At 49.9% G+C, this 287,455-nt stretch overlaps 2 protein-coding genes across 4 annotated transcripts; both read right to left on the reverse strand.

Moving 5' to 3' along the window:
* Positions 1 to 25,742: 25,742 nt before the first annotated feature.
* EDN2 (endothelin 2) lies at positions 25,743 to 31,663 on the reverse strand. The gene is made up of 5 exons (XM_010354245.1): positions 31,524 to 31,663; positions 31,033 to 31,189; positions 29,468 to 29,590; positions 28,076 to 28,174; positions 25,743 to 26,481 (listed from the first exon to the last, which is right to left on the reverse strand). The coding sequence occupies exons 1-5, from the start codon at positions 31,585 to 31,587 to the stop codon at positions 26,388 to 26,390; spliced, it is 537 nt and encodes a 178-aa protein (XP_010352547.1). The 5' UTR covers positions 31,588 to 31,663; the 3' UTR covers positions 25,743 to 26,387.
* Positions 31,664 to 53,240: 21,577 nt separating this feature from the next.
* On the reverse strand, positions 53,241 to 211,517 carry HIVEP3 (HIVEP zinc finger 3). 3 transcript variants are annotated; one of them, XM_030942859.1, is made up of 9 exons: positions 211,458 to 211,502; positions 195,439 to 195,624; positions 177,993 to 178,191; positions 122,585 to 128,166; positions 118,362 to 118,507; positions 71,439 to 71,614; positions 65,076 to 65,162; positions 59,544 to 60,478; positions 53,241 to 58,116 (listed from the first exon to the last, which is right to left on the reverse strand). In XM_030942859.1, the coding sequence occupies exons 4-9, from the start codon at positions 127,643 to 127,645 to the stop codon at positions 57,304 to 57,306; spliced, it is 7,218 nt and encodes a 2,405-aa protein (XP_030798719.1). In that variant the 5' UTR covers positions 127,646 to 128,166; positions 177,993 to 178,191; positions 195,439 to 195,624; positions 211,458 to 211,502; the 3' UTR covers positions 53,241 to 57,303. The 3 variants fall into 3 exon arrangements, with proteins under 3 accessions (XP_030798719.1, XP_030798717.1, XP_030798718.1); XM_030942857.1 differs by having other exon boundaries at positions 53,241 to 58,119; XM_030942858.1 differs by lacking the exon at positions 195,439 to 195,624 and having other exon boundaries at positions 53,241 to 58,119; positions 211,458 to 211,517.
* Positions 211,518 to 287,455: the final 75,938 nt, after the last annotated feature.

The following is a 287,455-nucleotide window of genomic DNA, read 5'->3' on the forward strand; positions in this document are numbered from 1 at the left end:
GTTGCCTGACATGAAGTACTATAAACCCTACCTTTTATTACAGTCCTGACTCCCTCTGATCACCCGTCCTTAGTTACTCAATAGGGAAGCCGAGGTCAAGTGAGGGGAGTAGTCTCCTACCAAGGTCACAGTCTGTGTGCAGCTGGTAGCCCAGATCTATCTGGGGCTAGTTGCAGCATCTTCTTTGCAGACCCTGTCAGACTCAAGCCAGGGCTGGAATTGAAATGGTACAGAGGCTATGGTGGCCCAAGACCTCATCTAGGTAGCAGAGGGAAAGTTCCAAATTGCTCTCCATGTCCTAACCAATGCCTGGGTGAGCCCCACTGTTTTCTTTCTCACCTCCATGCTTTTGCATCTGTTGTTTCTGCTAGAATGTTCTCCCTGACCAACCCACTTTAAACTGCATGACCTTCTTACCCACTGGACTATGATGGGGCCCTGCCTTCATCTCTGTCTGTTGATTGAATAGAATGAACTTGGGGAATTTCAGAGCTGGTCTGGATCAGTTTCATGTTTTCTAATGGAGAAGTGGACGCCTTGCCCAAGGACGCATGGTCTATCCACGAATCCATTTCTTGTGTGCTTACTAAGTATTTGGGGTGGGTGCAGTGCACAGCTAGGAAGGGTCAAGGTATGGCAGAAGGAACACGTGTCTGGGGATCAAAATACTTCAGGTTTACTCTCTGTCGTTCCTTCGCTGGGACTTCGTGCTTGCTTTGGCTCCTATCTGGGCCTCGGTTCTCTCACCTCTAAAATGAAGGTGATAAGCTCACCTACCTCTTGAGAATGGTGTGAGTAGGAGTTGGAGATGCTGTACCAATGTTACACCCAAGTGTCATGTGGCAATGGCCCCAGCTGAGAGGGGGGCTCCCAGGACACAGACAGCAGGGTCAGGCCTGGAGTCAGGCAGGCCTGGGACCAAAGCCCGGATCCTTCACTTACAACTGTGTGACCTTGACTGAGTCACTTCCCTCCTCTGAGCTCAGTTCCTCCTCTGTGAAGTCACCTCCTCAAAGAGGCCTTCCCTGGCCCACCTCCCGCCCTTCATTTCTTCCATACCTCTGACCACAGCCACAGTTCTCTTGTTTGTTCCTTTTTTATTGTCTGTCTCTTCCCTCCAGAATATGCATTCCAGGAGAGCAGGGATATTTGTTTTGTTCCCCGACGTATCCCCAGGATCTAGCACAGGACTGGCAGGTAATAGGCATTCAATGATATTTGTTGAATGAGTGAATGGATGTATATGTGAATGCATTGGCGTTAGTACTTCCAGCCTCCCAAGGGTGTTCAGAGAGGAAGGGCGAGATGCATAAGGTGCCCGGCCCAACACATAACAGGCTGGCTCAGTGAGGATGGAACTGCTGTTACCATCCTGAGGAAAAACTTCGCAGCTGCCTCCCAGGAAACTGGGCCCAAGGTGCGGGGTGGGAGAGCACAGCAGCTCCCACAGTGTAGCTTCCATTTCCTGGCTGGGGCTGAGCCTTCTAATTGCTCCCATCTCCTTGGCAGCCTCAGCAGCTGTCTAATGAGTTTGCACCCGGCTGGCTCCTGGGCTTGGCCACACAGCCCAGGCCTGCCTGCCCAACTGAAGGCAGACAAAGGCCCTCTGTCCCTGGGATCTGCTTCCTGCCCGCCCACTGTGTCCCTGACAAACCGAGGTCCCCAGCTGCCAAGCTCTGCTTCTGCAGTGAAGGAGCCCAAGATTCCCACGTGGGCCAGGGGCACAGAGCAGTGGAAAGGGCATTTATCCTGGAGGGTGGAGCCCTGGGTCCACATCCCTGCTCTTCTCCGGCTGAGAGGTGCTAGGGGAGGCTGTGGGATGTCATGCCCAAGAGCCTGACCGACAGGGTTGGAATCACACCTCCACCACCTCTAGCTGTGTGACCTTGGGCAAGTCCCAGACTGTTCTAATCCTCAGTTTCCTCATCCATCAAGCAGGGGTAGATTATAGGAGCTCATGGGTGTATAGCTCTCAGCATAGCTCTTGGCACATGGAAGAGCCACTATAATTACTGGGGACCCTGTTTGATCCAGGGTTCTTGGACTGCTCATTTATCAAATAAGAGTTGCTCAACCTTGGCGCTATTGACATTGGGACTGGATGATTCTGTTGTAGGGGCTGTCCTGTGCATTCTAGGATGTTTAGTAGCATCCCTGGCCTCAGCCGACCCAATTTCAAGGTTTCTGTTACACTCTGAAATTCCCTGGTTTGCTTTAGGAACCCCAGATTCTTCTCCATGGTCTGAATCATTGCAAAATAACTTGTAAGTATTCCTTCCCTGCAAAATAATCTCCCTAGTCTAGGGGTCTCAAATGCCTCAGGCTGCTCACAGTGAGCACTGGACCTGGAGGATGATGACGGTGTCTTCAATTATGCAAGAGCTGTAGCAGGACCCAACCCTGAGCATCCTGGAACCTCCCTGAAATGTTCCCCATGACACTTCTTTGGAGCCTCTCATCTTCCTCCTGGAATACACATGGCCACCAGCCCGTTGTCTTTGTGCCCTACTCTGCTCTACATCCTGCTGCAGTCCCCATCTCAGACTCTGCCAAAAGGACCCCTGTGCCCAGCATTCACTGCTTATCCCCATCTCCCTAAACATCCTTTCCCACCACCCCATCTCCTGCAGTTGCTGAGCTCTCGTTGCTCCTTCCATCCGCTGTGCCTTTGCCAATGCTGTCCCTTCTGCCTGTAGAGCCCTCTCTCCACCCCTCTCCTCCCTCCAGGTCTAGCTCTGAGGTTGTCTCTTCCTGAGGTTCTCCCAGATTCCTACATCAGAACAGCTCTGCCTGCCCCAGGCACTGGAGCCAACCCTGAGCTCACCACTCCGCTGGAACACATGTCTGCCCAGCGTGGCATCCAGTTTATTTATGAGGCTGTCTGTCTGCCCCCAGTCTCAGGAGCCCCGGGGCAGGGCCCTGTCTGATTCAATGCCAGGCACAGGGTCTGGCCGGCATCAGGGAGCGTGTGTTGAGCAGTACTGGTGAGAGCTGTCTCTGGGAGGAGGCAGCGCAGGGCTGGCTGGCATGGAGCACAGGCCCAGGGCTGCAGGATGGCGGGGCCAGGCCAATGCCAGTGCTGCTGGAGAAGGCTGAGGGCTCTCCTTCCCAGGCTCCCTCACCATGCCCTCCCTCCTCCTCCCCTCAGTCACTGACTCATTCACTCAGCAACTTCTCTCGCTCATTCATGCATCTATGTGCTCCTTCACAGACTCATTCACTAACAGGGGAGCTCATCCATTCATTCACTTTTACATTTGTTCATTCATTTGTTCATTCATTTCTTCACTTACTCCTCTATTCATCCAACAAACTTTCCTGAGTTCTGATATTACATCCTGTCCTGCCCTCTGTAGAAGCCCTGGAGACCCAGTGCTAAAGACCTTTTCTTCCAGAGTGGTGGTGATGGGGGGTACAGATGTATAAATGAACAACTGCAGTCAGAGTAAGAGGGACTCTGATTGAGGAATACGTGATGTGACAGCAGGGGAATCTACACAGGCTTCATGGAGGAGGTGGCATTGCATAGGGCCTTGGAGATTAAGAAGTCCCAAGCAAGGCCTGGAGAGGCTGGGCTCTGAGCTCCGGGATGGGGAGGAGATGGTTTCTAGAGGACTTAGGGACTGCTTGGCTGGGTGCCTGGGGAGAGAGAGGGAGGGATGAGAGTTGTGTTCAGCCCTCATCCTCCATCCAGAAGAACCGAGTGCACAAATACATATTCAGTGCCTGCTGTGTGCCTGAGAGGCTGGGGACACAAGAACAACATGGACAAAGCCCTGCCTTCAAAGAGCTTACATTTGAGTGTGGGGAGGCAGAAAACTGAGATAACTAATAAAGTATGTAATGTCAGATGGTGCTAAGTGCTTAAGAGCTGGAGAGGAGGGGATGGCTTGTTAAGTAGCTTGTTCGTGGAGGACCTCCTGACAAAGCAATGCTTATGAGCAATGCAGTGTCTGGTGACGGTGTCCAAGGAGTTTCCTGCTGGGAATGTCTCCTGCTTGCCAATTCAAAATCATACCAGCAGCCGGCATTGGGCTGAGCAGGGAGCAGCTGTGCAAGCCACGTCAGTCCTGGCTGTGTTTTCCTCCGGGTCTCTGTCTGCCCAGTCCACTGGGCGGAGTCTTTACCTCCGAAGCCTCATGCTCAGGACAGGGCCTGGCATGTCCTGGCCCCTGAGGACCAGGAAGCAACACAGGGGTCGAGATGGGACTGTAGACCCTGAGCAGTTGCTGCCCATCCAGGCAGGTGTCAGGGTTGGATGGGGAGGCTTAGGGGGTCCAGAGGGTTCTGGGTGCCCTGGGGGATGGGGCATCTTACAGTAGGAGCCCAGCCCTTCACCAGGGAGGGGGAGCATGGGGGAAACAGGGCCTGGCCCTGCTTTTCAGGAAAAAAGCCCTGCTTTTCAGGCCTGGCCTTCCAGACCCATCCCTGCTCCCAGAAAGAGCAGCAGGGGCAGCCCTGAGGGTCCCCATTCCAGTCTCTCTGAAAGCGGAGGTTCTGGAAGTGGGGCCTTTGAGGTAGCCTCTGAGGATCACACTGAGGCTTTTTCTGCTCCTGGAACCAGTGGCTCTGGAGAGGGACAGAGTCCAGGGACCAAGCCTGGAACTAGGCCCAGGGAGCAAAGGGAGCTCGGCAGGGGTGAGCAGGTCCTGTGGAGCCCCTCTCTCCCTAGCCCTTAACGTCTTTCTTCCTCCCCGTCCCCAGCTCTGAGCCCAGCTTCTCCAGCTCTTCCCTGTGGGGATGGGTCTGCCCTGGGCTTTCTCCCGGTTAGTGGCTGAGGCTCCTTCCACCCACTCTGGGGCTCCTGGGCTCACCTAGCCTGGGGGACTGTCAGAGACAGTCCTGCCTGCACTGCTTAGGACTAATCTGAGAATAGAATCCTGAAGCCATGGCCTTAGGGAGAGATGGGGACCCTGGGGCACCGCAGAACGCACAGGGGCTCTGGGGTCTGGTGTGTGACCTCTGGTCCCCAGGGCCTGCAGACCCCTTCAGAGATGCTAAGGGGCCTCAGCTCTGACCAAGGAGAGCACAGGGCACTGGAGGGGGTAGCGCCACTACTGCAGGAGGAGTGTGAGCAGAGATTGGAAATTTGTGAGGACACTCAGACTTCAGATGGCTGGGGTGCCTTCTGCCCCAGACTCCAGAACGGGAGAAGAGGAGGATCCAAGCCTTGGTCCTTAGAGCCACAGCTCTGCCTTAGCCCCCAGGAAACAACACTGAAGACCTACAAATCCCCATGTGGCAAAGCTTTTGTTGAGGCTTTCCTGTGGCAGAGAGCATTTACTCTTCTGGACCAGCTAGGATCAGGCCATTGTAAATTGTTGAAAATCTATGTCTAAATTTTAAAGAAGTATTGTTGCTTCTTGAGTCATTTCTTTGTCTAGTAGCTAGACTTCCTGCAGAGCAAACACTAAGGAACTCAGGATGTCTTGGATTACTTTTTAATCCTTAGGATTTTAAATTACAAATGTAATTAAAACTTACACTAAACATTCAAACGTTTCAGTCATACACAACCTAGAAGGGGAAATCTCTACTCCCGCTCCCCCACAAGTTCTCTTCCCCAGAGATGACCACTGTTAACAGCTTAGAAGTTTCCCCAGATTTCTGTCTGAATATTAGTGTTATGTGGATAATTGTTCTGACATAGCAATGCATATTTCCTCCCATAGTTCTTGTATGAGATTTTCCTCCTGTTCAGCCAGAAGCATCCATTTGCTTCAGAGAGGATTAAAATAGATAGACAGTGATATAAAGAGGACTAAAGAACAAGGCTTAGTTAAAAATAGGATTCAAAAGAGATTCTCGAAGTCCATATGAGACAAAAATCTTGAAAGCTGGCTTTGTTGATTAACATTTTGGTTAGGATGCTTTGGTTGCAGGTGACAGTAAGTACAACACAAACTTGATAAACAATGAGATACATTGACTCAGGTCCCCAGACTCCAGAGACAGACTGGGCTTCAGAGCTGGCTTCATCCAGTGACGCTGGCCCATCTCTCTAAAGTTCCCTTGGTGTACCTTGCTCTGTCTAATGGCTTAATCTGTGGGGTGGCATCCCTCAGAATTACCACGTGGCTGCACAATACAATGATTCTGAGGAAGGGGAGCATGTCTGTTCTTAAGAGCAAGAAAACTCTTTCCCCCAGGCTCCCAGCAACTCTCCCCTTGCATCATGGCTAGGGTCACGTGCTCATTCCTGGGGCCAAGAGTGTGCCCTGCATTAGGGCTTAGGCCTGAGTTTCTGGACCAATCACCATGGCAGATGGGGTGGGATTTCATGGCACCAGTTAGAGCTACCCTGGAACTGAAGTTGGGGTCAGCTTTCCCTGAAGCCCATTGGTGATGTGAGGATGGGCTGGATTCCAGATTAAAAACTGGGGCATATTCAAGAAGAAGGAAAGGGAAATCAAAGAAGGTAGAGAATCAACGTCATCTACTGTAAGACAGAGAAAGCAGATTTCTCTGTACCCAAAGGTTCCCTGTAGATATTCACAGCAAATCTTGGAGGACAGGACATGGAATTTTACCCTAAGCCACAGGTAGAGAGAATTTAGGATGTGATGTAAGGGAAGTCCCTACCAGCTCAGGAGGAAGTAGGGAGTCCTTCCACTTCTCAGAGGAGCCACCAAGGAGCTGGAAAAACAGATACAGATGAGGCAAAAGTGACGTAAAGCAGCTGCCTGAAGACCCAGTGCCCCATCCTTGCCTCTGAGCTCCAGTCAGGGGAGGGATTGTGGGAATCCACAGATGGAGGCTTCTGCCCATTTCTACAACTCTAGAACTTTTTAGGGTGCTGTCTGGAAGGATGCTTGGCCCATGCCCACAGGAGACTAGAAAGGGCAGCGTGGGGTGTGTATCCATTTCCTGAGGGCTGCCGTGATGAATGACCAAGCCTTGGTGGTCTGAGACCCAGGCGTCGGCAGGGCTGTGCTCTCTTCGAAGGCTCTGGAGGACAGTCTGTTCCCTGCCTCTTCCAGCTCCCCTGGCTGTCCTGTGGCTGCATCATGACTCCAGTCTCTGCTGCCATCTTCGCATGGCCTTCTCCTCCATCTCTGAGTCATCACCTCGTCTGTGCCAAGTCTCCCTCTGACTTTCTCTTCCAAGGGCACTTTTCATTGGATTTAGGGCTCACTTGGATAATCCAAAATGAGTTCCTCTTGACAGCCTTCATTACATGGGCAGAGATCCTTTTTCCAAATCACATTCATGAGTTCTGGGAGTTAGGATGTGAACGTATCTTTTTGTGGCCAACATTCAACCTCCTATGGGGTATTTAGGCAGAGAGAAGACCACAGATAGTGCTCCTAGACTAGCTTGTCTCCTGTGTGGTGTGGGAGGGATACCTCAAGGTCCAGTGTCTTGACAATGGGAGGATACAGAAGGCCACTGAGAGCTCTGGTAGGCTGCTTGTCTGTCAGGACCCTGGCGGGGGCACAATGACTCTGAAGTCCCAGCCAGATCACAGAGGATTTGCCCTTGTGGATCCTGATCAGGGCAGCTGTGCTGGAGCTCTCACCCGTCAGAACAGACCCCAGGTTCCACTTGCTGCACTGGTAACAGCAGCTAGGACAGAAACCGACGGGATGATGCTCCAACAGGAGGGTGACTTGAGGCCTGGAGGCCCTTGCCCTGATGCCATGAGGACACTGAAGTTTCCAGCTTACAGACCCTATCTTAGGAGTGGGACTCCTTGGGAGGGGGAAGCAGCTGTGATGGGAACTGAAGTTTACATCAACTGAATCCCCCAAAGAGAATGAGTTATCTTTCATAGGTCAGTTATGTCAAAAAAATTTTTTGAGACTGGGTTTTGCTCTAGCGCCCAGGCTGAAGTGCAGTGGTGTGACCTTGGCTCACTACAATCTCAAGCTCCCGGGCTCAAGCGATCCTCCAGCCTCAGGCCCCTGAGTAGCTGGGACTATGGATCCAATGCATGCCACTATGCCTGGCTAAACTGCTTTTTTTTTTTTTTGTTGTTGGAGTCTCGCTCTGTCGCCAGGCTGGAGTGCAGTGGTGTGGATCTCGGCTCACTGCAACCTCTGCTTCCTGGTTCAAACGATTCTTCTGCTTCAGCCTCCCAAGTAGCTGGGACTACAGGCATGCGCCACCACACCTAGCTAATTTTTGTGTTTTTAGTAGAGACGGGGTTTCACCATGTTGGCCAGGATGGTCTCTATCTCTTGACCTCATGATCAGCCCGCCTTGGCCTTCCAGAACAGACATTAGCCACCATGCCCAGCCTTGTTTTTGCGTATTTTGTAGAGACAGGTCTTGCTATGTTGCCCAGGTTCGTCTTGGAGCTCCACTCCAAGGTGGAGCTCAAGCGATCCACCTGCCTCAGCCTCCCAAAGTGCTGGGATTGCAAATGTGAGCCACCGTGCCCAGCCTTCATGGATAAGTTATTTTTTTTCCTTTTCTTCCAAGTATATAAATAGTAAGTCTTCTGAAAATAATAGGGCCTCCAGGTTTTACTTGCAAAAAGAGGCCCATGCTATACACATCATTCTGCAAACTGATGAATACACTTCATACATTACAGACATATTTCTATGACAGCATATTGCTACTTTATTTTTTAAAATCCACATACTATAATTTGTTTAACCAGACCCTTATTATTATTATTTTTTAGAAGTGGGGTCTCACTCTCTTGCCCAGGCTGGAGTGCAGTGGCACAATCATAGTTTACTACAACCTAGGACTCCTAGACTCAAGCAATCCTCCCACCTCAGCCTCCTGCATAGCTAGGACTACTGGTGTGCACCTCCACACTCAACTAATTAAAATAAGATTTTTTGTTTTTTTTTTGTTTTTGTTTTTTCATAGAAACTGGATCTCACTATATTGCCCAGGTAGTCTCCAACTCCTGGGCTTAAGCCATCCTTCTGCCTCATCTTCCCAAAGTGCTGAGATTACAGGCATGAGCTGTCACATCTAGCCAACCAAATCGTTATTTGATGACCATTCAGGTTATTTGTTGAATTTAATTGAATTAACAAGTGAATCAGTTAAACAATGTGCAACAATGCCTATTTATGCTGAGGTTGCAAAAATGAAATATTTCTTTCCCTCTCTCCTAAATCTATATATCTCTGACTCCACAGTTCAGCAAGTGAAAAAGTAATTAAATGACCCCAGAATTGTTGGACAGAAAAATGCATCACAGCCCTCTCCACCTTCCAAAACACTCCAGAAAGTGAGGTTGAGGGTAGCTTGCCAAGACTTGGCCCTTCTGGTGTGAGTGACATTCTGGACTCTTGAACATAAACTGCTGGCAGCGTTAGCTCGCTTTGCATTAGCCAATTGTCACTTCTCAAAGAAGGGCAGCAGGATGTGGATCTTTGCCTCATTACAACATTCCAGTTGCGGTGGCCCTTTTAAAAGGAATTCCCTGCAATCTTGTGTGTCTCTGGGATATGAAGGTGCAGACAGGGCTTGGCTGTGTTCTCACCTACTATTTCAGTCAGCACCCTTTAGACTGCAAGTGACAGAAACTCTGATCAAACATAAACAGAGCAGGATATACACTGGCTTATGTAAACAAGAAGTCCAAGGACTTCCAGTCATGGCTACATCTGGGTGTTTAACTGATGTCATTACAACTCTTTCTTTCCATCTCTCATTTATGCCTGCCTGTTTTCGACTTTTTTTTTTTTTTTTTTCTGGGCAGATTTTCTTCTTGTAATGCAAGGTGTCCACCAGCTGCTACAAACTCATCCTTACAGCTCACAATCTCAAAAGAAAAATTTCTAGAGAGCACTAGAAAAAGTCTCAGGGAAGAATCCTATTGGCCTGGCTTGGGTCATGTATTTATTCTTGAACCAATAACTGTGCCCAGGGGGTGGGTGCTCCAATGGCCAGGCATGGCTCCCCTGCCTGGCTGTGTGGGGAGGCTGCCGCACTGAGCCATACACATGAACAGAGCAGGATTTTTGTTTGTTTGTTTTTGTTTTTGTTTTTTTTTTAGGCAGGGTCTCACTCTATCACCCATGCTGGAGTGCAGTGATGGGATCACAGCTCACTGCAGCTTCAATCTCCAGGGCTCAGGGGATCCTCCTGCCTCAGCCTCCCAAGTAGCTGGGACCACAGGCCTGTACCACCATGCCCAGCTATTTTATTTTTTATTTGTAGAGATGGGGGGTCTCCCTATGTTGCCTAGGCTGGTCTCGAGCTCCTGGATTCAAGTAATCCTTCTGCCTTGGCCTCCCAAAGTGTTGGGATTACAGGCATGAGCCACCACCACACCTGGCCCAGAGCAGGATTAATGGGGGAGGGAGACATGGCTTGTCAAAGAAACCAGATGACCACTGTGCCTGTCCTCCATCAGATTCCATCAGGACCACACCTCTGTTTATGGAGAAGATGCTTGTTGTTTGGATATAGAGTTGGGTATGGCTTGGCTCCAAACCCATAGCTATCCAGAGCAGTTGGACCCTGCTCAGACCTGTCTTAAGTTCCCACTTCCCAATCTCCCTCAGGCCAAAACAGTGGTGGTGGTGGGGGTGAAGGTGGCCCCTCCAAGCCCACACTCCTGAGTCCAGCTGTTCCTCGACCCTCGGCCTTCCCTGTGCAGTCTCTGCAGACAGCACCAACAGAGGTAACTTCCTAATCTGCTAGAAGACCCCAGAGGAGAAGCACACTCTTAATTCAGGAGGCTGAGGTTGGACACCAAGTGGCTGCTTTTTGGTGTTTTAGGATACCCTCTACCTTGGCTCAGTCCTTTATACAGGCCCAACCCTTGAGGTCAGCCCCTGACCCCGCTGACGTCTAGGCTGTGGTCTGGCCTCTGAGGGAGAGAGGAGCATCTGCCAACATTTGCCCTCGGGCCTGGGCAGGGGCCTAGTTTGGATCCTCTGCTGGGGAGATATCTATGTCTCCTGGGTACAGAAGATCTTCTTGGACTTGGGGGTGCTTGCTGTATCAGGAGCTGAAGTGGGGACAGTCAGAGGCAGGGGAGCAGGAGGGTGTCTTGGGAAGACAACATTCTGGGATGGTCTTAGGGACAGGCCAGCTTGGGCTTCTGAGCAGCTAGGTACATAGATGGGGAACCCTCTCCAGAGCCTATCAAGGGGCCCCCTTCCCATCTGATCTTCACGGTGGGGCTCTGCTGACTCCCACCTGATCTCCAATCTTTCCCTTTCCCTACGTAGCCTGCAGGTTGGACACCGTGCTTCCTCCATCCAGGCCTTTGTCATGCTCTTCCCCTGCTGCAGTGCCCTCAGCTTCCTGGCCCATCAATATTCACCCTTCAAAGTCTAGCTCCGCTGGATAAGCCACTTCATGACAGCCAGAATCTGATGTTGAGTAGTGAAGACACCGTAGCAGTGTGCTCCTTCCAACTGCCAGGACCTGCAGTGCTGGGCCTGAGGGTGTCTGGGGAGGCTGCATTGCAGCAAGGGCCTGGGAGTTAATACCTCTCTCCCCAGACCATGCACAGATACCTTGAAATTGACCTCAATCCATGAGCAACAGGAACTGGTGCATGATAATCCAGCTCCCATACTCATGGGTCAGAGAGCTCTAAGGTGTGTAGTTTGCAGTTTCCCAGAGGCTCCCGGTGGGATTAAGCTCCAGATGGCCAAGGTGACCACTTGCTTGTTAACACACTGGCCTCCTCCTTTTCCTTGTTTCACTTCCTCATTTCCCTCTAGGTTTCCCTAGGATCACCAGCTGTCATGGACTGATTTATGTCTCTCCAAATTCATATGTTGAAGCCTTAACCTCCCATGCGATTGTGTTTGAAGATAATTACTTTAGGGAAGCAATGAAAGTTAAATGAGGTCATAAGTGGCAGCTTAATCCAATGGGACTGGGGTCCCTACAAGAAGAGGAAGACACTATTGCTCTCTGCCTCCACACACAGAGAAAAGAGGCCGTATGAAGACACAAGAGAAGGTAATAGCTGTCTACAAACCAAGAAGAGAAGCCTCTTCAGAAAATGAACCCCGCTGGAACTTGATCTTGGACTTTCCAGCCTCCAGAACTGGGAGAAAATAAAGTTCTGTTTGTGAGCCCCCCCAGTCTGTGGTATTTTGTTATGGCAGCCCTAGCAGACTAATAACAATTGCCAATTAAACTACTCATTCTCCGATTGTTGTCTCAGGGTCTGCTCCTAGGGAACCTGGACTAAGACAGATGCTCTGCTTCATTAGGCCCCAGGGAAATGTAAATGAAAACCACATGGGATGCCATGTCACATGTACTAGGATAACCAGAAGGAAATCTGACCACATCGGATGCTGGTGAAGTTGGGAAGCTGTCATGTACAGCTGATGGAGGTGTGAGTCGGCAAACCACTTTGGAAAACTGTTTGTCAGTATGAAATAAAGCTAAAGCTATGTAAACTCTATGACCTAGCAACTTCGCTAATAGGTATACCTCAGCAGAAATACATACAGATGTTCACCAAAAGACAGGTGCAAAAATATTCAAAGTAGCACTCTTTGGGGTAACTCCAAATTGAAAGCGGCCCAACTTCCATCAGCAGAATAGATCAACAAATGGTGGTATAGTCACACAATGAAACTGTATACAACAATCAAAAAGGAGAAACTTCTGCTACCTGCTAGGACACAGATGAATCTCAGAAATAGTGTTATGCAAAAGAAGCCAGATGCAAATGAGTGCACACCGGAAGACTCAATTTATGTAAAGTGCAAAAGTGTAAGATTCATACAAAAGAGGGTACAAAACATTAACGTACAGCCCAGTGAAATTTCACAGGCTGAAAACACCCACGTAGCTTGCATCTAGGACAAGAAACAGGATCTAGTCACAACTCCAGAAGGCCCTCCTGCCCTCCTTTCGTGTCACTGACTCCCCAGGGACATCACCGTCCTGACTTCTAACACCGTAGATTAGTTTTGCCTGTATTAAAATTGTATACAAAGGGAATAGTATGGTATGTGCTATTTTGTTTTCTACTTCTCATTTGAGAGATCATCCACATGGTATTCTGCAGTTGTAGTTTAATTTATATAGTCATTCTCCTATCGCCGGGCTTTTGAGTCATTTCCATTTGGGCTACTATAAATCATGCTACTATGAACATTCTAGTACACATTGTTTTGGTGAACATGTCTAGGCATTTCTTTTCAGTATATACCTATAAGTGAAATAGCTGGTCCATTGTTGGCTTTGATTGCATTTTTCACCTACCCTTCTTTCCATCCCCACCCTTTTTGCTTTCCTGGTCCCCACTTAGGGGAATCAAGGAGGTCTCTGATTCCCCTTCCAGGTTGAAGTCAGAGGGCCTCAGTTTCCCCCTCTGGCTAAGGCATGCCTGCTTACTCCAGGTGCTGTGAGGCTCCAGGACCTTCCTGAGGTAGTAGGATCAGCTTGTAGTCTCTTTAACGTCCTGGTCCAGTTCCTGACATACCTGAGGCCAAAGGTGTCCCAGAGCAGGGCTGATAACGGCAGGTGCAGCCCCAGCTGCTCCATGGGCTAGGTGCAGGGAGGAGGGCAGTGGGTGAGCCTCGGGTCAGAGCCAGGCCAGGCAGGGGAAAGGCTGGAATGGACAGGGCTTGAGCCCAGCTAGGTGGTGGCTGGGGCTGAGAGGCCCAGGGTTTCCTGGGTAGGGGCTGGATGGGTCTGGGAACTCTGTACCTACCCAAGCACAGCCTGGCTTCCTCAGGGCCTGCCTGCTCTTCTCTGGGCCTTCTTCTGTCAGTTGGGAATCAGAGTTGCTTCCTTGCCTGAGTGAGGATTAAAGGAGATTGTAGATGCTTACTTGGGGTTAGCAGGGCACTGCCTGTCCAGTTCACCACCAAGGAAGCTGGAGCTCAGAGAGGTTAAGGGGCTCCTCTGAGTGACACAAAATTTGAACCCAAGTCCATCTGGCTGTGGCCTAAAGACTGCAGTCTTCTAACTTCCTGAGGCTGCCTTGGGGCTGACGTAGTGTGATTTGTCTAGTGACATAGTCTAAGGAAAGTCAACTCCCAAAGTCAAGCTGTGTCCCACCATGAAAGCTTCATTCCTCTGGGTTAATGAATGCCCTCTTCCAAAAGCATATAGGGATGAGGGGCAAGATCTCTCATCCAGTACCAACCAGGCTGGACCCTGCTTAGCTTCCGAGAATGGATGAGATCAGGCATGTTCAGGGGGGTATGGTGGTAGATGTGGGGTAAGATCTAATGTGGCATGTGCAGATGACTCTGGTAGAACTGAGGAAAGTGAGCTCTTGAAGAGGTGCTGAGATCACTTCATTCACTTTCTCATCCCAACCTGGGCCCTGTACCCAGAGAAGGGCACTGAGTTGCTCATACTCACATCCAAGGTCTTACCCCAGGCAGTCTCCCTGCACTCCCTGGAGGGACCCAGGCCAAAGAGGGCTGAGCCAGAGAGGGCTTGCTGGAACCCGGGGCTCTTCAGGTGGGGTCCGCCCTGGACCTACAGGGCATAGGTGCCTGGGGCGCCCTTCTGGAGAAAGGAGGGAGGCCTAGGTGCGGTCTCGAGCCTGAGATAAGCCCTGCCTCCCCATTGGCTGCCTGGCTCATGCCCACAGCTCATGCCCATGCCCTCTCTCCCTTGCAGCACCACACCCCAAGCTGACTCTCTACACAGCCCGGGGCTGCAGCTGGGCTGGCCTCCCGCCTGCCAGCACTCCTCAGGATTGCCCCGGACCTCCACTGAGGTGCTTCAGACCCTAACCAAGTCCCCTGTCCTCTCTGAGACAGGGCCCTTTTGGACCAAGGTTTTCTTGGCCGCTCAGGCACACATAGTCTCTGCACCTGCTACTGCTCTGTATTGGGTTGGGGTCCCTGGAAACAGACCAGAACTAGGATTTGAGGGCAAGGAGTTCATCTGAGAGGTGATTCCAGGAGGCCACGAGGGATGTGGGAAGTGAGACAGGGAAAGAAGCCAGTACAGGCAAGTTCATGAGCAGCTGGCAGGCAACCGGGACCCTGCCCTCTTGGGACGTCTGGGAGACAGGAGACAGTGCAGTGCAAGGCTCAGAGCTGTCCGTTCTGGGGAGGGAGGAAGCTGGGGCATTTATCCACCAACCCAGATCACTTATCCATCACCAAGGGCAGTTCTTGAGCCCACGAACTCTGACCTCTGAGAGCTTTAAGCAGTCCCTAGGGCAGAATCACAGATACCTGCTTAGTGCCAAGGGAATGTGGGTGAGGCTCCGTAAAGGAGAGGGAGAGCCTGCAGCAGAGAGAACCTGAAGAAGGCCTTGGAGAGCTTGAATCTCAGGCAGCTGCTGACTCATCTTCTCTGAGGGTCAGTTTCTAGAAAATGGGAGTGAAATACTGCTTTCCTGCAGGTGTCAGGTGAGAACCAAAAGCGCTAAGGCCTGTAAACAGCCTGGGTGCTGCCTGCACGGGAGGAGGTTGATAAATGATACTCTGTCTGCCCTCCGCCGGGGCAAGGGCCAGGCTGACTCACCTGGTCTGGGAGCACCCGATGACCTGCTGTTTGTACCAAACATTGCCGCCCACAGAGCCCTCACCCTCCCTTCTTTTCCCTCTTTATCTTTCATTTTAAAAAATCTAATAGTGACTGCTATCTAAGGCTTGCCAGGCTGGAGTGGGCTGTGGAGACCCAGGAGTGCCCTGAGCCTGTCCTTGCCCTGGAGAGTTCACAGTCCAGTTGGGAAGTTAGACGAGTATGTGGCCAGCTGGTGACATGGGCGTGGGCTTGACAGGTGAGTAGATGTTTGGTAGGGGCAAGGAGGCATTGAAGGCAGGGGTGGGGTGGGTAGAGATGGTCCTGGGGACAGAGGGAGGTGAGCAGAGGAAGGAGGGCAGATGGCGGCACTTGTGTTTTGAGCCCCCGTGCAACAGAAATCCCAGATACTACAGGTGAGGCAGCAGCCAAGCCTGGCCCAGTTGCTACCAGAGCAGGGCTGGCCTGCGGCCTCCTGATTCCAGCCAGGTTTGCCTGATACATCCCTCTCCCACCCTCCCTTGAGCCACGGGAGGTGAGGATGGAGCTGGGGGCTGGGCAGCCCAGGAAACTGAGGCCAGGCTTTCTGCCCTGGCTCCTCCCTCCTCTTCCCTGCCTAACCCCTGCATGAGCCTATCCAGCACGGTTCTCCCAGACACCCTGGAGATTGGGGTGGGAAATCCTCCACTTTCATGCTTTTTATTCAAATGCCATCTGAATTTTGCGTCTATGATACAGAGATGTTTGTTTTTAAAAGAAATAACAGTCATAATGACTTACTAATTACTAAAATATTTAATCTACATGTAAATAAAACAAGACTTCAGAATTTATACAGTGGTGTTGTTCCTCAGGGTGAGTAGAGGTCCAGTCCAGGGGCAGATGGGGGCCGGAGGAGCTGTCCTGTCTCACAGACCCTGAGGTGGCCTCTCGGGGGCGTCCCTCACTCACCTATGCAAATGCATGTTTGTGTGTTGTGTGTATTCACATCTGCTGAGAGTCACGGGACAGTATTGCCATACATAGTTAGGTCCACACGTGTACTTAAGCACCTCTGGATCCACGTGCTTGGGTGCACGCCCCAATGCACACCCCAATCTACACTTATATGTACGTCACGCATGTGCCCTTACACATACTCAGACACCCTCCCTGGTGTGTGTGTTCATGTCACTCACATGCACCCACACACTGGCAATCATAGCCTTTCACGCACATCCCACAGGTGCGCATGCATCCTCATCCATGCACACACATTTGTGCAGCCACAATCAGGCAAAGACACGCACATTGATGACACTCACATGTACATGTCAATACGGACACACATATACATACAACAGGAGCATACACATATGTGGGTTGTGCATGAGTACCCATCACATGAGACACAAACCCACATGCCCATAGACATGCAAAAAGATCACCAGCTGCACGTACAGGAACTCATTTTACACACAGGCCACTCCTATGTGCAAGTGTGCTCACACATGAATGGTTCGTATGTGCACACGTACAATCTCATATTAACCAGCTGGGACACCAGCTTGCAAAGTGGTAGGGAAGGAGTTTCAGATTTCAAGCCCTGAGGGGACGTGGGTGTACTCACTTCCTTTGCGCTCTCTGCCCCTCCCCTGCCCTCGTCTGCCACCTCCCAGGAGGAGCCCTCCTCCCACTCTGAGAGTAATTATTGTGTGTGGCACGTGAGGAGCCTTTAGAGGGACAGATTCTGCACCTACTCCCTAGAAGGAATGTCCCCAGTCTTGCAGCTGAGGTGGGAACCTGGAGCCCAGAGGGGACAGGAGCCTGCCTGGGTCTACACAGCAAGGCCTAGGCAGAGTCGAGACTGAATTCCAGCCTTCTGCAACAAGCCAGTTTGGACCACAGGCTGAGAGGCAACCAGGACATTCCATGCTCCCTACCTTCAAAACACCTGCGGGCTCAGATGCCTACAGTCCCCTCATTGCACACGCTTTCAGATGAAGATATTGTCCCCAAAAGGCCCCTGTTAAAAGGCATGTTTATAATGAGAGGTGGGGTCAGCTGAGAAGGATGACAGGCCAGTCCCTCCTCTATGCCCAAGCTGCCCTGGAGGGAAGGACTGAGAGATGGATGGGCTGAGAGCTAACAGCCATAGAGGGACAGACCTGCAGCCAAGCAGATCCTAGATACCAGTGCTGGAAGACTGGAGGGATAGAGGGATCCTCTGTACCCACTCAAGATGGAATGGACCCCACGCCCCTCACTCCCTCCAACCAGAATCCAACCAGGTTTATCTTTTACACATCAGATTCCATGTTAATAAATGCTTTCCTCCTTAGATCAACAAATAAGAGATTGATAAAACCCAGTGCCGGAAAGGCTGAAAGGAAATGGGCATTTAGGTCCAAGAGGCCATAGGAGTGCAAACAAGAGCCCCATTTTTGGCAGGATATTTAATATGTGGTGTCCTCTGACCCAGTGATTTACCTCTAACAATCTGTCCTTTCTGGACAAAGATGTATAAACAAGTGTTTACCGCAGCATGTTTGTAAAAACAGTAAATGAAGTCCATCCAAATGGCATCAATAGGCAAATAGTTAAACAAACAACAGTTTGTGTGTGCTGTGGCCCACCAATGAGCTATTGAAACACATGCTGAGATGCAGCCGTACGTACTGGGCCAGAACGAGTTCTGTGGTGTGAAGAAAGCAGGTCGCGGAAGTGTAAGATTTATGTTTCCATTTATTATGTTAAAACACCTCTAAAAAGTTAGATATAAAATACATATGTGAATCCATAGAAAAGGGCTACATATTCCACTTTTGAGCTGACAAGGCAGGGAGACTTTCTTTTTTGCTGAGATTGAGTTTCACTCTCGTTGCCCAGGTTGGAGTGCAGTGGCGCAATCTGGGCTCACTGCAACCTCTGCCTCCTGAGTTCAAGCGATTCCCCGCTTCAGCCTCCTGGGTAGCTGAGACTACAGGCATGTGCCACCACGCCCGGCTAATTTTTTTTTTTTTTGTATTTTTAGTTTCACTATGTTGGCCAGGCTGGTCTCGAACTCCTGACCTTGTGATCCGCCCGCCTTGGCTTCCCAAAGTGCTAGGATTACAGGAGTGAGCCGCTGCGCCCAGCTGAGACTTTCTTTTTAACCCAGATATTCCTATATTCTTTGCATAATTTTATTTATTTATTTATTTATTTATTTTTGAGACGGAGTCTCGCTCTGTCGCCCAGGCTGGAGTGCAGTGGCTGGATCTCAGCTCACTGCAAGCTCCGCCTCCCGGGTTTACGCCATTCTCCTGCCTCAGCCTCCCGAGTAGCTGGGACTACAGGCACCCGCCACCTCGCCCGGCTAGTTTTTTGTATTTTTTAGTAGAGACGGGGTTTCACCGTGTTAGCCAGGATGGTCTCGATCTCCTGACCTCGTGATCCGCCCGTCTCAGCCTCCCAAAGTGCTGGGATTACAGGCTTGAGCCACCGCGCCCGGCCTTCTTTGCATAATTTTAGCAGCAGCTTTTGTTCATATACTATATTACCTTTATAATTAAATAGAAAGTATTAAGCTTTCTCGTTCCATTATTTAATTGATGGAGGCCCAGAGGAGGCAGAGACCTGCCCAAGATCATGCTTTGGGTTGTGCTGACTAGGACTGCAGCTCAGACCTTGACCTCACCCAAAGATCTTCCTCTGCTGTCCGGTGGCAGGGCGTTGGGGCCCAGAAAGGAGCAGCCACGGCTTCCTAGGTAGGAATTGGTGGAGGGATGAGGTCTGGGATGCAGGTCAATGATGCTCAGTGGAGGGAGCAGGCCCACCTGGGTGTGAACGGATGTCTCCTTCCTAAGAGAATCACCTATGTGCTGAGACAGCAATTCTTTATCACTTGTCTTGACATCCTTGTCCTGGCTTAGGGTCCTGCCTGGCAGCCTCTGGCTCTGCCACTTGTAGAAATGCTGTGGAGAAGTGCCACAATTTGCTAAATGCCCACCGAGTACCTCCTTTTGTGCTGACCTCCATACACTGTGTTACTTTGACTGAGGAGGCAGTATGGTACAGTGGTTAAGGCCATAATCTCCAGAGCCAGACTCCTGGGGCAAATCTCACCACTGCTACTCACTAGCTAACTGACCTTAGTGAGTTACTTAACCTCTCCAGATCTCAGTATTTTGTCTATAGGACACTAATAGAACCTCCTATAGGATCATTGAGGTTTCAAGTAGAAAGAACCTAGATGTCTATTAATGGATGAATGAATAAAATATGATCTAGTGCTAAAATGAAATATTATTCAGTCGTAAAAAGGAATGGAGTACTGATACATGCTACAACATGGATAAACCTTGAAAGTGTTATGGTATGTGAGAGACAGGCACAAAAGGCCACATCTGGTATGATTTCATTTATATGAAATGTCCAGAATTGGCAAATTTATAGAGGTAGAAGTAGATTAGTGGTTGCCTAGGGCTTGGGAGTGGGGTAGTAGGAGTGACTGCTAAGGGGTAAGGGATTTCCTTTTGGGGTGGTGAAAATGTTCTGGAATGAGACAGTGGTGATCCTTGTATAACTTTGTGAATACAATAAATCCACACTTAATGTTGTTGATAGGTTCTTGGAAACGGTGACTTTAGTGGAAAAGAAATGTAGAATAGATCCTCAAATAATGTTCCCTTCAATAGAGTTTTGTCGTTACATTGATGAGAAAAATGTTTCGCTTAACGCACAGTTCCTGAGAACCTATCAACGATGTTAAGTGAGGATTCAAATCCACTGAACTGTGTGCCTTAAAAGAGTGAATGTTATAGTGTATAAATTATATCTCAATTTTAAAATGTAGCCAAACAATAAATAGGGAATAAATAGAAAAATTTATGTACAAGTGTACCACAGTGTTATTTTATTGGTGGTGTAGGGAAGGAAAAAAGTTATTTCCTATATCCTTGTGTAGACTGTGACTGGGGCTTGCAAATTAAACTGACAAAAGACTAGTGAACAGGAGAAAAGGCGTAGAAATTTTATTTGATGTTCCTACTTTAATTGTGATGTGCATGAAAACATTGATTGCATTCATAGAAAAGAAGTGAAGACCCTTTGTTAAAATAGTATATAAGCCCCCTACCATTTTAACAAAGGATGATACATTTGTGGAGAAATGACAAGATAAAGGAAAAGGGCTTTGGGTTCCTAGGGGTGGCAAATTGTGGGAAGATAAATATGTGGGGAAATTAATGGAAGATCAGGGTGATTTCAGTACGACTGGTTTGTGCAGACTCATCTTCTTGCTGACTTTTTGTCTTCAGTGCTAATTAACTGTTGTTCTCTTCCTGGTATAACAGAGGGAAGGAGAAGAATCTTCACAAAGGAAAATTTATGTCCTGCTTTTAGGCAGATGTGGGAGGGCAAAGAGCTCTCTCTACACGTGCAGTTTCTTAATTACCTTTAGCTCAAAACAATCCTTATGCAAAAGTGGCATATTTGGGGTGGGACGTTCTGATCTTCTTCAGTGGGAAATTGGACAAACTGAAATATACACATACGGGGTAATGAATGCCCACATATGGTACCTTATGAGGCAGCTTTATCATGATGTATTATGTAGCCATGAATAAATTTTGATTTTGGAAATTAAAAAAAATTAAATAAAGTACTTAGGACAGTATCTGACATCCACTAAGTGCCTTTAGTGTTGGCTGTTATTAATGAACTCTAGGACAACTCTGTAACCTTGGGTTCCTCATCCCCATATGGCAGATGAGGAAACTGAGGTTTGGAGAGGCAGCATGACATGGACATGCTGCCCCTCCTTCCGGTCTGCTGTCAGGGAAGGGCAGGGTCTTGGCATCAGGCTTTCTGGAGCCCGCCCAGGCTCTGCCACTTTCTAGTGGCAAGGTTTTGGTCCAGCATCTTCCTGCACCACTCTGAGCCTATGCTGGCCTCAGTGTCCTGCCTGTGGAGGGAGTCATAGCGTTGTGTAAGGATTAGCACATGCAGATTAGCCTGAGACTCCTTGGGTAATGTTGGTGCTGTGCTTCTGTGACAGGCCCCAGGCAGTGGAACTGGGACCAAATAGGTAGAGACTCCAGAGACAGGATCACTTCCCACAGCCTGCCTCACTTGGAGGTAGTGAGCCAAACATCCCTCAGGGTGACCTGCAGGCCAGGGAAGGAAACTTCAGGAGGAGGCAATTCAAGCAGAAGCCAGGGGCATGGCCTTTCCCCCTCCAGCCAGTGTTCCCAGGCCCTTTTTAAGCCAACTGTCCTTGAGAAAGACACCCCACCTCCCCAGGGCCTCAGTTTCCCTTGCTGAACCGGTCTAGCATGGTGGTTATGATTCATACAGTCTGGGGGCCCAGACTGCCTGGGTCCACATCCCAGCTTCCCTGCTTCTGCTTTCTGACTGCATGACCCTGGGCAGGGAAATTCGCTTCTCTGAACCTCAGTTTCCTCATCTGCAAAATGGAGATGAGAGCAACACTTATCTTACTTCTTGTAAGAAAAGTGAATGCAGTGTTCTCACTAGTACTCAGTGTACCGGCAGAGTCTGGTGCGCTGACAGCCTCAAGGCCTGTTGGCTATTACAGTTACTATGACTGTTTTATTAGCTGTGAAGGGACTGGATGACACATGTGTGCCTGGAGGCAGGGGCTGGCCCCCCAAGTCCCCGTCCCCCAGTTCCCAGCCTGCAGTCCCCCTCGCTGCCTTCAGCACCAAGTGATCGACAGATTGGGCCAGTGGCATCCTGGCAGGCCTGTCCTGGCAGCTGCTCCCACAAGGCGAGGCCCTGTGAGCTGCAGAGAATTAATTAGGCTGCATTCCTCTTCCAGGGCTCCTGGCGGGCCCGCACACGGCCCCCTTCTTAGCTGCCGAGGGCTTTTGGCTTGGATCCCTGGCAGGCCAAGGCGAGGCCCACACTCTGCTCTCCCCTGAGAGGGGCTGGGAGGGCCCTTGTGAGCTGGAAGCATTGGCCGGGAAGGAGCCAACAATAAACCAGCCGCCCAAGGCCAGCTCCCGTCCTGGCTCTCCCTCGTTTAGCAACCTTCGCTGGCTACCTATCACTCAAGTTCAAATTCCTGGCATGGGATGCTATTCCCAGCCTGGCCCTGATGCTGATCAGGCCGGCTGTCCCTCCCTGGACTCTCATGCCCTGGCCAGATCTGCCTTATACCATTCCTACCAAGCCCTTTCCCTCATCCCAGCCTGCACAAGCCCTGCCCGTCCTTCAGCCCCCATCCCAGCTGGAAGGCCAGCTCACAACATACTCCACCTCTGGCCTTTCACTTGCTCTTGTCTGTCTCCCCTGCTAGGCAGGGGACCTGAGCAGGCAGCCAGAGAGGTTTCCAGAGGCCTGAAGCCCTCACGGAGGCCATTCTGGGCATGGTAGTATTCTCTTGGCAGGCATTTTCTGAGGCTGTGGTGGGGGTGACAGTGGTGGCAGTCTCTGCTTCCTAGAGCACCTCCATGCCGGATGCTCAGGGCTTGGTCTGGTGCTCAGGCATGCACTGCCTCTACCTGCCTGCCCCTTCCTGCCTGCCCCTTCCAGCCGTTCCCAGGACCTCTCCTTTAACTCCCCAAAACAGGCTGGGAATAGCTCCCTTCCTATGAAGACAGGAACCTTCACCTATGCTGTTTCCTCTGCCTGGAACGCTCTTCTCCACCCTCCTCCTTGACTGATTTCCCCAGAGTTGGGCTAGGTCCCCTTCTCCAGGAAGCCACCCTGGGCTCCGCCTCCTCAGGGGCTCCATCTCAGTGTGGACATACCTTGTCAGAGAGGTAAGATAGCATGGAAGTTAAGAGCCGGGGGTTTAAAACCCAGCTAAGCCACATCCTAGCTGTGTGACTTTGAGCAAGTTACTAACTACTCTGTGCCTCAGTAACCTTTCCTATCAAATGGAAATAGTAATGACAGAATTTGCTACATAAGGTTGCTGAAAGGAACCAAGGAGTTAATACGTGGAAAGCACTTAGTAAGTGCTCTGTGAATGTTTGCTATGATTCTTATCTTCATGTTTAACCACAGTTTTCTTGAATGACTCTCCTCTTGGCCTGTGAGGCAGGAGCTGTGTCCGTCTTGCTCACGAGAGCCCCCCCAGAGGTGATTATTCATAACTGTCAAATTAATGGATGGCCACATTCCAATAGTTTGTCACCGTGATTAGGCAAATGACTTTTCTGAGCTGAAGACCTAGCTGCCTGGACTCTATTTTCAATGAGAGACAGAGAAAGAGAGAGAGAGAGAGAGAGAGAGAGAGAGAGAATATTCCAGGGGCCTCTTTCCTGAGTGAGGGCTGTGGAGAGGTAGCAAAGGGCCCCGTCCGTAGCCTCACAGCCCCGGAAACAGGACCTAACTTCTCTCTGCCTCAGCTTCCTCCTGTCCACATAACCCGAATAAATCTGGGTCATCCTGTGCCCCCTTCTGGCCGGTCTCTGCCTAGTGTTCCAGTCAAAAGGAACACAAATTTAACTCAAAAAACCTTGAAAAGAGACTGTTCTATATTTATGGAAAAGGCAGGAGGAGGGGAGATTTTGTGCCAGAAAACCCAAGCTTCCTGACGCTTAGATGCCTTCTTCCCAGGGTTCGGTTTGACCTGGTGGCTGCTCCTTGTAACTTTTTCTCTGCTTCTTTCCAAACTCTAGCCCACCTTCCCCAACATAGCTGAAGTGCCAGCTACCTGGAGGGTGCGTTAGAAGCAGGGACAGACTTCAGGCATATGTGACCCCGTGGCCCTGCAAACTTCTTGTCCCATAGAGAGGTATGGCTGGATGAGGGCCAGAACGGGGCTCCCGAAGTGCAGGGCCCCAGCCAGAGGCCCCTGTTTCCCAGGTGTATGGGTCTAAAGGACTGTAGTGTCACCCTTACCTGTCCCTGCCTTCTGGGCCTCCTCTACTCCTTTAATCATCTCGGTTGCTCAGTCATCTGGGTCACTGATCTCTGAACCCTGGCCAGGGTCCCCGGGGCCTATGCCAAGGGTGGTGAATGCTTCTCTCCAACACACCCTCCGCCAGGTTCTCCTCTTGCTGCTGCCAGGCCTCTGTCACAGCTGTGGCCCTAGGGCTGCCTTATCCAGCTGCCTGACCTGGCCATGGGCTGTTGCGTTTGGATTTTTGAGGGGCAGGATCATGTTGAATGGGAGCCTGTGATGCACTCCCAGGGAGCGATGCTCCTCTGGCATCAGGCTCAGATGCAACGTGAGAGGTGTGCTCTGGCCCTGGGCTGGAGTAAGCAACAAGTGCCTCGGCTGACCCCGTGACACCAGCCTCACCACCAGGATGCACGGAGGATCCCTAAGGACTTATGATGACTTGGCTTCTCTGCCGCTGGTCTCCTCATTCACTCAGCCCTGACCGGCCCTCTCTGGCATATTTCCAAAGCCCAGCCCTGCCGAGGTCCCCCGCTGCGCACAGAGCTTTTTTGGGTCCCTGCGGCCCACAAGGGGAAGTCCAGGTTCTCCCTATATTGCCCAGGCTGGTCTTGAACTGCTGGGGTCAAGTGATCCTCCCACCTCAGCCTTTTAAAGTGCTGGGATTACAGTCGTGAGTTGCCACCCCTCGCCTCTTTTGAGTCTTTCTATTTATTTTGCATATCTTTTGAGGCTACAAGAGTAGCACCTTTGTCCATAGTCTTCCCTGTCCCACTCATTCCATAATCACCATTGCCAGCCCCACAAGCAGCCACTGCCTCTTGTCAGGCCTTGGGCTGAGCCTGGTGCCATCACTTCTCTGTTTAGTGTCCACAGCAACTCTGCGAGGTGGGGACTATTGCTTCCCATTTTCTAGATGAAAAAAACTGAGGTTCAGAAACTGAAAGAGGTTTGTGCAACATCACACTGCAGTGGTGACTCATGAATTCAATCAGCAAGTATTTATGATTTCCAAAGCCCAAGGTGAAGGGCCAGGCCAGGACCAGGCTGTGGTTCTGTCACAGTGAGGGTTCCACCCCTCACTGACCAACGGGGCACCCACAGCCTTGGGATTCACCTGGTCTTCTCCCTCGCTGGACAGTTTTGCTCCGGGCCTTACTATCAGCCTCTGCTGGGACAGAGCCGCTGGCATGATGAGTCCCTCCACCCTCGTGTCTTGGCTTCTTCCACACATGCTCCTGGGAAAGGGCCGGCCATTGGTTACTGGCCTGATGGGAACATAGGTCCTGGAATCCTGACGTCACAGATGTAGGTGGCTGTCGAGGCACATAACAGAAAAAAGCCCAGAGAGGGCAGGCTAGCAGCCAGAGACCTCCAGCAAGCGTGGGAGTGGAACCCAGGGCTCCAGCCACCTGCCCCAGCCCTTTCCTTCTTGTGTCCTCCAACTTCCAAGCGTCCCCTTCTTGAGAGGAGCCTCCAACCCCCTGCCTCGGCCAAGACAAAAAACCAGAGTACATTTCCTCACTTATTATAAACACAAGTTTGCAGGTAAATAGAGGGTCTAAAAAATACATTAAAATAAATAATTGGGATTCTCAAAGTTCTCAGAGCAAATAAGTTATATACAGACGGGAGAAGCAGAGCAGGCCCTTCTCACTGGGAAGGTCCCAAGGGAATGAGGGTGCAAGGACTCTGGGGAGGGAAAGCTGGAGAGGACACAGCCAGCCAGGACACCAGCCCCACGGGAGCCATCCAGCCTCCAGGGCTGGCTGAAGCACGTGTGTTTGCAGCTGCACTGTTGCTCCTGCTTTGTAGCCCAGCAGACAGGACACTCCTCAGGACGCAGCCTCCAGATGAATGTACTCCCCATGCAGTTCCTTCCAGCAGAGCTGTGGGCCCGCAGCCAGCGCTGGAGGCTGCTCTGCAGTCTAGAAGCCAAGGGCTTCCCCAGACAGTGTGAGGACACGGAGCTGCCTTGGAGGAGGCCCCCTCACCAGGGCGAGGAGGCCAGAGCTTGTGCCAATCCTGGTAAATGGGTCCAGCTGTCTGGGAGCAACGCCCTGGTCCAGGAAGCAGGCAGAGAGTCCATGAGCTCTGGCCACTTCTCTCCTCCTGTCTCCGCACGGGCTTCCTTCCCAATGTTCCTCCAGCTCACGGCACACTATCTCTTCCTCCACCTGGAGTGTGTGGGCCGCGGCTCCCGCATCGCCTCCTGCTGTCGCTTGGCAAGGAGGCTCTTGACTGTGGAAATGTCCCTGGGAATCAAGAAGGGTCAACTTAGGCATCTCAGGAGATATGGACTGTCCAAGAACTCCCCACGAGAGTAGGGGCAATGGGGCTACAACCCTTGCCCAGATCCTGGGGTCACAGCTGCCCTGGGGTCAGAGAGCGGCCACAGCCTGAAAGCAAGGTCTGCACAACCAGCACGGGCCAGCCCAGGCGTTGAAGCTTCTCTGCACATGAAGACTTTAACAGAGCTAATGTTCAACATCAAATGCTGCCAGAGTGAGTGGACAGCCAAGCACATCCCTGTGGGTCTCCCGTCGTCTGCCTTCCCACTTCCTTCCACACCTTTCCGCACCTTTGCTCCTGCTCTTCCCCCCAGGCTGTGTGTATTCCCCTCACCCAGATGCCACCTGCTAAAATTCTACTCATTCTTTGAGGTCCAGCTCAAGGCAGTCCAGCCCAGAAAACAAGGCACCCCACTGCCCTTTGAACCTGGGTGGGTGGCCACATCCTGGCTCAAAGAACTCTCATCTGGGAGCCAGGAGGCTGGCTTCAGTTCCCAGCGAAGGAAACTTGGGCAACGATCTCAGCCTCTCTGATCCCCTTTCTTAGCTTGTAAAACAAAAACAGGCCTGAACTGCCGAGAATGAGTATAAGGTTGGCCAAGCCACTCTGTACACTATGAAGTGTGTGCATTTGAAAAGTCTTGTACTCATTTTTTTCATTCTCAGAAAGTTCTTAAGTTTATGTTGGGTCCTGTCCATCCCACCATCCTGCCTTTTCTCCTATTTTTCTGCTGCCCCCGAAAGGTGAGAATCCCTGAGGGGCTGAGCTGGGCCCTGGGACCTGGCCAGCTGTGAGGAACCCTCAGTGACAGAAGTGGGAATGGCAAACCCCTCCACAGCTCCCATGGGCACAGACCCTCGGCTACACACTTCATGTGCGTCCACTCATCTGACCTCACAGCAACCCCAGGCGGGGATGGATGGCGCAATTTCCCTGTTTCCCCTGTTCAGATCATAAGAACTAGAGGCACAGTGAAGTGGAGGGGCAAACCCAAGGTCACAAAGCTTGTTCCAGGCTGGGCTGGTGTTCAGATCAAGCAGTCCCTGCCCCAGAGGCTGCCCCTACAGCCACTCTGCTGCCCGGCAGGTGCAAGTGTCTGTTCTTGAGTTGGTTTGGTTGAACAAGCATTCATGGGCACCTCCTAGGGACCAGGTCTGAGTCACACTGAGGCACCAGGGAGGACATGCAATCTGGGCAGCAGAGAGGGAGCAGGCTGGGCAGGTGGCCTCTCTGGACCCCAGCATGTGTGAGATACTCCATTCTGCACAGCCTGAACCAACAACTGTGGTCCTTCCCAGTCATGAGCCTTCAAACCCTCTTCAAAGTCCACTTCCAGACCTAGTGGTAATGAAGAGCACAGTGGGTAAGAGCACAGACTCTGGGGTCAGCCAGATGCCGCTGACTGCTGTGTGACTTTGGGCAAGTGGCTTTCCCTCTCTGAGCCTCAGTTCTCTTTGCTGCCCAATGAGGACCCAGGCCTGCCTCACATAGAAAATATGGGACATGTGCAAGGCATACAGGAGGTGCTCAATCTGTGCATGTGTCCCACGCCCTCACCTCAGCCTTTGGAGAAGCTCTTCTGTAGTGGCCCTTGTCTTGCCAGTCTGGAACACGTCTGCAGGGGACTTCCGGCTTGGGACTGCCCGGGCTTCAGTCCTGCATGAATAGCATTAGGGCCCAAGTGAGGGACTGCCCAGAGCCCTGAAGTGACCTGGCTGCAGGCCCAGCCCAGCCCCCACCCCATCCCCATCCCCACCGGCCTGCAGGAGCAGATCCATTTCCATCCCTGTGCACCTGGCATCTTTCCTTTCCCAGGTGGGGTGTGGACCGAGGAAAACTGAGCTACCACAAATGTGTTCTTAGCCCCAGAAAGAGGCTTTTTTGGCCTTCCCAGAATCTGGCCACCTGCAGCCGCAGGGGAAACTGAGGCAGGGGTGGAGCCTCAGCTAGAGCCCCGGAGGAGGAGTTTCTTGTAAACCATCACGGGAACTGGAGCTTGGGTTTTTTTTTTTTTTTTTTTTTTTTTTTTTTTTTTTTTTTTGAGACTGAATTTCGTTCTTGTTGCCCAGGCTGGAGTGCAACGGCGCAATCTCGGCTCACTGCAACCTCTGCCTCCCGGGTTCAGCCGATTCTCCTGCCTCAGCCTCCCAAGTAGTTGGGATTACAGGCGCCCACCACCATGCCCAGCAGTTTTTTTTGTATTTTTAGTAGAGACGGGGTTTCACCATGTTGTCCAGGCTGGTCTCGAACTCCTCAGCTCAGGTGATCCACCTGCCTCGGCCTCCCAAAGTGCTGGGATTACAGGTCTGAGCCACCGCGCCTGGCCGGAAGCTTGGGACTTTGAAGCCAGTTTGGTTTTCCCAAATTCTCCATGTGGATGAGGGAAGGAACAAAGCTTCCCACCACTTTACAGATGGGAAAACTAAGGCTCAGGTAAGATAGGAGACATGGCAAAGGCTCCCCAGCAACTCTGGGGCTACCCTGGGATGGTGACATGGCTTCCCAACTCCAGATGCCATTTCTTCCCTGAGCAAGTTGCAAAGTCCCCTGAACCTCAGGTCGGAATCCAAAGCCCAGTAGGACTTGATCAGACAGACCCAGGCCCAAGGCCCGGCCCTCCTTCTGACAAGCTGTGCAGCCTGACATGTCCTGCCCCCTCTCTGGGCCTGAGTTGCCTCAGCTGTCACTGGCAGACTCTCTCCTACCCAGGAGTAAGGACATGAGTGTTCCCAGAAGCCCCCAGAGCTGGGCATCGGGAGGCCCCCAGGAGTGGCTGGTTCCTGCAGGAAGGGATAGTGCCATGGACCCAAGCAGCCTGTGGGCCCCTGGGTCGCTGCTCACCCCCAACTTGCCACTTCACTCCTCTGCTAGTCTCCCAGACACCTGCTCCCCAGGGCATGCCTGGGCTTGCAGCTACCCTAAGCCCCTGCAGGCTGGGTGCCCACCTACCAGGGCCTTCGAAGGCAGAAGGTGGCACAGGCAGGGTCCCTGGCGCTGGAGCACTGACAGCGCCTTGGCAGGGAGCGGCGCCGGCGTCTTGGCGGGTTTCCCAGGCCGTAAGGAGCTGTCTGTCTGTGGGCGGGCAGCCAGCAAGGTAGTGGTGTGGGGTGGAGAGAGAGAGAGAGAGAAAGAGAGAGAGAGAGAGGATTAAATAAACCACAACCACTGGCAAGCAGGGACTGTCCACACTGCCCACTGGGACAGCCACCTATGCCAGCAGGGTGCCAGTGAAAGGTGACCAGCCCCTGACCTCAAGAAGTCATACCACTGAAGTCACAGTTTCCTCCACAAGGGTCCTGGTAGCCCATGGCAGGACCCTTCCCTTCTCTGGGCCTGGCTTGGCTTAGTCAGAACTCCCAGCACTGGGGGAAGGAAATCTGTGATTCTACCCGAAGTTGGGAATTGGGAACCTCCTAGTCTCTCTCCCCTCTCAGTCTGGCTGGTCCCCCTGTTCTCAAAGAAGGCTCTCAGCTAGCTCTGGAGGAAGGGCGGCCACTCCATCTCACAGAAGTAAACACAGGCTCATAGCTACGCTGCCCCCACCTGGTCCCCACTTGCCTGGAGGGGTAACAAATGCGCCTTAGAGGCTTGACTTGAAAGTGGGGTGTGTGCGTGTTCAGATGGGATTGATTTCAGATTCAGAGTCTGATCAAGTGGGCCAGGGGAAGGGCAGGGGCCGTGGCTGGCTGGACCAGCACTTTCGAGTGACAGAGCTAATTTTAGACGGTGTGGTTGGAGTCGTAGTGACTCCAGGTAGACTCAGCACGCAGGGACTGGCAGGGTTCCCGCCCTAAGCAAGTGTTTGGATGCGGATTAGCTTCACACAAGCTTACGTGCAGGGCTTCTCTTGCCTTTTGCAATTTGGGGAAGGGAAAAAAATCACAAATACACACAGAAACTTCAACTGAAGGTATGCAGTGGCCTGGAGGCAGTGAGAGTGCAGGCGGAACAGACAGCACTGGGCTCCCACCCGGGTGTAGCCAGTAGCACAGGGCAGGTTCTCATCTGTCGTTTGAGGGAATATCCTGCCTTATGGGGAGGATAGGGGGCTCCTGAGATGATAATGCATGTGCAGCTTGGCAAAGAGCCTGGCATAGTCAAGGCACGGGTGCTGTCACTAATCGTATTATTCTTGGAAGAGCATGCAGAGGCAGCATGGCAGAGACTGTGAGCTCCGGCATTCCCTGACCGAGGATGGTGCCCACCCTTACGATTACCTGTGTGATCTTGGGGAAGGCGCTTAAGCTCTCTGAGCCTCAGTACTTGAATCTGGAAAATGGGGCCAACACTTGCTTACCAGGCTGTCTTAAGAATTCTCAGGAGACAGCCCTCTTTATGGCTCAGGTGGTCCCCACTCAGGAATTGAAACAAATAACTATTGATATTAGCCAGTGCCCCCACCTGGAGGCCCAGGGAGAGCTGGACTGTATCCAGGTTCTCTAGCATGCCAGTAGTTCCCACCCTGACACCCTGCCCCAGAGCTCCCCCTGCCCCCCATCCCCATGGATGCTCACTCAGGAGTGTTCACCCAGATGATGTCCAAGTGGCAGAAGTAGACGCACTCCTTGTCGAGCCAGGAGCTGCAGGAGCAACGGCGAAGCCGCAGGTGGGTGCCTTGGGCATGAGGTGAGGATGCTGGCTGCTCCAGGGTGGCAGCAGCCTGGCCCTTCCCTGCATGCACAGGAGGGAGAGAGAGGCAGAGAGGTGGGTTGGGGTGCCTGGTACATCCCGGAGTGGGGGACCCATTGGGCCCCTCCTCTTGCATAATCGAGGGAGTTGGCACTCTTGCTGCTCAACAGCTCCAGGCCAGCCCAGGGAAGTCCCAGCAGCCCGTGGGGAGCCTGGGCACCTCTGCATTTGCAGAACCGTCCCCCTGCCACCACTGCCGCCAGGCTCCCGCCCCTGTCTGCCCCCAGCTGGCTTGGGAGGCACTGCAGCCCCAGGGGGAGACGCAGGTAGACAGACCCAGGAGCTGTAGGCAGCAGGTGAGGCCAGGGCAGCTCACCTTCATGCAGGGCCACGAGCAGGGCTAGTGCAACAGAGCACCAGGTGGTGGGCATGGAGATCATAGCAGCGGCGGAGCGGGCAGGCTGGCCTGGAGCAGGGAGCGCCTGTTGCCAGCGTCCTGCTGTTAAGCTGAGCAGATAGCTCATTGCCTCGGTGCCCTGGCTGCCTCTTATACCAGGCATTGTGCCCCACCCCTTCTGGTCCAGCCCTGCCCCGCTGCGGGACACCGCCTCCTCCCCGGGCGCCCGGCCCAACCCAGCCTCTGCAGGGAAGGGGGGAGGGAGATGGAAGGCCCGCTCCTCCCTCTGTGCCTGGAGCACCTCTGGGAGTCCTGAGGATCCCTGGCGGTCCCCAGGGGCCCCTGGCAGTCCAGCTGAACTTCCTCAAGTCACCCCCAGCTGCCCCGAGCCCCCTCCCTCACTCTCTCGGTGGCTGCTCCACAGGTCTTGCCCAGGGCTGTGAGTGGGGAGGAGGAGGTTCCATGAGCAAAACCCTTCTCCTCGGAGGAGACTCTGCCATCTATCCTGCCTGCCCTCCGCCAACCAGGCTGAGGATGCCCCTCTGTTGTGTGGGATGTGAAAGGCCCACGCAAGGCTGTTTGGCCTTGGGCGAGTCAGAGCCCTCTCTAGGCCTGCCTCCCTCAGTGAAGGACACAGCTCATGCCTGACTTCTGACCAGCCTGCAACTGCTTCATCCCCACCTCACCCAGGAAATGCCCCCCTCAACCTCTGCCCTATCACTCCAGGGCCTGGGGCGGGAGTTCTAGTCCCTTCCAGAAGCTGTTCAGCTATGCAGCCATGGCCAAGAGCATCCTTCCTGGGCCTGTTTCCTTGTTTGCAAACAAGGCCAAAACAAGAAGATACTTCACCTGCTTGGCTTACCTTTGAGACTAAGAAGGTGGTTTCAAACCCCTTTCCAGAAAGATGCTCCTGAGGACACACACACAAAGCGCCCCTTGAACAGTCTCCTGTCCCGGCCATGACAGGATGTCTCGGCTCCCACTGGTGGCTACTGTCTGCAGAAGAAGTAAGGAGGGGACTTCTCTGGGGGCTGGCATTCTGCTCCCACCCCTCTGCTGGCCCAGAAGCCTTTGCTGGGGAGGGGAGAGCAGGGATGAACCACAGCTGTGCTGAGCAGCTCGGGGAACTGGCAGGCACCCTCTGTTACTGCCCTGGCCTGGCTCAGAGTCCACTTCCTGCCGGAGTCTTCTCAGGGACCCTGTCTCCAGGCACAACAGGAAAGGCCCTCTCATTTCTCGGAATTCCCAGGGCTTGTGTCTCTCATGCCTGCCTGACTCATACCATTGCACTTATCTCCCCTGTAATCTCAAGGTCCAGAGCCCCAGAGGAGGCAGGGCCTGACACCTACCCTGCACACAGTAGGGGCCTTGTGAGTGCTTCCTGAGGGCAGGGAGGTGAAGACACACACCCCTGGCTTTCCACTTACAGAACCCAGGATGCCCAATGCTCAGTTCCTGTATTCAGCAGCTCCTTTGTCATTGGACATTTATGAAGGGGACAATAGGTGACCACCAGGAACAGGCAAGTTTGCATCTTCCTAGGGTGTGCCCAGAGCAAGCGTGCAGGTGTGAAATCCTGGAGAAACTGGCGGAACTGATGGAGAGTGACAGCAGGGTCTTCCTTCCCTGAGGCTGGGCTGGCTACTGTGCAAAAAAGAACAAATGTTTCCTGAGCACCTACTACGTGCTTGGAGCACTATCGACTCTTCGTCACCACAACCCCAGGAGGCAGTTATTATTACAGGGGCGTCAGCTGGGGACTGCCCACAAGGAAGCTCAAAGAGGAGCAGGGCCTAGCCAAGGCCACCCAGTGGGCAGGTGGCTTGGTCTCTCAAGCAAAGCACAAGGGACTCCCCGTGAGGTGCTCGCTGCCCTCCCACGTCGTGCCTCTCGAAGAATTTAGAAGAGTATTTCTGGAATGAGGTAAGCAATACTCACAGTCATTTCTGTCGGCCTCTGAGAGAATATGAATACGGAATTAAGCAGGGTCGGGGGCTGGTTGGGGGTGGATAGAGAATTCAAACCGCTGGACCGTGAAGAGAAGAAAGAAGGAAAAGCAGGTCAGCGGGGAGACAGAGGGGGCCAGGGTGGGCAGGAAAACAAACAGGGAGGCCGATAAAGACAGGCAGAGAGAAGGGGAGAATGAGGAAGCAGTGCATAGCCAGAAAGAAAGAACTCGGATTTGAGAAAGTAAAAGAGGGAAACCATAGGGAGAGGAGGGAAGGTTCTAAGGCGTCTAATCTTTACACAAATGCAAAACGCCTGTTCAAGACAACAGGGAACCAGAGGCTCCCAGCTGGGGAAACATAATAGAAGCATTAAATGAACCCAGAGACAGGATCCCTCCCGGGTGTGAAAGAAGGGTGACAACAAGGCAGGGGCCGCTGCCCAAGCCCCGCAGGGTCAGCACAGTGAGCTGTGAGATGGGCCCGGCTCCGGTTTCTCTCCTTCTCTGCCCTCCGCTTGAGCTGGACAAGCAGGGCTCCTGTGAAATGGAGAGGACTGGCCCAGGAACCTGAGCGAGCCTGGATCTTAGGGGATGAAACCATTCCTGGAACAGCGCTACCCCACTGACAAGAGTTAGTTTCCAGGTAGGGAAAATTAAGCTGAGTTAATAATAGTCAACCCCAGCTGCCTGGGTCGCTTAGCCTGGGCCTCTGTCCCTCGCCTCTGCCTCTCGTGGGTGGTTGGACTGCATGACCCTGCCACCTATAACTGTCCTGGCTTCACTGTCCCTGTCCTTTCTAGGTGGCCTGGCTTCATGGCCCTCTGGCCCCTCTGCTCTGGCCCTGGCACCTGCCTGAGTTTGTTAAGGCTGCTGGGGAACGGGCAGGGAGCCACTGAAGGTCACCTTCTCAGAATTTGAAGAGAATTGCTTTACTCACTAAGCGATTTGTTTCCCTTATGCTTGCAGCAGCCCAATCCAAGAAACAGGGATGTGTGGGGAGGTAGGGTTGGCAGAAGAGAGCAGTTGAGTGTATTTCTGAGTAAGGCAGTGGGCTAGAAACTGCTCCCTAGAAATCCCCCTGTCTCCACTCCCATTTGGTAGATGAGATAACTGAGGTGCAAGAGGAGGAGCAACTTGCTCAAGACACTGATGGGGCTGGGCATGTTCTCTTGTTCCTAACGTGCCTCACCCTTTCCTGTATGCCCGTGAAGCTCTCCCAAGGGGTTCAGACTGAGCCCAGGATCCTGGGTCCCTTGGAGAAAGGCTGTCAGGAGGGACCCTACTGGCAGGAAGGCTGGGGCACTGGGATGAGGTTAGACTGTCTCTCTGTGCACCCCAAAGCTCCCTCTATAGTCCCAGCTCTAAGAGCAAATATGGTCCTGTCAAGCAGCTGTCCAGCAGCTGTGGACACTTAGCTGAATGGAAGTTGCATGGGAGTGAAGTCTAAGTGTCCTGGTGATGTCTGATACAACAGGGCTGGGCTGCAGCAGGTGCCTGGGATTGCGATTGAGGCCCTGGACCGGGAAGCTTTGTCCCAGCTCTGCTTTTCATGCTATGTGGCCTAGGGCGCCTCTCCCTGGCCTCAGGTGTCCTGCCTTCCCACTGATGGTGAGAGATGCTTTCACCTCTGACTGCCTGTGACATTCAGGATCGAGCTGACCTGAGTTTAGAGCTCCCCAGATGGAGGCCAGCAGACTCCAGCAGCATGGCTCTTGCAGCTTGAGGCCTTCTGCTCTTTCACCTCTGCAAAACCAGTCATTTCCCCATCGATACTTGGCCCCATGGGGTTTTGGGAAGTTCTGTTTGCAGACCCAGTGGAAGGGACACAGTGTCTTCCCTGCAGGCACACACCATGCAGACGGCCTAGCAGAGCGAGCAGCTGGGAAGAGGGGCTGACTGGGGGAGATGACAGGAGCTTGCAGGGGCTGGGAGTTGGGGAGGGTTTGGCCCTGGAGCCGGCCTGGGCTGCGGCTTAGGGACTTAGGAGACTCAGACATTCCCATCACCACTTGTCCCAAATGCTATGGGTCGGGCTGCCTCCACTCAGGCCTGGGGCCACTCAGCCTCAGGGCCTCTTTCTGGTGGGTGGTCTGGGCCTCCTGCCATCAGCCACAGTTCACCCTGAGCCAGCAGGACCAGCCACCACCCACACCACTGTCCTCAAACTGGGTCTTTGCAAGGGCAGCCTCAACCTGCGGGGCCGGCTCCCCTGGTCTCTATGGCTTACCTTGGAGGACACCCTTGGTCCTCCTCCCTCCGTCTCAGCCCATTTGGAAAGATTTATGTCTCCCACATAAACCGTACTTTTAAAAGAATAATTAATGTGCCCTGTTTGTTATCAAACTAAGGGTAATCAGAGCAGGGTCAGCCAGGCCTATGGAACTGCTAGAATTTCAGCTGAAAGCAAACATGGTTCCATCAAGGCACCCTTGTTAAGAGGCCATGTAAGTCCTCCTGGACTTTTTGAAATGAGGAAACCAACTCAGGACTCAGCATCTAGGATGGAAATCTCTGGACTCCAAGGCTTTGAGTTACTTCTAATGGGCTAAGGGCCAGATTTCCCACTTAGCCTTTTAGGAATAGAGGGTAAATAAGCATTTATTGAGTGCTTAATATATTCTGAGCCCTGCGTTAAGTGATTTACATATATTAGCTTCGTGAACTGTCACAACGTATTTGTGGGGTAGTTACTGTAATGAGTCCCTATGTTATAAATGAAGAAACGAGACTCAGAGAGGGCGACTTGCCCCATGTCAGACAGCTAGAAAGTGGCAGAGCCAAGGTTAGAAAGCAAGTCAGTGTAGCTCCAAAGCCTGGCCCTGAGCCTATGTGTCCCCAGTGTGCTTTCCTGACACCCCAACCCCTGGGGAGCTCCCCCACCTCACAGTAACTCTTCTCCAGGGCACACTTCCCTGCTCTCAGCAGGCAGAGAGCCCTAGGCAAGAACTTTTCCCCTTATGCTTATCTGCTATGGGACCAACAGCCTACACCATGTCTATCCAATGATCCTGCCATCTATCCACCTACCCATCTATCTATCCATCCATCCTTCCATCCATCCATCCATCCATCCATCCATCCATCCATCCATCCATCCTTCCATCCGCCTTTCCTCCCATCCACCTTCTTTCTATCCATTGATCCATCGATCCATCCATCCATCCATTCATCCATCCATCCATCCATCCATCCATCCATCCATGTACCCACTCATTCATCCATCTTTCCTCCCATTCACCTTCTTTCTATCCATTAATCCATTGATCCATCCATCTATTCATCCATCTACCCATCCATCCACCTTTTCTCCCATCCACCTTCTTTCTATCCATCGATCCATCCATTCATCCATCCATCCATCCGTCTACCCACCCATCCATCTTTCCTCCCACCTGCTTTCTTTATCTCCATCAATCTACTCATCATCAAACCTTTTATCCATTCTTCCATTAGCATATCTACTCAACCAGCCTCCCATGCACCCATCCTCCTTCATAAGAAACAAGATTGGAGAGATTAGGAGGGTCAAGGCTTGAAGAGCTTTGAACAGCATATTACACTTGTCCTGGAAATATTATTTGGTTGCTTTCTAGAAGGGGGTGTGTCTCTCCACTGATATGATGAGCTAATTGAAACATGGTCTTCTCTGGAATCCCCACCTCAGAGCCTAGCACAGGTCTGGGCCCATGATCTGTGCCAAACACTGGCGTGAAATGAAATGCAACAAGATGGCTTCATCTCATCAGACAAAGCTTTGCACAGACACCCCTTCTAAAGAGGTCTAGGCCCCTTTTCCCATCTGATGCCATTCTTCAAACTGCTCTAACGATGAAAACTTGAGATTATCTTTAAGGAAAAAGTCAGAGATGAAAGGGCCCTTGGTCTACACCCAGATGATGAAGCTGGGGTCTAGGGAGGACCCTGCCAGAGGTCTCCCTGCTAGGCCTGGATCCTGGAGACCCAGGATGTCTGCATGCTTTTCTTTCTGAGGCCTAGGCCCCTGTGTTTGGAGGGGCTGGAACCCCAGCCTTCTCCTCTATCCCACCATCACCACCAGCCAAGACATGTAGCTGGTATTTTTTCAGAGTCACACCCACTGTGTTACTTAGAACTGATGTTTTCCAAGGCGCACCCAGGGCCCCACCAGGAGGCCGCCTTTCCCCTCTGGGAAGGGGTGAGCCACGAGGAGGCTGGGCCACGCAGGAGTACAGTACTTCATTCTAGAATTAAGTGTCAGCTAAAAATAAGTGCCTGGTGCTTGTATTATCAGGATAACTTGGTGCCCATGAGGCAGGCAAAGCCAGGGTTCCCACTGTGATTTTAGGACAGCATTCTTAGACAAGGGTGTGCCTGGGACACCTCCTTGCCTGAAGGCCTTGGCCTTCCTGCCCAACTACTGGGAATCCTGAGCCATGAATGACCCAGATGGGCACAGCTGGGCCCTGGTGGGCAGAAAGGTGGTCAGGAGCTGAAACCACCGTTCAGGGGAAGCTCAGGGTATGGGGGTGAGTCAGAGGCAAGCCCACCCCTGGCACCTCTGAGGGTTGGCAGATCTGGGTTCCAGTTTCAAAGCCCTGTGACTCAGGCTTGAATTCCCCCTCACCCACTATCCCATTATGGACAAGTGCCTGAGACTGTGTCAGCCCAGGGGTAGTTTGGGTAGGGGTTGGCCAGTCTGGGGGCTGGTTCTGTGGCTCACTAACCATGTAACTAAGGGCACACCATGGTTTAATCTTTCTGAGTGTCAGAGGCCACATTTGTCAAGAGCATCTAAGACGAAAAATCCCAGCGGGCAGCTGCTGGGAGTGCTTCGTGGTGGAGCCAGTGTGAGAGCTGGCCTCTGCCTGGCTCAGGAAGGCACTGCCCACCCGCTTCTGCCTGCCTTCCCCACTCACCCTGGGATGCAGAGTGCTTGTGGGCCTTGTAGTATGGACAAAGTCCTGGAAAGAAGTGGGGTGTGTGTGTGTGTGTGTGTGTGTGTGTAGGGTGTTATTCGAATGTGCCATCTTCATGCCAGGGAAGAGATCCCTACGACAGGTCCCTTCTCTGCTCTGGGTCCCCAAATCCCTCCAAGGCAAGTGGCCACCCTGCTGACTTGCTCTGCCCACCCATGTTTGCTTTGGCACACCATATAGTGCCACGCCAGATGAGAAGTGTGCTGAGATTTGAGAGGCTTCCAGGTAAAGCTGCCTTCCTGCAAGAACCAGGCTTCAGCTTTAAATCTGTGGTCTGGTCCCAGCATGGCACCAGGGTGAAGTGTCTCACCAAGTCAAAATGCCCACCCTGGCATTGGACCTGCCTGGGCTCTGACCCTCAGCTGTCTTTCCTGCCTCATCCCACTAAGGCTGATCTGGGTGTCCAAGGCTTTAGTCCACCAGACCCAGGGTGGGCCAAACTCTGAATGCATAGCAGACTTCCTCACCTTATGTCTCTGGGCAAGCTGGGGCCTCCCGTCATTTTTACATTCCTACTTACTCGGTTTACTCTGACCATTCTTCCAGGCCCATCTCAAATGTTACCGCTCCCAGGAAGCATTCCCAACTCTGTCCAAGCGTCTTCAGTGGACAGATGAGCTCTGAGACTCCCAGAGGCCTTCTTGAGACTGGGAAGTGAGGGCATCCTGGGTCCAGGCAGGCAGCTCCCAGGCTGGGAAGAGGGGGACATGGAGTTGCAGGCTTGGGCTTGGCTTCTAGCTGGGTAGCTGCTGGCAAGCGCCTTCTCCTGTCTGAGCATTAGCTTTGTCCTCCATTAAGTGACGGGGCCCTGGTGGTGACTTGGGGACTAAAGCTTGAAGTCAGCGGCAGCCCAGAAAGACTTCTTTAGAGCCTTTGCACCCACCTGGGAAGTTTAGTGCTCGGCCTGCAGAGGGCACTCCAGAGCGACAGAACCCCAGGAGCCCTTCCCTGATGCTACTCCATCAGCAACAAGAGAGCCGGGCCATCTACTCACCACCTCCCCATCATCTACTGAAACCAACCTGGCCTACTATGTGCTATCATAAGAATCTATGTGAATCATAAGAATTCATCACAGCTACTGTTTACTGAACCTTCCCATGTGCCAACACTCACAAAACCCACTGTATATTATATATCACCACAATTAATCATCCCAGTGGGAAGGCACTTAGTATTATTACCATTTTATAGATGAGGAGCCTGAGGAAGTGAGGAGACCCAGGAGTTGAAATGACTTGCTCAAGGTCATTTGAATCTAGATCTGCCTGCTACATGGCCTGCATTCTTATCCACTATCCCAGCACATATGATCCCAGATAGAATTTTCATGGGCTGCAGCTTATTATTACCTTTAGTTTTCAGATGGGTAAACTGAGGTATCTTGTCCATCTAGCAAGAAAGGAGCTGGGATCTGAACCTAGGTCAGCCTGAGCTCTTGGCCTGAGCACGCAACCTCAGTTTGGATTTTCTTGTCAGAACAAAAGAGTCCCCCAAAACAGGTCCTGGGGATCGACCTCAGGACCTGAGTCTGGGGGCAGCAGGAGTTCCTCCATCCCTCAGCCCAGTCCCAGCCTTTAGGAGCAGGACCTCTGGGAGCTTGCCGGGAGGAGCCGGCCGTTAATGCAGTGTGCTGGGTGGTGAGGTGAGCAGTGACTCAGGGTGGGAGGCCCTGAGTGGGTGGGCACACAGTGGAGGCAGTACTGGCCTGGTCACACCAATCCTAGGGTCCCCTGGGAGGAGGAGGTTTGGGTGAGGCAGGGCTGAGTCACGGCAGTGAGGTCAGACAGGGGGCTGGGGTGGCCTGATGATCTCTCACCTTCATCTGGGCCTGTCAAGGGGCTGTGGGCCCAGGCAGGCCTGGTGGACCCAACCTGGCAGGACAGGCACACCCTCTTCTTAGTTGTCCATAGCCAGGGGGTATCTGTGAGACCAGAGGATCTCCCTTTAGGCTTTCTAAGGCCTCTGTTGCTGGAGCCCCCAAACCCTGCCAGATTGGGGAGGCAGCTGGTATAGGAGGCAGAGTGGGGAAAAAGGGACAGAATCTCACTCTGCCCCAAGGGCAGCAATCACAGCTCCTTGAGCTTTGGCTTCCTCTCCATCCCATGGGTTCATGTGAGCATCTCAGAAGCTAATGGTCTTGTCCAAGCCCTGGCACATAGCTGGAGCTTGGGAGAGGCAGACGGAGGAGGGGATGGCCATCACCAGCCAGGAGCCCACCAGAGAATGGGAGCTGTAGCAGACTGGCCTTGACTACCTGGCTCAGCGCCACACCCCAGTGTCCTGGCCACTGCCTGTGTGGCCTTGAGTGAGAGCCTTCTGATCACCAGGCCTCAGTTTCCCAATGTATCAAATAAAAATAATAGCCTCAGATTCTCAATAGGAGATAGGGGATGATGTTGCAGGGTTCCTGAGAGCTCCCACCAACCCTATGGGCCAGATATGGCGGGGCGGGGTGTGGGGGGCGTGCGAAGAGAGCCAGAGCCACTCCTCTGGGACTCAGAAGCAGTGGGTGAGCCCCTGCCATGCCACTTGGAAGTTATGCCTAGGAGCCTTGGGAGTCAACCGCTTGCCCCCCACCCAGCACTCCCCAAGGCTGATCCGGAGAGGCTGAGGGTGTCCAAGGTCACACAACAGCCAGCTGATGTCCACCATCTAAGGGGAGGGGGCCTTTATCTCCCCAGATAAGAGGTCCTGAATGGGCTGGGAAGGCCTGGTGGCCTCAGATTTTGATGGAACCTCGGAGTGGGGAGGGGAGGGCCAGAGCCTGGCTGACCCAGGCTAACAGTAAAGCAACTGCTTCTCCTGGTACCTTCTCAGCCTGAGTCTGCCAGGAGCTGCGGATGCTTCTGAGTTCATCGCCTGCCACCCGGCCTTGGAACCCAGGCCTCAGGCACAAGGGAGGTCTGTAATAATGACCCAGCAAGAATGACAGCTGTGTGGGGAGCTGTGCCCATGTGCCAAGCACTCTTCCTGCCTTCATTCATCTGGTCCTACAAATAGCCCTAGGAAGAGGGCAGGTCAGAGCCTGGGAGTGAGCTTCAGAGAGGCTGCATAAGCTGCCCGAGGTCACACAGCCAGGGGTAAAGAAGAACGATCTTCAGCTCCAAGGCTGTGCTTTCTGCCATTATGCAGCAAACATGCCAAGCCCACTCTGTGTCAGGCCCAGGGCTGGGGCTGTGGATCTCTGACCTAGCTGGGATTTGGGGAAAGGTACCCCAAAGACATCGCTATTTGCCTGGGACAGGGAGCTGGGAGTGTGGAGGGCCTTTCCGTGCTTGGCTCTTTGTTGGCCAAAAGGGAGGGACAAATATGGACCTGCAGGACCCCAGAGGAATGAGGGATGCCTTTGCCTGGAGACTCGGGAGGGCATTCTAGCCAAACAGACTTTGAGCGAAGCTGTGGAGGTGGAGCGAGCATTCCTGGTAGAGGGATGGCCCAGGCAAAGGCCTGTAGGCCTGAAAGGGCATGGAGTACCCTAGGATAGGGAGTGAACAGCTTGAGGGATTCCGTGGTAAAAGAGGAGGTTGAGGCCGGACCACAAAGATCTCGAATACCAAGCGGAGGAGCTGACCTTTTCCTGGGTTCAAAGTGGAGTCAGAGGAAAAGATGAGGGTGGGGGCAGTGGCCTTGCATCTGTGCTATTGAGGCCCAGGCCAGGTGGTCCCAAGCCAGTGGGTGTGGGGTGGTTCCTTTGGACTCTCAGAAGGGCCCCAGGTGGGTGACACCATAGCCCAGTCTATCTTGGCATCTGAGAACAAGGCCATCTGCTGGTTGCCTCATTCCTGCAAACCCAGGGTCAGAGGGCCTCTGATGAGCCCAGCACCCCACAGCTCCAAAGAACTCCACGGTCTCTGAGACCAGGCTGCAAGGGCGAAAGAGGGAAGGCTGGCAGAGATATCCTGGGCAGGGCCCCTCCCACTGCCTCATTTTCCAGCTCTGACAAGTGCATACCCTGTGGGAGACAGGCAGCTCGGAAGTCGCCTGGCTGCCCTAAGGAGGCCCAGTTCAGTATGGCCCTGCCTGGCGGGGCTTAGCTCGCCCCTCTCTATACTTTGGTATATAGACCAAATGCTCATATACTTTGCTGTATCACCGGAGGGTGCTGGTGACGCAGGTTTGTTGAACCCTTTCCCTCTTCCTTCCACCAGACAGTAATACTCGGATCCTCACTTGTAATTTCCCCAATAACCCCTGGGGGGCCCCCTTCTGCCGGCACCCACTTGATGTGTAAGAGAATGGAGGCTTAGAGAGGAACGCGTCCTGGAGCCCCACGGACCAGTCTCAACCACCAAAGGGCGGGGAACCTGGAACCCTGTGGGCCACACGCTGTGCAGCTCACTTGAGGGGACACATATAGGTTCTGAAACCTTACAGCCCGGGTTCAAATCCTTGCTCTGCAGCTCACTAGCACCTCACCTCAAGCAAGTCAGTGTCCGTGTCTCATTCCCTGCCTGGAACCTCCTCGTACCTCGGTTTCCCCATCTAAAATGGTGATGCTAATAGCACCTTCCTCGGGGTAGGTGTGCGACTTAGGTGAGATAACTCATACCAAGTCCTTACAGCCGTGCTTGGCAAATGCCCCCTCGGCAGATGGAGAAAATGAAGCTGAAAGAGAAGAGGGGCCCCTCGGCAGGGATTCGTCCCCAGCCACGGGCCCCGTGGCTGGGCGGTTCTCCCAGCTGCCTCTCCCTCTCGGGCCTGTTTTGGGAAATCCTCGGGCTGGGGGCCGAGCGCGAGCGGCCGTGGCGGACCTGCAGGCTGCGGCGCTTGGCCCGCCCTCGCCTCCCGACCAATTTTGGGCAAAGCGGCGGCGGCGGCGCGCTACGTGCAGGCCATGAGTCAGCGCGCAGGAATGCGCAGGACGCTTTGTTCCCTGTGCGGCGGTCGAACGTGCTGGGACCGGGGCGCGGCGGGGCCTGACATCACTGCGCGGGCAGCACGGCCACGTGCGCCCACAACCCCACCTCCGAACCGCAGGGCCGCCCGCGCCTCGCCTCCCCCTGGAGCCCGGACCCCTCCGGGGGCCCTGAAGGCCCAGCCCGGACTCCAGCGGTCCCCGGGAGCACGGGCACCCTCCCCAAGCCTCGGGCGGGGGGCTCTGGTCTGAGTGGTCCTGGCAGCCCAAGCCACTGGGTGGCTTGCAGAGAATCAGCAACTGCGGGGAGGGCTGCCCAGGAGGAGGAGGGGAGCTGCTCCCGAAAGACTAGTGGGAGGCACGGAGACCTCGAACGGCCACAGCAAGACCACAGCAAGACCTGCCGCTGCCCTGGGGAGGCCGTCTGGGGCCCGTCGCCCCTTCTCCATATGGAGACTGGTGTGGGGAGGAAGCGGGGGCTGGGTCCCCCAAATCTTGCCTCCAGCTTACGGGGTGTTTCCCTGAAGCCACTCTCCTCTCTGGGCCTGGGCCTGTCCAGTGGAAGATGGGATGACCCTGGCTGTCTTGCTCTTCCCCAGAGTCCTGGGCTGGGTAACGATGTCTCAAGCCCAGAAGTGCTTTGGAAAGGAGCGTAACCACCTTGAGAAGTCTTGGCAAACTCCAGATGGCCACGCGGAGGGTCTTTTGCGGGTGCCAGGCTATGTCTGGATCTGACCGGTGACCCTGAGTGCTGGGCATTGCTGCTGTGGAAATGCAGGTGCAAAGGGGGTGACGTCATCTGCTTCCAGCCACGCGAGGACTGGCAGGGCAGTTAGAGCCCCAGGGCAGTTTGACTGGGCACCCCTTCTCCTGGATGGGTGAAGACCCTCCTCCTGGGGAATGGCGGGGTGGCTCCCACAGCTGCTGGACGCTGCCGACCTTAGCCCTGGCAGAGGGAGCGGGGAGTCTTGACGCTGCACTGCGGGCTGCTCTGAGAGGTGCGGAAGATGCTGGAGTCAGGGTCCTTCCTGTCCTGTGTGGCCTTGGGCTCCACTTGCCTTTTGGGTACTCCTGTGACTGTTCTGTCTTCACATGAGGAATTCCATTTTAGCTTCTCCATCCCTGGTGGGGGGCAGCAACTAAATGGCCAAGTCTGTGCTTAGGACCTGCAGGGGCTGGCACAGGCAGCTGGGCTGTTGGGAGGTTCCTCTGAATGGGATTTTTTTTTTTTCAGAGACTGGGTCTCGCTCTGTCACCCAGGTTGCTGAAGTGCAGTGGCGAGATCATGAATCATCGCAGCCTCTAACTCTTGGGCTTGAGCGATTGGATGGGATTTTTTAATGCTCTCTTCCTTCCCCCTCATCTGCAAGATCCCTAACACCAGGGCATAGCAGCTCACAGTTCTGCCCAGCAAACAGGACTGGAGCATGGGGGTCCCAGCTGGCCAGGAGGCCCTTTGTAGGAAGCCACCTTTGTCAGCCTTGGCCTCAGGGACTCTGCAGTTGAGCAGGTCCTCACTGGGGTCCTTGCCAGCCCCTGGGACTCAGTGTGTTCTGGAACTCTGGCTTCTGTCCCTCTTAGTTCATATGTTCTACATGGGGGCCATGGATGTCCTCTAAAGAGGATGACCTCTCTTTACACCAGGGCCTGTCTTGCATGGCCTTGTTCATACCTTCGTGTCTGTCCTCTCTTGGTACCCTGACATGGTCTCTACCTAGCCACTGGCAGAAGAGGCTGAAGCCCCCCATTCCCCCACCACTGGCTCTGCCTGACTCCTCCCTGTGTGGTGATCTTACCCACAGATGGCATGACTGCGCCTTGGGCAAGGTTGATGCTGTAAGGGATGAGGAGGCTGCTCTCCTGCCTGAGGCCAGAGGTCCCTGTATTTGGGAGGGTGCCTTTCATTCTGCCAGCGATACCAAGGCCTCACTTGCAAACCTCTCTGCCAGGGTGTGAAATGTGCACGGAGGCAGAGACCTCACAACACAGTGGTTAGCTGCCGGGCTCTGAAGTCAGCCAGCTCTGGGACAATACTTCTCTGCACCTCAGATTCTGCATCCATAAGTGGGGGACCAGCTGCCCTTTGGGAGCATCCAGGGAGTCAGTAGATGCAGACATCTTAGAACACAGTGTTGAGTCAGTGTGAGTCCCCCCAAGCCTGCACCTGGAGTGTTATAGGGACTTGCACATCGTCTTCACTGTCTCTCTTGACTGGAGTCAGTGACACTAGTCCTCCTCCTGTAGATCTCTGTGCTCATAGATTCTTCTGATTTCCCAGCAAGGAAGACTGCTCAGTATGGCCCCTTACAGCTCACACTGTAGCTTAGAGAGAGGCAGAACCCCACCACATAGCGTGGCTGGGGAGGTAGAACCTGGCCTCTGCCTCTGGTGCAGAATGGTCTCTGAGCCCTTTTGACCTCGAAGTCTCAGAGACTCTGAGGACACAGGGTGACAGGAGAGACTAGAGCAAGCAAGTATCGGCACGTGCCCCACCCCCCGCAACTACACAATTCCTGGCACTCACGGGCCACGCCTTGGCCTGGCACGCCTGCTTGGGTTTCTGCCCGTGTGGTTTCCCCTTGGCCTTTCTATCACGTCCGCTGGCAGAGCATCCCCAGCTGTCTGCATTCCTGTGCCATGAGGACGGCCACCTTGGGGCCAGGCCTGGCTAGGACGCCCCCTGAGAGTGGAAACGTGCGTGCTGGCCAGGATGTGCAGGGACAGAGCTTCAGGTACCTGCTTCTCCATGCTTGTGCATAGCTGTGCCCCTGTGTGTCCGTGTGTGCATAGGTCTGTGCGTGCATTGGCAGGTATGTACAGAGTGAACACAGACAGCTGTGTGGATACACATGAGTGCCATGTAGTGGGGGCCTATGCGGGAGGAAACATACAAGCTCCTAGGGGCCCCATGGGTCTGTGAGTGGAGACCTGCACTCATGCATGACAGGGAGGCTGCATGTTTCCCATACCTGAGGGCCCTTGCATAGGTAAGGGTCATGTACCCAGGCATGGCTCGTCTCAGGTCAAGCTTACAGCCACAGGAGGAAGTTGGAGGAATTGAAAGCAGTGGGTCAGGATGAAATCAAACGCAGAGAACCCATTTGCCCAGCTGAGCTGGAAGCTTCCCACACGTTCCCCTATTTACTCTCATACCGATCCCTGGAGGGAGAAATGTGGGAGAAATGGCCCTCCCCGAGCCTCTCTGTTTGAAGTTAGGGTTAGGGTTATGGCTATTTGAGGCTCAAAGAGGGCCAGTCACTTGTCCAAGGTAACACAGCCTGTAAGTGGTGGAGCCACTGCCAACTCTGTGTCTACCTGACTCTAGAAGCTGTCAGTCAGGGAAGGGAGGCAGAGGAGCTGTTGCCAGGGCCTGAGAATAGCAGAGACCTGTCCACTGTGTAGAGCAGGGCCCAGCAGGTCCTTTGGAAGGTGAGAGCGTCTGAGTGGCCCACCCAGGCTATGTGTACCTTGGACCCCAGCTGCCACAGCTGATTACTATTCTAATAAACATGTGTAGCTGTTGCTCTGTGCTAGGCCCTGGTGTAAGTGCTTTGCACACAATGATGCATCTAATTCTCTGTAATGCCCTAGGAGGCCAGTGCTATTATTATTAATTATTATTATACTATGTGTAAGATTTATATTATGTAATATGTAATAATTATTATTAATAGACTATTATTATTCTGATTTTAGAGATGAGAAACTGAGGCACAGTTAGGTAAAGTAACTTGCCCGAAGTCCCACAGTTAACACCTGGCACAGCTGGGATTGCAGCCCATCCAGCTTGGCTCCAGGGTCTGAGGTCAGCCCCCAACACATGCCACTCTGACTGGCATCTCCTTGTGTGTGAGACAGACCCCGGCCTCACCCCCTTTCTGCTGGGTGGTCTCTACATGCAGGCCCAAGGAAGTGGAGGGCTGGATGCACCAGCCTCTCCCCTCACAGATGGGGAAACTGAGGAAACTGTACTGGTATAGCACCTGGGCCTTCAAAGGTGACTCCCAGTACCCAAGCGAGCACTGACTTTGTCTGTTCCTCACTTGCTATGGGAGTTGAGACAAGTACATGCCCAGTTCCCAGGAAGAGCAGGTAGGAAGGGAGTCCTAAGAGGAGGCAGGGCAGGCCTGGCAGCGGGCACTGTGTGGGCAGGCCGGTGAAGGCGAGGCTGGGCCAGGGCTGAAGTCAAGGCTCCGGAGCCGGTTTTCCCAGGCTGTATCTGAGTAATCCTGTGTCTATATTTATCTCCTTCTTTCCTGAGTGAGCAAACAGAGCCTGATGCCAACCAGGCCCGCCAACCCCCACCCCCCATGCCAGCACATTTCCTTCACCTGTAGGGTGGCCCTGGAGAGCACCGCAGTCTTGGCCCTAACTTCGGCTTGGCCTATGTAGGACACATAAGGATGCTTGAACCCAGTGGCTTCTGTGAAGAATCTAATTGTCAGAGGTGGTCAGGGATTCTCCAATCTGGGTCGCTGCAGACATGGGCAGTCATGTTCTGGGCAATGTCAGTGCATTGGAGGCCTGGGAAGAACCCTCTACTCTCAGCATTCAGGAACAAAGGGTCCTCTTATCTCAGATATGTCAGACATGCCTTTCATTCCCGCATTCACACGTTGCTCTAGACATTGGTCCCCCTTCCCTCCAGGATGGTAAATTCCAGGAGGAGGTCTGTGTGCCCAGAGGTCTAGAACACAGGCTCTAGAGTCAGACTGCTCTGAAGCTGGATCCTGGTACCCTGACCTTAAGCTAATAACCTCTTCATGACTCTAGTTCCCTACTTGTTATATGGGACCAATACTTCCTACCTTCCAGGGATCATATGAGCGTTAAGTTAGAGGCATTATGTGCTGACAGATGGGGTGGGCTGTGCTGGGGAGGGGCTGTCTGTCCCCACCTGCAGGCCACAGGGGACATACACACATGGCTCTCACAATAGGCACACACTAATGGACACCCCTACTTTTGAGAGGAACATGCAGTCTGAACCCAGGGTGGATTAAATGGGTTGGGACTTGATCCCTGGAAAGACCCCAGAAGGTGCAGGAGCCAGATACTAGCTTTGCTGAGAACCTCTTCAGAGGTGGAGGAGGCAGGCTAGGTGGTCATTGTCAAGAGATGATGCAGCCTGGACCAGGCCTAGGCGTCATCACCCTGGACCCCCACCAGGATCACCATGGCTAGCTAGGCCCCTGTCGTGACTCTGGTCTCTGCCCTGGTGGTGCCACCTCCCTGACCTTGGAACAGCCTGGGCCTGGTGCACGTGCATGGCAGCCCTATCTGCTCCCAGGCTGGATTAGGCAGAGTCCGAGGACGTGCCGGGCTGGCAGGCTCGGGGCGGGGCGGGCACTGGTGCTGGGGTTGCCCTATGCCAGCTCAGGCCTGGGCTGTGGCAAAGCCTTGTATGGCTCTGGTGGAGAGCTCAGCCGGCAGCACCGATTGGCTGGACTGGCACTCCCAGCTGGGGCTGCCCAGCCCCAAACCACGGGTAACCAAAGACGCCGGGAGCAGGTGGATTAGCATGTCCGCCCACCCGCCTGCCTGCCCGCCCTCCCCAGGGCTGCTCTTTTCCTTTCCTAAAAAGGCAGAGCTGGGCAAGAGAGACGGGCAGTTGAACTCAGGCCTGGGGTAGAGGAGGGACGGGTGGGGTGGTGCAGGTGGCTTTGCTGAGGGATCAGGAATCATAGCCCTGACCCTGGGCCAAGCACTTCTCAGCTCTGGATGTCATCTGGAAGGGAAGCAGTAGGCAGTGGGGTCCCCCTGAAGTAGGTGATGCCTGGAAAGGACTGGGGAATATGCATGTTGGGGTTCCCCAGCCCCAACCCAGGTTCCAGGGCTGCTTAGTAGCAAAGAGGCCCAGATTCTCTTTCCATAGGAAGCTAACCACTTCCCAAATGTGGGGACCTGGTTTCAACTCCTGGCCCTGCCACTTACCGTGAGGTCCTTGGGAAGACAGTGTCACCATTCCGGCACCCTGATTCTGGGCAAATAACTTCACTGTGACTCAATTTCCTTGCTTGTTAAATAGGGCTGAAACTTCCTACCTTCCTGCTGTAGAATAGATGCTGAGGTTATAAGGCGTCTCCTCCCAGGGTCTCCTGAGCAGTGCCCATGATGAATCCCAAGCAGCACAGCCCCGTCTGCACCCTCTTCACCTGCTCTGTGTCCTCCACCAGCTCTTCCTTCTTCTCTCCACTCATGCTCATCTCAGGCTGGCCCATCCTATCTACAGTGGCCTGCCCCGCCACGAGTCTCCAGGACAGAGTGTGGGCTCCAGATTCTGAGCCCAGAGAGGACCCAGGCCTAAGGGTGAGGGTAGGATCCCGGAGTCCTGCAGCCCCAGCCTAGACCTGGACTGGGACCCAGAAAAAGCCTGGTGAAGGCCTCAGCAGCAGACAGCAGTGGCCGCTGCCCTCTGAGGCTGGGGTCAGGGGGACAGGTGAGTGGCCCTGCTGCTAACCAGGGTGTGATCTTCGGCTCTCCCCTTCATCTGTAAATGGGAATGTGCACCCTGTCCTAGTCCACTCCAAATGGGAAAGCGCTTGATGAACCTTAGAGAGCAGCCTGGGAGGCCTGCTGGCCAGCGATGTGTGAAAGATCGGCGGGCCTTGGGCCTGCTGGCAGACAGTGGAGGAAAGAATTCACAGGCACTTTTCATGCTCTCAGCTACTGGAATCTAGGCCCGGTGTCTGCTGGTCATTCCTTGCACCTGTGGCCTCAGGCACAGGGACTTAAAATGGCTACCAGATGGCCATACTAAGTCAGGAGGATGCTGGAGAGAAGCCCCAGCTGGACCCTGAGTGGTCACAGCTGGACAGTCTGAGATTCTGGGCTTCCCTGGAGCCCAAGTTTGAGATGGGAGGAGGCGGGAGGACCTCAGGTTCCCTGAAGGACTACATGTGAGCCACACAAGGGTTTTCTAGTCCTCATACTGCCCCTACCTAGTTGTGCACCTTCGGCTGCTGGGGGCCCTTTGGAGCTTCTGTTTTCCTCTCTAAAACTGGGGACAGTAACTCTTATCTTGCTGGGTTGTTGTAGGGACTACAAATCAAGTTTGTAAAATGCTGGACACTGGGCCTGGCACATACTATGCTATTTTTCTTCTCCTTCTGGGGCTGTTGTGAAGGTCTACTTCCCCACTGGCCTAGACTGAGACATGCCCCCCGCATGATCCAAGGACGTGCTCCCCAGGCACCTGCTCCAACGATGGCTCTTCATCCCATGATTCTAAAGCCAGCTGCCACGTTTGCTCCCAGGGCCTCTTTTGGACTATTATTTTTTTCACTCGCTCACTGTAAAAATCCAGCACCTTTGAGGCTACCACTGTCAGGCCCTCCCCGCTCCCATCGCTGACATCTGCTCATCTCCTCTTCCAATTCTGAGAAGTCCTAGCCTTGTACGATTATCATTAGGGCTGTTTCCAATTATTCTCATTTTCCTCCATTAGGCGTGACCATGTGTGACTTTCTTTAGCCAGCAAAATATGCATGGAAGGGATAGTTGTTTCCACGTAGAAGCATTTACTTGCCAGTGGGAGGCCCCTAGTACTGTTCTTGCCTCAGCCCCTGGGGTCATGGAAGCACAGGGAAGGAGCCTCTATCAGTCTAGATCTCTGACTAGGATAAGCATAATTCCCCTGCTGACCCACACTGAATGTATAGTGAGGGAAAGAAATACAGGTCCCTTGCATTCAGCCGGAGTGTCTGGGTTGCTAGTTTCTGCTGCATAACAGAACCCATCCTGACAGTTACGCCCTGACTCACGGCCCGGATCTCCACTTAAGCCCTGCAATCCTCAGCAATGGCCTCACTTGCCACCTGCACAGCCCACTCGGCACCCTGGATGCTCACTTCCTGTCCTCTTCATCTCCAGTGGTGAGCTCTTTCATCGCACCTCAGCCACCCACGCCTGTGGCTGACACAGTCTTCATCCAATGAGTTAAGACAGCTCACAACATTTTCTTGTTTTCATCCAAGTCGTCACTTGACCACTGGCCTTTCTCCTTATCAACCAGGCCTGCTTGTTCCTTTCTCAGCACGTGGGCTCAGTGGCTAGTGACCTCACCTCTTCACTTGCCAGTGACTCACCTCCAGTAACTCATTGTCCTTGTGTCCCATGGCCTGGCTAACCCTGGGCCACCTTCCCCATGCCCACAACCAGTGGCTGAGGACTGCTGGAAAAACCACACCACTGAGCAGACAGAAGGCAGCTGGCACGCAATGCTATGCAGGTGCCTTCCCTGTTGCCCTGGTGGCTTCCTCTTGCTCCCCTCAAAGGTCATTCACACCTATTCAGGTGTCTTTGATCTTTTCACCCTGCAGCTTCCTCAGGTGACTTCACTCTATTTCCCACATACAATCCACCTTCCAGAGTGTCCCCAACTTCCTGTCACCAAACAGATAGGCTGACTTAATCTGTACTTCCTCCCTCCCCTTCTTTTGGGCCACAGGGGAAGAGGAGTCTACATCTGGCTTCTTGTCTCCTCACCAGCCCATCACACACTCGGTTTCCTTTCCCTGCACCCCACGCTCCCCCATGACTGCCCCTGCTCTCCCCTGTCTCTAGCCCAGGCCCCTAGAAGGTGTCTGTGTCTGCTACCTCCACTTCCCCACCTTGTCCTCACTCTTCAACCACCACAATCCACTGCCACCATTTATTCATTCAACATTCAGCAGCATCTATGAAGGACCCACTAGGCACCAGGAATTGTACTAGTCCAGCTTTCCCAAAAGCCAGCAACAATTAATCCTCTGATTGCTTTGAACGAACAGAACCTCTTAGGCTCTTAGCACTAAACTTCTGGATGGCGTTTACCCTGAGAATCCCCCTTGATCGTCCATCAGTCAATCTAGCCTCTCCTTCTCATGGCTCCCTTCATCCTCCCGACCCTTAGGACTTTTCCAGGAAAGGTCCCCTGGGTGATGCAGACTCACTCTGGATTAGCACCGTCATTCTCTTCCACCACAGCCGTGATGGCTGCTGTGATTGAGTAACTGATGATGGCCTCCCCTGCTAGAATGTGAGCTCCTCGTGGTGGATCTGTGTCTGTCTTGCTCACTGTTGTATCAATGACTGCCTCTCATTGGCACTCAGCAAATCATTGCTGAATACAAAAGGTGGGGACTCCATATCTTTTCCACCCTTGTAACCCCAGAACCCTGTGCAAAGCCTGCTCAGAAACAAATTGTTGAAGGCTTACTATGTTCCAGGCTCTGTTAGCCACCCTGTATATGCCATCTCACTTAATCCGCACACCAGCCCTTATAGATATGGATCATGCCCCTCCACTTTACAGATTTACAAATAGAGGCACAGAGAGGTTAGGTGAGTTGCCCAAGGTCTCACAGGCAGTAAGTGCTGTGCCTCCCCCACTATCAACACTCAAGAACCAATTCACTATTCATCTTGTAGTGAGGTGAATGGGGGCCCCCCGAAAGTTAAGTTTATGTCCTAATGCCTGGAATCTGTGAATGTGGCCTTGTGGAGGCAGGGATTGGAGTGATGAGTGTATAAACCAGGGAAGGCCAAGCATTGTCTGCAGCCACCAGAAGCTAGGAGGGGCATATAATTGATTTTCCTTCAGAGCCTCCAGGAGGAATCAACTTTGCCAACACCTTGACTTTGACGTTAAGGCTTCCAGAACTGTGAGAGAATAATTTTCTGTTGTTTAAAGCCACCTAGTTTGTGGTGATTTGTCACCGCAGACTAGGGAACAAATACAGGCCCCAAACCAGATGGTGCTATATCTGGCGCATCCTCGAGAGGCCTTTCCAGGGTCTGCAAGAGAATCCTGGGCTGTGTGACTGCAGCCTAGTCACCTCCGCTCTCTTGGCCTGATTGCTGTGAAGCAAAATGAGCACTTGGGATGCCAAGTGTCCTTCCAACTCTGACATCGTGGAACCCTCTAGAAAAACCATGAGCCAGGCAAGCAGGGCTATGTTGGGATTTTCAAATTTATTCCAACATGCTAATTTTTTTTTAAAAAATATCCTCAGGCTGAACACTCAGCCAGAGCTGTAATAAAGGCAATTATTATACTTGTAAAAACTTCTCATTCACAGTACAGATGTAATTTACAACAAAGGTCACACACATCAATACTGAGCATTTTTCCTTTTGAACGTCAGACTCTGTGCTTTAGACCTGCGTGGATTTTTTTGTTTTTTTGTTTTTTGTTTTTTTCTTTTGCACTGATATATACCATACCAACATTGCAAGATGCAAGTGTGGAAACTGGAGTTTAAATAAAATTACAGGCAAAACTACCCCATCCCAGTGCAGTTGCTGTACATATCTACAGTACAATTTTTGGAATGTATTGCCATTTAAGAACATAGAAACTTTCTACAGACAATTTCACGTACAGAATACATACACCTTTTAGAAAAAAAGGCAAATATTTATCTTACAGAGAGCATTGTATTTTACATTTGCCTGCACATTTCTTTTTTCTGTTTCTTTTCTTTCTTTCTTTTTTTACATACTAGATTTAGTAAAGTGACCGTAAGTGCCGAAGCGGTTTTCTAATGGAAAGCAGACTGGATTCACAACACAGAAGCAGAATTGGTGGAATAGGCTTTCGGGAACTTTCTTTCCCTGGTCACACGGCAGATCGGTCCCCAAGGACAGGTGCTCAGCCAGGACTTTTGCTTTAAGAAGGATTTGTCTGGAGAAAGGACTAGAGAGAAATCCAGCTCAGATGTATTGCTCATTCCTCTTCAGAAGGACTGGGTGGGAATGGAGCAGGAGCTAGAGGAATCTGGAAGCTAATTCTTTTAGGCTTTTTCCAACAGAGGGAAGCAGAGGGACTTCTGGGTCTGGAAGTTGGAGCTTATGGAGGCGACAGTGCAGGCAGCTGGCTGCTGTCAGGCTCCTGGAGGGTCGCAGGGCTTGAGGCCAGAGTGAGAGCCATAGGTGCGGGCAGGAGCAGAGAGGAGTGGGGTTACTATCCAGGATGGCACTGAGATTGCCAAGGGTGAAGGGCGTCGTGGAGCGCAGGCCTGGGGGGCAAGGACTCACCAACTGAAGGCAAGGTTTGGCTCTGAAACCTCGACCAGTTGGTTCCTCCCCTACTGCCCACACCTAAGGACCAGGGCTAGTCTGTACCGAGGAATGGCCACCCTGCGCATTTCAACAGAGCACGCAGCAGGCATCTGTGCCAAGTCAGCCACTGCCTCCTCTGCTGCTTCCCTCAACAGGCACAATAACATCACAGGCAAACAGGAAGCTTGGAAGTGACTGGGAGCAGGGCAGAAGGCCCAGGGGAGGGTGTGCATGGGGCACACGTCTTTCTCCAAATCATGAAGGTATACCTGTGGGCTGGAGGCTCTGTGCGCAGAGGACTGGGACTAGAGTCCGGAGGAGGGGGTTAGAGCTGTGCCCAGTGACATATACCCAGTCTGGTGGCATTGGTTGTGTCCCTCTGGGCACAGCATCAATGTGGAGGCAGCCCTTTGGTGAGATTCTATTTGTGCATTTCCCCCCATCATTTAGAAGTAGTCTCCAGTGACTCCTGGCCCCTGTGGCTTCTCTGCCTGAGCCTGACGGGCCCGGTGACTGCTGGGCCTCTGCCCTGCCGGCTGCGCTGTTCATTGCTAGGCTGCCCAGGGAGGAAACCTTGGGTGGGTAGGCTATTTGAGTGCAGGGAGAAAAATGCCCACGAGAGCTGGAAGGCAGGGTGGGGTGGAGTGGTGTGGGGTCCCCCACCAATATCAGGGGCTAGTCCACCAGAGTCCCCAGTCTGCTGCTTTGTAGGTCTGGGGCAGAGAGAGCCTGCCCAGGGAGATTTTTAACCTGGGCTGAAGCAAAGGCCTTTATGCAGCTCCCAGACCTCAGCCCTTGAAGCTTCCAATCCGTGGGCAGTCCCATGGGTTAGGGCTGGAAGGCAAGGGTGGGAAAAGCCCTGGCCTCTTGGGACTCGGAGGAGTCACTTTCTGCCAGGCCACTGTCCAGCAATATGGATGGTGTGGTCCAGGCTGGGCTTGCTGCTGCTTTTGGGAGGATGAGAGCCCTCATCTCTGAGGGAAGCAGTCAGGAGCTGCTGGCTAATCTTGACTCCCCAGAACCCTGGAGCACAGTGGACCCCCAGGGAGGCCCTGCCTTTTGTCTCATTTTTGTTTTAGCTCTGAGTGAGGCAAAGGAGAATGAACGAACAAGGTGGTCTGGCTGCAGGCTGGACTGTGGCTGGTTTGTCTGTCTAGTAGGGACTAAGCCGGGGAAAGGCCACGAAGTGGAAAAGGCAAGTACAGCCCCGCACAGGGAACTCACAGAAGGGTCTTAACCCTCCCCACCTAGTGTGTCCTGTACCCAAACAGCTTCAACAGCTCAAGAGCCCTGGGGCAGGCACTTGATTCATACAGCCTGGCTGAGGACTGGGGACTGGCCAGAGAGGTCCCTGCTCTTTATAGGGTGGCATCAAACCCAGCCTTCATGGGCCACGACCATAGTCCCTGTGCTGCCCTCCTTTGTAGAAAGTAAAGAAAACCAGTTCTGGAACAATGGGGAAAAACTCACTTCTCCCAGTTGGGGCAAACACACTAGAGTTCAAGTTCCATAGTTCAATTTGGGATTTAAATTTCTGGTCCTATTATTTTTCTTACAAAGTAGAGTTTTGCCCCAGGAAATGCAGGGCAGCTTCTTGAAGGTAGAGAGGGGGGTAAGGAAGAGGCACTGGCTTGCACTGATTGCTTTGGAGAATTCCAATGACTTAGGACAATTCAAAAATCCTCTAGGTCACGAGAATCTGTGGTGGCTGGGCAAAGTATCAGATACCGTCCTCTCTCTTTTTAAAAAAGAGGTGTAAGACAGCAAACAGGCCCGGGCCATATCCACCAGCCACAGTTCTGGGTATTTCCTTGGGGTAGTGGAGACAGGGGCAGTGTGGGGCAGGGAGAGGGGGAAACAGTCCTGTGGCAAAGTGGTCCCAAAACAGTTCCCTGCAAACCTCTGCTGTGGAGCACTGGAAAAACCCAGCCATGAGTGGAACAGGGTCCCCTGTACCCCAGGGTAAAACAAAACCCAAAACCCAGTCTCAGGAATGACCCCTAAGGCTTGGGCCCTGCCACTTCCGCCTTTGTGGGTAGTTTTAGAACAGAGGAGGCAACAGAAGAGTGAGGCCTTGGTCGGGGGCTTGGGAGCCAGGGACAGACAGTCAGGGCTCCTTCCCCAGCCCAGGGGGCCAGGGTGGGGTGCAGAAGGGAGGTGTTGGGAGTGGGGGTGCGTGGGTGGGATGGCCTGCCCACCTGTGGAGTGCCAGGATGGACCTATGACTCAGACTACCAGAGTATCCAGGGGCCCTTGGGGAGCCAACCCTCCTCCTTCTACCTGCACCTATTATTTTGTGTTGAAATCCTAGGAAAAGCATAATTTTATTTTCTTGCCAAAAAAAAAAAAAAAAGGAAAAGGTTATTTTTTCTGGGCCTGCCTGCTGGGGCCTGGGTGGGGGTCACCTGCCTCTGTTTGCACCCCTGTGCCTGGGGACACTGACCTTTCTGCTGGCAGAGAGGGGTGGCCACGAGCTGGGCAGGGGGTAAAGTGGCAATAAACAGGAACCTTGATCGCATCTGTACACAGGAGTGCTTCCTTTTACATTTAATTCTATATTGTTTGAAGTTTCCCTTTCCTTTCTCCCTCAGTGCACCCCTTCCCCTCTGCCAGCCTCTGGGGTGGGTGGCTGCAAACCACAGTGGGGAGGGTCAGGAGGCTCCACCATCAGCCTTTCCCCAAAAGCATAAACTATTCACAGCCTCAGACCCCTCACGGGTTGTTGTTTCTTTTTAAATGTATGTATGTGATTTGTTTTGTTTCTTTTTAAGCAACAAAAGGCATAGAAAAAGGCACAGGTAACTGCATACATGGGAAGGTACAACAGACGGGGCCGTGAGAGCTCCTGGACGGAGGGACAGATGGGGCTGAGGGAGTGGGATGATTCAAGGAAAGTGGCTGGAAACGTCTGTTGCTGGATACTGGAAGCCAGATGCTGAAGCAGTTGGAGAGAGGCTAAGTGTTGCGGGGGCCCCTGTCCTCAGGCTGATGTGGAGGTGCCCTGGGCTCCCCACTTCCTGAGGGCTTGGGGGAGTCCTGCCTGGTCCTGGGTTCCCCAGAGAGATTCCTCCTCCGGGCTGGGAAGCAGGCAGAGGCCTCCGCCAGGCAGCCCACGGAGCTGCTGCGGTCCAGCGGCGGGGTGGCAGAGGCCTCGGGGTTGGTCGGTGCACGCGGGAACTCCAAGCGGGGGCTCCAGGACTGCGCTGCCCGGCGTCCCTGGGGTGGCCGGGGCAAGGTGTCGGGCGGGGTGCAGGGGCTATGCGTGGGTGTGGGCTCGGCAGGTGCCTCGGTCCCACGGGGTGTCCAGTCAGGAGGCCTGCCCGGGCCTCCGCCGGTCCTCTCCCTTTCCTTGGGGTAGTCCCTGCCCTCCAACTCTGAGGAGAGTGTGAATTTGGAGACCTTAGCCACGGGCGACACGGAGGCTGATGAGCTCTCAGTGGGACTCCAGCGGCCTCGCTCCTGGGCCTCCCGGGCCCCTGTCAGGTCGCTGCCACCCCCGGAGAAGCCACTGACCCAGGCTGCGGTGGGCCCTGGAAGCAGGGTGGGGTGGGCTCCTGGCCGGGCCTGCACCATCTGGATTCCACCGATGGGAATCAAGGGACATGGGGCACGGGTCAAGTGCTGGGAGTGCAGGGGCAGGTGGCTGAAGATGTTCTCCTCTGTCCGGGCCAGGATGTGGCCATGGAAGTCATGGAGGGCGGAGAATGGTCGGGAGGAGAGAGGATGAGCAGGGCTGGGTGAGCAGGAGGGACTTCGGGACTCGGCCTTCTGCTGGGGTCAGAAAACAAGACAAGGTAAGGTGAAGGTTACGTGCTGGGCACATGGGGAGCTGAGGCCTGGAAGTGGGAAGGGGACTTGCCCAAGATCACAGAGCGAGTCCAGAGTCCCGGCTGAGCTGAACCCAGAACCAAGCTCCTGACTCCCTGCCCATGGATGCTGAGCCTGCTGCCATCTCCAGCTCAACAGTGACCATGAGTATGCTCAGGCCCTATGGTCTCCATGCCTCTGGCCAGCATATCTGTCTTCAGAGGAGGGGATACCTGAGCAACGTGGGGCCCTGTCGTCACCCATGAGCCTGGCCTGTATGTGGGTCTGCTGCCTCTCCTGTTCCTAAATGGTCTTCACCCAGCTTCACCCTTGGACATGAGTTCCCACCTGAGGTTCTTGACCTTCTGCCACCCCCAGGAATTTGAATGTGACCCCAAAATTAAAAATCAAGGATTCCTAGATCAGTGTTCCTCCAGGAGTGACAGGGCTGGGTCATGGCAACATGGGGACAGAGAAGGTGTCGGAAGGTGGTCAGCTGACAATGATGGTGCTGTCAATTGAGGGGTCATGGCAGCTGAGGGGACAGGGATGGTGACTGTGCTGACGGGGTGGCAGCCGTGGTGTGTTGGTGCAATGGTGACAGTGGTGGTGCTGGCCATGGGGACAGTGCTGATGGTCGACAGGGTGTCTCTGAGGGCACTGATGACAGTGATATTGGAGATGGTGATGGTTTTGGTTAAGTTCTGCCATCTGCTCAAAGAACACAGGCAGATGGGGATGGGTTGGGGGTGGGGAACTGTATGAGTATTTACACCCACATCCAAGGCCACACCCCTTGCAAGTGACATGATATCATTTGGATATTTGTCCCTGCCCAAATCTTGTGTTGAATTGTAATCCCCAGTGTTGGAGGTGGAGCCTGGCGGGAGGTGTTTGGGTCATGGGGACTGATACTGTCCTCCAGATAGTGAGTAAGTTCTCATGAGATCTGGCATTTTGAGTGTGTGGCACCTTCCCCCCAGCTCTCTCTCTTGCTTCCACTCTGCCATGTGAGATGCCTGTTCCCGCTTCGCCTTCTGCCATGAGTAAAAGCTGCTTGAGGCCTCCCCAGAAACTGAGCAGTCTCAGGAATTTGTTTACAGCAATGCAAGAACAAACTAATACGTGGTAGAACCCAGATCCCATGAACTCCAGAGTCCATGCTCTGTGCTTCTGAGGCTAAAATAAAGTTTAATTAGCCAGTTGATTCAGGGCACCCAGCATGGTGCATGGCACAGTAGGTGCCTAATAAATGTTTGCTAAATTATTAATAACTACTGAGCTGGCAGAGCTGTTTAGTTCCAGGTGTGATACCCAGGAGGGTGTGAACTTGCAACCCCCGCACCCACAGGGGAGAAGCGGCCCAGCCCCCAGGGGCAGGAACTCACCCACGGGGAGGCGCAGGTCTCTGGGCTTCTGCTGAGGAGCTTGTGAGGTAGAGGCGCGGGCGGGAAGAGAACCCGCGGGGCCAGCCCCAAGCCTGGGCCATGCTCCCCTGCTGAAGGGCTGCCCGGCCCAGCTAAGGCCCACTTCCCTGGCAGCACTGACCGTGGTGGTGACTCGGCCTGACCCAGAGACCATCTCCTGGTGGGCGAGTATCTGGGGAGGCCTGGGTCGGTAGCACCCTCGAGTTTGGAGAGCACATGTGCTCGAGGGGGCAGTTCTCTTCCCAGGGGGCGGAGGGTGAGAGGAGACAGCTGAAGTCTTGGAGACCCACAAGGGAGAGGGCCCATACCCCTTCCTGGGTCCACGTGCAGGCCAGGCGGGCTCGGGGCTGAGGCCTGTGGTTCTCGGGCCGGGGAGCATCGCTGGGGAGATGAGTCATTTTTGGTTAGTGAGTGTTTGCGGGCTATTGGTGGACGGCTGCCTGCTTCTTTGCTTGGGGACCATGGTCTTCTCGGGGACACAGGCTTGGAGCTCAAGGCTGAGCCTGTGTCTTTCTCCACAGAGCCCAGAGGGGCCGGTCCCAGCCGGGGGAGGCCCGGCGTGCTCTGGTTGGACATGGAGCAGCTGCTGGCTGTCAGGCGCTCAGCTTCTGAGACCAAGCTGCCTCGTGTAGCCTGGGTGCCAGAGGCGGGGGCATCTGGGGGCTGAGGGCCCGGGATGGGTGAGGAGTCTGCCTGCAGTGCATGTGGTGGGCCAGGCGGGGGCGCCTCTGAGGATGGTCTGGACAGCTCCTCCTGGCTCTCCTCCTCATCCTCATCCTCATCTTCGTCCAGGTCTGAGTCTGAGTCCGAGTCCTCCAGGTCTGAAAACTGGTGCTCCTCTACAGCCTCTGAGCCCTCTCGTCCTTCCGAGTCCTGGAACAGGTCGTCACTGGTTCCTGAGGGCAAACACAGAAGACCCAAGGTCACGGTTGGGCCTTGGCCCCGCTGCCCTCATGGCTGCTCCTCTCTGAGCCCCAGTTTCCTTGCCTGCTGACTGGGCAAAATAGCCATGGCAAGGGCACAAGATTGTGGGGACAACCACGAAACGTAACAGATATGGGAGCGCTTTGTAAATAACAACAGTGAACAATAATTCCTTTATGCCTAGAATGTGCAATGTTCAGTTCTGAGAGCTTTAGGTAAATTTATTCATTTAGACCTCAAAGAATCCTGTGAAGCTGGTACTGTTCTCATCTTCATGTTACAGATGAGGAAACTGAGGTAAGAGAGAGTAATTAACTTGCCCATGGAAGACAGTAGTAGGGCTGGGATTGAGCCACAGCAAAGAAGACAGTCTTTGTTTCACTAGCATCTCAGTGCTGGCTTCGCCACGGGCAAGTTACCCCACCTTGCTCTGCTTGGTCTCCCCCTTTGCCGAATGAATGTGATGGTCTCACCTCATCAGGTTTTCTAGGAGGAGTAAAATGAAGACCTGGCACATATCGAGGGCTTAAAAATAATTATAGCTGCCATATTAACACATTCATGATGAAATCTATTATTCCAGGACAGAGCAGTCACACTGGCTGGTCCAGCAGCACAGAGCCATCCGTGGTCAGTGTAAACACACATCTGCCATGGTGACCAGGCTCCCGGTGGCTGTCACAATGGCATCTGGCAGGTGGTGGCCTCTGGCCTCTGTGGGTGGCTTGACTAAGCTGGCCTCAGGCTGCAGAGCAGGTCCCCATCCCAGCCATGTTCTTATCTGAGGAGCCACTGCCCTTTTGAAGTCCAGGCTGCCTCTAGCCTCCGGGCCCTCCCATTGTCTGCCAGCCCCAGCTCCACCCCATAGTTTTTGACCTACATCCGGCTGAACGCCCACTTTTGTCCACTTTGGACATCTGACGGCTGCATGTTGAGAGACTTGGAAGCAATTGTTCACAAGAGTAAACAAACAACAAAACTGTGATACTTGTTTCAGATATTGTTGGACATTTAGGTCACTTGCACTCCTTAAACAGACTACAAGAATAATAACAGAATTATTGAATAGAGTCTAAAAGTGGGGGTTAGGACTCTGAAATACTAGCCTCCTGGTCTGATTCCTCTGGGATGGCCCCAACCAGCCGGGTCACCTCTAACATGTCAGGAGTCTAGTTTGGGCATCTCTAAATGGACAGCAATCCCGATGCTGGGGAGAACTCCGCTAACATCTGGCCTCCTCACTGGCCCATCGCTAGACCATCGGAACCTGTTTCTGGTCTGCAGAATGAGGCTGCTGACAGGTGGGCTGAGCCAGCCAGTCAGCCCCATCACTCACACATGTCAGTACTGCACCCACCACTGACCAGGAGGGCTGGCACAGAAGCTGACTCAGGCCGCTGGGGCAGCCAGGCTTTGGCTCTCCACCATGTCCAGCTGCCCTGAGGCCAGAAAGCCCGGAACTAGCACTTCCAAGTCACTCAATATGCAGCAGTCAGATGTCCAAAGTGGACAAAAGTGGGCATTCAGCCGGATGTAGGTCAAAGCTATGGGGTGGAGCTAGGGCTGGCAGGCAAAGGGAGGGCCCTGAGGCTAGAGGCAGGGTGATGAGATCAGAGGAGGAATGAAGGATTAGGATAAGAGCAGGACTGGGGATGGGGGTGAACTTTGCAGTTATGCCCCAGGCATTTACTTTCCTTGCCTAGGACTTTGGCAGGGGCCTACTTCATCACCCGTTCACCTGGCCCTGCCCCTCATTTACATACAGCAAAATCCAGGCACAGATGACCCTGTGAGAGGTGGTGGCTGAGTCAGAACTAAGGTTTACAGCCCTTGCATTGTTACGCTGACAGTTTAAAAATGATGTGTTGCACTAAGAAGCAGGGAGTGGTCGGGTTTGAAACTCAGCACCACCACTTCCTTGCTGTGTGACGTTGGATACTTTACTTTCTCTGTGTCTGGTTTCCTCATCTGTAAACTGGGTAGCAATAAAAGCACTCTAGGAAGTTGTTGAGAGGACTGTGAGGGTCTGGCACACAGTAAGTACCCAATAAACTTCAGCTCCTGTCATCCCTGTCCCCCCAGTCTCAGCAGGCAGGTAGCTGGGGTGGGATTGTCAGCACTTTGCAGACGAAGGTCACAGGGGTAGTGTTAGGAGTGATGTCCAGCAGGGAGGGCTCATAAAGACCCTCTTTACTAATGTGGAAGTTGAGACCCAGTGGGGATAATGGCCCGTCCTGGGCACTCAGTGCATGAATGCTGGAAGCCAAGAGTCCCCTGCCCAGCTCGAGGCTGGCCGGGCCCTCCACATCTGCGTTCCTGCAAGGCACTGGGGAATGCCTCTGTCTGGGCGGCCCTTTCCCAGAGCACTTGCTGGAGCGGCCCCGCCCCTGCTGGGATCCACGCCAGCGCTCCACAAATGAGAGTGCTTGAGCGCGCGGCGGGCGCCGCTGGGAGAGGCCACGCGGTGGCGCTGGCGCCCAGCCTGGCCAGCACCGTGGGCAGGGACTGGGCGCCTCGCTCCTTCCAGGCAGTCCTCCCACTCGCCACCTCCCGTTCCACAGACACGAACTCATGCCGCTCCCCCCTGCATGTGTCTCGTCGCGGGAAGTGGAAACTCCATCCTTCAGTCTCTTGGGCGGTAAACCTTGGAGTCCTCCTTGGCTCCTTTTCGTCCTCCCCCCTCCCTTCTGCCCCATATGGGGCCAGCTAAGCCTGTGGGCTCTCCCTCCAGAGCCCACCCAGAATCCCGCCGCTTTTCCACCTCCTGAGCACATCCGGCCTCCCCGCGCCCCCGGCACAGGCCAGAGGACGCCCTGCCTCTCTCCTCCGCTCCAGGGCACCCCCGGTGCCCTTCAGCCTTCAGGCTCCAGGTCTCTCCGAACCGGCTGCCACCGCGCCCAGCGGGCTCCAGCACTAGGGGACCCTGCACCTGTTGCTCCCTCTGTAGGAGAGCTCCTCCCTGACCCCACGTGGCTCCTGACTCCTGTTCCTTCCGGTGGGGGTTCTCTGCTCACACCCCTCTGTCTAGCACAGCGGCCCTCCCCACGCGCCCCAGCCCTCACCTGGCTCTTCTGCTTTCTCTTTGGCTTCACAGGGAAAGCCCTTGCTCTACTCCACCTTCGTTCCTTGCCCAGCTCCCCTGCCATGCCGACTGCCTGAGGACAGGAGCTGTTTTATTTACTGCGGAACCTCCAGCACCCCGAATAGAGCCAGGCACAGAGATTGTGCCCAGTAATTACTTCTGGAATGAATGCATGGATTTCTTCTTCAGAAAAGTGGCTCTGAGCATCCCCCTTCGCTCCACTGGGAAAATGAGGCTGGGGCGGGGCAGGGACCTCAGGGGAGGGCTCTGGCTTAGGCTCAGGCTCCCCTGGTTCAGCCCACCAGGCAGTGGAGTGGCATGCAGCCAGGGTTTTTGTGTGACCTTGGGCTATTTTTACCTGTCTGAGCTTTGACTTCCCTGACTTAACATGCGTGACGCAAGTTTCTGCCACCTGTTTTGAGGACTCAATGAGACAACATGTGTATATGGCCCAGTGTATCCTTGTCAAGCACAGTGAACCCACATTCTAGCTTTGGGGTGAACAGCCCCAAGTTCACTGTGTTCTACTCTATAAAAATGACTTATTCCACCTAAAAGGAAATATGACTTAACTCTTTTTTGTAAGACTACAGATACTCCCCAAATTGGAAAAACAAAAATGGAACAAGACACACAGTGCGTGCATACACACTCCCCTCTGTCACACTCTAAGTCCTGGGGCTGATTTCAGGGAATCAGTATGTTTCCTGCTTTGCTTGGTGCTGGAGAAATGGCTCCAGCCTCCTCCTGTTGAAGGGACTGGCGTCCACCACCAAAGACCTTCTGGCCACCTGTCTGACTGCTAAGGCCTGACAGTGCCCAGCCAGACCCACTGGCTTCGAATCCTCTGCCCTGTCTTCTCAGAGACTGACTCTAAGATGCCTCCTGGGGATTGACCACCATGGCTGGGGTGTGTACGGGGATGGGGCTGGGAGGTGACAAGCAGCTGTCAGGTCTGCTTTGGGCTTTTGTGAAACTCTCCTAGCTCCAAAAGGCCCATGTGTCAGGCCCATGCCGGAGTGTGTAGGCAGGAGTGTGGGTGTGGAGCTTTGGAGAGTATGTGTCCCACAGTGTCATTGTGAGAGGTTGCTGGGATAATTCAGGGCATGCATTTAGAACCTGCCCGACACATAGTGGGCACTCAACGTTGACTGTAAGTTCTCTTGTGTGCATTTATTCAGTAAACATTCACTGAGCACCCATGGGTGCCAGGCGCTCCACCTGCATGATAGATGGTAATGCATGATAGCTAGGGCTGCACAGCATATCCTATCAGCATGTGGGAAGGCGGCTCAATCATTCAGGGAATTTAACCTTTGTCTCTGAGAGTTGGGAGAACTGAAGGTGAAGGCATGGGAGGGAGAGGGGATGAGGAGGAATGGAGCAAAGCAGACAGAAAGGAAGCAGGGAAGGCAAGGAGTTAAGGTGGAGGAGGACGGGGAAAGCGGACAAGGGGAAAGGGGACGGAGGAGGTTGGCAATTGTTACCTTCTTCGGCTTCCAGCTCCTCCAGCACCCCTGTCTCTTGGCACTTTTTGCTGTGGGCCTTCGACTTCATGTGCTTAGTCAGATTCCCTAGAAAGAAATGAGAATACTTAGGCTCTGCTGTGGGGCAGGCGGCCAGGGTGGGCCCAGGATTCATGGAGGTAGCACCTGGCCGGCAGGCCATGGTTTCCAGGTCAGTCAAGGCCCTGCCAGCTGCAGGGGCTGGGCAGGAGCTGGGGCATCCCTCTGCCCTGGTGCTCAGGCCAAGATGTGTAGCCACAGCTGCTGTTAGGGCAGTGCACAGGAGCTAGGTAGGGGGGTGGGGGGAGGGGCGGGGGCTGCGAGGGGACAGAGAGTATAATGAGGAAGTGAGATGCTGGTTAGAAAACAAACAAAAAAAGAAAATAAAAGACAACTCAAGTGCAATAGGTTTCTTTTTTTTTTTTTTTTTTGCTTCTGATTTAAGTCTGGCCCTAGTAGCTGGTGACGCTCATCAGGCAGCACTATTGGCCATCTCAAGTATGGGATGACGTGGGAGGCTCCCATTGACCGGCGTGATGGGTGAGGACTAAGCATGCCCTTCTGGCTGAGGACACTTCTAGGGCAGCCCACAGGACAGAATTCTAGTGTACGTAGAGAAACCAGGGCAAATTCAATATTACGCATGGCGAGAGGGCAGAAGGTGAGAGTAGGGAAGTCTACTGGCCAGGGATTCAGGAGCCACAAGGCTGGGGGCCCAAGCTTGATTTTCATAGAGAAGTCCCATTTCTGGGCCTTCAGATTCCCCAGGCCAATCTACAGTGCAGACACAGGACCAGGGTGGTCAGGGAAGGCCCCGGCAAGGCCTCTGTCCTGCTCCATGCCTACAAAGCCCTCAGAGGGGAGGCTGACTTTGCCCCAAGTTGTAGGTCCAGCCCACAAGCTGCAGAGCAGAGACAGCAGCTCTGTGGAATCAGGGAACAGTAACAACAGCTTCAGTTCCCCAGCAGGTGCACAACATTTCACAGGCCACACAGCTGGGTGGACAGAAGGGTTCTAGGAAGGACAGGCAGAGCATCCCAGCCTGCCCCAGAAGAACACAGGCCAGATGCCTCAGGATATTGCTTTGGGCCCAGCAGCTACTCCCAAACTATGATGTGCTCACTGTTGCCCTGGGGATGGCTGTATTTCCATATGGTCATTAACATCATAAGTCATAAGTGCCCTGAATCAGGTACTCTGTCCCATTAGTCTAATTAATTGGTAAGTTTGAATGGATGGATGGAGGAGAGAAGAATGGAAAGAGGTAAGCCTCCTGGAGTGGAAGAGTAGAGTGATTGGTGGGTGGATAGATAAAGTGGATAAAGGAAATACAAAAGAATGAAGAACAGGAAGAGGATAGACAGAGGGATGGAACTCTAGATGAGCATATAAGGAGATGAATAGGCAGACAGAGGATAGGTGAGTAGATGAAAATAAATGGAAGGATAGATGGAGAATGGGTCAATAAACAGGTGGGATGATGGAGAGCTGGATGGGAGGACGGAGACATGGATGAATGGAAGAATGGCTGGTTGGATGGATGAATGGACACATGCACTTTTACATGCATAGGAGTACAGATAGGAGTATGAAAGAATGGGAAGTTGGATGGGTGGGAGGACAAATGGGAGAATGGTAGGAACAGATAGGATGAGAAGATAAATGAACAGGAAAACTATTAGATGAGATGGATGGTTAGGTGACCAGGGAGAGGGCCCACAGATGAACCAAAGGGTGCTTCTTAATCATTCCTAGAATTAGAAGAAATCTTTAGGGTTTTGCTAAGAGGTTAATGGGGGAACCTTAAGCTGGGATTCCCAGAGGTGTTCAAGTCAAGGGCACCAGGGATGGGAGGGGAGCTGCTTCCTTTCCTCTTTCTTCACCTTGGTCCTGGTTCATGATTCTATCCTTCATGATTTGGGTTTTCCTCCTATAACTGGAAATAAACCTACATGTTCTACTCCTGGCAATAGTGGGAGCAAAGCCATAATTCCAGAGTCATCTTGTAGCCAGAGGGTCCTCAGAGGTCCCTGTCCAACCTAGCGGACTTCTGCCCTCACTGTCATGAGAAGGCAAAGCCAGAGTAGGACAGTCAAGAGGTGGGAAAAGGCAGCTGGGGTCTTCCATGGATCAGAGATACCCACTGTCCTAAGGTCCTGGATCCATGCCCACCCTACCCTGACTACCCCAGACCACAGAGCACAGCAGACACTGCTCATTCTGGCTATTACCTCATTTGTTGCACCTGTTCTGCCTGGAAGGTTTAGGTCTCTAATGAACCAAGCTAGATGCTGGGCACACAATGGGTATACAATAGCCACGTATGGGAAATGCCCTTCTCATTGCAGGAGGAAAATGTTGGAAGGAACTTCAAAGTCCATGTAATTCAACCCCCACCAGGCTGAGATTCTCCCTGCTTCTGATCTAACTCTGGGCCCAGGTGCTGATGGCACCATTAGACAAGATCACTGGCTGTCTCGGACGGTGGCAGGGCTGCTTGAGCCAACACAGCGAATCAGGTGGCCCACAGCCACAGTGCTGTTGGTGCTGAGTTCCATTTAGACTCAGGTCTCAAGACTCTGGGGGCCTTTCCCACTCCATGTGGAGGCAGAGTGGAACCTAGATGGAACCTGGCAGCCTTGGGTTTGACTGTGGGCTCTGCAGCTTGCTAGCTGTGGGCTCTTGGGCAAGTTCCTTAACCTTCTGAGCCCTGGTTTCTGCAACTGTGAAGTAATACCTACCTCATGGGGATGTGGGAGGACTTGATGAGGTGACACATGTAGAATGGCAGCAGAGTGTGCCTGGCAGAGAGCAGACCCCTGTTCCCATGCCAGTCACTCTATTGAGCAGCTGGGGGCTCTGCCACGCACCATGCTGGGTGTGGAGGAAGAGATGCTAAGATGATGCTTATGGTGAAATGGTTTTACCTTTCTCAGGAGAAGGCACCAGGGAGCCCCCCAAAGGGCTGTCTCTCCTCTGCCCCCCAACCCCGGGGGTGCAGGGAGGAGTCAGGATCGGAGGTGACTTTGCGGGTCCAGGAGTGGACACTGGTTGGGCAGCCCTGAGTGCTGTCTGGGTCCCTCTGTGACTTCCCTCTCCAGGTCCGTCTCCTCCTCTGTGAAAGGGGAAGGTGGGGCACATGGCTGCAGGTGCAGCCTGAACACCACTTCTCTGTTGAGGGCCAGGGCCTCGGCTTGTCAGGCAGAGCCATAGTTTCTCAGTCATCCCAGACCCCACCAAAGCCTGACAGGCCTGGAATGAAGAGCAAAGGCAAGTGAGAGGGAAGGCGATGGGTGGGGGAGAGGCAGAACCTCCGATAAAAGGGCATCCACCACCAACCCTGCCTGCCTCATTCGGCTTTGACCAACCGCACTGTCCCTGCCCCTGCCGGCCTGGCAGACCTGAGGCCATCTCTGTCCCCCGAGGCGATCGGTGCAAGGGCCTGGACATGGCACAGCCATCCGCCGGCCTCTGGGAACCATCTGAGAAGAGGAAATGGGACCCCCCAGCCGCCACAGGGCCACCCACAGGCCTCCCCAGCCCCACCTACTGACGCGTTCCTTAGCCAGTTTCCAGAGGCCTGAGCTGCTGCCACGACGTCTGACACAAGAGACGAGACACACACGGCAGACAGAGACAGACAGGCAGGCAGGAGGGGCTCCCCAGGCCTTGGGGTAGCTGGGTGGTAGGGCCGGGAGGGCCGCCTGGAGCAGGCCTGGAGGTGGCCCGATAGGGAGGCGCACAGCCCCAGAGAGAAGAGGCCTGTGTTGTCTGAGCTGATGGCTTATGGGACCCAGCACTCCACAAAGACACCTGGCCCCAGAAACAGACAGGAGCTCCAGCGTCCTGCTCTCCCTTCACCCCCATACTGCAGAGAGAGCTAACAGGGAGCCTTTCCTGCTTTGATTGCCACCATCCCAACTGGCCTTCCCTCTGTTAGTCAAACAGTTTCAGATTCCACCATTTCCCATCTGCTCCCTGCGTTGGTTCTGGAAGGTTCTAGTCTTCTAGAAGCCCCTGTGAACAGTTGAGGAAGAGCTCAGGGCACTGCCTGATCACTGGTTGAGAGCACGGCCTCATGGGCCTGGCCTTCGGGACAGCAGGGGCAGCCTTCCCTCGGGGGGATGCTCTATACCCCTGGAAATGTGGAGGGCCTACCGCCCCTCTGTTCAGATTATGCACTCTGGACCCTCCAAGGCCCTCCAGGGCCCCGGCTCTGTGCTGGCTCACAGAGACCCAGGAAGGGACTGCAGACAGGCTCAGTGTGGCTTCCAATGAAGGCATCTCCTAGAAAGTAGGGGCTCTTGCTAGGGACCCAAGGCAAAGGGAATCGAGTGGGCCCCCTGCAGGAAACTGCTTGGGCTGGAAACTTCCAGTCTCACGCGGCAGAGTGATGGTTTCCTGAGGCGATGGGCAGCCCCGGCTGCGTGTGGAGCACAGGTGTGCTCTGCATGGCCCTGGGCTGGGAGCTCTCAGGGCTCCTCAGGCTGAGGACAGTGTGGTCCCCTGGACACAGGCCATTCCAAGTGCAGCTTTTTGCCACCCACCCCAGGGAAGGCAGAAAACTAACTGCTCAGAGAAAGGAAGACGATGGGGTGATGCCCTGGAGCTCGGGTCCTGTGTTCTAGTTGCAGCTCCAGCATTAACAGCTATTCTGCTTTCTGGGATCACTTTCTTCACCTTCAAGGGGACTTGGGTGAGAAGTTTTCTGCTTTTAGAGTTGAAGACCGTCCATTGAATTGTCAGTCAGTTATCTCCATCTTACTCTTCCATAAAATCTCAACTGGCTGCAGAAGGCCAGAGGAAGTGCGGTTGGAGGACGTGTCAGGGACAGCCCATGTCCAGGGCGACGCATGCTGGGCAGGGCTCCAGGGATGGAAGACACTTTCGAAGCACCCATGGGGTGGGTGCGGAGTCCTGGGCCTATCTGCCCTCTCTGGGCAACCTTTGGGACATTGTTTATGAGACACTAAGAGAGAAGAGGATCAGGGAAAGGCAGTGGGAGGGCAGGCACCTCTGTTTAAACCAAAACCTTGGCAGGAAAATTCGAGCTCAACTTGCAGATGATGGCGAGGGGACAGAGCAGGGCATGGGGTTCAGTTAATGGTGTCAGGAGACCAGAAATGGGAACACAGTCAGAGAAGAGGCCACTGTCCCAGGGGATGTAATAAACTAGTGCTTGACCTGTTTTAGAGAGAATGGAAGGGGCCAGGTAGCAAGAGCACGGAGGAAGTGAAGAGGGGTAGGGACCCTGCTGGGTCCCCTCCAGAACAACGGCCCAGCCTCGCTCGCCGGGAGCAACTTTGCCAATAGAAGAAAGGTCAACAGGTGGCACAACTGAATGATGCCCTTGAGTTTCACCCCCTGAGAAACCGCGGGGCTCCCAGAAGCCCCCAACTTGCTCAAAGGAGAAGACAGGACCCTGATGTCCAAACCCTGACCCAGGAATCTATAAAGCTCAAGAGGCTGAAGACACCAGGGTGCCGAGAGCCCTGGGTCTCCCTCCAAGGCACTTCAGTCTGCAATGACCAAGCTGCCAGGACCTTCCCTGCCTATCCTGCAGGAGGAGAGTGTGATCCAAGAATCCCATGGACTCAGCTCCTTCGTCCACACCAGGGGCCTGGCCTGGGTGGCCATGGCAGGCCAGGCCATGCCCATCACCCATCGCAGCTCTCTGGGATGCACGCCTTTCACAGCAGGCCCCTCCTTTCACCAGTGACTACCAGAGCCTATCCTGACCCTGATGTGGGGTGTGGCCGGGGCAGGGGTGACAGGGCTGCCAGTCTGGGAGTCGGGGGCCGGCCCTGTGCTGAGACGTGCAGAGAAGCTGGGTGGAGCAGGGACAGGGTGGGAGTGGAGAGGTGGGTGGAGGTCGGTGCACTCTGGCATGAGAAGTGAGCATGCGAGTGTGTTAAGCAGCTGGGAGTGGAATGGATTTCCAAATGCAAGAGTGGCAGTGACGAGCATGGATGCTGGAGTGCCTCAGATCAGTGGATAAACGGCTCAGGAGACATGCAGAAGGGAGGGGAGATGAGAGAAGATGCAAAACCAGGAACGGTGAGCAAGAGTGCTGCACCAGGCTGGGCAGGCCAGGGCCAGGCAGCCACAGGTGTAGGGGCTGTGTGCGTGTTCCAGGAGGATGGCTGGGGGCAGCCATGGGGAGCCACAGGCCAGTCTGGAGCCAGCTGCCCTGCCACTGGGCACCAAGCTGGGTGGGAATCCAGGAAATGGAGCTGCTCCAGGCACCCTGCAAAGAGGTCTGGGCACCTAAACTCTGTGCTGGGACTCCCAGAGGGGAGCTTCCTGCAGCGGGCAGGGGCAGTGCCCCAGCTGACTCTCTCTTACCTTTGGTTTTAAAAGCAAAGTGACAGTGCTTGCACACATAGGGCCGGACGTCAGTGTGGGTGCGGATGTGTTTCTTCAGCATGCTGGGCTTCTTGCAGCGAATTCCACACTCCTCACAAACATATTTCCCTCGGCCGCGGCCTCGCACATATACATACTCTTCGTTTGATTTGTACCTATGAGCAACAGGCGTCATAGTAAAGGGAAAAAAAAGGAGAAGAGGCAGATTCCCACCTCAGAAGATGCACGCGCTTCCTAGCTTCATCCAGCCCATTACAGACGCAAGGAATGGAGGTCACGGAACCAGAGAGGACCATGGGAGTGGGAGGAACTGAGTTACCCTGGGGATCCACCATGGACCCCTGCGCCCCTCCCCCTCAGACGGGGGGAGCTGCACTATTCTTCCTCCCCCAGAGGCAGCAGACACTGGTGCATCCCACCGAGAGGATGTGGAGCTGCAGGGTGCCAGACAGCCTCCTTGGCAGAGCCAGCCCAGCTACAGCTTCACCCACAAAGAACAGCCACCGCAGGCCACCTGAGTCCTAGAGAGGGAATGATGATGATAAAACAACAGCAGCAGCTCGGGCAGCCGCCATTCACCAAAGGCTCACTCTGCCAGGCACTTTACCCAAATCAAAGCACAACCACCTCACCATGGAAAGCCCGTGAGACCCCGAGGCTTAGAGACAGTGAGAGACTCGTCCAAGATCCCATAGTCAGAAGGTGCCAGAACCAGGCTCTGAAAGTGCCTTCCCCAAAGCCTGTCCAATCTGCCAGGAAGCTACCCTGATGTTCATGGGAGGAGAAGGAACAGGGACCACCATTGCTTCCCTGGCTTCAGAGTTTGGAATGAGGAGTCCTGAGCTCTCTCCCTCACCTGCACCTCAGTCTTCACGCTCTGCAGGCTGCAGGGTCCCAGCCACCTGCCACATCGCTTGGGGTTCTATCTGGAAGTGCCACCAGCTTTCAGGAGCTGCCCCTGAAGCATGAATCAGAATGCTCTTATTTCCACTTAGAAGGAAACCCATGAGTCCCACATGCGCAACAGGATCACGATGAAGCCGTCTTGTTCTAATGCTATACATGTGCAAGTCTCAGATGCGGTGGGGAGGGTGGCAGGGGATGCGCCAGGAGAGGGGACCCTGGCATACTTCCAGGAGGAGCCTTCTGACTCGTGAAGCCTGAGAGGCCACTGGCAAGGCACATGGAGGAGGCGTGGCCTCTCAGCCTGTGGAGCGTGCCTTCCAATGCCAGCCAGAGCTGCCCGTGCCCTACTCACTCTGCACCACCTGCCCCAACCAGGTCCAGCACAGAGGGGCAGGAGGTGGCTGGGAGGAGGTGAGCCAGGGACAGCAGTAGGGGCTCCACCCTGCTCCAATGGGGCCGTCAGCTTACAGCTGAAAGGACGTTGGAAGGAAGGGCTTGGAAGAGGGGACTTAAGGGAGAGAGCCTGCTGGCAGCAACGTAACAACCACCACCACACCCCTGCCCTCACACTCGTCCTCACACATGCTCACACCCCACACTCACCCTCACACTCACCCTCACCCTCACATTCATACATGCTAACACCCCCACACTCACACGCTCACCCTCCCATGCTCACCCTCCACACACATGCTCACACCCCACACCCCCTCACAACCCCCACACTCACACCCCACACTCACATACTCCACACCCCATCCTCACACTTACACTGACACCCCTGCCCTCACTCACTCGACTCTCCTCCCCATACCCCTACCCTCCACACACCCCACCCTCACACATGCTCACGTCCCCACCTTCATACACATACATACACTCACTTCACTCACCCCACACCCCCCACACCCTCACACCCCTACACACTCCCACAACCAGACATTTGCGCCTCTGCTTGAATACTCACATACCCCATATTCACACATACACACACCACCACCCTCACCCATCCACACATTCACAACCCCAGACTCACTTCCACATCCCCACACACTCACACACCCACACCCCACAATCACACCCCCCACATTCACAGTCACCTCCACAGTCACACATCCTCACACTCCCACTCACACCCATGCATACTCCCACAATCACACCCACACACCCACACCCCCACACTCCCACACACACACGGACATGCACCACACCCCTCCACCCTCACACAGTAACACACGCTCACACCCATGAACACACACCACACACTTAAACTCACTTGCACACTCAGACCTCCACGCTCATGCTCACACACTCTCCTGGCACACTCACCCTCACCTCACACATGGACTGCTGTTCACTAGTACAGGTGAGCTCTGTTTTTTTTTTTTTTTTAATCACTTCAGATTTGGCCAACTGATGCCGTCAAGGAGTCTGCAACTGCCCCTTCTCCACCATGGCTGCCCTGACCAGCCAGTTTTTGCTGGCCCCCAGTGGGGGCCACCTTTCTGCGGGATCCAGGACACGTGCCACCTTGCGTCCGAGAGGAGGAACTGAAGGCCGTGGCAGCGGTGCGCAGAAATGACTCGTTTCTCTTAGGAAGGGCACTCTGTGGCCAAGCACGAGGCACCTGCCTCCAAGTGACAGCGGCTCATCCTCACGTAGCAGATCTCCAGGACAAAACCAGTTGCTCACACCTGGATCTTAATTCCCATGTCCTTCCATGCCCCTGGGACCTGGTGGCTGGGGAAGATGGCTGAGATGCGACCCCCTTTCCCAGCTAGGAGAAGACAGAGTGAGGACGGCTTGGTCTCCCCTTTGCACTGGAGGTCCCGCCACCTCATGGACACTAGCCTCCACCTGGCCCTGCTCATCGGGTCCATGGCACTTGCTCCCCTCCTGCCAACACCCACAATGGTGTCCTTCAGCCTAGCCTTCACCCTGCTGATCCCCACACAGCACAGCCACTCTGATGTCTACCGTGCCTGTGTGCCAGTCAACCTAGAAGCAGGTGCCAGGGTCCGTCTGCCCCAGCTGCTCTCAGACCCCTTCATTTCCTCCTCCACATCAAGCTTAAATGGTACATGGTCTTTCCAAATGTAGACAGAGAGAGAGTGATAGGAAGGGAAACAGGGAGAGAGAGGACTCTGAACCTTCAAGGGTGGTGCCTTGACTTGGGGTGGGGTATACACAACCACGTGCAGCACCTTGTCACATCAGGGAGGGAGTGCAGCCTGCTGCGGATCATGAGAGAGGAGCCTGGGTTGGGTGAGGCCAGGGATGATAGGAGAGATGGAGGACAGGAGAGATGGAGGACGGGAGAGAAGGGAGGACAGGAGAGAAGGGAGGTCAGGAGAGATGGAGGACAGGAGAAATGGAGGATAGGGGAGATGGAGGACAGGAGAGAAGGGAGGTCAGGAGAGATGGAGGACAGGAGAAATGGAGGATAGGGGAGATGGAGGACAGGAAAGATGGAGAACAGGAGAGAAGGGAGGACAGGAGAGAATAGAGGACAGGGGAGATGGAGGACAGGAGAGATAGAGGATAGGAGAGAAGGGAGGACAGGAGAGAAAGGAGGACAGGAGAGATGGAGGACAGGAGAAATGGAGGACAGGGGAGATGGAGGACAGGAGAGATGGAGGACAGGAGAGAATAGAGGACAGGAGAGAAGGGAGGACAGGAGAGATGGAGGACAGGAGAGATGAAGGACAGGGGAGATGGAGGACAGGGGAGAAGGGAGGACAGGAGAGAATGGAGGACAGGACAGAAGGGAGGACAGGAGAGATGAGGGACGGGGAGATGGAGGACAGGGGAGATGGAGGACAGGAGAGATGGAGGACAGGGGAGATGGAGGACAGGGGAGATGGAGGACAGGAGAGATGGAGGACAGGAGGGAAGGGAAGACAGGAGATGAGGACAGGAGATGGAAGACAGGAGAGATGGAGGACAGGGGAGATGGAGGACATGAGAGAAGGGAGGACTTTGGTAGGCACCCCTGGAGCAATGTCAGAGTGTTGAGAGCCTGCAGTATTTGGTTGCAGAGAGGAGATGAGCCTGGAGGAAAGGCAGGCTGGATCACCATTGGCCTTGAACACCACGCTAAGTTTGGGCTTGATAAAAGCCTTAAAGAGAAATATAAAGTCTCCAAGAGAGGATAGTCCCTGGCCATGGGAATGACCTGGAAGAGGAGAGAATGAATCCAGGCCCAGGCTCGTGTTCCAGAACAGGGATTTGAGATGCCTTCCGGGCATAGGCTCCACAGGCCTCGGTGGCCATTTCGATGGGGCAGGGGTCAGAATGAAGGAGAAACCAAATTCCAGAAGTTTCAACTTGGCTCAGTGGCACCACCCTCGAGCTTGGGGGGAAGTGATGAAGGATCCTAGTCCTTAAGCACTGAGTATGAGATGTCCATGAGGAAGACATGAAGAAACGTCCTTGTGTCAGAGTTAGAAATCAGTGGGACTCAGAAGGGGATGTGTAGATTTGTGAGGAGGATGACCCCACAAGACAGAAGGGGGTGGTGCTGAGGGCAGAGGCCTGGGTGGCACTCAAATGCAAGGGTGGGCAGAACAAATGGCACCCCAAACCCTGCCCTCAAAAAGAGAAAGATCAGAGATGCAGGAAACTGGGAGAGAACTGTGGCTTAGCCAAGAGGATAGGGTTTAGAGGAGGAGGGGCCCGTGGCTGGACATCCCAGAGAGCTTGAGGAGGACGGTTGCTGAAGACCCAAGACTTGAAAGAGGGCAGTCCTGGTTCAATGACCTGGAACCTGTGGCTCCTCTGCTTCTTGAAGGCCAGGACCGAGTCTTGCCCAGCTTTGAGGTTCCCAAAGGGTCCAGCCCAGGGACAGGCCTATGGCAGCTGTCCATCAGTGTGGACCTCCCCAAGCCTGAGGCGGACCTGCTGGGCTCCAGGTCCAGCTCCTCCTGTGGTGCCAGGGCCCACCTCATCCACCGTCCTCTCCCATAGCTTCCCAGCAACGTCACCGCCTCCCTCTCCTAGCCCCTTCCACCACCACAGACACAAACCCAGCTCTCTTCCCATCACAAATCTACCAGCCCCAAACCTCCGTGGGCCCAACCCGGGCCAGCTCTGCTGCCCCTCTTTCCTGCACAGCCCGGATTTGGAGAGGGCTGTCCACACCTCCTCCCCACTCTATGCTTTTGAGCCACTGCGGCCCAGCTCTGATGACCAACTGGTCTTGCCAAGGTCACAGCTTGTTCCACTGCAAGTTTGATTGCCTTATCTTGTCTGCCCTCTCGCTGACCTTCTGGAGGCACCTGCTTGGCTCCAGTGACCCCATTCCCTACTGCTTGTGTCTCCTTTGCAAGCTCCTTTTTTGCCCACCCTTTCCCAAGCCAACATGGCCCCCGCCAGCCTCCAACCTGGACTCTTCTCACCACACACCTTCCCTAGGTGACCCTCCACCTGGGTGCTGATGGCCCCCAGCCACTACTCTCTCGAGTTCTGATGCCTTTGCTGTACATCTAACTGCCCCTTAGTATCACCTCTGGTGGTTTTCAGGCACCTCATACCTTGTATGCCCAGAACTGGTCTTCCAAGTCCCTCCACCTGTAGTGTCTGCTCCTGGATTCCCGTCTCTTTCAGTAAGCAGCACCTGCACCCATGTGGCTGGCCAGGCCCACAGCTGGGCTTCATCCTTGATGGCTCCATTTCCTTCATGCTCCGTAATCAATCCACCACAACCATCAGTGCTACATGCAATGCATGCTCCAAGGGTGCCACATCTCTGTCCCCACCAGCCCTGGCCACCACCCTCTCTCCTATACCACTGCCTCCTTTCTTCACAAAACAGCCAGTAGGAGCTGTCCCCAAATCTGTCGAGGCTTGCCACTCCTCCCAGCCTAGAGGTCCCACTTCGTGCTTCTCCCACTACCATCAGAGCAAAGCCCTGCTCCTTTCCTTGGCAGGGAAGGCCCAGGGCACCATCTGCCCTTGCCACCTCCCCAGCTCATCTCCCACCAGTTCCCACTGATCCCCCCATTTCCTGCTGCACTCCTCTTCCAGCCATGCCAAAGGTCACCTGGGGCCTCATGTCCCTGCCCCAGCACCATCCCCTCTCCTGTATGACCAGCTCCTCCACTCTACCAGAACTTTGAACCAAGGTCCTGTCCTTTGGAGGCCCGTCCCACACGCCTTCTCTGGGCCTTCTCACCCGCTCCTGCTTCAGGGCACTTGTCAGGCTGTGTGTACTGCAATGGCCTTTTCACAAGCATAGCCCCCATCATCCCTGCATGGGTGAGGACCACATCTACCTCATTTGTCAGGGCATCCCCAGCAGGTGCCCAATAAATATTCATTAGCTGCACATCAGAGAGACCAGTGAGGCCTTCTTTCCTGGGGCCTGCAATCCTCAGATTCTAGCCTTGACTTTCCCACTCCAGGAGCTCCTGGGCGCAAGTTTAATTCGATTCTGGGCTCCCGAAGGAGGCGGGACACAGGCAGTGCCTCAGAACCTTGATGGACAGATAACGCTGCCCGCTTTCTGAGAGGAGTGACTCTGCTCAGCTGGGGAGAGGTGGGCAGGACGCCTGGGTCTCGGTTCTGCTCTTGTTGGAACTCGCCGGGTGACCTTGGGCAAATCACTTTCTTTCCCTCGGAAATAGTCCTCACACCTGAGACACGACAGAGCACTGTCACATGCCTGGCATCGCTCGATCCTCCCATCAACCCTTTTACCATTGTCTCCATTGTATAGAAAAGGGAACCAAGGCCCAATGGGTTCATTGACATGGCCAAGACCACCCAACCAGCAATTTTACCATGCAGCACCCTGCTCCCGCAAATCAACACTTTCAGATGATGCTGACCAAGGTTTTGTTAGCATCTTCCCTCTCCCAAGGACCTGTTACACTGCAGACAAATAAGAATGGCATCACTCCCTGCCCAGCCTTTCCAGCCAGCGCTGGAGTTGAGCCCCTGGGTGTTGACAGCTGTAGAGAAATGCTGGGGAACAGCCAGGGAGGGGAACCGGAACACCATGTTGGGGGTCCCTGGGGGTTAAGTCCTGCTTCCCTGGTCTGCTGTCCTCTTCCCTCCTCCACCCCAGGCAGCTCCTTGGAGGCCTGTGCCACAGGCTGCCCCGGGGAGAAAGTGACCGACTTCCCTGCCTGTTCTGAGGCTAAAAGACGGTCCACTGCTGATGGGCCCGGCAGGGCTGACTCATGGAGTAATTTCTCACAGTCCCCCTGCCCACCTGGTTTCTGTTGCCCTCACAAGCTGGGGGTGTCAGTCAGTGTGAGAAACAATGTTTGGGTTTGTTCTTAAAGAAAAAGAGCTGTTTCTGTGGGTTTTGAATAGCTGCCTCCAGGGACCTTGAAATCGAGCAGCCTGACTGCCTGGGGCTCCGGGCTGTGACTTCCAGGCCATGCAACAAGGTGGGGCTGGAGATCCTGATCCATCATTGTGTCACCAGGGGTTCCAGACCCCTGTCTGGAAGCAGCTTTCTGCCCCATACCTGGGGTCAGGTCAGGACAGAGGCTATGGGGAGGGGTATGCTGAGACCAGGGTCTTCAGGGATGGATCTTTTCATTCTTATGCGGTGGCTCTAAGCCTCATGGACTCAAAAGAAAAGAAAAAGATCCTTAAACAACCCCTTGATCAGGAGGGTCTTATAATCTTCACTGAATAGAGAAGGAAATGGAAACAGAGAGGTTGAGTGTCTTGCCCAAAGTCATAAGGCAACTCAAAAGTGGTGAAGCAAGGACTGGACCCCAGATCTGACTCGTGGGCCCTGAAGTGCAGCACAGTACGATCTGGTGGGATGTCCTCTCCTGCCCTCGGCAGCTTCTCCTGCAATCCCCGCGGCTGGTGCTACTGAGCCGCCTGACTGTGAACCATCAGCACATGGTATCTTGGGTTGTAGCAGACCCGCAGCTTCTGCTAAGCACGCAGCAACTCGGCACAGAGCCCGCAAACGACATGACACGTTCCTCTGCTCAAGGTGCCAAAGAGGGGCTGTGGTGGAAACTGCATGGCATTTCAGGGAAGGCGATGGAGGAGGTTGTTGTTCCTGGACTCTGAATATAGCAAAGATGGAAAGAAGCTGCTCTGCCATGCAGTGGGCTCCCTGTCACCAGCACTGTTCACGCAGAGGCCAGATGAACAGGCTATGAGGTCTTCTAGTAGTAGGTAGCAGGTAGAATAGCATTATTTTACTACTCCTAGCTAGTAGGAAGGAATTCATGATGTCTACGTGCTCAGGACATGTCCAGCACACAGACAGAGGGGCTTTGGATGGATTAGCTTGTGTATGAGTGTCATAACATTGTAAAGTGGATATACTTAGTTCACTTGGATATATTTAGTTTAGCATATTTGTTCCAGTAAATATAAATGAATATATTTACTCCTAAGACCAAGTGGAGGCTCAGGGCACTAGAGGGGGATGGGCTGGCAACATGATCAAGCGAAGCAGAGGAGGTGTAGGAGGGGGAGCAGTGGGGACTGCGGTGACCTGAGAGGCAGGGCACATCCCTCTCTGAAGGGGCAGTGGCTACTCCCGCCCCGCCAAATGCCACATGAAATTGTTACATCTTCCAGTGTTTTCAAGGAAACCACAAATCCAGATTTAAAAAAAAAAATAAAAATATTAGCAAACTCTTACAGTGGGTGCCAAGCACGATTTTAAATGCTTTACATGCATTACCTCATTAAATTACGTGACAGCCCTATGTGATGGGACTGTCATGATTCCCATTTATACAGGAGAAAACAGTCACAGAGAGGTTAAGTAATCTGCCCAAGGCCACACAGCCAGTTAGTTAATGGAGTCAGAATTTGAACTCAGGTCGCCTGGCTACAAAGTTCATTTGCTTAACTGTTGTGCAATTCTGTTTTTTTAAAAACATTGTGTAAGTCAAATAAAATACAAGAGGCAGATCTAGCCTGGAGCTAAACTTCTGGCTCAAAGTAATTTCCCTAAGGTCACATAGCTAGTAAATAGGGGCATGTCTGACCTTCAAGCCCGTGACTTTTCTCTCCACCAAGCTGCATTATTTTCTGAAATGAAGGGATGAACTCAATGGCCTTCAAGTTACCTTCTTAATCTGAGATTCTATGTATTAAGCTATTCTGCATCTATATTATGAGTTTTCCACCTATTATTCATATTTAATTAGAGAACTCTTGCATCTCTTTCAAGTCTGGATATTTTAAAGGTTTGCTGAATTTCTGATTTTATTATGATCTTGTTGCCAAATATGCTTTCCTCCCAGGAGGCACACTTCTTGGGTGTACTCAGTCATGCAAAGCAAGAGGAAGATGTGATGAGCAATGCACACACTGTCGCTCTGAGACCTACTTTGGCGGGCAACCTGTGTCTGTGAAGCGAGGCTAGGGGCCAGTTCTCAGAGGTCCGGTGCCCTAGGAGGTCCAGCCATGGTGAGCTGGCTGGCTTGTCCGCAGTGACACGCTGCTTTTTGAGTGAAACTCACAGAGGAATGGATGTCTGTGGGAAGAGGGGCAAGTGCCAGGTGGTACAGCCTGCTGAGCTGTGTCTCTCTTCAAAATATTCAGTTGCCAAGAGGTAGTAGGACACATCCCCTGGTGGAAAGTGAACTGGGGAGGCCATGTGGGTCACGGGGGAATTTCACACTGGGTTCTGGGTATACCCCAGATTCTCCTTTTGTTGGGGTTCTGCAGAAACTACATCACATCATAACGCTCAGGCTGGGGGCCATTAGGTGCACCCTCCAGGGACATAGAGCCCACCAGCACAGTCTCTGTTCTAAACAGCGACGTGAGCTGCAAGCATGTGAATTTACTCAACAGTAGTTCCTAAGGCCTGGTCTGAGCCTGGCGCTGGGCCAGGGCCAGAAATATAAAGCTAAATAAAACCCTGACCTTGGTCTCAAGTGTGACTAACAGGCCCTTAAAAGATCGTAAAGCAAAGAGATGGAAACAGTAATACAGACAATGAGCAAAGTGCTACGGATGATGAGAGGAGGAACCAGCGGGGGTGGGTGTCAGGTGGCTTCTGCAGAAGAAATGCCTTTGTCTGGGACTTTTTGGGTGCACAGGGTCAGACCTGAGACTCCTGTTTTATGTGTCCCCGCCTGGGTGCAGTGTGGAGGATGGTGTGGGTGGGAGGTCTGGAGGCCAGGAGAGGCTATTGTGACTGTAGAGAGCCCAGTTGGGCAGAGGCAAGGGCAAGAGGAAAGTGGACCTAGATTCGAGAGAGTTCGGCAGTGGCCTGAGAGAAATAAGAGGGGAGAGTGGGTCAAGGATGCCTTCTTCTACACCTTCCAGAAGGACTCTCGCTGATGAGGCAAGCTCTTGTCATTTTGCGGGCTTGCTACCTACAGTGGCATTTTCACCATTTCCTTGGTTTTATTATTGTGATTTTTCTTTTATACTAGGAAAACATCAGCTCCCAGTGGCAGCAGCTGAGAAGATGGCAGCAGCTCAGGGATCTAATGCCCAGCACAGCTCTAAGAATAGGAAACGCTTTTATTCTACAGAATTGGATACGATAGGTGGAGATCCTGTGGAGTGACTTCTGGGTGACCAAGAGCAGAGGCCTAAGAGCCAGCAAGCAGGCACCAAGCCTGGGCTGAAGCCAGGTTGGGTCCGTCAAACGCAGCCGATACCCCGTTTCCAACCAGACAGTGGGGTTAGGGAGGCAGGCAGGAACCCAGAAGCTGGGCTGAAATGAAATGAAACTGTCAGAGGAGTGGGTGCCTTCACTGGGAACGTTAGGTGGAGTTGCTCCAGCCATGAGCAGCCCTGGCCTGCAGGGTTCTAGAATAGTGACTTTCAATCTGTGCTCTGGATTCATGGGGCATGGGGGTGCGGAGGCCGAGCAGTGGGGCCCTGGGTCCTCCACCCCTACCCACAGCAGCTCTGGATCACATTGTTTTTCAGAGGGAGTGTGTTTGTAAACTGAACTTTGTAAAAAGGAGTTCTGTGAATTTAAAAACAATTTGAAAATTACTGTTAGAGAACATTCATGCTTGGAAGGTCCTTAAAACCTCTGATGCAGAGAAGCCTGCTGCATCCTCAGATTTGGCCATTTTCAGGTAGATCCTGTTCACACCCTCCCACAAGTGCATATTCCTCCGGCACCAGGGGACTCACAGTTTCCCAGGCAGCTCCTGCGACTCCTGGGCAGCTCTCTCACTATTAAGCTGAAGTTGTCAACCTGTGCTCACACCCATGCTCTGAGCTCTGGGCAGACCAGCTCCTCCTTCATATAAGTCTCCAAAAGCTATGATGCTGCTCGAGACTTCTCTCCTCCAGTCTCAGCATTTCCATGTCCTCAAACAATTCCACATGTGAGAAATTCTCCCCAGACTGTCCATCTTCTCCCAGAATGGCCCAGAGCACAGAAGCCCTCAGGTGGGACTGGACCTAGCCCAGGCTGATGCAGGACCATGGTCTCTTCTTTTCACTATTCCAGCCTCACTCCCTATGTCCCAGACCCAGAATGGGGAAGTGACCAGATCCTGAAGAGGCGGGAGCCTGTCTGGTGCTCCACACCACACAAATGGCCAGAGCTGGGAGGGCCGAGGCCTCCCGAAACCACCTGACCTCACAGTGACCAGGCCCTCACTATGTGCCACACACTTCTCATAGGATATCTCCTTTCTTCTTGGTTAACATTTATGAATACTTCTTTTTCTTCTTATTATTATTTTTGCTAAGGAGCACTAAAAAAAGTCAACCAGGGTCATAGGTGAAATCTTTTATCACAAAAATAAACAGCGTTAGTAAGAAAAGGCTGCGAACAGTTTAAAATCCTGCAATGAGCTCAAGGCATCAGTACCATGAAGGCCGTGAAACAGCTTTTAATCTATCTGAATGGGGCAAGGTAGCCAGAGCTCATGAAGGCAGCTGGTTGGCATCTCTTGCAGCTGTCAAACCTGAATAACACGGGGTTGGGGTTGGGGGAGGATACGTGCTCAGGTCCCAGAGTTATGCCAATCTAGAAGGCAGAAGTATAGAGAGGGCATTCTAATTGCCCCATGACAACAGCCACCTTCTTACCCCATACCCCAAGCAGATCTGTTCCCCACCAGTTAGGATTAGAGGAGAAACAGGGACCAAGGAAAACCTGTCTTTGGACACCTCAGGTCACATCTGTGACCACTGTCTCAGTCTCCTGGGAGGTTGCTCAGCCAACAGGCAGAACCAGGCACGGAGGAAGATCTGGGCTCCCTTGAAGAAAGAATTTTCTGACCCCAGGGCTACAAATTTGGAACAAAGCAAGTCTGAATGGTAGTGAGCTCCCCAACAGGTCTAGTATTCAAGCTCAGATTAAATGACAATGTAAGTCTGGGGCAAAATAGTTTCTAATGGTAGGAGCTGGGCTGGACTCCAGGTCCAGTGGGTTTAGCTGGAATCTAAATGGACATTGCAACCACACTGGTGCTCCAGACATAAACAGCCAGTAGGTGAGTGGGTGGGAAAACAGGAAGGAAGGGAGGGTGTGGTCACCGCTCAGAGGACTGAGGTGGCCTGTCTGATTAGGATGCTGCAGAGTGCAGTGGTTAGGCATGGGGGTGTTGATGCATCAGACTGCAGAGTTCAAATCCCGCCTCCTCCGACCAGCTGTGTGACCCTGAGCAAGCACCCTCCCATGGAGCGTGTGCTGATGCTGCTCAGAGGAGCCCAGCTGTGGCTGTGGCTGTGGCTGTGGGATGGTTTTACTACTACATCTCCCAGCTGTTATTTGCAGACTGAGCCACCTCTTCCAATGAAAGCCCTATTTCTCTAACCCACTCTATGGAAATGTGACGTTCCCAACTCAAAGTGGGTTTTCCTTGCAGCAAGCTATTTAGGGATTCCTGTTGTGAGTCCTTTTGTGGAAGGAAGAATCCCTTTGTGAGTCCCACAGCTGCCTTCTAGTGACTGGTGAGTCTGTGTGTTGTGGCCGTGACACGCCGTCCACATCGCCTCCCTCCTGCATCTCCACAGCAGATCGGCAGGCCTCTCAGCAGATCACCCTGCCTGGAATGCTCTCCTTCCCTCTCTCTGATGAAGTTCCAGTTCTCTCCTGAGCTCAGATCCAACCCCAGCTTCTCAGAGGCTTCCCCTGACCCTGAGATGGGTCATGCTCTCCCAGGTCCACCTTGTCTATGGGCAGTAGAAAACAGAGCTGGGCCTGGATAGAGCTCCTGAGGTGGAAACCAGGCTCTGTCCCTTATTAGCTGTGTGACCTTGGGCAGGTTACTTAACCTCTCTGTGTCTCAGTTTCTTCACCTGTAAAATGGGGATAATGTCCTATTTCTTGACCTGTGGGTAACTTGGCACAATTCCATAGGTATGTTCACTCTGTAATAACTCAGGGTTCTATACTTATGACTTGGATTATTTGTTGTATGTATGATCTGTTTCAATTAAAAAATTACTACAAAATAATAGCATATGCTCCAAGAGGTGTTGCACATTTTACTTAGTTAATATAGGTTATGTGCTTGGAAGAGTACCTAGCACCGAGTGGGGCTCAATCAGTATTTGCTGTATCTGGCACTTTACCTTCATAGCAATCATCACAGTCAGAGTCATTCTTCAACAGCGGAAGGAAAACCAAGTGCCCCAGATTTCAATAGGTTCAGAAGCCTGGAGATATCTCCCTCACTCACCTCAAAAGTGAAGCCAATGGTTTCGTACTAAGAGGCTGGCTCAACTCTCTAGCCCTGGCAATATTGGGACCAGCTGATGGAGTAAGAAGCCACGATGGAGTCTCTACCATCTCCTCCTTCTCTCCAGCCATGGCCAGGTTTGCGGAGGAATCCATAACATGCTGATGGGGATACCGAAACCCTTGGAAGCTCTCCAAGATCACAGCCAAGGACCCCCCTGCTGGAGGACAATGGAGATGACCATGCTCATGCCAGGATGGGGTCCCAGGCGGAAGAAGCTCCCCACAGAGAAGATTCCTTTGTGCCCATCTCTCCTGATGAGAGTCTTGTCCCCAGGAAGGCCAATATTCCGATGAAGTAGAAGAGGAGCAGCATGAGGAAGAGGAAGATGATGAAGGTGACATGAATGTAGAGGAAAGAGAGGATGCAGACAGAAAGATCGTCACAGAGCCACAGTATCCTGCAGACGCAGAGGCAGTGCAGGGGATGATGGCAGGGAACAAATTACAGGGATGAAGACAGAGCCGCCAACATGGAATGTGAAGCATTTCAGCTTCCAAACTTTGACACTGAATACAGTGCTGAAGAGCAGGCTTCAGTTCCTCCTATGACACATGATCTGTATGACACGGAGCTTGAACCACTCTTCCACTTTTAAAATGGCAATCAGTGGGATGCAGAATCATGGTCCAGATTAACAATATGCAGGGGCAATAAAAGCTTCAGGAAAGTTAACCTAACTGTTAGTTTTCTATTGGAATAACGGAGGCGCAAAATGGGTGACCCGTTTAGAAGAAATTCCAAGATGAAGAATAAAGGGGTTTGCTTATCTGCACTTGACAAACATGAAGCAGGACTCCCCTGGTGAGATGGCAGGCTGCACCATGCACACTCTAGATCTGTAAGTAGCCCCTCACCTACCCGCTGCCTTAAATGTCTGACCGCTCAAAGTGGGGGCCAAATTAGTGTTCTCACTAGCAGAAAGTGGGGTCGAGGAGTCAAGGCACAGCCACAAGCTGGTGTGATTCAGCTCCTGCTGCTGCCCGCTGATCCCGTCTCATCTTTCCTTCAGTTCAAAGTGCTTAATGCTTTGGGCAGTTCTTAGCACGACAGATGGATAGATGGTTTTCACGGAGGTAGGCAGGGTGAAAAATGTGGCTCTGAAAAGCTTCCAGAGCTCGTATGTAAAGATCAGACTGTGAGAGTTGTCACTGCTGACTGGGCTATCCCTCAGAACAGCCATTTCTATGAAAACTTCTCAGAGATTAAAGGAGGTGGTAACCAGTTAGCAGAGAACACTTTGTCTCTTCCCAGTCACATGTGGGTAACTGGCTATGTGACCTAGGCCCAGGCCCTTGCCCTCTCTGGTCTCTAGCCACCTCATTGACTCTACAAGGCCTCACAGCTCCAGGGGGTGAGCAGACCCCCTCAACACCCAGGGGCTCCTTATTTAGGTCCTTCCTGGCATATCCATTCTGAGACTGGGGCTAGACCCTCTTGAGAGCTGCACAGTGAACCTGACCATGACCCAGATGCTGGAAACAAGAAAGCAAGGTCAGAATAGGGAAATGAGGTGGAGGCTGCTATAGGCATGGCTCTTTTGGTCTCCTCCAATGTAAGCGCAGGGGAAGTGGAGACGCTTCTTCGCCGTGTTGAAAGTTTTTCATTGACTGGGATCAGCACCTCCTATGACGGTCCAATCTCCTGACCAGTCTTTGTCATGCTCTGTTCTCCTCAGGCCTTCATCTCTTGGAGCTGTTCATTCCAGTCACAAGGGACTTATTGCTGCTCATTCCAGTCACAAGGGCTCCTCCTAGTGCTGCAAGTCACAAAGGATTTTACAGGTCTTGACACAGCCACCAAAGGATCATCTTTATTTTCTGTTGGAGTAGGAAGCAACACCTTTTTTTTTTTTTTTTGAGACGGAGTCTCGCTCTGTCGCCAGGGCTGGAGTGCAGTGGCCGGATCTCAGCTCACTGCAAGCTCCGCCTCCCGGGTTTACACCATTCTTCCGCCTCAGCCTCCCAAGTAACTGGGACTACAGGCGCCTGCCACCTCGCCCGGCTAGTTTTTTGTATTTTTTTTAGTAAAGACGGCGTTTCACCGTGTTAGCCAGGATGGTTTCAATCTCCTGACCTCGTGATCCGCCCGTCTCGGCCTCCCAAAGTGCTGGGAGGCTTGAGCCACCGTGCCCGGCCGAAGCAACACCTTTATTGATCAGAGCGCCACGTCACCTTTATGATCGAGATGTAGAGGAACGTCTCTCCAGCCCCATGGTATGCCTGTACCTGGTGGCTAACTGGACCCTACACACTGCTCAGCTATTTTCTGCATGGCCTAGACAGCAGCAACCGCAAGAACACAGATGAACATCTGTGATCCTTTAGCTCTACAATGCCTTCTCCTCACTCCAGGACCTCCTCATCCTTACTAGAAACCAGTGAAGGGGGTTATGTCAGTCCTCTTTTTCAAGTGATGAAATGGAGGTTCAGAGAGGTAAAGTCACTTGCCTGAGGTCACACAGCCAGTGGGCAGGAAAAGAAGGGCACCAATCCCCCCTCTTTGAATGGATTAAACACCTTCTGGCTCTCAAGGTTGAAGAAGACGTTGCTAGTGGGAGAACTGTTTTCTAGAGCATGGAATAACCGGACAGGGAAGGGGATGTCTCTTCACTGCAAATGTCATCCCTCACTATAGGCCCCAGGGAAGCACCACCACCACCTCTACCACCATCACTACCATCACCGTCACCATTACCACCACCACCCCCATCGCTACAACTGTCAACATCACCACCACTACCACTACCACCACCACCTCTATCACCACTGCTACCATCACCACCACCACCACTACCACCACCACCACTACCACCACCACCATACCACCACTACCACCATCACTACCACCACCACCACCACCAATACCAACACTACCACTACTACCAACACCATCACTATCACCACCACCACCCCTACCACCAAGGCTACCGTCACCACCACCAGCACCACCACCATCACCACCACCACCACCACCTCTACCACCATCCCTACCACCACCACTACTACCACCACCACCACCATTGCTACCATCACCACCCCCACCATCACCCCCACCACCACCAATACCACCACTGCCACCACTACCACCACTACCACCATCACTACCACCACCACCACCACCACCACCACCATCACCACCACCACCACCATCACTACCATCACCACCACCACCACCTCTACCACCATTGCTACCATCACGACCACCACCACCACCATCACCACCAGCACTACCACCACCATCACCACCACCACCACCACCACCATCACCACCACCACTACCACCACTATCACCACCACCATCACCACCACCACCATCACCACCACCACCACCTCTACCACCACCCCTACCATCACCACCATTACCACCACCACCACCACCACCACCATCCACAGCATTCACTGGACATTCCAGTCCTGGCCCTAGTCACAGAGAGGAACAGGAACAGGTTCTCACCAGAGGCTTGCCATGCAGAAAGCTGACAGTTGGAAAAAGCGGAAAGTAGGGCTCCCAGTTAATGGCAGTGAGGTGTGAAGGAAAGGACACAGGCTTTGAAGCCAAACAGGGCTGAGTGTGAATCCCAGCTCCGCTCCTGAGTGACCACGGCCCCTCTGAGTTTAGTGCTTAGTTCTGTGCCCGGAGCATGTAAGTCCCTCAGTCAACAGTGACTGCAGATAGGGTGGAGGGTGGGCAGCAGGGCAGGTGACTACAGCTGGAACAGGCTCAGTCCCTGGGGCCACATGCTGCACCTCAACCAGTGGTCAACAGAGGTGAAGCTGTTTGAGGTCCCTCCTGAGTGTGCAAAGTGACGACTGTAGTGGAGAAGGCGGGTGGGGCTAAAGTCTCCCAGGAGCTGCCCCTCTCTACCCCTCTCTGTGCTAGAATCAGCTCCCTTCACGGCCTGAGAGTGGGAAATTCAGGGCACAGAAAAGCAAGGAGTGCTCTTCTCAGCAGGCTCAGAACTGACAGAGAAGGGTTCCTGAGACAGAACAGACGGAGCTGTCCAGAGGACCTGGCCTCGTTCTCAGAGCAGACATGCCAGGAAGTTTCTAAGTGCGGAGCCCCCAGGTGTGCAGGGACCAGTGCTCACCCCCTGAAGCTGTGAGGCCTTGTAGAGTCAGCAAATTGGCTGAAGACCAGAGCGGACAAAGGCCTTGCCCAAAGTCACACAGCCATTGGGAGCAGAGCCAAGACTACAACCCTAGACTCCTGCTTCTTGAAGCAGGGCTGATGTAACTGGGTGTGTCTTTGCTACAGATGATCACTCACTCCCCACATGCCTCCCTGCATCAGGCCTGGTGCCCAGTAAAGAAATGAGTCAATGCATTGTCTCCAGAAAGCTTGTGGGCAGCTCTCCAGCAGCACTGGCCCTGCCTGGATGCCGTGTCACTTACAAATACTACTTAAAGCACGTGTAGTGCCTTTCAGAGCAGCCATCAGCCAGGAGGCAGCACTGTGGCTAGAATCAAGCCCAGATGCAGTCATTCCAAATGGCAGAAAGAGAACAGCCCCTGCTCACATTGACTGCAGATCTACACAGTGCTCATTGGGAGTGGTGGGAGGTGCTGAAGTGTCCTCTAGCCTCCTGGCTTTTCATGACAGTCCTATGAGGCAGAGAGAGCTGTCTCTATCCTGCAGATGTGGACACTGAGCTCAGAGAGGCACAGTGACTTGCCCTCAGCCACACAGCTAGTAGAAAGTGGCACCGTATCACACTGAATATCCTGCCCAGGCTTGTGGTCTACACATTGAAACCTCCATGTTTTAAAGCATCTATGGATTTTATTAACTGTGCCTTCCCTGCCTGTGGGTTCAAAAGACAGCCAGCAGAAGAAGCATAGTTTGTCTGAAGCAAACAGAAAATAGTAAAGTCAAGCTAAGGGAAAATAATCAGTCGGTCTTGGGGTTTGGAAGGAGAGCTGTTGACAAGTAGGCAGTGGCAGGGTGGGGGAGGGCCAGGGAGACTCCAGGGAATGGGGGCACCTGGCCTGGGCTTTGAGGATGAAGAAGGGGAAATGGCCCTGCAGGTGGAGGGGATGGCAGGAGAAAAGGCACAGAGACAGGGATGCTTGGGATCCACTGAGGGAATGGCTTGGCTGGCAGAGCGAGGAGCCCGAGGAGGTGGCCTGGGGCCTAGGCAGCCTCTGGCGCTCTGGAGGGACCTGGAGACCAGCACAGATGCCTGCTGGGCCAGGCTTTAGGGCCAATCATGTGGCAGAGTTATAGCAATACCAGGCTTTGAGGATTTATTAAAAAAAAGCCCATGGAACGTTGATAATTTATAGTAATTTACAATAATTTTCATGTATTCATGTATTCATTGCCAGTCTCCCCTCACAAAAGTGAGATGACTGATGTGGCCTCTTCCATTTGATGGAAAAGAAGCAGAGATCCTTTCGTCCACACTCCACAGACACCTTCCACCTGACCACGGGCTCCCAGGCCCCTCCCAGGCTGCCCACTGCTCCCCTTCCTCTCTGGCCACCCCCCACTCCAGCCTCCCCAGCACCCCTTTCCTGCATGGTGCTAATGCTCTGGCCAGCCTCCGACCTTTGACCATGCCAGTTCCTCCAGATGGAACAATCCTCCCTCCCCTCCCATCGCCATGCCTTTGTTAACTGCCCCGATCCTCAGACCTCAGCTCAAATGCCAGGTCCTCAGAGGTGCTTTCTGAGCCTTCTGTGACCCTCCCATTCAATGGCCTCATGTGCAAAGCAGGCCAGGAGGTGCCAGAACTGGGCTGCAGGACTCAGACAAGCTAATGTGTGTATGTGTGTGTCGAGCATTGACATGTCCCAAGCACCATGCAGTCCTCAGAATGACACATGCTGTGGTAGCGATCACTCTCCCCACCTTGCAGATGAGAAAGGGATGCACAGGGGCATTAAGTAACTTGCCCATGACCACACGCCTGTGCTCCTGGCTCTCAGCCACTCCTGCTTTCATCCTCTCCTGCCAGCTTCCTCCAGGCTCTCTGCAACCTCAGCTCTGTGTGTCTGTCTGGGCTCCAAGCTGCTTAGGCTATGCTTTTTAAAACAACTCTTTTAAAAATTGTGGTAACAAATACATAACCTAAAATTGACCACTTGAACCATTTTTTTTTTTGACTCAATTTTGCTCTTGTTGCCTAGGCTGGAGTTCAGTTGCCCGATATCGGCTCACTGCAACCTCCACCTCCCAGCTTCAAGTGATTCTCCTGCCTCAGTCTCCCAGGTAGCTGGGATTGCAGCTGTGTGCCACTACACTGGGCCAATTTTTTGTATTCTTAGTAAAGATGGGGTTTTACTATGTTGGCCAGGCTGGTCTTGATCTCCTGCCCTCAGGTGATCCACCACCCTCGGCCTCCCAAAGTGCTGGGATTACAGGTGTGTGCCACTGCACCCGGCCCTTGATCCTTTTTATTTTCCAACTCTTTATTTTATTTTATTTTATTTCTTATACTTTAATTCCTAGGGTACATGTGCACTACGTGCAGGTTTGTTACATAGGTATACATGTGCCATATTGGTTTGCTGCACCCATTAACTTGTCATTTACATTAGGTATATCTCCTAATGCTATCCCTCCCCCTCCCCCCTCCCCCCTCCCCCCTCCCCCACCCCCCAACAGGCCCCAGGGTGTGATGTTCCCCATCCTGTGTCCAAGTGTTCTCATTGTTCAATTCCCACCTATGAGTGAGAACATGCAGTGTTTCGTTCTCTGTCCTTGTGATAGTTTGCTCAGAATGAAGGTTTCCAGCTGCATCCATGTCCCTGCAAAGGACATGAACTCACCCTTTTTTATGGCTGCAGAGTATTCTATGGTGTATATGTGCCACATTTTCTTAATCCAGTCTATCATTGATGGGCATCTGGGTTGGTTCCAAGTCTTTGCTATTGTGAATAGTGCCACAATAAACACACGTGTGCATGTGTCTTTATAGTAGCATGATTTATAATCCTTTGGGTATATAACCCAGTAATGGGATTGCTGGATCAAATGGTATTTCTAGTTCTAGATCCTTGAGAAATCACCACTCTCTCTTCCACAATGGTTGAACTAGTTTACACTCCCACCAACCATGTAAAAGTGTTCCTATTTCTCCACATCCTCTTCAGCATTTGTTGTTTCCTGACTTTTTAATGATCACCATTCTAACTGGTGTGAGATGGTATCTCATTGTGGTTTTGATTTGCATTTCTCTGATGGTGAGTAATGATGAGCATTTTTTCATGTGTCTGTTGGCTGCATAAATGTCTTCTTTTAGAAGTGTCTGTTCATATCCTTTGCCCACTTTTTGATGGGGTTGTTTTTTTCTTGTAAATTTGTTTAAGTTCTTTGTAGATTCTGGATATTAGCCCTTTGTCAGATGGGTAGATTGCAAAAATTTTTTCCCATTCTGTAGGTTGCTTGTTCACTCTGATGGTAGTTTCTTTTGCCTTGAAGAAGCTCTTTAGTTTAATTAGATCCCATTTGTCAATTTTGGCTTTTCTTGCCATTGCTTTTGGTGTTTCAGTCATGAAGTCCTTGCCCATGCCTATGTCCTGAATAGTATTGCCTAGGTTTTCTTCTAGGGTTTTTATGGTTTTAGGTCTAACATTTAAGTCTTTAATCCATCTTGAATTAATTTTTGTATAAAGTGTAAGGAAAGGATCCAGTTTCAACTTTCTACTTATGGCTAGCCAGTTTTACCAGCACCATTTATTAAAAACTATTTCTTGTTTTTGTCAGGTTTGTCAAAGATCAAATGGTTGTAGATGTGTGGTGTTATTTCTGAGGCCTCTGTTCTGCTCCATTGGTCTATATCTCTGTTTTGGTACCAGTTCCACGCTGTTTTGGTTACTGTAGCCTTGTAGTATAGTTTGAAGTCAGGCAGCATGATGCCTCCAGCTTTCTTCTTTTGGCTTAGGATTGACTTGGCAATGCGGGCTCTTTTTTGGTTCCATATGAACTTTAAGGCCGTTTTTTCCAATTCTGTGAAGAAACTCATTGGTAGTTTGATGGGGATGGCACTGAATCTTTAAATTATCTTGGGCAGTATGGCCATTTTCACAATATTGGTTCTTCCTATCCATGAGCATGGAATGTTCTTCCATTTGTTTGTGTTCTCTTTTATTTTGTTGAGCAGTGGTTTGTAGGTCTCCTTGAAGAGGTCCTTCACATCCCTTGTAAGTTGGATTCCTAGGTATTTTATTCTCTTTGTAGCAATTGTGAATGGAAGTTCACTCATGATTTGGCTCTCTGTTTGTCTGTCATTGGTGTATAGGAATGCTTGTGATTTCTGCACATTGATTTTGTATCCTGAGACTTTGCTGAAGTTGCTTACCAGCTTAAGGAGATTTTGGGCTGAGATGATGGGGTTTTCTAAATAAACAATCATGTCATCTGCAAACAGGGACAATTTGACTTCCTCTTTTTCTAACTGAATACCCTTTATTTCTTTCTCTTGCCTGATTGCCCTGGCCAGAACTTCCAACACTATGTTGAACAGGAGTGGTGAGAGAGGGCATCCCTGTCTTGTGCCAGTTTTGAAAGGGAATGCTTCCAGTTTTTGCCCATTCTGTATGATACTGGCTGTGAGTTTGTCATAAATAGCTCTTATTATTTTGAGATATGTTCCATCAATACCTAGTTTATTGAGAGTTTTTAGCATGAAGGGCTGTTGAATTTTGTCAAAGGGCTTTTCTGCATCTATTGAGATAATCATGTGGTTTTGTCGATGATGGTTCTGTTTATGTGATGAATTATGTTTATTGATTTGCGTATGTTGAACCAGCCTTGCATCCCAGGGATGAAGCCAACTTGATTGTGATGAATAAGCTTTTTGATGTGCTGCTGGATTCTGTTTGCCAGTATTTTATTGAGGATTTTCACAGCAATGTTCATCAGGGATATTGGTCTAAAATTCTCTTTTTTGTTGTGTCTCTGCCAGGCTTTGGTATCAGGATAATACTGGTCTCATAGAATGAGTTAGGGAGGATTCCTTCTTTTTCTATTGATTGGAATAGTTTCAGAAGGAATGGTACTAGCTCCTCCTTGTACCTCTGGTAGAATTCATCTGTGAATCTGTCTGGTCCTGGACTTTTTTTTGGTTGGTAGGCTATTAATTATTGCCTCAATTTCAGATCCTGTTATTTGTCTCTTCAGAGATTCAGTTTCTTCCTGATTTAGTCTTGGGAGGGTGTATGTGTCCAGGAATTTATCTATTTCTTCTAGATTTTCTAGTTTATTTGTGTAGAGGTGTTTATAGTATTCTCTGGTGGTAGTTTGTATTTCTGTGGGATTTGGTGGTTGATATCCCCTTTATCATTTTTTATTGTATCTATTTGATTCTTCTCTCTTTTCTTCTTTATTAGTCTTGCTAATGGTCTATCAATTTTGTTGATCTTTTCAAAAAACCAGGTTTTGAGTGAGTGAGTTTCTTAATCCTGAGTTCTAATTTGATTGCACTGTGGTCTGAGAGACAGTTTGTTGTGATTTCTGTTCTTTTACATTTGCTGAGGAGTGCTTTACTTCCAACTATGTGGTCAATTTTGGAATAAGTGCGATGTGGTGCTGAGAAGAATTTACATTCTGTTTATTTGGGGTGGAGAGTTCTGTAGATGTCTATTAGGTCTGCTTGGTGCAGAGCTGAGTTCAAGTCCTGGATATCCTTGTTAACCTTCTGTCTTGTTGATCTGTCTCAACAAGATCTGTCTCTTGTTGATCTCACTGTATTGACAGTGAGGTGTTAAAGTCTCCCATTATTATTGTGAGGGAGTCTAAGTCTCTTTGTAGGTCTCTTAGGACTTGCTTTATGAATCTGGGTGCTCCTGTATTGGGGGCATGTATATTTAGGATACTTAGCTTTTCTTGTTGAATTGATCCCTTTACCATTATGTAATGGCCTTCTGTGTCTCTTTTGATCTTTGCTGGTTTAAAGCCTGTTTTATCAGAGACTAGGATTGCAACCCCTGCTTTTTTTTTTTTTTTTTTCCATTTGCTTGGTAGATCTTCCTCCATCCCTTTATTTTGAGCCTATGTGTGTCTCTGCACATGAGATGGGTCTCCTAAATACAGCACACTGATGGGTCTTGACTCTTTATCCAATTTGCCAGTCTGTCTCTTTTAACTGGGGCGTTTAGCCCATTTACATTTAAGGTTAATATTGTTATGTGTGAATTTGATCCTGTCATTATGATAATACCTGGTTATTTTGCCCATTATTTGATGCAGTTTCTTCCTAGCATCGATGGTCTCTACTGTTTGGCATGCTTTTGCAGTGGCTGGAAATATCTGGTTGTTTCTTTCCACGTTTAGTGCTTCCTTCAGGAGCTCTTGTAAGGCAGGCCTCATGGTGACAAAATCAGCATTTGCTTGTCTGTCAAGGATTTTATTTCTCCTTCACTTAAGAAGTTTAGTTTGACTGGATATGAAATTCTGGGTTGAAAATTTTTTTCTTTAAAAATGTTGAATATTGGCCCCCACTCTCTTCTGGTTTGTAGGGTTTCTGCCGAGAGATCTGCTGTTAGTCTGATGGGCTTCCCTTTGTGGGTAACCTGACCTTTCTCTCAGGTTGCCCTTAACATTTTTTCCTTCATTTCAACCTTGGTGAATCTGACAATTATGGGTCTTTGAGTTGCTCTTCTCGAGGAGTATCTTTGTGGTGTTCTCCATATTTCCTGAATTTGAATGTTGGCCTGTCTCGCTAGGTTGGGGAAGTTCTCCTGGATAATATCCTGAAGAGTGTTTTCCAACTTGGTTTCATTGTCCCTATCAGTTTCATTGTCCCCATCAGTTTCAAATTAATGTTTCAATCAAACATTAATTTGGTCTTTTCACCTAGTCCCATATTTCTTGGAGGCTTTGTTCATTTCTTTTTTTCTCTAAACTTCTCTTCTCGCTTTATTTCATTAATTTGATCTTCAATCACTGATACCCTTTCTTCCACTTGATTGAATCAGTTACTGAAGCTTGTGCATGTGCCACTAGTTCTTGTGCCATGGTTTTTGGCTCCATCAGGTCATTTAAGGATTTCTCTACACTGTGTATTCTAGTTAGCCATTCGTCTGATCTTTTTTCAAGGTTTTTAGCTTCCTTGTGATGGGTTCAAACATCTTCCTTTAGCTCGGAGAAGTTTGTTATTACCAACCTTCTGAAGTGTACTTCTGTCAGCTCGTCAAAGTCATTCTCTGTCCAGCTTTGTTCTGTTGCTGGCGAGGAGCTGTGATCCTTTGGAGGAGAAGAGGCACTCTGGTTTTTAGAATTTTCAGCTTTTCTGCTCTGGTTTTTCCCCATCTTTGTGGTTTTATCTGTCTTTGGTGTTTGATGATGGTGACCTACAGATGGGGTTTTGGTATGGATTCCTATTTGTTGATATTGATGCTATTCCTTTCTGTTTGTTAGTTTTCCTTCTAACAGTCAGGTCCCTCAGCTGCAGGTCTGTTAGAGTTTGCTGGAGATCCACTCCAGATCCTGTTTGCCTGGGTATCACCAGCAGAGGCTGCAGAACAGCAAATATTGCAGAACGGCAAATATTGCTGCCTGATCCTTCCTCTGGAAGCTCACCCCAGAGGGACACCTGCCTGTATGAGGTGACAGTCGGCCCCTACTGGGAGGTGTCTCCCAGTTAGGCTACACAGGGGTTAGAAACCCACTTGAGGAGGCAGTCTGTCCGTTCTCAGAGCTCAAACACCATGCTGGGAGAACCACTGCTCTCTTCAGAGCTGTCAGACAGGGATGTTTAAGTCTGCAGAAGTTTCTGCTGCCTTTTGTTCAGCTATGCCTTGCCCCCAGAGGTAGAATCTATAGAGGCAACAGGCCTTGCTGAGCTGTGGTGGGCTCCATCCAGTTTGAGCTTCTCCAGCTGCTTTGTTTACCTACTCAAGCCTCAGCAATGGCAGACACCCCTTCCCCTGCCAGGCTGCTGCCTCGCAGGTCGATCTCAGACTGCTGCGCTAGCAGTGAGCAAGGCTCTGTGGGCGTGGGACCTGCTGAGCCAGGCATGGGATATAATCTCCTGGTGTGCCGTTGGCTAAGACCATTGGAAAAGTGCAGTATTTGGGTGGGAGTGTCCTGATTTTCCACATACAATCTGTCATGGCTTCCCTTGGCTAGGAAAGGGAAATCCCTTGACCCCTTGAGCTTCCTGGGTGAGGTGACACCCACCCTGCTTCGGCTTGCCCTCCATGGGCTGCACCCACTGTCCAACCAGTCCCAGTGAGATGGACTAGGTACCTCGGTTGGAAATGCAGAAATCACCCGTCTTCTGTGTCAATCACGCTGGGAGCTGCAGACCAGAGCTGTTCCTATTTGGCCGTCTTGGAACCACCCTGAACCATTTTTAAGTGTGCAGTTCAGAGGCATTAAGTACATTCACATTGTTGTACAACCATTACCACCATCCAGCTCCAGAAAAATTTCCATTTTCCAAATGGAAACTTTGTATCTGTTAAACACTCACTCCCTATCTCCTCCTTCCTCCAGGACCTGGCATCCACTGCTCTCCTTTCTGTCTATGGATATGACGAGTCTATGTACCCCATATCAGTGAAATCATACAGTATCTGTCCTTTTTCTATGACTGGCTTAGTTCACTCAGCATGGTGTCCTCAAGGTTCATCCACAATTGTGGCAGGTGTCAGAATGTCCTTCCATGTTAAGGTTGAGTGGTATTTCATTGCATGACTAGATCATATTTTGTTTATCTGTTTATCCATCAGTGGACACCGAGGTTGCTTCCAGCTTTTGACTACTGTGAATAATGCTGCTGAACCAGGTGTACAAATACCCGAGTTCCTGATTTCAGTATTGGTGGTATATACTTGGATGTGGAATTGCTAGATCATACAGTAATTCTGTTTGTGTTTTTTGAAGAACTACCATACCGTTTTTCACAGTGGCTGCACCATTTCACACTCCCACCAGCAGTGTACAAAGGTTCCAATTTCTCTACATCCTTCTCGACACTTGTTATTTTCCACGTTTTTGATAATAGCCCTCCTAGAGAGTGGGAAGTGGTATCTCACTGTAATTTGGACTTTTATTTCCCTCATGATTAGTGAGGTTGAATGTCTTTTCATGTGCTGATTGGCCATTTGTATATCTTGTTTGCAGAAATGTCTATTCATGTCTTTCGGCTATTTTTAAAATTGGGTTTTTGGATTGTGGTTGTTGTTGTTGAGTTGTAGGAGTTCTTTACATATTCTGAATATCAAGCCCTTATCAAATGTATGATTTGCAAATATTTTCTCCCATTCCTTGGGTTGCCTTTTCATTCTGTTCATAGTGTCCTTTAATGAACAAAAGTTTTAAATTTTGATGAAGTCCAAACTTATCTATTTTTTCTTTTGTTGACTATGCTTGGTATTGTACCCAAGAAATCATTGCCAAATCCAATTTCATGAAGTTCTTCCCCTGTGTTTTCTCCTAAGAGTTTTATTATCGTTTTAGCTCTCACCTTTAGGTCTTGGATCCATTTTGAGTTCATTTCTGTATACAGTGTAAGGTATGAGTCCAACTTCATGTGGACTTTGTTTGCATGTGGATATTCTGCTTTTGCATCATTTCTTGGAAAGACTTTCTTTCCCCATTGAATAGTCTTGGCAACCTTGCTGAAAATCATTTGACCATATATGCTAGGGTTCATTTCTGGGCTCTCTGTTCTATTCCACTGAACTGTATTTCTGCCTTATGTCAGTACCACACTGTTTCAGTTACTGTGTTTTTGTAGTAAGTTTTGAAATCAGGAAGTGTGAGAGCTGCAACATTGTTCTCTTTTGAAAGATGGTTTTGTTGGTTCAAGGTCCCTTGCTTTTCATCTGCTCCCCCAACTGTTACACCCCCAACACCTACAACAGTTGGCACCCAATTAATATTTGATAAATGAAAAGTAAACTATTTATGGCATCTGTGTCATGTGCTAGGTGTTACGGACCAAGACCAATCCACTCTGGTCCATGTTTTTAAGGAGTGACAACCTGGGAGGAGGTGGCTGGATAAACTGCCGGCTGAACAAAACAGCAGTGTGTTTGATGACAGAATGCACAAGTTCAGAGGGACACAGAGGTGGGCAAGCTGACTCTGGTAAAGGGGTGGGTATGGGTGTGGAGGGAGATCAGGGCAGTTTCCCAGAGGGTGAAAACACTGCACTGGGCTTTGAAGAGTTTACTAGGTAGAAAATGGGGTAGGGGCACCTGCACAGAGGTGTGGAGTATACAAAGGCATTGGGGAATGAAGGCACAGGCTCTGGAAGGAAGCAACCAGCCTGGAGGCACCTTTGGGGGAATGGCATGGAGTGGGGTGGTGAGGCTGAGGAGTGGTGGGCGGGGAACCCAACCTGTGGGGCCCAGAGCCTCGACTCTCTCCAGGGGTGGGGGGCAGAGGGGCAGCCCCAGAGGGCTTGACTTCTCCCTTCTATTACAGAGGGTGCACCAGGCACCCAAGTCAGCTGACCCAGTGGTTTTGGGGAAGAAACGGAATAAACGACAAAGAGTAAGGATCTTGTTTCAACAGTGACCCCAGGGTTTGGCTTTCACTGGGGACAGATTCACAGCCAGTGCTTGGTGAGGCATGGCGAGAACCCCCACCCAGCGAGGGCTCCTCACTTGCACTGAGAAATCAAGCCCTGCAAGCCTTGCAGCGCCTCACAGTACTGAGGTAGGTGCTGTTCTTTCCCAACTTACAGACGAAGAAACAGAGCTACACAGAGGTGGAGAAATGTGCCCAGCAAACAGTAAGCGTCAGAGCTGGGATTGAATTAGGCACTCTGGCAACTGAGGCACCTATTTCTTTCCTGGGTCTCCATTTCCTCCTAAGTGAAAGGGGAGGGAGTGGCTTCTCAGGTGCCACCTCCTCCCTGTGAGTCCTCAGGAGAGGGACGATGCCCCCCGGCCCAGGCAGCATTGGGGATGTTGGAGCATGTCCTATACTGGATGGCCAGTCCTATCTGCAGAGCCTGCTGGAGCCCAGTCACCTCCTCACTCCAGGACCTTCCTGCTCTGGACCCAGAACTTGATTCCCATCCAAGTGTCTCATGGTTAGACTAGTGTAAGCTACAACCTTCAGGAAAATCACAGAGCTTAGAGTCTGGTCCTGAGCTTGCCAGCTACACAGCCCCAGACTCTTCTGAGGGGAACCCTGGGGAGATGAGGATTTGGGAAAGCCCAGATGCTAGATCTGCTGACATTCTGAAAGTCTGTAGGAGCCTGACTCCTCCTCTTTGTGAGGGGGTAGCTCCCCTTCCTTTTGTGTCAGCCTGCACCCCTCCTGGCCTGCTCTTGGGGGAACATGGCCCCTGAAGACTCCACCCTGGGCTTCAGGCTGAATAACGCTCACATTGCAGAGGAGCTTCCCTCGGCCTCCAGGCCCTTGTCAGCTGCCTCCATTCCTTGTCACTTTCCCTGGGGATGCAGGGGAGGTGCCCAGCCTACCCTTGGCTCTAGTCTCTAAAAACTTCGTCCAGCCCCCTGGCTGGCAACATTTGGCCCAGTCTGCCAACTGCACATGCCAGCTGGTCACAAGGCCTCACCCATAGCCTGGCTTCTCCCTGGCTGCCGTAGGCTCTTTTTGGCTCTCGTGTGCCTCCCTGTCAGCTGTCACCACATTCTTGGGAGCCTGCCTGCCCAGCAAGCCTGTCCCACTCCACGCTGCCCCACTCCAAGTCTGTTCTGTCTTCTGCTGGCTACTGGGTCCCAGCACACACCTCCCTTGTCTCTTCTGACAGCTGGGCCTGTCCATCTTGGGTCTGCCAGCCACTCATGTCAACAGATGACCCCATCCATAGCAGAGATCCAAAATCCTGCTTGGAGCTTTGGCCCCGCTGCTTCCTTTGGTCTGAGGCCTTTCACCACCTCACCTGGCTTCAGCAGACTCCACTTGTTCAGAAGTCTGCCTGGCTGGCTCCCAGTGTCCTCTGTCTCTTTTAAAGTCTTCCCTCAATTCCTGGCTTCCCTGATCCCCCTTCTTCCGAGCTGTGCTATATTATCTTTTAAAGTTTTTATTTAGAAACATCATAAACATACAGAAACATTTTTCTCCTGAACATTCTAAGAGCAAGTTGCAACCCAATGTCCATTTACCCTGAATTCATCAGTGTGTATTTCCTATAGCTAAGGCCACCCCAGCCCTCCCTGGCAGGACACTTTCCTCCTTTGCTTAGGATCTGTCCCCACGGAGGGATGCCGCTCTCAGCCTGCTTGGAATCCTCTGGGGTTGACTATCCCTCTGCAAGGGAGCCAAACGCACATTAGGTTTCCAACTTGATCCCACCACTGCACCATCTCCCTGCCATCAAGACAACCACGGAAGGATGGCACGTGTCTTTGTGCATACTTATCATATGTTCTCTCCTACTTCCTTCCTCCTGTTGGCATATACTAAGTGGGGGTCAGGAGGCTGGCTTCTATCATTAATACGCCATGTTAATGCCTCCCTGGGTTACAGTTTCCTTACCGGCAAATGAGGAATTAGGATTAAGTGATTTCTGAGGATTCTTTTCTAATAACAACAGCTGAGTTTTTTTTTTGTTTTGTTTTGTTTTGTTTTTTTGTTTTTTGTTTTTTGTTTTTTGAGACGGAGTCTTGCTCTGTCGCCCAGGCTGGAGTGCAGTGGCGTGATCTCGGCTCACTGCAAGCTCCACCTCCCGGGTTCACGCCATTCTCCTGCCTCAGCCTCCTGAGTAGCTGGGACTACAGGCGCCCGCATCCGCGCCTGGCTAATATTTTGTATTTTTAGTAGAGACAGGGTTTCACCGTGGTCTCGATCTCCTGACCTTGTGATCCGCCCGCCTCAGCCTCCCAAAGTGTTGGGATTACAGGCGTGAGCCACCATGCCCGGCCTCAACAGCTGAGTTTTATGAAGCACTTATTATGTGCCACACACTGTGAGTACTTCACATGTAGCATCTTGGTTAATTCTCATGCCAACCCTCTAAGATATAATCACAGTACTGTTATCATCTCCATCTTACAGACTGGGAAACTGAGGCACAGAGCAGTTACATAACTTATGCTCAGATAGTCACTCAGAGATTCTAGATTTTCATGCAGGTCCAGTTCAGAGTTTTTACTCTGCTGAAAAGTATGGGGGCCAGGTGAATGGCACTATCTGGAATTTATTCTTTGCCTGAAGAGGCAATCATAGAAGTCAATATCGATAATTCAGAAAAAGAGATCAACTTTCTACATGCCAAGTACATTACACACAAATGCCATTTCACTTAATCTGCAACAACTTTGAGACACAGCACTATGATTATTCTCATTTTCCAGATGAGAAGACTGAGCCAGAGAGAGGTTAAATAACATTTGTGTTGGGGCAGAGCCAGGATTTGAAACCAGGTGTGCTGTTGTCATCTAGTGCTAAACTGGGACACATGCCGTGCTCAGAGGGCAGGTCTTGAAGGATGCAAGTCATTGGCTCTGACTGGCAACGGGGTTAGGGGCAGAGTACCAGGCCCTGGGCAACTGTTTCATGCATCTGAGTCAATTTTATATTCCCAGCACCCCCAAGAAGCAGCTCCACCCGCAGAGTGGGGAAAGACACACAGCCACACTAAGCAGGATAGATGTGGCCGGAGCTTTGTGCGCCCTTGGGGTGCGGCCAGGCTGGAAAACCTCTGGCACCAACTCACAGAGGACCTCATTGCCTCCCGGGGCCGGGATTTCACCCCACGGACTGCAAGGAGTTGCTGAAGCTGCCAGGTTGGGTCTCCATTCTTCATACACCGCAGCGGAGGCCCCTCCTCCAAGAGACTCCAGGCCGTGGGTAGAGAAGTGCTTTCTCTCTCATCCAGGCCTCTGAGGCCAGAGCATCCTTTGGAGAATCTGCATCTCCTTTGCGCTCCTCCTCACCTCACCTGCAGGTGTTCCAGCAGCAGATACCCAGCTCCGGGCCCCGGAAGAAAGAATTCCCAGGAGATGCCTCACCTCAAACCAGAGTACACAGCCACGATCCTGCCCAGTAAGAAGCATCCTGCGACAAGCTCAGATGAGGTCCCTTGACCTTCAGGGAAGACCAGCTTTCTCCTTATGAAGACAAGGCTTGAAGGAGCCTGCATAGCTCCCTCGCCCAGGCCTTTTCAGTAGACTGTCTCTGAGCTGCAGTTCCCAGGATTTAGTGCTGAGCTCTGCTGTTTCCAGAGCTGGAAAGACCCTGCACATTCACATCTGGACAGTCAGAGATAGTTCATCCAAACCACATGGCAATCATTCATTTCATGGAAGAGAAACTCACAAAGAGCAATCACAGAGCTAGTAATGGCAGCCAGGACTCAAACCCCAGTTCCCCAGACTCTACAGCCCAAGCCCCATTCTTACATCTTCCAATTGCAAATGAAGAAACTGTGACCCAGAAAGGGAACATGACTTACACAAAGTCTCCAGCTCCATGGCTCACACCACATGACCTCCCTCCCTGTAGAAGACCTCATTTCAAACAATGCCCAAAGATGGAAAAGGTAAAATGTTCTTGTGATTTGCAGCTAAGAAAACGCAGGTGGACCCACACTCAACCCCATTCTCAGACACCCCATCTGTCCAACAATCCATATGTCACTTTTGTTTTGTTTTGTTTTTGAGACAGGGTATCACTCTCACCCAGGCTGGAGTGCAGTGATGCGATCATGGCTCAGTGCAACCTTGACCTCCTGGGCTCAAGCAATTCTCCTGCCTCAGCCTCCCAAGTAGCTGGGACTATAGGTACACACTACCACACCCAGATAATTTTTGTATTTTTTGTAGAGAAAGGGTTTCACCATGTTGCCCAGGTTGGTCTCAAACTCCCAGCGATCCACCTGCCATGGTCTCCCAAAGTGCTGGGATCCACCTGCCATGATCTCCCAAAGTGCTCGGATTACAGGTGTGAGCCACCATGCCCGACCCATATTCACTTTGCATTTTAGTTTTCATTGTTACTGTCCATGGGTGAATGCATTTACAGAACTGGCGCAGACTTTTCTCTCTTCTATGATGTGCCATTCACACATGGCCACCAAAGACACACAAAGACAGCATCTCTCTACTCCTTGGGCAGAAAGACCACCTTAGCCTGAAGAAAATCAGAATCATGCTAGTGGAGGGAAAGAAGAAAGAAGAGGGAAGGAAGGAAAGAACTATGAAGGAGGAAGGAAGACTCCCTTTGCTGAACACTTGTATGCTTTCTGTATGTTGGACCTGGGATAAACAAGTCCATGTTATCTTACTATTAGTTCTCAAAAGGACCCTGGAAATGGGTATCGTTATCTCTATTTAGATGAAGAAACTAAGGTTCAAAGAGCAAAGGAACTGGCCAGTAATTATTGGAAGTGAGGCTAGAATTTGACTCTGAATCAGTTCAAAGCCCAAACACGTTCCAGAACACTGTCAGGTTCCCACCTGTGCCTCCAAGTCCTACAAGTTCAGGGACGTCCCACTAGGCCCCTGGAGTCTGGGGATGGGGCTGAGAGGGTGACATTTCTTGAAGAGTTCTTTGGAAGAATGAGCTGTGTGGCTAAAAAATATTTGAATACCACCTTACTGGCAGTCTTTAATTAAAGATAGTAGGAAAAAAACTTTCTTCCTTTTCTTTTCTTTTCCCTTTCCTTCCCTCCCTTCCTTCCTTCCTCTCCTTCTCTTTCTCTTTCTCTCTCCTTCCTTCCTTTCTCTTTTCTTCCTTTCCTTTCATTTTCTTTTCTCTTTTCTTTTCTTTCTTGTATAATAAACCCACAAGGAAGAGGGGAATGGGATGGGAGACTAACAGTAAACTTTTGGAAGCTAGAAAGAGATGAATGAGTGGAAGAGACAGAATCCCAAGCCTGCAGCAGGGAAATCTGGGAACCAATCTGACTTACATCCCAGGATCCCTCAAAGCCTCTGCAGGTTGGGGTGGAGGGAACCGAGGTAAGGACAATGGGTGGAAAGTCTTGTTAGAAGCTGTCAGATTCCCATCCCCTCCTCAACTCCAATAGCTCAGGAGAATCCCCTCCCCCCACCCAAGAGAAAGCCTGGAGGTTTCTTCTCTGCACAAGTTGAAACTGAGCCCTTTGACGGGGGACGTCAGGCACACTGAGGGCATGGCAGGGGTGCCATAAAGAAATAGTGGTGGTCAGGCTCAGTGGCTTACACTTGTAATCCCAGCACTTTGGGAGGCTGAAGTGGGCGGATCACTTGAAGTCAGGAGTTTGAGACCATCCTGGCCAACATGGTGAAATCCCATCTCTACTAAAAACACAAAAATTAGCTGGGCATGGTGGTGGGCACCTGTAATCCCAGCTACTCAGGAGGCTGAGGCAGGAGAATTGCTTGAACCCAGGAGGTGGAGGTCGCAGTGAGCCGAGATCATGCCACTGCGCTCCAGCCTGGGTGATAGAGAGACTCCATCTCAAAAACAAATAAATAAATAAAAATAAAAAAAAAATAGTGGGGAGGAAGTGAATGCATGCAGACTGGCTGCAGAGACCCCTCCTTTTTCTCCTCCTCCCTGACTTTTTCCTGTGGCTTCCAGAACATAGGAAGTAGACCCTTCAACCTCCAAGAGGAAGACTGAGCCTTCCTGGGGATTGATTCTGCTCAAGAAGAAAGGCACTGCCTTTGAAGACTCCCTGACAAAACGGCCCCGGCGGGCAGCTACGGGGAACTCGCTATCAAAGAGCCTCACTCATTGCTTCCAATCATCTTTGAGCCCCTCTACTTCTAAACATGAGAAGACACCAAAGACTATCATACGTCTGAGAAACGAGACCAAACAAACACACAATACAGGGGCACCTGAGAGAAACAGAAACCACGCAGGAAAAAAACCTAAAAACAGAAGAAGAACAAAGCCAAAAAAACTGAGTAACATTAATAGCAACTAATGTTAATAGCCTTAGAAAGATAAGATAGTAGAGTCTATCAAACAAGAACAGGATGCCATTAAAAGGAACATTCAAGAAAAAAAAAATTCTTGAAAACTAAAAATGTGACTGTAGAAATCAAAAACTCCACCAGGAGATCGAAACCAGCCTGGCTAACATGGTGAAATCCCGTCTCCACTCAAAATACAAAAAATTAGCCGGGCATGGTGGCATGTGCCTGTAGTCCCAGCTACTCGGGAGGCTGAAGCAGGAAAACTGCTTGAACCTAGGAGGTGGAGGCTGCAGTGAGCCGAGATCATGCCACTGCACTCCAGCTTGGTGACAGAGCAAGACTCCATCTCAAACAACAACAACAACAATAAAAAACTCAATAGAATGGATGGAGACAAAATGGAGGGACGTACTCAGAGAATCCAGCAAAAAGACAAAGCAATGGAAAATGTGACGGAGGGTATGAAAATCAGAGTAAACAGATAGGAGGGCCAACGCCTGAATAATAGCAGTTCCAGAGAGAGAGAGAAGAAAAAAACAGAGGAGAGGAAATAATCAAAGAACTCAAGACATTTTCTGAAAGCAGAAGTTCCAGAGTCACCAGACCGAAGGAGCCACTGAGTGAGAAAACTGACCCACACCAAGACCCATCACTGTGAGATGTCATGTTCTAGGGTTGTAGAGAAGATTCTAAGACAGGACCCTAAAGAATGCAACAGGACTCAGAATGGATTTGGAGCTCTTAAGAGCAACCCAGGAAGCTAGACGGCAATGGAGCAATGTGTTCACAACACTGAAGGAAAATGATTTCCAACCCAGAATTCTATCATAGATTTCAATTGGCTGCAAAATAGAATAAAGACATTTCCAGCATTTTCAGATATATGAAGGATCAAAGTATTTCCCTCTCACGCATCTTCTCTGAAGAAGACCACACTGAAGGATGGTCTCTGTAAGATGAGGATGAAAACCAAGGAAAAGGAAGACCCAAGGTTCTGGAAAGAGGAGACCCAATACAGGAGGCAGAGAGGACCTCCGGGAGTGGGTGGAGGGAGCTCGCTGGATGAGAGTGCACCACCATGGAGAGGGGAGCCCCGGGGCAGTCAGGAGCCATCAGACAACTCAGCAGAGCCCCTGTCTCAGCAAGACAGGATACACAGCGCGTCAGGAGCCGCTGAACATCTCCAATGTCTTAAGGGGAAATTTGGGTGAGGTGGGAATCTGGGATTGAATTAGTAACAAATGTATAGAAAACGAAGTGCAATTAAGCACACATACATACCATGATTATACACAGTGAAAACAGCAAAGGAAAGTAATCATGGTTCACTTTATGGCTTGGCTGTGAATTACTATTATTTTTATTTTTTCTTTGGGTCAAATCTTTATTTATTTATTTAATTAATTATACTTTAAGTTCTAGGGTACCTGTGCACAATGTGCAGGTTTGTTATATATGTATACATGTGCCATCTATGATACAACACTAATGAGAGGATGGGGAGGTGGCGGGAGGTGGAATGCAAACAGGGGAAAGGCTTCGGAGCCTGCAGATAATGCTGAAGCTGAGAAACCAAGTCATGGGCAACCAGAGCACATTATGTAGAGATATGGCAAACCAAGACAATCCACTAAAAGAGATGAAAGGTACTGCTTCTGGGAGTGGTGACCGGCGGGTGGATGGGGGTTGGGCGGGGAGAAAATGTGGGGCAAAGAGAAAGAGTACTGCTGCTTCCCACAACAAAACCTATGGAAATATTTGACTCTTTAAACTCCAGACATGTGTAACTTTGATAAAAACCAAAAGACACACACACACATACACATACACATACAAACAGAGAGAAAGAGAGAGAGAGAGAGAGCGAGCGAGAGCAAGCGAGCACAGATGCCTCTGTTCTCTAAGAGGCCTAAAAGGCTGCTTTTCCCACAGGAGAGAGACAGAAAGAAGCCAGCTTCCTCCTGGGAGCCCAGCCTGATTCCCCAGGACAGAAACAGAGGCTGGGATCCAGGCAGAGAGTGTCCAGGCCCAGAGGATGCTACATCCTTGTTGTAGCTCTCAGGGGATTACCAGGGGCTGCCCGAGACCCCCCTACCCAGGAACCTAAGGCTGTACCCGCTTGGAAAAAAGTCTCCTTCTAAATTTTAATACGGTGCAAAGAGATCTTCCCTGACAGGGCTCAGAGCTCTGGAGGGTTCTGGGTCCAGCATACTCAGACACTCAGTCTGCCCAATGATCAATATGTCTTTTTTCTTTCCGCTTCGCTTTTCACATTTTTTTAACCATCCATGACTTGGGTTTCACAGCACATCATGAGTTGTCTCTGATGACTGGAGTGAGTGTTCCCTGGGAAGTCCTTTGAGTCCTCAGAGGAAATCCAGAAGGCCAGCACAGTCACCCTAGCTAGACTAACACTGGAGATTTTTATTGGAGGATCATCTTTATGGAGGAATAACATCTCCAAGAGTCTAAGTGGTTTCCTGGATACAGAAATTTTCTCCTCTGGTTTCAAAATACCATTCACAAACCCATGGTGGGTGAAGACCTCAAGCCCATAGGTGGCCTGGAATAGTGAAAAGCGGCCTGGAATGGGGCTGAGAGAATCCTTCCCACTGCTCACCCCCAAACCAGCATCCTCCCTTCCTTCTATCATGACCAGGGAAGTGTCTTCTTCTCATCAATGCCCCCATAGGTCCCAGGGCTTTGCTCCTGCCCCCTGCCCCTTCTCTCCTTGGTATCATCACCTGCCTCTTGCTAGAAGGCATTCCTTGCAGCAAACACACATGAGGACCTCTGGGTTCAAACACCTGCCTGCTCCAGCTCACACACCCTCCAGGCACCACCTCCCCAACTTGTGCTGCTTTCCTCCACAGCCAGCCTCTTCGGACAACGCTTACACAGGCAACTCCACTCCTCATTTCAGCCCATACCATCAGGGTTGCATTGCTATGGAAACAGTTCCCATCAGTCACCAGTCACCTGCACAGGGCCCTGTTGAATGGGCATGTGCCACATGCCTGTCCTCACTGGGCTGGGCTGAGCCTCCTTCCTCCTTGAACACTCTCTTCTCTTGGTTTCCAGGCTTCACATTTTTCTGGGTCTCTTCCTGCTTCTCTGGCAATTCCTCCTCAATCTCTTCTGCAGCAGTGTCTCTGTCTGCCCTTGAAATGCTGGTATCCTGGGATCAGTCCTGGATGCCTTTTTCTTTTCTCTCTTCTCTACCTCCCCCCAGGTGGCCCCATCTTGGCCTATAGCACTAAATCGCATCTATACACTGACAACTCTCAAGAGTGTATTCAACTTCAGGCCTCTCCTCTGAGGGCCAGGCTCATCTATCCAGTTGTCAAATGTCTCCCTGAACATCTCCACTTGGCCTGCCATCTCAAAAGTCACATGACCAAGTTTTGATCTCCCTGTCCCCAGACCTATTTTTCACTCCCCTCCTCCATCCATTCTCACCCCATAAAGGGCACCACCATCCACTTAGTGGTTACTACAAGAAATACGGTAGTCAGTCTCAAGTGGAGGCTTCTCTCTCAGCCTCCATAGCCATCAGAAGTCCTATAGCTCCTCTTCTATCTTCACTGCCAAGTTCCTGGTCTAAACCATTGATGTCTCACCTGGGCTTTCAGGATCCTGTTCTCCCCACTGCCCTGACAACCACTACCTCCTTCCCAAAGCCTGGGTTATATTCCCCAGGAGAGAGGGGGCAACAGGATTTGGAGGCATAAAGAAAAAGAGGAAAAAGCTCAGCGTGGGCTCATGTGATGGGGGTTGGACACTTCACTCCCCAGCCCACTGGGCCATGCTCAGAGCTGCACATCTACGTTTCTGGGGAAAGGCCTGAGAATTAAAGAGACAGCAAGGTGCTGGGCCTCAGGAATAAGGCAGGGCCTTGATAGCCTAGACCCACCCCAGGAGAAGAGCAGTCCCTCATCCAGAGCTGAGAACCCAGGACCCATTCTCTCGGCTTCTAGAACACAAAGGGCTCTGCTCAGAGAAGGCCCTGGCCTGGGAGCCGGTGGCCCATGAGCCAGCCCTTTCTGGCATTATGTATTTCATTTTTACCTTGAACACCTGCACAGCAGAATGGTATGCAAGGAAGAGTCCTCGGCTCCCAACCCCAGAGCCTGCCCCATAACAGAGGCCATCTGACTTCACCTTCCCCAGACCAAGCCTGCCTTCAGGCTGATGGATGGGTTCTCACTGGCCTGGTTTGGCCTTGATTGTGTCCTTGATCCTTGCTGAGACCCAGAGTCTCAATTCTGCTCCCAGATTCTAAGAGTTGCAGAGTTCAGGGACCTGCCCTCTCACCCAAGGTCTCAGACAATCCTGAGCACATTGGAGGAAGATTCCTTCATTTAATAGATATTCCCTAGCACTGCCCATGTGCCAGGCACTACTCTCAGCACTGGGGACACAGCAATGAACAAAACATAGTTCCTGCCCTCTCACAGAGCTTACAGTCTGGTGGAGGAAACAGAAGCAAACTAGTAAATACCTGGAGAAAAATGAAGCAGGTTGTAAACTGGTTCAACCATTATGGAAAACAGTATGGCAATTCCTCAAGGATCTAGAACTAGATGTACCATATGACCCAGCCATCCCACTACTGGGTATATACCCAAAGGATTATAAATTAGTCTACTACAAAGACACATGCACACGTATGTTTATTGCGGGACTATTCACAATAGCAAAGACTTGGAACCAACCCAAATGTCCATCTGTGACAGACTGGATTAAGAAAATGTGGCACATATACACCATGGAATACTATGCAGCCATAAAAAAGGATGAGTTTGCGTCCTTTGTAGGGACATGGATGCAGCTGGAAACCATCATTCTTAGCAAACTATCACAAGAAGAGAAAACCAAACACCGCATGTTCTCACTCATAGGTGGGAACTGAACAATGAGATCACTTGGACTCGGGAAGGGGAACATCACACACTGGGGCCTATCATGGGGAGGCGGGAGGAGGGAGGGATTGCACCGGGGAGTTATACATGATATAAATGATGAATTGATGGGTGCTGACGAGTTGATGGGTGCAGCACACCAACATGGCATAAGTATACATATGTAACAAACCTGCACGTTATGCACATGTACCCTAGAACTTAAAGTATAATTAAAAAAAAAAAAAGTTGATTTGTAGTGCAACTTTTACATATAAAAGTGATCTGTCTCTAAAAGAAAAAAAAAAAAAAAAAAGAAAAATGAAGCAGGAAAGGAAGGGGTAAGAAGTGCCATGGAGTGTGCAAATTCATCATGGGTAGTGTGGGAAGGCTTCACTGAAGGGTGATGGAGGGAAGAGAGGGGGCCATGGGAGTCTCTGGAAAAAGGGCTCCAGCCAGAGAGCACAGCAAGTGCAAAAAGTGCAAAGGCCCTGGGGCAGAAGCTTGTCTTACAAAGAGCAGAGCTTGGCCAAAGCCCAGGGAGCAGGGGGAGAGCCATAGGCAGAGGTCAGGGAGGAGCTGGAGCCAGCACAAGCAGGCCTGTGAGGGCTTTGGGGGACATGGCATAGGAGCGGCAGGGTGTGGGGACCTTAACAGGATCACTGTTGTTGGGCTGAGAACGGACCACACTGGGGAAGGTGGGAGCAGGAGACTGTAGGACATTGTAATCACCCAGATGTGAGCTACCAGTGGCTTGACCCAGAGGTGGGGAAAAATGGGCAGGTTCTAGAATTGGTTTCAGGGCCAAGCTGGCAGGATTTGGTAATGATGTGAGACAGAGTGGCTTTGGGCCCAAGCATCTAGAAAAATGAAACTGCCTGTGCAGAATGTCCATCTCACTTAACTGAATGAGTGACTTTGCCATTCTCCTTCAGAAGATGACTTTCCCCAGAATATGGTTTGGATTTGTGTCCCTGCCTAAATTTCATGTCAAATTGTAATCCCCAGTAATGGAGGTGGGGCCTGGTGGGAGGTGACTGGATCACGGGGGCAGTGTCTTATGGTTTAACACCATCCCTTCTCCATGCTGTCATCACCATAGTGAGTTCTGAGATCTGGTTGTTTAAAAATTGTGTGGCACCTCCTCCCGTTCTTGCTCCTGCTCCTGCTCCCGCCATGTAAGACGCACTGCTTTCCCTTCACCTTCTGCCATGATTGAAAGTTTCCTGAGGCCTCCCCAGAAGCCAAGCAGATGCCAGCATCATGCTTCCTGTATAGCCTGCAGAACCAGGAGTCAATTAAACCTCTTTTCTTTATAAATTACCCAGTCTTAAGTATTTCTTTATAGCAATGCAAGACTGACTAATATACCAATCTTTGACCACTTAAAAGACTTTAAAGAGATATGCAGCAAGTGAGGGTCATGGGCACAGTTTGTCTGCCTATGTTATATATTTCCCAGCCTCCACGCCACCAACCCTCCTGTGGTATGTGGTTTTGCTCCTGTTTGGGTTCTCAGAGTAGTTTACTGTCTTTATTTTTTACACACCTATCCAAAAGTTTCCAACTTATTACCATTTATTTAATTCATAGTTTAATCAATTTGTTCCCCAATAAATACACAGAGGTAACAAATATTCCCAAAGACATAACTCTAAATCTGGAGTTCACAGCAAAATGGGACAAGGCAGAGCAGATATTTAGGCTGAAAATCATGCTACACTTCTGGGTTTCAAAGTCCAAGAAGAAATGGATTTGTAAAAAATTATTAGAAAAGAAAATAATCTTTAGATTTTTAAAAGCTAACACTATTCTCTCCAAGCTACTATTTCATGAAACACACATGCATGTGTGTGCATGCACAGGCACACACACACACTTCAAAACATACAAATGCACTGTCAAAAAAACGTGCTGCATACACTGCATGAACTCTTAAGACTTGGATAAAAATTAATTCAGCTATAGAAATAGATGAGATAGAAAAGTACATTAGTTAAAAATGTAACCCCTTCAACTGGAATAATACTGAATTAAATAAACTTTTAAAATAATTTCTTTAAGGAATGTCAAAGAGGCCCGAGTCACAGTTCTTCAGTATGCACTGTGCTATGGACAAAGGGTGGGTCCACTGATGTGCAGGTGGACCGCCTCCCAGATACGAAGTTGGATATATGACCCGGAGTTCAGGGGAGAAGTCCTTGGAGATAGGGGTCTGAGTGTCATCAACCCGTAGATGGTGTATCGATCACCATGGGACTGAGTTTAGAGGAAGAGCATGGAGCCTGGGGCTGGGCCACAAGGGGGTTCAGCGATCAGGTGATCATGGACTCACTGAAGATGGTGAGGAAGTGCAACCAGTCAAGGAAGATCAAGAAAGACTGTGATATAGTTTGCCTGTGCCCCCACCCAAAATCTCATTTGAATTGTAATTACCCATAATCCCCATGTGTCAAGGGAGAGACCAGGTGGAGGTGATTGAATCATGGGGGCAGTTTCCCCTATGCCATTCTAGTGACAGTGTGTGAGTTGTCATGAGACTGATGGTTTTATAAGCATTTGGTAGTTCCTCCTGCATGCATTTTTCCTTCCTGCCGCTTTGTGAAGAAGGTGCCTTGCTTCCCCTTCACCTTCCACCATGATTGTAAGTTTCCTGAGGTCTCCCCAGTCATGTGAATGAGTCAATTAAACCTCTTTTCTTTATGAATTATCCAGCCTTGGGCAGTTCTTTACAGCAGTGTGAAAACAGATGAAACAGACAGTGTCCAGGAAACCAAGAGGACAAAGTCCTGCATGGACGAGTGAAGGATTAACTGTGTCAAATGCTGCTGATGGCTCAGGAAAGAATAGAAGTGAGAACTGACTACTGACTTCTGCAAGGTGAGGTCACCATTGACTTGGATAAGAGCAGCTTCTGAGGTGTGAGGAGCCCAAAGGCCCACCTTGAATAGATCTGAGAGAAGCCGGGAGGAAAGATACAGAGGTGAGCAACACGGTCAACTTCTTACAGAGTTTTTCTTTAAAGGAAACAGAGAAATCTGGCAATATGGCCCTTCAGTCAAAACGTGTGTAAGGTAGAAACCTTAAGTCTGGGTATGCTAATTTGAACGGCCCAGGAGAGTGGCAATGGCTGGAGTGAGGTACTGAGGTAGGTGAGGTGGTATGGGAGCCAATGCCCTCCCACAGGAGATGCAGCAGCTGAGTCCTGCAGCAGGCAGGATCTGGCATGGAATCCTGGGATCTCACCATCTGAACTTATCATTCCCTTCGGACCTAAGCCCCAACAACATACCACCCAACTGGGCTTGGTCAGCCAGGTGGTTCCTATCAATTCCAGTCTCTTCCTCTTCCGTGTAAGCCCACTGGGCTGAATTCCCAGCTTTCCTTGCGACAAGTGAACTTGAGTTAAGACAATATAGTCATTACTTTCAAGAAACAATATAACTTTGTGTGTTTGAAAACAACACTGCTTAACAAAAAGCCATTCTAAACAACCAAGGCAAATGCACGGGTGCTGGGTGAGAGAGCTATCACATCCCTGATGGGCACTCACAGGGGCTGCCTGGGAAATGCAGGCTTTGTTCAGGTGTGGAAGTGATGGGGAATGCAGAGGGGGCCATGTGCCAGGAAACTAGTGCAATAAATAGAGACTGATGCATTGTGTGTGCAAAGCATTACCCAAGAAGGGACTTGGGAGGAGACAGAAATGGATCTTAGCACCAGGGTTATGACAGAAGTAACACAAAGAACTACGGATTGTGGAGGGACTTGGGAGGCTTGTTAGAGGAACAGGGCTGAGTACTGGCTTTTGAAGGCTGGGTAGGATTTGGCAATGGTAGGGCCCAGCAGGCAGCAAAAGGTGAAGGGCAACAGAAGCAGGTCAGATTCTGAGGCCAGCACTCACAGACTGAGTTTAAACTGGATCCTGTAGGTGAGGCAGCCACAGATGGCTTTGGAGAAAAGCATGACACAGGCAGAATCATGTTTAGTGATGCTCAGTGGTACCAACATTGGAGCTCTAGAGATAGGGTGGCCAGAGCAGTGGCAGAGGGAATAAAGAGACCATACTGAGTCACTGACTACTTCATGCAGACACCAGGATTGGGGGACTAATTGGAAAGGGGGAGAAGGCATCCAAAACAATGTTAAAGTTCTGAGTGTGAAGGGCTGGGTGTATCACCTGAGATCTGGATGTGGAAGGAGATGCTGTTGGTGGGAAGTGGAAGGCTTGGTTTGCACATGCTAAGTGTGAGGTGTTGTCAAAACCAATGTCTGCAGTTCAGGGGTGAGGTCCTGGCTGGAGACCCAGATGTAGCAATGTTGGCACAGAGATGAGGCTGGAAGCTAAGGAGATGGGTGACGCCAGCAAGCGAGAATGCTCAAGGCAAGAGGAAGTGAGTCTCACTGATCAGGTACAGGAGCTGCCATCACACCTGTAGCAGGTGGACTGCTGGGCAGCTTAACCTTCCTCTCCACCTGTCTGGGTCTCGCCCGCCCTTCCAGGCCTGGCTCCACCTCCTCTGGGAAGCCCTCTCTGGCTATTCCACCCCCCAGGCATCCTTCCCTTGCTGTGAGCTTCATAGCCCTGGCCATCCCCACCTTAGCACTGGGTCTTGTGTTGCCACCTTGGTGTAGTCCCCAAGCACCTTGAGGGCAGGATGACATTTAACTCCCATGGGCCACTGCATTTTCTGGCACAGAGCACCCAAAAGGCACTGATTAAACAGATCCTCCTCCTTGATGAATTAATAAATTGATCAGTTGCTGAAATGGAGGTCAAGAAAGAAAGTAAGGCGAGTTTAATTAGAGATAAAAAGACTCACGTATGTTGGACTCATACAGCATCTACTCTTTTGTGTCTGGCTTACTGATTCATCGTGAACTAGGTCTACAAGTATCAACATGGATGCATGTCAAAAACACTGTTGAGTAAACATAACAAGCTACAGATGTATATTAAACCAACTTGAGTAGTCACGAGCATGATATCTACCAAATAGTTCAGGTTCTCCCAAGCACACAGTAGGAATGCACTTCTCTGCTCCCACGGAATTAGGTGAGGCCATATGACTTGCTCTGGCCATTTAAATGTGAGCAGAAGCTTCTGGGTGGAATCGTTTTTTTCTTCTTCCTCTCTCAGCCTCTACTGGCCTGGATCTTAGGAACAGAGCTCCATGGGAGACCCTTCTCAAATGTGTACAGGAGTGAAATACATGTGTTCTCTGTATTAAAAAAGAAATAAATAAATAAAAGGAAGAACTGAGTCCAACGCAAAACTGTGGGGCTGCAGAGAAGTGTGCCCAGTGATTCTAGGTGGGGGCACTCTTGGCAATTTGGGGGAACAAGAGGTTGTAAGGTTGGTGGACTGGAAGGTCAGCATCTCCGGCCCCATCCCTGAAATACCGGAGGTATCCTAGGTTATGTGGCAACCAAAATGCCCTCCCCCCTCCTTCACCATTTCCAAACACTCTGGTGGGTGACGCCAGCCCTAAGAGAACCATGAATGTAGAAGAATCACCAGAAGTGAGGGTGGGAGGCAAGGTCCCAGCTTGAGACAGCCAGGCTGGGGGAGGAAAGGATCTGACACTATAATCAATTCCGTACGTGCTCAAATTGCATGTGACAAGTTGAAAGGGAGAGGATACCTTCCATAGCTGACAGAACAGAGTGGGACTGTCCTGGAGGGAGATTGATGAAATGGATATACTAGTGGTAAAATGCACCAATGTCCATTTTTTGAACAGCTGTGAACTACAGACTTTACATAGGGTCTCACAGGGTCCTCTGAAAATCCCACATGTTATTTTCCCCCTTTTACAAATGTTATTCTCCCCCTTTTACAAATAAGGAAACTGAGGGCTGGAGAACTGGGGGGCTAGTCTCAGGCAGAACAGAGGTAAGTGAGGCAGAGATGACAGAACTCAACCAAGAGGAGGATTCTGAAGCAGAGCAGGTGGGACTGAGTGAAGACCTGGAAGGAGGTGGAGAGGGAGTAGGACCCATGCCAGCTGGAGGAAGAGGAGAAGGGCACTCGTGGGTGATCTTTCCCTTTCTTCAGCCAATGCAGACCCTGTGGGCAGAGACATCCAGCAGGGAGCTGGGAGGGGAGTGGCTCCTGCCAGCTGCCTTTCTGGAGTCTCAGGCTTCCCAAGGTCTCAGAGCACCTGCCTCTCAGGGAAGATGCGAACCTCCTCAGGCGCACACAGAATGCTGCTGGGGCAAGCTCCTGGGACACCACGAAACACTCAGCAGTCCTCAGAGCCCACAGAGAGCCTCTAAAGCAAGAAGGAAGAGGGCCAGTCGCTGGGAGCAGGCGCTTCATCAATCCTACCTCTGTGTGGCCTCTAAGGGACCCAGTGGCATGAGAACACAGAGACACACGAGGGCGCTCTAACCAAACAGCAGGAGGAACTGCGCCCATCCCCAAACGGAAGAGGGTTGGCATTTTTGAAGACCTTTGGTCCAGTTTTTTTTCAACGTAGCCGCTATTGGTATTTTAGGCAGTAGGTTTCAGGGTCTTTTGCTACCCCTGGCCCCCTTCCCATCACTGACCATCCTGCTCCCCACATTTCCAAGCACCCTCCCTCCTGAGAGCCCCTGCTGGTCAGTGCCACCAGAAGATGCCAACTGGTGGCCCTGGGGAGGATGGCAGTCTCTGTTGTCCCCCAACCTTACGGAGGACTCCCGTGCCTCCCATGCTGACCCTGTGAGTTAGGCGCTTGCAGGTGCTAGAGGATCAGAGGCCCCCAGTGACAGCCGTGTTGGCCCCGGCTCATGGGGACTGTCCTCCACAGGAAGCACATCTTCCTCTATGTTGTTGTCCTTCAGGGCTGTGCAGGACCAGGCCACCCTGATCACACCAGGGACACAGACACAGGACCCTGAGACAGACGCCACGGGACCTGCTCACAGACACCCAAATCCCAGGAAGCAAACATGTGGCCACACAAAACACAGCTGGCACAAAAATTCCACAAAGCACGTCTGAAACAAGGCACCCTTCCAGAGCCCAGACAGTCCCCGAAGCTGTGAGCTCTGAAACGTTTAGACCATTGGTTTCCCAAAGTCAAGCATCAAAGGTGAATAACTAGGAATGATATTCAAAATATTCACCAACCGATGAGCCCTGGGCCCCAGCCAGTCAGGATGGGGACCAGTGGAAACACCAGGTGCATACAGTGTGCAATCAGCCCTGCAAATAGCCTAGTCGGCTGAGCCCGAGTGCCCCGTGGGAAACCAGACATGCCAAGATGGCCATTGGGCAGTACAGAGGTGACTTTTGGAGAATACTTGTCAAGAGAGACAGGAGTCTGGACATTTGCTGGGATACTGGGATGGCAACTCCAATTCAGGGACTAGAAACCTGGCCAGGATCTGAGAAAATGAAGGGCTGGAGAAAGACCCAGACCCCTCCAGATCCTCAACAAATACCCAGCATTGCCCATCCCCACCAAGAAACCCCATGGCATTCTTAAGCAGAGGGGCCTGAGAGTCCCAGGAAGGTGATGTCTGCTGAAGGGCATCGCTGGGACCACAGGGCACCTGTGGGCAGAGCCCTTGTCCACTGAGCCACTGCTGCCCGTGAACACCGATGGGCACCAGCTCTTATTCCACGGGAAGCAGACGATGAAAACCAAACATGAGTCTTACCCTCCTTCGAAGATTTTGATCCTCGCCGGCTCCCCTCTCTGGGAGGCAGGAGCATCCTCCTCCGGCTCCCCTCTCCTCTCTTCTTCCTTCTCCACTCTAGCTAGATCTTTCTGGCCTTCCGGGGAAACCAGCGAAGGGAGGTGAACCTGGCCCACCGCAGGAATGACAAAATCATTGCTGGTTAAAAGTGCATCCTCAGCCATGAATGCAATGCTAATAATCATGCCTTATATGGCACTGCACAAGTACACATATGTAATCTTCACACTCCTCCATGAAGAGGTGCTATTTGCCTCACTTTACAGAATTAAGGAAACTGATCCCCAGAGAGAAGTCCCTTATCCAAGGCCATGCCATTAGTTGGTGTTACAGCTGGAACCCTGTCTCTTTCAGGTTAACCTCCCATAAGACCTGTGTTTGTCATCTGTCTTTCACACTAGTCTGGGAACTCCTGGTAACAGGTCCTCATCTTGGTCTCCTTGGGCACCCCAGAACCCCACACAGGGCCTGTCTCAGAGAAGATGCTCAAATAATGTTGAACACATGAACAAAGGCTCCACTCTGCCTTTGGAGATAAACTGGCCCAGTTCTTGTTTATAGATCAGAAAGCTAAGGTCACCCAGTGAGTTAAGGGCAGAGCTGGGAGTGCAGCACAGGTCTCTTGCTTCCAGGACCTTGGCCCTTCTGTGCTAGGACCAAAGGCCAGGAGCTGGGTGAGGACCCTGACCAGCAGGACGTCCCCAACTCCACCACAGAGACAGGCACAGAGAGGCTGTGCAGGCTCTGGGCTGTTAGTCCTGCAGGACCCATGCACTTTACAGAGCCATGCCTCAATGATGAGAGCTGGCTTAAGGGGAGGGCTGGCATTGGCCTTGTGCTTCCTGGACATCTTCCACTATTCCAAGAACATGTCCTCTAAACGCTGCAGTGTTGTCAGGGGTGGGTGCGCTCTTGCCTAGGGAGCAGAAATGTTGTGCTTAGGGCGGGGGCTGGGAGTGAGAATTTCCTCCTACTTCACGCCACTATCATTAAAGTCATGAAAAACCATGCTGTTTCCAGCCAGTGAATGAAGCAACCACATTTCCTGATGCTGGGGCAATCTAAGAACGGCAGTCCCCTGTGCCAGCCACCACACCTGCCCCCACAAGGACAGCATGGGGCTAGACAGAAAGGTGCCTGGCTGGGAATCGGGGAATCTGAGTTCCAGCGCCAGATAGGCCATGGCACACTGAGCTGCTGTTTGGTGGATGACTTCACCTCTCTGGGCCTCAGAGTCTGAGGGGATTTAGACCATCTTGAAGATCCATTCCAGGGCCAACTTCTATGACTCAGTGACCACCAAATAATCTCTTCAGATTTGGAAGAGGGGAGTGGAAAACGAGCAAGAATCTGGACTGCTGCTTTGGCAGAAGGCAGCTAGTTTTCTGCAATACCCTTGGGTTTCCAGAGCCTACCATTTCCACTCCACCCCGGCCTGTGATCTAGACTGTCCATGGAATGACCAAGGTGCCTCCCACAGGCAAACGGACTGCTTCTCCCTCACAGCCTGTCGTGATATCTGGGCCACACTGGAGGAGGCTGGTTTGGGTGGCAGTGTACCACTTTCCCAGGAAACACAGTGTTGGAATTGAGCAGGGACCAGGGATCCATTTTAGCTTTTGACGACAACAATATGAATAAGTATAGCTAAAAATACTTACTGAGTGCCAATGTGGCATGCACTGTTCTAAGCACACTCTGCATGTCTTAACTCATTTAATTATCTCCACAGTCCTATGAGCTAAGTGTTATTATTATCCCTATTTTACAGAGGATGAAACCAAGGCTCAGAGAGTTTAAGTTATTGGCCCAAGGTCACATAGCTAGTAGGTAAGGTAGTGGGATTCAAACCTGGGCAAGTTGGCACCTGAATCCTTGTTCTTAGTCACTTTGTGACAGTGCTGTGTTGTTGTCAAAATGATTTCCAAGGAGGAAAAACGAAAGAATGTGGCTACAAAGTGGACTCTTAACAAGCTGGGGTTTCTCCAGGGTTTATACATGGAAGAAAATATCTATGACCAAACAAAAACATCATAGGGTGTCCTAGACCTGCACAAAGATGGTTTGGAAGAGCTTCAAAATGCTAAGATAGACCTAAGGACCTTCTCAGAACTACTAACAGAGAATGGAAGCCACAAGCTGACAAATGTCAGCTCAGTACAATAGAGAGCCTTCTTAGAGCGCTGTCCAAAGATGGATTGGAATGTATCATGAGATGGTGAGTTCCTCTCGTTGGAGATACGCAAGCAGAGACCAGAGAGAGGTGTAGTTGCATAAAGGCCTTAAGCCATAGACCATGAGGTTATACTAATGTACCAGATTGGGGCAATTCTGGCAGGAAACATGCCAGTGAACCAAACAGAATATTCCAAGAAAAAGTTCACAGGTTTTAGGAGCATTATAAATAAATAATTGCCAAATCCAATTATAAATAAATAATTGACAAATCCAAATTAACACTTCCTTTCTCTTAAATGGCCTGTAACATTTTCAGTCATTAAAAACTAGAGGCAGCTTAGATAATTCAAAAGGGCACTGGAGTAAAATCTAGTTTTGATCTAGGCTCTGCCACTTACTGTGTGGCCTTGTGAAAGTTACTTAACCTCTCTGTGTTTTAGTCTCTTCATCTATGAAATGGTGATACTGCACCCTAACTATCAAGTTGGTTGTGAGGAGAAAAGTAGCAATTAGTATAGTACTTGGTACATAATAGGTACCCAAAAAGCTAGCAGTATGAATAATTATAACAGCATCTTGGGAGTGGCCACAGCTAGTAAGAGATGCTGAAGAGGAAATTAGCATGACATTAATGCAAAAGTGGAAATCTTGGTTAGGGATCTATGTAGACTGACAAAGACATCTAGGGAATAAATTTAGAAAACTGTTCTGTGAAGAACATCCAGTCAAGCTAAGGACAAATTCAACGCACAAAGTTCGCTCAATGACAAAAGAGGAAGATATGAGAGCATGGGAAATTATAGAACAGAGTTTTGCTCACTTATCTACAATACGAATTTAGTTTAGGGAATTTAGACCTAATTTGGTCAGAGCTTCTGGTCTGAAGACACACTAATGAATGTTTTTTAATTTGCAGTCATCTTTTAAGATTTTTCTCTCCTCAGATAATTAAAAGAAGAAAAATAGACTCTTTGGAGTCAGATAGGTCTGGGTTCAAATTCTGGGTTTGTCCAACATTTGCCAGATGACCTTGACCTTTCTCAGACTCTGACCCTCAGTTCCCTAAGCTATAGAAGGGAGATGGTTATGTTACTTCAGAGGTGGAGGTGAACAGTGACTAGATTCAAGGGCCCAGCACAGTGCCTGGCACCATGAGGCTGCTCAATAAACAAGACCAGCTGTTATTCCACAAATGCCAAGTCAACATAATCCAAATCCCTAGGCTGGCCTTGTCAGGGTATGGTGGTGGTTTTTGTCTGAAGTTTGAAATTACTGAATTTCAAACTTGCTGAGCTTTCAGGGGACCAGTTCATTCTATAGCTCCTGATGTAGCCTCAGATCAAAGGCAATGAAAGAGTAAATATTAGCGTTTCTTGACCACATAGCACAGATAGGTCAAACTGTGAGTGGCATTGCCATCCACTGGTAAGGAGGGATACTGCAGCTCAGCTCCATTTGCTGTCTTACTCCCAGAAAAGGAGGAAGGAATATTTCAGGAGTCGTTTGTGCCAAATTATAGAATCTTGGAAATAGGAGATTTAAAGTGGTACTAGAGAACGGAAACAGCAGATGTAAGAATTAAGAAAAGCAGGAAAAGACTAACAAGACAAGGGATATTCATACAATGAAGGAGAGGTATAAAGTTCTAAAGTTGCTACAGGCATTCCTGTCAGCCAAGTTTTCCAACTCAGTCTTTTGGAAAATTTCTTTTTTTCTTACTGGGCCTATATCTTTGATTTTACAACAGAAGTTCATGGGAGAGCAGGATCAATTTATGGCTAAGTGTATTGAAAGTATATCCATTCCAACGATACGACGGATACACTGACAAAGAAACTCAATAAACATGTTTCCTTGTAAGGTGACCAGTCTCAGCTTTCAGAGAGGCAATCTGACACTCATCTGGCTCTAGTTCTGCAACTGGAACCTGAGGATACTGTGGCTTTAAAAGCTCACCAAGGGCTTTTGCAAATCAGTGATGAGAAGAAAAACAAGGTTGAACTTACCTCTGTCATGCGGGGCTTGCGGGAGCTGGATGGCACAAGCCTTCCTGCCTCAGGATGCGGAGCTGTGGCCATGGTGTATGTCTCTTTGCTCACTTTCTGCTTAGACCTCAGGAGGGACAAAGCAGCTTTAGTGGAAACCCCCGGAAGGTTGGGGTTGTACAAACTTATGCACCAACCAGCGTAAACAGAGGACCTCCTATCTGCATGCTGGATGTGATTTGGCTTAATGTAGTTTAAATAGCACCAACTGACATTAGTGGTTGTGTGGAGGCTGGGGAACTGCAGTACCTTCTTTGAGTCCATACCTTCTTGTGACTTGGCTGGTCTGGAGGACGTTTCTGACAGAGGCAGAGAGCTGGGAGGTGCCAAGGAGGGGAGATCAGGTTGTTCCTTGGAATCTTCTTTCTTCACGCTCAGTGGGGGCAACCCTCTTCGGTGAGGTTTGCCAGATGGCTGGGGATATTCCTTCAAAGCTTCTGAGCCTGGGGCTGTCCCATGGGGCAATGCGGGGTGAGGGAGAGGAGGAATTTCCTTTGTGTCAGATGGATCTGAGGACAGGCTGGACAGCATTTCTAGCTCCCTCCTGCCCTGGCCCTGGTTGCCTAAGTGGGATTTCTCTGGCCTTTTCCCATCCTCGGTGCTGGTAAGCACCACACTGCACGGTTTTACCAGCTCAAGTTTTTCATCTGCCTTGGAAGCCTCCTCCTCCTTCACTCTTTTTTGCTGCTGGGTTTCCATGGTAAGTTCAAGGCTGCCAGCTGGTGAAAGGACACGTTTGCTTCCCCCTGCTGTTGATGAACTCCCCTCCAGGCTCAAGACACTCTCTGATGACAGGGAAGTGCCTTTTCTTTCAGGTAATGTCACAGGCACTCTCAGGTATGGAGTTGGGAAAGCTCTGCTTTGCTCTTCACTTAACCCAGAAGGGCCGGGCCCAACCTCATGCACATCTGCACCACACACAGTCGTCCCTTTTGATGGGGGTTCCTCAAACTTGGGAAGTGCCACAGTTGCTGAGCTGCCTTGGGACTGGGTGACCAAGATCTGGGAAAGGGTGGTGTACATTGCACTTCCATAGGATGGCATATTGGTCTGAACACGGACAGGCACAACCAGGGACACCATGGTGTCTGGACAGGCGGGCAGGGCCAGTGGAGGAGCTGATGCAGGTGCTGAGGAGCTGGCTGGGGGAGCCACAGGGGGTAGCCGGATGTCACTGCTGTACTCTGTGCTTGGGGAGAGGCCAGCACTTCCTGTTGCCAGTGGGGCCAGACTGGTTTTGATCTGAGGCAGATGGCTTTCCACATCACCAGGGAGCTGAAGCGCAAACTGGGATTGCAGAGGCAGGAAAAACCCAGAAGAGAGTGCTGAGGAGGCTGGGTATGGCATGGGGAGGAAGGAAGGAGGCTGCCGGAAGGGGATGTTGGCTGGGTGAGGCATGAGCTGGGGGAGATGGAGTTGGCCTGGGTGCAGAACAGTAGGCTGGAGAGGAAGCGGTGGGGCTTGAAATAAGGAGGGAGGAAGTGGAGGCATGGAGTATGGTGAGGACAGAAGGCTGGGCATGGCCTGGGTGGAGAAGAATTCTGGAGACTGTCCTGGCTCATGTTGCACGAGGTGCTGGAAGGAGAAAAGGGAGACAGGTGGGGGCAGGTACGGCTTCTCATGCAGGGGTGTCTGGGCAACAGGGTGGTGGAACACCTGCAGTGCTTCTGTGTAGGGCACAGTGGGCCCCAATGGGGGCCTGTCCTGCCCTGGGCCCTTGCCTCCCAAGGGCCCACCATGTGAGGTGGCCGCGGAGGAAATCTGGGACAACGAGCTTTTGGTGGAGGGTTTACTGGATGAGGGCTGTGGTTCTTCGCTCTCCTGTCTTCCCTTGGGGGCAGCCTCCAACTCAGATTCTGGAGGCCTGCTCAGAGAGGCCTGTCTCACCAAGAAGCATTTTCTTCTCTCTGGCGGGGCCACCCGCGCTGGTGGAGCCACTGGGGCTGGAGCAGAAGGGCCTGTCAAGGACAAGCTGCCATAGTCAAAGGATTTGCTGCGTGTCTCGGTCATGTGGGCAGAATGGGAAACGTTGGGGCTTTGCTCTGAGGCTGACCTCCGCATTTCTCGGGCATGCGGGTGGTGGCTGGGGACAGTCAACATGTGGGTGCCCGGGAGTTTGGGGCGTGTGTCAGATGAGGGACCGGGGGCTTCGGCTTTCCCATGGTCATCCCTCTCAAATGAGGCTGAGCGGCTGGACCCACTCAGAGAGATACTGCTTTCCTGGCTCGGGCTGCGAGACAGAGGCACAGAGGACTCGAAGCTGGACTCCCCTGATGATTGGGCCATCTCTGCCAGGCGCAGCCTCTTTTTCTTGGGTGGCAGCTTCTCGGCTGGGAGCTGGGCAAGTGTCTGGCTGCGCTGGGGCCACTGGAACTCCTCAGTCTTCTCAGGTTCCTTAGGGGGCGGCTCTGGCTCTGTGTCCGGCCGGTCAGGCTCCTCGGTTACCAGGATCTCAGGAACCTGAATGTTGGGCTGGCGGACCAACTTGGGCTGCAGGGAGTGAGCTGAGCGTCCGTGTGGGGCAGGTGGGGGTGATGGGAACTGGGTCAGAGGTTTGTCTTCCCCTTCTAAGCCACTCGGCTGCTCGAGTGAGTCAGATTTCTCAAAGGAGCTGGTGTGCTGGATGACAGAAATTTCTTTGGACGTTGTTCTCCTCTCCTTCCCTGATTCTGAACTGGACCCTGGCTTAGGAGTCCTTGGCTGGAAGCCCGTGGGTCCCTCCAAGGAGGGCACTGATTTACTTGGTTCTGCTGGTGACTTGGTGGACTCCAGGGGAAGGTTCCGAGCAGCATCGGATGGCCCGGGGCTGCCAAACTGACTTTTTGTGGACTCAAAGGCAGGTGGCTCTTCCTCGTCCCCAAGGCTCTTCTCTTTCCTCCTCTTCCTTAGTGGAGTGAGTTCCAGGGTAGTCCCCAGTTTGTAATGCATCATTTGGGACCACGGCTCATGCTCAGTCTGACTCTTTTCGGCTTCTGGAGATGTGTGGGTGCCTGCAGAGATGGGCTTTGCAATCTGAAGCTCTGAGCAGTAGTATTTTTTGTGGGCTTCGTAGTTATCCCTTTTCTTGTACCGAGCACCACATATGTTACATTCGTAGATCACCCCTTTTGTTTTCAAACCCTTCTTGGTCTTTTTGGTAAGTTCACTTTCCTTGGGTTCCAGTTCGTCTGAGGGCTTGGAGGCTGTGTCTTTGCTGCTTGGTCCAGGCTCCTCGGAACTGTATTCCCCTCCCAAAGGTAATTCGATTGCTGGCTGGCGCTTCAGCATCCGGGGGTGGGAGGTAAACACGTGACTGCTGCGGCTCAGGGCTTCGGAGTCGGTGATATGGTCATCAAAGGAGTAGCTACCTCGGAAGGGGTGGTGGGGGGTGCTGATAGTGCAGGCGGCAGAAGGCATTGAGTGGCTTCGCAGGAGAGGCACAGGGGGGGCGGTACTGGGCGGGTGCTGGAGGCTCAGCAGTGATTGTTCGGGCTTGGTTTTCTCACTGTGGGATGACAGGGGCTCCCGGTAGAGGCTGGATTTCGGGGACTCCATGCTGCTGCGCCTGGACAGCGAACTCCGCCTTGGCTTCACGCTGTCGATCTCGCTGGTGTCCACCACGGCCTCGTTGATGGTGATGAGCTTTGTGATGTGCTCAATCACCTGCGTCCGGGGTACAGACAAAGGCACCAAGCTGGGCTTGTCTTCGGTGGACAGGGGCAGGAGGGGCTGGGTGGAGGTGGCTGTCAGCATGGCGGTCCGCTGTCCTATTCGCCCACACTTGCCAAAGATGATCTCAGCGTAGGACTTGGCGTTGGTGTTTGGGGGGCTGACCTGCTGCTCTGCACTCTCGGAGCGGGAGAAATACCCAGACTCAGTACTCCCTTTGCTGCCTGGGCTCAGAAATGCCTGCTCATCGATCACCTTCTTCCTCTCGCTTAAGCGGAGGGCCAGCTTCTGCTTAATCGTGTGGGTGTCTTCGGGTTTATGGCTCAGGGGGTGCTCAGATGAGGGTTCCACAAATGGAGGGGGGTCTTCGAGTGACTGGGTGGTGCTGGACTGGGACAGGGAACAGCGTTCATGGCTGGAACTGTGGCTCCCAGAGCCGAACAGCCCACTGGAGAGAAGGTGTTGCTTGGATCTTGGGGAGAGCTCTGCAGGGTGACCAGAGGTGGCACTAGTCTCCTCTTCAGAATCTGTACTTTCTCCCTCGGTGGGCTCCTCAAACTCTTCCCCAGGGATTCGCTCCATCTCCAGCCCATGTGGGTACATCTCACTACCCATGCCTGAGGCCAGGCCTGCTTTGATGCGATGGGCATGGGACTTCCTGTGCTTGTAGAGATTACTCTTGGTCTTGAAGGAGAAGCCACAGGGGCCGCAGGGGTAGGGCCTCTCACCCGTGTGTGAGCGAATGTGCTTCTGGAGCACGCTGGGCTTGGCGCAGGGCCGGCTGCAGTACTGGCAGATGTACTTGCCCGGCTTCTGGGGCTTCCTCTCCTTCTTGTGCGCCTCTTCTGTGGGCTTCAAGGAGACCTGGGAAGGACGAGGCACAAAGACTTTGGGGACGCCAGGAAGGTCCTCGGGAGGAATGATGGAAGCATGGGAAGGAAGGAGCTGGCTCTGAGGATGGAGCCCAGGGGCCACGAAGGAGCCAGAGGGTCCAGGTCTCATAGGGTCGACCAGTTGCCATGTGGACCCCTCCAGGAGATGCTCAGGTTTGCCGGGAGACATGAATGCTGGTGTCAGAGGGTGCTGCGGAAGCTGTGAGATGTGAACGGATGCTTCGATGGGGGGCCTTTTTGGGGGCTTCTGCTGCTGGCCTGTTTTCTCCTGAGAGCCTTCCCTAAGAACTGATGAGGGGCCCGGGAAGGGCTGCGGGGCTAGGAGCTCTTGGGCGGGGCTCTCTTGGGTGGCAGCTGTGCCGCTGCCTGGGTATGGGACGCTGGAAGAAACACTGGTCTGAATGGCCTCTCCTTTGGTCAGCCGCTTCCGGGGACTTCCCTCAGCCTTCTTGGTGCCCTTGACACTTTGTTCAGGATCCATGACCTTCACAAAGACTTCAGATGCTACTCAGGGAGAGTCAGGGCAGGCTGCATTTATGAATAATCCCAGTGTCCCAAGGAGGTGTCCAGCTTTGGCCACATTGGTCAAGAGCTGCAGAAGCCAAACCCAAGACGGCTTTGGGAGTTTTTTGCAAGTGTCACTGGCTGTGAGTGGATTCGGAGCAGGTCATCAGGGCCCAAGCTATTCTATTGGTGAGGCATGGCCCTCTACTTTGTAGATAGAAAACGCACCAGCACTCTCTGCCTGAATGTCTGTCGGGAAAACGTCATGAAGGATGTCAGTATTGCCATTGTATTGTTTCAGCTGGCAGTGGCAGGTGGCCCCCACGAGTCCCCCGTGTGCTATGCGAACGGTTGAAGGTTGGAGACATCTGTGTCCATGGCCCAGTCATCCCTGGTCCTGGCACAAGAGATGCCACGCTGGATGCTGGGGGTGGTTCTTCTCCCCTTTAGTTCTGGGTTGGAGATCAACGGCCTCGGAGGAGAAATCACGCTCTTCTTCTGTGTGATAGAAGTACACACACACACACAAAAGAGAAGACAGAGTTACTGGGACTCATGCACAGCCTGGGCAGCCCAGACTCAGTGCCACACTTGGCTGAGGCCCCTCAAAGGTTAACCAGGGAAACTCAACCAGAACCACAGGCTCTGGCTCCGCGTGCCCAAGCTCTGCAATTCTTTCCTCACCCGCTCCCATGTCCGTGTTGGGTGACCTGAATGCCAGGGTGTTTCTGAGGACTGGCCATGTGGGAAGCTGAGAGCAGAAAACAAAGTGGGCTCTGGGAACTGCAGGGCAGTTAGGGACAGGAGGCCTGGGCTCTCATCTGTGCTTTGAGATCCATTCTGAGTGGGTCTAAGCCCTCTAAGCCTCAGTTGCCTAATCGATAAACGAGATAACAAATCCTGCCTCAACTGTGCCTTGGAGATGAAGTGGGCCCAATGAGATCGGAGACACAGGCACTGCTGGGTGAACTCTGGATGGGGCCGCAGATGGTGCGGGCGGGAAGTGCCAGTGGATTATTCAGGGGTGAGTTTTCCAAGGGGTAGATTATTCTCAGGTTAGTATTCCTCTCTGGCCCTGGGTTCTGAAAGTGTCCACGAGGGACATCATTCACTGCTTTTTACTCCCTTGCTAACCCGCACCCCAGCCCGTGTTTCAAGGCAAAACCACAAACTACTGCCACAGTCTGTGAGAACTTATAATCTGACACAGCTGTGACCATTTGTTTGATCCAAGCAATTGCCAGGAAGATCATTCTGGAAGGTTCCTCTGGCTTTGCAGCCTTTCCTTGTCCAGTGTCCCAGGGATGTCATGAAAGTATGGGGATCCTTGCCCTCGAGTGGAGGAGCAAAGTTGGTCTTGTGGACCCCAAGTGTGTGTCTCCTCCTAGGGCCAGCTGCCAGCTGGGCAAGCTCAGCTTCACGGGCTCCGGTGCATCCTCAGGACCCTCCTCCCAGAAGCAGGGCTGGAATCCCAAGGCTGGAGTCACTGTGGACTCCATCTCACCCAACCACCTGACTTTGGACATCAGGAAGGTGGCTTACTGAAGGTCCCATGTTGCTAACAGGCAGTGTCGCCACCTGGACCCAGGCCTCCCACGGCCAGAGTTGGTTCCCCAGCCCCTTCTCAGGTGTCCATTCCCTGGCATCCCCTGGCGAAGCCCTGGGTGGGTGATGAGCATCTCTACGCTTACTTTTTCTCCTGTGAGCATGCCCTACCGCTGGCATCCTGTCCTCAGGCTCCCCTCATGCCCACACTCTTCTTTTCACTAGGTGTGTGATGATACAGACTTGAAAATTCCACTTACTACTTTTTTGCAGGTGCCCAGAAGATTAACAAGTCTTTAAGACTCAAATAATTGTCTCTTAAAGGGCAGGGCCTCAGACACTGTGACATGCTTTGGAGGAGCAGGTGATTTGATCTTTTAGCTAAAAAGCATATCCTCTAAGTTCACTCCTTTTGTGTTCCTTTTCTACTTGGTGCTACAAATAATTCAAAGTAACTACAAGAAAACCATATTTATAGAAGAATGATAAATTATAAATATGAGATAATTATAAATAATAACAAATCAGAACAAAGAAAATGGAAATAAGGCAGAAAGTCAGGATTGGTGGGATAAAAAGAATACCGCTATACCAATAATAAGGACTTATGGGCCGGGCGCGGTGGCTCAAGCCTGTAATCCCAGCACTTTGGGAGGCCGAGACGGGCGGATCACGAGCTCAGGAGATCGAGACCATCCTGGCTAACACGGTGAAACCCCGTCTCTACAAAAAAATACAGAAAACTAGCCGGGCGAGGTGGCGGGCGCCTGTAGTCCAGCTACTCGGGAGGCTGAGGCAGGAGAATGGCGTAAACCCGGGAGGCGGAGCTTGCAGTGAGCTGAGATCCGGCCACTGCACTCCAGCCTGGGCGACAGAGCGAAACTCCGTCTCAAAAAAAAAAAAAAAAAAAAAAAAAAAAAAAAAAAATAAGGACTTATGATGTTTCTATAATTCAGCTATACATTTATATATGAGCTTCCTGGCAGCCAAGGAGAAAAGGGAGATTTGGTCCATTACAGAGTCTTATAGCCAGAGAGGAAGGAACATCTAAGTTTCTTGCAAAACTTTTTCATGTGGCACTTCAGTCAGGAACAGTATATGATGCAGGAGATCATTTATGTCTTCAATGACACCCCTCTGGTCATTGAATACAGTGACTGATTCAATGACATCCCTCTAGTCATTGGATGTGGTGTAAATACGGTGATTGATGTTTGTCAATGAAAGACAACGTATCAGCAGAGATTTTCTTATGAGCAGTCAAAGGCCTCCTGTGACTTGTACCAAAGCAGACTGAGTGTGGGGAAGACAGGGAAATCTCATTTCATTAGATTACATCTCAGTCAACAGGGTGGCCACATAAGATACCATCCAAACTGGGACACTTGGAGAATGAAATGGGAACTACTAACAATCACAGAGGAACAACAGGAATAAACAAGGACAGTCCCAGGCAAACCAGGACAAAATGGTTACCCTCACAATTAATATTTGCCTTATGGCCAAAACTAGGCATAAGTGCCAACTGTCTCTGGGTGTCTCGTACAAACTTTTGATCTCTTCTGTGGAGACTAAAGTTACCCCATGATCTCCTGATAGATTCTTAGAGACTGGCTGTCTAGTCCATTCCTCTCACTTGACAGAGGAGACTGAAGGCTAGAAAGGTGATATGATTTTCCCTGAAAAGCACACGGGAATGGTGGCAGGGCTGGACCATCCTGTGCCTCTTGACCCCCCAGACAGGGCTGTCCCCTCAATTAATAGAAGTTCTCTGTGGCTTCTGTGGCATGATGGGCACTGCAGTCTATGGCCCTCAGTCCTATGGAAGCATCAGCATGGCCCCAGGGTACATCGCTGTATCCACGGCAAGGGGGAGTAAGGAGTTGTCTAGCATCTGAACAACAGAGTTGCCCTTTCAACCTATGTCCTAACCACACTGCAGCTGCTGGACAGAAGAAATGGGGAGCCCAGCGAAGGTGGGGGAACTCATCCTGGCAGCCTTACCCCCCAGGTCTTCCTTACCTAAGGTGGGTAGAAGTGCTGAGCCTTCTAAAAATCAGACGTGGTAGACGTGGTTTGCAGCACAGACAGAGAACTGCTCTTTGGGCTGGGCTGGGCTTCCTGGGCCTGGCTGCACTGTGATGGAGAGGCCTTTGGGTGCTATGTGTGGATAATCAAGGGTTGGCCATACTTACTATTCTTATTGACTCTTTCAGGCAAGGATCTGAGAGCAGCCCTGAAACACTAGGTAGCAGTAAGCTTTTCTTCTTCTGATGGATGGATGGGACCCTGCAGCATGACTGGGTGGTGAAATGATCAATCTGAGTGGGGGTCAGCTGGCCAGGTAGGACCCTACATTGTTTAGTCCTGCGTTCTCCCCTCACTGAGCCACAAGGCTCTCCTTGGCAGGTGGGGGAGCGCCCAGCAGCTGCGGTTTGGTGAAATTCCCAGGGTCAGGTGGGAGGGGCAGGGTAGATGAAGGAGACAGTCAGGTGACTGTTGCATCATCAGGTGAGTACAGGGCCAGCACTGTCTGCCCAGGGTCAGTGTCCAGCCTGCACCTGTGGGCTTGACATGGTGTTTCTCCAAGGAGAGGCATCCTACCCACACTTCTGAGTGGGGAGCAAAAAGGCCACAGGAGCACCATTGGCTGCCAGAGCACAGAGTCAGCGAGGCTTGTGAGCCGGAGGGGCCACCCTGTCATTCCGCACACAGGCATCGGAGCCATGGTGGAGAGTGGCTAGCCCAAGCCACACTGGGGCTTGGACTCCTGAGCTAGTGCTCTCTGCCAGCCTGCTCCACCACATCACGACAGGTCTGAAGTGCTTAATAGGAGGGGCAGGGGGAGAAGGGCAGCCAGGACCACAGGAGCAGATGTAGGGGAACCTATAGGACCTAAGGAGACTTCTGCCTTGGAATGGATTCCAACTGTGACGTGGCATAAACTGAAGGACGGTTCTAATGACTGTGACCAACAGACACTAAGAAAATCATTCTTTGCTACCTTCTGTGGTTCTGAGGGTATGTGTGAAATGTTAATACAAACTTGAAGTGATAAAGAAAAAAGCCACTTCTCCAGGGAATTGGTGAGAGCACCTGTAAATGTCACCAGAGAAATGGGCCCAGGAGCTGGGCCAACAGATACCTGAACCCCAGACCAGAAGAAGATGGACAGCCTCTACTGATGGTCACAGAATGGGCCATGAGGCCATCGTCAGCCACCAAGAGCTCTGGCTCAGAGACCAGCTTATAACCCTGAGGGGAATCCGAGCTTCAGCAGCCAACTGGTTAGCATACCTGACAAATTAGCTCCCACTTCAAGAAGCTTCCTTCGGTCTAACTGTGGGAGCAGCCCAATAGGGAGGAGATTGGGACTTGCTGGGGCTAGAGCCACAAAGGCCTCAGGGGAGTGGGAAATGATGCAGGAGCCTGGGGCCAAGGCAGGGAGGCCTGAAGCTCTGAAACCAAGCTGGAAAGCACCTTCTGTATCGAAGGCGTCAGGACAACATGGCCATGGCCCAGGGTGGACACCCCAGGGGAACTTTCCAGAGGGCGGGTGGGAAATGGGCTCTCTAAGGCGGACAATTCCACTGGTCCTGGCAGGAGGCCAGCTTGAATCTGCCTTGGGCTCTACACTGAGGAGCTGGAGTCCCCAGTCAAAGTTAGATAAGGCTGGGGCAAGATGGGGGCAGGGGCCTGATGTCCAGTGAGCTGTTAGGCTAAGCTGGCCCCAGGCTGGTGGGGCTTAATACAGCTCTTCGCTTGTAATTTACTTACACACACACACCCCCACATATCCCAACATGCCAAAATCTGGTCAAAAATTTTACTGACAGTAATAAAACACACTGATGTCAAAAATATAAGAAAATTTTCCTTTTAACTTCAATACCTGGGAACCCAGGGCACAAGGCCACAGGCTGAAGAGGAGGCACTCAGTAAATATTCTTATTTAATGACCTAGCAACAAAGCCAGTGCCCCTTCTAAAAATCTCTGTGTACAACACTCTGTGTGTGTGCATGTATGCATGTGTGTATTTAAGCTGGGGCAGAATTCTTCACTTGCAAAAAAAAAAAAAAAAATAAAAACTAAAAGTGGCTATGGGCTCAGGTGGTGGCAAAACAAGCCAGATATAAGGATATGGGTCTGCAGACTAACAGGGAGAGGTGGTCAGAGAGTCACAGAAGGAAGTCTGGGCAAAGAGAGAGGCCAAGGTCAAGGTGGGGCTCTGGTTGGAAACAGGGATTGTGGCAGAGACTGAATATCTCTTCCATTAGCCAGTTCTCTTTCTTGTAGTAATCAAAGGCCCCTAAGCTGGGTCTATGGCCACCAGTTAGAGGCTGCCTTTCCCAGCCTCCCTTGCAGCTAGTTCTGGCCAATGATGTATGCAACTTTTAGGCCATAGCCAGAAGGAAAAGTGCTTGTCCTCTACCTCCCCATTTTGTCAGGAAGGAACATGGATGTGGTGGAGCTGAGCCACCTGTGACCACATGGACAAGAACATCACCCCAAGGAACAGTGGGACAAGAAGGTGAGACAAAGACACCTGCTCCTAAGAGAGACATACATCATACATCTTTGAGCTTGTTACTTGGTCCCTTTTGGAGCAGTTGAACAAATACACTAACTCATCCAGGGGATTGGAGTGTGATGTTGGTGTCTGGGAGGCTGGAAAGGGTTTGGCAGAATCCAGGTCTAGGTAAGTGGGGACACAGGGAGAGGTAGCAACACAGATCAGGGTTTAGTTCTAAAGCACAAGACAGGCATCTGTGGCGAGGTAAGCATCCAGCTACTAAACCCATGCATGCAGCAACACAGCACAGTGACTCCAAAGGTAGCTTTGAGACTCAGGCAGCCTATGGTTGAACCCTGGCTCCTCCATCTCCTAATTGATGGTCCCCTAATCTGGGGTCTCCTCTAAGCCTTAGTCTCCCCATCTGTAAAACGGGGACAGTAAAAGTGTCATGTGTGATTTAAATTGAGTTGACTCATATAAATCGCTTGGCATGACACCTGACATACAGTAAGCATTCAATAAATAATAGTCATCATTGCTACTGGAGAAAGCATTTCCGTGGAGAGGCTATCATGGTTGTGTGGAAAGATCTCTAGACTAGATTCCAGTCCTGGCTCTGCTGCTTTTAGGCTGACAGGCTGTCATGAGACTGACTGGGGTTATTATGTATGTAAAGTCCCGGGCACACAGCTGGTGCTCAAGAAATGAGAGCCAAGGTTGAATTCAGAGGTCAAAGCAGGGCCCCCGAAGAAGCCAGTGTCACAATGAACCACCCAGATATTGGGATAGACCTGAGTTCCCCCAAACAGGGGAAGCACTGGTTCCTGAGTTGGGCAGAGCCTTGGCCTGCATGCTGGAGACATGTGGTCCTAGCAGTGGGGATAAGAACACAGGCAGGCGATCAGGTGGTGACAGGTCTGATGGATCTGACTTTATGGGACACTTTTCAGATTGAATGCTTCCTACCAACCTAGGGCACAAGCTAGAACTGATAATCATGGATGATTATCACCACAATCCTGGCACACAGCTTTCCAGGCCACCAGATCCATCTTCCTGACTCCATGGAAGCCAGACTAGATGGTTCTCCTACTGAGACTGAGACTTTGCAGCCTCCAATGTACTTCTTGGTCACTGGATTTTCATGAGATGACCAATCAGTGAGGACCACGGCAGAGCAGCTCTGTCTTGTCAGTGTCCTGAATTCTAGCCTCAATTATTGCCAAATAGAGGAGTCATATGAGCACACTCCTGTCCTTAAGCTCATAACACTTGCATCCCTCTTATCGCCATTTGACTCTGGGAGACACTGATGCCCAGAGAAGAGGCATGACCAACCCAACAAGAGAGGGCTGGGAAGTTTTCAAGCCAAACTAAAGACGTTTCTGAGTCCTTCGATCTGCAGTTTGGGGTCAACTCCTCCTGAACAGCAGGTGCTGCCTGACGCTGGCTTGACCTGCTTGGGAGCTCTACGGGGGCAGAGAGGTCTGGGCTGCAGGTGGGACAGTGAGTAGCACACCTGGTGAGAACCAGGGGGCTGAGCACCTGGGTCTCCTCACCACAGGCGGGCTGCCTCCCTGGCTTGCTTTCTCCACCTTTCTCTGGGGGTCGGCCTGTGGGTTTCTTCCAGCAAGGGCCGATCAGGAGGCCTGGAGTCACCTTGGCTGCCATGGGTCCAGTAACCTGTGGCAGGAAGCCCTGGAACACACAGGTCTACTGTGTGACCCTAGGCAAGGCACTTTCCCTCTCTGGGCCTCAGTTTTCCCTTCTGTAACATGAAATTGGGCTGAATGACCTCAAGGTCACTTCCATTCTGACAATTCTGGATTTTGAAATCTAAGACCAGGTGACAGTGTGGCCAGCTGAAAAACACTGGCCACGTTTCCTAGTTTGCTCAGGCTGGCTACAATACTGACCTTAGACTGAGGAGAATTCCACGGGGTAACTTACACCTCCCATTCCTCTTAGACCTTGGTCAAAGTGAGGATCCAACCAGGGATACCTGCTGATCTTATAAAATACAACCCTCCCCATGGGACTGGCAAGGTTAGGCTCACCCACTGGCCTACCCCACCATCCTCTTGGCTTCTCTGGGAGAAGGGCTGGGCAAGGGTCCTGTGCTGGCCTGAGCTATAGTTGCTGACACCAAGCAACCTGCAATTGTTGGTGGAAGCCCTGCCTTTCCTGCAGATGCTTGACTCACCTATAACATTCTAACCTCACTCATGTCAGGGTATCCCACAGCATTGACCTACTAGCAATCGGGGGGTCCATGCAGAGAAAACTACCCCTGCCTGGGGATCCGCATGTATCCCAGCAAGCAACCCAGGCCTCCTGGACACTGGCTCCTGCCAGTCTGGACCCTGGCCAGGTCCTGACCTGCTGACCCTCTCCTGGGCTGTCACCACCTCCACCCCTGTTCCCAGCCATGTCATCAATAACCAAATCTGGTTGTTTCTGTTCCCTGCCTCTCCTTTGGGCTCGGGTTCATACCCCTAGTTTTGTCGAGACCAGAAGTTCCAAAAACCAACGACAGTATGGAAATGCTGGGGAGCTTTCTCCTTCTTTTTTAAAAAAATTGTTAAATGAAAAGTTACTTGAGCTTCTGCGGTTCCAAGATGGCCAAATATGAACAGCTCCAGCCTCCAGCTCCCAGTGTGAGTGACACAGAAGATGGGTGCTTTCTGCTTTTCCAACTGAGGTACCGGGTTCATCTCACTGGGTTGTATTGGACAGTGGGTGCAGGACAGGGGGTGCGGCCCATCGAGCGAGAGCCAAAGCAGGGCAAGGCATCGCCTCACCCGGGAAGTGCAAGGGGGAAGGGAATTCCCTTTCCTAGCCAAGGGAAACCGTGACACACAGCACCTGGAAAATTGGGTCACTCCCACCCTAATACTGCACTTTATCAAGGGTCTTAGTAAACGGCACAGCAGGAGATTATATTCCGTGCCTGGCTCGGAGGGTCCCACACCCACAGAGCCTCCCTCATTGCTAGCACCGCAGTCTGAGATCTAACTGCAAGGTACCCACCATTGCTGAGGCTTGAGTAGGTAAACAAAGCGTCCAGGAAGCTCGAACTGGGTGGAGCCCACCGCAGCTCAAGGAGGCCTGCCTGCCCCTGTAGACTCCACTTCTGGGGACAGGGCATAGCCAAACAAAAGGCAGCAGAAGCTTCTGCAGATTTAAATGTCCCTGTCTGACAGCTTTGAAGAAAGTAGTAGTTCTCCCAGCATGGAGTTTGAGATCTGAGAAAGGACAGACTGCCTGCTCAAGTGGGTCCCTGACCCCCGAGTAGCCTAATTGGGAGACACTCCCAACTAGGGGCAGACTGACACCTCACACCTCACAGGGCCAGGTACCCCTCTGAGATGAAGCTTCCAGAGGAACGATCAGGCAGCAACATCTGCTGTTCAGCAATATTCACTCTTCTGGAGCCTCAGCTGCTGATACCCAGGCAAACAGGGTCCGGAATGGACCTCCAGCAAACTCCAACAGACCTGCAGCTGCGGGTCCTGACTGTTAGAAGGAAAACTAACAAACAGAAAGGACATCCACACCAAAACCCCATCTGTACATCACCATCATCAAAGACCAAAGGTAGATAAAACCACAAAGATGGGGAAAAAACAGAGCAGAAAACTAAAAATTCTAAAAATCAGAGCACCTCTCCCCCTCTAAAGGAATGCAGCTCCTCGCCAGCAATGGAACAAAGCTGGATAGAGAATGACTTTGACAAGTTAAGAGAAGAAGGTTTCAGACGATCAAACTTCTCCGAGCTACAGGAGGAAGTTCAAACCCACTGCAAAGAAGCTAAAAACCTTGAAAAATATTTGACGAATGGTTAACTAGAATAACCAATGTAGAGAAGTCCTTAAATGACCTGATAGAGCTGAAAACCATGGCACAAGAACTATGTGACAAATGCACAAGCTTCAGTAACCGATTTGATCAACTGGAAGAAAGGGTATCAGTGATTGAAGATCAAATGAATGAAATGAAGCGAGAAGAGAAGTTTAGAGAAAAAAGACGAAAAAGAAACAAAAAAAGCCTCCAAGAAATATGGGACTATGTGAAAAGATCAAATCTACGTCTGACTGGTGTACCTGAAAGTGACGGGGAGAATGGAACCAAGTTGGAAAACACTCTGCAGGATATTATCCGGGAGAACTTCCCCAACCTAGCAAGACAGGCCAACATTCAAATTCAGGAAATACAGAGAACACCACAAAGATACTCCTCGAGAAGAGCAACTCAAAGACACATAATTGTCAGATTTACCAAAGTTGAAATGAAGGAAAAAATATTGAGGGCAGGTAGAGAGAAAGGTCGGGTTACCCACAAAGGGAAGCCCATCAGACTAACAGCAGATCTCTCAGCAGAAACCCTACAGAAGAGAGTGGGGGCCAATATTCAACATTCTTAAAGAAAATAGTTTTTAACCCCAAATTTCATATCCAGTAAAACTAAGCTTCATAAGTGAAGGAGAAATAAAATCCTTCACAGACAAGCAAATGCTGAGAGATTGTCACCACCAGGCCTGCCCTACAAGAGTTCCTGAAGGAAGCACTGAACATGCAAAGGAACAACTGGTACCAGCCACTGCAAAAACATGCCAAAATGTAAAGACCATCAATGCTAGGAAGAAACTGCAACAACTAACGAGCAAAATAACCAGCTAACATCATAATGACAGGATCAAGTTCACACATAACAATATTAACCTTAAATGTAAATGGGCTAAATGCTCCAATTAAAAGAGACAGACTGGCAAATTGGATAAAGAGTCAAGACCCATCCGTGTGCTGTATTCAGGAGACCCATCTCATGTGCAGAGACATGCACAGGCTCAAAACAAAGGGATGGAGGAAGATCTACCAAGCAAATGGAAAACAAAAAAAAAGGCAGAAGTTGCAATCCTAGTCTCTGATAAAACAGACTTTAAACCATCAAAGATCAAAAGAGACAAAGAAGGCCATTACATAATGGTAAAGGGATCAATTCAACAAGAAGAGCTAACTATCCTAAATATATATGCACCCAATACAGGAGCACCCAGATTCATAAAGCAAGTCTTAAAAGACTTACAAAGGGACTTAGACTCCCACACAATAATAATGGGAGACTTTAACACCCCACTGTCAACATTAGACAGATCAACGAGACAGACAGTTAACAAGGATATCCAGGAATTGAACTCAGCTCTGCATCAAGTGGACCTAATAGACATCTACAGAACCCTCCACCCCAAATCAACAGCATATACATTCTTCTCAGCAGCACATTGCACTTATTCCAAAATTGATCACATAGTTGGAAGTAAAAATGCTTCAAAAAATCAATGAATCCAGGAGCTGGTTTCTTGAAAAGATCAACAAAATTGGTAGACTGCTAGCAAAACTAATAAAGAAGAAAAGAGACAAGAATCAAATAGATGCAATAAAAAATGATAAAGGGGATATCAGCACCAATTCCAAAGAAATACAAACTACCATCAGGGAATACTATAAACATCTCTACTCAAATAAACTAGAAAACCTAGAAGAAATGGATAAATTCCTGGACACATACACTCTCCCAAGACTAAACCAGGAGGAAGCTGAATCCCTGAATAGACCAGTAACAGGCTCTGAAATTGAGACAATAATTAACAGCCTACTAGGCAAAAAATGTCCAGGACCAGATGGATTCACAGTCGAATTCTCCCAGAGGTACAAGGAGGAGCTGGTACCATTCCTTCTGAAACTATTCCAATCAATAGAAAAAGAAGGAATCCTCCCTAACTCATTTTATGAGGCCAACATCATCCTGATACCAAAGCCTGGCAGAGACACAATAAAAAAAGGGAATTTTAGACCAATATCCCTGATGAACATTGATGCAAAAATCCTCAATAAAATACTGGCCTACCGAATCCAGCAGCACAACAAAAATCTTACCCACCATGATTGAGTGGGCTTCATCCCTGGGATGCAAAGCTGGCTCAATGTACGCAAATCAATAAATGTAATCCAGCATATAAACAGAAATAAAGACAAAAACCACACGATTATCTCAATAGATGCAGAAAAGGCCTTTGATGAACTTCAACAGCGTTTCATGCTAAAAACTCTCAATAAATTCGGTATTGATGGAACGTATCTCAAAATAATAAAAGCTATTTATGACAAACCCATAGCCAATATCATACTGAATGGGAAAAAACTGGAAGCATTCCCTTTGAAAACTGGCACAAGACAGGGATGCCCTCTCTCACCACTCCTATTCAACATAGTGTTGGAAGTTCTGGCCAGGACAATCAGGCAAGGAAAGAAATAAAGGGTATTCAATCAGGAAAAGAGGAAGTCAAATTGTCCCTGTTTGCAGATGACATGATTGTATATTTAGAAAACCCCATCATCTCAGCTCAAAATCTCCTTAAGCTGATAAGCAACTTCAGCAAAGTCTCAGGATACAAAATCAATGTGCAAAAATCACAAGCATTCTAAGACACCAATAACAGACAAACAGAGAGCTAAATCTTGAGTGAACTTCCATTCACAATTGCTTCAAAGAGAATAAAATACCTAGGAATCCAACTTACAAGGGATGTGAAGGACTTCGTCAAGGAGAACTACAAACCACTGCTCAATGAAATAAAAGAGGACACAAACAAATGGAAGAACATTCCATGCTTATGGATAGTCAGAATCAATATCATGAAATTGGCCATACTGCCCAAGGTAATTTATAGATTCAATGCCATCCCCATTAAGCTACCAATGACTTTCTTCACAGAATTGGAAAAAACTACTTTAAAGTTCATATGGAACCAAAAAAGAGCCCACATTGCCAAGACAATCCTAAGCAAAAAGAAGAAAGCTGGAGGAATCAGGCTACCTGACTTCAAACCATACTACAAGGCTACAGTAACCAAACAGCATGGTACTGGTACCAAAACAGAGATATAGACCAATGGAACAGAACAGAGCCCTCAGAAATAATACCACACATCTATAACCATCTGATCTTTGACAAAACCTGACAAAAACAAGAAATGGGGAAAGGATTCCCTATTTAATAAATGGTGCTGGGAAAACTGGCTAGCCATAAGTAGAAAGCTGAAACTGGATCCCTTCCTTATACCTTATACAAAAATTAATTCAAGATGGATTAAAGACTTAAATGTTTGACCTAAAACCATAAAAACCCTAGAAGAAAACCTAGGCAATACCATTCAGGACATAGGCATGGGCAAGGACTTCATGTCTAAAATACCAAAAGCAATGGCAACAAAAGCCAAAATTGACAAATGGGATCTAATTAAACTAAAGAGCTTCTGCACAGCAAAAGAAACTACCATCAGAGTGAACAGGCAACCTACAGAATGGGAGAAAATTTTTGCAATCTACTCCTCTGACAAAGGGCTAATATCCGGAACCTACAAAGAACTCAAATTTACAAGAAAAAAAAAACAAACGACCCCATCAAAAAGTGGGCAAAGGATATGAATAGACACTTCTCAAAAGAAGACATTTATGCAGCCAACAGACACATGAAAAAATGCTCATCATCACTAGCCATCAGAGAAATGCAAATCAAAACCACAATGAGATACCATCTAACACCAGTTAGAATGGTGATCATTAAAAAGTCAGGAAACAACAGGTGCTGGAGAGGATGCAGAGAAATAGGAACACTTTTACACTATTGGTGGGACTGTAAACTAATTCAACCATTGTAGAAGACAGTGTGGCGATTCCTCAAGGATCTAGAACTAGAAATACCATTTGACCCAGCAATCCCATTACTGGGCACATACCCAAAGGATTATAAATATGCTGCTATAAAGACACATGTACACGTATGTTTATTGCAGCACTACTCACAACAGCAAAGACTTGGAAGCAACCCAAATGTCCATCAGTGACAGAATGAATAAACAAAACGTGGCACATATACACCATGGAATACTATGCAGCCATAAAAAGGATGAGTTTGAGTCCTTTGTAGGGACATGGATGCAGCTGGAAACCATCATTCTCAGCAAACTATCACAAGAACAGAAAACCAAACACTGCATGTTCTCACTCATAGGTGGGAACTGAACAATGAGATCACTTGGACACAGGAAGGGGAACATCACACACTGGGGTCTGTTGTGGGGTGGGGGAAGGGGGAGGGATAGCATTAGGAGATACACCTAATATAAATGACGAGTTGATGGGTGCAGCACACCAACATGGCACATGTATACATATGTAACAAACCTGCATGTGGCACACATGTACCTTAGAACATAAAGTATAATAAAAATAAAAAAAGTTACTTGAAAAATTTTAAACCACTGCAGAATTGTACCATCCTTGGCTCTTTTCCCTGAATCTCCCTGTCCCCACATGCTCCTCCCCAGAGAAGCTACGGTTAATTTAATATGTTCTTCCCAATATCCTAATGTATGTATATTGATCTGTAACTTGCTTTTTTTAAATCTATGTATGGATATCTAGGTTCACCTCTTTCTTTTGGGGGGCAGCAGCACTGTATTCCATTTTGAGCTGTACTCAAACGCAGCCAGTCCCTTACTGATAGATATGAAAGTTGTTTCCAGCTCTTTCTATTCCAATAAATGCTACATCGAATATCTTTTGCATACTTGTATGAGTATATCACAGGCTAACCTCCTAGGAGGTAGAATACTTGATCAAAGGGAATACACCTTGAAGTTTTTCATGGGGACTGGCAAATAGCTCTTCAAAAAGCAGAAATTTACACTTCCGCCAGTGGTGGGTGAGCACTATTTCCCTAACCTTCTGCCTACCCGGAATATAAACTGTCTCTTTAACATTCACTAAAAAGAAAGGCAAAATGGTTGCATTTGGTTCCCATTGCTGCTGTAACAATTTACTACAAATTTAGTGGCTTAATGCAAAATTTATTACCTTACAGTTCGAGTGGTCAGAGGTCTGAAATAGGTCTCACTGGGCTAAAAGCAAGGTGTCAGCAGGGTCACTTTTCTCTCTGGGGGCCCTAGAGAAGAATCCATTTCCTTGCCTTTCCCAACTTCTAGAGGGTGCCTGAATTCCTTGGCTCATGGAAGGCTCCCCTTCCATCTGCAAAGCTGGTAAAAGCCGGCCGCATCTTTCTCATAACAAATCAGTCTAATACTGACTCCTGTCTCCCTCTCTCTCCTAAGGACTCTTGTGATTACCTTGGGTCCACCTGGATAACCTCTCCACCTCAAGATCCTTAATTAAATCACATCTACAAATTATCTTTTGCCATAATGGGCAACATATTCAGTTTCCAGGGCTTAGAATGTGGATAGTCTGGGGGTCCACTATTCTGCCTACCACAAAGATATCTTAAGTTTCAGTTATAATTATTTTATTTTATTTTTTTCTGAAATGGAGTCTCGCTCTGTCGCCCAGGATGGAGTGCAGTGGCTTAATCTCAGCTCACTCCAACCTCTGCCTCCCGGGTTCAAGCAATTCTCCCGCCTCAGCCTCCTGAGTGGCTGGGATTACAGGCATGTGCCACCACACCCAGATAATTTTTGTATTTTTAGTAGAGGTGGGGTTTCACCATGGTGGCCAGACTGGTCTTGAACTCCTGACCTCAAGTGATCCCCCACCTCAGCCTCTCGAAGTGCTGGGATTACAGGTGTGAGCCACCGTGCCTGACTGATATCTTATGTTTTTAAATCTGTTTCTTGATCTCTAGAGAGGCTTAGCATTTTTGCATAAGCGTATTTACCAGTTATTTCATTTGGGAGATTATTTTTCTGGTTTACATAAATTCTTTTGATATTGAAGCTATTGACCCTTTACATATAGGTTGCAGATATCTTCTCTTTATCATTAGTCTTAGCTGTACAGAAAATTTTTTTGTTTCCATGTGGTTAAATATACCATTAATTTTTCCCTTTATGATTTTTAGGTTTCACTTCCAATATTATTTTTTAGAATGTCACCCAAATTTTCTTCTAGTTCCATTATGATTTATTTTTTCCCTCCTTTCCTCGTTTCCTTCCTTTTCCATTGTCATCTTGGCTCCATGTGGCACTTATTTGGGTGTAAGGAGTGAGGCAAAGATAAAGCTTAAGTGTTTTTTCTCTCTAGCTAGCCAGTTGTCCCAACCGCATTATTGAATAGTCCACCTCCCCACCTCTGAAATGTCTGTGGTGTCTGCTAAAAGCACAGGTTCTAGCCCCATTCCAAATCCACTGAAATAGAATTTGTTGGAAAGGGGACCCAGAATCTATGTTTTTGCTAATTTCCCATGTGAATATTATAAATCCGGCATATACTTTTCTACTGGCATTTGGGGAAGCTGATGAAAGTTTTCTAAGTGCCTCCTAATCACCTTGCTTCCAGGTTTCTAGCCTTCTCCCAGTCCACCATTCACTGTGGAAAGAGAAATCTCTTTAGTTGCCAACCTCGCCAGGCCTCTCCCCTCGTCAAGAATTCTCAATGGCTCCCCAGTGCAGAGAGATTCAGTCACTGGCGCTTCAGTCCTGTCAAAATCGGGCCCACCCGGTCTTCCTGGCCTCCACTCTCTCCATCCTGCTCTTACACTTTGAACTCTCTGCCTTTACACATTGTTGTTCCTGTTGGGACATGCCGAGAAAGGAGTCTGGAGACACTCCACAGAGGAGTCAGGGAACCCTTCTTTAAGCTGGGTTTTGAACTATGGGAAAATGTTGATGGTGAGATTTGCAAGAAAGAGACTCTAGGTGGGAGGTTTGTGATGGTTAATATTGAATGTCAACTTGATTGGATTGAAGGATGCAGAGGGTGTTGCCAAAAGAGATTAACATTTGAGTCAGTAGACTGGGAAAGGCAGACCCACCCTCAAACTGGGTGGGCACCATCTAATCACCTGCCAGTGTGTCCAGGATAAAAGCAGGTAGAAGAACGTGAAAAGGCTAGACTGGCTTAGCCTCCTGGCCTACATCTTTCTGTGCTGGATACTTCCTGCCCTCACACATTGGACTCCAAATTCTTCAGCTTTGGGACTTACACTGGCTTCCCTGCTTCTCAGCTTGCAGCCGGCCTATTGTGGGGCCTCACCTTGTGATCGTGTGAGTCAATACTCCTTAATAAACGCCCCTTTATATATACATCTATCCTAGTAGTTCTGTCCCTCTCGAGAACCCTGACTAATACAAGGTTCAATGTATGCAAAGCACAGGAGGCTGGAATGTGGCCATAGGAAATGTTGTTTCAGGGCTCCAGGCAGGGGCCCCACGATGTGCTGGGATGGCTTCTGGACATTGGGAGGTGTTTCCACATGTCCCCTCCTAGGCCCCAGAATGACGAGATAAAGTCGCAAACTGTGAAGATTCAGTTATGTCAAGCAGATCTTCTAACAGAGCTATGGTCAGTGACTACCCTCTGAAAGCAGGTGGAAGGCACAACTGGGTCCCCATGGGGTGGGCAAGGACGTGCTGCTGCTGCTTTTGGGCTGGACCGTGCTTCCAGGGTGATCAGCCCCTCACACCCTCTGACCTGGATTCATTCATGGAAACCCAGCACAACCTAGAGTCCATGGATAGCCTGTGTTGGAAGGAGATTTTCTGCTAATCCAATAGGTCAAACAGCACTGCTCCCCCAAGAAGCCTGGGATGTCTGCCTTGAGCCAGGCCTGTGGCTTAACCAGTTCATCAGTGTCTTCCAGGTGAACCTGCCTCCCGCTAGCCTGGGCAGGAACTGGGCTTCATTCAGATTTGCATTTCCTGAGTTGATACAGAACTCAGCTCTCAGTAAAATACTAAAAATATTTCAAAACACTTAACTGACCACCTACCATGCCCAAATGAAACAAACATATTAATTCGTACACATCCCCTTTTTATAAATGCGGGGGGGATGCGGGGCTGAGGCTAATGGCTTTAGATCAGACACAAAAAGGCAAAGGCAGGATTTGAAACCCGAGTGCTGGCCAACATCCAGGAAACCCCCGAGGGCCCTGATCTTGGTCAGAATGACCAAGTGGATCCTGCCTTCTTTCCCTGTGTCTGAGATCCTCCAGGAAGTCTTCCCTGGTTAACTACAGCCACCTACATACAGTTGCATCAAAGTCCTCCCTGCATGCAAGTCACTCTGCATGACCATGTCAACCTTAAGGCTGAGTTTCTTGTTAACTGCTTTTTCCCTCAATAATGAGTGATGGATTTTTCACTGTCTGGGAGGCTCTTAAATCATTTCCCTTGGATGACTGGTCTCCGTGTTCCTACTTTTCTTTCTCCTCCTCCCTCCCAACTCCAAGACCTAAACAGGGCTTGGAATTTCTGCACACTGGTCAAAAAGCAAATTCTACTGAAAGCAAAGAGAAGCCTACGCAATCCTAGACGAGTTAGACCTGGCTGGTGTTTGTCTTCCTATTAGAGCGCTCAGGGATCCAGGTGAAACTGATATCACCAAGGAGGATGAAGTCTCCTGTGACATCCCCATAGAAAGCAAAAACACGTTTCATAGTCAAGATCAAGCAATGATGTGCAAAAACTCTACTCTGCCAGACTTGCAGAGGCCCAGATTTCCCCCAATTGTCTGTGGTTGTGATAATTCAGAGGAAGATCATCTAAACAAATGTCCTGTGCCTAGACCAAGCAAATGAACTCTTGACTATGTGCCAGGGCTGTTCTTAATACGTTACACAAATTCGCTCATTTATTCCTCACAATGACCCTATCAGGCAGGTACTATTATCATTCCCATTTTACAGGTGAGGAAACTGAGGCCCAAAATCACAAAACTGCTAATCCAACAGAAGCAGAGACAGAACCTGAACTTGGACCGTCAGGTGACTCCTACAGTGGTGACCCTCAAGGCAGCTGGGCCACATCAGCCTCACAAAGAGGACACAGATTTGAATCACAGTCCTGACACTGCAGGTAACCAAACACTGTTTCTAGCAGCCTGCCTTTCCTTCATAGGGGCTAAGCTTGTTAACTTTTTTTTTCCTTTCACCTGGAAAAGTATCTACAGTGTTTAAGCCTCACTTCCTTTGAGACCGAAAATGAACTGAGATAGCCTTACCTCGCCTACATGCATCTACAAAGCCCAGATGCTTGTAGCTAATTCATCTACTAAGTTATCTAATGTAATGTACATAGCTATCTATCCACCTACCTATCTCATTGTTTATTTATATCCACTTTTCCCCGTGAGGATTAAAAGAGGCTTCTGGACACCCATGAGAACTCAGTGGGCATCTGTGAACTCGACCTGTTTATCTTAAATGGTCCAGGAAGTGCTTGTGGGTGAAAGAGCTTAGGGAAGAACAAAGCCTGAAATGAGAGTTGGGCAGGCCCAGCAGGCTTGTCTTATGGCCATTTGTGTCCAGTCAGTCTCTCATCAATGCTGCCTAAGAAACACCTGAATTCCACATTTGCTGCAGTGGCCTGATCTCTTGTCAGTTTCTGGCAGGTCTCTAGTTGTTCATTTGATGGCGTTTTGTTTCCATACACGTGACTGTGCCACAAAAGGCACACCTACCTACAAGCTTCCTAGGTAGTTAAGGTTCTTGTGTCTACTATGGAGGGCAATACATAGAATACACAATAATATACACACACATACTATAAGATGAACCACAGAAGAAAAAATGGCTGGAAGACTGGGTGACATATAGAGTGTAGTCCAACAGAAGAGGCAGCGACTGCCTGTGGCTTCTGTCATTCTTGCCCACATGGCAGGATAGATATAACTGTATAGTAATGATAAAGCAGTTATAATGATCACTCTACTGCAACTCATTTCTTCATTTCTCCACTCAGTCTGCAAGTACTACGTGGGCCTTCTCAATGCCAGGCCAGTAAGATCAAAACAGACATAAATCATAGGCCTTACTATAAGCTACAGTAATCAAGACAGTATAGTATCAATATAAGCAGACACAAGAAGATCAATGGAAACACAGTAGGGTAAGGAAACATACTCCCACACATACAGTCACCTGATGTTATTTATTTATTTATTTAGGGACAGGATCTCACTCTGTTGCCCAAGCTAGAGTGTAATGGCACAATTTTGGCTCACTGCAACCGCCACCTCCTGGGTTCAGGTGATTCTTCCACCTCAGTCTCCCAAGCAGCTGGGACTACAGACATGTGCCACCATGCCCGGCTAATTTTTATATCTTTTTAGAGATGGGGTTTCACCATGTTGGCCAAGCTGGTCTTGAACTCCTGGGTTCAAGTGATCCATCCACCTTGGCCTCCCAAAGTGTTAGAATTACAGGTGTGAGCCACCACACCCAGTCTCAGTCACCTGATTTATAAGAAAAATGCATCTGATAGAGGAAATGATGGTCTTTTCAATAAATGGTGCTAAAGCAATTGGATATCCATATAAAACAATGAACCTTGACCCCCGACCTCATACCATATACAAAAAAGAATGTGAAAGGAATAAATGATAGGCCTGAATACAAAAGATTAAACAATAAAGCTTGTAGAAGAAAACAAGAAAATATCTTCATGGAAGTTGGGGTAGGCAAAGATTTCTTACTTGATTTACAAACACACAATTATGTAATCATAAAGGAAAGAAGCTAAATTGTGCTTCATTAAAATTTAAAACTTCTGTTCAACAAAGACTCTAATAATACAGTGAAAAGACAGACCATGGGCTGGGAGAGGATATTTGCAACACATGCTTGAAAAATAAATTCCTAAAAATGAGTAAGAAAAAGGCAGTCAACCCACCTGAAAATAGCAAAAGTTAACACAAAATGAATCGAAGACCTAAACTTAGAGCTAAAACTATAAAACTCAGAAAACATAAGGAAGAAGCTTTATCACATTGGATTTGGCAATAACTTCTTAGATGTGGCACCAAAAGCATCCACAACAAAAGTACAAACAGATAAATTGCCTATATCAAAATTTAAAAACTTCTATGCATGAAAGGACAAGATCAACAGAGTAAAAAGACAACTTAAAGAATGAGAAAGAAACGCTCGCAAATCATCTATTTGATAAGGGATTAACATGCAGAGCTCCAAAACTCAACAACAACCAAAAGCCAAGCAACATGATTTTCAAAAATGAGCAAAGGACTCGAAGAGACGCTTCTCCAAAGAAGATCTCCAAATGGCCAACAAGCACATGAAAAGATGGTCACCATTACCAATCACGAGGGAAACGAAAAATCAGAACCACGAAGATACCACCTCACACACATTAAAATGGCTACAACAGAAAAAAGAAAAAGAAGTGTTGGCAAGGATGTAGAGAAAGTGAGTGAAACTGTTGCACTCTGCTGGTAGGAATGTAAAACGGTGCAGCCTCTATGGAAAACACTGTGGGAGTTCCTCAAAAAATAAAAAATAGAATTACCATCTAATCCAGTAATTCCACTTCCGGGTATATACTCAAAAGAATTGAAATCAGAGTCTCAAAGAGATATGTGTACATCTATATTCATAGCGGCATGATTTACAACAGTCAAAGGTGGAAGCAATCCAAATGTCCATTGATGAATGAATGGATAAAAAAATTCATTTTCTTATGAATTTGTTGTAGCATGTGTCAGAATTTCCTTCTTTAAGACCGAATAATATTCATTCCATCGTATGTATGAAACTTGATGACATTATGCTAATAAAATAAGCCAGCCACAAATGGACAAACACTGCATAATTTCACTTATATGAAGTACTTAGAGTAATCAAATTCATAGAGACAGAAAGTCAACTGGTGGTTGCCAGAGGCTGTGGGAATGGGGAGTTGTTGTTTTATGGGTACAGAGTTTCAGCTTTTCAGAATGAAAAGAAATCTAGAGATTGGTTGCACAGCAATGTGACTGTGCTTAACACTACTGAATCTAAAATAGTAAAGATGGTAAATGTTATGTCTATTTTACCACAATTTTTAAAACAGCAAAAGATTTTAACAGGCACTACAAGCAAGAGGTTATCTAAATGGTCAATAAGAATATGTCATGAAGCTTTTCCCCTATGTTTTCTTCTAGGAGTTTTACAGTCTTAGGTTTTACATTCAACTCTTTAATCCATTTTGAGTTGATTTTTATGTATGGTGATTTTTATGTATGGTTAATTTTTATGTAAGATAAGGATCCAATTTCATTCTTTTGCATATGAACACCCAGTTTTCCCGGCACCATTTATTGAAGAGACTACCCTTCCTCCATTGTGTTTTCTTGGCACCCATGTTGAAGATCAGTCAGCATATATACTGGGAGTATTTCTGGGTTCTCTATTCTGTTTCATTGGTCTACATGTCTGTCTTTATGTCAGTACCATACTGTTTTGATTACTGTAATTTTTTATGTTTTGAAATTAGGAAGTGTGAGGCTTCCAGCTTTGTTCTTCTATCAGAGGATTGATTTGGCTATTTGAGATTTTTTGTGGTTCTATATAAATCGCAGAATTGTTTTTTCTATTTACGCAAAGTAATGTCATTGATATTTTTATGGGGGTTTCATTAACTCTGTAGATTGTTTTGGGTAGTATGGACATTTTAACAATATTAATTCTTGCAATCCATGAACACAGGATGTCTTTCCCTTTGTTTGTGTCTTCTTTAATTTCTCTATTAAATGTTTTGTAGTTTCCAGTACACAAGTCTTTCATTTCCTTAGTTAAGTTTATTCCTAAGTATTATTTTTGGTGTTATTATAAGTGACACTATTTTTCTAATTTTCTTTTCAGCTAGTTTGTTGTTAGTGTATAGAAATGCCACTGATTTTTGTAAATGATATTGTATCCGGCAACTTTACTAAATTTGTTAATTAGTTCTAACTTTTTTTAATGGAATCTTTAGAATTTTCTATTATTTTGTCTGCAAACAGGAACAATTTTACTTCTTCCTTTCTGACTTAATGTCTTTAATTTTTTTTCTTGCCTAATTGCTCTGGCTAGGACTTCCAGTACTATCTTGAATAGAAAAGGCAAGCAAGGGCATTCTTGCCCTTAGCTTATTCCTGATTTTAGAGAAAAAACTTCCGTTTTTCACCACTGGGTTTAATATTAGCTGTAAGCTTGTTATATATGGCTTTTATTATGTTGAAGTACTTTCCTTCTAGTCTTAGTTTTTGAGAACTTTGATCATAAAAGGATGTGTTGAATTTTGTCAAATGCCTTTTCTGCATCTGCTGAGATGTTCACGTGATTTTAAGTCTTTATTCTGATACTGCAGTGCATAACATTAATTAACTTTTGTATATTGAACCATCTTTGTATCCCAGGGATAAATCCCACTTGGTCATGGTGTATGATCCTTTTAATGCACTGTTTGGCTTGATGTGCTAGTATTTTGTCAAGGATTTTTGCATCTATATTCATTAAGAATATTAGCCTGTAGTTTTCTTTTCTGGCAGTGTCTTTGTTTAGCTTTTGTAGAAGAGTAATGTTAGTCTCATAAAATGAGTTTGGAGGTGTTCCCTCCTCTTCAATTTTTTTGGAAGAGTTTCAGAAAGATCAATGTTAAATCTTTAAAAAATATTCGGTAGAATTCACCAGTAAAGCTCTCTGGTTCTGGGCTTTTCCTTGTTGGGAGTTTTTGATTACTGACTCAATCTTCATACTAGTTATAGGTCTGTTCAGACTTTATATTTCTTCATAATTTAGTCTTGTATTTTTCTGGGAACATATCCATTTCTTCTAGGTTATCCAGTTTGTTGGCATAGAATTGTTCATAGTAGTCTCTTATCCTTTTTATTTCTGTGGCATCAGTTGTGATGCCTCTTCTTTAATTTATAATTTTATTTATTTGAGTCTTCTCTTTTTTTTTCCTAGCATAGCTAATGATTTGTTAATTTAAAAAAATCTTTTCAAAAAACCAACTCTTAGTTTCATTGATTTTTTTCCTATTGTTTTTGTATTTTGTTTCTTTCTTCTGTAATCCTTATATCTTTCCTTCTGTTAACCTTGCCCTTAATTTTTTCTTTTTCTAGCTCTTTGAGGTATAAAGTTATGTGTTTATTTGAGATCGTTCTTCTTTTTTAATGTAGGCATTTAACACAACGAACTTCTCTCTAAGTACAGGTTTTGCTGAATCCTATAAGTTTTGGTAGGTTGTGTTTTTGTTTTCATTTCTCGAGGTATTTTCTAATTTCTTTTTTAATTTCTTCTTTGACCCAATGGTTGTTTACAGTGTGTCATTTAATTTCCACATATTTTTTAATTTTCCATTTCCTTCTGCTATTGATTTCTATTTCTATTTATTTATTTATTTTTATTTTTTATTTTTTGAGACTGAATCTCGCCCTGTCACCCAGGCTGCAGTGCAGTGGTGCAATCTCCACTCACTGCAACCTCCGCCTCCCGGGTTCAAGTGATTCTCCTGCCCCAGCCTCCCGAGTAGCTGTGATTACAGGCATGTGCTGCCACGCTCAGCTATGTATCTTTAGTACAGATGGGGTTTCACCATGTTGGCCAGGCTGGTCTCAAACTCCTGACCTCAGGTGACCTGCCCACCTCGGCCTCCCAAAGCACTGGGATTACAGGCGTGAGCTACCGCGCCTGGCCTATTTATCTATTTTTTTAGATGGAGTCTCACTGTCACCCAGGCTGGAGTGCAGTGATGTGATCTCAGCTCACTGCAACCTCTGCCTACCAGGTTCAAGCAGTTCTCCTGCCTCAGCCCCCTGGGCAGCTGGGATTACAAGCACCTGCCACCATGCCCATCTAATTTTTGTATTTTTAGTGGAAACGGGGTTTCACCATGTTGGCCAGGCTGGTCTTGAACTCCTGACCTCAAGTGATCCATCCTCCTTGGCCTCCCAAAGTGCTCGGATTACAGGTGTGAGCCACTGTGCCTGGCTTGCTATTGATTTCTAGTTTCATCCCATTGTGATCAGAATATATATCTGGTATGCTTTCAATCTTAAATTTGTTAAGACTTGTGTTGTAACTTAACATGAAGAAAAATCCATGTGTGCTTGAAAAGAATGTGTATTCTGCTGCTATTTGGTGGAATTTTTTGGCATATATTTGTTAGGTTCATTTGGTGTATAGTATTGTTTGAGTCATTTGCTTCTTTGTTGATCTTCTGTCTGGATATTCTGTCCATTATTAAAAGTGAGGTATTGAAGCATATAAAACAATGCTCAATAAAATGTTGTCATTAGGGAAATGTTAATTAAATCTACAACACATTCACCAGAACAGCTAACATGAAACAAACAAAAGGACGCCAAGTGTTGGCAAGGATGTGGTGTAACTGGAACTCTTCTTGTGCATTGTTAGTGGAAAGGTAAATAGACACATTTGGACAATTGATTGGCAAAGACTAATGCCACAAACCTACCCTCAGACCCAGAAATTCCACTCCTAAGACTATATCCTATAGAAATGACTATGTATGTCCTCCAAAAAACACAAAGAAGAATTTTCATAGCCGATCTATTCATGATAGCAAAACAAAACAAAACAAAACAAAACAAACTGGAAACAACTCAAAAGCCAACAACAAATAGAATGGATAAATAAATTGTGGTATATTCATATAACAATTATTACACAGCAATAAAAAAGAACAAAGTACTGCTACAGACAAAAATATGTATCTTACAGATACAATAATAAGTCAAGGAATTCAGACACAATAGACTATATACCGTGCTATGACTGTGAATGTGGAAACTCCACAATTCAGGTATTGTCAACATGATAGTATTAAGAGGTGATTAGGCCATGAAGATTCCTCCCTAGTGAATGGGATTAGGTGCCTCATAAAAGTGCTTGCTGAGGAGACTTCATCTCACTTGCCCTGGTACCTCTCACCATGTAAGAATGCAGCAAGAAGGCCCCCACCAGACACCAGATGTCAGCACCCTGATCTTAGATTTCCTAGCCTCCAGACTGCAAAAAACAAATTTCTTTACTTTATAGATTACCCAGCTTTATGTATTCTGTACTAGCAGCCTAAGACATACTATATGATTCCATTTAATTAAAGTTAAAGGATAGGCGAAAAACCAATCTTATGGTATTAGAAAAGAGGATAGGCCAGGCACAGTGGCTCATGCCTGTAATCCCAGCACTTTGGGAGGCCGAACTGAGTGAATTGCTTGAGCCCAGGAGTTTGAGACCAGCTTGGGCAATGTAGAGAGACCTCATCTCTACAAAAAATAAACAAAATTAGCTGAGTGTGGTGGTGCATACCTGTGGTCCTAGCTACTTGGGAGGTGGAGGTGGGAGGATCGCTTGATCCCAGGAGGTAGAGGATCTCAGTGAGCTGAGATCACGCCACAGCACTGCAGTCTGGGTGACAGAGTGAGACTCTGTCTCCAACAAAGAAAGAAGGAAAGGAGAGGAGAGGAGAGGAAGAAAAGAAAGAAAGAAAGAGAAAGAAGGAAAGAGGAAGGAAGGAAGGAAGGAAGGAAAAGAGAAAGAAAGAAAGAAAGAAAAAGAAAGAAAGAAAGAAAGAAAGAAAGAAAGAAAGAAAGAAAGAAAGAAAGAAAGAAAGAAAAAGAAAGAAAGAAAGAAAGAGGGAGAGAGAGAGAAAGAAAGAAAGAAAGAGAAAGAAGAAAGAAAAGAAATCAGGATAGTGGTTTCTGATTTCTGATGGAGTAGGTGGGTATTTACTACAAAGGGGCATTAAGCAGTTTTCTGGGTGTTCAATTGTTCCACATCTTGATGTGGTTACATAGATATTACATACACACACACACACACACACACACACACACACACACACACACAAATACCTACATATGTTAAAAAAACTATTCCACACACATATATGTACACACACATATATGTACACACACATACACACACACACACATACATACATATGTTAAAAAAAAAACTATTCCAGTACAGTGGTGCACTTCTGATTTGTGTACATAACTGTATGTATGTTGTACCTCAATTTTTGAAAAGACATGGGCTTTACACTTGAAAAATACAAAGCTTATAGGGAAAGAGAAAAAAGAACCAAAAAGATAATAAGGGGTGGTAGATGCCATGATAGAAACAGGTTCCCAGTACAGGTTGGGAGAGGCTGACTCCTGGGGATGGGGAGGGAGGGCTCACCAGTGTAGGCTTTAGAGATACACACACTGGGCTCTGAAGGATGAACAGGATCTCACCAAGCAGAAAAGCGGATGAGTGGGAGAAAGACAGAAAGATGCTGGGGGAAATCCTAAGTGTGTGAGAAGGTCCAGTGTGATTAGAGTGTTGGGTGTGCAGAGCATAATAGTGGGGGGTGAGGCTGAGGGCATGAATCAAATCAGCTTTCAGATTTGTTTATTTAAATAAATTCCCCATAACATTTTTTGAGTGAGCAAATGAACCTTCTCATGGTCATGATACATCCGATGTCTGGAATGGTAGGACAGATGTGTTAGGATGGCAGCAAGTACTGAAGAGATATAGTACTGGTGTGGTTATGAAGTCCACTTCTTCTCAAATTATTAATCTCTCTAAAATCTGATGTCTTCTAAGCCCCAGAATTCCAAACCATCCTCACTTGGTTACAGTACTGACTCTGCTGTGAACCGCAGAGTTTTTTGCATTCAAACTCTCTCTCCCAACTTTCTTCCACCCCATCTCACAATTTTTGGTAGTTACCAATTTTTGGTGGTTCTGGCAGTTGCTTTTAGCATCTTCAAGTAATATACTTAAGTTGCGATTTTCTGATCTATCAACTTTAGACAGTGTCTATTCACTTCCTACTATGACCAATAAAATTTGCCCATATTCTCTTCTCTTCATTTCCTTCCCCCTGCCCACCTTCGGATTTTTGTTTGTTATATGTTCTTGCTTTCGTATAACATTTACATTCTCGTCGACAGTATAATTAAGCCTACTCTATAGGATAATTCTAAAAAGTGAAGCTAGTTAACAATATGATTATGAAGATACCATTGCCTGCAGAGCCACTTAATATGAATGGACCCACGAGAAAGGCAAGTGGTTCCACGTTACTGAAACTTGGTCACAAGAAGAAAAATGGATAGCTTCTTTCACTTCTTTTTGAACCTCATTTAATAATTATTTTGGACTCCTTTTTTGATTGATGAAATAACTCCAGGAGGTTTTATTATCTTCTAGAAAATATAGGTGACTGAGTGATAAACTTTCTGAATCTTACACGTTTAAAAAACTATTTTTTTTCAAAGTTTGACAGGATCATTCTTAGTTTATCCTCCAGAATTGTGAAAGTACTCCACTGTACTGGAGCATCTTGTGTTACTAGTGTGAAATTCTAAGGTAAGTTTTGAGTCTCTCTGGAAGTTTTTTGTTTTTTATCCTTGATGTTCTGAAATTTCACCAAGATGGGTCTGAATGTTCATTTTACTAATTCCTGCCCTAAATTCAGTATGATCTTTCTAGTTTAAAATCTGTGTGTGTTTCTTTTTTTATTTTATTCTTTTAAATTGAAATGGGGTCTCACCATGTTGCTCAGTCTGGTCTTGAACTCCTGGGCTCAGGCAATCCTCCCACCTCAGCCTCTCAAAGGGCTGGATTATAGGTGTGAACCACCATGCCTGGCCATGTGTGTTTCTCAACTCAGAGGAAATTTCTTTGGCTATATCTTTGACTATTTCTACCCATTCCCTGACTGTCTGTGGCTTCTAGTTCTAGATCTCCTAGTTGATGGATATTGAACCTCTGGATCTATCCTCCATGGGTCTTAATTTTTTCTTCTTGAGACTTTGCTCTACTTTCTGGGAGGTTTTCTTGGTTTTAACATTGAAATGACCAATCTGGTCTTCATGCATATCCATTGTGTTATTCAGTTTTTCCACCGAAGTTTTTTCCATAATCATATTTTACAATTTCAACAAGTATTTCCTTTTCTCCAATTGTGCCATCTTCATAGTAACCTGTTCCTCTTATATTACAGGTTATTTCATTTACAGAGGTGAATGAAAGAAGTCTTACTTATTGTTAAGCATACTACTGATAATTTAGTTTTGGGTTCTCTTATATTCAAAGTGTTTCCTTTGACATAAGCTCTTCCTTTTTTTTTTTTTTTTTTTTTTTTTTTTTTTTTTTTCCATTTAAGGCCTTCTCTTTCATGCTATTGGTTTTCTTCCAATGTTTGGTGATTTTGGTTATCCAATATATTTATGAATGAGAGATTATGTTGTAAAGTTAGGATATGTATTAGGATACAGGTTCTAGCTCCTATAACAAGGACCTAACTGCAGGACTGGCTTAGATGAGACAGTTTATTTCTGTCTCATGTGCAATCTGAGTTTAAGTGGCCATGGCTGATATGGTGGCTTCACCGTGTGGGCGTCTTTGATCTTGGTCTTCTGATATTCACAGCATGTGGCTTCTGTCTCCCACCAACACATCCACACCCTACTCAGTGGGAATGAGAAAGGGGAGGAAAGAACTGGAGTTGCACTTGTCATTTCAGCTCACACGAGCCTATGGCCACCCCTAGCTGCTAGGAGGGTGAGGCAGTGTAGTGTTTAGCTGAGTGGCCATGTGCCTGGCTAAAATTTCCATCACTACAGAAGGAGAGAAAAATGATATAAGTGGAATACTAACTACATAGGGCTTCCCGTGAGGTGTCTCGTCTATTTCTCTGACCAGTTCAGTCTTGAATGTGAGAGTGGCAGTCACGGAAAGGTTCCCTGTAAGAGGGTGAATCAGTGTGGCAAGTCTCCCAGTAACAACCGTGGACAGGAAGTGTCCAGGGAACTCCCACAATTGCCAAAAGAAGGACTTTTCTCCATGGTGGGCATAATGGTATACTTCACCCTGAGACGGAGCTGCCAATCCTTCTCCTGGCTCCCTGCCCCACATCCAGTCTGCTGGAGAGGTCTGAAACGCCCTTGATCAGCTGCTGTCTCAGACTTTCCTTAGAGAGCATTTGTTGGGGAATTTGGCGGCCACTGGCTGCCTGCCCCTTCATGAAGGCGGTGGGGAGGGGGCCAACTGTACTTGCTCTTCGGAAGAGCTCTCAGGGGAGAACACTGCTAACCCATTCCTCTTCTGTGCTTTGTTGGCTCTTGGTTTGAACTATGCTTGGCTCTTCTGAGACAAAAATCACTGAGACTTCTGGAGTCCTGGGCTGCAATGTTTTCTGCACTGATTTATCTGTCTGCAACCTCATGGGCTTTCTATCTTCCTAAGATTTAGGAATGTTTCCATCCCACGGATGACTTCCTATCTTGTTTTCTAATGCTGTTATGATGTCATCCTTTCAAAAATGGCTTTCAGCCAGGCGCGGTGGCTCACGCCTGTAATCTCAGCACTTTGGGAGGCCAAGGCGGGTGGATCACTTGAGGTCAGGAGTTTGGGACCAGCCTGACCAACATGGTGAAACCCTGTCTCTACTAAAAATACCAAAAAAAAAAAAAAAAAAAAATTAGCCAGGTGTGGTGGTGTATGCCTGTAATCCCAGTTACTTGGGAGGCTGAGGCAGAAGAATCGCTTGAACCTAGGAGGTGGAGGTTGCAGTGAGCCTGGGCAACAAGAATGAAACTCTGTCTCAAAAAAAAAAAATGGTTTTCACTGTCATCATACTAATTCCCAGGGAAGAGGTGGAGGTGGGCACTTATGCCCCAGGAGTCAGGAAATCAATGCATTCATGACTCGTTGGCTGAGGTCAATGTCCCTTCCAGGATGTGGACACCAGAAAGGAAGATGAACCCTTCACATTGAGGGCATCATCTCAGAACTCCATGGTGTCTGCCCTTAGGGCTGCCCTCTGATGTTCCTGAACCTGGGCCCCCACCGATGCACAATGCCCACCTAGTTCCACTAAGGGTAGGAACAGCCAGCCCTGTTCACCTGGGCAGCCTGGTAGTCCGTGGACACAGTCAATGACCCGACCGCCTAAGGGCCTGCAAGCCTCTGTGTGGGCACAGAGGCTGTGTTTGCCTTTGGAGGTGGGTAATCAGCAAAGTCACTGTACACTGTCAGCTACCACAGCTGAGATTCAGCAAGCTATTTACACTAAGCGTACCAGAAGAAAGGGTTCCAGCCTAACCTCTAAGTTTGCTCAAAGGCTATCTCCAATCCATAATGACTCCCCTTTTTAAGACCCTTCAGCCTCCCCACTGGTTTAGGCCCCGTGGCGTGCCTCTGGAGGCCTCACCTCTCTCATTCCCTCCATCTGTTTTTCCAGCCACACGGAGCTGGAGAATTCTCAGAACACACGCCGTTTCCATTGGCTGAAATGCCCTTTCCCTCCTAGACATGTAGCAAACTCCTCAATGTCCTTTAAACCCACCTGTGATGGTTAATTTTGTGTCAAGTTGGCTATGCCATAGGCCGAGACACTTGGTTAAACATTATTCTAGATGTTTCTGTGAAGGCATTTTTTAGACAAGATTAACATTTAAATTGGTAAACTCTGAGTAAAGCAGACCACCTTCTACAATATGGGTGAGCCTCATCCACTCAGCTGAACGCCTTAACAGAAAAAGAGTACCCTCCCCAGAGGAGAGGGCGATGATGCCTGCAGACTGCCTTTGGCCTCGGCTCCTCCTTCCTGGAATCTGCTGGCATATCCTGCAGATTTTGGACTTGAAAAGCCTCTACAACTGCATGAGCCAATTCCTTAAAATCTCTCTTTCTGTATATACACACACACACACCACACACACACACACAATTGGTTCTGTTTCTCTGGAGAACCCTAATACACAACCTCAGACATCAAATCCTTCAGCGAGCTTTCTGTGGCCCCCTTACATTCAGTCACCTCTGTACCTTAGACACTTTGCTCCTATCACACATCTTATACCTTGTGGTAATGTATTTGTTTACAAGCTCTTCTCCTCCTACAGGACAGGGTTCTTTTAGGTCAAGGAACCTCATACACCATTACATCCCTAGGTGGGTGAATTTGTGAGAACAAGAGACTACTGAGGCTGGTGGCCTAGGGGAGTCCTGCTGGATGGAGGGAGGGGCATTCCCATTGAGCCTCTTGAAAGAGACCCAGTAAGACAGGCCAGAGAGGGACGGTTCTTGCAAAGCAGGCTCATGGCACCACTTGTGAATATCGACCACTGGTGGGGCAGTGGTCCACAACCTCCTTCAGCTCTGGTGAGGAGAGGACCCCACAGACCAGGGTACCACCTGTCCAGCTTCTCCAGCCCCACCCAGGGAGCCCGGTTTAATTCAATAAATACTTACTGAATTCCAAACGCAATTTCTTGTCAGGTATTCTCACTCTAGGTCCTGATCTGACCTCCAGATCTTCCTTTTTTGACAACATCTGAGCTCTCAAAAGCACTCAGGGAATGCACTGTTTGTGTACCTGGGGGGAGCAGTCCTCAGCCTTCTTAAACTTGCCCTGAGACCCCCTAAGCTCCCACTCTGTGCTCCCTGAACAAGATGACGTTGTCGAGTATGATTTCCTGGGGCTGCATTTCCAGAAAATAAGCTCTTGCAATTCATATAGCCTTTCTTCCATTCACCCAGGTGAACTCTGAAAATCCCACACTGGGAGAAAGAAGGCCATGGGCTCAGGGTGTGGGGCAGAAGGGTGACCCTTTGAGAAAATTACTAGCGTATGTTACACCCCTGTTCCAAACACAGGTCATGGGTTGTCCAGGGAATTATGAGCAAATGAATGAGTGAATGGACAGATAAACAAACGCTAAGTTGAATGGATGATAATGTAACCCAGGCTCAAGTCAAGAACATTTAATTGAGAAAACAGAAGAGCCAGAAGATAAGCTATCCATGGGCAAAGGGACTTCCTTAAACCAAAGGTGGTTTAAGGAAGGCAAATTCCATCTCATAACAAAGACACAAACTGTGGAGCAACTGGGATAATCAATCCTAAGAAATGCTGATGGGGACAGAGCGCCATGTGCCAGGCTCTCTGCCAAGAACCTGACATGTCCTCAGTCCTCAGAATGATCCTATCAGGCCGGCAATGTTTTTACGTCCATCTCACAGATGAGGACACGAAGTCACAGAAGTTCCATCATGCGCCCAGGGGCACACATTTAATAAAGAGTGAGACTGCAAGCCAAGGCAGGCAGGGGGTCTGCAGTATGTGTCTTAACCACTTCCCCATTTCACCTCCACGTGTGGCTCCAGCAGCCTTTAATCAAGGAAGCAAGGGAAAACTCAAATACTGTTCAGGCCTGGGGATCTAGAGACCTGCCTGGCTTTCTCCCACTGTCCTGAGCAACCAGGCAAATCCTCTGTGAGACTGTGCTGCCTGATCCCACATCGCAAAAATATGGTATTGATTAGAGTTGGGTTCCGGGGACCCTTCCCGCCCTGACATTCTGGATGCTTTTTCTCCCTAGCCTCGGAGCTCCAGTTGCCTGAGGTGGGCTCACCCCAGAGCACCTGATTCTGGCCCCAGATGAACCTCCTGACTAGGTCTGTGAGGATATAAACTGTCCCTTCTCGATGGCCCAAGCTTTTTCTACAGGATCCAATCTCACCTCACCTTCCTGCCTGGCAGTCTGGCTATTCCACCCTGTGATCCCACCTCCACTCCTCCCGCCTCCCCACCTTCCTCCTCCCACTCCCACCCACCTGTGCCCCAGCTTCTCTCACCCTTTCTGCCTCCCGCCAGGGTTCAAGCCCCTCCCTTGGCCTGCCACCCAGTCCCCTGTCTTCCCTCCTTTGTTCAGCCGAATCCTTCTTGTCACCACTGCCAGTTTCTCCCTGGAGCCCCTTACCATCCCAGACAGAACCCATTCCGCCTTCCCCTGGCAGGTGTTTACATCCGTTTCAGATGGATCATAATCCCAACGATGCCCCCTTATGTTAGGGCAGTGACTACAGCTCACCAAAGGCCCCTGTAGCCACCATCTCATTTAATTTCACCCAAGTTCCTCCCTGTAGACCTCCTGTTCATGGCTCCAAATGCCCCCTTAGGCTGCAAACACAATGTCTGAACATACTTCACAACTGAGAAGTTCCTCAAAACAGCCCTCTGGGAAGGGCCTTATCATTTCATTTTGCAGATGAGGAAACAGAGGTTCAGAGAGGTGGAAAGTGGCTGGGCTGGATCCACAGCTCAGGACTCTGATTCTCTATCTCATGCTTCTCAAGGATTCATGGTGTTCCCTGAGTCCTGCCCAGGATCAGACTCATTTCTGCATTCCTGAGCTATCCTTAGCCTGGACAAATACGGTATCCTGAACTCAGGGGACCAGGAGGGTTTGCTGGCATAAAAAAATGAATTCACCAGAACCTGGAATCATCACCCTCCTAAGTGCCTCCTTCAGTGTACCACAGTGCCAGCTCCTGTCCCCTCCCTTCATCTTTGCATGGAAGAGATGGGCACAGCTGGGCCCTTTAGGATCTGAGGTTCAACTGAAGCCTCAGAAGAACCTATAACCATGTTTCTTGTTTGCCACACAGAAATGGGGCAGTCTCTGCCTCTCGCTGTCCCAACCTGGCCCTGGCAAGGTGAATGTAGCACCTCCTCCCAGGAAGTGCCCAAGGAGGCTCTGAGGGACCTGGACAGGGCAGAGGATTCCCTGGGCAGGGAGCAGTGGAGGACAGCCAGGCATGCTGGGCACTGAGTCAGCCGCTGGGGGCTCACTGCCTGCAGGAACACCCCCTCCCTTCCCAAGAGCTCCAAATCCTTCTAACAAGCTGCATCCTCTCCAAGTGGGTTTCCCAAAAGGCTTTGGCCTGAGTGAGTGATTTCTTTCCTGAGCAGGAACACACCCCTGCCTTCCAGCCCAGGCCACTCACAGCTCTCCTCTCTGGTGGCAATGACAGTTGTCAATTCTTGGCTGCTTGTTGCTTACTTTGGAACGTGTGGGGCGGGTCTTGTGACTTTTTTTTTTTTTTTGAGACAGAGTCTCGCTCTGTTGCCCAGGCTGGAGTGCAGTGGCACAATCTTGGCTCACTGCAAGCTCTACCTCCTGGGTTCACGCCATTCTTCTACCTCAGCCTCCCGAATAGCTGGGACTACAGGCACCCGCCACCACGCCCCGCTAATTTTTTGTATTTTTAGTAGAGACGGGGTTTCACCGTGTTAGCCAGGAAGGTCTCGATCTCCTGACTTTGTGATCCACCCGTCTCAGCCTCCCAAAGTGCTGGGATTACAGGCGTGAGCCACCACCCCTGGCCTCATGACATTTTATATTGTATTCCCTCACTGTACTAATCTTTTCACATGCCCATCTCCCCAGCTACACATTTTGGAGAGCAGGGGCTGTATTTTAATCACCTTCATGTTCTCTGTGCCTGCCACATAGTAGGCACTCATGGGCATTTGTGAGTGATGAATGAATAAACGAATGAATGAAGTTAAAATTGTGGAAAGCTTCAGTTAATAGTTTGCAGAAGTCACTTTAAATCCTTCTGTGAAAAGGGGCCTATTAATTTGCTAATGAGTAGAATTGTGTAAACTTTGAATATCTTTCTCATAAACATAACTCTTTAAATGGTGTCTAGTCGTTTGATTATTCAAAAATTGAGATACAATTCACATACCATAAAATTCACAGGGTTGTGCAACCATCCCAATGATGTAATTCCAGAACATGTGTATCACTCTGAAAAGAAATCCTGTACCCATTAGCAATCACTTCACATTCCCTTCCCTCCAGCCCCTGGCAGCCACTAATTCAGCTACTTTCAGTCTCTATAAATTTGCCTTATCTGGACATTTCATAAAAATGGAATCACCCACCATATGTCCTTTTGTGTCTGGCTTCTTTCACTTAGCATAACGTTTTTCATCATTTGCACTAAAAATATCAGTGTTTCGTGCCACAATGCCTGTGAGATCATGCAGGTTGGAGCGGGCCGCTCTGAGCCATCAGGGCAGTGTGGGGTCCAGCAGCAGATGTCTGTGACTGGGCAGTGCAGGGACTCAGATGGGAGAGGTAGCCACAACATGGGCAGTCTGGGGTCAGCAGCAGAACCAGAATGGTCAGAAACAGATGGCACATGGGACGGCACTCAATATTCCTCCCCAAGGAACAGCTGCCTGAAAATACAGTGCTCTGGTGGTGAGAGAGGCGTGTGAAGGGCCGCCAGCCCTGGGTCTAAAGGCTCTGAGTCTGCAGGGAGAGTCCCATTTCTGAGATGATCTCAAAACTCAACAGGGGGTGCAAGTCCCAGGGGTTTAGATGGCTCCAATCCAGGGGTGGAAAACAGGCAGTGGCCATCCCAACTGCTTTCCCACCCTCTCTCCCTAAGGCAAGCCTCCTTTCTACAGGGCTTCGGTTCCTTATAGGAGGTCCCAACAGGCTGAGCAGAGCCAAGCATGCTTTGGTCATGTATAGATTGTGCTCAGATAGATTAACTAATTAGTTAATCCCCTTTTTGTGTTTTTGCGATTTTAACTTGCTTTATTCCACAGCATAGTTGAGGTAATTTACAAACACAAAATAGGAACACAAATTTAAAACGAAAAATCAACCCAGGGGAAATGAAAGACCAGAAGGGATGGAAGAAGATGGATAAGTCACTTAGAAGGCCCCTCATGGTAGCTCTCTTGGGGCCACAGATTTAGTATACAGCAGTCAGAGGAAGAAGGGCAACACAGTTAGCTGCACAATCTCTGTGTTCTGATGATACATGGGCCAGTTCCTCAGAAAAAGCAAAGCTCTTCTTGGCACTACGATCTGAAGGAAATTTCTTCCATGTTGTTTTACGTAGGGAGCCCTCCATGAAGTCATCCTCCCAATACTTCCGGGGCTCTGACATCCAGCACTGAGCTAGACAACTGGCTCTCCCAGCATCTCAGAAGACCAGGTGGGCCCCACCCTTTAAGTCATTAGCTCCTGTTTGGGAAACATTGTGCCATTTGGTGACCACCGTTACAAGTTTTGTCAGAAATAATGCCATCGTATCATATTGCTATTTATGTAATAGTTTAATTTACTTTGACTTGAATTTGACTTGTTTAAACATTGCTTCTTCCTAAGCAATAGGGACCACAGGAGGAACTGCCAACTAGTTTTTTTTATTGAATCAAATAAATAATTTATTGAATCAAATAAATAATTATACTATTCAGTTAAAGAACTTCCAGCATGTTCTCCTAAAATCAGTTGATCTTCTACTCGTGGTTTATGTCCTGCACTTGGGAAATCGGCCCGTCCTTCACCTTGGGATGTACTGGGGCTACCTCGCATCTCCTCCACCTGGAGAGCCCTGGGCCTGGCTTCCCCATCCCACCACACAAGCCTAGAGCTAGAGGTAGCTCAAGCAGGGTCTAAAGCCCATGTTTGACAGGTGAAGATGCTGGGCCCAAGGAAGAAAAGGGATTTGCACAAGACCACAAGGCCAGTGACAGGACAGGCATCAGGACTGCCCCGCAACAGGGTCAGGATCGGTGGACATTTAGATGTAACCAAAAGGCTGAAACTCACCAAAGGAGTCTAACAGGAAAGGACTGTGGGCAGAGAGGCACCAGGCCTCACCCAACTCAGGGCAAGCCCGGTGGGGGCAGGGTAAACAACCGTGGGATGGTAACCCTGAGTTCAGGATGACGGTCACTCCTGGGAGCACAGGAGAAAAGGACCCACATTGTGGAAGCAAGGCAGGGGCTTCCGCTGTATTTGACAAGTCTTTTTTTTTCTTTTTTTTTAAGCAGAGTGGTGAGTTCACTAGTGTTATATTATGTATTTTATTGCTGCTTGGCTGAAATATTTTGAAAATTTTTTATATTTGTTAAATATATGAATAACTCCAAGACTCCTTTAAGTGTGTTTTCTCTCTGCTAATATGGCACTCTAAACCGCATCTCAAGTGGTTTAACCAAAGGGGAGAAGAAATGACTGATTTCCACAAGAGACAGGCCCCAGCTGGGGGGCTTCTGTGACCTCTCCCTCCACTCCCAAAGCCTGTGGCATGTGGGGGGTGGATCTGAGCATGATGTACCCGACCAAGGTGCAGTCCATTTCAGACAGGGCATGGCGTCACGGTTGGCATGGCTCATACAAACCCATGGGTCTAGGAGGAAACTTAGAGCACCCCAAGTGGAACCATGTGGGGTCCACTGACGAGTGCCACCGCAGGGCAATGGGCAGTCTGCAGAACTAATCCCCCAGCCAACACCTTGTTCCCCACCTGCACAAAGGACGTGTCTTGGCAAGTATATTTTTGCAAACAGCAGACTACCCCGTTCAGTTAAAGGCAGGGTAGGACGTACTTTGAGATTTCCAAGAGCGACACACAGAGTCTCGAGGTTGAAGGGACTGCCAAGGGCTCGGGTTCAAGCTGCCATTCGAGACTCCAGCCTTCCTGAGAGGCTGCTCTCAGGCCATTCACTGCCTGAGGCAATAGCAATTCCTTTTTTTTTTCAAACAGGATATGGGAAGCGCGGAAGATTGGGAGACTTTTGTTGTTGTTGTTGTTGTTGTTTTTTGAGATGGAGTCTCACTATGTTGCCCAGGCTAGTCTCAAACTCTTGGCCTCAAATGATCCTCCAGCCTCAGCATCCTGAGTAGCTCAGATTACAGGCTCGTGCTACTGCACCTGCTCGGTTTTTCTAAAAATGGCACCACCCTATGTACATTCCTCAGCACTCTGCCTTCCTCATGGACAGTCTTTCTAGGCTACAGGCCAACAAGTTTTGAGCAGTTATCTTGTACCAGGCACAGTTATAAGCACCTCACATAATTAACTCAGTTACTGCTCCTAACAAGCTTAAACGACAGGCATTATTGCAATCCCTACTTTACCAAAGAAGAGTGTGATGGCCAGAGGGTCAAGCAACACAGTTTGTAAGTGGTGGGATCTGAATCTGAACCCTGGCTGTCTGCCTTCAAACCCTGTGCTCCTAACCACTCTACTGTACTACTGCCTTTCTAAACAGAGAGACAGGGTCTGTCTCAATCTTGTTAACAGCTGAATGATGGACCATGGTTTGGATGGAATATCTTTAAATTTACTATTATATTTTTTCTAATTTTTCCTACTAGAATTTCGCCATAAACATCCTTTATACACATATCTTTACAGACTGATGCATTGTTCCATGGGCCGGATTCCCAGAAGTGGAGACATGGGTCAATGTGTGTGTTTTCAGTTAAAATATGTATGGGGCCTGTTGTTTGGGCCATGGTCCTAATAACGAGCCGTGTGATTTTCACTCACTGGTTTTGATCCTGTCTCAAGGACCACACAGAACATCTCTGACCCTTTTTCTCCAGACAACCCCTGGGGTGGTGGAGGACAGCAAGTCTGCCTCTCAAGTATTCTGTTACTCAGTTTCTTCAAATGTTCCTCTGACAAGGGCTGCATGTTTCCAAGGACTGGTCCAGATACCTCTTAAAGTGCAGCACCGCCTGGAGTGATCTGGCTTATGCCCCTCGCTCCCCATTCAAAGAAACAGAGAGGGACACTGACAGTGCACAGGAGATACCAACAGTGTTTCCTGACATTCATGGTACACAGGAGAGAACCAAGTAGGCAGGATTCAGACTTCTCATCTTCACCTCTCCCAAATCACACACATGCTTTCCTGAGAAAGAGGCCCTTTGTGAGATGTTAAAGACCAGCCAAATTCTACTCCCACATCATAAGAAACTGGAGTTCGCTCTTTAATTAGAGAAGATGCCAATGGCTTTGGAACTGGACAGGCTTCTAAGCATCTTCTAGTTCAGTGTCTTCTTTGATGAAAGAGCCCTGGAGGGCAATGACTGCACCAGGCTCACATGTCGTTGGGTGTGTGGCAGCACTTCCCTAAGCTGGGACCAGGGTCACTGGTGGGTGCATTTCCCCAGCTCTCTGCCTGCTGATTCCTAGGAACCATCTTACTAGAAAGGCGTAGTGTAAATATTTTGCTAAGCAGCCAAGAGAGGAAACTTACCCAGGCTGAGCTGCCCTGTGCTGGGCGCTGGCCATGGACACAATGCTCAATGAAGGCCATTATCTGGGAAGGGAGGGCTGTTTGTTCCGCTGCGGGACGGTGCCAGAGCCCGGAGCCACCAGGCTTGCCACTCTGGCTGCCACACAGAAGAGTCTCCTTGCGCTCAGCAGACTCTGCGGTTATGCAATGCCGGGCCAGGAGGTTAACTCTCCCCCGGCCAGGAGCCAAGCCTTGTTCCTTCCTGCCTAAGCATGTCCATCTGAAAATGCTGAAAATTGAGGGCCTCAGTGTTTGCAAAATGTGCTCGGGCCCTGAACCTGCTGGTTTATTCTAAAGGGCGTAGTGTTGAGGAGCTGGTGTGCCCATCCCTGTGGCTCCTGGCAGCCTCCTACCGAGGCCCAGTGCTCTGACAGCAGTGTCTGCCCGCCATCCTCGGGCACCACTCACAGGCCTTGCAACCCTCTGCCTGGGTGCCCCTGTGCCATTTGGTGGTGTCTGGTCTAAGTCCTTTCTTAAGCCCGAGTTCCACTCACTTCTTCAAAGCCTTCCCTGACCACGCCAGGCCCCAGTGACCTGAGCTCAAGGATGAGTTTCCCAAGCCAAAAGGGATCTAGGAAGTTATCTATCCACTTGGCCCATTTTCCAGATGAGGAAACTGAGGCTTGAAGAAGTTGACTAGTCTGAGAGAAGACTGAACACGTGTGAGTGTCAGCCTGGCTCCCCTCTCAGAACTATTTCTCTTATACCTCACATCCCATCTGTCAGCAAATCATGTTGGCTCGACCTCAAAATGGAGCTGGAATCAGACCCCTCCCCATGGCCCCCATAGCTGCCGCCCTGGTGTACGACTCTATCATCTCCTGATCTGTCACGTCACTGTCTCCTAGCTGGCCTTGGGCTGCTGCCCCTGCCCTCTCCAGGGCAGCCTCCACAGCCTCCTTTGGCAGGACAGTCCACTTCTCTGCTCAGGCCTCCCAGGGCTTCTGGATGTTGTGCCTGCCTCCCTTCCAGCCTCCTCTGCTCCTGTGCCCCCACCCCCACTCCTCCAGCCACACCAGCTTCCTTGCTGTTCCCAGCAGGCTGATCTTGCCTCCGCCTGGAATACTCTTCTCTTATACCCCTAGCACTTGCTCCTCGCCTCCCTCAGGTCTTTACTCTCCATCCATCTTGACTGCCTGATTTCCAAACCTTGACAACCTGTTAGCCCCTGCACCCCCTATTCCTTTCCTGACTGCCACCTTGTCACATACTATGTATGTTACTTAAGAAGATAATATCTTTACATTTATTTTACATACACTTAGGTATTTAAGATCTCACAAAATAGACAGTCTATAGTGAGTGTGCATGTGTGTCTAGTGACGATATGTTTGTTTATTTCCCTACCAGAATGTAACTCCAAGAGGCAGGTGTTTTGTGCTTTGTCACCCAGAATGGTGCTTGGTCCCTTATGTTTAAGTAGGGCCAAAGGTAAGGATGACCTATCTCTTTGAGGATGGATGAGGATGATGATGGTGGCTGTGGTGTCAACTGACTGACATGTCTGTTAGGAGTGGGGGAGGGGACGATTTTGGTGGCACATGTAGGCTCATCAGAGGGAGAGCCAGGGCTCCAGGGAGGTTAGCTGGGAGGCTGCCCGAATGCTATATTTTTGGAGCCATATAGAATAAACACCCAGACACCTGGGCCTCAGTCCCCCACTCCCAACCAGCCACGGTAAAGCAGTTCCAGAATAGGAAATTCACAGAGGTAGCCCCAGACAGGCTGCTCCGATTAGCTGCAGTGAGCAACCAGGCATGGCTGGCCACTCCTGCATTTGCACGTCTAGGAATCTCCATCTCCATGTTTCAAGCTCTCTAGTGGGTGACTCAAAGGCCCTGCGGGATTTGGGGGCTGCAGCTGAGTTCCTTCGAACAAGCTTTAGTCCCAAGAATATCTGTTGAATGAATAAAAGAGATGGAAGGAAAGGAGGAAAGGTGCTAAGGCAGACACAGGAGAGGAGGACAAAGGCTTGGGAGCACCGAAACGATCCCAGGGAGGCATGCCAAACAGAGCCCGAACAGAGGCAAGACGGCAGGGCTTGTCCTGACAGGTGGCACAGGTGGGTCCAGTTTCCACTCGCTCTCCCACACCTGCAGCTACGCTGGCCAGGAGCACAAACCTCAAGCAAACAGAAACTCGTGATTTCAGTTTTAGTTTGATTGACATTTTTACTTACCCATGACATAATTTCTTTTAGGTTAGCTGGCTTTATTCTAAAGAGCGGCCCAAACTAAATTGCCTAGGTGACTGGCTGTTCAAACCTCCCTTTTCTGATCCTCCTGTCCTGCCCTGCCTCTCCTCTCACTTGTCTGAGCACTTCTCTGACTCTTCTATCCAACCCTTTTCTTCCTAGATGCCTGTGCTCAGTCCTCAAGTGTTGGTCTCTAATCCCCTGCTTTTCTCTCTCTGCACTGCTCTCCTTGACTTGGTAGCAGCTTCCACAGCTGCACATATCACCTGCCCCGCCCAGCACTCCCCAGTCCTGCATTGCCAGCAGCTCTCACATTCAATATGCTTAGTGCCCCACTCATCTTTTCACCCCTCTGTCTGGTAAACCTTCATGCTTGCGACACTAGCACTACATCTAAACTCCACTCTCCTTTGTCCTCACAGCACCCATTCACCCAGCCACTCACCCTCCACCCCTACCCTTTCCCTCAAGCAAACAGAAATGCTCATTTGTTCAACAGTTACTGACTAACCACTACTGTGCACCAGGCAGTGCTGGGTACCAGAGGCATTCGCCTTGGCCTGTTCTTTTTCCACCTGCGGCACCTGCAGGACCACCCGAGGCCCTGAGATTGGGAGAGGAAGCCTGTTCCAGAACTGGTCAGCCCCACATCTGCAAGTAATTGACAGTGTGACGCTGGGCAAGTCACTTGCCACCTCTAAGCTTGGGTGTTCCCATCTGCCCTTTGGGAGGATTATTCATTCCTACCTCACCTGTCCCCAGTCCGGCTGGGAAAGGCATCACCCAGCTTCCTACAGGTGACACCAGTCTCAATAATACTTGTGGTGCACCTGTAGCCATGGTGCAGCCTCTTCCTCCCACAGACCATAGCCTTGACTCCCTTCAGCCTCCTGGCCTCCAGTATGGGACAGAGCCCTGGAATCTGCATTTTAAAGAAATTCGAGGTAATTCTGTTATGGGAGGGTGTGTGGACTACACTTGGAGAAATTCTGGCTCACAGGATAAAGTCTAAGCTTCCTCACCACCCCCAACTCATTGATGAAACCTTCGCCCTGCTTTCCAGCATTGGCCCCCTCTGTCTTCCAAGGGAGGGCCCACAGCTATGGCCAGACTGATCTGTTCACTCCCCACCCTAAGCCCAGCAGTGGGCCTGCTCTTCTTCTTTTGTTTTGTTTTGTTTTTTGATACAGGGTCTTGCTCTGTCCCTCAGGCTGCAGTGCAGTGGTGTAATCACAGCGCACTGCAGCTTCCATCTCCTGGGCTCAAGCCATCCACCTACCTCAGCCTCAATATTTAGGACTACAGGAGTATGACCACTATATCTGGCTAAATTTTTATTTTTCTAGTTTTTGAGATGAGGTCTCACTACCTTGCCCATTCTAGTCTCAAACTCCCAGGCTCAGGTGATCTTCCTGCCTCAGCTTCCCAAGTAGCTGGGATTAGAGGCCTAAGCCCCCAGGCCTGGTCAGGTCTGCTCTTCTCTTATGATTTCCCCAACTTGGAGAGACCTCCTGACCTCCTTATCTCTGCAAGTCTCTGTCTCATCCTGCAACAACCAACTGAAATACCTTCACCTTCCTTTATCAAGCTCAGAATTGCCACTTGACATGAGTTAGGGCCAAACACATGGGCCATCATAATTTCCTGACTGGATTGCTGGCTGGCTTTTGACTGGCTCATATCCTAGCTTCCTAAGCTGACTGTGAGCTCCGGGAGACCAACTATCCATCTTGCAGATCCTTGTGTTCAACAACAAATGCTTACTGAGAACCTGCAGAAACCTATACAGCACCCTGCTGGGTGTACAGAAGAGGAAGGCCGAACCCCTGCCTAGAGGGGAGCCCCTCTCATGGAGAGACAGACGGAACTTGCATATATGACCAGGGTAGAAATAAAGACAGGGTACCACAGAAACCCAGAGTAAAGGTCCTAATGCCATGGGGGAGGGGCACTCAGGGGGCAGGGAAGGAAAACTCAGAAAGAGGGAGGAGCACACGCAAGGGATTAAAGTGTGACATGTTCTGCACAAGAGCAGGGGTGGGGGAGGAAGAAGGATGGAGATAACCGGAATAGGCTGGACTGGGAATGCTGAGCTAAGGGTCTGGATTCATCCTGTAGGTCAAGGGTTGGCAAATCCAGCCGGTTGCCTGTTTTCATACATAAATTTTTACTGGAACACAACCACGCCCATCTTTTACATATTATCTGTGGTTGCTTCCAGGCTGCAATGACAAAGTCAAGAGAGACCAAATGGCCTGCAAAGCTTCAAATACTATCTGGCCATTCAGAGCAAAAGAATGCTCATTCCTGCCATAGGCGTTGGAAGCTGTGGGTGGATTTTAAGCAGCAGATAGCAGGGTCAGATTTGTGTTTCATGTTTCTATCACTCTGGGATCACGGTGGGATGTGCTGGAGCAGGGAAGCCAGGGGAAAGGGAAGGTGGCTGGGAGGCTGGTCCAGTTGTCCAGGAAGGGGATGGAGATCAACAACAACACTGCTGTTTTTTTATTAAGAGATTCATTAAGAGTTGCTATGTGCCCACACTGGGCTGTGGCCTTCACACATATTCATTTAATCTGCACAGTAACTGCTGGATATAGCTAGAGTTGCTATCTCCATCCTACTGAAGAGGCACAGAGAAGAGAAGTCACTTGCCCAAGGTCACGCAGCTAGTATGCGACAGAGCCCAGATGCAAACCCAGTGGTCCAAACCTGAGCTGGGGCCCTCAGTGCCAAGCCCCAGGACTTCAGGGTCGAGCATGTTTTTGGCAACAGATCCCTTCGAGCCTCCCTGGGAATACGCAGAACACAAATCCTCTAAAGGAGAAAATCTACCCCAGCCGAGTCAGGCAGGAAGTGGGAGGCAGCAGTGTGGCTATTTTGGAGAAGCGACACGAGAAACCACGAAACTTCCTACCTGTCCTGTTTTGCTCCCATCTGTCCTCGGAAACAAGGCTGCCCCTCTCTAAGATAAAAAGGTGTTTCTCCCCACACGGTGGCTCTGCCACTGGTGGTGGGAGAGAGAGCACTAAGCTTAGCACACACTTGCTATTTTTAAAGGGCTGTATAAACAAACAGGGCTATGTAAATAAGAAAAAAATGAGGTCATCCTTTTAAAACCTAAAAATGTCCCCTTTCTATGGGGTAAGCAGCACAACCTCAGAAAGCACAGGGGCTTTTCTATCCCCTTGGGGCTTCTCTAGCCCATGGCCTCCAAAAACCTGGCTCTCTTCCTTGCACCCACTGAGGGAAGGGCAGGTGGCCTGGGAGTCAGGACTCCTGGGTTTCATTCCTGGGTCAGTGGGCTTTGCCTCGAATGCCTAAGGCCAATGTCCAATCCCAGCCACCACCATCCTGGGGCCACGTCGGTCTCTCACAAATACGGCCCATGCTCCAGGCCCTCCTCCTCCTGTGCCAGCCCTGGCTTGGCAAGCTGATTCTCCCAGCCCCTCTGCTGTCCTTTTACCTCCTCACTGCCTCACACTTTGACCTGTTGAATGACCACAGAGGCTCTCTGCATGCCGATCAGAAATGACATGTATGCTCTCCACCCCCACTTCTCTGCACACATGTTTACCTTGCTCCATGCTCTTCTGCACCTTTTCTTCCAAGGCGCAGGCCAGAAGTCGTTAAAGCAGCCCCAGGAGCTGAGTTTGCTCATCAACAACTGCTAGGAGACATCCCAAGCCTCTGCAGAAGCTCACATGGCCTCCCTGGGTTGCCAGAGTACTGTTTCCACTACTGACTGCTCTCTCCACAGCATCAACTCAACTTCTCCCCTCCCCATCTCTCTTCCTTCCTCCTCTGCCTGCAACTCTCAGCATCCGTGGTCCCTCCATTATCCTGAAGTACAAAGACGAGAACCACCAATATTTGCTGAAGGAGTAGTCTCCAGATTGTGTTCCATGAAAGTGTTTCAGAGGCTCTTCAAATGTTCCTTGAGAATGTTATTCTAAAAGTACAGTTTGACTCCTATTTTAACAGAAAACGACCACATACACATATTCAAACACGCTCTATAGCACATGGGAACACACTGAATACAGCCAGCAAGTGCTGCTGGTTTAATCTGGTTTGTGCAGACCTCAGATTAAGGTCTGGATAGATGGTGACCTTCACTGTTGAAATGTGTCTTCAGTTAGGAAGAGTGGAGCTCTTCACTGGGTAGCTTTGTGTTGCCATTTTTTAAATTCAGGACCGTGTATGCATATGTAAAACCATACAAGCAAGTACACTCTGAAGTTTTCAATGATAAGGCAATATATTATGTGGATTATCATGAAAATATCATAAATGATGGGGGGGCTTCCTGTCCGACTTGTGTGTGAGATGGTGTAATAGGAAGGAATTCAAGCAGTTGCTTGATATTGTCACTGATGCAAACCAGAATTCCCTTCTACTCCTCCCCCGATGCCCAGATAATGTTGAACTGAAGACCATTCTGTGGCTTTAAGGCAAGCTGTTAACAATCTGTTACCATTCACATCATGTTAAGGATGTGATTTAGAATTCCTTGGCTGGGTGCAGTGGCTCACGCCTGTAATCCCAGCACTTTGGGAGGTCGAGGTGGGTGGATCACAAGGTCAGGAGTTTGAGATCAGCCTGGCCGACATGGTGAAACCCCGTATCTACTAAAAATACAAAAATTAGCCAGCGTGGTGGCACACACCCATAAGCCTAGCTACTCGGGAGGCTGGAGCAGGAGAATAGTTTGAACCTGGGAGGCAGAGATTGCAGTGAGCCGAGATCATGCCGTTGCACTCCAGCCTGAGTGACAGAGCAAGACTCCGTCTCAAAAAAAAAAAAAAAAAAAAAAAGAATTCCTTAATACTTTGCAGCCAAGCCAAATGAAACAAGAAAGAAAAGGGAATATTAGATATTGCGGCTGCTACAGCAATACGATGATGATCTAGGACAGAGGTCAGCAAACTTCTTCTGTAAAGGGCCAAATAGTAAGAACTTTAGACTTTGTGAAACAGACAGTCTCAGGCAGCCATAGATAATGCATCAAAAAATGGTGTGGCTATGTTCCAATAAAACTTTACAGAATCAGGCAGCAGCCTGGATTAGGCCCATAGGCAATAGTTTGCCAATTCCTGATCTAGAACCTCAGATTTCAGTGTGTTCGTGCATCAAAACAGAGGCATCGTTAATAACATAATAAATGTAACTTCCATAATAAATAATACATAAATGTCAAAAACTTGACAGCCAGGTGTGGTGGTCCATGCCTGTACTCCCAGCTACTCAGGAAGCTGAGGTGGGAGGATCCCTTCAACCCAGGAGTTTGAGGTTGCAGTGAGCTATGATCACACCACTGCACTCCAGCCTGGGCAACAGAGCAAGACAGTATATATTTAATAAAAAAAAAAAAAAAAAAAGCCTTTTGCATCTGACTTAAATTAGACTAAGTCTAAAAGGCAATCATTTGGAGATAAGAAATAGGAATAAAAATGAGAACTTTTAAACAATGTTAAAAATTTGAACTTAAAAAATAAATGTATTCATAAACCATCACTTTAACCTGTTTTATATATTGACATTCCATGCAAAATTTGACTTTTAAAAATGGCTTCTAAGACTATAAAAGTTTGAAAACTGCTCAAGTTTCTCATTGCTGAGAAATTGCTTCCATATCCATTTTCAAATGAGATCTGTCCTCTAGTTCCTCATTCAGAAATCATTTATTCTGGAGAGAGCCTCACTTCTGGCCCCTTCTGAAGAGCGGCTGTGACTCCATGTTTCCCTGCCCTCGGTAATTCCACACATAGCTGTGCCCAAGCCTCCCATGGTGCTGATGGGCCATCCTGCCCTCCCCACCGGGGCGTTTGCAGCACTGCAGGCCTCTGTCTTGTTTGGATGCCATATATCCCAGCTCCTCCCTGGTGGCTGGGAGGGCCGTGCCAGCAGTGGCCATGATCACCTGGACTCCAGCAGCACCAAGTCAGCACCTCATTAATCACAGGCTCTTTCTTCCCCACGGAGAGCACAGACAGAGGCAGGAGCCAGGTTTCTCACTGGAACTGACAGCTCATTTCCCTCTGGGCAAGTCCCATACTCTACAGATTCTTCCAAGCAGCTGGCTGAGCCCACACGGACAAACAGAGAGTCTGGGCATGAAGCGGGGGAGGGGAGGGAAATGCCAGGTCTGCAGAGGACCCCCATCTAGACTCCCTGGACAGTTCCCCCATATCTCTGGCTTGCATCCCTCAGAGGGTTCCGCTTCTGGACTAGTTCAAGTATCTGCTGTACACCTCACGGAATGGACCCAGATCCTGTCCTGAGACTGCTCATGAGACCCTAAATGACAGTGATAGGCACAGAAGGAAACAAGTGCTAAATCCAGGTACCAGGAAGTGCCTACCCAGGATGCCGAGCCAGGGGCCCCACTCATTACACCATGACTGATTCCTATGAACATGTAGACATTCCTGGGGAAGGGTTCATCCTTGAAGCTGCCATTGTTTTTCTTCAGGTAGCATCTTGGTGGAGAAAAAAGTGCTAGGTCTTTTGTAACCAGAGGCTCTGCCCCTTACCATCTGTGTAGCTGTCTTTAAACTACTGAACCTCTCTGTGCTCAGTTTCCTTATGTGCACAACAGGGGCAACAGGACCAGACTCACTGAGGTTTGGGAAGGACTCCAACCTGTCTATAAAGTACCAACCATGTGGGCAGCAGCATCGGTCCCCGTGCTTCACCCTGACCTCAGGTATGCAGCACTGGAGCCAGAGGGCAGGGCATGCAGAGGACACAGGGCTGTAATTGAGAGAGCAGGGTGGTGGCCAAACTGCCCACATGCACCAGAAGGGCGGCTCACATTTGGGGAGTCCCTGTTACGTGGCTGGCAACATTCTAGGGGCCTTCCCCAGCAACCCTGCGAGGCAGGTACCACTGCTAGCCTCATTTTGCAAGTGAGAAGGATGAGGCAGAGATGGAGCAATTTGCCTCTTAAACCAGTAAGTGCCTCACATAACCACTAAGAGTCGGGGCTGGGATTTGAACTCAGGGTGGGTCTACACTGTTAAGTACCACAACAAACATCGCCTCTCAAAATGAGGCTCCCATGTGCAGTTCTTCCTTGGAATCCAGGGAATGATTCCTTTACCTCCTCAGGAGAACCCTGGTCTAGGCCTGGGGTTGGTAGGCCCAAGCTGTCATATTGTGGGCAGAGGCCCAGGCCCCAGCCAACCCGCAGTCCAGGCAGCAACAGTGATGCCATCTCTGAGGGCTGCCTGAGGCTCCATCCCCTTCTCTATACAGTGAGGAAACTTCAGCTTTCAGTGAAGCGGAAGAGTCACTGCTCCTGGCATGCCAGGCTGGGAAATGTCACCTTGGAAATCACAGCTGGGACCACAGACCCAAACACAGGACAGGATGCGCATCTCCAGGGCCCCAGAAAGAGGCCCTGGAGTACCCAAGCCTTGACTGCATCAGAATCAACATAGATTCCTGCGTCCCCAACCCCCAAGAGTCTGATGCAGAGGGCACGGGTAAGCCAGAGAACTCCCTCCCTTCCTCCCTCCCTTCCTTCGTCATACCAGGCACCCTCTCTCTAATCCCCAGCTCTCTGGGTGACTCTGGCTCTCCAAACCAGAGAAAACATCCAAGGACTTGTCCTTGACCCAACGAGCTTCTAATACTGCACACCTAACCTGTACTGCAGCCTGAACATCTAGCCTGAAACCACAGCACATACCTGAAGATCTAAATGCATATATAAATATAAGCTGATACCCGGCCTCTCCCCAGGCCCATTTGATCACTATCTCGGGAGCTGGGGCCCTGCTATTGAAATTGCTGAAATTCCAAGAATCATTGCCCCAACCCTGACATCCTTTCAATTCTTCACAACTTGGGGGCAGGTGGGGTGAGAAAGGGGACCGAAGACCTGCTGTTATGTCTCTAACTCCCGTGATGCTCCTCTGACTAGGCATTGGGTGGTCTTCAGGCAAGAACCATTACGTAGGAGAAGAGGGTAGAGCTCTGGCTATCAGGAGGACACAGTTGGACTGGCTTGTGGAGGCTGTGGCCCCTCGGGAGGGGGCTGTGGCTCTTTGAGAGGAAATGTGTCCTTTGCCAGGACAGAATTGAAACTGAGGAACTGGGAAGGGCAGGACTGCATTTCATGGGAGACAGCGTGAGGAGGAGCAGCCAGTCACTGGTACTCAAGGTCTCTACTCCTGACCAAGGAAGGTTCAGGACTTCCAGAACAACTTTCACAGAGGCATCAGGAAAGCAACAATAACACTAATAATAACAATAACACATTTTTCAGAGGAAGAACTAAGCAAGCTCATGCAAGACGGACCAACATGGCGCCTGGCAAGCATATTCAGTAACAGCCCCAATTTCCCACCTGTGCTGAAGGCACCACTTCCGATGACCAAAACTGAAACGCTGTTCTCTCTGAAAGCCAGCATTCATGTCCACTCCTGTGGCAGCCACCCTCCTCCTAGGCACCGCTCTTCCCACCAGAGGGGTGGGCTTGCTTGGCCGGGACCCCGCGAGGCTCCTCCATGAACTAGGTTGAGGCTGCTGGGTTTGTGCCTTGAATCCTGCAGGAGATGATTGAGAAACATGGTCAAAGAGTTTTCTTGGTCAACTTTTTTAGACAGAACAATCCCTGCTTGGTCCCTGGAGGACCAAGCCCCCAACTGCTCCCAAGCGGCTTACTTGGTACAGGGCCTGATCCCCACATCCCCCTACTTTGCACCCAACACTTAACTTCTCTGAGCCTCTATTTCTTCACTAGTGTGGTAGGCAGAATTCTAAGATGGCCCTCAAGATTTCCGGTTCCCTTAGTGCACAAACCCTGCATAGCCGCCAGGACGGTGAATAGGATGGATGGTTGGGTTATGTTACAGGGCACAACTGACCTTAATAGAGGGGGATTATCTGGGCCTGGCCTGATACGAAAGCCCTTTAAAAACAGAATTTGCAGGAAATGCCATTCTGGACATCAGCCTTGGGAAAGTATTTATGGCTAAGTCCTCAAAAGCAATTGCAACAAAAACAAAAATTGGCAAGTGGGCCTAATTAAACTAAAGAGCGTCTGCACAGCAAAAGAAACTATCAACAGAGCAAACAGACAGCCTACAGAATGGGAGAAAATGTCTACAAACTGTGCATCTAACAAAGATCTAATATTCAGAATCTATAAGGAACTTAAACAATTCAACAAGCAAAAACCAAATAATCCCATTAAAAAGTAGGCAAAGGACACGAATAGACATTTCCCAAAAGAAGACACACAAGTGGCTAACAAATATGAAAAAAATGCTCAACATCACTAATCATCAGAGAAATGCAAATCAAAACCACAGTGAGATACCATCTCACACCAGTCAGAATGTCTATTACTAAAAAGGCAATAAAACAACAGATGCTGGCGAGACTGTGGAGAAAAGGGAATGCTTATATGCAGTTGGTAGGAATGTAAGGTAGCTCGGTCACTATGGAGAGCAGTTTGGAAATGTCTCAAAGAACTTCAAACAGAACTACCATTTGACCCAGCAATTCCATTACTGAGTATATACCCAAAAGAAAATAAGTTATTCTGCCAAAAAGACACACACACTTGTATGTTCACCCCAGCACTATTCACAATAGCAAAGACATGGAATCAACCTACATGCCCATGAGTGGTGGATGAGGTGAAGAACATGTGATACATATACACCATGGAATATTATACAGTCAAAAAAAAGAACAAAATCACATCCTTGACAGCATCATGGATGTACCCGGAGGCCATTCTCCTAAGAGAATTAACACAGGAACAGAAAATCAAATACCATGTGTTTTCACCTATAAGCAGGAGCTAAACATTGGGTACACGTGGACATAAAGATGGGAACGACAGACACTAGTAACTACTGGGTGGGGGAGAGAGAGGGAGGGACAAGGGCTGAAAAACTACCTAGTGGGTACTATGCTCTCTACCTGGGTGACATGATCATTCTACCCCAAACCTCAGTATCACACAATGTACCCAAACCTGCACATGTACCCCCAAATCTAATAGAAAAATTGAATTTTTTTTAAAAAGCAGAATTTTCTCTGGTTAATCATAGGAAAGGAAGTCAGATTAGGATCTGGAGAAAGCTTCACCATACCCTCACCACCTTGAAGATGGAGGGTCGTATGGAAAAGATCGGCCCACAGGTTTCAAGAGCTGACAGCAACCCTGGCTGATGACCAGCAAAAAACAGGATCTCAGTCCTACCATTGTAGGGAACTGAGTCTCGTTAACACCTTGAATGAGCTTGGAAAGCAGAACGTTCCCCAGGGCTTCCAGATGAGAACTCGGCCCACCAACACCTTGATTCAGCCCTGAGCAGAGAATCCAGCCACTCTGTACCAGACTTCTGCCCTACAGATCCGTGAGCTAACAAATGGGCGCTGTTCTAAGTCACTAAATTGGAGGTAATTTGTTATGCAGCAAGAGAAAACTAATAAAACCGGGAAAAGTGACTTATATTCAGGCATGTGTGGCAATGAAATACAATAATAGACATAAAAGCATATTGTATTCCCCAAATCACAAAATAAAACAGGCCAAGGGAGGCCTGTTTCAGGGCAGGAGCTCAACAGTGATTCCTGAACGAATACACAAATGAGTATTGGTGTTTAATAATCGACTTCCCAGACTGTTGTAAGGATCAAATAAGGAAATACAGAGGAAGGTGCTTTGTAAACTAGAAAGCCCAAGTTGTTTCAGTCAGTGGTGGCATGGCCTGTCATATCCACGCCGTGCTCTTTGGAGGATGCTCCGGTTTGCCCACTGCAGGCAGTGTGGTGGGATGGATGAGAAAGTGTTTTCCAGGGCCAGGTATACCTGGTTCAAATCCAGCCCTTCCACTTCTGACATCTGCAGCTTGAGAAAGTTGCATTGCCTTGCTGTGCCTGGCAAGTGGGGCTAAGAATGGTGAGTGCCTTCCAGGGCCCGTACTTTAATGAGTCTGTACGTGGAAAAGGGCTGGAACAAGGCCTGGCACGGCCCACGTAACTGCTCTGAATATTATCTCAGAGTGGAACCCAGTAATCTGGGTCTGGAGTAACCTGCACACAGGCCTGGGGCACTGTTACCTTTCTCCTCTTGGGCACCCTGGTTTTTATTCACACAGCCTCAGAATCACGTTTGGCAACCATATCACACTGCTGATTCCTACAGAGCATACAGGTCACCAATGCCCCCCTGCTGTCCCCTTCCCAATGTACCTGCTGCTATGAAACCCAGCCAGCCCCGTCCTACCCCCAGGGCAGCATCGCAGCACCACACAGTGGAGAGGCTTGCTCTGTGGCTCTGTCTATCAATCAGTTCCTGATTCTGCCGTCCGAATCAGCTCAACTTCTCACTACTCTGTGGGTTTCTATCCTCCCCAATCTGACCTTGTGCCCTCCGACAGATTGCAGTTATTAATCAAAATGGCCGTGCTCTCTTCCTCCCAGTGTAGAAACACTCACTTCTCAGAACATGCTATTCTACAAACACAATCTACAGTTTCCTACCTCCGAGCTTTGGCCCAGGCAGCCTCTTCTGCATGGAATGCTACTCCCCTTCCTCTGCAATCGTGCCCACCTGGCTGAATCTTCCCTCAGGAGGCTCAGCCAGCTCCCACAAAATTGGACCTAAGTTCTGCCTCCCCAGAATACCCAAAGCACATTTGCTGTGCCTCTCCTAAGGTAAATAACAGCATTCACTGTGCTCAGCCACTGCTTAAAGCCCTTCTAGATTGCACACAGCTCAGGCAGGGTCATTCCGACTCACTCCCTCACCCCGAGTATGGCCCGTCACACACAGTCAGTGTGGAACAATTCTCTTTAGCACCCAATTTGGTTGTTCATTCATTTAACAGATGTCCACTCAATGCCTATTTTGGGTAGAGCTGGGTTGTAGGTGCCAGCATTAATAGATGGCAAAGATTTAGTCCCTATCTTCAAGGGGAGCACAGAGTATGGGGTAGTCAGTTTTGATGGTGTCTGAATGTGTGAGAGAGAAAAAAAATAAAGAGGATATTTAAAACAAAGGGAGTCATGTAAGAAAAGACAGATCTCTTGACCTTGTGATCCATCTGTCTTGGTCTCCTAAAGTGCTGGGATTACAGGCATGAGCCACCACGTCTGGCAGATCATGAGGTCAAGAGATCGAGACCATCATGGCCAACATGGTGAAACCCCATCTCTACTAAAAATACAAAAATTAGCTGGGCATGGTGGCACATGCCTGCAGTCTCAGGTACTTGGGAGGGTGAGGCAGGAGAATTGCTTGAACCTGGGAGACGGAGGTTGCAGTGAGCCGAGATCACGCCACTGCACTCCAGCCTGGGGGACAGAGCGAGACTCCATCTCACCAAAAAAAAAAAAAAAAAGAAAGAAAGAAAGAAAAGAAAAGACAGAGGACCCCCAAATGGCCAGAATGTTCAAGAAAATTGCATGGTGTCCACATGGCTAGAGGTGAGGGGTCGTGACAGTGGGAGGTGCTGCGAGGGACTGGGGCATAAGGGTTTGACAGATGAAGTGGCCTGGATGTGGTGGTGCTGTGGAGTGAGGTCATTTTCATCAGTGAGGTCCTGCAGCCAGGATGAGGAGCGTGGCTTGAGGAGAAAGGATCAGGCGGAAGGAGAGAGGCTTCTTCGGGATGCAGGTGTGAGGCTGGTGTCAGTGACTGCCCCCAGTCTCCTCCTCTGTGGCAGGGTCAGAGGGCTGCCCACCACACCCGTGTCCAGGTCACCAGAAAATGTCACACACACATGAGGGCCTAGATGGCAAACTGAGCCCATTTATCACCCTCTTCGCCTCCCGCAATGCCCCTGAAATAAAAGGAGAAATCTACAAATAAGAACAGATCCACAGAAGCATCAGCTGGCCAGAAAGTCCGAGGGAAAACAGACGAATGGGAGTGACAGGAAATCTAATCAGAGCGAAGCTGTCCTCACCCAGCCGTGCAGGGAGGGCCCACCTGCCAGGCACCCCACGACTTGCTCAGAGTTCCTCCATGGCAGGGCAGGCTGGAGTGGGGTCTTGAAATCCTCCCCAAAAAGAGTGGATCCTCTGAGTTTCCAAAGAGACCAAAGTGGGAGTTGGGCAGGGAGGTACTGGGAGCAGAAAGTACCTCCCCACACACCTTTCTGCCTTCAACTGCATGACTTTATTATCCCAGGAGCCTCTCTCCCTGGTAAATGGCTTGACTGTTCATCACAGAAACCTCCTGAAGGACCCATCTTCAACTCTTCAATCAACAGCTGGTGCCCTAGGATTCTCTTAATCCCTTGCCTGGCCTCAAAATCCCTTACCTCATGGTTTCCACCAGTCCTGGACTACTGTGTTCCTTACACAACCCTAACCAAGTCCCCACATCGACACACCCACCTTAAAGGGAACTGCCTGGCTTCAGAAAACCCAACCTTGCCTCCTTCCTCCCAGACAGGCCAAAGCCCTCTGGAATCGGTGCCCTCCCTTCGGCAAGTGCATAATAAACTCAGCTTTGCCTTACCAACAAGTTTGCTGATGATATCTGGGAAGCCGGCATTTGACAGTATCTACAAATATGCTTGGAATCAAATTGACATTCAACTTGATATCTGCATCATTTACAACAGGGCAAAGACATCCGAGCTTGGAGTAAAAAGGGTTAAAACCCTTAGATCCGTTACTCAGCCAAGTCTCAAAGCCAGAGAGAAGTACTAGAATAGTGTGCCACCCACCACCCATGCATCTCTTCTTAAAAAAAAAAAAAAAAAAAAAAAAAAAATTACTCGAGGAATTACTCCAAGGAAATAAGAATTGTACCAGAATAAGTAATTCAAAACAGGACAAGATAGGATATACAAGAAACAGGGAGAAATAACAAAAGCAGAAAAACGTGAAGTGAAGTCTAAACAAATGTTGATAATCATGATCCTATCTTGTTGGGAATTAGATGCCATTTAATTCTTGACATCAATAGAGAAATTTGCGTAAAAACTAACCATTTCTAGAAGAAAAGCAAGATGCAACCCTTTTAAACCACTGTGTGGGGGAAAGGGGAAAAATTCTATTTTTCCCCTTTGGTTAAATTAATAGAAAAAATTCTATTAATTTAACCAAGAGTGGGAAAGGAAAAATTAAACAGGAAAGAAAAAGTATAGTAAACAAAAGACACAAAATAAGATGATAAAAAACACAATAATGTGAATAAATTAAATTATTACTTAAAGTTAAGAGACCAGGCTGGATAAAAGGAAAAAAATCCAGCTATATGCTGTTTGGAAATAACACACTTAAAACAAATTGACAAAAAAGATGGAAATCAAATAAATGGAAAAAAGGCAAATGGTAATGAAAATAAAGAAGGGGAAGCTAATATTAATATCAGACAAAATGCAAAAATGTTAATTAAATACACTAAACTGGGGCCTTTTGTATTGCCAAAGAGTCTATTTCTCCAAGGAGATACAAAAATCATGAACTTTTACTCTAATCATAAACACAGAACCACAAAATGTATAAAATAAGACATTCTTGGAACCACAAGGGGGAGGTAAAGAAAGAACAGGAAATGTCTTGAGAATTATTATTCGGAACTTGATGGTATAAGTAACCTCCAAAGAAGAATACAAAGGGTTTGAAGATGTAGTTAGTAATTTTAACTTCATATACAGTCAAGAAAGAGAGAAAACACCTTTTTCTCAAATGTCCTTGTACTAGACTGTAAGAAAATCTCAAATTCCAAAATGCACAAATTGTGCGGACCACAGCCTCAGTTCTTGATGAAATAAAATTAGACATTAACAAATAGCAAAAAATAAAAATACATAAACAAATGATACACATGATAATTTAAAAATGATTTTCTAAAAAACTCTTGAATCAATGAGGACAGCAAAGCTATCGTAAGATAATTATAAATGTACAACATTGAGAACCCTACTTTTCAAAATCTGTGTAGTGCAATCAAAGCTGCATCTAGAGGAAAATACAAAGCTTAAATATTTTCGTGATAAATTAAGAAAGGCTGAAACTAAATGAGTTAAGCACATAACCCAAGAAACTAAAAAAGAATGAAATAAACCAAAATAATCTTGAAGAAATGAATAAAGTTGAAAATAAAATGAGTAAATGAGAAAATGACAGCAACCACAACTATATATATATACACACACATATACACACATATATAGCTACATACCTATATGCATGTATATGTATGTATACATATACATATATATACACACACATATATGTATATATACACAAATATAGCTGCAAACTAAGCTTTCTGAGAAGACCAACAAAATGGACAAATCGGTGACAAATTTGACTAGCAGTAATGGGCAAAGTCACAAATAAGCATTAAGAAAAGTGATGTAAACATACACATGAACATTTTGAAAATTAAAGAGAATTTGATATGTAACTGTGTCAATGCATTTACAAGTTGGTGATTTTCTAGAAAATTATAAATTATAAAACTGAAGAAGATGGAGAAAACCTAGGTAGACTCTGATAACTATAGAAGAAACTATAGAAGAGAAGGCTGTCAAAGATGGAATTCTAGATTAGCAGAGAAAGAATGGATTATTTAAGTAAAAGCACTAGGACAACTGGCTGGCTGTTTATTCATTCAACAAATATTTATTGAGAACCTACTATGTGTTGGGCACTGTTCTGGGCACTGGGAATTCAGCAGTGAACAAAACAGAAAAGGTCGAGACCTTTATGGAGCTGAGTCTGGTGAGGGGAGATGAGTAACAAACCTGCAGGTAAAACAAACGGCATGGCAAATAGTGGCAGGTGTTATAATGAAAATTAAGCAGCAAAATGGGGTAGAGAATGAGGAAGGGTGGAGAATGCCATTTTAAATAGAATACATGCACCATAGACACACAGAAATTTATATGCATTAGAGATATAAACATCCTATAAAAGCAAGTTCATGAAAATACCAGAACTATTAAAATATTTCTACAATTTAGTGTTGGAAAATAACTTTCAAAGCCCAAATTGGACCTCAGTGCTCTTAATGGAAAAGATTAATAAATCTAACTACATAAAAATATTAAGCATTACATAAAACAAAAAACCCCAGTTAATCAACAGTTAAAAAGCAAATGACAGATTGGATAAAAATATTTGCAACATATATGAAAAAGTGTCAATATCCATAATATGTAATAAACATCCACAAAACAGTAAGACATATAGCCAATAAAATGGAGAAAGAAAATGAACAGATCATTGCTTAAGAAATAAAAATGTCTAATAAAGATATGCAAAATGCTGGCCTTGTTAATAAAGAATATATGTTAAAAATGTGGATCACTTGAGGTCAGGAGTTCGAGACCAGCCTGTCCGACATGGTGAAAATACTACTACTAAAAATACTCTACTAAAAATACAAAAATTAGTCGAGCATGGTGGCACATGCTTGTAATCCCAGCTACTTGGTAGGCTGAGGCAGGCTGGAGAATGACTTGAAATCGGGAGGCAGAGGTTGCAGTGAGCCCAGATTGTGCCATTGTGCTCCAGCCTGGGCAACAAGAGCGAAACTCCTTCTCAAAAAAAAAAAAAAAAAAAAAAAAAAAAAATCAGTATCACTTTTCCCCATTTGGTTAGCAAAGAGGAAAGTGATTGCTACCATCAAGTGGTGGAGAGAGGAGTGGTCATCAAATACTTCTCAAATACTGCTGGTAGGGTATAGATGAGGAGAATCTTTTAACCATGTCTACCAAAATGTATGTTGACTTGGCAGCTTTGCAAGTGTGCACACATATCATACACAAACATACACACACATGCACACATAGGGATGATCATTGTAGTACTATTTTAACAGTGAGGATGGATGCAGCCTTAATGACCATCAGCAGGAAATTGGTTTAATAAGTAAATGATGATAAATACACACAATGGAATAGTCATGGGAACATAACTTTTCTTAAAGATAAACATATACTCCTACCAATAATAGAGATTCATTGTGACTTTGCCTATGTGTCAAGCTTTGTCTATGTGATGTACAAGCTTCAGTGCTTCTCACGGGTAGTCTCCCTACCCCCCTCCCTCAACAGCCTGCTGGGTGGAAGATGCCACTTCTGCCCCCATATTCCATCTGAGGCCTAGAGAGGCTAAGGCTTGACCAAGCAGTGAACCTTGGTCTGTTAGACTCTTGGAGCCTGCACTCTCAGCTGTGACACACACTTCCTCTCAATGGGATGGTGAAAAGCAAAATCATAGACACATACCTATCTGTGTAGCTGTGACTGCTGGAAAGGACCTGGGGGACGCAATCTTGTCCTGGGGGAACTGCAGAATGGGTGGGGCTTGAAACATGCATTCTGCATTCTTCTTTCTACATTTTCATAGTGTTCTTTTTTAAAGCAATAAGCATGTATCACTTTTGTAATTTGAAATGATGTAAAAGTATAGAGACAGAACGTAAAATAGGGGTTGTCTGGAGCTGGGGCAGAGCAGAATGGGGGGTCAGTGTTTAATAAGCACAGAACTTCAGTTTTACAAGATGAAAACAGTTAAGAGGCCAATATCTTAAGTGAAACAACTAAGAAACAGAAAATAAAATACTGCATATTCTCACTTTTAAGTGGAAGCTAAATAATGTGTACACATGGACACAAAGTATGGAATAATAGAAGCTGGAGGCTCTGAAGTTGGGAGGGTAGGAGGGGTAAGGGATGAGAAATCACTGGGTACAATGTACATTATTTGGGTGATGGTTGTACTAAAAGCCCACACTTCACCACTATATAATATATCCATGTAACAAAACTGCATTTGTACCCCTTAAGTTTATACAAAGAAAGAGACAGAAAGAAAGAGACACAGAGAGAGAGAGAGAGAGAGAGAGAGAGAGAGAGAGAGAGAGAGAGAGAGAGAGAGAGAGAGAGAGAGAAGGGAGGAAGGAAGGAAGGAAGGAAGGAGGGAGGAAGGAAGGAAGGAAGGAAGGAAGGAGGGAGGGAGGGAGGGAGGGAGGGAGGGAGGAAGGGAGGGAAGGAAAGAAAGAAAGAGAAGGAAGGAAGGAAGGAAGGAAGGAAGGAAGGAAGGAAGGAAGGAAGGAAGGAAGGAAAGAAAGAAAGAAACAAAGAAAGAGAAAGAAAGAAAAAGAAAGAAAGAAAGAAAAAAAAGAAAAGAAAAGAAGAAAGGAAAAGAAAGAAAGAGAAAGGAAGGAAGGAAAGGGAAGGAAAGGAAGGGAAGGAAGGAAGGAAGGGAGAGAGAGGAAGAAAGAAAGAAAGAGAAAGAAAGAAAAAGAAAGAGAGAAAGAAAGAGAAAAGAAGAGATGGATGGTGGTGATGGGTGCACAACTTTATGAATGTATTTAATAACACTATACTGTACATTTAAAAATGATTAAGATGGTAAATTATGTTATGTGCATTTTACTATAATAAAAACTGAGAAACTGATATAAAAGTGTCTTCTTTTTAGAAAACAGTTGAACAGGGAGGGGGCTACTAAGGGTAGAGGAACCCATCTGCAAGGTGGCACCCACCCAGGGCAGGAAGGACCAGGGCCGGCTCCTCTGCTGGCCCCACCCAAAATCATGAGGGGGGAGGGCCCTTGCTCTCCACTCTCCACCAACGCATCAAAGCAAGGCCTTTGCGGGCAGCTGGCAGGAGCTGCATCCAGTCTGGGCATCGGGGGTTCGCATCACTGCAGCTGACAAAGGGTTAATAACAGAAAAATCCTGGATGCCTGGCAGGGGCCAGCCTCATTGGGTCATAACACCTGTTTTCCAAGGGCTGGCAGGGAGGCAGGGGGGCTTTGGACTCTGGCACTGGGCCTCACACCCTGATCCTAAAGAAAGTGGAGAAGAAGCCTGGCCCTGAGGCCCCTGTCACCCTCCTGACACGTGGCCCTTCCCTCCACTCTGAATGGAACACCTGCAGAAGAGGCCGGCACATGGAAAGCCGAGTTTGATCTGCATGGGGCAGGGAATTGTGGGATGAATCCTTCTATTTTCAGTTTTATTTGTTATTGTGGTCTGTGATCAACAAGAAAACATAGAAATCTAAGACATGGGTCACACATGGCAGAATCATATGGAATAATCCTGGTGGCTCATGCTGGATACTGGCAATGGGGTGGGTGGGAGGGGAACAGAGAATTACTGGCATGCCTCATTTACCCAGCACCACAGAAGTAGCATGGCCTAGCACAGAGAGTTGGCCTTAACATCATCAGAAAGACATAGGTTCAGACCCTGGTTTCATCCATTACTAGCTCACTTTCCTCATGAGTTAGAAGTGAAGACTCTCACCCCTCCCTGGGTTTGTCACGTGGATCAGATGCGACAAAGTGTGTGTGAAATGAGTATGAACGCAGTATACAAAAGACACTCAATAAATGCCTGTGCCCTTCTTCAGTTATGGTGGGACACCTTCTAAGTCTCCCTCCTTCTGTCAATCTCTCCTCCTTCTGGCTTCTTTTTTGGGGTTTAGGGTCAGTTCTGCGACCTACCTCCCTCTCTGTGGTCAGCCTTCCGGCTCTCACTTTCCTGGGGGGCTCACCTTTGTTTCAGCTGAGTGCACTCTAGTCTGACATGCAGCTGGCAGCCTGGAGGCTGCCTTGGGAAACTTCCTGGTCCCGGACTGTGTTCTCCAGACAAGAGGCTTCTCTCTCACATGGTAGCTGACTCACGGATGAGTGAGGCATCCCCAACACGGAGAGTGGGCAGAGAGACAGGCAATGGAACCCCATCACTGAGAGCGACAAAACCTGCTTTGAGGATACCCAAAAATGTTTTCCAGGAAAGACAGGGCTTTTAAAAATAGAGAATGGTGATACTTTCCATTGTATGAAGGAGCAAAAAAGAGGAACTCCAAGTGCAAGATAACATATTCCATTTAGTGGCAGGCAGGAATATGCTGTCCCATAAGCTCTACACGGGGATTTGGCAGAAGAAAGGTTCATGGTTTTCAGGCACTGCAGGGACAGGGAAGGGAGATATTGCTGGTGTACGGGGGGCACCCAGCCCAGGAGTCGAGGAGAATACTGGAGTGGCAGGAGGAGGAACAGACGAGACCTGAGGAGCTGCACTTGGAGATGAAGGTTCTGAGAGCTGCTGGGGTTGGGGTTGGGGTGTGGGGGAAGGTATGGGTGGGAGGAGCAGTGAGGTCACTTCCTGCTATATCAGGCCACACCTCGCAGCCCTCTCTTATAGAAAGCCCCCTGGAACTAGGCACTTGCCACAGGGGAGCAGAGAAGACATCATTTTCTCTCTCTGGGTACAACAGAAAGCCCATGAGACGGCCCCACATTTGAGGTCCAGCTGCAACCAGCCAAGTAACCTTGGACAAGACACTCCCTATCACTGGGCTAGACCCCAGGGTGCAAAGGTGAAGAAGACCTTGCCCATATCTCAGGCTGTGATGGATCTAGCAGAGAAGATAGATAAGAAAATCAGTGGTTCTGGCCTTTTCTCCCAGGGAGCCCCAAACCTGAGCTGCTTCCCCGCAAGAAGTCTTCTAAATCTCCCCAGCTTGTAGACACAGAAGTCAGAGGTAAAGGAAGAACCCAACATTTGTTGAGTGTCTTCCACGTGCCAAGACTGTCCCTGCATTTTTTCACGGGCATACTAATGCTACAGTCAGGCTCCATCATCACTATCTGACAACTGAGGAAACTGAGGCTGTGAAAACAGAGAGATGTGGACAGCCTTGCATTGCAGGAGAGCCCAAGGCTCTGGCATTAAATAAAACTGGACACTACTGGTGTTAGACACTGTGTTGCCTTCTTCGAGTCCTTGAACATCCAGAGGTGAGTCTGTTTCCTCACCTCTGAAACAAGAGCAAGAGTGCACGCCCTGGGCCAGGGTAAGAACAAAATGATAGAGTTGGCTTCCCGGAAAAATCCACCTTCTCCCTCTTCCTCTTCCGGTTACTTCTGGTCTTTTAGCTTTACTTATGCTTATGATTATTTCATTTTCTAAAATGAGAAGATACCAGATCCCATAACAAGACTTCTGCAACTTATTCACAGCAAAGCAAGTGGAGGCCTCGGGAGACCCCGGGGACTGCAGAACCTCCACCACTGGCCCACAGTGGGGCAGGGGGAGGGAGTCATTCACGCCTACTAGGAAGATTGCAATAACAAGTGTGTGTTTTTGGAGGCAGAATTGCTTTCTGCCCACACGACAGCTGCCCCCTCAGCTAAGAGGGGAAGCCTGGAGACCCAGAGTCCTCCGGGGACCCAGCCAGGCTTCTAGTCTAGATCTCAACCTGCCCCACTCCTGCCCAGTGCTACCCTGTTTCCCACTCCATCCCCATCCCCACCTCCACCAGTTCAGAGATTCAGCCAGACAGAAAGGCTGTGCCAAAGGAAACTGTGTGCCACAGGGCCCTCTTGGTCTGCTGTGGTGTTCTTCCTTTTTTTGGACTTTGTGGCTGTTTGAGTGGGTACCTTTTTCCATAGAAAGTTTCCATTGCATCAGTTATTTACATTGTCACCACCTATACGTGGGCTCTGGTTTCGAATCGGTGAACCAGAGCAGGCCCTGTGGGGCCCAACACTGCTTATAGGGGGTAAGGGGAGCCAGTGGCTATGGCGTGAGGACCTGCAGCCCTGGGTCAACCCTCAGAGCCACTCCCAACCCTGGCAGGGCCACTCTTAGCGTACTTAGTCCCTTTGGGATGCCATTTTTAGGGTGAGATTTAAGAGGATTTAAGAGCACAGGCTACTAGGTTTGAATCCCGCCTCCTCCACCTCCTAGCTATGCTCTGAGTTATTGACCTGACATCTCCAGGCCAGAACTATCATTTGTAAAGTGGGAATGACAGTAGCACCTACCTGGCTGGACTGTGGGAAGGACTCAATCAGGTAATGCACATAAAGTGCTTAGAACAGGGCCTGGCCCAAAGCCTCAATCCATGTTAACGAATGGACAAGGATTTCCCACCCCCAACCTGGCTCAGACCCCACTGCCCAACACACAACAGCATCTGCACTTCCTGCCCAGCTCACTTATCCATAGAACCAGACAGGCTGTCCTGATAGCCAGCTCTCACCAAGTCATTCCCCGCCCTAAATCCCAAATCCTTCAGTGGTTCCCCTTAGAGAGTAAAGTCTACACTTTACAAATATGCCAGGCTGCCTTGGCATCCACACTCCCCTGCAAAGCCCTGCTCTTGCCAACTGCCATGCTCCACATTCATGCCTCTTTGTGGTTGTCTCTGTCTGGAATATTTCTCTCCATTTTAATGTGGCCAAATCCAACCCACACCAGCCTGGGTGAGCCCACTTCGTAGGCCGCCTCCTCCACAAAGCCCTCCATGGCCCTACTCTCTCTCTGGCCAGGAATGATATTTCATTTAAAGATTTGATCTCTTTGTCGTGGCGTTTACCTTCTCTACCCTGTGTGGGTGCAATATAATACATACAAATGCATGTGGGCATCACAAACAAACCATCTGACCTCTGAGGACAGGATTGGGATGTGTGATGCATCTGTGTCACTCACAGAGCCTTGAACATAATTGGTGACTCGGAGTAAATACATACTGAATTCTCTCAATTTACTACCCCTGTTGACAGGGAAAGTGATTTGGGTGTATGTTGGTGAACATCAGTCTGCAGCCCATCAGTGTCACATGATCCTCTTTGTTCTTCTTGAGGGACCCGGCAGACTGGGGTGTCAGCCAAGGGCCAGGACCCCTAGGGGCTCACAGCTACTTAGACTCTGAGTCTTAGCATGGGGCCTTGCATCTGAGGCATGTATGGAAGTCTAGGAACCAGCATTGACTTCTTCTCCCTCTTCCTCAGCCCCCACCTTCCATATGCCACCAGGTTCTCAGTAAACCAGCTCCCTAAGTCCCTATGCCCATGAGCCCCTCTCCACCCTACCCCCACCGTCTTGACCGAGACTTCAGCATCCTTGCCTCCTCCCTGGTCTCCCCACGTGACTCCCATACTTTCCTGGGTCTTCCCTCCATGCTGCCCCAAGCAGTACTTCTGCATCACAGCTCTGGTTAGGCCACAAATGCTCCTTCGCCACTTCTGATGCCTGCTGACTGCCATCAGAAACCCAGATTCCCTAGGAAGGTGCTGGAGGTTCTCTCTTCTCTAACGCTTCTGACCCCCATCCAGAGCTTTGGTGTAACACCGATCACACTGTCCGATGACATTTATTCCCCAGCACCTGGGTCTTCCTCACAGACAGAGAGTGCCTTCAGGGCAAGAACATGAACTGTCTGTACTTCCAGTGCTTGGCATGCAGTCAGCCTGCAGTGAAAGCATGCTGAACAGACGAGTGCATGAATAGCAACAAATAAACACACTACCACTGCCCTGCCTTCCAGTGTTGCCCTAACACCACCATATTCAGGACCTCATTTTTGGTACCAAGCAACAGGTGAAGTTACTAAAGTGACAGATACACAGTCTGCCTAGACCAAAGGTTGTCCTAGGGCACTTGACATCCCTCTGTGCTGCAGCTCCCAGAACCCCTGATGGCCTGACGTCAGCAGGGCAGATGCTTGTGCTGGTGTTAGCTACATGGCCTAGGAACCTGGAGATGGACAGAGGCTTTGGGGTGGCTCCAGAAGGAGGGGAAGGAACCTGAAGGGCATTCCACCTCTAGTCGCTCTGTACCAAGACCTTCCATGTTGTTACCTTCCCCTCTACCCACCCCACTCACCCCCTCCCCAGATTGTGCCTGCCTTCCTATCTTCTTTTTTCTTTCTTTCTTTTTTTTTGACAGGGTCTTGCTCTGTTGCCCAGGCTGGAGTGCAATAGCACAGTCTTGACTCACTGCAACCCCTGCCTCCTGGGCTTAAGCCATTCTCCCATCTCAGTCTCCAGAGTAGCTTGAACTATAGGTGCGTGCCACCACCCCGGCTAATTTTTTTATTTTTGTAGAGATGAGGTCTCACTATGTTGCCCAGGCTGGTCTCAAACTCCTGAGCTCAAGTGATCCACCCACCCTGGCCTCTCAAAATGCTGGGATTACAGGCATGAGCCATTGTGCCTGGCAAACCTTCCTATCCTCTTATTCCTCACCAGGGTCACCTCCCTGTTTCCCTGCCAGGCTGCGGCCACCTATTGTGCCTGAAGTAGCTAAACTCATGGACTTATGGGACAGTACGTGTGGTGAGGAGATGGGTGAACAGGACCTGGGATCTGACCACAGCCCTACCATTAACTGGTCACGTGACCAAGAACAAATCACATTCTCCTCCAGGCATCAGTTTCCCCTCCTGACAAACCAAAAACCTGAACAAGTCTGTCTCTAAGGACCCCTTCTATTTAAGTCCCTGTCAGGAGGTTGATTTCTTTACCAGCCAGAATCATTCTTTCTAATTAAAGGAAACAAACAGAGAGAATGACATGTCTTTCTCTGCTGCTCCTGGAAGCCAGGATGGCCTCTAACTCCCAGAAGATAAGTCAGATCCCCTTTTGATTACTGAAGGAATGTCTCCATTTGGTGGCAGTCTTCATGCCCATAGAACCCAGGGATTTAAAGCACACTTGCATCTCCATTCTTTTTTTTTGATGTGAATAATTGAGTAAGCTAGGCCTTTATCATTCTCATTTTGCAGAGTGAGGCTCAGGGAGGTGAGGCTTATCCAAAGTCCCCCAGCAAGCACGAGGGAAAAGGGGAACTGGCTCCCAGGATATTATACCACAGCTGGCCCAGGTGGTTGGCCTAGGAGCCAGCCTTACCCAACAGGCAGGCAAGATACTTTAATAAAACAATAGCACACATCTCCCTGTATTTTTACACAAGCTTTCTTCATGCATGCAGAAATACTCCAAGGCATAAGTACCCAAAGCTTCACCGTGAGCTGTTGGGATGCCTAATTTCTAGAAGCCAGGCTCCACCCAGACCCAACATTCCAGAGAACAGGCAATACTGAGAACCATGCTTTGTCCAGGCAGAGAATCCTTGGTTTTGAAGACTCCAGCCCCTGCTGCTATCCCAGGCTTCTAAGCCCTTGAATCGAATCCAGGGCAGCAGAAGCTCTGCCACACAAGACAGGGCAATGCCTCGCTCCTCTTGCTCCCCCAGGCCCTGCTGGCTGCAGGGCTCCGTCTCTGAGACTCCCAAGGGAGGACTGACTGCATGTGATCTGACCGCCAAACAGGGAGGGAGAGAAGATGAGGGCCCAGGGCCCTAGAAGAGAAGGAAGTAGGGTTGCAATTCTAGGCCCTTCTTCCAACCTGGTTCTTCTTCTTAATGTTCATGGTCTTGTACTGTTTCTTTAAGAACATACTGATCCTGTCTTCCATATTTTACTGGAAACTCCTTAACAGAGTCTCCACAGTAGGTCCTCCACATGCACTTGTGCAGTGCACAGCCTGCACAACCATTCACAACCTATGGCTTCTGGCCATCCCCTGCATAGCATGTATCACCACTGTAATTAAATAACTAATTGCATCATTACTTATTCTGTCTTCACAGAATATAAATCCTCAGGGGAGCACCAGGCCCTGTTTGTCTTGTTCCCAAGCTGTAGCCCAGCCTCCAGCATAGAATAGGTGCTCAATAAACACATGCTGTGCTAACGAACCCACCCAACCACTCATTCATGCATTCAGTTTGAAGGAGAGTGAACCTGCCCTGCAACTGAAGGTGACAGGCCTCTGTTGTGGCCCCAGCTTTACCAATGTGTGCCCTTGAGCAAGGTGTTTCCCCTTTCTAGGTCTGTTTCCTCATCTATAAAATAGTGTGGGGTTTATTCTCCATGCCACATTTGCATGACCCCGAGGAAAAGCACCTCCTTAAATTTTGCACCCCGGGCACCTTGCTCACCTCACCCATCATGACCTGACCCTGGTTTTCCACATTTTCCTGGTTTTGTCCAGACCTGGGCTTATGGGAGATGCTCGGTGAAGTAAGGAGAGGGGGTTTCCAGGCAGTATGCAGGGGACGCCAAGGTTAGGAGAGGAGTTGTTACTCCTGGGCTGTATCTCTGGGAGAGAAAAGTAACAGACAGCAGTGCTTCCCCAGGAGAGCAGTGTCTTCAGAGGGCTTCTTCATCAGCCTTGTTTACCTGGAAGGAAGGAGGGAAGGGTTGGCTCAAGATCCAAGTTTCCAAGTGCCAGGGCCAGGGGCAAACCCCAGGCACCCTGTGTTCAGATCCAGACCCTTCAGCATGTGGGCACAGCCTGGCTCCCACGAGTGCGGGGCACAACCAGTTTCAGCCGGCAGAGGCACACACAGTGGCAGAGGAAGGAGATGTTCCTTGGGGGAGATGGGACGGGAGCCTTGAGAAACAGGAGGGCTTATGGAGGAGGATGGGGTGGCATTCCTGGCGGAAGAGACGATGTCTGCACGGTGTGCCTGTAGGAGATCATGTTTCAAGGGTCTATGGCCACTTTCTTACTTGCAGAGTGGTCTGGCCAATGGGGACCCATGAGAGTGAGGCACAAGGCAAAGCTCAGATGGAGGTAAAACGGAAGAGCATGAATACAGAGTCCTCTGCCTCCAGGGCATTCCAAGGACCTCTCCCCATCATGGCCTCAGCCTCCCTGTTGTACTGCATGCATTAGTTTTGTAAGGTTGCTGTAACAAATTATCACCAATTTAAGCCAAACTTAATGGTTTAAAACAACACAAACTTATTATCTGAGAGGTCTGGAGGTCAGACATCCAAAATGGGTCTCACTGGGCTAAAATCCAGGTGTTGACAGGGCTGCATTGCTTTCCGGAGGCTCCGGGGAAGAATCTGTCTCCTCCTTTTCCAGCTTCTAGAAGCTGCCCTCCTTCTTTGGCTTGTGGCCTCCTCAAAGACATCAATGGCCAGGTCAAGTCTTTCTCACAATGCATCCCCCGGCACTGACCCTTCTGTCTCTGTTTACCACACTTAAAGGCCCTTGAGATTCCACTGGGACCTTGTGGGTAATCCAGGACAATCACCCTATTCTAAAGCCAGCTGATTTGCAACCTTAATTCCATCTGCTACCTTCCCTCCCCTTTGCCCTGGAACCCACCATACTCACAGACTTCGAGAATTAGGATGCACACACCTTTGAGCGGGGCATTATTCTGCCTTTCACACTGTGTGAGACACATCTCCTCCAAATGGGGCTTTGGGAGGAAGGTGGCCCAGGATGAGAGACATGGGGTGGGTGGGGTGGGCAGGAGAGGGAGGCAGGCAGATACACACTCAGCCTCCTGGCTGCCTGCTTAGCACACATCACCCTTGAAAACTCTGTCATGTTTCCACACTGAACCAGGCATAGGCTGTTTCCACAGTGACTGCAAGAGCAGGAGCAAAGCCAGAAATAACCCCACTGACATGGAAAACTTCCCCTTCCCATGGTACTTTGCTCTCTCCTTTTCCACTCTCCCCATCATATTATGGGAGGTTCCAGTAGGTTCTAAGTTGGAGGCCCTTCCAGGGCACGCTGAGGCCTTGGGGAACACTCCTCCTGCAGCCTGGCTCCAGCAGGGGGAACACAGGGATCTGACTGAGGGGCCTGGCCTAGTCACCTCATTTCCACACCACTGTGGTGAGCTTGGAGTCTCCTTCTCTCCTCAGCCTCACTGCCTCTGAGCCACAAGTCCCTACCAAGTCCCAATCGCTCCTTCTTGGATCTCTTGCCACCAAACTTTGGGATCCACACTCTTGGTCTCTTGGGCCAGAAGCCCATGGGATGTTCTGTTCTGGCCCCCTCGTTGGGCCTCTGGGAGACCTCTGCCTGGTGTGGCCCTGCCTGGTAGGCCTGGGACCCACTCTCACAAGCCCTGCCAGCCCCCAGCCTGGTCCTTGCTCCTGGTGAGCCCTGCCAGCCTGCTCTGCCTCCCTGCACCAGGAGCCCTATCTGGGAAGCTGGGCTCAAACCCTACCTTCTCCAAAAGCCCCTCTTTCTACAGGTTTTTTCCTTAGAACAAGATCTCACCCACTGCAGGGGCTGAAACATTTGCTGAAATATAGAGACCAATGAATGCCTGGGCCTCAGCATCCATACCACTCACTCATATGGCATTGTGTCTTTATGGCCCTGGGAAATGTCCTCCACGACTGTTTAATTTCTCATGTCTTTCATCCCAGTCCGACAAAGGAAAATGAAGTTAATGCACCTCCTACATGCTGGGCACTGAGCACAGTATTAAACGAGCATGCATTGGCGCATTTCATCCCTCACCTCCACTCAACCATCATCACCGCCGTCTTACAGAGAAGCAACTGACTTGTCCAAGGTCACACAGCCAGAAGGTGGCAGGGCCCAGACTGGACCTCTGTATGCCAGACTCTAAAGTCTGAGGCTGCAGCCACCATGTCCCACTCGGGGGGCCAGGGGAGGAGACACAGAGATGATCAATGGCAAATGCTAAATGAAATGTGTCCAATTTGCCTCCTAGAAAGCCCTGAGCAGCTCAAGGTGTCTCCAATTTTTGTCTCTTTGTATGTACTGGGATTTGGCCTAAGATTTTATTTGGGTTTTCAAAAAGTTGGGAGGATATGGAGGGGGGTTACACGAATTTAAAAGTCTGGAGGTCATGGACTGTAGGCCAACCCCATCCTTGTACCAATGACAAGACCAAGGCATGGAAGTGGAAGTGACTTGCCCAAAGTCATGGCCTCTGCCTCCGAAGCCGGTGAACTCTACTTGTTTCTCCCACCCATTGTTTGATGTAAAGGCCATCGTATGCTCCATTTAGCCCTTGGCACTGCTTGGCACAGAATTTAAAGTCCAATGTGGTATGGGTCCCGGATTCTGCTTTGACAGTGCTGCACACTTGATGGCTTGGTAGCTCAAATGCTCAGAGCCTCTGAGTCTTTGTCTGCACAGCAGAGCAGATGTGGATTTATTTGAGAAGGCACAGACCTGCTTTGGATCATGTAATATTAGGATCGTGGGTAACAGACCTGGGCCCTGAGCCGCTGCTACGGGAAGATGGAAAGAGCTCTATATTTAGACTCAAAAGCCTCAAGTAGAGTACCAGTTCTGATGCTCATCACTTTGCGGCCTGAGCCTCCCCCTTGACTTCATTGAGTCTTACTCTGGGAGATAAAAACGTCTCCCATAAGGGGTTGGGATGAATTGAAATGAGGTAACACATGTGGAAACGCCGAAGGCGTAAGAATCCTCTGGGTTGCAGAATCCCAGGCTCCACCTTCTCCCACTGTCTGATTCTACAGTTGCAGGGCAGGGCCCAGGAATCTGTATTTCCCCATCTCCTCATTCCCTACCATAATTCTGTTGCAGTTAGTCAACAGGCCACACTGCAAGAAATCCCTCTAAAAAGTACTCAATACGTGTTTGTTAAATACACAAATCCTTGAACATCTGTTGAGCTGCATATGGCTGCTGGGAGACATGCGCTGAAGGAAATAAGTAATTTTCCCCAAATACATTTCCTATGAATTCCAAATGATGGGAATTGGGTTGGGGCTTCTAAGACTAGGAGATGATGTGATAATAGCTTCCTTCTCCAAAGAGTTCCCCCCGTTAGATGGGGAGAGACCTGGCTGGAGGGTCACACACAGTGGCTCAGGATCAAATGCGGGGAGGGATGCTCTGGAGATGGAGTCCCCTGGGGATGAGTTCCAGACCCTGTTCTCTTCAGCATCTTCATGAAGACAGGAAAGAAATAACTGAAAATATGCTCATTAAATCTGCATCTGGCACCCAATTTGGCAGGGTTGCCAAAATTTTGTAAGACTAGAATTAAATTAGCAAATTGCAAGTAAAATGGTTTTAAGCAGGCATGATGGAATTCATCAGGGCCAGGTGGAAGCTCATGGGGGAAGGGAGTCAGGAAAGCCCACATCCCCGGGGGGTGGGAAAGCCTGGCCGGGAACGGAAACGGAAAAGAAACAAACAGAAATGACCCAAATCCTTAAGATTTACCCTTGGAAAGTGGTGGTAACAAAGGCAGCCCCACACTGCAAGGTGGCCAGAGGCTCCTTCTGAGAGCCAGGAGGTGTGGCTGGGCAGCACCCGGTTAAGGATGGCAGCTCTTCAAAAGAAGGTCAAGAAGAAAGAACCCGAGAGACTGCCAGGGAATGGGAGGGGTGGGTGCTTTAGACTGGTGGCCCCACAAGGGCAGACACGTGGACGGTGACGTGTGTTGACACTGCTGAAGCACCACTGCGTGCTTACTGATCTCACAGTCAGGGAAAAACACTGGGATGGGCATGGCGGGGGCAGGGGAGGTACAGACTCTGAGGAAGGAAGAAGAGGCTAGAGGCATTTCCTGGGCACTTGCTAAGTGTTAGGCACTGTGTTAAATATTTGTCAAGTATTATGATCTCATGTAATCATCATAACAATCCTGTAATGTAAAAATTTTTCTTTTCTCTTTATTTTCTTGGGCTTTCTTTTTTGTTTTCTGTGTTTATCTTTTTTTCTTAAATAAAGAGATATTTAAAGTAAGAAGTAGACAAGTCTTGCGTCATCCTCGCAAAGCCTATTCCCCAGATGAAACCACCAGGCATAGTTCACTGGGCATGTTCCCAGGCTGTTTCCCCGAGCGCAGAAACATTTCTACATGTGCACACACAGACTTAACTGTTTAACTTTTTCTACATAAAAATGAGATTGTCCTAAACATATTCTACAGAAACCTTTTTCCAGTTAAGAATACATTCTTAATATCCTCCCACATTAGGACCTGAAGGATCATGTCTTTCTTTCAAAATGGCCACAAAGTATTCTCTGGCACAAATGCACCATAAACCTTTTAAGCATTGTCTCTGCTGGACACTGAAGTCATTTCCAATTTCTCTCTTCTACAAACAATGCTACAAGGGAGTACCTTTGTACACATATATATTTGAGTACATATTTTTCTATAGCCAGGGAATTGCTGGACCAAAGTAGGTACAGTCAGCCCTCTCTATCTGTGGCTTCCATATCCATGGATTCAACCAATCAAGGATCAAAACTAGTTGGAACAAAAATTCCAGCTGGGTGCAGTAGCTCATACCTGTAATCTTTGGGAGGCCAAGGCAGGTGGATCACCTGAGTTTAGGAGTTCGAGACCAGCCTGGCCAACACAGTGAAGTACCGTCTCTACTAAAAATACAGGAAATTAGCTGGGCATAGTGGTGCACACTTGTAATCCCAGTTACTCGGGAGGATGAGGCAGGAGAATCGCTTGAACTTGGGAGGTGTAAGTTGCAGTGACCTGACATAGTGCCATTGCACTCTGGCCTGGGCAACAAGAGTAAAACCCCACCTCAAAAAAAAAAAAAAAAAAAAAAAAAAAAACGAAAACAAAAAACAAAATCCACAAAGTTCCAAAAAACAAAACTTGAATTTGTTGTGTGCCAAGGACTATGTGATCCACATAAATGAAGTGATATGTAGGCAATGTATTAGGTATCATAAATAATCTAGAGATGACTTAAGTATACAGGAGGATGTGTGTAGGTTATGTGCAAACACTACACCATTTTATATAAAGGACTTGAGTAGCTGTGGATTTTGGCACCCTCAGGGGGTCCTGGAACCAATTCCCCATGGATACCAAGGGATGACTGTATATGCATTTATAATTTTCATTGATACCAATCTAGATTCTCAAGGCCCTTTGGCTCTTGCCAGTACCAGATCTTCTCTATTTTTTTTTTTTTTTTTTTTTTACATTTTGCTACCTCTAGGCAATAATAATCTCATTTTTAATTTACAATCTTTTGGGTTTTTTAGTGGCTAGAGCATTAGTCGTATATTTATGGGCCATTTTTACATCTGTGTACTATCCGTTTATCTTTTGCACATTTTTTAAAACTTGGCTATGTTTTTAGTTGGTTGATAGAACAATAATTTTCTAACTAATAATTCTTTAAATAATAACTAATACATAGCTTTCTATGCACCTGGCACTGTTCTGGGTTCCTGACAAACTTCACAGCATTGACTCAAAGCCCTGAGAGGTGGTCACAGCAGTCCATGTTTATAGCCAAGGAAAGGGAGGCTCAGAGATGTCAAGTAACTTGTTTGAGGTCACACAGGTCAGATAAGAGCACGGCAGAGTCTTAAGGACTAGTTAAGCCAACCACTTCATCACCAATTAGTTGTTTCTGAAGCCTTCCCACACATCCCTTGCCATCTAATCCACAGAGAAAGAAAATTCTCCCTTAAAATTTCCCTCTCTGTTATTTATCCTTTGCTTTATTTGCAGAGCCTTTAAGAGAGTACTATTCTCATATGCCAGGAAAGGAAACTGAAGTCCAGTTTCTGACGAGAGGTTATCACAGCATGGAATTGGTCCCTAACCCTGACATGCTTGGGGACGTGCCTGGAGGAGTGAGGAGCAGGATTTGGGATGGGGTAGGACTGACTCATGGGGCCGAGGATCAGGGAAAGTGGAGGCGGAGGCAGGGCCTGGGATGGGAAGAGTTTCAAAGAGCAGGCCAGGCAGTCTACAGGACTCACCCCATGAGCAACGTGGAGCGGTGAAAGGCTGGGATTAGGAGTCAGGTGAAGATCGGCCTAGTGAGAAATCATCATCAAATCAGAGGGTGTCCCACCTCACCGGGCATTTCCACTGACCAGGCACACTGACCAGTGAAGAAGCCTGCCCTGTGGGGTAACAAACACGCCTGTGTCCATGCAGGTGCTGGCAACTCCGCGTGTGAAAGCCATGTTTGACAAAAGGGTTTTTGGTCTTTAGCGGCATTTTAAAATAAGGTTCTTTTTTAGCTCCTAAACACCAATGTCACATGTGGGTTTCTGGGTTACAAATCCACCATTGATCTGTCACATGAGCTTGGTTACCCTCGTCTCAATAAGCACACACAATACTTCTGCCTCCCATGAGCACCGCACGTAGGGAAGGGAGAAGGATCATTTGCATGGCATTTTTCTTCTGAGGAAAAAAGAAATTAAGCTAACAAAGTGGGAAAAAATGTGAGAAACTGACATGCTGAAACTAACACGCAGAAATAAGTTTTGAGTCACTGTTGATTCACGTTAATTTTTTAGCTTTGACCTCAGATAACCTTAGCATTTCCCCAAATGTTTTTCTGTGGAACTCTTCTCCAGCCACTCTGCATGTGTCTAAATGTGTGTGTGTGTGTGTGTGTGTAAAACATATATATATATATTTGTTCTCTGATCAATTAATCTTAAAAAGTTGCACATAGTACCCACCTCTACACACACACTCACATTCACAACCCTCACACACACACACTATTTTGCAGATACCCAATGCACTTTTGCATATTAAAGACTGAGAATTCCTACAGGATAAGGGTCTTTACTGGCCATTGGACTTTCATTTTCTCCCTGTAACACATCTTTAGACCCCATGGCACTTGTGGTCTACAAACACACCATGGGAAAAGCTGGACTGCTTTATTTCATAAGATCAGAGCTTGCTTAAAATAAAGAGCCCAGATATCCTACCCTTTTAAAAAACAGATGGGTTCTAATCAACCCATGATAATGATGGTTTCCTGCCCACCTGGGCATCTTGTGCCTCTCCTAGATTTCAGGGTGACACCAAATGTTCGCAAGCCAAGGCAAGAAACCGTTAGGAGGCCAGGTGTCCCAGACAGACTGAGCTGTGTGGTTCAGCAGTTGCTGGGTGGGCCTGGATCAATCCCTTGCTCAGTGGCTTTCAGCCCAAGGGTCCCCAGAGACTCACCTAAGCCAACTCACTTGTTTTGTGAATGGAGAATGAGGCACTAAGCCCCTCAAATCCCTGGCCCCTGTTCTCTTTCATCCACTCCATGAGACACCTCTCCCTGGGCCTAAATGTTTTCTACTGCGAAAGAAAACCAGATCACCTTTAAAGCTTTTCCAGCCCTCTGACTCTTCTGACTCTGTTCTCCTTGCACCTACTCCTTCCCAGCTATCAGTCACTGCAATTCATTATATAGATATATAGTCACATGATATAGCTCTACAAGTAAAACTATGTTTCTGTCTGTTATAGCATCGAGTGAAATTGAGTTGGTGAACCTTCACCAAATACAAAGGGCATACTTGGCATAGGTTAAAATGTAAGTTATATGGTATACATGAAATTCACTTGGGGCAGTCCCTGGGGGAGACATCTCCAACAGAAAATTCCTCTGCCAGTGTTGTTACAGGCACTGGTTTATAATTTTGCTCCTTCTCACACAGGCAACTCGGGATAGTATGCTTGGGGTGACCAGTAGCAGAGATTTAATTACTTACTGACTCTTTATGGCTTTCCTAAGCAATCCTGAGGAGGACAGCTAGTGGAAGTGTATGTGGATTCATTCATTTATTTTTAAATAAAATGTTCATTTTGGAATAGTTTTAGATTGACAGAAAAGTTGCAAAGATAGAACAGAGACCCCATATATCTTCTACCCAGTTTCCTTTCATGTGAACATCTTACATAACAGGTATATTTGTCAAAACTAAGACATTAACATTGGTACATTACTAGTAACTATTTCACCAGTGTTTTCACTAATGTCCTTTTTCTGTTCCAGAATTCATGCCAGTATAGAACATGGTATTTAGTTGTCATGCCTTCTTCATCTGTGGATTTATTATTGTTTTCAAGAAATAGATACCATTCTCTACTGCATGCAAGGAGGTATGCTGGGTACTGTGGTGGATCCCAGCTGCCCTGCAGGGAGAAACACAGTGTCCAGTGGACAGCAAGTCTGGGCTTGAGTGTCCACTCTGCCCCTCATTTCTGATACAGTCCTGGGCTTGTCACCCCACATCTATAGTTCTCAGGTTCCCCAACCGCAGTCTGGAGATAATACCTTCCAGCTTGTGACAGAGCTGAATGAGACAGTCTACATGGAAAGACATTTTGAAGGCTTAAAGCCCTATCCCATGTGGCTCACTATTATTATTATTATTAATGTTGCTGTAACGATTATCATTAAGCAGACTTGATACACTGTTTCCAAAGCAGGACAGCCCAGAGACTGAGCTGTCTGACCGAGCTGACCCTTCCAGCTTCAAATGAGATGTTTCCATAGACCTCCATGTGCCGCATAGAGAAAGGAAATTTTCCTTAGTCTGTTCAGTTCTATATTTCCTTTACGGCTCCACTCATGGGACACCATATCAGTGATACCTTCTCTGACCATCCTACAGAAAAGAACCTCTGAGGCCGGCCGTGGTGGCTCACGCCTGTAATCCCAGCATTTTGGGAGGCCAAGGTGGGCAGATCACTTGAGGTCAGGAGTTCAAGACCAGCCTGGCCAACATGGTGAAACCCTGTCTCTACTAAATATACAAAAAGTAGCCAGGCATGGTGGCGGGCGCCTGTAATCCCAGCTACTTGGGATGCTAAGGTGAGAGAATCGCTTGAATCCAGAAGGTTGTGGTGAGCAGGGATTGTGCCATTGCACTCCAGCCTGAGTGACAGAGCAAGATTCCATCTCAAAAAAAAAAAAAAAAAGAGAGAGAGAGAGAAAGAGAGAGAGAAAAGAGCCCTTGAATCCCTCCCCATGGCATTCTCTAATTTCCCACCCTGCTTTGTGCTTCTCCATGGCACTGACCCCCATCTGATACATTCCCTATTGCCGTGTTCCTTTGTTCACGATTGGCCTCTCTCCACTAGTCTATGAGCTGCCTGAGAGCCCCAATTGTGGTCTGTTTTGGTCACTGCTGTACTCCAGTGCCTACAGCAGCCCCTGACATATAGTGAGGGCTCAATAGATGTCTGCTAAATAAATGACTATATGTTTGGTTTTACTCTGTAATCTCTTGCCTCCACCCTGGTAACTTGAAAACAACTCTTTACACCTAAACATACTGTTGAATTCAAATAAGAGCAAAGCTATTTGGCTCAGAGCCCTTTGGGTCTTCTTTAAGAAAAAAAAATAGGGTAATGCCTTTCTTTTAATTTAATTTAATGTCATTAACGTTTTTTTGCCTGCCCTCTTTCCCATAAGTGGCTCTGCCAATTAGAAACCACAGTCTCTTCCTTGTCCAGAGCCTGTCTGCTGGCTTCCTCACACAATCAATTCCAACAGAGTCCAGGCTAGAAAAAGCTGGTAAAATCCCCACACCCCCACACGCAGCCAGTTCACTTCCTTACTGTATTCACTCAGCACTTGCACATCAAAGGCCTATGGACTTCTCAGAGCAGGAAGAAACCCAGGGGATCCCGCAGGCCAGCCTGCAGCTGAGGACACTGTGGTTCAGACAGGGGAGTGAACTGGCAAATGACACACAGTACTTAGTGGCAGTTCCAGGAACAGAACCCAGGACTCCCAGCTCTGTACCCTGGCCCCGATTCCTTTGTGGGCTGGAACCATCTCCCCATGCTCACCTTTCACCAAGGGACACGTACGTGCTTATTACCTGCAGCTCTAATCTGATTGTCTGCCTACCCTGACCATTCCTGGGTATTGGAACTTGGGAACCAATGGGCTGAGATGACTCTCCAAAGCAGCAGTGCACCAGGCAGCAGAGTTAAGAGCCAGACAGAAAGGAAATGGGGGTTGTATTTGTTCAGAGCCAGGTACTTCATATGATCATCTCAACTAACACTCACAGTACCCTGCAATGAAAGCATTAAACTGCATTTCATAAATGAAGAAAATGAAACACAGAGAACTTAGAAATGCAGCAAATTACGCAGTAAGAAAAGGGCGGGACCAGCATCAGAATCAAGCAGAATCAAGTTCCTCCTAGTAAGAAAGCCCTTGTTCTCTCTGCCTGACCACTCTATCAGAGATCCTAAGGCCTAGATAGCACTCCAGAGCCTGTTGGGCTGGGTCCCTAAAAACAACAAAATATTCCTCTGGGGAAGTAACCAGAATGATCCCATTCTAGAGATGAGGAAATTGAGACCTGGAGAGGAAATGCAACTTGCACATGGCCATGTGGCTTGTGGGTGGTGGATTTGCTCAGCTCTGAGCTTCTTGGGGACACAGGCTCTCTCCTAGTGCTTAGCCCAGAGCTGAGCCCCCGGAAGGACCCAATCCACTGTTGAATAAATGAATAAACGACAGTAAAGTGAGAAGCACAACCTCCCGAGACTCCCACAAGTTGGGTGTTTACACCCCAATTTCCCCACATGGTGGCCTCAGGAGCAAGAGACCAGGCTGATATAGGTGAGTACAAGCCTGAACTCACACTGATATCCAAAGCTCACATCCTCATCTCTGAGCCCATCGATCTGTCAGAGGCATGGGAAGTGATGCTGGCCCTGGTCCCCATTCAGCCCCTCAGCTCTCCATGGAGCAATGGTTATGCAATGAAGAGGTTTAGGAAGATGGTGGAGCTGGTAATTCTTTCACCCAAAGGCTGATGCTTATGGCATGGAATGTACCTTCCTCCCAAAGGCTGGTGTTTGGGGCAAATTGGTCTATTTTATTGCCCCTTTTAGGAGCAGCTGATTCATTTGCAAATACTGCAGTTTTTATTATTCTCATTAATTTTTCATCCTAACAACTGAAACTAGTTATTGTTTATGGTTCACCTACTAAGTGCCAGGCACAGGTATCTAATGAGACATCTGTCACCCTGTAGGTAATTGTGAGCATTCCCACATCACAGATCAGGAAGCTGAGGTTTAGGAGATGCAAGGCAAATAGGAAAGGCACAGGGCTAGAAAGCAGGAGATGTAAACTCCGGTCTGTGGGACGCCATCGCTCATGCTCCTACCATGTGGCCGTTGTAGGTCCAGGACAAGGGGGTCGGAGCCACAGCCAAGGACAGATGGAAATGGGAGGCAGATGGAAGGCCTGCCTGACTTCCTGGGCCTCCTGCTGGCTGGGCTTCTCATCCCAGGCAGAACATCTAGCACCGGGGCACCTCTCCACATGCCCACATGCTGTCCCCAGACTCTCCCCAGACAATCAGGGTGGAACTTGGAGCTCTTCTGTTCAAAGCCCTCAGGTGACAGCACCTGGCACCCCTGGTTAAGAACCACTGCTCTCAATTCTCAGACCATTTTCTCACAACTACACCCTTTTCTGGAAGGTTCTAAAACATTTCTTAAGAAATTTGTTAATTGATTTACAAAGAATATCACACCTCAAAACCCGAGACCTTCCAATTCTAAGATTATCAACCAAGCAACAATAACTCATTCAGAAATGCATGTGAAGGTTCGTCTTTATTAACCATGACAATTATTCCCAAAGAGCATGATGTTTATAAAAAGGACTGTGGAGCCCAGAGTCCTGGGTTTGAGTCCTAGCTCTGCCGTTTACCAGCTATTTGACCACAGGCAACTCAACTCAACCCAATAGTTATTAAAAGCCCACTATGGACCCAGAGCCCTGGGCTGGGAAGACTAGGGACACAGAAGCAGACAAAAAAAGTCATGATCCCTCTTAGCTCTGAGTTCCTCATCTGTAAAACAGGAACCAGCAGTTACCAAGTGCCTACTACATGCCGGGGTCTTGATGTGCATGCTTTCACTTCACCCCACCAACAGCCTTGGGAGGCAGGTTCTCCTGTGATCCTGCTCTGCAGCAGAGGAAGCAGGGGCTCAAGGGGGTGAAGTGGCCTGGGTGAGCCTGCGGCAGTGTGTGGCAGTGTCTGCACTCTTTCCATCCCATCCCCCGCTTGGCAGATTAGTCCACAGAGTGAACAGGATAATAAGGGAGAGTGCTCTGCAGCCGATCAGGAACCGCACAGATGTATGACATCATGGTTATTAATAATGGAAGCAGCACAACTAATTCACGATCCTTCCAGATGGACCACCTGAATGGTCTCCTGCAAACCTCCTGCAAACACAGCATCGAATTCTGTAACAGTAGAGCTAAGAGGGGCCTTAGAAGTCTGACCTTCTCCTCATTTACAGGGGTTGGGGATGGACAGCTCTAGAGGGAAGCCCCACCCCACAAAGCCCAGGATGCACTGTTTGGCTTTAGTGATTGAACCAGGAAGATAAGTAGGTCTCAGATCAAACACCAGCAGTTACCCGCTCCAAAGGGTGCTGGCAAGAAAATCAGCAGCGAACTGCAAGTATGGCCTCTTCCTGGTCCCTAGCCCAGCTCCTTTCTTCTACAGGGCCTTTGTACCTGCTGTTCGTCTCTGACAAATATTCTTTCCCCAAAGCTTTGCAAGGCTGTCACTTCTTCATTACTCAGATCTCAAGATAAATGTCAGCTCCTCAGAGAACTCGCTGGGCCCCCACGTGTAGCTTCTCCCATTCCTCCCTGGCATTCTCCATCACACAGCTTTGTTTGAGTTTCTTCAGCGTGTATATGACGACTTAGCTTTAGCTGATTCACTAATATTCATTATTTCTCTTCCCACTGGAACGCAAACTCCCTGAAAGAAGGGATTAAATAGTTTTCACTGCTGTAGTCCCTAGAATGGTGCCCAGGGCCCAGCAGGCACTCTCACCAAATCCCCCCTGGATGTTGGCCTGGGTCATGGCCATTCTAGCATCTGGCAGACCCTCATTCAATAAATGCTACTGACCCTCTCCTCTATGCCAGGCCCTCTGCTAGATGCTGCAGTCCTTGCCCTCACAGTGCTTTGACATTGATTAAAACAAACAGCACAGGAGAAGCCAGAGCTGTGGCTGTCCAATCACATGCAACCAAGCAATAGCTGGCCAATATCCGCAAGTATGGCAGAAAATGGAAGAAACTGGAAGATATGAAGGAAATGTGGCATTGGGTTGGCCCTGCAAATCACTCCCATGTGCTCATCTTGGGGAGCTGGTGCCAGGCCCCCCCCCCAACCAGCTCTGGGGACATGGGGACAAGCAGACATCCCCATTGCCACAACTACCTCATAGCTGCAGCCTAGAACACAATGGGATGAATGTGTGTGTGAGAGTGTGCGTAGGAGCAGATGTGTGAGTGTGAACAAGTATACAGGATCGCATAAGCGAGAGTGCATGGGAGCAGGTGTGTGTAGAGGAGCAGGGTTGTGTGTGCAAATGAATGTACAGGATGGCACATGTGAGTGTGTTGGAGTGGGCTGTGGGTGTGTGCACGTGCAGGAACAAACTTGTGTGTAGAAATGGGTGTTTGAGTGTGTAAGAGTGCACACACGTGTGTATGTGTGCATGTGTAAGAGATGACCATGGTACCATTACCGAGCTCTTCACCACAGGCTCCACATCTGGTTGAACTTTACATGCTAAAGTCCCCAAAACGAATGGCACAGAGTAGGTAACTGATCATCACTTAATTCATTCAACAATAAATCATTTGAATCTTTATGTTTTTTAAACACATTCTGCGACGTGTCCATACAAAGCAGCAAGATTGGTTCTAGAGGAGAATTGTCAACTTCTGGATGTCATTCAATGAGGTGAGAGCACTGGATGGGGAGTCACGATGTGGTCCATGCTTTACCACTAACTACTGGGTGATCTTGGGCCACTGTTTAGCTGTGTGACCTCAGATGAGCCTCTTAACTGTTCTGGGCTTCTGCTTACTTTCCATTAAAACAGAGCAATTAGAATTTAGCTCTCAAAGTTTGGTTGCAACTGTACAACACTACATCATCTCTGTGGGTAGCCCCTGAAGCACTGTTTCCTTGGAGATCAAGCCTACTAACTTGAAAAGGGCCCCAGAGCCAACTAGAAAAAAATGCTGGGCTGGACAAAGTTAAACAGATTCTTTTATTGCAGGACTTCTCAGAGCCTTTCATTTGCCTGTATGGATTATAATTGGCCAAAAGGGTAATAGAGAGCTTGCACAATTTGCCATTCTTACTCTAACAGGGAAACCTTTACTGGTGGAACAGCTTTCAGAACTAACAATCCACCGAACACATTGGGAAAATCTGCTACTAGGCACACAAGACACTTATTAGTGACCACTTTTTTGCAGATGATGGAACAGAAAGCATGTTCTAAGTCACAGAGCAAAGCCATGACAACTACCAGCCCAGAAATCATCCAAACCACAGTTACTGGCATGTGCACAAGGCTTTACATTGACAAAACAATTTTTACTTACGTGACCTCAATCTTTCCTAAAAACATACCTCTGAGGACACTCATTCCATTTTTGATAAAACACAGCCGGAAGAGATGAAGGGGTCTGCCCAGAGTCACTAAGGGATAGACCCATAATTTGGCTCTATCAGTTTCCCCTATGTCCTTGATGAAACATCAATCAATACATTATATTTTTATAGATAAACAACTGTGGCCACTATGCAGAGATCCCTGCAGGATGCCAAGGGTGATGCCATCTGCACCTGTTTTGCAGCCACCACCACTTCTGTCTGAAGCCCAAGCACCCTGCTCTGATTAAGGGGGGTTGGGGAGGGTGCTCTCTCAGAAATGCCCCTGGAGTAGAAGCCGCTCTGGAAACACCCAGGCAGTGAGGTGGGAGTAGCTCTCTCCCAGTCGCCACACCCTCCTGACCATGCCAGGTACAACCCGATAGGATGTACCCCCAGTGCCAGGTGTCATTATGCCGGGAGGAGGGGCTCCTCGGGAAGATCCAGGGCAATGCTAGTTTAACTCACTCCCAATGAGCCCGGAGAAGTCCCAGGCTGGTGGGCTCTGACAGACTGAAACTGCATGGCCTTGGGGGGAAGCTAGGGCTGCCAAACCCATTCAGCAGCTCCTGCCGGGTGTGCCGTGTCCCACGATGTGCGAGGGTGCGAGGGGTGAGCGCCGCGCTAGGGTGAGAATCTGCACTGGACACAGGAGGCTGTACACGCCAACGGCCGTGCCAGGCGCAAGTGTGCCAGAGAAGTGTGTGAACGCGGGAACGCTTGTGTCGCCCTAGGGTGGTGACAGAAGTAGTGTCTGGGAAACGCTGGCTGAGAGCGCGTGCATCAGGCCACCGTAGGCTGCGAAGAAGCCGGGGCCCCTCACTCCAAGGGTCCCGGGAGTTGGCACCGACGCACTACTGCACGCGCGCCCGCGCCCAGCCCTCTCCCACCGATGCGGCTCCCTCCGGTCCCTCTGCCGCCCGCTCGGCGATGCCCGTCCCCTGGGCTGTCAGGCCGCGGCGGGGGCGCGGCGCGCGGGGCGCTCGTTGCTTACCTGCGGGCGGCCGCGGCTCCGCTGCTCTGGGCTGGGCTGCGCCGCGCTGGACTGGGCTGCGCTGGGCTGCGCGCCCGGCCTCCGCGCGGCTCGGCAGCGCCCGCGCGCTCGGCTCCGCCCGGCTCGGCTCCGCCCGGCGGTGCCCCGGGCGCTCGCTGGCGGCCCACGCGGCGCGGGGTGGGCGCGGGGCGGGCTGGCGGGCGGGCGCCGGCGGCGGGCGCGGCTCCGGGCCGCCCCGCGGCCGCTTGGAAGCTCCTTATTTGGGCAGTGATGTCAGGGGAAGTCGCAGGGGCCGGACCACCCACTTCTTTCCATTCACTCCCCAGAGTTTCCTGTCGCCGAGCACGGGGACCCCGCCGCTGGCCCGCGGCGCCTCTCCCTCCCGCTTGGCCTCACTGCCGGCCACTCCGGGATGCCCTCGCGGCCAGGGTCGCAGATGGGCCCGGGCGCGGCTGGCGGCTGCCAGGGGAGGGTCTCCTCGCCCGGGGAATCCCTGGCTGCCGGCGGCCGCGGGGAGGGTCTGCGCGCCGGCCTCCTCGGTGACAGGCCGTGTCACTCCGGGCGCCGCCCCTCCCTCCGCGCCCGCCCCGGCTCCCGCGCTGTCTTTTCCTCCTGGGCCCTCTAGGGAGGGCAGTCAGGGAAGCCCCGGTCGCCGCCGCCGGGGCCCTGCCGCTCGGCGCCACGCCTTGGTCGCACCCGGGCCCAGCGGGCGTCCATCGCCGTCCCCAAAGTGTGCGCTCCCCGCCTTCCCCCTGGGTGCCAGCCCGGCTCCGGGAAGCCCGCGCCTCCCCAGGCGGGAATCCGCTTTAATGAGCTCTGGGCGGGGCGGGCCTGCCAGGGCCTCCCTGGGCTCAGGCCTGGGGTGGGGGCGGGGGACACCCCGGGGCTTCCCAATGGCTTGACTTTACCAGAAGCTGCTGGATCCCGGGATTTGGGCCTGAGTCACTCTGGTCCTTGCTCTGGCCAGGACCAAGAACACTTGAGCCAGCTCCCAGCCAGGCCCCCACAGTTCTGCGGGAAGGCCAAGATCCTGAGATCTCTCTCCATGATCTGTTATTTCACTGATGCCCACCAGAGGTTATTTGGCAGAGGTCAGCCCTCTGCCACAGTGGTACCAGGACTGGCCCTAGGTTTGGCTGACTCCAGAAACAGCCTCAGGAGGAGATAATGGAGCTGGGGGTGGAGGGTGTAGAGTGGGGTTAAGCCAGGACTAGAGTGAGGTAAGTTAAGTGCCTAGGATACAGAATTTAACCAACCACTCCCTTTCAGGGTCATGAAAGTTTGAGGTCCCACAGGAGAACTAAGCACTATGCTGACCCAAGTTTCCAGGGGGATCCTTGGAGGCTCCAGGTTTCCTCTGGCTCCAAAGTCATGCCCTCAACTTCTCTAGGCCCAAAGGACGGATTGGTGGCCTTGGGCATTTGTGTGTCTTCATACAACACCCTATGATGGAGCCACCATCCTCCTTCCAAAACCAGAGCAAATAGACTCCTCCCAGACCCCCAGCTTTAATGGAGGGAACTCCCACTTTCTAAGGGGCACTACACTCCTAGGGGCAGAGAGGAGGAAGCTATGGCTCTAGGGCTTGCAGAGAGTCAAGGCAGGTGTGACTGCAGCTGGACACGGGTCTGCACACTCACGTACACGATTGCAAATCCAGTGACCAGATGCCAAGTTGCCCAGCTGTTCTGTGGATCACCACCAACCCAGTCTCTCTCAACTTCCATCAGCTCCCAGGGCCCAATCCCAGCTCTAATTGGGTCATCCTCCTTCTGACAAAGCCCCAAAGGGAAGGACCACACTTCCTGATCTGGCATGCAAGGCCCCATGGACCAGCTGCATCTCCCAGAGCTCAGTCCACCCTGCCATTTGCCCAGCCACCACCCCCAACACGCACCACTTTGCACCAATTTCCACTTCTTGAGGTCTTCACACAGGCTTTCCCTTTGAAATGTCTTCTCCACCCCTCCGGCTGTCCTTCATACCCTGAATCCAAGCCTGTCCTTTATACAGCTCCTTCTCTTGAGCAGGGCAACTGGGGTGGGGTGCCCCCTGGGACAGATGCCTGCTCCTCACTCCACTCCTGCCCTGCCCCCACTGTCCTGCTTCCTGTTTTCTGGCTGAAAGCAACTCCAGGCAGAGGAGGTGGGTGCCTTGTTATAATTCATATGCCCTGAGGGGTGACTTTTTATCATTCACACACACAGGCTCAGTTGACAGCCTTGCTCCTGCCCTAAATCGAAGGACATCCTCCTCCCTTTTGAGAGGTGGCCTGGCCTCAAGGGACCCTCCCAATGGATTTGGTCACCTTCCATGATGCCACAGGCAACTCAATAGTTCCTCCCTCTACAGACTTGCCCATCACCTCACACTGAAGTCAGTTATTGGGGGCCTCCTCTCAGACTGGGAGCTTCAGGGAACTTTCCATCTTGATCCTTCCCCCCTCCCAGGACTGATAAGTTTACAAATGTTTAAGTGAATGAATGCTCCTGAGGAGCAAATCCTAAGACAAACTAACCAGAGAAGGGGGAGAATGTACCCAACCCAGAACTGTGGCTGATGTCCTACGGTCTCTGGCTGGGGGCTGGGATGAAAGGCGGGGTTCTCAGCTAGACTGGCTTGAATGCTCAGGAGACTGGGGTGGCTGGGGATTTGTCTCCTTCCTCCTTGCTCTTGACAAACTCCTCTGCAGCCATCAGCGAGCCTGGGATATCCCCTTGCCAACCCCCAAAAACACAGAGTCCTGAGCTCGTCCTAACGAGGTGGAGGGGAAGGATGAAGGAAAATGCAATTTGTCAAGCCCCTTCATTGTACCAGACACAGTCAGACTTGATTCTCCTGAGCCTTCCAAGCCATGTGGGCCTTTCCAGCGGTAGTCATTCTCCAGGCCAGGAGTGTCAGCTGAGGAGCCTTCACCTAGCTCCTCCCACAACCATCTGTCCCCACTTCAAGACGCAGCCCCCACCTCAGTTCCGGTGCCAATTCTCACTGGAAGCCAGAAGGTCTTCAGGACTCCAGCCTCAGAGCTCAGAGAAAGAAGGTGGGGGTGGGCAGTCCTGCTTAGAGGCTATCAGCCTGACCTCGACTCTGCTCTGTGAGCCCCCACCTGCGGACCAGTCCCCCACTGGTCTGCAGAAAGGCAGACTTGGGGTGCAGGTCACCTTTCCCACACTGTATCTGAAAGGCAGGTGGTACCAGGTGCCAGTTCCTCCCCATCCCCTGCAAGCAACTGGGCCAGGTCTTGAGAAAGTCCCAGTACTTGGCCCTGGGGGCCTTCCCACATTCCTCCATTCCTCAAACATGAATCAGGCACCATCTCTGTGCTGGGAACATATAACACACAAGCCTGTGTTCACGGATGGAGACTGACAGGTAAACAGATATCCCAGTGTAACTTGCTAAATGTTACACTGCTGTTTGACAAGGTTGGAGAGGGGCGGAGTAGGGGGCATACGAGATGGAAAGATAAGATTCATTCTACTTCTGGAGCTACAATTCAAGGAAACTGTGATCCAGGTGTCCCAGGCTAGAATGCTGAATGCTTGTTTCCATGGAAATGTTACACACACACACACACACACGGCCTGGATCTGCTGTAAAGCCAGCATCACACTGTAGAGACTTTACAAGCTAAAAGAGATTAGAGCAGAGGGCAGTGTTGGCATCTGATCTGCCATCTAGAAGACTATCTCTGTGGAATTTTGTTTCCAGCTTATAACAACAAAATTAGACACACTTCTGGAACCCACTGTTGCCCCCAAGGAGCTAGGGACCACCACAGTGTGTTGGGAGCACTTTTAAGGTGGGGTGGAGCTGAGCAACCAGGCCCTGTGGGCCTTCTGGGTTAATTATATTTAGGTCTTATACTGACTTAGCAACCATCCCCTCTCTATCCTCCATCCCCATTGCTGTGCTTTCCTGGACTCAGATGCTTTGGTTTTTTTCCTATTTGGGGTGTGTGTGTGTGTGTGTGTGCATGCGCAGGTGTGTGGTAGGTGCGCTCGTCATAGACCTGTTGCACATATGAAGCTTCTGTCCTAGGACAGATACTAGAGTTTGCATTTCATGGACATCACCTTCCTGAGGTCCAACCCTCCAGACTCAGTTCCCATCCTTTCTCTCCAGCCTGAGAACCGTGTTTCCAGCTTCCTGACTCAGTCCTTAACCCGATACTGTGGATAACAGCATGGGCCTTGGAGCCACATAGACCTGGGTTCAGACTCCAGTCCCACACTTAGTGTGTCACTTTGGGCATGTTACTTGATGTCACTGATCTTGTCGTTCTCATCTCCAAGGGCTACTGGGAAGTTTTGACAAGATAGTGCAATAGAACTCTTCAAAGTACACAATAGTAGGTGCTCAGTGAACAGTAGCATTGATTACTCTCCTCCCATGTGGTGACTCAGAATCCTCCTCCTCTCATACTGCTCATCTTCATGGATGTGGGCATCAATCTTCTCAAGCCCGAAGCCAGAAGCCCTTCTCCATGCTTGGTGCCTCAGTTCAGGCCACCATCACCAACAAGTTCCAACAGCCTTCTCCCTAGCGCTGTGCCACGCTTACCCCTGCAATCCATTCTCCACACAGGTAGAACTCTCTAGGACACATTCAAGTGGATCCCTGTTCAGGGAAACCACCCGATCTATTAGGGCCTTTAACAACAGAGCCTCAGTTTACCAATCCAAACCTCCCTCTCTGCACTCTTCCCATCCACCCTATGCTCCCACCATAGAGAATCTCTCACTGTTTCTGAGCCTGCCAAGTGCATTTTGCACATGCAGTTCCCTATACTTTTCCCCTCACCCATCTGCTTGGCTGGCTCTCACTCAGCCTTCCAGGCCAGCTCCAAGGCCACTTTCCTTGTGAAGACTTCCCTGGCCCCCAGGTAGTGTTGGCCACTTCCTTCGCCATGAGCCTCCAGCACTTGATACAGACTGTCCTGGCTTGTGCCCCACTGTGAAAGTCATTTCTTCATGTGTCTGTTGCCCCCTTAGATTCTGCATCTCTGTGCACAACCAAATCTTAGCTCCAGGAATGTCACAGATATTCAGATCATACTGAACTGTTAATACACGGCTGCTCTGACCATCCTGCCTGGTAACCAGCAACTACAGGAGGCCAGTTGGCCTGAAGCTCATGGAATAGTTTTCCCCAAATGACAAAAGCATCCTCTTTTCCTATACTTCAAACTGAGACTTGGGTCTGACCTGGGCCCTGGGACTGCCTCATTCTGGCTTTTCACCAGCATTTTGGGGGACTCCCACAGGGCTCAGCAGGCCCCAGGTGGGGAAGGCGGGGCCTTCAGTTCCAGGAAATCAGAAGATTAGTCAAGCCACACTCCCCTGGCAGCTGTGAGAACAGGTTTTCCCCAAGCCAAGGGACTTGCAAGATCATCAATAACAACAAATATTTACTCTGCTCATGGCTTTGTGCCCACCAAGGGAGGTACATAAGTACAGCATCAACTTCCATGGCTTGGATTAAGACGGATCTGGGTGCATGTCCTGGTCCTGACACTTACTGGTTGCTTAACTCCCCTATACCTCAGTTTTCACAGCTGCTAAATGGGGAGAATAAGACATTCCAGGAAAAAAAATTAGAGGATTAAATTACAGCAGATGAAATTAAAAGAGAAAATGCATTTCAAGTATCAATAACAGAAGCAATATGTATAAGTCACTCAATAAAGAAGCTCCCCAAGCCCCCCAACTCAAGCTCTTTGGGGGATAGTATGATGAATAAGACCTAGTCCTTGCCAAGAGCTCATGAAGTGAGGGAAGGGGGAAATGAGAATTAAATCAGACCCTATAAACATGAACACAAGGTAAACAGCAACAGGAATGACAAAAAAGAGTTCTGGGAGTAGCAGATGGAGAGAAGAATTCTGAGATGCCCTTATATTATTCTTCTCTCCTGAGACTTTCATCCAACCGATTGATATAACCCACGTGGCTAGCCCAGGGCGAAGGGCTGGGCAGGGCAGGGGGTGGGCAGGAAGGAATCCCAAGGCAAGACAAATGAGGCATGAAGGACCCTGTGCTCAGGCAGCTCACAGTCTGGTTCCGGAGAGGCCTTGCACAGTACAGAAAATAACTATGACAACAGTGGATAAAAGCAGTGAATGCTGCCGAAGACATGGGAGAGAGAGATGAATACAGGAGGGGATGGGGCCTGGTGCAAAGGCTACTTTCAAAAACCTGCATCCACAGCAAAGGACTGTGGAAGTGGCCTCACCCCATCCCTGCTCAGGCTCTGCTCCCACTGCGGCCCTTCTGGCCTCTCAAGGCCAGAGGTAAGAACCCCAATCCTTCAGCCTTCATCCTTGCAATCTTCCCACTTGCAGTCATGCCCAGGAAGGGCATGGCCTGGGCCAGACAGCTCACTAGTCCGTAAACACAATGTGAATATGTATACTCCACCCTTTCCCCATGCTGTTCCATCTACCTGGCATGCCCTTCCTTCTCCTATCCCCCATCCACCCTTCCCTCCAGCTCCCCTATAAATTCTTCTTGCCTATTTAGTGAACTCATCCTATAAGCTCTCCTTCAAATGTCCTGTTTTTCTTATTTTTTCCTGACTTCCACTCTTAGCAGAATTGAAAGGCCCCTTCTCAATGATGTTCTGGTAATTAGCTTTGTATATACCATCAAAGTATTTCTCACATTATAGTAAAGTATTTGTGTCTGGTGCCCCAGGTTAGGAGAGCACTGGGGTCTATGATTGGTACCTACTAGGTGCTCAATAAACAGGGCACCTGGAAGGCTTTCTCCTGAGGCTTCCCATAGCCGGGGTGGAATATGGCAGCCTCTGCCATTCTGCCTGGGAGTGCAGAGGAAGCTTCCATGATCCTTCAGGAACTCCAGGCTCTTAGTCCAGTCAGCCATGTGCCTTCCACCCTGAAAACAAGCCCTCTGAGAGCTGTCTTCCCCAGGCTTTTCTGCTGATCTCTTGCAACTTGCTCCTCAAACCCACCCTGAATTCTGACTGGAAGCATGAGAATCCCAGCAAGGATCCTGGGCACCTGCTGTGTCCTATTTAGAAAGGGCTGAGTCAGGCAAACTTATAAGCAGAGGCAATGTCCCAAAGGGTGGCAGGGTGGAAGGGTTGAGGGGAGACCTGGGGAGGGTGAATTTGGTGGCTGGGTCTTGGTTTGAAGGTTAAAGATCAATAGCAGTCTGGGGGTGGGAGGAGGGTGTGATGGTTAATTTCATGTGCCATCTTGACTGGGCCATGTGGTGCCCAGACATTTGGCCAAACATTATTCCAGGTGTGTCTGTGGAGGTGTTTCTGGGTGAGATGAACATTTGGATCAGTAGACTTAAAAGCAGATTATCCTCCCTAACATGGGAGGGCTTCATCCAATCTACTGAAGACCTGAATAGAATGAAAAGGCTGAGGCCGGGAGTGGTGGTTTACACCTGTAATCCCAGCACTTTGAGGGGCCGAGGTGGGCAGACCACGAGGTCAAGAGATCGAGACTGTCCTGACTAACATGGTGAAACCCTGTCTGTACTAAAAATACAAAAAATTAGCCGGTTGCAGTGGTGGGCACCTGTAGTCCCAGCTACTTGGGAGGCTGAGGCAGGAGAATGGCGTGGACGCAGGAGGCGGAGCTTGCAGTGAGCGGAGATCGCACCACTGCACTCCAGCCTGGGCAACAGAGCCAGACTCCATCTCAAAAAAAAACAAAAAACAAAAAAAAAATGAAACATCGGCTCATCTTGGGTCTCAAGCCTACCCACTTGCAGAATGGAACTTAATACCATTGGCTCTCCTGGGCCTCGGGCCTTCAGACTCAGACTGGAAATACACATGGGCTTTCCTGGAACTCCAGCTTGCTGACAGCAAGTCATGGGACTTCTCAGCCCCCATAAGCACACGAGCTAATTATTTACAGTAAGTCTCTTCCTGTATCTATATCTACATTTATCTCTATGTCTATCATATTGATTTTGGTTGTCTAGAGAACCCTTATGGATGGCTAAATCGGGACTTCCCCCAGATGCCAGGAGGACCTCATATTCCTTTTTTGGGGTCTCGCATCTCCAACAACTCGGAAGTAACTGAGCATTTCCTTCTTTCTCATAGCTAGCAGAGGCCTCACTCCCTGGGAGGGCCTCTTTGCACAAGTTGTCACTCCTCTGTGGACTCCTAGCACTCAATATGGGTCCTAGCACCCAGTAGGTGCACAGTGATATTGACTGAACAAATGCATACCTCATACTTATTTGGGTAGTTCTTTATGGTTTGGGGCATAATCACACCCACATCCTCATGGGTATGATCCCAAGGCTCTGTGAGGGGCAGGGCAGGGACCATCAGCCCCAGTTAATAGATGAGCAAGCAGAGGCCCAGAGAGGACGTAGAAGCAGTTTTCCAGCAGAGGGACCGTATCTCCATGGCATGGGTTTTCTCTGGAGCAGCCATGGCCCATGTTTAGCAAAAACAGGAAGCTGCCCTGAGCCCAGGTGCCTCCGTCCTCCGTGAATTCATGCATTCTGTAACACATGTTTAGCCACTATTGGCTGGGCCCTGTTCTAGGGACTTAAAGTGCATCAGTGAACAAAATGGACAAAAATCTCTGCCCCGTGGAGTTTATGTTCTAGGGGAAAGAGACAGACAGCAGACAAGAAACAGAACAAGTCAGTAAACTATAGAGCATATTAGCAGAAGGTATGGACTATGGCAACAAGGCAGAACAGAGTAAGAGAACCAGGAATGCAGGGGTGGGAGATGAGTCACAAGTTTAAATAGGGTGGTTAGAGTCAGCCTCATTGAGAAGGTGGCATTTCAGCAGCAACTTGAAAAGGAGAAGAATTAAGCCACGCAGTTACGAGGAAAGGCCTTTATAGGCAAAGGGGCAACCAGTGCAAAGGCCCTATGTCAGGCATATTACACGGGGCTTGGAAGGCCACTGTGAGAGCTGTGGCTTTCAGAGAGATAAAAGAAGGCCCACACAGAGGCCTCCAACAGATTCTACCCTTCCTGGAGAGCAGGGCCTGCTAAGGCAGACAATAGAGAGCCAGAGGATGCCTGAATGGAGGTGGGAACAGTAGACAAAGAAGAGGTGGGAAGAAATTTTCCCTGATTATCATCCCTTTCTGCTTCAACCAGACACCCCCAAGCAGAGGCAGCTCCTGCAGGGTAGGGGACAGGCCCCTCCCCACCCTGCACCTCCTAAGCCTCCTTCTCAGGGGACTTGTGAGGAGTTAATGAAGTTGAGCCCAGGAAAGCACTACAGGTAGCCTGTAGAATGCTTGGGCTCCAGCTGGCTATCACCATCACTGCCCAGCCTCAACAGGGAGGCAGGGGCTTTGCCTTTCCTTTACTACACACTGGCAGATGCAAGAAGCAGATCTGCTCCGAAACCTAGATGAAGTCGCAGTTAGCAGCCTAATTTTAGACTGAGCATCTGCTCTTCCATCCCAGAGATGCAGCTCTGTCTGGGATTTGCTCCTTCTGGAATTGCCGGAGAAACGAATCCTGCTCTATGGGTACAGGCACTGATGGTGTCCAGATCAGAGCTGACCAATAGGCCCCTGCCATGGGGAAGCCCTCAGGAGCTGTGCCACCCTGACCATCCTGTGTCCTCCTAGCTGAGCTCCCATCTCACACCAACAGCCACAGAGTCCTATAGCTACCATCTTGGAGTCCCACTCTGCCTTCTCAGAAAGCCACAGGTCAAATGGGGCTCCGCCTCCTGCAGAACAGGGGACCTCCTGGACAGGAGTGACTTTTATCCATCCCCACACCACAGCTCCCAGCACAGACCCCCAAAGAGTTCGTCCCAGGTGAGTACGGCTCAGTCAGACGAAGACTAGGAGAGCACAAAGGAAGGGCCAGTTGTTTGCAAATCTTCCCAGGAAGGCTGTCAGAGGAGATGAGTTTTCAGTTGGATTTTGAAGAGTGGGTAGGTATTTATCAGTGGAAAAGCCAGGAAAAGCCATGGAGGCAGTGGAAACAGCTGAAAAGAATATGAAAGTTGGAGAATGGCCTGAAGGGAGGGAGAAGAAAGCGGAGAGACCCTGGTGGGGGTTGGGCAGGGGCTGCGTGCAGTTGAGTTGGGCCACAACTCCAGGCTAAGCAGTTGGAGTTGTATCTGCAGGTGGGAGTCTCTGGGGGCCCTTAGGGCATGCATGTGCTCTGACAGATGGGTGTGGAAGACTTCCAGGTGGGAAGCCCATGACCCTTTCGTCTGGGAGAACCACTTTCCCTGTTGGCTTCCTCCATGGTTTGCCAGGTCCTTTGGGGCCCTCCCCACCTCCCTGGCACATGTGGGGCAGGCCCCATGTGCAGAGCACAGTGTGGATGCTCAGTGCCCTCCCAGACTCCCACCTGAGCTCTGTCCATGCATCTCCTGGAATCAGGCCCATCACCTCCCACCCTTCTGACCGCTGCAGCCACTGCTTGACCCTTGTCTGAATCCCCAGTTCCCACGGGCAGTGTTCTTTTGCTTCTCCGGCTTCAGCTTCTCTGCCCTGGAGCTGTTATCTCAAGATTCCTCAAGAATGACTCTGCAGTCCCACGTGCCTCTCCCTACCTTTCTGTTTGTGGGTGGCAAGCCCTGTTCTCTGGGCTAAGGACTTTCTACACATCACCTTGCTTTATCCCCCAACAATCCTGGAAGATGTTTATTTATCCCTTTTTACAGGTGAAGAAAGGGGTTTGATGAGCTTCATTTGTGACTGATCACACAGCCAGGAAGGATAGGAGGCTGTCTGCCTCTCTGTCCTCTCCCACCAGGTTCCCCCAGCCTTGAGGGCAGGGCTTGAGCAGTGATGCCCAGAGCAGAGACAGTCAAGACATCTGGCCAGTTCGAGTGGGGAGTGAGGAGAGAGAAAGAGGAGGAGGACTCACCCAGGGACCATGCCTGGATTCTCTTGAGAAAGAATGAGTTAAACACTTATGTAAAGAGATTTGCAAATAGATTCTACAAAACAACATTTGGATGATTTAAGTGTTAAGAAATCAGAACCATATGGATTAAATGTCCCTGACGTTACGTATGGTTTTAAAAATTAGAAGGAAATGTACCGGGAATACACATATATATAAAATATGTAAAGCCAGACCACATTTTTAGCTTTGTGGACATGGAGTTATTTGAAAAATACGGCACAGCTTCTCCCAGGCTGGCGGTCCCCCTGCCTCCACCCCAGGCCTTGTCTTCTCCCCCACCAAATGGGGCTCAGCTCCCTCCCTAGGGGCCCAGCCTGAGAAAGAGACTTCCTGGAACAGCCGGCTAGCTGCTCTAACCACAGGACAGTTGGAGCCAAACAGCTGGGTCAGGAACGGCTGGGGTCTCCCAGAGGCCAGATGGGTGGTCTCAGGTGCAAGGAGGCAGTGAGAGAATGCAAGTTTCCCAGGAGGACCTGTAAGTACTTATAGAGACGATGTTGAGTAGCTCAGGAGAGGCAGACAGCATTTTCAGTTCATTATTGCTTTTGAACCTCACTCAGTTTCCCCAGCAGCCACAGGAGGAAAGGGTTATTACCCCCATTTTATAGGAGGGGAGGCTGAGGCTGAGGCTGGGGAGGGCTGGGTGCTCGGCTCAGCTTACAGGCAGTGCACCAGACCACGACCTGGATTTCCTGGTTACACACCCAGAGCTTCTCCTCACTGTATCTCACTGCTTGAAACAAACCAAAACCACGAGCCTGAGCCCAATTTCTTGAACTCTAAGCATTTTTTCTTCCCAAGATTGTATTAGCTTCTCAAAGTTGAAGGTTTATCTGGCAGGGTACTTTTGAGGACTCCCTAAATATGAATAAATCAAGTTTGGTTGTGAGTTTAAATTGCACATGCTGTTGAGCTAGGGAAGAAGGGATACAATGTTCAGTTTGGGAAAAACCAAACCATCAGAAATTTCCTGGCCAAGTCCTGGTGGTGAAGAGAAAGGATGAGAACAAAAAGCCAGTTCGTTAAAAGCATCACGTTAGGTGCTAGGAGTGTGGGACCTCCCTGAACCCCCACCCCAGCCTGTGCAGAAGGTGGGGTTGTCTTTCTTCTGCAGAAAAGGAAACAGACACAGAGAGCTTTGATGCACAGCTGCGTTTCTAACCCCGGCCTCTCTGACACCAGGGCGGGGCATTTCCCTACACCCAGCTGGCTGGGGCCAACCTCCCCAGAGGGGCCTGTGACAAAGCCAGAAGCAGGTTTGTCAGGAGAATTGAATGTCACCCAGACATAATCCCAGTGCCAAGAAAGCTGGCCCTGAGTCTGTCTCATGTCCCGCCAGGTCTCCAATGTCCAGTCCAGTGCCTGATGTTTGTTAAATGACCATTAAACAAATCAATGGGTGAAGAGGAAGGAGGCATCAAGGAGCCACTACATCCTCCCCTTCTCTTTTCTCCATTCCCCACCCATGCCACTGTTTTGTGGACACAAGGGATGGCCTTCACACGAATTTATTTATTCTGGCGACGCTTCATCCTGTTCAGTGGCATTCATGCTTACAGCTTGTCCAGAGCTCTCAGGGTGCTGACTGGAGCCTGGAATATTTCAAGGACATGGGATTCTCAATGCAGGAACCAGGGGAAAAGGAGAAAGGGCAGAGGAATGAGGACAGAGAAGGCGAGAGATTCCCTGCTCTGGAACTTCCTCCCTGTCCTGTACCCAGAACCCCTCCATAGAGTTTGCAGTAGATCGGCCCGTTGATGGTTTTCCTACAATGGCCTATTAACAGGTATCCTTTGTCTGGGGTTATCCCAGCCCCACCGAGCTGCCAGCCACCAGGATGGGATCCTCACGCTGAGATCACAGATCACATCCAGCCGCCTTTCCACTCAAGCACCTCTGAGGAGTCCCTTTGTCTGCAGCCTTTCCCATGGTCAATTACGTTGGGAAAACACTGCCTATTCTGCAGTCATCTTGGAGTTCCCCAATGTAGACAGCAATGTACAAAGCCCTGAGAGGGGCGGGTAAAGAAAACAGCTCCTCTGTAGTCCACACTTATTGGAACAGAACAGGTACTCCCCTTTTCCCCATCACAGGTCCCATCCTCTGCACCCCATTTTCATGGCCATGGAATTCTTAAAATGCTGGCACAAGTAGCCTAGAAAAGCCCTCAGAGGCCTTCTGCTGGCTTCTCATTTATAGAACCACCCTCCCATGGGTGTCCCTGTCCCCCCACAGGTACCCCAAATGTCCTTGACTCCAGGCTTTAATCCGTACCCCTGTGTGCTCCAGGCCTGTCCTGCTTAAATCCTCTCAATGGCTTCCTTCTGCTATTGAGACGAAGGCCAAATTCTTCCACATGGTGTCCGAGGCCTGCTTCAGTGACCCCACCTGCCCCTCCTGCCACATCTCCCCCTCGATCCACCCGGGGCATAGGGTCTTCTTTAAGTGCCCCCTGCCTCAGGGCCTTTGCACATGCTGTGTGTGTGCCTGGGACACTCTGCTCGTACATCCCTTCCACACCCAGCTGACTCCTCTTCAACCTTTCCATTTCCCCTTGCATGTCACCTCCTCAGGGAAGCCCTCCCCTGCCCCCAACTAAACCAAGCCCTGTGCACATTCCCCAGCACCAGGCATCACCTCTCCAGAGCCTCTCAGGTAGCAGCATTTATAACTTTTATTTCTGTGTGTAGTCTTGTCAGATGAGAGTGACATGTATGCTTTGCTCACCATGGAATCCCACATGGATTGTTTCTCAATGCCCAGCCCTGGGATCAGAGAACTGATCACCCTGTGATGTTAGTACTGAGGTGCTGTCTCCACTCAGAGCCTGCTGAGCCCTCCCTAGGAAGACCAGGAGAGTTTATCACTCATCGTGAATTCCCTGCACCTGGCATAGAATATGATTCAAACTCAGCCCTCAATATGGGCCTAGAGGAAAGTGTGCAGGGGTGGTGGGCGAGCCCATGGGGAGGAGAACCAGGCCACAGGCTCTGCTGATGATTGCGGCTCCAGGGTGTGTCCACACGGCCCAGCTCAGACACAGCAAATGTCATGGAGCTGAGGTGACAAAGGGTCTTGGGGACTGAGGACAGCTGAGGAACTGCCAATGGCCAGGCAACATCTAATGCCACATCACCCCGCTTCCCCTCGACCAGCTCTGCCAAGCAGGTGTTTTGTTTTGTTTTTGAGATGGAGTCTTGTTCTGTCCCTCAGGCTGGAGTGCAGTGGCGCCATCTCGGCTCACTGCAACCTCCGCCTCCCAGGTTCAAGCGCCTCAACCTCCCCAGTAGCTGGGATTACAGGAATGTGCCATCATGCCCCACTAATTTGTGTATTTTTAGTAGAGACAGGGTTTCACCAGTGGCCAGGCTGGTCTTGAATTCCTGGCCTCGTGATCCACCTGCCTTGGCCTCCCAAAGTGCTGGGATTACAGACATGAGCCACCGTGCCCGGCAACTAGATGTTTCTCAGCAGTCCCTGAGGCCTGGGTGAAGCTGGGGATGGCGGGGACAGTTTCCTCCCCATGCAGGTGAAGGGGGAAGAACAGGGGACTCAGACTCTGGCCCAGTGTCTCAGAAATTCACTGTGGGAGCATGACAGGGTCACACAATGCTTCCGAGCCTCAGTTTCCCTATCTGTAAGATTTAAGGAAGAAGCCAATATATAATGACTTACATATTTTGCATCACATCATCACTGACTCAGTGCTTTCATCCATCCCAGGGTAATGCACGGTCATTGCTTTTCTTTCTCTGTTCAGTATCCTCTCTCCCCTTTCTTCTGGCAAGAATTCCTTAGGAAACTGCCCCCCAACTCCACTCTCGATTCAGGCAGGGCTTCCCTTCACAGGAGGCCACCATCGTGGCCATGGCAGGGAGGGGCAACCTGTTTGGCCAAACATGATTGCCCACTGACCCAGGAGTAGTCATGTGGCCCGAGATGGGCCAATCACAGCACCTCCCTGGGACTTTTCATCTTGCAACAGCTGGGAGGAAAGTCCACTTTTCGTTCTAGAGTCACCAGCTGGGATGGTGAAGGCTGGGAGCCAGCAGGGGCCATGGCCCTTCTCCGCCCTACAGTCACTGTGTTATGCCGTGTGGAGGATGACACCCAAAAGCAGCAGATGAGACTGAGATCAACACGAAAAGGAGTAAAGATGAAAAGAATGGGGAAAATAAGAGTCTGGTGATCTGATGATAGTATATCAGCTCCTGGATCTAGCCATGCCTGAGCTCCACCACCTACTCATCCCTATAAAATGAGACAATGAGACAAAACTCAGTTTCTCTTTTCCCACCCCAACTGTCGCTTTTAAACAATCTCCTTGAAAAGGCAGGAGGAATGAAAATGAGCCTGCACTGAGAGCCATGCACTGCTCTAACATGCTTCACACGTATCATCCGGTCTAATCCTCATGACAAGCCTATGTCGTAATAGAGAAATACAATAGTGTGAGAGAAGACAGTGGATGCTAGAAAAGGGTGACAAAGACCTGAGCTCTAATCTTAGCTCTGCCATGCACCAGCTGTGTGACATTGAGTCAGTTCCTTAACTTCTCTGGGTTTATCTTTGCTTCACTATAAAATGGAGTAGTGATGCCTACCTCAAAGGCCATCAGGAGGAATGATGAGACAAAAAAAATGAAAGAACCTAGAATGTTCTTGGCTAGGAGAACTTTAATATATGTTAGTTGAGCCTGTGAAGTCCAGAAGTCCTACAGCTAGTCTTGTTTCTAAGAATTAGCGTTGGCCATGGGGAAAAGAAGAGAGGAATGTGTGACAAGCTCCCAGCTAAAGTCCAATATCTGGATAATATCCAGCATTGGCCTGTAACTATCAAATCTCCAATGACGTGAGGCTGGCTGATGCATCTGCTTCCCCACACACCAGGCGGTCAGGTGAGCTGCAGGAGCAACAGTTCTAGTGAGCGGTGATGGGTCACCAAGGCAAGGGGGCCTGTTAATAGTTTCCAGATGGGCCTAAACTGCTTCCAGTCTCCCCTGCACAGTGTTGAAAAGATGGGCTAGGACTCTGAATAAAGCTGAACTTGACCTGGAGACCCCAGCTAATGGGTTATTGGCTTTACTGGGTTGGGGACAGGGCATGCCTCTCTGTGCTGGGCTGTCTGAGAGGTTGGCCTGTTTGTGTCACCTTCTGAAGAGCAATTCTAAAAAAAATGTTGCTCTGAATAAATATTTTGGTTCCATTTTGCGACGTGGCTGTTGGGGAGATTTCCATCGAGTGTGGTTTGCAAGGCGATTCTCCTCTGTTGTTTACTCTCGGCGATCCCCACAGCCTGTTCCTGGCAGGCATCTGCGTCTGCTGCACTCCTGGGCCACTGGGACCTGGATGCTCCGCTCCAGAGAGAGGCTGAGTTGGCCGGCCCCTCCATTGGGAGCCTGATTGCGACAATGCATTAGGCAGCTGGCCACAGACCCACAGGGCCTCCCTACTCCCCAGCTTAACCTTGCCCTCCTTAGCCAGCTCTGGCCAAGGCTGGTGCTCTTTTAGGAGTCCCATTCCCACCAACAAGGAGGAGGCTGTAATTAGCCCAGCTGCTCTAGGCCAGGGGCTTGGAATTCCTGCGGGCCTAGAGAAGCAGGCCTTGTCCATTTCCTCTTCCCAGGGGTGGCCTCCTGCTCCCCCTCCTCTCCACCCACACACCTCTTCCCCAGAACCACAACCACACAGCAGCAGGCACTATCCAGTCTGAGCAGGACCACTGTCTCCCACCCATCCCCCACACATCAAAGCAACATGGAGAGAAACCCCAGCCCCCTTGGGCCCGAGCACACCACACCTCTTGGTTACAGTGACTGTGACGACTGCCCTACCCGCTTGAGGCCAGGTCCCCAGGGCTGCCAAGGCTCAGCATGCCCAGCCCTGCTCAGATGATGACAGCTCTCCAGGCAGGAGGCCACACCTCATCTCAAAGAGGAAGTAGTTAGAGGTGGGAGCCTTAAACACACTTTCAAGCCAGCTCATCTTAGACTCTGCTCCCTATCACCATTGCCAGATGTCCAGGGAGAAGAAGGATTCATGGGATCAGAGTCTGGCAATCAAGACAGAGAAATGGCACAAAGTAGGGAGGGTGGTTTCCAGGCATAGAGTTAGGTGTCACAGTACAGGACCCATGGCCCAGGGAGAAGGTGCTCCACAAGGATACATCTCAAGGATCCTGGGTGGGAGGACTTATATTACGACTGGGCATTTGGAATGTTCAAGACCCTTGCCATGGAGGCAGGGGCTGGCACACACTGTTCTTTCTCCCTCCTTTTTCTTCTCATCCCCCCAAAGCCACTCCCCTACTCTTTTTGACATGTGTTCAATTCTGGTGGCTCGAGTTTTCATGATGCAGGCCTTCTGGGACCCTGTTTTGTGGGTAAGGAAGCTGAAACTCCCAGAGGCCAGGGTCACAGAGCAGGCAAGGCAGAGCCTTGATTTGGGCCCATTTGTCAGAATCCAAGTCCAGCACGCATTCCATGGCACCATGGCTGCCTCTGAACATAGAAAGGACAGATCCTATCTTCCCAGTTGGGTGCATGGGACTCATTTACCTGTACCTGCAATGGAAGCTGCTAGTCCCTCCCTAGCCTCTCTCAGTGGTCCAGAGACCAGTTGCATGCATTTGGGGAGGGGGCTGGTGGCAGGCATGGAAGACTGCTTTGGTATGGAGGGGAGCTGACCAGCCTACAAGGTGCTGCTGCCCAGTGTGGCTCTTCTGGCACCAGGTAGACCAGGAGTGTCCCTCCTTCCCCCAAGCTCTGCTTGGCTCCAGACTCTCAGTTCAGTGCCTGAAGGCTCAGCCCTACCCATCACTGAGTTCAGCCTGCCCAGACCTGGGAGGATGTGGGAAACCCAGTTCCATCTAGGGCTAGAACTAATTTTCTCACCAGAAGCCACAAGCCTTGTGGATGCTCTGGACTTGCCTCTACTCGCTTGCCACAGTCTTCTCCTAGTGCCCTTGGGAGGCAGGTCATCTATCTGGGGGTCTGACTTGAGCTCAATCCTGCTGCCCTAATGAGAACTTCAGGTCCACTTTGCTAAGGGTCTGGCACCTGTCTGACCCCACAGCCACCCCCTCCATTACTGTACCCTGTGCCTCATCCTTTTAGCAACCAAGTCTGGATCCTGCCCTGAAGGGGAGATGGGCCAGGATGGTTGAGCCTCCTTCTAAGAGACACTAGCTGTCACACCCCAGGCACACACTGGTCACTGGGATGACCATGTGAGCTAGACAGCTAAGGATGTGACATAGTCATTTCTCTACAGGTCAGGTTGGCAACCAGGTTTGACATTGGGCTACTCCTCTCAGGCCAAGCAGCTGAGACCCCTGGGCTCCATCAGTACCGAGCATGTCCAAGGTATCTAAGGGGACATTCTGGCCTTGTCCTCAAATGCCAATGATCTTCTTCCTGTCCAAACTCTAACTCTGGCAGGGAGTCACTCAGAGTGATAAAACAGTGGGAAGGATTGGGGGCAATAAGCTTCATCCAGAAAGATCACTTACAGGTTCTTAGTCTTATCACAATGTCCAGCTAGGTGGGGCTCAGCCTATAGTTCCAAGGCCATAGTCCCACCTGCTTCTTCTTGAACCAGCTGATGGCTGTCTCAGTCCCACCCAGGGCAGGAACATTGTCTTTTACGCTGGTGCTGGAAACATGAACCACACCTCTGCACGGAAACTGCCCTGTGCTCTGCTCTGTGATTCTCATGCTGGCATCCCAAATCTTTTAAAGCAGTATGTGGAGTTCCCAATCAACGGGCATCAAGTTTCAGTTAAGCCAGATGAAGAAGCTCTGGAGATCTGCTGCACAATATTGCCTTAATACCTGTAGTCTACAACAACGCATTGTGCACTTGAAATTTTGTTAAGAGGGTAGACCTCAAGTGTTCTTACTGCAATAAAATAAAACAGTATATGGCATATAAATCAAACAGGACACCCCCCTCTCCGTGGAAGCTTTTGTGAAAATAATCACAGGTACCAATTACTGAGACTTGCTATGTGCCACGATCTGGGCTGACCATTTCGCATTTATTTAAGCCTCACAATAATAATCCCTGGAGGTGGTATTAATATTATTCCCAATTTGCAGATGAGAAAACTGAGGCCCAAAGTCTGTCCTATTCTAAAACTCTTGTCATTCCCCAGAAGCTGAGAACTGGCGTGTGTGTGTGTGTGTGTGTGTGTGTGTGTGTGTGTATGTGTGTTTGTGTGTGTATAGACACAGATTGTCTGCTAGAGTGCAGTGGCACAATCACAGCTCACTGAAACCTCAAACTCCTTGATTCAAGGGATTGTCCTGCTTTAGCCTCCCGCGTAGCTGGGACTACAGGTGTGCATCGCCATGCCCAGCTAATTTTTAAATTTTCTGTGAGACAGGTTCTTGCTTTGTTATCCAGGCTAGTCTTGAACTTCTGAGTTCAAGTAATCCTCCTGTCTTAGCCTCACAAAGTGCTGGGATTGCATCTGTGCACCACCATGCTGAGCCTGATCTATGTGTTTTATCAGTGGGCTTCGGAGATGGTTCTTGAGGGCCAGGGGTGACTCACAGTTGAACTAAAATGAGATGTGCCCTCTCCCCAGCAGAACATACTAAAGTGCTCAACAGGTACTCATGTGGTTGTGGGCCTCCTGCCTGTGCAATCCCAGGGTTAGTTTGTGAGCCACAGAGGACAAGGCACCCTTGCAGCACATTCTTTCACAGGCACAGCTCTCGGGGCACACATCCTCTGGGCCAGAATGGTGCAGCGCTGGCCTGGACCCTCTCTCCTTGCTTCCCCAGAGACCATCCTACTGGGATGGGCAAGTGATCCAGTGGGCTGGCGGCACCTGAGGGAGGAGGGGCTGGGAGGGAGACCTTGTGTTCAACTACGTGAGTTCCACTGCCACAACCTTGTGACTGTGTCCCCTCCTCCTGATAAGGACTGGCTGCCCCAGCTTGGATGTTCTTTCTGACTATGTGTGAATCCTGGTTCATTTACAAATCTGCTCCCAGCTCCCCTCTGGGAATGGTGAAGCCCTGCTCAGACACATCCCGCCTTCCTCTAACGCTCTCCCTGGTGACATTTCCCTGGCTATTACATAATCAAGGGAGCCCGGCCTCCATCAGCCAGGACTTTAATTGGAAAGCTCTTCCCCAAGGGTCTCGGGGGATATCGCTTGTGCCAGCTCAAGCCCTCTTACCTCTCAACTCTTCTCTGTGGTCTCCTTCTCTCTCTCTCTCATATGCACACAGGGACACGCAGGCACAGATATTTACATACCCCAGCAGCTGAAGCAGCTGAGGCCACATCTTCTGTGCCTGTCCTTGGCCACACTCAGTGCCTTGCATGTTTGGTGCTCACTGTGAACTATGCTGCCCTGGGTCTTTCAGGCCCATCCCCGCCAGGAAGTCTTCTCTGAGGACCTCCACGGGTGGCTCAGGGCTGGCCTCCTCCTGGCTTCCGTGGCGCTCTGTGTTCATGGCATTGCTGTAGATGTGTCTGTCTCCCTACCTAGGTCGTGAGCTCTCAAGGGTAGGCACCAAGCCTGATTCTTCCCTGTGCTCCCAGCCCCTGAATTGGCCCGGCCCTGAGCGAGCTCTGGGAGGGTTGATGGAGCAGGTCAGTGAAGCAGAGGGAGGACCCTGCCGAATACCCTGTGGTTGGTGTCTTGGGGAGCTCCGCATGAGCTGCCCTACAGACTTTCCAGAAACACCACAAAATATCTGCTCTAGACAAACCAAAGAAATGAATCCAGTTTTCAGAGTAGAAACTGATGCCCAGCCGGGCACAGGTGGTGCCTAGGGATGCAGAACCTCTTGGTGGCAGAGAAGTCTTAAGAGGACTCGATGCAAACTTGCTTAGGCCTCTCCACCATCCTCTGCTGCCTCCGAGACCTCAGTAAGAGCCTGCGGAAGCTCACTCGGGGCTGCGCTCTGGGGAACTCATTTCTATTCCTTCCAGTGGACATCTTCCAGGCCCTGGGCTTGGCCTGGGACTTAGTCCTGGTGCTCGCCAAGTTGTACAGACATGGACCCAAAGAGCTGCAAAGCGGGGTGAAAATCTAATAACAGAAATATGCACAAAAGTGCCACCAAGGAAGATGGAGGAGGTCAGAGGAGACACCGTGGAAGGAATGACATCTAAACTGGGTCTCAAATGAGAGTTTACAAGAGGACTAAGTGGAGATGGGAGAGGAGAGGAAGTGGGTGGTTCAGTGAAAGAGAAATGTGCAAAGACAGAGAAACATGAAACAACACAGCAAAATGGGGATCTGCCCAAGCCAGGTAGTGGAGTTGAAGCCCCAAAGACAGACGGGAACCTGCACTTGAAGGCTGAAGCAGTGGGCAAGGCCACATCAAGAAGGGCTTGAAAGCTACACTAAGCCAACTGGACCCCAGCTGGTAGGAAAAGAGCCTTATATTTGCAGTCCATGTGCCCTGTAACTCCCTTCCACCATCCCCAAAGTGGTAAAAAGCACCGGTAGATGACATAATCCCACTCTATCCTTTACCCAGGCAACCCCCTAGGCCCTGGAACAAACACTTCACCACTCATGGGAACTCCTCTTAGCCACAGACATCCTTGCATCTCAGAGCTGGAGCTATGAAGTGCTAACAATTAATCATTGCAGAGATGAGGTCATGGTGCCTTCAGAATATGAAGTCCTCAGGGATAAGTTTTATAAACAGGTTTGGAACTTTAGCAAAAACAGCTTCTCTTGAGTTTGAGTAAAGGAAAGGGTTATTGCCTGGCTCAGGGCTGGTATGGCCATGGCTTGAGGCTGGGAGGAAGCCCACAGTGGCTGTGTGTTTTCCTGTGAGATTGTACCCGCACTGAAAATCGGACTCTCGGACTCTCACTAGGGCCCAGGACTCAGTAAAAATTCAGGAGCATGAGTCAAAGCAGCCTGGCAGAGGATGCAGCTAAGTTAGAAGAGGCTCAGGACCTGCAGGCAGCCCTCTGTGGTGCTGCCTCCCACTGCCATCTCTATACAGCACTTAGAGGTTCTTCCCATCACCGCCCTCCTGGTCCTATCACTGCTGGTGACCCTCATAACCCATGGAAGAACTCAGCAAGTTGTGTGGGGTGCAGGGTGTTGTTACGGAGCTCGGAGGACTATCAGTCCCTAATTGGTTAGCAGCTGTGTGGTCCTTTGTCCTGTCTTCCAAAAGCACTGCCTTTAAAAAAGACCTTTGCCTGACCTTGAGATCAAGTCTGCTCTTCTGACAAATGTGGAAACTGAGCCCTGGCAAGGGGAAGTGGTTAACCCAGGGTCATGAGGGGAGGTGGGGACAGGGGTGCAGGAGGACCCAGGTCTTCTCACTGTCTGCCTCACCACTCTGACTTCCTGGAGGTGACTCAGCCAGACAGGCAGCAGAGGAAGGAAGTGGGAAAGGGAAGCCCAGCCTGCTGGATTCCAGGTCACCACTTTGTTAGTCCAAAGCCACCAACCACCTTGGCCATGCAGCTCTGCCTGGTGCCAGTGACCTTCCAGCCCTTCCTTCCCAAGGCTGCAGTTGCTGACCATTTCCTCCAAGGTCAAGCTCACATGGCCTCTCCAGGGTCTCCAGCGACTCCCTGCTGTAAAGTCCCATGGTGCTGTCCTCCTGCTGGGGTCAGGAGTCACCTCCATAGACCTGGTATGTGGCTGAACTTGTGCAGGCTGAAGGTTCATCAATGAGATGAGAGGAGGTGTAATTACTGCCTCATGTTTAATAGCTGGGCTCTGGGGCCTGTTTTCAGTTTTCATCACTTGCTGGCTATGGGTGCTTTGATCAACCTCCCTGAACTCAGTTTCTTTTTTTCTTTTTTGTTTTTTTGAGACGGAATCTCGCTCTGTCACCCAGGTTGGAGTGTAGTGGCGCGATCTCGGCTCACTGCAAACTCCGCCTCCCGGGTTCACGCCATTCTCCTGCCTCAGTCTCCCGAGTAGCTGGGACTACAGGCGCCCGCCACCTCGCCCGGCTAATTTTTTGTATTTTTAGTAGAGATGGGGTTTCACCGTGTTAACCAGGATTGTCTCGATCTCCTGACCTCGTGATCCGCCCGCCTCGGCCTCCCAAAGTACTGGGATTACAGGCATGAACCACTGCGCTCGGCCCTCAGTTTCTTTAATCTGTAAAATGAGATTATAAGTAACAGTATATACTTTGTAGGTTGCTTGGAGGATTAGATGAGATAATGGCCTGCCCCAGACCATGAACTTAAGACATATTGGCTCTTGACATCAGCGACTGTGCTAGGTGTGTTCACATGCATCCTCTCATTTAATCTTCACAACCACCTGCCAGGTGGATACCATTATTCTCTTTCACTGGTGAGGTGAGGGCACACAGCTCATGGCCAGATGTGAACCTGGTTCTGTCTGATTCCAGAGTCTGGATATTCCCCTGTCTACTAAAGAACCTTCTCTTACTGTTATATGGTCAAGTGCCTGTGTTTGCCCTACGACCATGTGCTTGTGTGGACAGGGCCTCTTCTCCTTCTCCCTGGATTCCAGTCCTGGCTCTAACACTTCTCAGGAATGAGACTTGTCTCTGAGCCCCCACTGTCCCATCCATACACTGAAAAATTGGCACTCCCCCAGCCTTCTTCTTGAAGGAACACACAAGATGGATGTGATGGTGTTCTGCAAACTGTACCTTGCTGTTTGAATGCAAAGTGTTACTCCCCCAAGCAGAAATACTTTTGGGACTGTTATGAGTGCAGCCTGAGGGTAGAGATCCAAGAGGACCAGGGCCTATAGGAGCACCTGCCTTGGCCACCACAGGAACTGCTGCAGGTCCCTTCAGTCTGTGGCTTTCTATATGTTGAGAGCAGGTCCTTGAGAGCAAGGCAGGGAGGTTGCAGATCCAAGTCTTTGTTTCCTTGCCTGTTTCCTTCACTGCACTGTAAGTTCCTCAGGCAGAAGGAATGGCTCACAGCACATCCCTGGGATGGATGGCATTCACCCCCCTCTCCAGCCACATGGGCTCCTGGGAGCTCACGAAGTGGGCCACGCTGCTTCGCTCCCATGCCCAGCTCAACTCTCCAGGGGAAGAGATCACCCTTATCTCATGAACCCGGGTCTCCATCTCAACTGTAGCACTTATAGTATCACAAACCTGATTTCTACCTTGAATCCTTTTTGGAACAGGGTCAGGATTTGAATAAATAAATATACTTGAACTTCTTTGTTTTCTGTCTGTTTCTTTTGTTGGATTGTAAGTTCCCTAAGGCACCTTCTGTGTGATACTCATCTTTGTAACTCTCAATAACCAGCACCAGGAACACCTGGGGTATGGGTAGCATGGTTCTCTCTCCAACCCGCCTCTCTGTCTTGCAAACTCTCTGTTTCTCACGGGCTGGCGTGTGTTAGCACTGTGTGTAACAGTGGAAACAACAGGCATCAGTGGATCTGAAAACAAGCAAATGGACTGGCTTATCATGTGGGGGTTGTCTCATGTCTTGATGAATTCTGGGTTTATTTCTGGGTTCTAGACTATGGTTTTTTGTTGTTTGTTTTGTTTTGTTTTTTGAGATGGAGTCTCACTCTGTCACCTAGCCTGGAGTGCAGTGGTGCAGTCTCAGCCCACTACAACCTCTACCTCCTGGGTTCAGGAGATTCTCGTGCCTCAGCCTCCTGAGTAGCTGGGACTACAGGCACACACCACCACGCCAAGCTAATTTTTTTGTATTTTTAGTAGAGATGGGGTTTCACCATGTTGGCCAGGCTGGTCTTGAATTCCTGGGCTCAAGTGATCCTCCCACCTTGGCCTCCCAAAGTGCTGGGATTACAGGCATGAGCCACCACATCCGGCCATAGACTATATTTTCAAAGTCACCACTTAAGTAATCTCTTCCAGAACAATGGGCTGATGTTCAAGATACACAATGGGGAGAAAGCAAGGAGTAGGAATCTGTCAAAAGCCCCATACAATTGGCTTCTTTTCTCTTTGACTTTGCCGTTGATGAGTTTACATGCCTGACCACTTCCAGGACATATCAAGCCTGGACATAACTGGATTGTGAGAGTGTGCTGTGTACTTCTAAGTACTGACTGGACCCATGCAAAAGCCTGGCCTCTTTTATGGGTCAAGGAGACCTGGTGAAGACAGTATCAAGTCTTCCAGGGGTGGGGATGGAGTATAAACAGACAGCAGTTCTGAGACCGCAGAACCCAGGAAGCAGTTCTAGCTGCTACGAGTCTCTGGTTCTCATCTGTGAAAAGGGAGAATAAAATCCACCCTGCAGAGTTATCACAGGAGTAGCATGAGATTACAATATATAAACACAGGAGCGTGGTAAGAATGGATTCATTCACTCCACAAATAACCATTTAGCATCTACTATGGACAAGGCCCTGTTCCAGGGACTGGGCACAGTATACAGACAGTGGCATGTGGGCTGGTCCCGAGTGCTATCAAGAAAGGCGAAGCAGAAAAAGGGAACAGAATGGAGGTGGTGGCAGTAGGAGGTGTTGCCTTGTTAAGTAGGGGACCAGAGAAGGCTTCACTGAGAAAGGGACATTTAAGTAAGGACCCAAATGAAGTAAGGGATGGGCCATGTGCATATGTTTCCTAACAGAGGAAACAGTAAGTGCAAAGGCCCTGAGGCCAGAGTTTGTAGAACAGTACACAGTCCAGAGGATATGGGGGCAAGACAATCACTGAGGCTGTGAAGGCATTTATGCAACTTCTGAATTTCACTGAATTTCACTCAGAGATAGGAAGCTATGGGAGGTTTTCCAGCCAAGGTGACACAAGCTGACTTTTAGAGTTAATCACTAAACTTTAGCTGCCCCTTCTCTTCAAAGTTTCATTAAATATCCAGACCTCTGCAACTCCAGTCTATGTGCCTCTCCTTTCTCAGATTTCTTCCAGCTTTCCACATCTCTCCAAACCAAGAGAGCCTCATCATGCTCTGCCACATGCAGGCTGGAAAGGGACCTCGCAGCAAGGCTGTGGTTGGGAAGGGAGAGAAACAGAGCAGTCTTAGGTAAGGGATCTTGCTCCCCGCCCTCTGTGCTCCGAGGGCCTCTGGACCTGGCTCAGCTGCAGCGAACGCACATACTTAGGTGCACGGTGATGCTGGGAGCAATGACAGAGTCCCCGGTGCCCCTTCACCATCTGAGAAAGCTCAGCGCAGAACTAGGGATTTCGCTCCATGCTCCCTCACCCGGCTTATCTACCAAAAGGTGAAATCATTTGTTTTAAAATAAAACAATTCCCATCTCTATCAGTGGTTTTTAACCTTTTTTGGGTCACCGGCTCCTTTGAGAATCTGCTGAAAGTCATGAGCTATCAGAAAATGAACATGAGATATGTACTCATTTTCTTATCATTTCAGGGGTTTCACAGATCCTTGAAAATTCAGTGAAGAAACCATTATCTAAGCCAACCATTTCCCAGCCACAGCTCCAGATGAATGAATGAATGAATAAATGAACAAATAAATAAAGAGGCTGAGTGCAGATGGAGGAATGATGGGGGATGAACAGAGCAGAAAGATGCATCTGCCTGTGGGCACCACGGTTCTTGTTGATGGTTCCTAATGCCTTCAAAGAAGCCAATTGGGAAGTGACATGGGGTCAGGGCATGCTTGACAGGTGACCTCCAGATAGCCGAGCCGATCTCCTTCAGTTCCTCTCATCTGACCCCTTCTGTTGCTCTCCTCTGACTCCTCTGGGTGGCTGTCTTCCTAAAAGGTATCAAAGCACACTTCCCTGCCTTTCTCAGGGTGTCCTGAACAAAACAGGACCCTTTTCCTGGATGGCTATGGGGCAAGAGAACAAATATAAATTCAGATGTATAAAATGTAAGCAATCACTTTTTCTGGTCATATGGCTGACCTGGCTGAGGCCCAGAGGCCCCACATTGGTCCCTCCCCAGCTCTTTCTGGGATCCAGGTTTCTGGCCTCCCAGTTCATTTTAATTTTTGATACATCTCCAGGGAAGGTGGAATGAACACTTAACTCATTCTTAAAGTCACACCTCTCACCGTGAAACTTTTAACACAATCTCATTTTTTTCTAATCATTGTTCTACACTGTAACACAGGGAGACCTTAGGTGGACTGGGGTGGGTAGGAATCCATCCAAACACACAGTGGTCCCACGGAGCTCTTCTCAAAGAGAAGAGCCTCCAAGGCCCCAGTGATGTGGCTCCCCCGTCTCTCCTCTGATCATTCTGCCTCCTCCTCGGCACTATGCTCCAGACATCCTGAGCTGGGAGTTCCCCAAACGGACCTGTTTTTTTCCACCTCTGTTGCTTCATGTGTGCTGTGCTGGCCACCTGGAACACAGGCCACCACCTGCTAGTCTCACAAGAAAACTCTTACCTCTCTGCTCAAGCTCACCTCCCAACCTCCTCAGAGAGCCCATTTCCTTCCCCTGGGAATCCCATGTCCTCACCTTAACCTCAGCACTTAGGATACTGTATTTTCAACATTTAAAAACAGTCTTTTTGGGAGAACAAAGTTACAGCTTAGAGAAAGACACTTACAAGTGTTTGCTTACCCATTCATTTAATGAACGGAGTCTTATTTATCTTTGTTTCCCCAGCAAACAGCACAAGGTACATATTGATGTTTCCGTAGGTATTTGCAAATAAATGTTTCCCTGGTAGAGTGGTTCTCTCTTTACCCTTCCAGCTGGATTGTCTGTTGTGACCTCAACCCCCTGCTGGTAGGGTCCCATCTTTCACTGGCCTCCCTCAGCCCCCACGGGGCACCTGTTAGAAATGCGTGCAAACCATGAGGGAACAGGCGTGGAGGGGCTCTCTTGGGAGTGAACTCGCCAACTTAGTGTTTGGAGGTCGTGCCTCAAGCTATGGCTGCTCTGGTGAGTCTGTGCTTTCTGGGATCTGGGTGGGTAGGGTCACTGGCGGGGAAACCTCCTCCAGCAAGTTGTCATAGTAACCAGGACTTTCCGTTTCATGGGAGAGAGTCCCTGGGAGGAAAAACACACCAAGGGCTTGGGGGGAGTGGTAGAAAGCCATGAAAAGCCTTTGACACTGTCCTCCCGTACCCTTTGCTTTGCTTCCTACTGGTTTACATGCTCAAGGTAGAGGCCATTATGTGTGGGCATCTGAGTAGAAGCTGCTGAAAATAGCCGCCCGACTATTTCAGGGAGCAGCTGAATATGCATGAAGCTATTTTAGAAAAGATGTCCCTGGCCCAGCTAATCCAAACCCCATCCTTTCCCTTAGAAGTGCCAAGACAAGTTGAATGGGACCTTTCTTAGTCTTTCTCACTAGGGTGGGGGTGCTTCAGAAGCCGCAGAAACAACACCCTGGCTAATGTTGGCCCTGCAGCTTGTCGGCTCCGCCTCCCAGTCCCGTGGTGACAGAGGCTTCTAGCCAGACAGCTCAGCCCTCCAGGGTCCTCCGGGGCCTTGGCAGCCTTCAACAACTACTTTGCCACAATCTCATGTGCCTAGGTCTTTGGAAGTCTCAGATCTTAGATATTTCCACATGTTTATTCATTTCTTCATTCAATACACTTGTATTGCTGGACAACATGTGCGAGGATTGTGTTGGGTGCTGAGAATAAAAGGTTTCTGACACCAGCTTATGGCGGGGGAGTGTGGACAGGTGAGTAGAAAGACAATAACCATAAAGTTCCAAAACAGAGAGGAATCAGGTGTTGGGAGGTCGGGGGAAGGAACCCTGGCTTCTTCCTGATGGTCAGAGAAGAAAGATGGCGTTTGAGCTGAGCCTTGTCTGAGAGACATGGCTGGTTCAAGGGGCAGGGGCTGGCTGGGTATGGCAGGGGCACCCTGGTGGGAGGGTGTGCCTGCAAAGAAGTGAGAAAGAAGGGCAGAAGACTGTGGGGACACTGAATGCTGGGCTAGCAATGCCTTCTCTGAGTCCTCAGGCTGGGATGGGGAGCACCCTGCTTCCACGAGCCTGAAGTGCCTGGTGCACCCTTGCCACTGCCTTCAACCTAGACCAGAAGTGCCTTGGGCCAGGAGCTTGGTCAGACCCTCCTGGGCATCTCCAGAGCCCTGTGCCAGGCTTGGGACTGAGCACACTTACATATTGTTGGCTGAAAGCATGGATTCTGGCCTGGTGCGGTGGCTCACACCTGTAATCCCAGGACTTTGGGAGGCCAAGGTGGATGGATCACCCAAGGTTGGGAGTTCGAGACCAGCCTGGCCAACATGGTGAAACCTCATCTCTACTAAAAATACAAAAATTAGCCAGGTGTTGTGGCAGGCACCTGTAATCCCAGCTACTTGGGAGGCTGAGGCAGGAGAATCGCTTGAACCCAGGTGGAGGAGGTTGCAATGAGCTGAGATCGCTCCATTGCACTCCAGCCTGGGTGACAAGAGTGAAACTCCATCTCAAAAACAAAAACAACAAAAAAAGAAAGCATGGATTCTGGAGCCAGACTTCCCGGGTTCAAATCTGGACTCTGCCCCTTACTGGCTGTGACCTTGAGCAAGTTATTTGACCTCTCTTTGCCTCAACTATAAAATGGGGATAATAATACAGTCTACCTCATGGAGTTTCTTGGTGAGAAGACTCCATTACATGAATATGTCAAGGACTTAGAATTCTGTGTGGCACATAGCAAGCAATACATAAAAGTGTTAACTATATTATTCTAATGAGTATGGATTTTTATCTTGACAATGGAGTGCCATCAATAACAAGTTTTCTTTCTAGATTGAAAATAGCTTTATTGCTTTGACTGATGGTATTATATGTACCCACTGTAAAAAGTTAAAGCATTATCAGTATAAAGAAGAACAGAAAAAAATCCCCTTAAATCCTGACTCACTACTGACATGACCATGTGCTATGGCCTGAATGTATGTATCCCTCCAAAATTCATATGTTGAAATCCTGACCATCAAGGTGACACTATTAGGAGGTGAGGACTTTGGGAGGTGATTAGGTTCTGGGGGCAGAATCTTCATGAATGGGATTAGTGCCCTTATAAAAGAGGCCAAAGAAAGCCCTCTCATCCCCTCTACCATTTGAGGACACAGCAAAAAGGTAACACCTATGAATCAGACAGTAGAGGCTCATCGGATCATGAATCTGCCTCGATCTTGAATTTCCCAGCCTTGAGAACTGTAAGAAATAGACTTCTGTTTTTCTAAGCCACTCAGTTTATGGTATTTTGTTATAGCAGCCTGAATGAATGAAGGCACTATCTTTTCAGATATCGTCAATCTTCATTATTCATAGATTCTGTATTTGCAAATTTATCTGCTTGATCAAATTTATTTGTAACCTCCAAATCAATACTTAACATTCATAGTCATTTGTGGATATGCAGAGTGGTGAAGTTTTGTTTTTTTTTTTTTGAGATGGAGTCTCACTCTGTCTGCAACCTCCGCCTTCCAGGTTCAAGCGATTCTCCTGACTCAGCCTTTTGAGTAGCTGGGATTACAGGCCTGTGCCACCATGCCCAGCTAATTTTTGGAGTTTTAGTAGAGACAGGGTTTCACCATGTTGGCCAGGCTGGTCTTGAACTCCTGACCTTAAGCGATCCACCTGCCTCAGCCTCCCAAAGTGCCGGGATTACAGGCGCAAGCCACTGAGCCCAGCGTGGTGAAAATTTTGTGTTGCCTAACGTGCGTGTTCCTAGATGAGGCTGAATGAGGCGACCTTCTGCCTTCTAGTTTCAGATCCCATATGATAAACAAGTGTCCACAAAAAGGACACTATGGACAGTTTTCGCAGTTTTGCACTTTTTGTTTGGTGATTTTACTTTTTCAAATGGCCTCCAAATACAGAGCTGAAGTGCTTTCCGGTGTTCCCAAGCACAGGGGAGCTACTGCGCGCCTTACAGAGGAAATGCCGTGTTAGGTAAGCTTTGTTCAGTGAGGAGTTACGGTGCTACTGGCCCTGAGTTCAATATTAATGAATCCACAATCTATGTTAAATAAGGTATGTTAAAACAGAAACACACATAAAACAAGGTTATATATTGATCAGCTGACAAAAACGTTGTCACCAGAGGCTGGCAGGAATCTCCTGCTGTAGTTCTCCTAGGAGCAACAGTTCAGTATTTGCTAATTCTATGTTTGTGAGGACTTTATAGAACATACCTACTGTGAGTAACAAGAATCAACGACATCTTTCTAGATACATGGATGTATGCTTCTGTGCAATTTGGAAAGGATGTTCCATACCCTTTTGATACTTTAAAAAATCAGACGTTAATATGTCAAAGGCATGTTTCCATTTTCATAAATACGGGTCCTCAGAGGGCTGCATCACTGTGCACATTTCTGTGATGAATAACCAGGAGCTCCCTATTGGTGGGCAATTTGGTTGCGTCCCATTATTTGCTATTACAAATAATCCTATGATGAACATCCTTATTGGTAATAATAAAAGAGCTAGTATTTATTCAGCACTTAGTAGGGGCCCAACCCTCTGCTAAGAGTTTTATAAGTGTTATCTCATCTAAGCTTTGCCACAAGCCTATGAAAGTGGTATTACTATGCCCACTTTGCAGATGAGGACTTTGATGCTTAGAGATGTTAAGGAACTTTTCTAGAGCCAGGTGGCTTGAAACAAGGTCTTTCTGATCTCAGACTCTACAGTCTTAATCAACGCTCTGCTGCTTTCCTATACACATAATCCTGGGCACTCTAGGATACTTGTTTAGAAGTGAACTACTGAGTTGGAAGGTAGGGATATTTGAAAGTACTGACATATAAACTCCCCTCCAGAAAATGTGTATCAATTCGTGACCCACTAAACAGTGTTCTGGTGTTCCTGTTCCTCATTCTGCATTTCCCCAAGTATTTTCATTCTTTGAAATGGTCCCCGAAGGACACTTTGATTGTTTAATGTGCATCCTCTGCCCCTGGGTGACGACTCTTCACATGCTTTCTATGCTCTGTATTTTGCCGTTTGTGAATTGCTTGTTCATAGCCTCTGCCCATTTTTCCGCTGGCAATTTGTCTTTATCTAATACTTCGCTTACAAGAGCTCTTTGGGTATTAGTGCTGCTAACCTTTTACCCATAATGCCTATGTTGAAATACTTTTCTTAGTTTGTTATCATCCTTTAACCTGATTATGGTGGGGTGTTTGCCCATAGGGTTTTTAATTGTTTTCCTTCACAGTTTCTGGATTTGATATTACATGTAAAGAGGCATTCATCATTCTGGTATGACATAAACATTCCCTCGTTGTCTTTCTTTTAGTATCATTATGGTTTCATGTTTTTTAATCTCCTTGGAATTTATTTTGGTGTAGGAACTGAGGTAGGGAGTCAGTTGCATTCCCTTCCCTCCCAACAAATAGCTCGCTGGCTGTCTTTAGAACACATCAGCAATCACCTGCATTTTCATCTCTAATTCTCGATGCCATGCATTCACATACTAAGCCTCACGTACACTGATATCTACTTCTGGGCTCTCTGTTCCTTGAGCCACAGGTCTATCTCTGTACCAACACTGACTTTTTCTAGGCCATTCGTCCATGTTTATTTTTCCAGATATACTTCGTAACCATTTTATGAACAATTTTTTGGGGGGATTTTGAGATTCAATTTTATTTATAGAACAATTTATAATACCTTCTTCAGTTGACTCTTCATAATCTTATGCTTTTATTTCTTTGGAGAATGAAGTCTTTTTCCCTCTATGCTTTCTAACAGCCTTATTTTGGTACCACCTTCTTGATGAAAGCTTTTCTACTCAGCCCTACGGGAATCTTTTCTAATCTCTCCCCTCTCAGCACTCTGCCTTTTGTGTGCCCCACTCCACTTTTTTACCCAGAATTATAATTACTGCTTAGACAGTGAGCCCCTTGAAGGCAAGGTCCTTGCATGGCCTATTTGTACATCTCCTACCACACCTGGCAGGTTGTCGGGGCTCTGGAGATATGTGCGGGGTGAATGAATGAATGAATGAACAAGTGAATGAAAGACATCCTCCTGGAAAGCTGATTGTGAAATGAAATGAATCAGTTACAAAAACCTTCTTTCATAGGCTTTCATTAGAAAACAAAAGATTTGTCCTTGGCTAAACCCCCAAGAACGTGTCAGAATGAGAGAAGTGGCTCACTACTAGACTGCGTGTCATGTGCAACATGCCCCAACACCTGTCCCCAGAGACTGCCACCCTCACCAAGTGGCAGAGCATTTCTCAGGCAGGCTCTCAGGCCCTAAAAGGCCTCCAGGAGAAGGAACATAATTATTCACCATGTGCCTGTCGCTGTGCTAGACTTTTACCAATAAGATACCACACCCTGAAAGTTGGGATCACTAGTCCCATTTTGCAAATGAGGAAACTGAGTCTCAGAGAGATGTAACCCTACCTAGTAAGTGGTAGGGGCAGCTGAAGCCAGGGCTGTGGGACTCTAAAAACCTTGCCTCTCCTATAATAACCTCCAGGCCACCAGAGTCTGGGAGGTTGAGGGGCTGTGGCCCAGAGGGGAATGCTGTACAGAGTCAAACAGCAAGGGTCCTGCTGTCACTAAACCAAGACAGTCCCTAGAAAACTTGTTTCCCCCAGAGCTGTATGATGCCACTTCCAGAAATCATTCCTAAAGAGCTTAAGTCAAAGAGCTACTGTCAGGCAGGGGGCACATCACACAGGCATTATTGTTGCTATGGGACTGGGGAGTGGAGGGATGGGGGAGGTGGAGGACTCGCCATGGAGGCAGGATGTTGGTCTCCAGTACCTATCTGGAGATGGCCCTCCAGAGTCCTCCCCCTTGCCCGCCCAGGGGCTTGTGGCTTTTAGACAGCCCTGCAGGCCCCTCCTAGGAGTGCTGCCAAGCAGCCACTTCCTTATCAGGCTGGTAGTGGCTGGGCAGGCCTCAGCTTATTTCTAAGCCTGGATTAGAGCTCAGGTTTCTCATGAAGGACCATGGGTTGGGGGCCAGTACATTTACTGGACTTGACTCTGTGCCTGGCCCAGTGCAGGCCTCAGGGACATGGGGATGAGCAGCCTACGAGCCTCCTGCTTCGTGCAGCTCCATTCCGATCAGGAGGTGAATCACAAAGAAAACCCCCAACCCTGCCCAAGAGCCACAGTAGAGATCTCTGATGCTGAGGGTGCCTAGATTTGGGGGGTCAGCCCACTGCAGGCTGTGGAGGTTGGATGTTAGGTGGGGGCATACAGGCTTCATCCTGTGGGCAGAGGGAGATGTCCTACATTTTGAAGGAAGAGCCTGCCATGGTTAGATTTGTGCTTTAGAAACAGACCAACTAGGTATATTTGTTTTCAATAAATGTGAATTATTTCTCAGGTGAAAATTAAAGTGTTTCCATTTTGGACAAATAATCCCAACATAAGGAATCACAGCAGATGGCTGTGGCCCTGGATGAGCTGCTTACCTATGGTGCTGATGAACAGAAAGAGCCCTGGGCTTGGAGTGAGAGACCCACATCCATGGTCAAGTCCCTGCCACCATCTTGCTGTGTGACCTCCAGCAAATGACTTCCCCATCTCAACCTCGGTTTCCTCATCTGTCAAATGGGTATACTGCCACCTAATACACAGGGCTGTCTTCAGGACAAAATGGGGTATCAACTGACCCTGTACATTTGTACCTACTTGACAAATGTAAGGCATCAGGGTGAGACACCTGAAGTTCAGCCCACACCCCCGAGGGCATTTCAGGTGCCCCACAGCCTGCAATGTCTCAGGAAGTCTCTCTCAGCTGTTCCAGCTCCAATCAAAGCCTGTCCTGTAAAAACATGACTCCATCCAAGGAAGCAATCTCCCATGTGTTTGGGGGGCCACCTGCCCACGGGGCGCAGCCTGCTGGGCCACAAACGTCAACAGCAGCCCCTTCCTGGTGGGAGAAGGAACAGGGAACTGGCTTGTTGTCTAAGAGCAGAGTGCTGGCGGGTCATGAGGAACATTTCAAGGTGGGACGCTTCTTCCTGCATCGTTGGCAGCTGTCTACGTAAGGCGCTCATTATGTGCAGGCCCCAAGGCCAGTGAGCCTGAGAGGCCAAGCTAAAATTAGTGTCAGATGTGCACCCGCCAGACACACTGAACATCCTAAGGTCAGATGCCTCCAAGCAGCCACCCGGGCAGGAGTGTGGCAGATGGGCACCAAACAGCTGTGGCAGCTGCTGCCTCTTGTTCCTCCCAGACACAGAGACCGACAGCCCTGTGTAGCAGCCTGGTTCAATAGCCCAGCTTGAGTTAAAAAATAAAATGTAAAGTATAATCCTAATTAAAAAAAAAAAATCTGTGTATGTGCATAGAAAAAGAGGTGGAAGAGGAATTTACTAAATAGCCCAGTCATGGATATGGAATAGTAGTAAGTTTTTTTTCCTCTACTTTTCAAAATTTTCTCAATACATACGTATTACTTTTGTAATCAGAAGAATACACAATAAGACGCTATGTTAAATATTCCCATGAAATATATAAAGTGATTAAATTGCATATGCTTATGACAGGTGGTATATATGTGTGTGTGAATATATTTATATGGCTGGCTGGTGTTAAAGATCAACATTTCCCAACTCCACATTGTACAGAGGAGACGGAGGCCCCAGGAGCAAAGCAGGAAGCAGAGAGGCAGATTTTCACTGAAGCTGGTGTTGCACTGGAATTTCCCCAAGCCTTGCCCCCCTTAATTCTGTAGTTAGTTTTATTCCCACTTAATGGAGATGGAAACTGAGGTACAGAGAAGTGAACTGATTCACTCAAAGATGACTCAAAGATGACCAGTTCAGAAGCCACAGAGCCAAATCCCAACCCTAGCTTTCCACCCACAGCCCACCGAGCTTCAAGAAAGGAAGAGCCTTTGAAAAAAGAACAGAACAAAACAACAACAAAAATACCCTGCTCCTTGAAGTCTCAAACATTCAGAAAGCAACCTCGTAAGGGAGTGAGTTTTGAATTCTTTCCTGAGCCCCTCTAGGTGCAGGCCCTCCTTAGCTGTGGGGGGTCATGGTCATCTTCCCAGGGCTGCCCATGGGAACCTTTGAGAGGACGGGTAACAAATCATGACGTGAGGGCACAAAGGGCACAGCAAATCTCAAGGTGGGACTGGCTGGCAGGTGCCAGGCCTTTGGGACAGGGGGAGGGAGAGGGAGTTGGCTGGAGAGGTTGCTGTCTAAACTCTCAGTCTTCCAGGGCTTCCAGAGTGGCAGCACCACATAGCAACGCCAGATGCCCTATCTGAGGCCTTTGCTCCAGTTCCTCCCTCTGCATTAGTGCCATCTCTATCCCCATATGCTGCCCTCAGTCTTCCAGGGCCCAGTTCATCCAGGCATTTGTGCATTCTTATTGGTGAACACATTTTAATTGAGGGCCTGCTAGGTGCTAGAGCAAAAGACATAGTATCAACCCTGTAGGTGCCTCTAGTGCTCAGAGAAAGGCTACCCAGGGTCATTCAAGCATAGACTCTGGGGCCAGACTGTCTAGGCTCACCCTGGCTAAGCCACTTCATAGCCCTGTGCATTTGGGTCAGTCACAGTCTCTCTGTGCATCAGTTGTCATCTGTAAAAGAGGATGAAAACAGCACCTGCCTCATAGACTAGTGCAGGTGGAGTGTACACCTGTGTAAAGCTCTTAGAGAACAATGCCTGGCATGTAGTAAGTGCTCAATAAACCTCAGTTGCTATAAACATTCTCATCATTACCCTCTGGTGCAGATTCCCTCCTTATGGTGCCCACCTTGCTTTTCTCCTCTGGCTGCTACCTCCTCTATGGTCCCATAGCGCTTTGAACACCCCTCCATGAGAGCATTGATGAGCATGCACTACAGGTGTCTGAGGCCCTGTTCCCTCCTTGTCTCTACCTGGGTAAGGACTGAGTTTATTCATCTCTATCCCAGCACCCAGCACAGATGTTATAACATCACCAGGATTATGTCAGCATTTGCAGCTAATGTGTGCCCTCAACTCCAATCGAGAAAAGTCTTAGAGGCATTAGAGGTTGCCTATCCGGTCTTATCATGCAGCTCATCAATGTTGCCCTTGAACTGTGGGGCCTGACCCTGGGTGTGACCTTCCCGATGAGAACCAAGTTGATGAGGTGGGCTGTGTGCTAAGCTTCCATGAATGCTTCTCTGTGATGGGGAGTTCTGCTGGGCAGGATATTGAAAACACCAACTGCTAACACCCCAACACACCCTGGTGTTTCCCATGTCATGTCTTTCTCCACTTGGGCCCCATGCTCTCCCCCTGCTGATCTGAGAACTCCCATGGATCCTTTGGGTGCCAGTGCTCCTCGCTCCACCCCCACAATGCTTCTTCTAGCCACAGCCCCCACCAAATGTAGCTCCCTCTCTCCTGGGCTTTTCTTGTTTCTGCCCTGGGCCTGTGGGGCTGCTCCTGCTCTGTGTGTGGCTATTCCTCTGTCTATGTGTCCCTTCTGGAGAAGGCGCAAACTTGCTCTTGTTTGGGCCCCCAGCATCCACCAATGCCAGGATCAGAAGGGTGTCAGGAAAGCTCTGCTGAGCGCACTTTTCAAAGCAAAGTCAAGCCCATTGGCCTGATCTCCCGTTAAGGCATGCATGCTGACTGCTCACACGACCTTCTGAACCCAAAACTCACAGGTGGCTCTAGGCCAGCCCTGCCCATCAGCTGCCACTCACTCCATCGCAGGGCTGAGTTGGCAGGGGAGCCCTGAAAGTAAGTGCTGACCACGTGGTGCGCACCGTGCTGGCTTCTCACTCCAGCTCTTGCATTTGACTCTGGTACCACCGCAGGAGGTGGGTATTCTATACAGAGAGGTCCTCCTGAGGCTCTGATGGCTCCACTGCTCCTCAAAGGAGGCGTGGGGTAGGGTTGCAGCAAGGCTCTCTTTGGCCCCAGAACCTACTCTTTCTACACTCCTGTGAGACAACAGGTGTGAAAGTGTTCTGAGTTCTACCAAGAGAGGAAACTGTAAAACCATAGAATTGCCAGCTATTACCCACCACACAGAAATACTCTAGGACAACCTTGCTATCAAAAGAAGGCTTTAGGGGCCTTCGGAACAGCATTGAATTCTTATGAAATTGCTGCCCAGGAGGGGGTGGCCTATTGTCCTTCAGAGGCAGGAAAGGAGGAAAGTGAGTGGGAGCTGGAAGAGCCCAAGGGAAGTAGTCCTGTGGCCGGAGTGGCAGCCCAACGCAGGATGGGGCCCCAGGGACCTGAAAGGATGCAGAGGGATGCTGGAGTCTGTGAGAGCTGAGGTCACAGACACTTCAGCATGGGGTGTTCTGCCCCAGGCCCCTGTTGATGTTCTGTAGGTTCTGACATGTGCACCTCCTCTCATCTCAGCCTCCCCACCACCTTCCTCCCCGCCCTCCCACACTCTGCTAGGGGCCTCTCTCAGAACCACAGGGCTGACTGTCTCCCTTCCCTGCTTGTGTAGGACCCAGTCCAAGCTCCTGGGTGACTTTCAGAGTCCTGCTGCTCTCTTGGCCTCACTCCCACCCTCCTCCTCTTGGGCCCTGCATCCCAGCGACTCCACTGCTCCACTTGCTGTCCCTTCGGCTTAGAATGCTCTTCTTCCATTTTTCACCTGCTGAACTTCTATTCATCCTTCAAAGTCCAGTTCAAGTGTCACCTTCAAATGGTCTTCCTTCAACTACCCCCACAACCAAACCCTGAAAGAATAGAGCCCTCCTGCCTTCACAGGTTTTGCTGTTCTGTGGCTATTTGCATGTCGATCTCCTCCACTGGAGCAGAAGCTTCTTGAGGACAATGCCATGATTTGTTCATCTCTGTGCCTCAATGCCCAGCACAGAGGATAGAGCACAACAGGCAATAAATGATGTCCTGATGACGAGGTCACAAGAGGGCAGGCATGGGGCTGGTGGATGCATCTGAGTTTGACTTCCAGCAGTGTTTACTAGGAGGAATACAGGCCCCTCCCCAAAATGCATACATACACATATATGGTGAACACACATCCCAGTCCAGGATCTCTGTGGCTGTAAAGTCCATGGAACAATCAAACAGAAGACTGAGTTCTAAGGATGTGGTACACAGCTGCAGTGTCAGCCCTACTGTCCTCCCCAGAGCCCATGGCCTTGGCCTGAGCCCTGCTGGGTCCACTGAGTCCCACTCCCTCACTTTGCGGACAAGGAAACAGAGACCCAGAAAGGAGGCACTTGCATGAGATTTTCCTGAGCAATAAAGGCAGGCCTGGGGTCAGAAACATTTCCCCTGGCTCCCGGCCCAGGACTCTCCCATCACCATATGCTGCCATTTGCAGAAATGCCAGTTGCAGAACTTGGGACATTTGGGTGGCTTTTTCCTGAAGTCTCGGTAGCATGTGGGGCTCCATTCTCCTGCCCGAGGCTAAGGTCATTCCTGTCTACCTCTTGGCCTCAAAACACAGCCTAGTGGCCTTTGGGCTATGCTGAAACTGCCCTGTGTCCTGTGGTGTGGTGAGGGATGGGGAGGGCTCACCTGCCAAACGCCAGCCGTGGTCTCATGGTCGAGATGTGTCAGAGATTTCTAGAGCTTGGAGAGCTGTGTTGGAGGGAGGCCTGTGGGAAGTAGAGAAAGTGAGAATATTATGCCACCGCCATCTGTCAACTTTCATCTGAGTTTGAAAAATGCATCCAAAAATGGAGAGCACAGCCTTGCTGAAAGCAAGGCCCCAGCCACCACCCCTTCTCCAACATGGTTATGACAAGGTCAAGATCAGGTCCCTGGGGATGAAACCACAGTCTCAAAATCCCAGTAGAGAGCTGAAAGTCACAAGTTGTCTGCCCCTGGGAACCCCACAGTTATGCTGGTCCTGTGTTCAGGCCTGAGGCTGGAGGAACTCCCACTTTCAAACACTCATCGGGGAAAACACCCTTTGTGGGTTCCCTAAGCGCCGTTCATTGTCATTCACTCATTCTTGCTTTCATTATTCATTCATTCATACAAGCATTCAACAGCCATTTGGGAAGGCTGTTAGATGCTGGCGTCAGGTCCTCATAGAGATGAAGTCTCTGAGTGTAACAGCCTAGATCCAGTAAGAAAGGTGGATGTAGACCCACGACAAATGCCACAGGCTGATGGGTTGCCTCCCTTCTCCAAGTGACCTCTGTGCCAGGTGCTGGGCAAAGCACTTTGGTTAAGCCATGCAGGATGGCAGAATGTTTCTACCATTTTCGGCACAAGGACCTCTCTTTGTATGAAAGTATTTCTCCAAACTCCTCCCGATGGTAACTGTATACCTATTATCTTCTCATTGAGAAAATAAACAATACAAAAGTTACAATGAACTAATGCTTTGCAATTAACTTGTATTTTAGTAATTATAGCAGCACTACATATGTTTAAATTACAGTTGGACACATACTCATTTGAGACATGTTATTTATGTCTTCTGGGCTTAAGGCTTTGAGCCCTTGGGGATCCATTCATTCAATATTCATTCATTCAACAGACATTTATGGAGCATCTCTGAGATGCCCAGCCCGCTGGTTCAAAGGTTAGGGATCCTGGTTCAGGAAGGAGCTGCAGCTCTGCAGTGAGGTACACTTAAGCTTAAGCCCAGGTAACACTGGATGTGTGCCCTTAGGGAGGCCATCTGGTCTTCCTCCAGCTCTGAGTCCTCAAGAGCAAGATGCAGATGCAATTGACATTGGAAAGTTGTTATGAGGGGTAAATGAGATAGTAGAAAGCACCCAGGTAAGAGCCTGGCACAAAGCAGAAGCTTAACAAACGGGCACCCAAGGATTATCATCATCCCCATCAACATCAACATCATTACTATCAACAACAGCAGTAGCACCACCACCATCTTGCTTCCCTTCTCTTCCTGAACCTTCATAAGCCTTTCCTGGTCCCTCTACTAGGGTATACAGCAGTTTCTACCTTATAACAGAGTTATGTGTATCCACATTTATAATACCTTATAACAGAGTTATGTGTATCCACATTTATAATACCTTATAATAGAGTTATTTGTATCCACATTTTCTTTCTTTGGTTCATGCCCAGCTCTGCAATTTCAGAGTTGTGTGAACTTAGGTAAGTTATTTAACCTCTCTGAATTTGTTTCCCCATATGTAAAACGGGAGCTGTATTTATAGTAATTCATTGAATTGTAATGACTAAATGAACTGATGTACCTAAAACCTCAATACAACATCTATCATGTAGAAAATGCTCAGATATTGCAGATTATTGTTCATGTTATTGTTATTATTATTACCATTATTATTAATACAATTTCTCCTCCTGGCCTGTGAGCCCCCAGGGACATAGTCCATTGAAAATTCATTTCTGTCTCCCCGCAGAGTCTAGCACAAGGCCGGTCTCCCAGCAGACATTAATAAATGTTCGCTAAAACAGTTTTGGAGGTTCACACAAATCAAGTGCAAAATAACTCAAGGGGCATGGTCAAGGGTAAAGAGCCTTGTTAGGACCCTGAAAAACCCCAACAGATGTCCTGAAGGGAGCTCTTTGTCACCCATGGAGCCAAGCTGCAGGACTCCTAGGACCATTCATTCATTCATTCATTCACTTATTCATCACACTGACACCCAATTTTCACTTTGAATAACAAACCCTTGCCCAGTGCTTTTTCCTATCGTGAAATCTTATTTCCATCTGCCACCTCATTTAGTCTCCATGAAAATTTTGGGAAGAAGATGGAATAGGTACATTAATGACAATCCATTCTGTAAATAGATGAAGGCCCAGGGAGGTGACAAGGCTTGACAAAGGACATTCAGCTGTCAAGGCCACAGTGGGAAATGGACCAAGGTTCTGCTCATCATCTTGACTCCTTCCTGTTGGCCCTGTTGATGTCAAGCACTTTACAAATCCAGGATCATTCATTCTTGATTCTCATTGTCCAGTTTGCTTCTCAGCAAACAAAACTGAATTAAATTTGTGTGTGTGTTATTTTAACATGACTGTTGTATTTTAACATGACTGTTGGCAAAGAAAGACTCTAAGTTCCAGAAGAGCAGAGACAATGAGAGCCCCAACAGTGTGGGGGCAGGTAAATGTATGAACTCTGACCCCAGGCTGCATGCATCCGAATCCTGATTCCGATACTTAATAGCTGTGGGACCTTGGGCAAATTACTTAACATCTCTGTGCTTCAATTTCTTCCTTGATAAAGAAAGGATAATAGCTATCTATAGGGTTGTTGTGAGGATTAAGTGATCTAATCCATGTGCAATGCCTAGAACAGTGCCTGGTGCACAGTAAGGGTCAGTTGTAATTATTATTTGTGATGTATCTCCAGCACCTAGCATAAGACCCAGCACATAAAAAATCCCTAATAAACATTTATTGGATTGTTGAATGGATAAAATACTTTCTGCAAAGAAGTAAATATCTATGCTTTAAGTATTATTAAATATCTATACTTAAGTATTATTAGGCAAGGCAAAAGAATAGCTGAAGCTCATGAACTGGGCTCTGTGGAGGCGAGACAGCTGCTTAGCAAATGGGCTCCTGGGAAAGGTGGTCTCCAGAGAATCAGCTTAGAAGAGTTCCTTGCAAGTGCCAGTGCCAGCAACTAGCAGCCTGCATGCAGCTGCCTCTGAGTCAGTCCCAGTCCCTGTGGTGGCTACAGACCCTTCCTTTAGTCTGTTTCCCCCACTAAGATCCCAAGGCTGGCAGCCTGTCCTGCCTATGGGAAGGAGTTAACATCCATTGAGCCAGAAGCGAATTCTTTGCCTCGTTTAGACTTCACAATGAGCCTGTGGTGAGCACTTGAATCTTGCCACACACCAGCCATGAGACCCTGGGCAAACCATTCAGCTGCCCATGTCTGTTTCCTTATCTGTGAGCACATGTCAATATCCTTGTTCATCAGACCCATTTTGCAGAAAAGGAAGCTGAACCATACAGATAGAAAGGCATTGTGAAGACCATAGAACTAACAAATGACAAAGCTGGAGTTGTTTGACTTCAAAGTTCCATGCATTCATTCATCCATCAATTACTATTTTAGAGCCTACCATGTGGTGGGCACTGGATTCATAGACTCTTTTTAAAAATATTCATATTATCAATTTCCCACTGCTCCTAAGATACTAGTATGCAAGGTGATTCAATTTAACAAAGACACATCAAGTCCTTCTACGTGCCCAGGCACTGTGTGAGGTTGTGGTATAAAGGATCACATTGAACCCTCATGACAATTCTGTGCAGTTGACCTTTTTAATGCCCTTTACAGATGACAAAATGGGTAATTCAAAGAGGCAAGAGAACGTGTCCAGGCTCACTCATGCAGCCTGGATGGACGCCTATGCCCATCTGATGCCAAAACTCACTTCCTTCCCTTCCCACCATGTTGTTTCTTTCTCTCCAAGATGCTCTCATCTCCCCACCCTGGCCTGGCCCATAATGATGCAGCCTCTGGAAGTTCCCTCAGTACCCCTGGCAGAGGGTGTTCTCCGTCCAGCAGAGAAGGACAGCTGTCAGCCCTACCAGCCTGTGCCGTCCACACTGGATCTTTAGGACTCTGCCTCTCCCTGGCTCCTTCCACTCCCTGAACTTGACCCCAGCATGACAGACCTATAAAACCCAGAAACTTGTTTGCTTGTATCTTACCTACTTCCAAAAAGGATGTGAGGAAGATTAAGGAATAAAAGTGCAGACCGAGGCTCAAAACACTGGACAAAAGCAAAAGCAGATGTAAAGGAGCAGGGGGTGCTGGAAGCAAATGTTTTGAAGAACACTGTCTGGCGCTCACAGGGTGTGAGGAAATGGGTGCTCTCACATCGCTGCTGGTAGTGAAAACAAACAGAGTGCGTTTGAAAGGCAGCGTCAGAGTGTGCATCAAGAACTTTGCCTCACAAATATCCACACTTCTGGGCGTCGTCATCCCAATTCCCAGGAAGACAGTCTAAGAAAAAAAATTCTAAGCAAGTTCCATGCGGTCTTACTTCTAATACTGAGACATTGAATACCGACAACAAATCTAAGTGCTAACATAAGGAAAGGGCTAACACACCACTGAAAACTAGGGTACAGCTATATCAGGGGTTGACAGCCTGTAGGACAAACCCAATTGCTAGTCTGTTTTTGTAAATAAAGTTTTATTGGGACACAACCATGCAAACACATGGAAAGGGTGAACCTACCATTGAAAACTAGGGTACAGCTATATCAGAGGTTGACAGCCTACAGGACAAATCAGGGTACATGTGCAAGTTTGTTACATGGGTATATTTTGTGATACTGAGGTTTGGGCTTCAAATGATCTCATTGCCCAAGTAGTGAACATAGTACACTACAGGTAGTTTTTCAACCCTTTCCCCTTTTCCTCCCTGTCCCCTTTTAGGATCCCCGGTGTTTATTGTTCTTATTGTTGTGTCCGAATACATGTGTTTTATTTTTATTTATTTACTTATTTTTTTTTTGAGATGGAGTCTCACTCCATTGCCCAAGCTGAAGTGCGATCTCAGCTCACTGCAGCCTCCACCTCCCATGTTCAAGAAATTTTCCTGCCTCAGCCTCCCTAGTAGCTGGGATTACAGGTGTACGCCACCACACCTGGCTAATTTTTGTATTTTTAGTAGAGGAGGGGTTTCAGCATGTTGGCCAGGCTAGCCTTGAACTCCTGACCTCAGGTGATCCTCCCACCTCCACCTCCCAAAGTGCTGGGATTACAGGCATGGGCCACCGTGCCAGGCTGGAATACATGTATTTTAAAAAGAGAGATGCCCCGTCTCTACTAAAAAAATACAAAAAACTAGCCGGGCGCGGTGGTGGGTGCCTGTAGTCCCAGCTACTCGGGAGGCTGAGGCAGGAGAATGGCTGGAACCCGGGAGGCGGAGCTTGCAGTGAGCTGAGATCTGGCCACTGCACTCCAGCCTGGGCGACAGAGCAAGACTCCGTCTCAAAAAAAAAAAAAAAAAAAAAAAAGAGAGATGCCTAGCTGAATATGCTCTGGACATATTAGTGGCCACAGTAAAGAGGAAAGATGAGTTTTAATTGTCTAGCAGTAGGAGGGGACCAGGAAGCTAGGAAAGTCAAACTCTCCTGGCCCAGATTTTGGAGAGGAATTAGTCACCAGGGTCTTTGTTTCAAGGAGTTTCTGAGCAACACAATGGACAACTTTCTCTACTGTTCTGCAGATGTGCTGAGGTGTTGCCCACAGAGACAGCAAGTCCTGGTTATTTGTTCTCTAACAATGTCAAAGAAAGAATGTTAAGCTATGGTTCTGTAAAGGCAATTCTCTTAGTGTCCAGGGTGACATAGGAGCTCAGTTCAAGGAAAACATTGCAGAATCGTGTAGAAAAAAGCATCAATGTACCTAGCTAACCAGTGAGTTTTAGCCAGAGAATCTTTTCTTAGAAAATAACCCTTAAATTGCAGATCAGTGTGTAAGAGAGATAAAGGCAGGGTGCTCTGGTGGAAGCTGAGCTGGATATATTTCATTCTGTTCCCCTCAGCTCCCCTGGGGCTGCCCCTTGAAGGGGTTCTGCAGGACCTCTGGGGCTTCTTGGAGCCCAGCTGGTGAACTGCTGCATTAGACCATCCCCAGGGCACCTGCTGCATCCCTGGTCTTTTGCCAAGTCGAGGGCACTGGCAGGAGAAGCAAAGGATACTCTGCTACCCACAGAAGGCAGAGCCATGTCCTCTAGAAACCAGAACTACCACGAGGGCAATGACAAGATTTCGTTGTGAAAATTAAAAAGTGCAACTTATGATTATGCTTCCATGGAGGGCCTTGGGTGGGGCAAGAAAGGACTTACCCTCTCTCAGATGGCAGTTCTGAAGCAGTTTCAAAGGCTCTTAAAGGGCCAAGGCTGAGGCTCAAGTCCTGGTACTAGGACAGGTAAGGAGGGTCTCTGGTGGGTGGATACACCTAGAGGACAAATATGTGAGCCAAGGTCTTGGATCCATTTTCATTCCAAGAGGGAAGAACAAGAAGCCTATTGGGAGCGGGGTGTAGATGGCACAGTGAAGTCACTAAGAGGGGGATCTGGGGTCAGATTTGAATCCTGCTCTTCTACTTATTAGCTGTGACTCTGAGAAAGTTACTGACTCTTTCTAAACCTCAGTTTCCTCATCTGTAGAAAAGGAAAATGATAGCCATATATGATAGAGTTGCTGGAAGAATAAAATGATTTACTGCATGCCAAGTGCTTAGCACCTTACCTGCCCTAATGAATGCATGCTCATAATGGTTTGCTATCTGCAGCAATAGACCTGGCCAAGCCGAACCCTGGCCTGTCGGGGTCAGTAAGCCTGGGGTTTGACCTTCAATTCACGCAGCCTTGAAGAAAGATTCAGGGATGTTCTGGGGCTGAAACCAGTTTCCTGTAGCTGATGAACAGAAGACTTGTTAGAATTTCTACAGTGACTGGGAGATGCCAGGAGGGGCCATCCCCCAGGTGAGTGCACAGGGAGCCTCTAGAAGGATTCCATAGAATCCTCTACCCTATCAGGGTGACATTAGGGAGGGACTACCTTTGTGGGGACCTGAGAGAGTGCTCATGTGCCTCCCGCTCTGAGTGGCCAGCCCCATGCAGTTGAGATTGTGCACTGTTTACCTCCACATGGGAAGGCATGCCAGGCAATCTCTACTCTGTCTCTGGGTCAAGCACCATGTGCTACTGTGGTGGGCATTTGTTGACTTTTGCCCACTCAGCACCCCTTTCCCCACTTTGGCAATAGCATTCTGATTTCATTTGGGGAAATCAGTTCTCCTGGTGTTGGTAGACAGTGAATCAGGGCTTCCTGCTTTCTCACAACCAAGGGGAGGGCATGAGCCTGAGCCAGGCATCTCAGATGCTCTTTACCAGGCCCCGACTCTGCGAGCTCATTCTTCCATCTCTGTGGCCATGACAAGACCACTTCTGATTAGTTCCTGTTTTCTGGTCCCTGGAGGGGCCCTGGATCCTTTTCTGAGTCTGCTTCTTCAGCCTTCCTGTCAATTCTGTAAGATTCTCATTATCCTTCTGATATATTCCCTCTTTGCTTAAGTTATCTCAAGTCAGCGTATGTTGCTTACACTGAAGAGCCCTAATGGATTCCGAGAGGAGTAAGTCAAATTGTTTCCTTTGGCACGAAGGGCTATGACCAGGAGCTCTGGCACCAAAACTGCAAACAAGAAAACTTCCAGTTAAGTACTAGAAGCAACCCAGTAGCCACGTCACCCCCATGTCTTCTCTGCTGTCGGAGGCTGCTTTTCTTGGGGTGAGCTCAGAACTGAATGAAACTCCATTCCATTTTCCAGTGACTGGCTCATATGACTCAGTTCTGGCCAGCGGGGTCAATTACTTCCATTTTCGAGTTAAGGGAAGCCTTTCTCAGGGGTTCTGGGAAAGAATTTCTTTGCTAATAAAAAGAGAATCTGGGGAAGATGTTCCTCTTCTGCACCTTCCACCACCATGTGGCATATGGCCCTGGACTGTGCCAGCCACCCATGGCCTTGGGTGATGACACTGCAGCTATGGAGGTGAGGCTGGCCAAGGGGGAAGCTGGAATGTGCCTGGATCCTGGATGTCTGGGCTGTAGGTTTTTCAGCTTTTGAACCATCCCCACCTCTACCTTCTGGAGTCAAACTCCTATTGTGTAAGCCCCTTGTAGTTAGCTTTCTGTTACCTGCAGCCCAAAGCCTCCTAATACCCAACCAGAGCTTTAAACCTGGGAATGGGCACCCCAGCAGCAGGCTAGGATAGCTGCATCTGGGTCATGTCAGGTGGAAGCCCAGAGAAAGGAGCATCCAGTGAGTGGGGCAGGCCTCTGGTGGGTCCAAGCAGGGCTATTCACAGGTAGGACAGAGGTAGCCTCCAGGCAGTAGCAATCTCTGAGGCCAGAAGAAAGGCAGTGTCATTTCCTGACAATCTTCCTTGTTTAGGGCAGGAACCCAGCCTGTAGCTTGAGGACATGAAGAACAGAACCCAGCCCCAAGTGGGGTTTGGGTGGAATGGTGATCACCAGTCAGGGGCTCACTGAGGACTGGAGTTCATGTGGGGCTCTGGCTTTGCAGATAATTGGGGTCTTAGGCCGGGAAATTGAGGCAGAAAGTGGCAAATCCAGTTATGCCGAGTCATCGACATGGCAAAGTTTAGGCGAGGGTGCAGCTCAGTAACCCCCGCCCTCCACCGCCATCCATAGGAATGCCAGATGCAGAGTTCAGGGCAATCGGGCCAATGGCAGCCTCTGCTGGCCCACTGGGAACTAAGATTCTGCTGACTTTAGCCAGGTTCAGCTCAGGTGATGAACAGGCACTTTGGAGGGACGTGTCTGGAGTTGAGCAGGGGGAGGTAGGGACTTTTGGTTAAGAACTCACTTCCACCAGGAGCTGAGAAAGCCCTAGGGAAGTTTCTAGCTGTGCCAATCTGAGTCAACATGCAAGCAACCCTAATGCCTGAATAGAGCTCTACTCAAGTTCAAGGTGGTAACAGCTGGACCAACACTCTGCCCACCATCCCATTCTTCATGCATCAGCCAGGGGATTGGTCAGTTCCTCCTGCTGCATTTCTCATCTGCGCACTCTGCCTTTTCAGAGCTCCCACCTCCCCTCTCCTAGCACGAGCAAAACCCGAAAATAGTCCCTTGGGGTCATTTTCAGGGCTGGAAAGATTCTAAAAGTGTACCCTCTTCATGTGACCAAAAGGAAAACAGAAGCACAGAGAAGAGCAAGGGTGTTCTGTCATCCTGCTGCGTGACCCAGGGCAGCCAACACCATCTCTAAGGTCGCGCCAGCTCTGACATCCCATGGCTCTGCTTCAAAAAGACAAGCACATGTAAAATGGTCAATGAATTCTTCAGAGCCTTATGGAATGGCTCTAACTCTAAGCCCTCAGTGAGGGTCTGACTCTCCTCTCCCCCATCTCTTCTCTTCCAATGGCTGGTCCCCTGCGCCAACCGGCCAGCGAAGTCCTACCCCTTGCTCTCAGTCCAGTCATCCCTCTCACAATGAGGGGCATCTAAAGAGCCCCCACCCAGGCTTCCCTGCCCTAATATTGTGTCCTGTGACTAGAAACTATGTGCCTGTCTCATTCCCAAGGCCAAGCACCCACCTTATTCCTGGGCACTGGTGCTATGCCCTGCCATGCGTGGCCTCATACCCCAAGCCTGACTCCCCAGTCCCTGTGGCTGTGCAGCAGTGGTCACCACAGGATGGCAGCTGATCATAGCTTCTTAAGAACCTGCTTCCTGCCAGGTTCTCAGCTAAGAATTTGACATGGATTACTTCACTGACTCCCCAAAGAGGGCTTTATCATGTGGTCACCATCGCTACTCTCATTTTACAGATAAGGAAGCTGAAGACCAGAGAAATCAACCAGCTTGCTGAAGGTCACTTGGCTGGTAAGTGGTAGTGCCTGGAAGACGTCCTTGAGTCGGCCCTTTTCTCTGGACTCTCCGCTCTGTTGCAGGCCTAGACTGCCGTCCCCACTGCCACCCACTGGGCTGGCCTTCTAGTGCCCCCTTTCCCTTTGCACATGATTGACCACAAGTTCCTGGCTTCTCTCACTTGGTAGCCCCAGGCCTATGGCTGGCCGTGATATCTCCTTCAGAGAGGAGCTAAGATTTGACAGGACCCAGAAGAACAGGCAGAGGGTATGGGGAGGCCAGGAAGAGGCCAGAAATCAAGGCTGGTGATTTGCAAATGCAGAGCCCATGACAGCATCCATGGGGTCTACTGGTTCCCTCTCTAGCTCGCTCACTGGCAGTTGCTGAGGTATAGCTTTCTGGGCTGATAGTGACCAACCATCACCACCACCCAGCTGACACTAAGGAGCACAGTGAAAAAGCTTGGGTTTTGGGGGCCAGACAGTCCTGTGTTCAGATCCTTGTCCCTTAGAAGCTCTGCAGGCTTGAGGAAGTCCCATGGGAAGGTGACCTCTTTGAGCCTTAGACTTCCCAGCAATAAAATGGGGTTGATAACACCAATCCTGCATAGCCTTTGTGAGGACATATGAAAAGCATTCGTCAAATGCCTGGCTCTTGGTAAAAGCTGGTTCCCTTTTATGCTTTTTCCTCATCCTTCTTGCTGCCCCTTGGAGCTGGCTGTCTCCCGATGCCAGAGACAGGCTCTCTGTGTTGAGCAGCCCGAGTGGTTCTAATGATGCGCACCACGTGGCTGGCAGGGGCCCGAGCACACTCGGCACACTGGAGATAAATACAGGGTCCAGGCACCTGACTCTAAACAATGGGCTATTCTGGGTTTTTAATTGCTCATCAAAGGGAAGGCAGGCTCTGGGCGGTGACCAACCTTGGAGGTCAGGACATGCATTGGGGTGGCAAACAGGGCAGCAAACACACCAAGGTGCAGGTGCAGAAACACCAGCCGGCAGGTCGCTAATCCCAGAATGTCACTGAGGGAGGAGAGTTAACAAGCCTCTAGGGTGATTACCCTCTCAGTGTACAAATGGGGAAACTGAGGTCCGGGGAGGAGAGCACTTTATTCTACTGCTTCAACAAGTACTCATCAAGCACCTGCTCCAGGCTGTGCTCCGTGCTCTGCCTCAGCATCTCACTGTGTGAGGCAGAGACAGATTCGACACACATAGTTACAGTGCCCTGCGACAAGTGGCAGGAGAAGCAGGAACAGGGCTGTGGTGATATGAAGGAGGCATGCCGCCCTAGTCACACGAACCATTCATTCCGTAAAGATGTGCCCGCTGCTTGTGCATGCCAGGCACTGCTCAGTTGCTGGAGACACAGCCCTGGACTAAGGCCAGGCCCTGCCTCTGTGGGGTTTCCAGTCTCCTGGCAGAGAAAGGCAGTAGCATAAATGAAGAGGTAGAGAATGTAATGTCAGGGCGTGTAAGTGCCGAAAAAGAAAGCAAAGCAGGGTAAGGGGACAGTGGGCGCCTGCGGCTGGCCGATGGTTTAGGCAGATGGTCAGGGCCGATGCTAACAGTGACAAATTAACTTTAGCACATGAGATGCGTAGGACAATGAAAGCTCTGCTCTTCTGAGTGAGGAGGGAAACCAGCGTCCTGAGCTGACCTGCCTCAGGGGTCTCAGAAAACCAGAAACAGAGCCACAACCTGTCCCAGGTCTCTTGTATCACAGGCCAGAGCTGGTCCCCTGTATGGCCTGGCAGCCCCTCGCTTCATAGCCACTGTTGCTCCCTCCATCTTCCCTGGGGGGAAGCAACAAGCTGGTGCCTTCCCAGGCTGGAGGCCAAAGCCACCAGGCCTTTTCAGCCATCACCTCCTTCCTGGCTAGTTGCCCATGCTGGCCTCAGGCAGTGGACCCTGACAGGAGATCCTTGGTCTCCTGACACAGCAGGGCAGGCTTGTCCCTCCCTCTGCCACGTCCCACTGACGTGGAAGTCTTAGTGTCAGACACATGTGGTCCTTCCACTTCTGAGATGTACGACCTTGACAAGTTCAGCAAAGCGTTTGTCAAAACTGGATGCTGGGCCATTCTCACAGAGCCCCTGGGAGGATTAAATAATGTAAGACATAAAAGGCCCCCAGGAGCCTGTGGCCCGCAGCAGGCTTGGTAGGCAGACACCTTCCCCTTTTGCCATGTCCTCCCACCCCCCATCCGAGCCCCAGCCCAGAGCATCACTCCCTCTTCTGCACTCCCACTGCCCTGAGAGCACTTGTTTTCTCTTTCTGGGTCTGCTCTTTGTCCCTGAATAGGACTGCCAACTCTCAGAGAGCAGTCTCTGGCTTCTGCAAGTCCCTGAGCCTCCTGCCTGGGGCTCAGCACAGAGAGTCAAACGCAGTGTGTGACTGCTCAATAAATGTTCTTCCACGCAGCTTCCAGCCAGGAAAGTTTAACTTGGAGAATAATGGGGCATGTAGAGCTCTGGATTCCCAGTCAGCCTCTTTATCAGCTAAATGACCTTGAGCAAGTTAACTTTTTATGTAAATGAGGACAATCACCCAATGCCCCAAGGTTCTGAAAAATTATATGGTGATTTTAACATTATTATTTCCATTATGGAATCATAGGTGGAGACAAGAGTCTATTAAATTTGTAACCTGGTACTACAGTTCTTCCCACAACATCCAGCCCCCTGGATGTTCAGCCTCTACTTGAACTCTCCAGTGACAGGGAACTCACTATCTGCTGGGCAGCCCGTGCCATGTGTTGACTGCTTCTGAGCATTAGAAACTTTGCTTTCTATTGTTTTAAGACCTGCCACGCTGAGCTCTGGAATGCAGGGAAATGAGTGGGTGATGAGCAAGCCTGGGGGAGCGGCTGGAGAGAGCTGCAGGATGATGGTGGGAGGGTGGTGGGGAGCTGACTGCACCCCAAAACAATGCTGCTGGTCAGTGGGCCACAGGCTGTCAGCTCCCCTTCCAAGAGAAGCTCCCGATAATGGTGCCTCCTCTCTCATGGCTTCAGAGCCTGCCAGCCCTTCCAGAAGGCTGCCTCCTGCCCAGGGCTGCTCAGCAGCTGGACTGCAGGGGCCTGGGTTCTCAAGCCCTGATGTATGATTTATGACTCGGATGAGCTCACCAGCTCAGGGAGGGAGGGTGATCCGAGGGGAGGCTGGAAGAAGGCTGGTTATGGATTTTAACCCTCTGATGTTACTGGCTGGGAATTTAACATCAATAATTCAAGGCAGTGGGGAGCAAGGGATGGGAAAAAAGCAAAAGAGAGAGGGAGGCGGGGATGGAAAGGGAGAAAGGAGGAGAAGTGGAGGATGGGAAAAAGAAAGGAAAAGAGGCAAAGACGCATTTATTGAGTGTTTCCCATGGGTACCATGCCACCTTCGCCTCCTTTAGCTCATTTAAGACTCACTGAAATCTATGAGGCAGATATTGTTGTCTCTAATGACTGGATAAAGAAATTAATGCTCCAAGAGGAAAAGCAAAGGTTTCAAGGACAGCAGGGGGATGAGGGGATGGGATCTGGACCCAGGTTTGCTGATTCCAGAACACGGGTTCTTTCTACTATACCTTGACTTTAGAGGGTAGCCAGGTCAGGGAACACAGAGGGTCCCCACTGGCTTCAGGACACCAGACCCCAGCTCACACTCTGGGGCTGATGTGGGGAGAGATGAGTCTGAAGGGCTTGGCCCCTGGGACAGAAACCAGCCACTGGCCTTCTGGACAGCACCAGAACTTTGTTGCTGAAGCTGAAAAAATTAACTGCTATATTTAAAAGCATTGTTCGGTTGCTATGGTAACAGAGGGGCTAAGAATAATATAAAAAGAAGATGATATGCCAGGTTGTCACTGGCAACCCAATTTTAAGGGTGTGTATGTATGTGTTTTAAAAGGAATTTTCGGGGGGGAGGTGGTGAGGTTCAGACTGTCTTCCCCACTCCCTCTAGCACCATCTGCCCCAGCGACATGTCCAAGATGCAGCCAGGCCTGGCATCTCACTGGTCTGCTGGCGTCAGGGGAGCTGGCACACCCTGGCCCTGAGCCTAAAGATAAAGAAGGCTCTCAGCTCCCTAACTGCTGTCCCCTCCTGGCAGCCCCCCACTGCCTGGGCTGCTTCCTTCAGCTGCGGAACCCCAGCCGGAGGCACCTCTCAAACAGATGGCCCCCAAATAGCTTCTTCTCTCCGACCTGGGAGCTTTCAGCCAGGCTGGCAGACTCCCTGGGGACCACCAGGGAAAACAGATGGTCAGGAGAGAAGAGCAGGAGACAGATTTATTGATCCGCAGCCTGGATGTCAGGGATGGGAGGCAGCTTGGCAGATCTGGGCATGGGGCTGCCCTACTCCCTGACGCATCCTGGAGAGACACGCTAGGTCCAGCCTAGGTCTTCAACCTGGGCCCAGGCGACCTGGAGGGGATCCACAGCAAGCCTGGGGAGGGTAGGAAGATGGATGGGGACTGTGGGTCCTCACATACCAGCCAGCTGTTTATCAGGGCTGTGATGGCAGCACCCATGGGAACCATGAGAAGAACTGGGTGGCAAAAAGACAAAATCCCCAAGGCAGTTTACTGACATCCAAGGATAGGAAAGAGGCCTGGTATTTTTTTCTCTGTCATGGTCACATAATATGAAGGAGAGTTTTGAAATCAAGTCCCCAGGCAAGCTCTGCTGCATGCTGCCATGTGACCTCAAGCCAGGCCCTCAGCATCTTGGTGCTACCATAGGGAAAATGAGAATGACTCTCAGGACTATGGTTGGGCTTCAATAAACTGAAGTTTATCAAACACCAGGCCTGCCTAGAATATCCTCAGCAGGCAGCCCTGTCTGTCAGGAGAAACCTTCACCTTATCATTTCTCCATGCCAGGCCCAAACCGAAAGCCGCAGAGAAACTTGCACATACATACGGGGAATGAGACACCGTGAGAGGTGCCATCACAGACCCGAGCCACCGATCATGCCTAGAGTGGGCAGAGAACTCTGAAGGAAGAGTTTGAGGCAGGCCTAGAAGCAGGAGAACGGCAGGGTGACAGAAGCACACTCCATGTGGAGGAAAGGAGCAAAGGCTGGGGTGCAAGGAGCACAAGCAGGGCTTGCCGAGGGCAGGTCTTAGCCTCTGAGGCCAGAACCTACCAGCAAGGCAGGCAGGGAGAAGAGAAATTATCAGAGCTGGGCAAGGCTCAGTAGGGAGGCTGGCTGTGCTGGGTGAACTGGAGGCAGGGAGGCCCATGGGAATGCTAGGCAAGAGTCCAGGCCAGAGATAAGGGGGCTGGGCCAAGGTAGGACAGTGCTTTACAGCTTACAAGGTGTGGCCATGTCCATTACCTCGTTTATCATCACAGGATGGATAGAGTTTGCTGTTCCACCCAAGCTCTCCCCCCATCACCACCTACCAGCACTTCCCACAGGCTGGGGGCACCCACATGGACAGAAGGAGCTACATCTCGATTCCTGAGCATCCCCTAGAAGTGGAAGAGTCCAGGAGAGCTGGGGGGCCCAGATGAGGGTGAGATCTCATGGGTGGGTGTGGTCACGAAGGGCTTCTTGTAGGAGGAGCAGTGGGAGGGCCCTCTGGACAGACAGCAAGGTTCAAGCAAAGCTTGGGGACAGGACAGGTCATGGTGCATTGAGAAACAGTCCCTGGACCCTGCTGGGAGAAAGCAGGTTGGAGATCCAGGCAGGGCTGGGTCACGGAGTGCCCTGAATTCCAGCTGAGAGGCTGCATCCTCCTGCAGGCAGTGACAGGCCATGGGGAGCTCAGAGGGGCTGGGGCAGGAAAGGGAGATGTGAACAAAGCTGGTTAGAAGCCAGGCTGCATCAGACACCACTGCCTTCCTCTTCTCTGTCACTCTCAGGCATGACTCTCCTTCTCCCCCGGCTATCTGAGTGCCAGCAACAGAAAGCAGGCCTCAAGCTGCACACACGTCGTGAAAGATGAGTATGCTTATTCAGCAGCTGCTCTTGCTTCAAAAGCACACAGCCAGCTCTGCCCAGGCCTCGGCCTGGCAATCTCCTCTTTTTGGGAGAGCCAGTTGCCCTGTGCCCTGCTCTGAGGGCACACAGTTGTGACCTTGGTTTCCTGTGGTGAAGGCACACAGAGTGGTACCTGGGGAAGGTTCTGGGTCTCGTGGGAGTTCAGGGTGAGTCAGGGGAGAGCTGCCCAAGTGGCTCAGCATCTGGGGACCAGAACTTGGGCAGAGGAGGATCCCACAGAGCTTGCATTTTCCCACACTCTTTCCCTTCTTCCCTCCAATCAATATTTGTTGAGTACCTACTATGTGTCAGGCACTATTCTATTCTAGGTGGTGACTCAGACCAGAAAAAACTCCTGTCCTCTTAGAACTTAAATTCTAATAGGGGAAACAGACAACATTCAAACAAAGAAATGTTGTCAGGTAATGAGTCCTATGAAAGAAAATACAGACAACTTGAGAAAGGAAAGAGAAAGTGACCAGAGAAGGTGCTCGAGTTGAGGTGATCAGGGAAGGCTTCTCTAAGGAGGTGAGGTTCTAGGGGTGACATCTGAGCAAAGGCCTGAATGAAGTGAGGGAGCAGGGCACAAGGATTTCAGGCAGAGGGATGGGGTGGTACATGCAAAGGCCCTGAGGCAGGAATAAATCTGGTGTGTTTCTCTGACTCCTTGTCTAGTGCTTTTGGGAAAAGAGAGGATCAGGCAGGTGAGGTGACTTGCCTGGAACCATGCTGCAGATCAATGGCCAAGCAGGACCCAAGGGAAGTTTTCTGCCTGTTTGTCCAGGGCTTGCCCACCATGTATGGGCCACTGGGCACATTTCAGGCATGGGCCTTGGCCAGAGGATGGACATTGACTGTAGGGGAGGGTGAGTCAGTCATTCAGTCAACAAACATTGGCTGAGCGCCTAGCCCACACCAGGCTCTGACTGTACTGGGCCCTAGCACACAGCAGGGTACCCATGGATGGAAGCACATGTCCCCCTGGAGCCTGCATTCTAGTGGAGATCAGAGATTATGGGGATCATGGGATTCCAGGACCCTAGAATCTGTGGCCAGAATCCGGAAATTCCAGAATCAAAATGATGGTATCTTAGCATCCAAGGATTCGGAATCCCCCAAGCACGGCTTTTTCATATGGGAAATTGGCAGGGCCCTTCGGTGGCATCCAGCCCATTTTAACGAGGGGAGGAACCAAGGTCTGGTGCACTGAATGTCCCACATAGGGTGGCCAGTGGTGGAACCAGGGCCTTTGCCAAGGAGTCTGGGCTTCTGGGGCAGTGAGGTGATTGTGGGCAATGAGGATGAATATAGGCTTGGGCCAGACAGACTGGCTGTGGGTCTGTACCCCACGCTTGCTATGTCGTGGAATCTTTCTAAACCTCAGTTTCCTCATCTGTAAAATGGCACTAAGATGGCACCTACCTCAAATGGTTGTGGTGAGAATTAAGATAATCCACGTAAAGCGCTTAGCGTGGCAAATGCCTCCAACGCTCGCTGTTGTGCTGGTAATTATTAGTGAAACTTCAATAACACTGGTATGAAGTGTTAGATGACAGAGATTGAACCTTGCTGGGACGGGAACAGTGCACCTGCCCCAGCTACCGGGCTCGGCATCCCACAGAGGGTCTGCCCAGGCAAGTCAGCTGATGGGAATAAGGGTTGCTTCACTCTCACCTCGAGACACACACATGGTGTGTGTGGACCAGCACGAGTCCGTTCCCCTCCTCTCTCCATCTCTCCCATCTTCCCATTCCCTCCTCTGTCTCTGTCTCTTTCTTTCTCTCTTACACACACACACACACACACACACACACACACACACACACACACACGCATGTGCTATAATTATAGCAATAAGACCTTGACCCAGCCCAGAGCAGTGGAAGCTGAGACCAAAGGCATTAGAATGAAGGCTCTAGTGGATTTTAGCTGGGGGGGTCAAGGTACATGTTTTAACCCTTTCTCTTTGCTGGACTGAAACTAGGCTTGATGGACTAGGACCCACCAGGAGGTTGGAAGGGCAACAGCCCGTGGCCAAATGGGAGTAACAAGAAGCACATTCTTTTTTTTTTTTTTTTTTTTTGAGGTGGAGTCTCGCTCTGTCGCCCGGACTGGAGTGCAGTGGCCGGATCTCAGCTCACTGCAAGCTCCGCCTCCCGGGTTCCCGCCATTCTCCTGCCTCAGCCTCCCGAGTAGCTGGGACTACAGGCGCCCGCCACCTCGCCCGGCTAGTTTTTGTATTTTTAGTAGAGAGGGGGTTTCACTGTGTTAGCCAGGATGGTCTCGATCTCCTGACCTTGTGATCCGCCCGTCTCGGCCTCCCAAAGTGCTGGGATTACAGGCTTGAGCCACCGCGCCCGGCCCAAGAAGCACATTCTTAATATGGTGAGAGATAAAGGCCAGCCAGCTAGAATTGAGGGCTCAGAGTGTGCTGCTGTAGCTAAAGACAAGAGCTGCACAAACGACAACTGGGTACCCTGGAAGACTTCCTGGAGGAGGAGAGAGAGGAGCTTTGAAGGATGGGGAGGATTTGGCCATAGACTTTATTGCTGTATATGAAAACATCAGTCAAGCACAAAACCAAATAAAATCAAGTACAAAGGCACAGAGCACAGAGGCTCAAACTGTTAGGGTGTAGGATGACAGTGAAGCTCCTCTTACAAGTTAGATGGAAGTGAGACAGACTGGGAGGTGGAGCAAGAATTTGTTTTGCCTTCAGTTCTCACCTTTGCCTTGAACCAATGGTCATTCCTTCATTCATATGAATAACTCATCTACCTAAAACAATTTTAGGCAGCCCTAGTGAGCCCTAGTGAGTTTTCCTTCCCTTGGCTCAATTTCTCCATCTTCTAAATGGATTTGTCACTGACATGGAGAGAGAGACTGCCCAAGAGCAGATGTTCCTAACTAGTGGGCAGCCGTTGGCTGCTCCACACCACTCAGGGACATCCCTGTCCCCACCATGAAGTCTTAGGCTCATTGGAAAACCTTGGGGTTCCTGAGATGTCTGTCTTTCTGGGGCAAATTCACAGTAACAGGGAGGGATGACACAGTGACCAGGCTCCAGAAGGAGACACACAGAGCCCTTCCTCAGGGTCACCTCAACCTCAAAGCAGCCCGAGTGGGACTCCCAATTCATGTTAGCACCAACACAGGGAACCACCAAGCCTTGGAGAAGTTCAGTGTCTTGCCTGAGTCCTATATCTGGTAAACTGGCAGAGCTAGGATAGGGAGCCCATGTCCTAGGGAGCCCATGATGCTTCCTGGCCCCCATGTCCATGGAAACATCAGGCCAGGCTGTCTCTTGCCCTAAGTTGCACAGGCCAAGAATAGAAGCTAAGATGGAAGTGATTTATTCCCAGGTACACAAGGACTCCAACTGCGGAGCGGGGCTGGGGTCCAGCCATACACTGAGCTCCAGAGGCCCAGTTCTGGTTTCAGCTGAGTGGCCCTACCAAGCTACTTGGCCCTTCCTACGTCTCCCCTCAAACATCCTCCATCTACGTCTCAGATGCCAAAAAGTCATCAGAGCAGGCAGGAAATTCCGTAATCAGCATGCTAAACCTTATGAGCCCAGGATACCACCTCTGAGTGGGGCCCCAGGGCCGCTCCCAGGCCCCAGACGGCAACTCTTCAAGGGGCTAAAGAAGAAGGGAGATCCCATAGTTTTCCCCATTTGGGACATTCAACAAATAGAATGGTTTGTTCACAGGTTTATTCCATTTGGACACATCGGGAACAGCTTTGGGTCTGTCTAGAAAGAAACATGTTCATCCAGCTCTGACTCACCCAGTTCCAGCACTGAGTATCCTGCATTATTATTCTACCTTTTCAAAGCCTATTATGTGTGATTCCTATGGAGGAGTTGAGGGAGCTACAGGTGAGACCAGAGTCAGGCTCTGATGTCAAGAGGCTCCTAAGAGAAGAAATTAGAACCCTTGTGCACTGCTGGCAGGAATGTAAAATGGTGCCGCCACTATGGGGAACAGTATGGAAGTTCTTCAACAAATTAAAAATAGAACTACCATATGATCTAGCAACCCCACTGCTGGGTATTTATCCAAAAGGATTGAAAACAAGATCTCGAAGAGATATTTGCACTCCTATGTTCATTACAGCATTACCCACAACAGTCAAGATGTGGAAAAAACCTAAATGTCCATTGGCAGATGAATGGATAAAGAAAATGTGGTACATACATACAGTTGAATATTATTCAGCCTTAAAAAAGAAGGAAATCCTGCAATATGTGACAGTATGGATGAACCTGGAGGACATTATGCTAAGTGAAATAAGCCAGGCACAGAAGGACAGATACCGCATAATTCCACTTAGACATGGTGTCTAAAATAGTCAAACTCGCAGAAGTAGACTGTAGAATAGTGGGTGCCAGGAGCTGCGGGAAGGGGAAATGGGAAGTTGCTGCTCAACGAGTATAAATGTTCAGTTCAGCAAGTTGACTAAGTTCTAGAGACCTGCTGTGCAACATTTGCCTATAATGAATGATACTTTATCGTATACTTAAACATTTGTCGAAAGGTACATCTCATGTGAAATATTCTTGCTGCAATTTTTTTTTTTTTTTTTTGAGACGGAGTTTCCCCCTCTTGTTGCCCAGGCTGGAGTGCAATGGCACAATCTCGGGTCACTGCAACCTCCACCTGCTGGGTTCAAGCGATTCTCCTGTCTCAGCCCCCTGAGTAGCTGGGATTACAGGCGCATGCCAACATACTTGACTAATTTTTGTATTTTTAGTAGAGACGGGATTTCATCATATTGGTCAGGTTGGTCTTGAACTTCCGACCTCAGGTGATATGCCCACCTTGGCCTCCCAAAGTGCTGGGATTACAGGTGTGAGCCACTGCACCTGACCCTTACTGCAATTTTTAAAAAGCTCATAAGCTAGAACAACAGATGTAGGTATAGGTGCATAGGTTAATCAATAGTGCTAACAGCAAATATTTATATAATCTGGATTCTGCACCAGGCACAGTTCTGAGTTTTTATCTGTATTAACTCACTTAACACTTGTAATGATACTAATACTATGAAGGAAGGATCATTATCATCTCTACTGTACAGAGGAAGAAAGTGAGGCACAGAGGGGTTGAATCATGGACTCACAACTGCCCTGCTGCTCACAGGAACAGAGCTGGGATGGGAGCCCAGGCAGGCGGCTCCAGAATCTGTGCTCCTAACCCCACACAGTGCTGCCCACTGGTGCACAGAGCTGCCTTCCCTAACAGAGGTGTGCCCTGGGTAGCACAGAGGCTAGTGAGCATGAGCCACTCCATCAGAGGGAGGGGCATGGACATTTTCCTAGAGAAGTGATGCTACACAGACTCTCAGTGATGCAGCTCTCCATCATCTCTGAAGACTAATGAAGCCAGCCATAAACATGCCATGGGAGGAACTGAAAGGGCCTCTGGCCAAGCAGGCTGCCCCTACCACTACCCCTGGGATCTCTGCCTCCCCACCTGACCCTAGTAGGGTCCTCTTCCTCCCTCCTGCAAGCTCCTGGAACTCTTGGTGTGCATCTCCTTTGCAGTGTGGACCACAGTCAGCTTTGTGTCTGCTGCAGGCTTGTCTTACCTCCCTCCAGTGCAGTCTTTGTTCCACCTCCCTTCAACTCTCTGACATCTCTAGCTCCCAGCACAGGCCTGGGATGTAGCTGGTGCTTGTGAAATATTTGTTGCATCGATATGAGTTTTCCACATATATCAGGGCTGGCCCTGACTGGACCTGGAGATCAGGAAAATAAATTTGGCTGCCCTTCCTTCCTTCCTTCCTTCCTTCCTTCCTTCCTTCCTTCCTTCCTTCCTTCCTTCCTTCCTTCCTTCCCTCCCTCCCTCCCTCCCTCCCTCCCTCCTTCCTTCCTTCCCTTCCTCTCCCCTCCCCTTCTCTTCCCTCAATCGGTCCCTTCTTCCTTCCTTCCTCCTTCCTCCCCTCCCTCCCTCCCTTCCTTCTGCCTGCCTTTCCTCCCTCCACTTTTAGCAGGTATTTATTGAGTATCCATTGTATGTGGCAAGGTGCAATGCAGCAGGACAGTCTCTATTCTGTGGGCACTCACAGTCTAGTCGAGGATACAGACTAGCAAAAAGACAATTGTTGGTGAGATGCATTCCGGCATGAGAGTCCAGGGAGCATAGGAGCACATCAAATTCACAGGCTTCCACAGGTGTGGAGGAAGTAATCAAGGAAGACTTCTGGGAAATGGCATCTAAACTGAAACTTGAATATTGAGTGTGCATGCACATGCATCTGTGTATGTGTAAGAGAAACAGGAAGAAAGAGACAGACAGAGAGAGATGTATGTGTGTGTGAGCTAGGAAGAAAGAGGTTAAGGCCAGAGCTTTGATGGAGAGAGGTAAGACCAGGTAGGAGATCCTGAGGGTCCTTGCAAGTTGCTCTAAAGGAATTTAGCATTTAACCCCAGAGGCCATGGGGAGCCATTAAAAGATTTTATTTGGGGTTTGACATGACCAGGTTTGTTCTAGAAAGATTCCCCTGGTGCACTATGGGGAATAGATTAGAGGGGGCATGGTGGTGGCAGATAGAAGCAGCTACAGAAATCCAGGTAAGACAAGGCTGTTAGCAGTAGGAGTGAGAGGAAGGGACACATCTGCCAGATCTTGAGTCACATGATTTTCCTTGGGGGTTGTGGGCTCAGGAATGAGCCCTGAGTTTGGGTCATCTCATCCCTTCCATGGGGCTCCTCTCTTTCCTGCCACCATCCCCATCCTTATCCCATTGTTGTAACGGAAAGTCATGGAATTCTTGGGGGAACTCCATGAAATACTAAACTTCTGGCTCCATCACAAGAACTGGGAACATTTTCACTAGCAGAAAATGCACCCATACCATAAAATCATACACACACACACACACACACACACACACACACACACACACACACACAGAGCAACCATAAAAAATATGCTGCAAAACTCCATAGAATTGGCTGGTTTGATATTCCTCATTATTATTTGTTTGTTACTTGTACATTTCATTTTACTGCCTATGATCACTCATTAGCAGTCAAGCAGTAGCAAGTGCCCAGAGCTTATGAAAAGCCAATGGGAGAAAAGCAGAACATTGAGATAATGATAAGTAATAACTTTGTCCTTTACTGCAAATTGGGAAGAGATAGATACCAGTTTAGTGTAGCAGTGGAACATCTCAGCACAGCCCTCAGAGCCCAGGGTCAGGGTTAGGGTTAGGGTTAGCACTCCCATAGGTTTCTCCTGGTCAAGGCTGGAAAGCAATCTGATTTACCAGATCACGGTAAGGAATGAATGACCACCAGAGTCACTTAATCCCGCCTGGAGGTACTAGCAGCTCGGCTTTAGAGATGGAGAGGAAGTAGGCTTTCCTAACTTCCTTCAAATGCCATAATCTGCCTGTAAACTCAGAGGGAAATACAGATGTTAGTTTCTCTTGGGATCACAAGGTCATGAGAGGTGAGGGGTAGCTCAAGCATGAATCTTCTTCTCCAGGTTTGCTGCAGTAGCTTGAAGTAGTGTCTTGGGGTGGACTCTGACATTCCCTTCCACCACTATTCACTGCCACCTTCCAAAGCCACTCTAAATGAGCAAACATAAACTTTAGGTTAAAAGTGTGCTTATTCTACAAATGCAGCTTCAAGATAAGTCTTCTGTATGCTCCCAGCCCTCACCAGAATACTGCTCCTGGGATCCTCCTCTGAGAACAGTTGACAAAGCTGGTTGGTCCCCTTAGGGAGAAAGGGGCTGGCCTTCACATGGAATTCCCAGGGCTAAATAAACAATCAGATGGGGTTTCCTTCCTGACCTACTATTGCTGCCAAGTAAAGTGAACAGAAACATCCACCACAGAAGACCATTCTCCAGATGAGAAAACCAAGGACCAGAGAACAAAGACTTGGCTTGGATTACATATGCAGGAGGTTCCTGCATATCTGGCCACACCTACCCTTTCTGGCTCTTTGGGACATACGATGGAGACTGGAGGCTTCCAACTCTGAGCTGAGGCACAGGTCATGGGTGACAGGAGCAGCTCCAGGTCAGTGAGATGTGATGCATTAAGGTGCTGATACCATGGAAAAAACTGGGAGGTGTGAGTCCCTCCCCAGTCATCACACACAGGCCGAACATCTGGTCTGCACTAAGGACACCTGCCAAATCTCGCCTGAGGCCATGAGCTCCAGCCCAGGTGAGACGGCTCTGTTCCTTTGCCAGGGTGGCCCCCAGGCCTGGACAAGGCTGAGGTGAGAGTCTGGCTGGCACTCAGCAGAAGCCTGTGAATGACTCCAGTTGTGCCTTCACACCAAGACAAAGAATAGCATCTCCCTCCTGAAGTTTCACAATGGTCTGCTTAGACTTTCTCACCCACAATCCCACACCAACTCGGGGAAGAGAGACCAGCTGTTTGTTTTCCTAGGTGGCAGAGGAGGAAACTGAGGTTCAGAGTGGTCAAGTGACCTGCCCAGAGTCACACAGCAAGTGAATGAGAAAGGCAGAATTGAAACCCAAGACTCAACACTTTCTACCATCTTTGAATGAAACAACTGACCCTAAGCAGGATAGGCACATAAGAGGCACCTCTCAGGCTGTGAATGGCATCCCTGAATCAAGAACGCTTCGGGATGTGCAAACACGCAGCTGGGCCCCTAACTGGTGCCACTTATCAGCCGATGTCTCCTCACTCCTGCCACAAGCCTCTCCCAGTCACAGGGACAAGGGAATGATGGTTCCTTACAAGGAATAGCTGTCGAGAGGCAAGAGAACAGACATCTCTTTTTCCTGAATCACACTAGAGCCCAGGAGGGATGTTCAATCCTCAAGGGCATGTGCGGACCTACCTAATGCAACAGCTGCTTGGTAACTAAGAATTCTCAGGACTTCCCACCTCCCAAAGCCCAAACTGTTGTCGGTGCTGATGGTAACTGCCTGCTCTAAGATGGATGGGCAGAAGCCGGGACGAAAGGCCCAGACACATAGGACTGATAAAGCAAACAGGTCAGTGTCCAGCATCCGTATGGAAACTCCATAAAAAGCAAGGGCCAACAGTCCTCTGTCCCTTCCTCCAGTGACCCCCAGAAGACAGACAGGCACTATTAGATCTGCAGGCTAGGCTCAACAATGCTGGAAAACAGGTGTATTGTCCCCATTTTGCAGATGAGGAGATAGTGGCTTAGAGAGATGAGTTGACCTGTCCCAGGGTCATTTTAAGACTCAAGCAGCATTACTTTTGGAAGCCTCCCCGACATTCTATCAAATGTATCCCTTGCCGAATGTAATATTTTGCTGGAAAAAACTATACATTTAAAAAATAATTTTGTTTTTGAAATGATTTGCAGTGAGTAACCTGTAGGATGAATATCTGCTCTGATTTCTTAGCAGTCATTGTCTGTAATCAGGAACCTTGGCAAGGCGAGGCATGCTAACCCCCAAAGGGAGGGCTGTTTCTATAAAAACTAAATCACACAATTCATTATGCTTGAGTATATTAACTAATTATTAATTTTGATGAGCAGTTTACATATTTTGAAACCAAACCTTTTTCTTTTCAGGTCTCAAGTATTTTCATGAGCTCTCGAGAAGACACACGGGCCCATGGTGTCTCCCAGGTAAATCAAACCCGGGATGGACCTGAGATTTGAACACAGGTCTGCTTCCAAAACCAGGGCTCCTTCCTCAATGTCTGGCTGCCTTGTCTAAGTTGTAACAGGGAAACTATCAAACAGAACCAGCAGGCAAGCAGGCGTGGAAGGGGGCTGAAAGTGAGGCCCTTTGAGTAGCTGTTACAGATTTTTAGATGTTTGATCATAAACAGCCATGGCAGTGGGTGATGTTTACACACCTGCTCATGTTAAGTCCCACAGTTAACCCCTTTTGAGCTTGAAGGGGTTAGGAAACTCCCACTGTCACATAGATAGCAAGTGGCCTCACCATGATTTGAACTGGGGGAGTTGGGCTCTGAAGTCCAAAATCTTAACTGCTCTGGGATACTGCTTCTCACACTGGAGCAGAAGGATTTGGGGCAAGTCTGGAGAGGCCCAAATGCAATACTGAGACATCTAGAACAACAGGAGAGAGGAGATCAGTCCTTTTGGGGATGGTCAAAGCTAGAGGACAGGTGTGGAGGCTGGCAGGTCTCAGCTGACTAGGGGGAAGAACTTTCTTTAAAAAAGCAGAGCTGTCCAACAACGGAGGGCTGCCCTAGCCTGAGTGCTGAGTGCCTGGTGGCTGGCAGTCTGCAGGGGAAATGATGCCTCTGTGCTGGGCCCAGGGGCTCCTGCTGTGGTAGAGGGCTGTACATACAGACTCCAGAGGGCATAGCTGATAATCCTCTCTTCCTTTCTCAGAACCACCTTTCTACAGGCTTTGGTGTCTCAGCGTAGTAGGCACAGATGGCAAAGTCTGCCTTTGGCCAGGTGTGGGCCCCCAGTGTTGGAGGAGAAGACTGCAGGCCCAGGAGACTGAACTCACAGGCAGGTCTGGGTTTTTCTATGTGCTAGTTACTGGGGCTTCACGTGTGTCATCTCCTTCTCTCCTCACACCCTCTGAGGGTGGACTTCCTCCCATCTCACAGATGAGGAAGAGCCTGGGGCCCAGAGAGGCTAAGCAGGGAGCCTGAGGCTGCTTGGGCTCCCAGGGTCATCTGACAGCCACTCAGCTTTCCCTCCACAAGGGATGAAGCCGGGAGGCAGCCCCTTCCTGTGCCTGACCCCTGCCAGCTGGGAAACGTGGTCCAGGCGGGCAAGGTCTCTGGGATCCCAAGGTGGCAGCAGGCAGTGGGAGCTGAGCAGAGAGGAGTAGGAGTGGGCTGGGGGGACACTGCCAGACGGAAATGAAAGTGGCCTTGAGAAAAAGGAACGAGGGAAGAAAAGCAGAAACTAAAACAAGTGACAAAGAAAACGAGAGTGTCCAGAGGAAGTGGCCAAGGGGCGCGGCGCCGCCAGAGGAATCCCCCGCAGACCCGTGTTTCCTCTCTTCTCAGAGGGCTCGGGGTGGAGGACAAGCTGACCAACTGCTCCATCACTTTGGGCCAGAGGCAGCCTGGGTGACTTTGGCAAGCACAGCCTCATTCCGCCAGCCTAGGAAGGAGCACCAGACGCAGAGCCCCAAGCCCTGGGTTGGAGTCATAGTCAGCCACTTCCTGCTGGGTGATTCTGGGACATTTATTAGACCTCTCTAGTACTCAGTTTCTTATCTATAAAATAGGTATAACCATCCTGAGCCCACCACACTGCTGGAAGGATTTCCTGAGCCAAAGCCATCATCCAGGGCCTGACGGGTGCACATTGGGGTGAGGTGGGCTGTGCACAGAGCGGCAGGGTGCACCTTCAGGATTCCTGGGGAACAGACAGGGGGATCATCCACCGTCTTATTGCTTGAACAAGAATGCCTCAATACTTGCTGGTCCTTAATCACCCTAGGCTTTATCAGGCCTGGGAACAAAGGGCTGAATAAGGGCCAGTCTATTCCCAATTACAGACTCTGCGTGCAACTCCAGCTCCTTATCCCAGCTCTCTCACTTGGTAGCTGTATGACCTTGAGCAAGTAACTTGACCTCTCTGAGTATCTTTCTTCACCCATAAAGCTAGAACAATAAGCATATCTGTCTTCTAGGTTGCAGGGATTAAATGAGACTACACTCAATCCAGAGCCAGGCACAGGCACAAATTCCTCAGTACCAACCCAGGGAGTGCCCAGCTTAGAGGGGAGCTGGAGTCCAAGGACATGAGCAGGCTGTAATGACAGAGAGCACCCAGGCCTGGGGCACTCAGTGCTGGACAGGGGATGCGGGGCTGGTTCTGCCAAGGCGACAGAGCAGGGGGAGTAGCGGGGGTGAAATGTAATCCCAGGGGGAGAGCATGAGCAAAAGTGCAGAGGTGGGGCCAAAGGCGATGTGCTTGGGAACCGCAGAGGGTGGATGAGGCCAGACTTGTTCTCAACCTACAGCCCCACAGATAGTTCTCAGACTGGCCCTGGAAGTGATACGGACATGCCACTGGGAATGCTACAGTCAGCTCTTAATGCAGGGCTGGCTTCTAGGGTCAGCTTCTATAGCCAGACTTGCCTGGGCTGCAGTTTGTCTCCAGACAGACGCGGGAATTCCCCCAAGGGGTGGGCATGGTTCTTGTGAACTGCTGTGGCCTGGGACTGGGCTTAGGGTACAGGCAACTGCTGCGGTGAAGGTGTCAGAAGGCACAGGCTAGGGTCCCAGAGAGGTTTAGGAGGGGGTTTCTCTGCTGGGTGTTTGCTCAGTGCTGGATGCTGGGTGCTGAGGGCTTCATTTGCATAGAGAGAGCAGCTGCTGTCCCAGCCGCACTGCTGCCCACAATCTCCACGTGGCTGCAATCTCGCTCTCAGTCACCATCTCCCACATGGACTAGGGGTTACCCAGCCTGCCTTGGCCACGTGCTTCCCCCTACACACAGCCATCCAGGAACAACCAGAAATCAGACTACTGTCTCCGCCACCCTCAGAGGTTCCATTCAGGGATTCCACCTCCCAAGGTGGCTGTGGGAATAAAATGAGATCCTGAACGAAGCAGAGAGCCGAGTGCACAGGGGTGATCAGTAACCGGCAGCCCCTTTCCCTGCCTTTCCCTCTACTTCCAACATTATGTTGTGAAGAAGAGGGCAGACCGGGGCCCATGCTATCCCTCACCCTGGCTCTGTGACTTAAGGCAACTCACTCCAACTCTTTGTACATCAACTGCTCATCTGCAAAACTGGCAAGAAACTGAGCAGGCACTGGCTCTCAGGTTGGCAAAGCTCATCCTCACTGCCTCACTCCCTCAACTCTATGTCCAGGACCATGGGCTTCCCAGGGTTCCCAAACTTGCTGTTAGCAAAGGACCTGATATCCGTCACTGACCTTTTATTCTGAATGGGCCCCCATTGACTTTAAAGCTGGAATATTCTTAGAGGAATTCTAATCTCCTCCTTTCCAACTCGCTACTCGTTTTACAGAAGGAGAAAGTGAAGAGAAGAGAGGGAGAAGGGCCCTGACCGATGCCACCAGCTTGTAAGTAGCAAGCCTAGGTTTGGGATCAGGGCCTCCTGAAGGTGACAGTCCTTTCAGCCATGTGTCCCTATTCCTCTAGTTACCTCCAGTTAACTCTAGGTAACCCAGCCCAATTTTTGATTCTGTGTTGAAAGGTGCGAGGTGCTAGAGCCGGGAAGAGGTGTGTTCTTGCTCTCAACATGAAGTGTCATGTGAGTTTCTAGTTCCTTCTCCTCCACTACCACTCTGGACCCTCACACCAACCCAGGGAGGGAGACAGGAAGGGAGGCAGAAGGGCAGGGCAGGGAACACTGTGCCTGTTTTCCAGATGGGGACACGAAGGCCAAGAGAGGGAAAGTGAGTCGGCCAAGGTCCTCCAGCCAGTCGGGGTTGAGCGTGCTTAACCTTAGGAAATGTGACTGCAGAGCAAGGGGCTTTCATCTTCCCATGGGAATTCACCTGCTTTCCAACAGGGGCCCTCAAGAGACTAGGCTCCTCCTGCAAAGGATTCCCCTTTGTCCATTTGAGAGACCTCACCCCAGGCTCTAGGAGCCGACATGATTCAGCTCAAGGAAGACTCAGTATGAAGTCTTCCTTCATACTTCCTCCCTCCTGGAAGGGAGCACCAGGAACCTGGGCCTCTGCCCCTCACCTGTGGCCTTGAACAGGTCACTTCTCCCCTCAAGCCTTGGTGTCCTCCCCTCTAGAGCTGAGGGGGTGAGGGGTAGATAAGCTGATCCTTCAGTTTGCTGCTCTCCTCGACCTGGAAGTGCTGGGCCTGCACAACCCTGCATCCCTGGCCCCAGTGCTCCTAGCCCCACCCTGCTCCAGATGCCCAGTGCCTGAAGAGCCAGCTCCCCATCAGCCCTCAGTCCTGAGGCAGAGCTGGGCCTGGCAATGCTGGGGGAGACCCCGGAGGGGGACATCATTGGGCCACCAGGGGTGTGCTACAAATGCAGCAACTAATGCACCAGGGGCGCCAGGGTGCAATCCATCTAAGCAGTTCTTTCATGCTCTTTGCACGTTAATAATGCATGGGCAGCCGGCGCGGGGGCCATCACAGGCCCGCGGTCAGGTGGCATTAGGAGGCCTCTAATGGTCCTGATTATCTGGGGAAGGCTCCCAGTGGGATGTGGGCAGTATGGGCAGGAAGCCAGGATTCCGGGCACTTAGACCCCACAGGTGGGAGGCTGGGGGGTGGGGCAAGAGGACAGCTTCCATAGGCCAGGGCCCTATTCAGGGGATCTAATGGGGTTAGCTGAGGCTTCCTGCAGGGGGTGAGTTCGTTTGTGAAGAGGAGCAAGGACACAACTCCCACAGCCAGATCACAAAGAAAATGGGAAGTCAGAAACCCAGGGCTGAGTGAAATCTGTCAAAATCTCTCCTCTTTGGCCTCTCTGACCAGTGGCTCTGCAGCAAGTGCCTCTAGGGACAAGGAACTCACTACCTCCTAGAGTGACACATGCCCATTCTTTGAACAAGTGTGACTGCTGGGAAACAGGTGTACTGTGTACAGCTGTCAAGAATGCAAATGCCACTGATTGTTGGGGGCATGGGCAAGTTGGAAAAAGGGGCTGTTGTGAGAGACAGAGATGCTGGGTTCTAATACTGAGGATTCTCCTTGTCCTCAGGCAGCTCTGGAGCCATCAGCCTGGCCAGTCTTCACAGCCTACCCCAGTGGCAGACCCCCTGAATCCACTCCAGGGCCCCAGTAAGCCCCTGTGGACCTGTGAACTTTGCATCTCTGTGCTCAACACTCAGGGCGAGCAGTCCAGAAAAACCAGCCCATGCACAGTAGGTGCTGGGGGTAGTCAGGCTTCAAGATGCCTCCAAATGGTTCTAATCTCCGAGTATTCACACTGAAGGCAACTGACCGATGTAACTAACAGGATGTCATAGGAATGACAGGCATGACTTCCATGGCTAGATCATAAAGAGATTGTGGCTTCTACCTTGCTCTCTTTGCTGGGGGAAACCATCTGCCATGTCATGAGGACACTCAAACAGCCTATGGAGATGCCCACTTGGGGAGGAATGGAGGTCCCCTACCAACAGTCAGCTTTGACATGCCAAGCCTGTGAGGGAGCCATCTGGAAAGGGGGTCTTCCAGCCCCACTCAGGCCTTCCGATGACTGCAGCCCTGGCCAACTCCTTGACTGCAACCTCATGACAGACCTTGAGCAAGAACTGCTCAGCTAAGCTGCTTCTGAATTTTGACCTACAGAAATGTCTAATGCTTTAAGAAGCAAAGTGTGGGGTAATTTATCACATGCAATAGATAACAATAGTAGCTTTGGCATGGAGGGTGACAAAGGCCCTGCCAGAGTTGAGGACTACATGACTTTGTACCCAAGTCACCCTCACCCCGGCTAGAGCCTCACGTCTCAGGATGCTCTTGCTGGGCTCTGTGCCTGGGCTGAACAACTCCCGTACACAGCTCTGCCTACTCCCCATCATATGGCGCCTGGATCGTGACGCTCTACCCCCAAGGACCAGACCTGCCTTCCCCCTACAGAACCCCAAGCACTTCGAGTTACAGTCTTCAGAGGCTCTCTTCTCTAGAGGGCCCTGCAGTGATCAGATGGGACTGGAGGTAGGTAGGAGGGCAGAGGACACCAGGTTTCAGCCCCCGTGAGAGGCAGGAGCATCCCCAGCCTGCCTAGTCTCCAAGGTCTGGTTCACCCATGTCCCTAGGACCCAGCCCTGGGCCTGGTACACAGCAGGTACTCAATATATGTGCATAGAATAAATAAACCAGCAGACACAAAACTCCATCTTGCAAACACAAAGCAGTTCAGAGCACACTGGGAAATCACACGGAGGAAATGTTCTGGCCATGAATTTTCATGCTGGTCCCTGATAATCCAGGTTTTTTGTGTCACTGCCCCCAGGGACTGCTGGTATCTTCCCGGCTGCACTGGGCAACACTCCATATGTGGCTGTGCTAAGACAAAGTGACAGGGTGGAGGGGGTGGGGAAGACGACAGCACAAGCAGGAGCAGAGCCAAGGGGTGGGATGTCCTTGGATTCTGAAACCCAAGTGCTGACAGCCAATGTCCAACTCTCAGGTACTAAGTGGTAACTACTGTGAAAAGCAGAGAGCTTGACAGTGGAGGATGTAGATTTCACCCAAGGCCTTACCTTGAAGCCTCCCCCAGTCACATCACAGGCCATAGGACTTGTGGGAAGGGCTGTTAGTGGCCATCCCTATATCCAAGAGGAAACTGAGGCCCGGCCGGGAGCCAAGACCCTCAAAGCTCACCTGAGAGTTGGTGGTGGAGTTAGAACTGGAAGCCAGAGCTCCCATCTCCTATTCTGTCGCTCACCAAACATGGCCTGGCTCTTGGGGCCTTGCCCTGGGAAACAAGCCTGTGCTCTGAGGGTCCACTGTGGCTGAGTGACTCCGGGGCACTGGTTCTGCAAAAGAAAGTGCCAGGCAGGGAAGCAGCAACCAAGGGATTCTGGAAAGAGGACAGGGATGTGGGGAAGGCTCTGGGACAGGCCTCCCTGGCTCCTCACTCTCTTTGTCCCCCTGCCACCTTCTCAGAAGCACTCTCAGCATCCCAGGCCCGCCTCCAGCCCAGTCCTCCTCCCAGGCTGTTCCTCGGCTCTCAAGGCCTCTGCTCCTCCAGGTGTCCCACTCCTCTCAACCTCCAGCCCCCTCTCCAGCCCGGGCACAGAACTCACACTCCCCACCCTCTCCCCCAGCACAAGCTCACAGTCCCCACTCCCTAGTCCATTCCCCTTCCTGCCTGGCTGCTGTGCAAGGTGCAATTCAGCTCTCACCCCCTCCTCACTCTATTCTCCATGTCCCCAAATCCCCTGCAGTTCCCACCTCACCCCTCCTGCCCTCTCCAGCCAGTGAGCAGAGGCTGCACCCACCAGGCCTGGGGTGGGCTCTCTGAGGCTCATATGCATTGCAGCTATCTCTGCTGCATTGAGTGGATGGTGCCTTTGGCTTCAGAGCCCCCTGCATCTGAATTGAGTCGCCGCCACCTATTCTAATTGTGTTGCCTTGGCCAGCCAGTAAACCTCTCTTTTCATCTGAAAAATGGAGCAGACACCTCCTGCACAGGTGAAATTAAAGAACCAGCTGGCACGCACATAGCCCAGCATTTGGCCCAGGGAAGGCGAGAGATAGACATGCATTCAATGACTAGACTAACTAGGCAGATGTTTCCAGCCACCCCCTCCCATGCCCAGGGTCCAGGCCGGTGTTGAATATAGTCAGTGGCCACTAAGCATTTCACTGACTGATTCCTTCTTGCTGCTGAAAGGTGTTCAGCCAAGGAGGATGGGCCACTGGGTGATTTAGAAAGGCCCTTCAGGCTGCCATGGTGGAGGGCAGTCTGGGAAGGAGGGTGCAGAAGCCAAGAGACCAGAGAAGGTGGCTGCAGCTCTGTAAAGGAGTGGAGGGCTGGGCAAGTGAACTGGGCAGTAGGAAGTCCAGCCAGAGCCTCAGGAGCAGGACCCAGAGCAGCCAGCCCTGGCGCAGGAAGGCAGTTGAGGGTGGGGACAGAATAGAGGAAAATAGCCACCGATGTGGGTGGCTGTTTGATGCCACTGGGTGAGACGTGATCTAAAGAGGAAAGGCAGGTTCAGGGCTGTGGTCTACAGCAGTGAAAATGATGAAATGAGGAATTGGGTTTTTGGAGTGTTAAGAGGGTGCCTACAGGGTGTTCAGGGTGTTGTCTGTGGGGTACAACATTTGTGACATCAAACACATCCCTCTTTCAGCGCCAAGATAGTGCCCCACCAACATGCTCCAGCAACAGCAAATCATTTGCCAGGACCATGACTTTTTTCAAGTAATTTATGTGCTTCAACACATTTGTCTTCAATAAGCCTTTGCAGAAGGCACTATAATTGTCATCTCCATTTCACAGATAAGAAACCTGAGGCTCAGAGAGGTGGAATCATCTTGCCCAACAAATTATCAACAAAGCAAAAATTGGAGTCAGTTGCAAGTAATTTCTATTGAGTGCCTGCGGTTTGGGAGATCTCTTCCTACGTAAGGGCATGTAGAACCGTGTCTAGCACACAGCATGCATATTAACACTCGCTCTGATGGTGACGATGGTGAAGAAGATGATGACGATGAAGGTGATAGGGATAAGGATGCACTTCTCACATCTGATTGAATCCATTTGACAATGCTAGGAGGAGGTGAGTCCCCCTTGACTACGGGGAAAATGAGCCACAACAGTGTGGGAGGTTGTGGCAGTATGAGGGCTGAGCTCAGGACACAGAGGTCAGTGTCACCCAGAACTCATTCACTGCTCTAAAATAGAGCCATCTAGGCCCTGTTCACTCTCTTCCCCCAAATTAGCAACTTCCTACCACTCTGCCTTTCTCCTCTATGGCTCTGGCATGCTGGAGCTCTATCTCCAGCCTGGAGATTTGGGACTTAGGCATTGCCGGGGAATTAAACTCTGCTCTCCTCCTCCACCAGCACAGGCAAACTCCATGGCAGGCGGATGGAGGATGTCTGCCTGCTCCCTGGCCACCCACGTGCTATCTAAATTCACCGCCAGACAAAGCCGCCTCTCGATCTTGGCGCCTCCCTCCCTCCCTGCCATTCATGCGCTGAGAGATTGCATTTCCAGTAAGTGGAGGCTGGAGAGAGAAGCAAGCAAGCAGGAGGGTGGGGGCGCTGGAGGAAGAAGGAAGAGGAGAGAAAAAGGCAAGAACACTGAAGCAGGCCCAAGACTTAGCCCCACCGTCAAAGTGACAACTCATTAAAAAAATGATTTGTGGGTGTGCAGGGGAGACACCAACTCTGAAGAGCCACTTTTTCCATGCTCAGTGAGGCGGCATCTGCAGCCAGTACCTGCCCAGGGTGTCTGGGAGCCGATGGTTATCACAACAGCCCTTCACGCTCCCACTTAGGAAGCAATCTCGAGAGTTCCAACATTCTGATCCCTCCCCACTTTTAGAAGCAAGGAGTGCCCAGGCTTTATGCCTCCATGGCATTCGTTCTGGGGGAAATGAACAAGAATCCAATATCCAGTTTCCAGTTGCATTGCCCGTGGTGTTCAGATCTCTCCCTCCTGCAGAGCCTTGGCAGGTGCATTCTCTGTCCATAAGAAAACAGGCCAAGCTCCCTTGACAAGCTAGCGATGCTCAGCTCCCATGGAAGGGGTTGAGGGGCCAAAAAAGGTGGGTCCTGGGGCCCTGGCAAAGCTTCCTGGCTTTGGGAGAAGGGAGGTAGGGCCGCTGCTCCCCCAATTCCTTCTCCCACAGAAAACAGTCTCCCCACGTAACCTAAGCAGGGGACTTGAGGAAAGTAACCATCCTGGCTCCTGGCTTTCTTGTCTGTTAACTGAGAGGTCTGCATCACATGCCACCCTTCTTCTAAAAGTGGGAAGGGATCAGATCCAGGGTGAGCATTCACTATGGGCAGACGCAGGCCAAGGAACCAGGGCATGCATTTCTGGCTTCCCTCCACAAACTTCCACTGCCTCCAGACCCTGTACTGGATGCCCAGGGGGGTTAAGGCACACAGATGATCATGTGTGTCCTGGGCGGCTGAGAATCCCAAGGAAGAAACAGATGGCGAGCAGAGGCCCCATCATGACCGCAGCAGCATGGTGGCCTGTCAGAGGGATGTGGCCTGAAGGAAGTCAGAGGGATGTGGTTGAAGGACCAGGAGGAGTTCTGGCTCTTTCTCTACCCAGAGAAGCTCAAATGGTTGGCCAGGGCACTATGTTCACTCCAGGGCTGACTCTTCAGGCTCCAGCCACCACCCAACCTTTCTTAGACCCTGGCGCCTACTACTCCTGCCCCACCTCCAGGCACCAGCCACAAATAATGTTCGAGACCTTCTCCGCCCTTTCCTTTATCTGCTGAGAAACATGGCTCCCCTCGTTCCCAGCCCACCAGTGGGAATGCCCAATCATGAACATAGACTTTTGGATCTGACTGACTGGGGTTCGAAGACCAGCTGAGCCACTTACAAGCTACGTGGGCTCAGAAAAGCTGCTTAATGTATCTCAGCCTGGTTTCCTCATCTGCAAAATGGGATGAACAGTACTACTGGCAGGGTTGTCTAGGGGACTGATTAAGATACTGTGTGTGCAAGCAGGCACTTGACCGATACTCTTGCCATTCCCACTGCCCGCGGTGCCTCCAACCCCCTGCAGTCCCATTTTTTTGTGGCTGGCTGTGGTCATCCTTCATATCTGAGACGAGACCTCCATCTCTGCCATGAAAGGTCCCTCACTCTCCAAGACTGGAGGTTCAAAGCATCTGCATCCCCAAAGGGCTGAGTATACCTGTCACTGGGTTTAGTGTCCTGGGCTACCATCTGTTGTCCCACCAGTTGCTAACACCTGAAAAAGAGTCTTACTTGCAGTAACTCATTTGCTCCTTAGCATCCTCGGTTTACAGATGAAGGAATAAAGGCTCAGAGAAGAGAAATGACTTGCCAAGGTCACGTGGTTAATGAAACAGAAGGTGGGGCGGGGAACTCAGTCTAGCATTTTTGTGTAAGAACTGTGTTTTAACAAGGGTCATCAACCCAAGGCCTTGGTGACGATGCAGACCTCAGGCTCACGACAAAACTGGGCAAGGAGATGTATTTGGAAAGGGAGATTTTACTGTGGAAATGGCTTACAGATATTTGTGAGGCTCTGAGGCCCTAAAATATAGCAGCTGTCACTTAACCTGTTCTGGCACATCCCACATGCCAGGCCCTGTGCTGGGGCCTTTCCTGCACCTGTTCTGTTCTGTGTCACTGAAATCCTGAAGAAGGATATGGATCCATGCCATGTCTATAGAGGACCATGAAGCTCAGCCATGTGATCTGTCCAAGGCCAAGAGCTGGTGACACTGAAACTCAAATTCAGCATTGGCCACCTCTGGGAGGGCAGGGTCCTCTTCCATCCTGTTCTGGCCAGCCCTGTGCTGCCAGTGAGAGGCACCCCCCATGTGGAGAAGGCCTGCCCCAGGCCTTGGCCTCTAGGAAGGATGAGCAGTAAGCAGTGTCCCCGGAGACATACAGACAC

Source organism: Rhinopithecus roxellana, chromosome 12, assembly GCF_007565055.1.
Source record: "Rhinopithecus roxellana isolate Shanxi Qingling chromosome 12, ASM756505v1, whole genome shotgun sequence".
NCBI classification, from domain to species: Eukaryota; Metazoa; Chordata; class Mammalia; order Primates; family Cercopithecidae; genus Rhinopithecus; species Rhinopithecus roxellana.

What these genes read in the sequence shown, in the direction of transcription:
- EDN2 (XM_010354245.1), bottom strand. Translation starts at nt 31,587, where the DNA reads ATGATCTCCATGCCCACCACCTGGTGCTCTGTTGCACTAGCCCTGCTC. An exon ending in TTCTGCCTTCGAAGGCCCTG is followed by an intron (nt 28,175 to 29,467) that starts GTAGGTGGGCAC and finishes CTATTCATGCAG; the next exon opens with GACTGAAGCCCGGGCAGTCC. An exon ending in GAGCTTCTCCAAAGGCTGAG is followed by an intron (nt 26,482 to 28,075) that starts GTGAGGGCGTGG and finishes CTTGATTCCCAG; the next exon opens with GGACATTTCCACAGTCAAGA.
- HIVEP3 (XM_030942858.1), bottom strand. Translation starts at nt 127,645, where the DNA reads ATGGATCCTGAACAAAGTGTCAAGGGCACCAAGAAGGCTGAGGGAAGT. An exon ending in GCAAGCCCCGCATGACAGAG is followed by an intron (nt 118,508 to 122,584) that starts GTAAGTTCAACC and finishes GCGGTGGGCCAG; the next exon opens with GTTCACCTCCCTTCGCTGGT. An exon ending in GGAGCTGGAAGCCGAAGAAG is followed by an intron (nt 60,479 to 65,075) that starts GTAACAATTGCC and finishes GTTTGCCCTCAG; the next exon opens with GAACCAGTGACGACCTGTTC.